The sequence below is a fragment of the Mytilus californianus genome, unplaced genomic scaffold, assembly GCF_021869535.1.
Source record: "Mytilus californianus isolate M0D057914Y unplaced genomic scaffold, xbMytCali1.0.p SCAF_18, whole genome shotgun sequence".
Lineage (NCBI taxonomy): Eukaryota > Metazoa > Mollusca > Bivalvia > Mytilida > Mytilidae > Mytilus > Mytilus californianus.
The window spans coordinates 6394303-6638095 of record NW_026262666.1 but is presented as its reverse complement, the minus strand read 5'-3'; the positions used below and the strand labels follow the sequence as shown (position 1 = coordinate 6638095).

Sequence of the window (243793 nt, the reverse complement as noted above, 5' to 3'; positions counted from 1 at the left end):
TCAGTTGAAAGCAAAATTTTACAACAAAGGATGACTTCAGCTTCCCAATTGTAAAATTCCATTTCTATGTAGCAACATTTCAGCAGCGCTTGCATATAGATCTCAAAGATGAAACGATATTCCACAGCTTGTGTTCCATATCAATATTTTCTTGATAGAGGGATGCTGCTTACAAAAAACCTATTTAACCAAGGGTTCCTAGTCATATAAGATTGGAGTCGAATGCACCTGTCACGGGCAATGTTTGAACTCACAACACCAGTGTTTGCATACACGGATTCTATAACTTGTGATTAGCTTCCTTTTATCTGACTCAAACTTTGTAATCTTGTTAAATTGATGTGAATATGAAGTATGGAATTAAAATAAATTCTATCTTGGGAATCATACAACATTTCTAGATCAAGGTAAAAGTAAATGTAAATATTATATCAGGATTTTGTGGACACTCTCTAAGTCACAGAGTCATACTTCTCTCAAAAAAGTCTGTTCTAAATTGCTTGTAGTCTGGCTTTTTGGGTATCTGAAGAAGGCACATAATTGCTTTTAATTAAAACTGATGTTAATGTGATAACAACCAAATAAAATATTTGAATAACAAATGGACCTTAATATCTGCCATTATATTGTATTAAAGCAATGCGGAAAGCCCACATACAACTGGAATCCTAAATCATTAAACCCTGCAAAACTTGTGGAAAATTTAAAACTACTAATTATGACTAAAAAAAAAATGTTTTAATTCTGGATACAGATAAGGTAGCCTGGAGAAAGATATATAACAAATAATTCATAAATATTTTACCATTTTATTTCATTCATAGAAGTTTTATAAAATATTTGTGATGATTTAAAAATTCAGTAAAACCTTTATATACATATATATTGCACATAATTTTCACATCAAATTTCAACCACTTGATGACATGGATTTTATTAATCTAATTGATAAACCAGCTGAAGAATTTTGTGGGTATAGATTGGGTGTCCACCCAATAATGACTTTTTTTTATTCTTTCTGGGCATCAGTGACAATAAACAATTTTCAAAACATTCAACATGTTACCACATAGATGGATGTATAAATAAACTCAGGATTTTGATATATGACTGAATTAACTAAAATGAACAGTAATTAAGTTATTTATGTATATGATTGACTAAGTGTTGTTTTCTTAATGCCCATTGGCAAATAGTTCATGCATTTTCAGTGTGAAATGATGTTATAAGTTATGTAAATACAAAGAGGTTAAGAAAACAGTAAAATTCCTTTAAGTACTGTTTTCTTCATTTATGAGAACAAAACTTTCATGATTCTCCAACTTTGTGAAAATTGTATTGCCTGTTCCTGCAAAGAATAGCACTTACAATAAATACAAATACCTATCTATAAACACCTTTAAAAGCTACCATTGATATTTAAAGATAAGGCGATGAGGTATCATTTACATGAGACATTTCATTACATATTTATCTGATTATAGTTGGTTGTATTTTTTTGCCACTCTTTCCTAAAAAATATTGAATGAGTTTCTATGATCTGTAATCAATTATCATATTATATATTCAAATATAAAGGTACTGACTGGGATTGAATATTCTATTAAAATGCTATTCCTTCACTTTGTGAACAAAGTCATGTTTTTATTCCAAAAAATCATTGGCTACATATGCTGGATGTCACAATTTAACTTGCAAAGTAGTTGTATTTTGAAAATTAAATCATCATAGATACCAGGATTGAAATTTTGTATTTGCGCCAGACGCGCGTTTCGTCTTCAAAAGACTCATCAGTGACGCTCGAAGATGGATATTTCTGTTTATAGTGCTAGCTTGGAAATAAAATTTCTATTTTTAAGGAAGTCTATATGTACATGTATTAGTTCACTTTTGAATCATAAAACAGTTGTTTTTCTTAAAAGTTTTTGCTTAACCAAATTAAATGAATTTATGTGCTGTATGCGGAATAAATTTGAAAGATTGTGCAATAATTTTATAAAGGGGATATCATATATGTTGTGTAACTATTGCCATTAAATGGCAGTCAGTATATAAGCTAATTGCAAGGGTTGTTAGTTATCGAGGACTAGGTAGTGACCACACAAACACACTTAGTATAGGTAGAAGTTTATTTTTTACAAAAAAATTTATATAGTGCAGTATTCAAATGCCTTGTATTTATTATGTAGATTATTTTGTCACAGAACATGACATTGTTCAAGATTCTGCAAGGCAGTATATCTTGTGTTGTTTTGATGGACTTTATTATTGTAGCTTGATGGACTTTAAAGGCAGATACATTCTGTATTAAAGAATAAATTTTGAGGTGGTCACTGCGCCATTCAGTACCTACCGTTGAAGTGTACATATAAACAACATGTGCTCAATCATGTACACATATGTTCAAAATAGATGAAGCATTTTAGCACATAAATACTTTATGTTTGGTTAAACAAAGTGCATTAAAACAGAAAATTACTTCCTTTATGATGTGTCTTAAAGGTAGTCTGCTTTGAAGGCAAGAGAGCTATAAATTGTCTTATTAGAATTAAGATAATTCATGCTGGACATATTCTATATCTAAAATAGAACTCTTGACTTAAAATGAATTTTCATAAAATTTTGACAAAATATTTACTTTGACCCTTTGACAAAAATATAAAAATTTCAAAAAACTTGAACCACACACTTTATTGGAAAAATTTCATTGGATATATAGAAGTTTGACAAACACTAATTTTGATCATTGAGAAGCTTAATATTTCCTTAAAAATAGAACATGATTAAAATGTTCAGCTGATTTTTACAGAGTTATCTCCCTGTAGTGTTATGTACCACCTAATTCAGATTATGGTAAGGACCTTTCAATGGTGTTTTTAAATGCTGTGTATAAAACATGGTGATAATGATTATGTCATGTATATTGTCATAGAAATGATAATTACAAATAAGTCAAAGATACAATCAATGATTTTACAACTTTTAGCATGAACTGGAGAGTACAAGACAACAAATTTAAAAAAAGCATACCTACGAACCATTTAATATTGCATTGGACATTTTTGAGTATGAGGTATGAAAGATAACTGAGACAAAATATAGAAAAAATTATCCTCAAATTCACAACTTTGAACAAAGGAAAGTATAACTGATAATGGTCTCATTTCTAATATAAGTACCTACATTAGATTAATAATTCATAATTCTTAATTAAAAAACCCAAACCAATAAAATTATACATTGTTTTGGGTGAAAAAAATTTTCTATATGTTTCATGTAGATTCTGAACATGATTTTGTTAAAAAAAACAAACAAAAAAAAACAAGACTTTCTGATAAGTTAAAAACCAAACCTACCTGTCTTGACGTATAGGACAGGCAAGATAATAGTATTGTATTTGAAACTTTATAGACATCAATTGATGATTTGATGCTAAATCATACATCTAAAAATCTAAAGCATGACTTTTGCGCTCGCCTGCATAATTTCACACCATCAATGCTACAATTGATGTCCTGAAACTTGTGGCATTTTCCATCAAAATTAACATTACAATCAATCACAACAGACATAATTATCATTTATAACATGAATAATTATCATTTATAACATGAATAATTATCATTTATAACATGAATAATTTAAAATTTAGCACTGAAGGACTTCTCAATACATTTAATAAACTTAAAGGAAATTAGCAACTACTGCAACATGATCACTCTGACAATTCACAATAATTATAATAATAGTTCACCTTGAACATACTCATTCAGGAACCGAAAAATTGACATGCTCTGTCCACTTTTTTTATGGTCAAATGACATGTTCTGTCCACTTTGTTATGGTCAATAGTCAACTAAATTGACCCTATATACCTCTTCCCTCAAGAACAATGATTGTGCAGAATTTTCAAATTTTCTTCTTTCTTAACATATATTCACAAATATGAAATTCTACCATAATTTGTGCTTCTCTTACATAAATTCTTTTAAGAGTAATTGAATAATTTAACTTTTAAAGATGAAGACTTCAGTAAAATCAACAGAGAAATTAACTCCATCATAATTTCTTTAAAAAACTTATACATATATATTGAGGTTTTGTAAAGTTTTCATTATAAAATATTTTGAGGCACATGTCAGAATTATAAATGAAAGTAAAAATCAAATCTAATTTGCTTTAAACAAACTGTGATTCAAATTTTTTTAAATATATAGCGTAATTGAAAAAAAATGCATTTTGGTTTGACATCATATGCCAAAAAATGGACAAATCCCTCAATAAAATATCAAATCTTTATAGAGGTCAATAAAAAAAAAACCAACCAGTTAAAATTTAATAGTACAAAAATATAAACACATTTTTTTTCTTCCCATATTTAATCATTATGCTTTCCTTAAACTCAGAATCAATCAATATTAAGTTTCAGTTGTAAAAACGAAACTATAAGTGTCAAACATTTTAATGATTGAGATTCTTAGTACTTTATTTAAATAACTCTTTCTGCTTTTCTCCAAACCTGCAACATAAATTATACTTATCATTGAAATTATTGGGGAAAGTCGAAGTATTTTATTTATTTTTTTGGCGACCTGATTTAAAAAAAAAAACTTAGATAGGTCAATCTGCCGCATAAGAGGAGGCTGAGAATTTTCTGAAAAAAAAATATTGTCTTATCCAACGAAATTTACAGTATTCATGATCAATAGTACTCTTACTTTTAACTTTACCATCATCACCAGAACACTCATGACCAATAAAGTTTCATTGGCTGCAATGATACCATCACTAGAACACTCATGACCAATAATGTTTCATTGGCTGCAATGATACCAAAGCGTTATGTTATCAAAATGTGATAAAACCTTTAAACAGATCTAATTCTTTTCTGCTGCTTTTAAATGCACTGATAGTTTTATCAAAAAGGTTTTCAAGGCACAGAAAAAATATAATCAAATGCCTTAAAAGAATGCAGATCTTATCAATATTATTAAAATTTTCCAATTCTCTTGTTGAAAAGGTAGAAAAATTATTGATATTATGCAATAACAGTAAAATCATAGATAATAGGAACCTATTTGCATGAAAAAACAAGGAAAAATAGTATTTAATATTTTAAAAGGTAATTAAATTGGTCCCATCCTTATGTCACATTAAAAAAAAAAATACTGTAGAATTCTAACTGAGGTACCTGTGACTTGTCAGTACAGTGCTTCACACCATGATTTTGATTTTGATTTCTCATAATATTTTTGTAGATCAGAACGTTGAATTGGTTTAAGTTTTCACAGAATTAAAATGCCATAAATCATTTTGGATACAAGCTTAAAATTCAAATTACTTTTTATTTCTGTATTGCAAATCTTCACTCAATTAAAATGGAAGACAAATTAATGCAATATTTTAGGAAATTTTGTTTTCAAACATTACAATGGATTTTAAAATTAAGAGTTTTAATAAATCTAATACTAGTACATTCTCGTTTTTCACAATAATAAAAGTATTGCAAATTTATAAGTTATATTAAAATTATGGTTTTTAACAGTTTGATTTTTCAGAAATTAAATTCATTTGAAAACTGGTATTTCCAGAATTGTACATTTATTAAACACTCCTTCAGTAAAATAAAAAAATAATAAACATAGAAACAACTGAGTCTTATATTTAAATCTTTAAAACATATCATTTATAACCTAAAATAATTTAATCAATCTAATATTTATAAATAAAATACATAATTGGCACCAGTAAAGTAAAATATCCCATTCAATAATTCATAAAAAAACCCATCTTTTACAATTTTCTATCAAAGACATTATTTGCACTAGTAAATAAAGTATTTCATACAGTTACAAAAAGTGCCCATTCATAACTTTCTATCAAAAATTCAAAAATAAACCACTTTTCTAAAAGCACATAACATTCCAGTTTTTTAAAACACTGTAAATGCTCAATAAAGCTTTGATTAGGCAAGGATAAGCTGTGAAATCTAATATAAAATTCAAGAAATGGTCCCAATTAAAAAAATCAGTTTTCAATAATTTCATTCTACAAGCACCAAGGGCTCTTATTCTGTCGAACACAGTATCCAATATTTTCTACACACTTTGTTCATCATTCATTTATACCATCATACAATTGTAGATCTAGTTTGACTACTACCTCACCAGAGGATATTTCATGCAGTAGAAGTCTTTTAGAAATAGGTCCTCTTTTTTCATTAGATTCTTGTAAAATTTCTTTAACTCTGATTTCTGTTCTCCCAAGAAAATCTGGAAAATGAATATTAAACATGTGTATCTTAAATGTAAATTAAGAAATTTGTCTTAGCTCATGCAAGTGATTCCAGTACAAATCTACTTATTGTTTGGAGAGAGTTAATCTATGTCAATCAATATTGATTAATATACATGCAAAATTATAGCACAATAAGAGTCCTACCCACTTTATAAACTAACTACCATTTGGAGAAAATAGACCTCTATCAAACAAAATCCCATAATGATAATCTCCCCTTGTGAAATTATTTTCCTTTAAAAAACTACTAACCATTTGGAGAAAATAGATCTCTACCAAACAAAATCCCATAATGACTATCTCCCCTCATGAAATTCTTTCCCTTTAAGAAACTACTAACCATTTGGAGAAAATGGATCTCCATCAAACAAAATCCCATGATGAATATTTCCCCTCAAGAAATTTGTTCCCTTTAAAAACTACTAACCATTTGGAGAAAATAGATCTCTATCAAACAAAATCCCATAATAATTATCTCCCCTCAAGAAATTCTTTCCCTTTAAAAACTACTAACCATTTGGAGAATAAGGATCTCTATCAAACAAAATCCCATAATGAATATCTCCCTTCATGAAATTAGCTCCCTTTAAAAATTACTTACATTTGGAGAAAATAGATCTCTATCAAACAAAATCCCATAATAATTATCTTCCCTCATAAAATTCTTTCCCTTTCAAAAACTACTAACTATTTGGAGAATAAGGATCTCTATCAAACAAAATCCCATAATGAATATCTCCCCTCATGAAATTATCTCCCTTTAAAAAATTACTTACCATTTGGAGAATATAGATCTCTATCAAACACAGTTATACATAATACATCTTGATCTACATCACGTATAGTGAACTGCATGTTTTGGTTCCATTTAGGATTAAGTGTGGCTGGTATCACTTTAGTTTTATGTTCCTGGGCTCCCATACTCACTTCACAATATGGGTCACTTTTTCCTATCATAAAGAAATCACAAAATATAAAATAATACCTACTGTGAATTTATTTTTATTCACACTGTACAAAATTCTCATGGATTTCATGGATATAGGTGAACCAGTAATTTAAGTGTTCAATGAAGTCCTTAATATAAATAAGAAGATGTGGTATAAGTGCCAATGAGACAACTCTCCATCCAAGTTACAATGTATAAAAAGTAAACAAGTATAGGTCAAAGTACGGCCTTCAACACGGAGCCTTGGCTCACACAGAAAAGAAAGCTATAAAGGGCCCAAAAATGACTAGTGTAAAACAATTCAAACAGGAAGACCAATGGTCTAATCTATATAAAAAACGAGAAACGAGAAACACTTATGAACCACACCAATAAACAACAACCACTGAACAACAGGCTCCTGACATTGGACAGGTGCATAAAAATACAGCAGGATTAAAAGTATTAACAGGCGCCAACCTTCACCCTAACCTGAGACAGTAGTGTAACCTTACAACATAAAAAGACACACTATAAAATATCAATTGAAATGGCTTAACTCGATCAAAAAGACATTTAAACAAAAAACCAGTAAACATACTCTGAACGAATAAGTTTGATCTATGACACTTAAGGCTGCTAGTAGAATTTGTCAAAACAACAAAATAAAGTATCCACCAAAATATATTTTTTCCTCCATCCATGACAATTGGCATCCACAATAATAAATGAACCCACAGTAGATAATGAATGCTATATTGCGGGTCTCATGGCGGAGGGGGCTTGATCCCGAGTCCTGCTTACTGTTTTTTCAGATTCCCGTATCCCACTTACCATTGTAATAATAACGCTTGTAATTTCATGTGTCGCGCCTGACTCCATTTCCCATTTTCACACACAATAATTTGACTTTTACGTGTCCCGTTTACAAAAAATCGGCCAATCCCGCGTCACGCTTAGACCCCAATGAGACCCACTATATTTCTGTTATCAAAGGAAGATATACAGTATGTCACCACAAAAATGTACCAATATACAAATTAATGTATGTTAATATAAAATTTGTGACAGCTTAATTGTTCCTTATGAACATAACATCACTTGTTTTCTACTATAAAACGAACTAGAGGCTCTAAAGAGCCTGTGTCGCTCACCTTGGTCTATGTGCATATTAAACAAAGGACACAGATGGATTCATGACAAAATTGTATTTTGGTGATGGTGATGTGTTTGTAGATCTTACTTTACTGAACATTCTTGCTGCTTACAATTATCTCTATCTATAATGAACTTGGCCCAGTAGTTACAGTGGAAAATATTTTGTAAAAATTTACAAAAATTTACAAAATTTATGAAAATTGTAAAAAATTGACTATAAAGGGAAATAACTCCTAAAGGGGTCAATTGACAATTTTGGTCATGACGACTTATTTGTAGATCTTACTTTGCTGTACATTATTGCTGTTTACAGTTTATCTCTATCTATAATAATATTAAAGATAATAACCAAAAGCTGCAAAATTTTCTTAAAATTACCAATTCAGGGGCAGCAACCCAACAACGTGTTGCCTCATTGGTCTGAAAATTTCAGGGCAGATAGATATTGACCTAATGAACAATTTTACCCCGTCAGATTTGCTCTAAATGCTTTGGTTTCAGAGATATGAGCCAAAAACTGCATTTTACCCTATGTACTATTTTTTAGCCATGTCGGCTATCTTGGTTCGCGGGCGGGGTCATCGGACACATTTTTTAAACTAGATACCCTAATGATGATTGTGGACAAGTTTGGTTAAATTTGTCTCAGTAGTTTCAGAGGAGAAGATTTTTGTAAAAGATTACAAAAATTTACGAAAAATGGTTAAAAATTGACTATAAAGGGCAATAACTCCTTAAGGGGTCATCTGACCATTTTGGTCAAGTTGACTTATTTGTAGATCTTACTTTGCTGAACATTATTGCTGTTTACAGTTTATCTCTATCTATAATAATATTCAAGATAATAACCAAAAACAGCAAAATTTCCTTAAAATTACCAATTCAGGGGCAGCAACCCAATCATGGGTTGTCTGATTCATCTGAAAATTTCAGGGCAGATAGATATTGACCTAATGAACAATTTTACCCCGTCAGATTTGCTCTAAATGCTTTGGTTTCAGAGATATGAGCCAAAAAACTGCATTTTACCCTATGTACTATTTTTTAGCCATGTCGGCTATCTTGGTTCGCGGGCGGGGTCATCGGACACATTTTTTAAACTAGATACCCTAATGATGATTGTGGACAAGTTTGGTTAAATTTGTCTCAGTAGTTTCAGAGGAGAAGATTTTTGTAAAAGATTACAAAAATTTACGAAAAATGGTTAAAAATTGACTATAAAGGGCAATAACTCCTTAAGGGGTCATCTGACCATTTTGGTCAAGATGACTTATTTGTAGATCTTACTTTGCTGAACATTATTGCTGTTTACAGTTTATCTCTATCTATAATAATATTCAAGATAATAACCAAAAACAGCAAAATTTCCTTAAAATTACCAATTCAGGGGCAGCAACCCAACCATGGGTTGTCTGATTCATCTGAAAATTTCAGGGCAGATAGATCTTGACCTGATAAACAATTTTACCCCCATGTCAGATTTGCTCTAAATGCTTTGGTTTCAGAGATATAAGCCAAAATCTACATTTTACCCCTATGTTCTATTTTTAGCCATGGCGGCCATCTTGGTTGGTTGGCCGGGTCACCAGACACATTTTTTAAACTAGATACCCCAATGATGATTGTGGCTAAGTTTGGTTAAATTTGGCCAAGTAGTTTAAGAGGAGAAGATTTTTGTAAAAGTTAACGGACGACGGACAACGGACGGCAAGTGATGAGAAAAGCTCACTTGGCCCTTTGGGCCAGGTGAGCTAAAAAAGGAGTTTCTATGTCCCCTGCATTGCATATATTTTATCTGTCCAATGGCAATAACTAAAAACACCTTTTTTTCTGTTTCTTTTTTTTAAAGGATTTTTACAAATTATATCTGAGTGAAATGAAGGCTTGATAGTGCTTACAATGCAATTTTCAATATTATTAATATTTCCAAGGGGCATAAATAACTGATCGGGACTGATTTTTTTACTTGTCCAAGACATTGCTGATATAAACCTATACTGGTAATATAAGTTTTATTAAAATAGGGTTAGAATTTGTAAATTGAAAACAAAGCTTGAGGCATGGACAGGGGATGGACGAACAGACTCCTGGTATTTCTATGTCTCACCAAGTGCATGTAAACATAGACATGATATTAGCTGCAAGAGGTTTGTCAACTGATCAAATCTATTCAAATGCTTACAGTAATTTTCCAGAATTGTTTGCTGTTGAATAAAAATGTTCCTGTAACTTTTTTCAGAATTGTTTGCTGCTGAATTAAATATGTTCCAGTAAGTAAATTGTAACCCTAGTTCATGTAGCTATTTTCAGTTTGTCTATTTTTTGGCACTTAAGTGTTTGTTTTATTCTGGATATAATATAACAGTCTTAACAGTGGTCAACAAAGAATGTTTTAAGTCTTATAAGTATGGTTTTGAATAAATCAATTAAAATCCAAAATTAAACATAAATTTACATTAAGTATTTGCATGTAGTCAAAATATAATTTATCTTTTCCTCTACAGAGGCAACATCAATTTAATACCTAATTAGTTCTTTTGAAATTACAAAATTGTAAAATAGAAAGTACCGGTAATATATATATTTACAAAAGAGTATGACAGATCACAAGATAAATCATAGATACATACTGTGGAGTCATTATTATATGTTGGATACCAATTTTCGTGGGTTTCGTGGGTACAGGTGAACCACAAATTCAAATGTTCAACGAATTACAAATTTTCTATAGGCTTTGTATGCAGAGATTGGCTAAACCACAAAATCTAATATCCAAGAAAATGCAAGTTTTCCTTAATCCACGAAAATTGATACCCATGAAAATAAATGAATCCACAGTAAAAGACAAACGAAATAGTAGAAACACATAGTTACAAGACAACAGCGAACAAGCAAAGCAAGGTCAAGGGTTATACATGACAACATACCATTAGCATCTCGAGGTTGGAGGTCACAGCCTTCTTGTATCAACACCAGCAGTCGTCCAACCCCACCACTTCGTTTTACTGATAACATGCAGAGAAAATAAAAATCTGATGTCATAAAATCATGCAAACATAAAATATGCAAATTAGGATAAAACTAAACCAAGTAAGGTTGGGAGAATATATAATGAATAGAAAAATGTGCATGGTATTAAAATGTGTCCTGACAAATTGGCTATTAGCATCTTTAAAAATTTTTTTCAAAACCAAGAACAGATTTGGAAAAGCAAAAATAAGTTCGAGGTATAGCTGAAAATCTGAAAAAATCTGAAAAATTCAACAAATAATGAAATTTTGTAAAAGGGTGAAAACGTAATTTTGAGTTGGATTGATTTTCTTCCATTGATGTTAAGACCTTCATATTCTGAGTCATTCACATATTGCTTTGCCCATGAAATATCAGTTGAATATTCTATAAATTTAGCATAGAAATACCAAAAAATTCATAAGGGTTCCGCGGAACCCAGTGTCTCGCCTACTTTTGCTGTTAATCACAGGCTCAACAAAAATGAGGAAAAAAATTAATAAAAATATTCCTCCCTATACTATCTTTTGATTGTAAGTAGCTTCTGTCCAAGTTTGGTAAAAATCCAGGATAATTTATGAATCTAATAAATGTTTTAAAAACTTAAACTGCAGACTGTATGTAATGTTGACTGGAAGAAAAACTAAGTCCATTTATAAGTAAAATACGGAAAAAATGGAACAAAATTTTATCAAAATTTCCTTCTGGATACTATCTTATGATCATAAACAAGCTTCTTTCCAAGTTTGGAAGAAATCCAGGATAGTTTAAGAAAGTTATTAAAATTTGAAAAACTTTAACCACAGAGTGAATGTAATGTTTCCTGGCAGAAAAACTAAGTCCATTTATAAGTAAAATACGGAAAAAATGGATTTTTTTTTTTACAAAATTTACTTTTGAATATAATCTTATGATCATAAACAAGCTTCTGTCCAAGTTTGGTAGAAATCCAGGATAGTTTAAGAAAGTTATTAAAATTTCAAAAACTTTAACCACAGAGTGAATATTTGTGGACGCCGCCGACGGAATGTAGGATCGCTATGTCTCGCTTTTCAACAAAAGTCGAAGGCTCGACAAAAAATGATATGTCTTTAAAAAGTTTGAAAGTTAAAGACCTTCATCCTACATATCTTTAAGCTCCTCTTGGTAAAAAAAAGTACAATTCAAACTTAAAGCCAAAAGTCTGAATGGACTAGTGATCAAATTGTGATTATAATGATTCATTTTGAAAAAATTGTTGAAAAACTGCTTACTTATAGACAGCAAATAACATTTAATTTTGTAATTCTTTTTAAAATTACAATGGTCAATCTCTCACAGACGTAGTTTCTGCAAAATGAAATCGGAATGCACCTCCCGTATTTGTTATGATGTGTCCAATTAACGCTTCTCTATCATCTGGTACCTGTGGAAATGATTATGCTAAGTGACAACAAACATGGAATTGAATGTTCAGGTACCAGTGTAGAAAAAAATGCATACAATTAATTGTCTACTTCTCAATCATTTTTTTAATTTTGTTTTTAATTTAAGTAAAGAATGTTTGATCTAATATAAGTATATCAATCATACCAGATTTTTTGTCGCAAATGTTAATTTATTTTTTGAAGAGCAGACTTCAACAAAATTCTAAACAAAAAGGGATTTTTTTTTTTAAACAACAGAAATAAACTAAAATAAAACCATCATTTATTCTTAATTTACAAAAGCATTCCTTCTTTTAAAAATAAAAAAAAAACTATGAAGTGATCTATTTTATATCTTTGTGTTTCAAAATTTTAAATTTTCTATTTGTAAGAAAATCAAAACGAGTAATGATTTCAAAAAGGCATGTGCAGCTCTTTTGAACAATGGCTTAACATTTCTGAGTTTCTTTTGAATTGAACAGATTTCCTTTTTTGCTATTAAAGTTAAGAATTAGTTCCAATTGTAAAATCCTAGCCAAAAACAGGAGATGTCATCTCTTTATACTTGACGTTGGTGTCAATAAAATGCTTTAATCAATGATACTGTCAAAATGTTCTGGCGACTTTGTACAGAGTTTTCTCCCTTGATTATCATGTACCCTTTTAGGATAACATCTCATCATAAGACTAGTGAAACAAGCTACAAATCTAAATAAGCAAAGCCAAAACATTGCATATCTTCTGCCAAGATAAAAGCAAGTAAATTTTTGGATTAATTTCAATTGAGAGGAGGTAAGAGGAGGTAAGATTTAATTTGAAGTTTGATTTATAGATTTATAGATTTCATCACTGCAACAAGTGTGTGACGATATTTCTCCACTCGAGACAGTTAAATTTTAATATTTAAAGCGTGAGGCTTGCCGAGCTTTTTAAATAATTAAAATTTAACTGTTGAGAGTGGAGAAATATCATAATACACGAGTTATAGTGGTGGAATCTGTTTCTCTATTGATTTTTATCCTTCCTTTTTCAAAGATTTGCAGAAAGTTGTGTTCTTTATATGTGACGTCATCAGGCATGGTCGCCTTTTTTCATGAGGTCACAATAGTAAATTCAGAAGAAACCAAGAAAGTTTGACGTCATAATTAAATTTCTACCAATCATTTGCCGAAAACAGACATTTCACTAGTGAGGAGAACAATTTTTTCACAATTGGTTGGGAAATGTGAAAACAGTGAAAAAATAAGAGAAAAATAGATCCACAATTTATAGTGCTTTGTTCTTCAATGGTCACTTATTGATGAAAAGAAGACATGCTTTTGAAAATCAAGTCATAAATATGGTTGAAATGGGTTAATCACATGCCGCCTTACCATCTTGTGAGGGGGCCAGGTTTATCCCCTCCACAATGATAACTAACATACGACCTACTTTCTGATTAGGTTCCTCCACTGAAATGGTTTGCATAATAAAATAGTAATAGAGTACAAACAAATTCTTAAAACAATGGCTACCTGGACGGTACAGAAAAGATATAGGGATTTTCAAAAAAAAAAAAAGGAGGAACGAATATCAACACTAATGATTTTAACAATAAACCTTTCTATATTCATAGCAGTTACACTATGTAACAAAATTATGTACATGTATATCTGTAAATCTAAATTTGACACTTCATCAAAAAGAGGGAGTCTCAACCCGAATTCCTGAGAAAATAAATACCAAATCCTGAAATCTTTGAAAATAAGATATCCGTTCCCACAATATAAATAAATCCTGAATTTCGGAATTCCTAAGGATTTAAATGGCTATTCTCAAATTACCCCGGGAAAAACAATTCAATCCTGAATTCCTGAAAAAGGTCTGGTAACTAAATTAATTTCATATACATATATTGGTACACTAAAAAGCATAAAAATCTCAATCTTACAGTTATGCACTTTCTCTCTCCTTTTTCTTTCTGTTTCAATATAATTCTTTGAAGCTGCATCCAAACGCTTTACCCAGTTTTCTCTAAAAATATTGAAAATTAAAATTAAAAACAAATCAACATTAATAAAAAAAATTCATAAATATTTCATAGAAAAACAAATATAAACCTAACCCTATTAATTCAGTCCCTCCCCGTAATCGATCTCTCCTACTTGCAATGGCCTGATTTCCTAACATGATAAAAACTCTTCATGAATCCTGGATATTGATTGGTGCCCTGTAGAAAAGGTGACCAATCAGCAATCAGCTCAATTTTATCAAGATAGGTAAATCCAGAGTTAATTCTGAATGATTGATTGAAGATTTTTCATTGTCAATGCATTCAGGCGATAATGAAGTAATGGTAGATCAGCGGAATATAACAACTGAATTATTCAGGTTAATATAAATCCTACAATACATAATTAGCAATATTTCAGAGTAGAGATAACTAAGAAGATTTCAATAAGGGGATGCAATCAAACTATTACAATGAAACCTTATATTTGTGATGAAATCAAATAAATAATAAAATGGACAGATGATAGTATGTTTCTCTCTTGTAAAACCTTTCCTTAGCATTCTTTCAAATGTGAGACTTCACTGCAGCCAAAGGCAATACTGAACCAACTGAGAAATGTTAATTCCATAAGATTGATCGTTAAATTGTTGGTTGCTTAATGTCCAGTGGCAAATATTGCATGCATGGTCAGGAGAACAAAACATTCCATAAGAATAGAAAAACCAAATATCAACATTAAAAGAGAGGAAAATTAAAAATAGGAAAGTAAAGATCCTCATAATTCTATAAATAAATTTTGGTATGATTACCATGATAACAATGAAGAAATTTAAATTTGAAGGTCTAAAATGGAAGAAATCTTTCTCTTAACATTAGATTTAGTTTTGAAGTCCATAACCCTTAATAACTTTCAGTTTGAGAACAACTGAAAAGGATTCTTGCAAATAGTGATGATTTAACTCAGTGAAAATAAAAGCGAAAAATGGTTGTATAGGAGGCCAATTTAACTATGTATAATGAAGTAATCATAAAGGTTCAACTCAGATCAACAATGGTTGAAATACATTAAAAGGGAAATAGATATGATCACTCATGCTTCAAAAATGTGCTCAGATTAATGTATGTAGAATTGTTGCTATGTTACCTCTCATTGTTACTAGATGTCTTGAAGTTGTACACCCTGTCTATATGGGACACTTGGAATTGACAGGAATCACTATCATCATCACCGATTCTTTTTACCATTATCTCATTCAGAAATATTGGCTAGAAAATAAAATCAGCATATTTATTCAGAGACAGATTTAAAGGGGCATGACAGAGTTGCAAATAATGAAAATGGTTTCATTTCATTTCATTTTTCGAAATTTGACAGGTTAAAACTAATTTTTGACTTTTTGACTTTTGAAATACATCAGCTATCATAACTTATGGTCAATACAACTTCAAAATAGCTTTATAAAGGAATCATGATTTTCAAAGATCCAGGATGTTGGTATTCACATTTTCAACCATTTAATTATATTTCAGAACCCCTTCCAACTTTATTTTTGTTTATTTCAATCATTCATTACTATTATCTATCTACCAGGTTATTAGTCCCAGTCCATTCATTAAACCAGCATACCATATGCATACTTCCCCTTCAATCTGACAAAGTGCAAAACCTTCAAAAAGAATGTTTGCTTCTCTTGTTTTTCACTTTGTGTCAGATATTTGGAATCCTCTAGTTTTATCAATGTTATGCCATAAACAAATTTTGCCCGCTAACCCTCTACTTTTCTTTTTATAATTTTATTACATATACTTTATAAAGCCATTTTTTTAAATCTTATAAAATCCTTGTTATTTTTTCATAGCTTTTGAAAGAAAATAAAATGCTTCGCTGGGGCGCAGCTTGATACGACCGCAGAGGTCGAACCCTGAACAGTTGGGGCAAGTATGGACACAACATTCAAGCTTGATACAGCTCTGAATTTGGATTGTTATTAAATATTTGACACAGCATAGGTTTCTGACACAGAAAGAATGTGGTCTAAGAACTTGATTTTTTTTTAATTTACCTATTATGGTCCAATGTCCAAAATCAAAATACATGGTTAGATTCAGCATATCAAAGAACCCCATATATTCAATTTTTGTTAAAATCAAACAAAGTTTAATTTTGGACCCCAACTTGGACAAACTTGAAAACTGGGCCCATAATCAAAAATCTAAACACATGTTTAGATTCAGCATATCAAAGAACCCCAAGAATTCAATTTTTGCTAAAATCAAACTAAGTTTAATTTTGGACCCTTTGGACCTTAATGTAGACCAATTTAAAAAACGGGACTTAAAATTAAAAATCTTAATACACGGTTAGATTTGGAATATCAAAGAACCCCAATAATTCAATTTTTGATGAAATCAAACAAAAATTAATTTTGGACCCTTTTGACCTCAATATGAACCAATTTGATAGCGGGGCCCACAAATAAAAATTCTAAATTCATGGTTAGATTCAGCATATCAAAGAACCCCATATATTCAATTTTTGTTGAAATCAAAAAAAGTTTAATTTTGGACCCCAACTTGGACCAACTTGAAAACTGGGCCCATAATCAAAAATCTAAACACATGTTTAGATTCAGCATATCAAAGAACCCCAAGAATTCAATTTTTGTTAAAATCAAACTAAGTTTAATTTTGGACCCTTTGGACCTCAATGAAGACCAATTTAAAAAACGGGACCCAAATTAAAAATCTAAAAACACAGTTAGATTTGGCATATCAAAGAACCCCAATAATTCAATTTTCGATGAAATCAAACAAAGTTTAATTTTGGACCCTTTTGACCTCAATATGAACCAATTTGATAGCGGGGCCTACAAATAAAAAATCTAAATACATGGTTAGATTCAGCATATCAAAGAACCTCATATATTCAATTTTTGTTGAAATCAAACAAAGTTTAATTTTGGACCCCAATTTGGACCAACTTGAAAACTGGGCCCATAATCAAAAATCTAAATACATGTTTAGATTCAGCATATCAAAGAACCCCATATATTCAATTTTTGTTGAAATCAAACAAAGTTTTAATACTGGACCCTATCTTGGACCAACTTGAAAACTGGGCCCATAATCAAAAATCTAAACACATGTTTAGATTCAGCAAATCAAAGAACCCCAAGAATTCAATTTTTGTTAAAATCAAACTAAGTTTAATTTTGGACCCTTTGGACCTCAATGTAGACCAATTTAAAAAACAGGACCCAAAATTAAAAACCTAAATACACGGTTAGATTTGGAATATCAAAGAACCCCAATAATTCAATTTTAGATGAAATCAAACAAAGTTTAATTTTGGACCCTTTTGACCTCAATATGAACCAATTAGATAAAGGGGTCCACAAATAAAAAATCTAAATACATGGTTAGATTCAGCATATCAAAGAACCCCATATATTCAATTTTTGTTGAAATGAAACAAAGTTTAATTTTGGACCCCAATTTGGACCAACTTGAAAACTGGGCCAAAAATCAAAAATCTAAATACATGTTTAGATTCAGCATATCAAAGAACCTCATATATTCAATTTTTGCTAAAATCAAACAAAGTTTAATTTTGGACCCTTTGGACATTAAGGTAGACCAATTTGAAAACTGGACCCAAAATTAAAAATCTAAATACACTGTTAGATTTGGCATAACAAATAAATAAATGTGATCAAAGATTTTACAAATCTAATGCGCCATACTGTGCAATTAAAGATTACTTCTTGAAATTTTTCAATATTTGAAATTTGAAAAAAAAATAATATTTGAAGAATAATTCTTTTTAATTTCTGAAATCTGAAATGAGAAAAAATTGGCCCCCCACAATTTCTTTTTATCCCCCCCCTCCTTTTTCCCCCAAAAAAATTCTTTCCCTCAAGATATGGTCATAATCTCAATTCAAATTTCCAATGGAGTTGGCAACCATAATTACCCATTTAAATTTACCATAGTGCTAACTTAATCTATTTTATAATAGAATTAATAAAAATATAGTGTCAAATCTTTCATATGGATTTTTTTGTAAAAAAAAAAGATGAAAACATTTGCAGATATTTTTACTGGTCTTCCTTTATAAATATGCATTTCTTTAAACATAATTTAAAAGCAGTGTAAGGGAAGTAACCAAAACGTTGTATTTGGATTACCTCCCTTACACTGTTTTAGATTATCTTTATTGTTCGTTAACCATTACTTTATACATAATTTAAAAGCAGTGTAAGGGAGATAATTTCAATGATGTATTTGATTTATCTCCCTTACACTGCTTTAAATTATGTTTTGTACTAAAGTATTTGTCCATTAACCAGGACAACCTTGTTTTTCCCCCTTTTTTGCCCCTAATTCCTAAACGGTTTGAGCCATAACCCCCCAAAGCAAATCCTAACCATCCCTTTGTGGTATGGAAACTTGTAGTATTATTTCAGAGAGATCCATACACCGTTCCACAGTTATTGTCTGGAAACTAGAAAATGCTCATTTTTGGCCCCTTTTTGGCCCCTAATTCCTTAACTGTTGGTACCATAACCCCCAAAATCAATCCCAACCTTCCTTTTGTGGTATTTAACCTTATGGTCAAATTTCAAAAAGATCCATTCACTTAAACTAAAGTTAGAGTGCGAAAACCAATATGTATTTGGACGACGACGACGACAACGACGCCAACGTCATACCAATATACGACCACAAAATTTTTTTGCGGTCGTATAAAAAAGTGCCAATGTTAAATGTATGAAAAATCTAGAGAGAATCATTTCCAGTCAAATTTTTCATTGCTTATATCTTTAAAACAAGGACATTGACCTTTCATTTTTTTCTAATTTTTAAGTTCCGTTATTTATATACTATCAATTGATAACAGTCTTTTAAAAAGCTTGTTATTTTGAAACATTGGAGCGAGCATCCTTAAATAATCAGATATACTCACAGTTTTGTACATCTTATATTGCGACTTTGCTTTTGGATCAAAGACAAACTTAGATGTGCTACTGCTAAGAGGACTGATAAGTAATAGAAAATCATTGCACAAAACTCCTACTAGTTCTTTGTTACTCTTCATCTGAAAAATAAATACAAATATGAAAAGAAATGTCACAATATAAATAAAAGTAGCTAAACAAGAATATGTGTCTGGTCACTCTATCACATTTCTGTGAGTAGTGGACTGCAAAATCTGGGTAAAAACTGTAGTAGGTTTGGTATAAAAAACTAAAATGTTACAATTTCAGTCCTTTATCAAGAGTTAATGTTTCTAAATTATAAAATTTGCATTCACATAGTTACAATGTATGTTATCATGACTCAGCAGTAAAAAAATATCATACTATCACAAATAAACATCAAAACTATCCTAGGAGAAATCACCAGACAATAAAACCTATCATTAAAATACAAACCTTGTACAATGTTCCTGAGTGTAATATCTTTCTAGGCCCAAGGCAGTTTGTCACAGAATTAAATGTAATTTTCTGAAAAGACAGAATTGGAAATATTTACTAAACTTATACTTTTCAATCATCAGTAGAAATTACTCGCATGGTCCAGCATTCATTCTATCTTGTTTAAGTTTTTCCTTACACTCTCTTTTTTACATTCTAGCTTGTCAAGAGTTTTCCCACACACCCTAATTCACCTGGCTACATAAATTGACAGATTACTCCTATAAAAATGATTAGTCCATTCTAACTTTTCAGAGTTTTCCCTTACACCCTCACTGACCTAGCTTAATGAATCTACAGCTTACCTCTACAAGTCCATCACAGTTTATATGTCCCTGCATCCATTCTAACTTGTCTGAGTTTTCCCTTTCCCTTACACCCTCATTGACTTGACTACATAGTTCTTCAGCTTTTGTCAAAGCCTCCTTCAAGTTCTGATGGTCAGGATGACCCTCTGGTGTATACTGTAGAATCTAAACACAAATAGTTATGCTTTTTTTTAACAAAATGATTATAAATGTGAATATGCCATACAAAAACTACAGATTCAAAATGTACCTCTTTTCAAAATAAAAGTGGATCTTTTGCAGGCATGTAAAAAGCATAGGCAATCAACATATAAAAAGTTTGCCTTGTGATACACAATGTTTCAATTATTTAAATTCAGAAAAACAGTAGTCTAAATGTTTCTTTCTAGTGCATAAGTGCATGTGCACTCATCAACACATCCATTTTATATAAGCTTTAAAAATTACAAGCTATTAACTAACGGCTGTTCAAGATTTAAAAAGCATTGGAAAGAGAGGGGGGTAATGGGAGGCATTAAAATTAATAAATTGTGGGTGAATGCATTTTCTTCTGAATTTTGTAAGAATTAGAAGTAAAATGAAAATTTTATATTGTGGGTAGTTGGGGTAAAAAATAAGTGCCTTCCATCCCCTATGTGTTTAAATCTGGAATCATTGAAAGCAATTTTAAATCCAAGCCATCCTCCTATAATCTTGAGTTTTTAATTTTTGAAGAAGAAAAAGAAACAGAAAATTCACGAAAGGTGTACAAATAGGCAAGGGCCCCACTTGCACATTTTTATGTGAGGCAAACAGACTGATACATACAAAGTTGTCAATTTTCATAAATTTTGACACAAAATCAATTAATTAAAGAAGTGTTCTAAATTAATATATGCTTTGTCAAAACCCAAGCAGGCCATAATCTTGCCGGCGAAATGACGATTTAAGTCGCCAAAGAATTTTGAAAATCGCTAAATCTCGCCGGCCGACTGACTTCATAGCGAAGTCAAATCGCTATCAAAATCGGTAAAAGGGAGACAACTTGTGATTGACAAGTCTCACAGGTAAAAAAAATGGCGGCTGACAAGGAAAATCGAGATTTTCGAAATGACCAAGGACTAATACTGTAAACGATCAAATTAAATAAATACAACGGCGACTTTGAACATCCTCGAATATAACTTTCAAAACTGTTCAAACGGAAAACTGACCGTCTGTTTAAGTTATCGTTTTACGATGATTTTCATCTGAGGATGTTGCGTAATCACTCAGCTGATTTGTTTTATTTTTAATACTACACGAGTCGATCAATTTTACTGTTCGGTAGGTAAAGGGTGGGAATTAACGGTAGATTTATTATATTCATTGAATAAAAATTGAAATATAAAAGGTAGAAAGACAGCTGATGGATAACGTGATTGCAAACGTACGACACTCGACCAGATTGTGATCAGCAGTGGATTTTTTCTTATGACCACTTCGTTGATATGGATGATATTTTTAAAAAATGTTAGAAATTAGCTCTTTATCGGATAATCAGCTTGAGATTGAAAGATATTTTCATTTATAGACTTACAATCTTTAACGATAATCTCAATTTACTACAACTAACATAAATGTCCTGGACATTCAATAATGTTTTACAAAACAATGACAAGTGGTGATATAAATTAAATTCCCAGTCATGTGAAATTCATCATATTTTTCTGGAGTTTTAAAAATAAATTGAGGCAGATGCACATGAATTTAATGCATTATAATCTTGATAATATTACTAGGCTACTCCCTCATGTCCCAATCAACAAATTTTATTTAGAACACATTATGGTATCAATAAATAAATAACAACTACATATTGTCTAAACCTTTTTATTAAGAACTTTCTATATATACATTGTGTACAATAACATATGAAATAACTGCAAGTACATCTTTTATTGAATATAAAACAATTTCCTCAGTGATAAGCTTGAAAACACGATGCAACCGAAACGGTAATGGAATCTCACTTCTCCAAGAAGTTGACCACTTCTCCCTTCTCTCTCATGGAAGGAGAAGTCACTTCTCCCTCTTCAAAATCCTAGATTAGGCCCTGAACCCAAGCACTGTCTATTTAGGTTGGCATTTTAGTAAATCTTGGGCAATCAATAATTTTGACACAGAGAATCATTTCGTAAAAGCACATGATACCTTTTTTATTTAAATGTTTATAGCAAAAAATAGGATTCTCAGAATTTATTATTTTTTGACAAAAACGAAGTTTTTAACACAATTTTGATTTGAAGAAACAATTTGGATTGCATATTATGCCTATAATATTTATCAATTTATGATGACACCTTACCACAAGAAGATGCTTCTCAAAGTTTGTGATTTTTTAACAAAAAGTAAGTTTTCAACATTTTTTTAATATGTCAATCACTGTAGTTTATATAGTTTAATATACCTATATATCAGTTTTTGTTAAAATCCTTTTCTAAGAAGACATTCTCAAATTCGTTATTAATTTATTTTAACAAAAACAAAGTTTTTCCCAAAATTAATGAGCTGAATTTCAACAAAATGTAATATTCACATCTACATAGTCACACAAGAACTGTACAAAATTTCAATGGCCTCCTACCTATACTTTTGGACGTTTTACATTTACAAAAATTATTGCTGGAAAGACAGACAGATAGACTGACGGACAAAGTGAAAACTGTAGGGCTCCTGCATCCTCGATGTCGGGACATAATTACCCACAGTCCTCTACATTCTAAAATAGTAAATTGAATGTGTACCAAACTGTGGTTAAATATGATAGAATGTATCCTACCTTCTGTATCATAAGTGGATATTTAGTTATTCTCTGCATTGGTTTCAGTAAGAAACTACTTAGTGGCATGGATTTAGTTTTAGGATTCTGTGTGCATTTCTGAAAATTAAAAAAAAATTTGAATTCTATTGTCATATAAAAATAGGTGGTGACAAAATGTTGTTCTAATTCATGTACATATAAAGTCACTGAAATAAAAAGACTAACAAGTATAAGAATTCAAATATAAAAAAAAATTCAACTTGTGGTGGGGTTCATGTTGCTCAGTCTTTAGTTTTCTATGTTGTGATTTGTGTACTATTGTTTGTTGGTCTTTTTCTTTTCTAGCCATGGCCTTGTCAGTTTGTTTTCGACTTATGAGTTTGAATGTCCCTTTGGTATCCTTTGCCTCTCTTTTGTGACCAAACGCTGATAATTTACTCATGCCATCCGAGCAATCAATAATCATTGTGCTGTTTGGTCACTTGCATATTTTTCGATATTTGAATACCTAAAGAGTTATCTATAAAAAAAATAACAGTATTCATTGTCAAAATAACAGGATGAGGTTATATGACAGTGGTGTTGTGTTGTCAAGCTGATAGATATAGAAATGTACATCAGATATTGAAAGGAAAAAGAGGAGAAAGGAGACAAAACTAGGACAATGATCAAAATCTTCTGCCAAACTTTTGGAAGAAAGAAACTTTGGGCAATAATCAAAATGTTCTACCAACCTTTTGGATCTCTCTGAACTCAGGACTGGTCTCTGTTTTATGCTGAATTAATGCTGCTGCTCTAAGTTGACAGCTACAGAAACGGATATAAGGGGTCAAATGTGGTAACTGCAACACAAAAAATATGGCAACTTTAATACATTCTACAAAAATATGTATACAAATGACTTTAAAAATAAGATGTGGTATGACTGCCAATGAGACAACTCTCCATCAGAGACCAAATGACATAGAAGTTAACAACTATAGGTCACTGTACGGTCTTCAACAATGAGCAAAACCCATACTAGTCTTATATCTGAGTATAAAGGAAGAATCAGTGTTTTGATAAGAGCAAGCATCACTGCACCCTCAAAAGTGACCGTTCATATTTACTGGTTTGTTATTAAATTTTAGACATACAATTTCTTTTTTTAACATCTGCATAAGAGGGAGGACATTTATTTTTTTTAATGTCATGGGGAGTGGGGTATTTAACCAGCAGCCTGAACTAAGATAATCAATGATGCACACAATTATTTCCTGTATTTTGTAGGGCCAAATATTCATTTTTATCCGATGAGGTGAAGAATATTTACTTTTTCTCTTACTCAGCTAGAATATTCATTTCTGAAATCCTCCGCCTACACCTACCAAACGCTTGTCTCCTTCCCATTTGGTAAATCAAACAGTCATCCCTAACGAAAGTGAACAATTACAAATTGCATACCATAAACTGAATATCAAGAATACTCTTGAATGATGTAATCTACTGATAACAGATATATGATACATAATTTTTAAATAGTAAATTAGAAATTCATTTTTTTTCAAGTGCTTGAATTTGCTGTTTATACAACTGACTTGGATTACAATACAGGTCCAAATTTCCCTGCTTATAGTTACTTTAATTCCAGGGATAAAGATCATTTGTCCCTAATACATTTATATTTCTGTTTTTTCACAGTTTAAATGATAAAACTTTTGTAAGCATGCAGATACCATAACTCATGAAACTTACATTTTCACATAATATATCTCCTATCACATGTATTACTTGGCCTTTTCCAATCATTTTCTTTCGTACTCTTAATGATCTACAAAATCAAATCATAATATAAACAAAACACTTGATGATGTTTAGAGATAATCAAATAAATGCTCACAGCCAAAACTTTGAGGAGTAATATTTCAATATATAAAAGGGGAGCTTTGGAAAAATCCTGTACCATGCTGTTAATAGTAGCTGCACTGAAGGTTTTGTATTTTGTGTTTTATTTTAACAACATATGGTCTTTATATATATGCAAAAAGGGGGATGGGGTTGGGTGAGCTATGAGGGGATTGTGAGCACGTAAAACTAGTTTAACCCCAACACATTTTGAGCCTGTTTCAAAGCAAGTCAAGTGGACCAAGCCTTGTTCATTGTAGTTGTATGGAGAATTTCTTATACTTAGTTTATCATTTTGTTAAAAGAATTTCTTATAGATATTTGATTATTTTGTTATCAGAACCAAATTGCAATTTACAAATATTAAACTATTTACCTGGAAAGTTTTGTGTTACATAAAATAAGTTCTGTCCAATTAACAAAGACAGATTCCAATTCCTCCTCTGTCATCACTCCAGCTTCACGCATTGGGTTATAAAATGCCTACAAAATAAATATATATCTGTAAATACATGTATATGTGTGTGTCGAACAATCCCTATGAAGTTAAGTTTTTTGGAGTAAGATATATTTGTACTATAAAGATCTAGAGGTTCCTTGGAGCCTGAATTTACCACATTGGAAAAATATGCAGGTTTGATGTTTATTTTCCCCTATTCAAAATCAAAATTTTTTTTTGGTAGGGTTTTATTGCTCAGTCTTTAGTTTTCTGTGTTTTGTATACTGTTGTTTGTCTTACGGTATTTTCCTTTTTTGCCATGGTGTTGTCAGTTCATTTTAGACTTATGAGTTTGAATGTCCCTTTGGTATCTTTGGTCTCTCTTGTGTATGTGTGTGTGGGGGGAGCTAACATTCAATCTCTCCACCCCTCTCAATCTTGGTCTGTCAATCAAATTAAAGATTACCTCCAAAACAATACCCATATCATCCATGTATGTTTCTTCTGTTTTGAACAGCTCATGGATATGATTCTGTCTTTTACTTTCCTGTGGTGAGGTAGTAGCTAGTACTGTTGGATCACTCGACCCTGAAAGGCATAAGATATGATCCATAAGTCATAAAGCAAAGGATAAATCTAGGAACATCCACAGCAAATTACAGCTTGGCATTTTGACCTTTGACCTCTATATTTACTAATCCTACCTCTGTCCTTCAAAACATCCAATCTTTTTTTGTGTTAATAATCTGCTTTTGAATATCCAGTAATGTTTTATGTGTGGCACTAATGTTTCCATCTATGTTAGCCAAGTTGAAAACATATCTACATAACTTCACAATGTATGCTAGTGACAAATGATGGTCCCCAGTATTCACATATTTTCAAATTTCCAAACAAAATCAAAGCAGATTACTATTTCCATGTACATTTAGGCAACGTTAGTAATTCTAGAGCAGTAAAATAAAAGTTCACTTTAATAATACACTTTACATTTCATGTCTGTTAATATCTTGGCACTAGCTGCACTGCAGAGAATATTGTTATTTTAATTTTGTATTTATGATTGGCACTCTCTTTTGACAAGAATGAAATAATGTCATAAATGTTATTCTATTCTGGAAATAAGCACATTTTTGTTTGTTTGAGCAATTTAAGGCAGGTAATAAATCCAACAGGAACAAGCTCTAATAAGTCCAGCACAGGAACAAACTCTACTAAGTCCAGCATTCTGCTTGAGAAAACCTGTTACCGTGAGTTCATTATCATTCACTGATTACCAATTCTTGTGCATTTCATAGGAAGAGGTAAACCATGAAAATAGATGTTCAAGGACATAAAAATAATTCAAACATTTGTATGCAGACTTTGGTAAAGCCATCATCATCATAAATCAAATATCTATGAAAATACAATATTCCCTCGATCCTCAAAAAATTGGTACTTAGGAAAATAGATGAATTTACCATAACTCAACAGGAAAATAGCAAAATCTTTTGTATGATTAAGAATGCTTTTGACAAATTTTTTTCTGTATTTCATGTCCGCCATTTACCCATCTTAAACTCAATTTTTAAGCTGATTTTCCCTAGATTCTTGCTATTTAAGTGGAATCCTTCTAATATTTTCAATCAGGCATAAACCAATAAATAGAGCTTACTATAAGGTTTGGGTTTTGTTCATTGTTGAAGGCTGAATAGTGCCCTATAGTTGTATACAACTATGTTCATTGGTGTTTGGTGGACAATTGTCACATTGGAAATCACACCACATCTTTTTATTTATATCCAAAAAAATGCAATTAACACTTACAGGACTATTTCGAATGAGTAGGAGGGGGGCCTCGGTGGCTGAGTGGTCTAAGTAGTCGAACTACTGTATCACTAGCCTGTCAACACTGAGGTTGTAAGTTCAACTTCAATCTTAACTGACTAGGGTTGTCAGTTTTCCTACCGAACGTCAATGGTTCTCTCCGGGCACTCCGGCTTCCTCCACCAATAAAAACTGACCGCCAAGAAATAGCACAATAGTGATGAAAGTGGGGTTATTATGGTTTAACACCAAATAATCGAATCAAATCAAATGAGAAGGAATTCTTATTCATGATGTCACGAAATGTGTTCACATATGTGTATTCAATACTTGAGAGCGATTTAATGCCTTGAAGCGGTTAGGTTTCTGACCTTTTTTTTGTCTGACATACATGATATTTAAGATTGTGAAGTGTTTTTTTTTTTCTTTCTGAAGTACCATGTCTGAATGATATCAATTTTTAGTTACTCTGTCATTGGAAAATTAGGACAGATCCTTTGCAAACAAATCAATATAGATGTTTCCAAAATAATCATGAAAGAAGTTCACTTAAATAACATCAATGCCAGAAAAATGTCAACTTTAATCTGCATAACACTACCAAATATCGAACATAAAATCAGGCTTATACCGAACGAACATAAAATCAGGCCAATACCAAACATAAAATCAGGCTAATACCGAACATAAAATCAGGCTAAAATGTCCCACCTGATGAAATATTGTGAAATTTTAAAAAACCAACAAATCTCAAAAAGTGAGGTGAAAAATACCAAAGGGACATTCAAACTCATAAGTCAATAATAAACTGACAACGCCATGACTAAATAAGAAAAAGACCAACAAACAATAAATAGTACACAAAACACAACATACAAATCTAAAGACCGAGCAACACGAAACCCCACCAAAAACTTGGGGTGATCTCAGGTGCTCCGGAAGGGTAAGCAGATCAAAGCTAACAATGTCTCATCATGAACTATCTAGATCTCAAAAAAGAAGTAACAATCCTTTTATAAACAAAGTAAAGGTTGAGATAAGATGTTGACCTCATTTGTAAACGCTGCCACAGCCGTAAAGTAAAACATATGCAAAAATCTACAATGACTTTCAATACAAGTGGGTGTGGCAAAAACTATTTTGAAACAATGATAAACAGTACTGGTAAGACACTAATCAAATGTTTTTAAATAAAGAAGTTTTGCTACAAATCTACTCTATTAATGGTACAAGGACATATTATTAAAGATGCATAGCTAACTTGTAGTAAACTTATTTAAGTGTGCTTTTTAAATAGAAACTTTAGTTACTTTTTTTCAGAGAATGTTTTCCTCAAGATGTCTGACTGACTTAGGACAAGATAAATCACAAAGCAGGATCAGACACATATATATGCAATACCTTAGAATGTTCATTAATAAATTTTACTGTTATGTGTGGGACTTAGCGTAAGTCTTTTGCAGCATGTTGCAAATTCATCATGAAATGGAGTAATGAAGCCGCACAGTTATCAAACACAGACAACAATGACAACAATTTATTGACAATAAAGCTTTCAAATTAATAATATTACAAAATATAACAGAAAATTGCTAATAACAATAATATGTATGATGTATTCTGATAAGTATATAAAAGTTTAGAAATGTAACTCTTGAAACTTCTTGCCTTTTTGAAAGCACCTTATCTTATAGTACCGGTTCTTGATACATTTTGTGTACTATAAATTCAGAAATTTTTGTGATTATTTAGTATTAGGAAAATTGCTAAAGTATGAATTTTTGCAAAAAATAAAAAACTTGCATTTTAAATCTTTATAGAATTATTCACATGCAGCATTTACTGAAATTGTAATAATTAATCTCATATTTTTTCATAGTTTGACAATCACAGTAAATGCCAGCAGCAATTTCTGAATTTACAGTTACTGATCTTGATAAATGCTGAAAACATGTCTACTTCAAAAGTTACTTTAAAACTTGTTAAAGAACTAATGGCTTTAGGCAGGAAAAAAACCAAAAACTATTCTCTTGCTTTTGCATAGGTGCATAAAATGGGCTCAAACATTTTTAGAGAGTCATCTAGCATAATTTGTACATGTGGTCTCTCAGGCAAGAAATTTCAAGAGTGACTTTTCTTAACTCTGAATCACATTTGACTGAGTAAATATTAGATATAAACATTCCTCATAACATTCCTGAATGTATAATACTTTTAGTACAAAGTTCCATAGAATTGGAAAACAAAATCATGTTCAATCAAAACTGAACATCCTTAAACTGCATGTCTGATACAAATGGTTTAAATATAGCTTGCAAGATTATGTTCGATCAAAACTGAACATCCTTGACCTCATGTGTGGTACAAATGATCTAAACATAGCTTGAAAATTATGATTATCCCCGACCTGAATGTCTGATACAAATGGTTTAAATATAGCTTGAAAAATTATGAATACCCTTGACCTGTATATCTGAAACATTTGGTTCAAATAAAGCTTGTGAAAGGGAGAATTGATTTTCATGTGTAATATATAGTTTGCAAAAGTACGATAATTCTTGACTATCACATCCATAACCTATTCTCCTACAAAAATTCCTGGAGAAAGCAGCTATTAAATATAAGGTTATATTAGCTTATGAGAGGTTTTGCAAGGATTAATCTTAATTTCATTATAAATGTAGAATATTCAAAATTTAATATGTATGAATTAAAAAAAGATGTGGGGAAAGCAACCTTAAATACATCACCAAAAAAACAAAAACATATGGTCTTCAACAACAGTGCCTTTATAAGGGCTCAACTGACCTTGATGAAAGATTTAAACAATGAATTTCCTTCCATGTTGTAAAAGAATATCATTGTAAAAAATTTAGATACAAGTCTTTAACTATTCAAATTTTCACTGGATGAAAATCTAAATGTTAAAGATTTGTATTTAAAAATTTTTTCAGTCCTTTTATTTTTGTGTTAAATTCTAAATAATCATGTATTACTGAACTGAAAATGTGACTATCCAATCAACTGATCCTACATAGTTTTACAAGAATTGAGATTAGTACAACATAGAATATGTTTGATATTATATGGCTATAATCTAACTATATTGCATAATTTATTTGCTATATGAACACTGAATAACTTCATATTATAGCTGATATACTTGAGTGTGTACAAAGTACAATGAAGGTAATCTTGCTTGTTTGCTAAATTGACCTCTTTTACCTTTGTTTAACTTCCTTTTTATTGAAAGAGTGCAGTTAATACTTAATAGTTGGACAGGTAACAAAAGGAGGACTGAAAAACCTCGATCTGATTAAAAAACAAATCCTCCATTCACGCTTCGCTTACAAGGAATCTGATAACTCTCCTTTCTACTTTCTGTTTTATAGACCTTTAAAGATCCTCTGGTCTTATTGCAATGTTACTTCATCCTTAAAAATTTGATGGCTGAAATTTCATTGGCTGATGTTTTGATAACTAAAACAGAACATTACAAACAAGAATATGTCCATAATACACTGATGCCCCACTCGCATTATCATTTTCTGTTCAGTGGACCGTGATATTGGGGTCAAAACTCTAATTTGGCATTAAAATTAGTAAGAGCATATCATAGGGAACATGTGTACTAAGTTTCAAGTTGATTGGACTTCAACTTCATCAAAAACTACCTTGACCAACAACTTTAACCTGAAGTGGGACAGATGGACAGATGGACAGATGGACGGACGAACGAAAAACAAACAAACAAACAAACAAACAAATGAACGAACAAACGAACGAACAAACGCAAAAAACATAATGCCCCTCTACTATCATAGGTGGGGCATAAAAAAAACAATGGATCCTGAAAGGTCTTTAAAACAGAAAGTAGAACGGAGTGTTGTCAGATCCTTGTAAACAAAGGATCTGCATTTTAATCAGACTGGAAATTTTGTTAAACCAGTTTGTTACTGTATTTACAATACAAGTAGCTAATAAATATTTCATGGTCGACCTCCCAAACAAACAAGCAAACTAAAACTTTTGTGCACAAGAACACAATCAAGTAGATCAGTTGTACCTTCTACTTAGTACAACCTTATCTTTATAGAGCTCCAGAAAGGTATCTCATAGGACACATACAATCTACAAGTTATCTGGATAATTCAGAATTTGACAACACTGCTAAATTGGAAACAAATTACCAAATTTAAAGAAGTTAAGTAGTAAAATTAACATGTATCTGTTATTGTACTATAGCATAGAAGACTATGTTAATTAATAATACCGGTAATAATCGTATGCCATTTTTAACGTCTGAAATTTTGTTATGCTTTCTATGATGAATTGATCTGAGTATTTTGTAGATGCTGAAGAGTTGAAAATATCTTATTCTTAAATTTGGAAAGTTTTCAATTGAACTTTGTTAATCAATTTCTGTTTTTTTTTTTCTAAGCTAATTAAGACTACTAACTATAATTATCTCTACATCTCCAATTATTTTTTGTGGTATGAGCCCAATAGACTAATAACCACCTATATATTAAGCAGTCATGATATCATGCATAATATGCCTCAATCTGATTTATTTTTTTAAGTGAATATATTTTATCATCCAATCTTATGTCAGGTCAATTATTCAAATGGCTGAATGGGTGCAAAAGATAATTGCATAAAATATGAAAAGTTTCCATTTTTCACAAACACAAGGCCTTTACTGTGGTACAGCATAAGAAAAATCTTCTGCATCAAATATCAAGGACAGCTTAATTTTATCAATCCTAACAGTGCATAAAATTTTCATAAGATTCTGTCAAAGGAAACTCAAGTCGCAGTACTCATTATGGGATGATACAAAAATTTTAAAACATTTTTAATGATAAATGTGGAAATCCTCAAAAAATCAAAAGGGATATAGTCATCATGGAACCTTAACTGTTAACATTGTCAACATTTAATCTAATTCAAAATATATTTATTAAGAGACCTCCTCGTGATGTAATAACAGACAAAAAGACATTAGAAATAATTTCAGGTTATTAACACCTGAAGTAAATCATTTATGGCCATTAAATAATATAACATATTTTTTATAGACATTATTTAACCTTAAAATTTGATAGAAAAAAATTACCCTGTTAATTATAATCTCAAATGAAACAAGTTCTTGGGGTGAAGAGAAAAGCACCTAAATGTCTTTTAAGGTAGTATGGGGATCTAATGCTATCTTTGATCATACAATAGCAGAACATTATGGTTCTTAATTTTAAATAAAATTATCTAATTGTGATACAGGAATGCATTCCATTTGTAAGACTTTTTATCTAAATGAATAAAATTATGTGATTTTATCTTCCTATAACAACTGTTTTTATAAATACAGAATATTTCTTGTTTGATTCAAAACAATCTAAACTAAGCCTTATAAGGCAAGATAACTCAGATATTTTAATATTACAAAGGAATGTTCAGTATTTTTTTTCTATACTGTAATGTAGGAATAACAAAAAAGTGCAGTGATTTATTTTTCTTTTTTTTATAAGAGCTATCTTCTCATTTTTATTTCAAAATTCCGTCTTTTATTTATTTTTCTATTCACATAACATGTATGGCTTTACACCAGTCAAATCTTTATAAATTTTTTCAATTTTTCGCAACCTGTAGTTTGAAAAGAAGCTTGATGACCTATAATTTTTATTAATTTTTTCGAAATATAGCACAATATTAGCTGCATATTGGCCAGGTATGAACAAATTCTGTCATTTTTAGTTTATACACCAGGCTACCTTAAAGATAGTTTTAATTCAAATTTTGTGGTTTTTCCTCGATTTCAATAAATCAAATTATTATTGTAAATGATTTTTAACTCACTTATTACCCTAAAAATAAATCCCAGAGAAATAATAACACTTTTGAAAACTTCCAACAATTGAACGGCAGAATTAAACATTTGCTAGCTTCTTAGGAGGTATTTTTCTATGTTAATCCTTAAATACTTATTTCTGATCAGACTGGTAGACAAATTTTTCTGGTATGTGAAGCATAAATTTGGTCTTAGTTAAAGACAATTTTTAAAACAATTGTTTAGCAACTGAACTACTATCATTTAAAAGTAATTGATGAAATATTCTACATTTGTTGCACATATAATATTTGCATAGCTAAATTAAGAACTTTAAACAAAATAAGTGTAACAATATCTAAGCTACCCCATACATCTTAAGAGAAACACACCTTTTGTTATGTCTTTTACTTATATGAACCAGACCTGCTGAAAATTGCACTTCCAAGCCTCAAAGACTACATTTACAAATGTCTAAAAATACTAGTTTTAAATCATTTACACAAATTCGTTTCATAATAAATAAATTCCTTAAACTGTGTCAATATTTCAGGATATTTCTTTGGCATTTGTATAAGTAAAATATACACTGTCAGTCTTAAAGCTGAACCACAGGCCCAGCAGCCCATGCTTGTAAAATTTCTTTCAGGCCTGTAAATTTCATCTCTACAGGCCAACAGAATCTAACTAAAATTGCTTTCAGGCCTGTAAATTTCATCTCTACAGGCCAACAGAATCTAACTAAATTTCTTTCAGGCCTGTAAAATTCATTTCTACAGGCCAACAGAATCTAAATAAAATTTCTATCAGGCCTGTAAAATTCATCTCTACAGGCCAACAGAATCTAACTTAAATTTTTTTCAGGCCTGTAAGATTCATCTCTACAGGCCAACAGAATCTAACTAAAATTTTCCAAAAAATGACCTCCGGGCCTGTAGATTCAAAAGTTTATCGTGAAGACTTCACTGTAAAGGGCTTTATTTTCACTAAGTTTATATTTCACAATTCTACTGCCAAATGCTGTACTGTTTTTCATGTCCATGATTCTGATCATCATATACATCAAATGTTCTTAGAGGATATTTTTGTGATTTTGTCTTAATTGACAAATTGGTGAGAATAAACAAATACTTCCCACTTTAAAGTCTTTCTTAGGGGATATTTTTGTGATTTATCTTAATCGAGAAAATGGTGAGAATAAATGTATATATCTCACTTTATAGTAATGTAGGATTAGAACACTTCATAGTATCACATCAATATATATGTATGTATCAGTATGTATGTATCAATACCATAAGTCAAAAGAAAAGATAAACAATTCTGGCCATTATCATTTTACAGTCAATATAATATATAACACAGCAGAAGTATATTAATATGGTAATATGCAAGTGAGAAATTAAAAGGTAAGAGTGAAGTTCAAAGGTAAAGGTCAGCTGGTGTCTGACCCACACTATCAACTGACAATGTTAACAAATCACCTGCCCCTTTTCACAGTAAATCTTATTAAACCTGTACTAAAAATAATCACACTATCTTAAGTGCATTTTTTCAAATTATTTCTTGGGATAATACAAGTTTACATCAAAATTCCAATATACTTTTTTTCAAACAATATAAGAAAAAAAACAATAGTTGTTTCCCCTTCTTCCTTAAAAGATTGCCTCCCTTTGAATTTCCCACAAGCATATTACCATTTACAGATAAGTTGTTAACACTGTCAGGTGACTTTTGTGTGGTAATAAGCTTTTCTTGGTTAACTCTGCTTTGCCATGCTTCAGTGGCTACCTTTTCTTTTGGAGGTTCATATTTCTATAAATATTTGTGCAATACCAAATCGTGTTTAAAGGTCATGCATGATTATTGTTGAACACTTCTAAATGTATTTTACTTCTTAAGCATCAAATATATGACTCTTTAGCCTTGCAGCTAATATATATAGCATATGCTTTCAGCTAAGAGTTCACATTGAAAATTGTTATTTTTATTATACATAACTATCCCTCCCACCCCCCCCCCCCCCCCCCAAAAAAAAATCAAAAAAAATCTTAGTACTGTAGAAATTAGCGATGTCCAGCTAACATGCTGAGCTCAATTTGATTTGTACATGCATTAATCATTATGATAAATATTTAAAACAAATTTCTAAAGAGAACCCATCATGCAGTAATAAATATATAAAATTTCCTAAATCCGTTTTTTTTTTTAAATAACACAGAGTATTTGAAGCATGGCAAAGCAGAGGAGACAAAATAATCTGGCAAATAAAAGCATGAGAATGTTTTTTTTTCTGTCAGACACCACCAACACCTTCAAATCTTCATTCTGAAAATATAAAAGGGAGGTAAGCATGTTAGAAAATTAGAGAAAATAATTCCCCCAAAAAGAAGAAAAACTACCCATGCTAGAAACCAATTTCACCAGTAAATTTTACTTTTGAAACATGTAGCTCAAATATCATGGATGATATATTTCGTGTCCTTTTCCAAAGTAAATTTAAGTTTTCTAGCTCTTTCTTTTGAAATGACTGAGATATCAAAGTTAATAGTAGTATATGGTTAAAAGCATTAGAATAAAAAAAGTAAAAATTAGCAAAATTAGCAAACTTAATCTCTTTTCTTTTCATCCTGTCATCATAAAAATAAACTGTTGACACAGAGATATGTCTAGCCTGTCGGCATAAAATTCAGAAAAAGACAATCTGATGGACAGCAACATTGCTAATTAATTCAAAGTCGCTGGACCAACTAGTGGGCAGGGCCTCAAAATGATTGACAAACTGAAATGTACAGACAGAAATGTAACTTTATAGAAAATATTGTTGTCTATTGAAAGTAGTTCCTATCAAACTAACTTAAGTAGAAAACTTAACATTGAAATTGTTTATTAAATCAAATTCACTGGACCATGGCCTAGGGGGCAGGGCCTCAAAATAGTTATCTAAATGATATGTACTGATAACAATGCAACTTCATACAAAATATCATTGATCTATCACAAGTACTTCCTATCAATCTAACATTGACGCAGTCGCTGGAAAAGCAATCCCTATGTCTCGCTTTCTGCAACTTTCGTCAAAGGCTAGACAACAAATCCTTCAACCATATACACATATATATAAATGCTGATAAGTTGTCTATTGCAGCGGGAAATATCTCATTACAGTACACATCAGCAAACAGTACATGAAGCAAAAAAAGTATTTATTATATTCTACAATAGACAGTTGATAATGTGTCTGAAAAAAAGATGCCCGACTTTTGTTGGTTTATTAAGCCATCATTATAAAATTTATCCTTTCTATGACAACAAAGTAACAGAAGCACATTTACATGTATGCATTTAAAATCTCCATTACAAAATTTCTAGAGTAATTAATATAAAGCACTTTTAAGTGTGTTCCGTCACTTGGGAAAGAAATTTCATAATGCGATTTCTTCAAGTGCTCCTGTCAGTGAAATGGTTGAACAATAGGTAGAACATCATTTAAAACCTAAATAAGTTGTTTGGTTGGTACAATCTGATGAAAATATGTGTTTTATGAAGTTTCTACAACAATGTAGTTTTTCAAATTTCTAAGGGATCATAGATTTATTCTTACGAGGAAGCTCTGAGCATGCTCGGAGGATGCTCGGAGCTTTTTAAGTAGGCTCTTCTCAGCAGTTAATGTGACAATAATTATCATGATCCATTAAAATGTCAATCAAATCTATAGCACTTTTATGATAAGGAAAGTAGAGCATTATGGAGGAAGCTCCATTAACACCTGTGTAAACATCTGGTCTATTCAAATACATTTTGCATGAGATTTTACAAAACTATAAAATAGATTAGAAATTCTTCAACAGTGCTGTGTAATGCTTGGAAAGAAATCTCAAGTCTCCACAAAAAGTAAAAGTCATTTAAATATTTTCTTATTATATTTAATATCATTTCTTTTTTTATAATAAAAAAATTATCAAATTTTATAGTTAGATGATATGATTTAAAAATAGTTTATATTATATAATATGCTACATTAAAGTTATCAAGACACAAACAACAGTCAGGGGGCGATACTAAACAAGTAATTTTTTTTAAAATTGGTATAAGTATTTTTTGTTTTTAAAAATTATTTTATAACTCAATAGTTATTTTAATTGTCAAATAAAGCATGGACTAAATGTAGTTTTTAAGAATTTTTATATCATTTCATTAAATAAAATTAAGTATTTATCCAATTTGAGATGAGTATAGAGAGGTTACTTTAAAAAATAATGACAAAAATATTACTTTAATAAATTATTTTATACAACTTCAAAAAACTTAGTACTTACAATTATTTAAGGAATATATGTAATTGCTTTTGATTAAGATTCAAATTATAAATAACTTCAGGTGTTAATTAAAGGTTCCATATCTAGTTATAACTGTCTATCTCTAAGATTTTAAGGGGAAATGATATTTTAATAGCCCCAAGAGACCAATCTTTGACCAAGAAGTGTGGCATCAGAAAAGCAATTAGTGCTTGTTGAGGATTTAAATAGCTTTACCAGTATATTTCATGGGGAAAATAACCAGATGTCTGTGAAAATTTGTTAAAGCTAGTAAAACCTGTATGAATGGTCACCTATAAAAATAATATTAACAGAAGTTACTTATTCATGATATAGAAGTAATATTGGAAACAGCCTCGTTTTCAACATAACTTGTATAGGTAATTTTGAAAATGACTTGTTTAAAAAATGCCCCTAACTAAACAATGGTAATATGTTTTTTTAAATAGCAAACCAAGTTCTTTCATAGAAAATTATGGCTACTTTAAGAAAAGTTTTAATTCATTAGTGGAAGCCTGGTTTGAGGGGGTAATACCACCATTGTTTTCCCTCTAGTACGTCTCCCTTTACTTGGCATTTTTTTTTAATTGTGCAGATTTAGCTTTGTTTTAAATGAAGAAATACTTGGCATGAGTAAAATTATTTTCCCCCTATAAGTCTTTGTTTAATTGTCATGATTGTTATATTTCAAAAAAAAATGTGCAGAATTTATCTATGTTTTAAATAAAGAAATACTTGACATAAATAAAGTTTTATCCTGTCCTGTACTACAGTGAAAATATAGCATAACTTTTCAGTGCATATAAGAAAGTAAACATCACCAGAAGTTAACCAATCAAATTCTCTCCCCCTTTTTTCCCTGTAGAATATAGTATATTTTTATTGCTTTGAAACACCCAAGATACATGTTTACGACTCAAAAAAACTTTTCTGCAATGAAATGGAGGGTTAATTTCAAACAACTGTCAAATTAAATAGAATATAAAAAAAGATCAACCCTTTTTCACATGAAAATGAATGTACTATGTTTTGGTAGTATAGTTATAAATCAATAACCATAAGTTTGTGTCTTTGATGACTTTTATATTTCATTTTATACAGTATAAATTTAAAATATATTTATATTTCAAATATAAAATTTGAGTGTTTTTTTGTATCATGTGTATTGAAAAAGAATGATAATTATTAAGAAAATGTTTTAAAATCATTTTTTTCTGTGAAGACTTGATACCAAGCATTGTACAGTAATATTGAAGAATTTCTCATCTGTTTTATGGTTTTGTTAAATTAATGCAAGATTTGTTTGAATAGACCAGATGTTTACACAGGTGTTAATGGAGCTTCCTCTATAATGCTCTACTTTCCTTATTATAAAAGTGCTATAGATTTGATTGACATCTTAATGGATCATGATAATTATTGTCCCATAAACTGCTGAGAAGAGCCTACTTAAAAAGCTCCGAGCATCCTCAGAGCATGCTCGGAGCTTCCTCGTAAGAATAAATCTATGATCCCTAAATGTCTCATTTTACTTAATATTATTTTTTGGAGAAAAGATTGATTGATTGATTTATTGGTGTTTAATGCCATTTTCGTGTCGGTCAGTTTTTATTAATGGAGGAAGCTGGAGTCCCCGGAGAGAATAACCGACCTTCGGTAGGAAAACTGACAGTCCTAGTCAATTGAGATTGGAGTCGGAGCACACCTGCCCGTGCGGGATTCGAACTCACAACCTCAGTGTTGACAGGCTAGTGATACAGTATTTCGACTACTTAGACCACTCAGCCACTGAGGCCCATGGAGAAAAGAGAAACTAAACTTAAAGTAAATTTATTCTTTAATTAAGCACATAATAGTCAACAACAACAACAAAAAAGCCAACATAAAGAACCAACAAATGTCATCTGTTTTGAGATTTGTTGATGATTAAGAGTTAATTCATCTTCGCGACACTGAGAAGATGATACAAAATATTTATTTATTAATGGAACAAAGCAAATAGCTGAAGAGCTTAGAAGAAATTTAAAAGATAGTAACATGACTGGACAAATAATATCACTTCTTATTAAGATGCTGACTGGCAAATGAAATCATTGACTGTAATGATGATGACGTCTGCTGTAAGTATTATCCATAACTGCCGACTGCTGTTTACAAAATATCAGGTCATGGCATGGCAACAATGGATAAAATTAAGACTCAAGGCAAAATTTCCATTAATTTATGACGTTAGAAAAAATAACATTATCTTTTTATAAGTAATGTTTTAATAAAAGAATAAACATGACAAACTAATACAAAAATGTGTTCGGGTTCCGTTGAACCCTGTGCCTTGTCTGCAATTTCAGCTGTCAGTGTTAAAGTGAAATATTGACTACCAAAATCTAAATCCATTTATCAGTAAAATATGGATAACATTTTTTAGATTAAGCTTCTGTCCAAGTTTCATAAGATTCCATGAAGCTTTGATAATCTATGAACAATCTAAATCTAATATAAAATTAATAAAATGAAATTAATTTTAGGACTTAATATTTTAAACAATATATATCAATTTTAGAAATGTTGATAAAGAAAATCACTTTCTCGCTATGATTTTTTGAGAAGAGTGAGCATTAATGAATTTTCTGCAACTCTTTCTCAGAAGATAACTAACACTACCTTTGTGACACCAACACACTTAATATGTAATCATAGCTATGTGAATGAAGAGAGTGACTCCATACAAACAGAACTATAAAATCAATCTTTACTACACACACGTCACAGTGAGGTACTAGCCATCTCCATTAAAGAAGTTAGTGCCATAACTTATGGAAAAATTGACCGGTATTTAAATAATTTGCCCATAAATTAAATGATCATGGCCATATATAGAGGAGACTCCAAATCACATTACAATAAAGACAAATAACATAACAGCAACAATTCACTTTTTTGAGGCTGGGCTTGAAAGTTTATTTGAGGTCAAAGGTTTAAATTGACCAATGACAAAGATCATTCCTATACGAGATGATTTTATAAAGTTTATTTGAGGTCGAAGGTTTAAATTGACCAATGACAAAGATCATTCCTTTAAGAGATGATCTTATAAAGTTTATTTGACTGATTACCTCTCAGAACATTTCACGAAGTTGGGCAGCAGTTGAGTGTAAATTCAAAATTAATTGCAGTATTTTTATGTATGTTCAATCTGGAACTGACAATTAATGAAGAAAGATGCCTCAACTTAAGTCCTGTTTAGACACTAACATGGCAAGTTCTCATTTCATCATGAAAATGTTGTTTTCTTGGGTTTTTTTTCATGTTAAACTTCACTTACATGTATTTTCTTGTGGCGGTGAGGTGGTCAGTGGTCCTACATAATTTGATGGAAACATTCCTTCTTGTCCGTTCACTTCCCCTTTCCACCAGTTTGGGTCGTCTTTATTTAAAACATTTATAACAGAGTCTTTGTGGAATGTTAATTCGTCCTCATGTTGTGCATTATATGGGTAAACAGCTAACACTTGCTCAACTGGAAATAAGATATTACAACATAAATTTATAAGAAATATAGTCCGTCCAATTTTTCAGTCCTTTTTTTCAACTGGAGTCCATTTGAATTTTAGAATTCTTCAATCTTGGCCACATAGTAAAAGTCCATATATGGTTTGACATCAATTATTTCCCCATAAAAGTTATGTTTGGTAACTTGGTAATTTTATATCATCAATGTGTCCATGTTTGTCAATGTTTGTAAATTTCTTTCTTTTACTATGATCATTTTCTTATAATTGGTAAACGTTTTAACGTCGTTTAGCGTGGTAATTACGTAACAGTATATTATCGTCGCTAAGTAGCAACAATATTGTGATCTTATGTAGTTTAAAGATTTTGTTATGTGAAGACGTTCTTCTTTATATCATTGTGTCCATGTTTTTCATGTTTGTCATATCTGTCATGTATGTTATGTTCAGATTTAGAGATTGCCCTCATAAGTAACATAAATGTACTTCTATTAGTACTTACTAAATGATGGTTGTGGTTGTGGTGTAACTGCTGGAGATATACTTGGCTGAAATAAAATAAAAAGAAAAAGTTAATTTTTCTAAATACCAATTGTAATCAAAATTTTATTGCAGAGACTAAAATTTATTAGCTGTTATTGTAAGTTCCAAGTGGGAAAACTACCACTTGCCAAATTGCCAAAATAAGTGCCTATTTTTCAGAGACATGTATTAAAATATAAAAGAAGAATGTGTCTGAGGACATGAATGCCCCTGTTCAAGCTTTGCAACAAAAATGGGATGGACGGACGGAAAGATGGAAGGACAGAAAGACAGACGGTCATGGGTAACAATTAATGCCCCCCATACCTACGGCGGGGGCATAAAAAAGATTTGTTGACCCAACAAGATGTACTGTGAGCTATGCTCACTAATTATACCCTCGCTAAATGTTGGTGACTAAATTTCATACATGTACATGAAAATGTAATGATATAAGTTGGTCAGCAAGCAGGAAGTAAAATATTGAGGTTACTGAAAATATGTCACATTGTATGGTATAACGAGATGAAGCTATCACTTGTAGTTATTTAAATAAATGGGGAATATGTATGATGCCCCTGCTTGCATATCATATAAAGTTATAAAGGGACATAACTTGCATATCATATAAAGTTATAAAGGGACATAACTTGCATATCATATAAAGTTATAAAGGGACATAACTGAAGAACAGTAAAAGTCACGCTACCAAAATTTATACTTGATCTGAGTTTTGTGGTAATAAGTAGTGTGTATAAGTTTCATAACATTTGGTTGAGGCAAACTTAAGTTAGAGAAAACTTCAGCAATTTTTCCATTTGCAAAAGGGGCATAACTCTAGAACAGTAAAAGTGACACCGCCAAAATTCAAACTTGATCTGTATTTTGTGGTAATAAGCATTGTGTATAAGTTTCATAACATTTGGTTTAGGCTAACTTAAGTTAGAGAAAGGAAATGAAAAATTCAGCAATTTTTCAATTTGTAAACGGGCGTAACTCTAGAACAGTTAAAGTGACACCACCAAAATTCAAACTTGATCTGTATTTTGTGGTATAAGCATAAGTTTCATAACATTTGGTTAAGGCAAACTAAAGTTAGAGAACGGAAACCAACTTTAAAATGTACGGGTGTACAGACGAACAAGGGTAAAACTTAATGCGCCCTCCGCTACGGCGGGGGCTTAAAAATTTATTATAAATTTATTACAGAAAGATGGATAGGGGTAAAGATCCCCTCCATTGTGTAAGCTTTTCTTTTAAATTGTATAAAGGGATGCAAGTCATACAGATACTTTCCTCCATAAAGAAGAAAAGATGCTGCTTTCAAACTTCAAAGCCAAACAGAATGACAAAATCACATAACTGCTCACCAGAAAAACTGCTTTATTTCACATAAAAAAATATTTGTCATGGCCCATCTACTACCAATCCTTCTCCTCTCCTTTACAAATGTACAAAAAGGCCGTCTTAAACTTGCAGTGAGGTGAGGTTTTTTGCTCTGTGTTGAAGGCCTCACTGTGACTTTGAGATGAACAACAGCAATAAAAGTGCTTTTCTTTGCTTTTTGTGTTTTTTGCAGTACACATACTGATTTTGTGTCATGAATTGATACCCCATATCCTTTATTTTCTATGAGTACAAAGATCCGGACAAAGTATATCATTATTTTTATAACACTATATCAATGCCAATACATACAACTGTAGCAGCTGGGGTAGGTGTCAGACGCTGGTCTTGTTCTGGTTTTTGACCTTGTAGAGTATTATCAGGTGTTGAGCGAGATCCTCCTGAGGCTCCCAAAAGTTTGACGTAATTTGCAGGAAACCATCCAATTTTTTTCTTTTGTCCTCTAGCCTGAAAATAATGAATGCATAAAGTGAACAACATTTCTAGTGTTCTCAAACCCTATCACTTACTATACCATGAGCAAGTAATTACAAAGGGAGGTAAGTCATAACTGTAATTCTCCTTTACACCAAGCATTTGGATTTTCCTGTCATTTTTTTTTTAAACAAACTTGACTTTGAAAATAAATATTAAAGGGAAACAAGTCCACCCAATTATTCCCCTTTCATCCATTTACTTTGACTCCTCGAATCTCTTCTTTACTTTATTTACTGAGGACTACCTTCTAATAAAGAAGGGAAGTAAGGCCTACCTGTAATTCTCCTTCCCACCATCCACTGGGACTTTTCTTCCGTACTTGTATCACCTGACCTGGTTGTAAAGACAATTGTTCAGGACCTGTGGCACTGTACGCTGCTATCACTGATGCTATCTCTAAGACATATGAATAATATAAATGTCAATTACATCAATGATACACCAAAAATGTGATGTAAATAAAGCAACCAAACAACAACAAAAGAACCCCCTGAGGGACCCCTCCCCCAAAATCTTTGACATAAAAGTCAGTATGCCATCTTCACCAATAAATAAATGGAGAATGTGTCATGGGACACAGATGATGACCCCGCTTGCATATAACATTATAAAGGGCATAACTCAAGAACGATAAAAGTGATGCCACCCAAATTTGAACTTGACCTGTGTTTTGTGGTAATATGCATTGTGTATAAGTTTCATAACATTTGGTTAATACAAACTAAAGTTAGAGAATGGAAACCAATTTCAGGACGTACATACGAACAAGGGTAACACTTAATGCCCCCTCCGCTGACGGCGGGGGAATAAAAACGGTTTCAAACCTATATCATATTGAATAGCCCAGAGTCAGACATGCTGTGTATAATAATAAAATACAACCTTAATTAGTTAGTTAAGACATTTCTTAATAATAGTTCACATAATATTTTGGCCTAACCAACGTCAAAGGATAAGGTGCAAAAATGGTTTGAACAAATTTTTCACTGAAATGAACCTTTAATTCAAGATTTCCATTTTTGTCTATTCAAAAGATAAGGACAAAATCAAAAACAGGTTTTAACTATCCATGACGTCATAATAAATAGGGTTGTCATCATGTCATGTCATGGAAAACGCCCTTCTATTGGTTTTTGAAGTTAATAGAAATAAGAAGATGTGGTATGAGTGCCAATGAGACAACTCTCCATCTGAGTCGCAATGTAATGCATACATTTTAGTCACTTTTATACAATTATACAGCACATGCAAGTACCTAATTTACAGTTTACAAAAGAGGTTTGTCTATATTAACATGACATCTCATGTACTTACAAGAGATCAATATTTCCTAATATGTGTCATACAATGACCTATAGTTACACCCATGTCATTGGGTCTATGGTTTGTAGTTGTCTCATTAGCAATCATACCACATCTCTTTTTTTTTAAATAAAAAATACACTTTTTGTCTTTTTTTGTAGAAAAATCAAATTCATGCTATCTTTGCACTGCAAAATATTGTGAATGTTCATATCATTTGAAATTCCTTACCGTTTTCGACTTTGCACATAAATTTCAATTATCTTTACACAATAATCCCTTAATTTTTTACTAATTCAATTTATAGGTTTAATATGGTCCTTAACGCTCCTCTTTTTAACATATTCCCTGGTTTCAGGTATATGTTCATTATTTTTAATAACACGAGACAAAATATCTACAGTATTAAACTTAAAGTACAAATTTTGATTGATTCTGAAAAATTCAGACATCTTTTTTCCCCAAAACATCTTTTTCAAATTCTTGTATCTAAAAAACAAACTCACAAACCTTATATTCTACTGAATTTGAGATCTATGAAACATTCTTTACTAAAAAAGACTTAATTTACTAAAAGTGCTTTTTATTATTTTTATCTTAAAGCATACATCCTTTTGATACAATTTCTCAAGATTTCCTGTGATGAGTTTTACCGGAAACATAGACAATTTACATCCTTTGTAAGTACTGACCTGGTTTTTTAGGTGCTCCTGTCTTCTGCTGTGATGCCTGTTGTGACTTCTGAAATAAACAGATTAAAAATCAAATTTCCTTAACTATTGTATATGTGCATACTTTAAGTTTCACAAGTAACGACTTCCTTTCACAAATAATTATCTGATTTATGGCGATTTATTGTACTAATTGAATGATAAATTTCCTTTACAAACAAGAACTACAAAGAAAGGCATTTAAAATTTTGTAATTGACTTCATAATCAGTTGAAAAAAAAAATTACATCATAAAACATCTAGACATTTTGCAGTTTGCATAGAATAAGGTTAAGAGCTTTAGAAAAGGGAGGCTATGTATGGTAATATGTTTGTTATTTTGAAAAATAAAATAATCATGATAAAAGAATTGGTCCTTCTGTTATTAGACCAATAGCCAAAATTCCCAAAGGGTCAAAGTTTAGTTTGTGGCCATAAATTGTTGACTTTCATAAAAATATAAATAAAAGAAGATGTTAGAGTATATATCACCAAAACAGCAATTATATAACCAAATATTCTCAAGTAAATTTTTACAAACTTTCTCTTATGTTTAACTGATATGCATTTTATCTTTTATCAAAATTAAAAATTCATTTCTAAAATACAATCAATTACAAATAACGTACATAAAATCAATAAATACCTGACATCTCAAAAATCAAAACACAAAATAAAATTATAAATTGATAATTGATTTTGATTTGTATGGTAAAAAATTTCTAAAAATTTATATAACTAGCATTCAGAAGTTAAGTGTAATATATAATTTTTTGGAAGGATATGGATTAACATTAATAAAATAATAGTCAACATTCTCAACAATATACAGTTATTTCCCATGCCTGAGGGAGATATGAAGATTTGTTCACCCAAGATAAAACATATTTCACAAGGGCAAGGGCAATGGAGATATGATGATTTGTTCACCCAAGAAAAATCATATTTCACAAGGGCAATGCCCGAGGGTAATATGACTTTTCAAGGGTGAACAAATCTTCATATCTCCCTAGGCCAAGGGAAATAATTGTTTTATTCCACTACCTAAACCTATTTTACTTCCTGAACATAAAATATTAAATTACATATTTCTATTTTTATCCGCTTCTTTTTATAACTAAACACGACATTAACAATGGTAATCAATACTGATCAAAATTTAATCATTTATTCTTTTTGTTTAGTATTTAGATCTGAAATAATTCTAAAAACGAAATTACTATACTATCTCTAAACAAAAACCCATTCAAAACGTTATAAACATTAACCGTGCTTAACTTTGCACATGGAAGTCCCGACATTCAGAGGGGAATATGATACTTAGAGGGGAATACGAAGTTTTGTGAGACGTCACATAGGATAGTCTCAACCAATCAAATGTTGATTTCGCTATAAATAATCACATGCAGTGGAATAATATATTTTATCCAATGTAAACATATCTTAAACATTACTACAGAATTTACTCCACCAAAGGGTCACCCCAGTAACAAGTAGATCATTTTTGCAGCAGAAAGTAAAAATAAGGGCTATCTTCATTCCATTTAATTTTCTATGAGATTTTTCCAGTCAATCAAGTAAAGGGAACATAGCTGGAATATTCTTCATTTCTTTTTTTTTTATTCTTGCCTTCCTAAATAGCGCACATTTCTCGAAAAGTGGTGGTCCAAGATTTTGACCAGTAAATTTTGCAAAGGACAGATACAATTTTGGTATTTTGCAATTGAAATAATAGTGACGACCAGCATATTTTCTTCAAGGACCACCAAGGAAAAACAGATTTTGAAATATGAAAGGGATAATGGTTTTTCTGTGTTTTACTAGTAAATGGAATGGAAAAGTCACAAAATTGTAGTTCTTCAAGTAATAACTAATCTAGATCTGTACTATAATTCAAATTCAATCCAAATTTTGTTTGACCAAGATAGTATATTTGCAATATTTACAACTGATGATAAAGTAGAAACAAATTTCAAGTGTCCTATAAACTGTTCAAACATAATTTAATTTAATACACAACTGTAATCAAATTCACTCAAACTTGGAATGGTTAAATATCATACAAATTTGAGCTGGTTCAATATATTTCGTATAAAAAAACCCCAGGCTTTCTGACTATCGAATGTACTGGTGATTCAGGACTTTTTGTGGGTTTCTATTTTTCTTGAATTTCATAAGAAACTTTAAACTTTTAAGTTGCTATCATTCCAAATAACTTGGTCTCTAGTGGATAGTTGTCTCAATGGCAATCCTACCACATCTCCTTATTTTTCTTATTTAACTACAAATTTAAGTTTTAAAACAAAATGAAAGCTTTTTAATTGGACTTGTATGCATAATTTGTTAAAACCACAAATGCAAGTATCCATGAAAATACAGGTTTTCTATAGGCTTGTTGTATGCAGACTATGAAACCAAGTATTCACAACAATACATAGACTGGCAGTTTTCAGATCAAACAAATTGTATGGGTTGCTATGGGAAACCAAATCAATAGTTGCATTATATAATTAAAAAAAATGGGTGTAGACTGCAATTTGGTGCAAAATATTAATTTGAAAGATTCATTGTAATCCATTTGTCAGTTAAAGAGTAGTTTAGGTCACAAGGATGCTGTGCGTATGTGCTTCAAAAGAAGGGAATTGACAACAGTCTTGTAACTATGGTAACTATAGATATTTAAGACTACATATTTTGCATCATATTATTTTATAATCATTTAAGCAATAATGGTTATTGTGGTTTTTAAAGATAAGCAAGGAGGCATTGTAAATAGCTGGGTAATGACAATATGAAGCAAAAAATACAAAATGTAATTTGCTTCTCTATACAAATTTACTATTCAATGAAATCAAAACAATCAATTTATTTATTCAAAAATATTGTCAAAAACATAAATAATGAGCAAATCAACCCTGAAATAAACAATGTTTGGTTATTAATGGAAACTGCTTATATACCAAATATTTTTCATAGAAATACAATTAAACATGTAATTAAGTAATAAAACAAACAGTGCCTAAAAAGAATCATGTTGAGTGTTAGTTAACGCAAAAACAAAGGTTTAAAATTTCAGCATTGAAGATGGCCTAGTTTAATTGCATTTGAAAATCCATTCTCATAGTGAATGGGCAGTTGCTTACAACAGCTAGCATTGGATGTTAAGAGCAAGTTTTGCATGGTTGAAGAGTGCTTTTCTCTTTTGCTGGAAATAAAATTTGCAAAATTGATAATCATAAAGTAATTATTTTTTTTTACTTTATAAACTGAATGTAGACAAAATTTTGACAGCAACTCTAAAATACTACACAACCCTGCATGCTGGCCCCAGGCAATAGTCTAGCCATATCCCAACTGCATGCTCCCAGGTAGCTTAATTTTTACACTAAGGTCAAATGTGATGGATCGGGATAACCAATGGAATGCTTCTAAGATGATCAAGTGTGTAATTAGCATAATGAACTTTGACCTTCTGCCTGTGCTGCTGGGAGGTGCAGTGTAGGATATTAAAGAATTGTATACCTGGTCCAAGTCTGACACAAAAAAAGTTGACTGACTAAACTGTGTATTGGTCATATCTTCTTGTTCATTGAACTCAGGTTGTTCTTTTCCAGTCACTAAAACGTCTTCTAGAGTTGGAATTGAAAGACTGTTGGTTTTATCTTCTATATCCCAAACAGGGTTGGGAATCTCATCTTCATATCCAAGTTTTTTCCTCAATGGTGATCCAACCTCTTCGTACATGTTATCATCTTCTGCAGTCAGAACTTTCTCCTCATTAGAATGACCATCTCTGGATAGAACGTTAAATGCTTTGTTATCTGGGACTGAAACCGAATTTGGGTTTGTTGAAAGTGCATCATTTTTATTTTTATTTGCTGAAGCAGATCCAGAATTATTTTCATATTCAGTAGGCATACTATCATATAAACTTGGTTCAAAATCTACACCTAAACTATCCTCATTCCTCGTCTTTTCAATTTGCTCAAACTGAATCTGTTTTTGAAAATCAGTACTATCTAATCCTGGTGCAACAATATTACAACTCTCCTTGTCCTGAACAAGCTGTCCACCAGTTTTAGACTCATCCAATTTTGCATATTCTGAGGAACCAGTACCTCCAATTCCTAGAAAATCATCATAAGTCTGGTTTCCATCTGGTTCCGTGGGTTCTAATGACTGAAAAGGCATATCAGTTCTCTGTCCAACCTCAGTCAATATGGTTAAATCTGGTGACGTTTTACCATCAATGCCAAGAAAGTCATCGTAAGTCTGTGTCCCATCTGGTTCTATTGGACTGGATTCCTGTACAGTTTGGTTAATAGATTTTTTAACATCAACTGGAAGATCCAAATACAAGTTAGGTGCAGTAGAACTGTTTTGAGTCCCTACTGGTTCATAAAAATCTCCTAATTCTTCTTGCTCTTTTGACTTACTAGAAACTGGTTCCTCATAGAATACAGAATCACCAATATTTTCCATTGATTTAGAAAAATCTCCACCTCCTAATGGGTCACTCTTTTTTCTAAATGGCCAAAATGACTTCTTCACCCCTTTTGTTTTCGTGTCCTCTCCATATGATAAGTTTTCTACAGATTTTGCTCTTTCTTTCAGTTTTTTCTTTGTCCTTCTTTGGGGTACGGGTAAAGAATTATCCTCAGAGTCTGGAATAGTATTTGGTTTTTTCTCTTTTTTATCGTCTGCCTTTTTAGTCTTTTTATCACCCCCCTTTTTGTCTTTATCACTTTTTGTTGGTTTTTCACTGCGATCTGGCAAAGCAGGTGGTACATCATCTGTAACTTCACTACTTGAGAAAGGAGGTAACTCTTGCACATTGACAGGTGAATTATCTCCCTTTGTTAGCATTTCCTGACTAATTTTTCTTTGCCTTTTTTTAGGTCTCTGTGGAGGAAGGGGAGGAGCCTTTTCATCACTAGCTGATTTTTCAATTTCAGAAATGTCAAGTTTTGGTGCCTCAACTTGAAATCTGACCTTTTTCTTTGAAGGAGCTGGGGGTCTGGGAGGGGCAACATCCTTTGTCTGATCAACTGACACAACTTCTTTTTTATTTTTGTTGTCTAATTCTTTCCTTGCTGCAATAATATCAGAAATATCTTCATACATATCTCCAAGTGTGTCTTTTGGTGGAGTTTTAGGTATAACTTCTTCGTATAATCCAGGATCAAAAGTATCAAACATGTCTGTACTCTGTGCAACTGATGCAGTGTTTATATTATCTATCAGGGAAGTTGATGATGATACTATTTTCTCATTGTCGTCACAATCAAGTACTATGTTAGCATTTTCTTGTCCTTTGTCAAAACTTAATTGTGCACTGTCCATCCCTGTATCTTTTGTAGCAACCACTGGCCAAGTTGTAGTATTCCGGTATGCTTTATTATTATTCACTTCACTTTCTGTAATACTTCCAATTTCAAAATTAGCATCAAATTGCCCAAAAACATCACCAGTGATTTGACTATCTCCCCTAGTTGCGGTCCCTGTACTTCCTTCGGAGCTAGGAATGGTTGGAAAGAATGGCTTGACACTGATATTTTCTCCTTGGGTTTGGTCACTCAAAGTGGTAGTGTCATCATTTGGACCACCAAGTCCCAATCCAGACATTGGCTGAATAGGAGGAGAAAAGCTGTTGCCAGTGGGGCTTAGCTCTACTGCAAGCAAGGTTTCATTTGAAGGAATCTTTGACTCTCCTAAAGAAGCAGTTGGACTGTCGGGACTCTCCAATATATCAGAATTAAGAGATGATTCACTTTCTTTACGTTTCTTTTTTGTTTTTTTCTCACCTGACCTTTGGAAGAATTTAAAAATAGACTTCTTTTGTTTTGTTTTGATATTCTCAGCTTGCAGTGTTGTAGGTGGTGTCTGACTAACTGATGACACTACATCAGAATCAACACTTTCATGTGCAATTGTTGATCCTGAAACATTGAAATCAACACTTTCTAAGGCTGAAGGAACATGTTCAAAGATTGCAAATAAATCAACATTTTCATTCTGACCTGACGAATTATCAAAATTGGCAAATGAAGTACTGAAATCAATATGTTCATCCTGTCCTGATAATCCACTGGAGCTCGCAAAGGGATCTAGATTGAATCCACTGGAGAAACCTTCTAAATGTGTCTCAGTTGAGTTGGTATTTAAAACTCCTGATACTGATTCATTAGCAGTTTCAGTTGACAAGGAAGTAGTACCAGTCTCAAATGCACTGGTACTGACAACTGATGCAGTGGTACCAGTTTGTGAAGCTGTTTTCGAACTTAAACTGCTGGCACTCATCACAGAGCTTTGATCAACATTAGAATATAACTTGCTCTGTGCAAAACCACCTTGACTATCATCTAGTTTACTATGCATATCTGCTGCACCAAATCCATCAAAGGTCTCATTTCCAAAATCACTCAATGTGTTTTGCGTTCCATCTGGTTTACCAAACATGTCATTATTGAATGGATCTGAAGAAAATAAGTCTACACTAAACTGAGGAGTAGAAAAAGGATCCTCTATGAAAGTGTCATTTCCTGGACTAGATATTTGGTCTAATGGTCTAACATTTTCAGGACTACACATCTGGTCTATTTGAGTTTGAGTGGGACCAGCATTAGGTTTGTTAAAGTAAATCCCTTCTTTAGATAACTCTGTAACGGATATACGACTGGCCAGAAGTCTTTGAACACTGGGTAGTGATTCCTGTGAAACAGACAACATTCTTTCAATGTTTTGACCTTTCTTTTTGAACCTAGGTCATATGTTACTAACTCATAAGCCCTTATAATTAATTCACATCAATCTGACTTTCAGTTTTGGGGATTTAAGCAGGGTGACTTTCAAATTTTTGAGCAAATTGGGATTAATTTGCTGTTACATGAAAGTAGATCTTTTCATTGGATCTTTAGATTTTCATAAAACTGATGCAGTAAAATGTAAGAATTGAAAAAAAAAAACAATCTGTGCGGCCAAATATAATTTTTTTTAAAAGCAATATTTGTAAGATAAGTAGGGTTTGTCTTTCTTTTTGGTAGGTATTTGAATATAGATATAAAAGGATATTGAGTTTTATTTATTTTTGACCAACAATAGATGAAAACATCATTTGTATATCTATATATTTCATAAATGACCAAAACTTGAACTGAAACTTTAATACTATTTGAGTTAAAGATGACACAAACTTAGGTACCCTTTATGGCATTCATTGACAAAAATGACTAAAAGTTCCACACTGGGGAAACCTGAGGAAACATACGGGGTCAAAAACTCAATTCTATCCAAAATAAATAAGAAGATGCTTGTCTTTGTTCTGTGGGCAATTGTATATAACTATTCTGTGTCTATAAGACACATATTATTCCCCAAGATATTATACAAACAAGTAAAACTTTGAGCTACATCTTACTAATGATACACCTGCCCCACTTTAAGGATATCGGTAAACAGGAAGTTATTGAGCTATGAATCTAAAAAACGCATCACACAATAAAGTATGTTCACATTAAGCCTGATAACCATGCAAATTTCAGGAACCTCTTACTTGTAGGTCCCTAGAAAAATGTGAAGAAAAATTTCATACATGACAATTATGTGTTAGAATATATGAGTATTGAGTACATAGGAAGATAAGGATCCATGATATCTGACAATGTATTACACAGTAAAGCATATTGACATAAACTGATAACAAATTTCAGGAAGGTCTAATTTGTAGTTCCCTAGAAAAATGTGACAGAATTTCATGGAATGGAAGGACAGAAATATATTCAGACAGACAGACAGACAGACAGACAGACGTACAGACAAACAGAGGTAAAACAGTATATCCCTTCTCCTTCAGAGCAGGGGTACAATTATACGATGATATAGCATGTATTCATTCTCCTTTTGTGTAGTGTTAGAAATTGCAATATATGTATACATTGATATAAAGAAATTCCAGGAATATACTTTGTCAAAATTCCATTCTTGTTTTCATTTATATGCTGGGTGCCAAAAAAAAAATGGCCAAGTTCAACAACTTTAAATGTTATTTTTATGTACAACTATTCTACAAAATAATTAGGTTCTACCTCATATTTGGAGTTTAGCAGACAAATGCTGTTGGATATTTCAACTAAAAAAATTACAATAAAGTTTAACAACTGAAAAAAAATTTTAAAAATATAACAAAATCAATTTCTGCCAACATTGATATATCTATTTCATATCTAACACTGTTCTGAACAGATCAAATGACAAATATATATCTTATTCATCCGATAAGGTCATTTCCTCAGATAAGTGTTAAACAAACAACATTAAAGGAGGAACCAAACTATTAGTCAGCATTGAAAAAACAATAAGATGCAGTTCATCAATTACCTACCAAGGGAATATCCATTTCTTTGCATAATTATATGGGAAAATCACTGTCATGTCCCCTTCTGACCCTGTCGTCCATTTAAAATATCACCTACCTGAAGAATATCCATTTTTTTGACATCATATTATATGGGGAAATCCCTGTCCTGTCCCCCATTGATCCTACCTGAGGAATATCCATCTTTTTGACATAATTATGTGGGAAAATTCCTGTCCTCTCCCCCATTGATCCTGTCCACCAATCGCCATCCATCTTGGTTACCATAACAACATCATTTTGATTGAAGTTCAGGTCACCTGGTTCTGATGATTGATAGCTATAAACTGCTACATAACATTCTGAAAAGAAACAATAGTTCTGATTACTTGGAATAATTATTATCTATGGGTTTTATTTTTCAAATTTTTCTCCCCCCTGGTTCTAATCTTCTTTAGATATGCAACAGAGTATTTTTGCCATTAACTGTCAATCCTAAAAGTAGTGAACATAAACCACTCGTCCCACTTTACAGCATGCAGCCTTGAAGAACACACCATATAACAAAGGATCAAGTTGCAATATCAGTTTTAGAGTCAAATTATTAAACAATTCACATAGTTTTCTTTTAAATCTTTAGGACTATACCAGAATTAATTGTATGGGCGGTTGGAATGCACCTAATATTAATTATAAGGGGGTAGGAGGTTCAAAACGAGTTTTCACACAATGACCAATTTTTTAATTTCTTATTTAAATTTTAAGGTGCGGACAAAAAGTACCTTCCTTACCCCAACCACCCTTACATTTGATTTTGGAATAGCCCTTAGTATATCACGTATAAAAATCTAAATCAAATGCACTAAGTTATGATCAATGTATTGAAATCAATGAATAAATTCTATTTAATGTACTTCACTATTTTTCTAATACTGTAAATTCAGAAATTATTGCGTGCATTTATTATTGCGAATTTTGTAGAATGGACTTAAATGAGAGATTAATTATTGCGATTTCAGGAAAATCTGCATACAGTTATATGTATCAGATATAAGAATGCGAGTTCTAATTATTGCGATACTCATTCAGTCCCATCATTCGCAATAATAAAAACCCTTGCAATAATTTCTGAATTTACAGTACATTCTAACAAAAATAATGTTACCTCCTTCCTGTTGTTCTAAGGTAGATGGAGTAGATCTAGCACTATCTATAGTATGAGTGGGCGTTGAGTGAGCACTGTCTATGTTGAGGTGACTTGCTGTGTTAATTGGAGACTGAGTTGTTATCTCCTCGGCAGCTGCCACCATTTGTTGTGGTGTTCCTCTGAACTGATCAGTTACACTGACTACAGGGGTTTCAGATCTAGAGCTTAAAACAATAAAAAAACAAATTTCAAATACCGAGTTTAGAACCAAAAAAATTACTTTAAAATCATCAAGTGAAGTCCAGACTGTTTAATCAATAGTACTAACATAATGTCTGACAGTCACTATTCATGAAAAATTCAGTACTAACTACAAATAAAAGTCAATTTTCTATGTAACCTTTTCACATTTGGTAAGTCCTTATTACCTATCTTTTTTTTTCACAGATATTTGTTCTGATAATGTGAATGTTATGAAAGTAAAATTGGCATAGATGTTTATATTACTATAGATAATAAATTAAAACAAATTGGTATATAGATTCAAAATTTCCTTTAAAATCATTTTCTTTTCCAAGCTTTAAAATCTGTATTTGTAAAACTTACTTTGATTATGATGTATTAGTAAAACTAACTTTGACTGTGATGTATTAGTAAAACTGACTTTGACTGTGATGTATTAGTTAAACTTACTTTGACTGTGATGTATTAGTTAAACTTACTTTGACTGTGGTGTATAAGTGAAACTTACTTTGACTGTGATGTATAAGTGAAACTTACTTTGACTGTGATGTTTAAGTGAAACTTACTTTGACTGTGATGTATAAGTGAAACTTACTTTGACTGTGATGTATTAGTAAAACTGACTTTGACTGTGATGTATTAGTTAAACTTACTTTGACTGTGATGTATTAGTTAAACTTACTTTGACTGTGGTGTATAAGTGAAACTTACTTTGACTGTGATGTATAAGTGAAACTTACTTTGACTGTGATGTTTAAGTGAAACTTACTTTGACTGTGATGTATAAGTGAAACTTACTTTGACTGTGATGTATAAGTGAAACTTACTTTGACAGTGATGTTTAAGTGAAACTTACTTTGACTGTGATGTATAAGTGAAACTTACTTTGACTGTGATGTATAAGTGAAACTTACTTTGACTGTGATGTATAAGTGAAACTTACTTTGACTGTGATGTATTAGTTAAACTTTCTTTGACTGTGATGTATTAGTTAAACTTTCTTTGACTGTGATGTTTTAGTAAAACTTACTTTGACTGTGATGTATTTGTAGCTATTCCTCCAATCAATTTAACATAAGACTTTGGGAACCAACCAATCTGAAATCAGATACATTATTATCAGTCCATGAAAATTGGTACCCATGAAAATTAATGAATCCACAGTAGTATAATAATTGGTGAAGATGACATAATCATAATAATTATTCTGAATTTTAATAAATATTTGTGAAGATTTTTAGAACACAAACTAACTATAAATATGTATATAGATATAGGAAGATGTGGTATGAGTGCCAATGAGACAACTCTCCATGTATGTATGTATGACTGTATCAAAAAAAAAAAAACCAAATTTGCTTTAAAATCAATTTATATTTTTAGCATTTCTGTATATTGTTTGTTGATTGCTCTTGCATTGAAAATTACAATTCATGTATGTCATGCAAATAAGCACTTTACAATACTCCAAGCAATAAACACTTCAAATTCGTAAAAAATTTCTCAAAGAAAAATGCTCTAATTTTCAAATTATCAACTTATTACAAAATACTTTTGTAATAAATTACCTGTCCATGAAGTTCACCAGACCACCACATATCCTGTTGTTCTTTTATCACAATGACATCACCTTTGTTGAAGGTCAAATGATTGTCTTTTTTAGCTTTCCATGGATACAGAGCTTGGGCCTGTAATCCATCAGGTGCTTTCTCTCCCTTAAATACATGTATAACAACTCATCATTTTTTTCTGCATTGAAGTTAAGGTCGTGTTTGATTTAAGCAATGTGTTTCTGACCTTGCAGACATTTACAAATGCCTGTACCAAGTCAGGAATATGACAGTTGATTTCCATTCGTTTGATGTGTTTGAGCTTTTGATTTTGCCTTTTGATAAAGGACTTTCCATTTTGAATTTTCCTTGGAGTTCAGTATTTTTGCTATTTTACTTTTTACATCCTAGAAGGATTTTTTTTTTTTTTTATTTCGAGGATTTATAAGTTAGTTATGTAGCTATTGAAAGGTATTCTCAGTATCGAGTAGAAGATCAACAATTTACAAAAGATTTCCATTGGTCAGAAGGACAGACTAACGGACAGACAGAAACAGAGACCAGAAAACATTATGCCCCTTTACTATCATAGGCAAAGCATAAAAAACAGACAAAAAATCAAAGGCTTTATCCTCTTTATATCATTTCAGCTAATGAACTTATGACTTACCTGTCCAGGTGTAGGGGAGGTAATTCTAACTTCTCGTACAGACTGGGGTGTTGAATATTCTTCCTCAGTATTTGCAGCACCACTAAAAATATTTTGAATTCTTTAAATATTTGAATTTGGTATAAAAATTCTAAATTTCATTCTTTAGAATATATATATATATATAGAGGCTATATTTCTTGAAACATAATAAAGAATCAGGAAATCTGCCATTACTTTTTCTTATTACCTTATTAATAAATTTGCCACTACCTAATAGGTTTACTTTTTCTCCTTACTTTAGGAAACAGTCTATTTTCGTAAATGAATATATGACTATGTGTTGATTAGAAGATTTCTAAATAAATCATGAACCTTTTTCTAATTGATTAACTAGTAAATGAATCTCTGACTTGATTTCTAAATTAGCTCAACTAATAACCAACCCTTTCTGTAGGTGAATAAATAGTAAATTGATCTTTGACTAGCTGACTAGAAGTTTTCTCAATAAGCTCTGTGAATCACCAACCTTTTTGCTAGTGATTACCAAAACAAATCTACGACTGACTGACTGACTAAAAGATTTCTAAATAAGCTTAGTAAATCATCAATCTTTTTCTTATGCTCACCTAAATGAATCTGTGACTGGTTGACTAGAATCCATGTGTTCAATGTAAGCCTCAGGAAACCATCCTGTTTTTCCATCTTTCTCTCCACCCAACCAGCCTGGTTCAGCTCCTGTCTGGTCTGCTAATAACTGGAATCAAAATGAACATGGTATTAAATAGGAAGAAATACTCTGATTGTATTGTAATTCCTAGGGTAACAGTTTTCTTTGATCCTTAGTTTTTGTACCGATATGTTGAGTGCTTTCCAATTATAATGGATGTGTTAGTGTAGGAAGCAATTTAAAAATTCCCCCACAACCAACATATAGTCTTTTTGTAATTTTGCAATAAACAATTGGACATAAAAAAGGCCAATGACTAATAAACCATGTCATAAAAAAACCTACTCTTTCTCACCTCCCACACACATTTTAATTGAATAGTTACTTACAATTGATGTTAATGTTGAAAACAAGTTATCTGTGAGGCCTGTGTTGAAAGAGGTTCCGATAAACCAAAGAAATATTTATTTCATAATTGTTAAAGTTAAAATAATATGTAGGAAAAAAACATAAAAAATCATACCAAGATAATATCACCAGGAATAAGGGTGAGTTCATCGTGATTCCTGGCATCAAACTGGTACAGGGCTTTGGCCTTTTTCCTTGGCTGAGTATCCTTGGCAGTGTCTACAAGTAATGATTGAAAAAGTCTGACTTCAATTATACTAAACGCTTAGGTTTTTATATCTTCAGTCATAGATGTCCCTTACCAGATTTAGCAAACTTTTTGTAATCATTTTCTGTAAATTTCCTGCTTGGAAAATTTTTTGAATTATTTGAAACACCGAGGTTTTACTACCACAGGCATAGATTGCCTTTGCCATATTTGGTACATCTGTTTGTACTTTTTTTGGTTTTTAATACTCTTAAACTTCATCATTGATATGGTTATCCAACTGTTTCAATTAGAGTGGTACTGATGACTCTTACATGTATGTAGGCAAAACCCCAGTCTGAAACCTTCATAAGAAGTCTTGTATCTTTGATTGTTTTTTATCCAAAGGAAAAGGAGCAATTCTAATTTCAAAGACATATTCTACATAACCATTTATATAAAAAAATAATATGCTGCGATGAGCTCAGCCTGATACGACTGCAGACGTCGAAACCTGATCAGTTGGGGGCATTTTTGAACACAATATTCAAGCTCGATACTGTCTGAATTTGGATTGTGATCAAATTTTGACATAATATAGGTTTCTGACACAAAATAAATGTGGTCAAAGATCTTAAAAAACTATTGCGCAATACTGTGCAAATGAAGATTTCTTGTTGAAACTTTTCAAAAATTTGAAATTTGAAAAATTTTGAAAAAAAAAAAATGAACCCCTTAAAAAAATTGGAAACCCACCCCCCCTTGGAGCAATTGCCCCTAAACTCAATCCCAGCCTTCCTTTTGTAGTATGGAACCTAGTGGTACAATGTCAGAGAGATCCATACACTTACACACAAGTTATTGTCCAGAAACTACAAAAATACCTTCCCTTTGTGGTATTGAACCTTCTTGTAAAATTTCATAGAGATCCATTCACTTAAACTAAAGTTATTATACGGAAACTAAATGTGTCTTCGGACGACGACGATGACGACATCATAGCATTATACAAACCAAAAAAAATGTTTGCGGTCGTATAAAAACTCTAAAGAAATTACATCTCCATTTTCTACCTTTTTCTAAACTGCCTGTCACCAGATTTCTTGTAGGGCAACAACAGTATGTGTGATCAAGGTAACATCTATAAAAACAAATATGGTCGGCAGCAGGGTTGGTTTTTTATTTCATACAGTAAAACCTGTCTATATGAAACCCCTTCAAGACTGGTAATTTATTTTCAGTATATACAGGTATTCAGAATTGTGTTATAGAATACAACCATATGGGACTTTTGCATTAAAAAATTTAGCTCAATCTTCTGTTCTGGGTTGGTCACAAAATGATAAAATGGACTGTTAACATACTGAACTTTCTGCCTTTTTCTTTGGTTCTTTTTCTCATTTCCATAATGTTGACTCGTGAGAAAATCTCCCTTTTTATCATGTGACCTAAGATAAGAGCAATTACCTGGTTTTTGACTAGAGAAGGCATTCCCCCATAAATCGTTTGACCCAGCACTAGATATACTGGCTTCACTAAATGCTGCTGACCATTTATCTCCTGACTGGGCAGTGGTTTGGTTATTGCAGAAATCAGCTGTCCAAGCACTATTTATTGGTGACTGGTTGGTGCCAGCAGGTTGGGCAGGCTTTTCTGGCTTGGAGGCAGCCTGGGCCAATTTGGCAATTCTTGTTGCTTCTAAATAATAAATAAAATATGGTAATAGATTATTCCTGAAAAAAATGTAGGGGAGGGGAAGGGCTGGAAGGTACCATTTTTAAAACCCAATACAAACTTTAAAAACATTTAAATTGTTCTACAGCTCAACACCTATAAAGTTTTATTGTATTAAGTACCTTCCAAGTTCCAATCATTTCCCCTAAACATTTTCTTTTTAATTGACATTAGTTAACAATATCTTATTGTAACGAAATATTGGAAAAGCCTTTTAACAAAACATCTGCCATGGATATTTTGTAATGGTTGTTGTACCTGTCTTTTTTCTTTTTTTTAGGACTTTTATTTTTCAGATTTTTGCATATGAATAAAATATCCAGCTAATCGTTTTCAGCTAATCGTGAAGTTCTGCTTTTGAAGATATTACACAGACTTCATAAAGAACTATTTCCCAAACAATTCCAACTAATGATTTTTTAAATCTTAATATTAAGTATAGACAACAGTTCATCACTAAGGTTCAAACTGTGACCTCAGGATATTCCTAATATTTTGGTGTTATAATTTTATTCCTATTTTTAAAGTGAACAATCTGAACTATGTTTATGAATTTATTAGCAGACCACATATCTTGTTCGTGAACATTATTAATACCTTCCTTCCTTTTCTGTTGTTCTTCTTCTTCCCTAATAACAAAAAATAAAATATCTCTATTATCATGAGTAAACTAGAAAATCTGAACATGCTAAAGGTAACTTACTTACGCTTAGTCTTTTTTCGATCGTAGAAGAGTAGGGAAAGGACATCCATTTCATATGGCTCTTGTTCTAAATGTAATGTTACAATGAATAAAGAAATGATGCATTTAATCCTCTTAACCTTTGCCATTTTTTAAAACTGTTCTTTGTGAAAGAAAAGAAAGCATATGGAATATAAATAATGCCAGGGCTGTTCCAGAAATAAATGTATTGGGCGATGGGAGAAACTTTTTATTTCAACCCACCAGGCATAACATTTTAAATTGATAATTTCTTATAACTGTTCAGGCTATCTTCATAAAATAACCACAACCCATCAAATTTTAATAGAAGTGCCTCCTATGCCCCGCACACAATTAATTCAGGAACAGCCCTACATAATCCCTGCTTGACAAAATCTTACTGCAAATTCAAAACAGCATCTAGCACCAGTTTAAGTGGAACTCTTTTATTTGACTTTGTAGCTATGTTTTATATCATATTTTTTCTGTCTCTAGCCTTTTGATTTTACCATTTTAACTTTTATTTTTATGTTTTTTATTATCCCTCGGTTCCTGTGTGTTCATTTAATTTCTCGTGTCTTGTTTCTTACCTCTTTTTCTGAATCTGTGTCTCAGCAAATATTTTATTACTCATATCTTGTCTCTGTCTATCAGCTTTAGATAGCTCTTTCTGTATATCTTCCAGCTTGATCTTCAGAACCTTAAGTAATAAACATTTTAATTAAAACATTTAAAATTTTCAACTGTAGATATTTTTTTTTTAAAACACTAAAAATAAGATTTTCATTTAACAAGCACCAAAATATATTCGGATTCTTAGCTTGATTTCGTATGATTGCACTAGTTTTAGGCTAGAACTTTATTTTATATTGACTTAAACATAATAATAAACTTTTAGATTTTTAACTTAATTAGAATTAAACATTTTATTGATGGAACAATGTAAACTAGAAATATTAGAAATATTAGAAATATTAAATGTAAATTTAAGACAACAAATATTATCTAGTAAATTGGTCTTCAGATGTTTAAATCTTGTTACTCCCAAACTGAAAAATAAACCGTTTAATAACAGAAGAACTGAACTATTATTACATTTCTGTGTTTAATGGTGATAACGTAATCAAAATTTATTTAGTCAGAAATGGAATTGACTTCAGGATTGATTGCCAATTGTTTTAACATCTAGTGACACATATATTAAATTTATATGTAATATAAATACATGATAACAAAATATTAGTTGACAAAGCCTAAAAAAAGGGGAACTAGGAGGAGATGTAAAAATTTGACTGCCAGTTGAAACAATTGTGTATCAAATGTGATCAAAAGGTGGCCCTACAAAGTCAAGAATTTTTCTGATTTTTAAACACAAATTTTAACTTAGAAGTGTGTATACATACTCTCCAAACCAATGACTTGATTTAAAATTCGTTTCTAAATATAAGTTTCTTAATGTACCTTTAATTCAGAATTTGTATTATCTATTTCCAGCAGTCTAGCCTCAGTATCTCTCTCTAATGTTTCTAATTCTTTCTTCAGTTTCTGTATTGTTGTTTTCTTCTGTTCTACACTGTGTAATACAGTTCTGTATGTTTCAGCTGAAATATGACAAGATAATAAGGCATCCAATGAGTGCCAGTCAGGGGTGTTACTTAAACAAGTTATTTTTTTTAGTTACTTATACAGGTAATTTTTTGTTTTTAAGAGTTATTAAATTACTCAATGGAGTTACATTAAATTTCAAAAGAAGCATGGACTAAATGTAGTTTTTATGAATTTTTACATCATTTTATTACATGAAATAAAGAATTTATCAAATTTGAGAGGATCATAGAGATTATGGGTTACTTTAAAAATAATGACAAAAATATTACTTGTATAAGTTATTTTATACATCTTACATAAGAATTAGTAATTTCAATTATTCAAGGAACATGTATTATTGTTTTGGGCTGCAAATTATAAATAACTTAGTCTTAATTAAATCACAAGTTTCCATTTAATTAGCTACCTGCAAAATGTTCAAGGGAAATGATATTTTAATAGTCCCAAGAGACCAATCTTTGATATGAAATGTAAGTGCGTCAGAAAAGTAATTAGTGTTTCAGGAGGATTAATTTCTATATTTTATGGGAAAAATAACCAGATGTCTGTGAAAATTTGTTTAAGCTAGTAAAATCTGTATAAATGAATACCTATAAAAATATTTTTTACAAAAGTTACTTATATAAGTAATTTTTAAAATAGCCTCGTTTTCAACATTACTTGTATAGGTAATTTTAAAAGTAACCTGTTTAAGTAATGCCCCTGACTGAGTATATAAGGTTATTCAAAGAAATTGTTCGTTTCTCAAGACAGACCCACATCATCCAAACTGCTGCAATTTCTTTCTTTCATTCACCAGAACAAATTTTTGGATTTTGATTCCCTTAAAAAGTTGCAAGACATTATACTTAATACCAAGCACCAGAGTAATTTCCCTTGAATAATATAAACTTAACAAGACATCATTGAGATGGGAGCCATCTCTGTGGCCCCCTTGTAAATAACAGGTTACTATTTGACTATTAAAGATGTTAGTGGTTGAATCTCTTAGAGCAGGTTACATGTGCTATTAAACAGTACACTAGATGCACTCTACCCTTAATTTTAGAAATATAATATAAAAGAAAAAAAAAACTTCTTGATATAGACACAGGTTATTTCGCATTACTTGTCAAGCCAGAATTATGCCATTAAAATTGTTGGAACTTTGTACTGTATCTGTGTTCACTAGATTAAATAGTTCTTGTGTTTACCTATAAAACAGTCCATTTTTAAAGTACAGTATATATTTTTATCATGTGGAAATCTATACGTCAGTAGTCCTAGGCTCGACAAAAATACATCAGATTGAATTATTTGATTGTTTTAAATTTGTTGTGTTACCAATCTTCCTATCTTGGTTTATTTTATCTTTCAGAGTGATAACACAATATGTCCTGGTGAAGTAATATCTCCACATATAATTACTCACAAGAGAACAGAACTAAGACAGTTTGGATTGATGGAAAAAGACATAAAGATGAATTCTGCAGCAAATTTTAAGGACTACAATGACAATAATCAGCATCAGTTTTCGTCTGGTAAAAAATTTGCATATGAAGCACTTTTTTAAGTTATTACATAGTCTTGTTATGTGCTTAGAGTGATTTTATTCTGTTTTTTATTTAAAGTGTTATATTTGGCCTAGGAAGTTGTACATACATTATGACACACCCTCTGGTGTTGGTTAATATACATGTCAAGTATAAACTTTGAAATTATAACTGTTCTCTAGATATAGAGCGGACACAATTTGTTACAGACGGAAGGACGGAGAGACTGATCACTATAGGGCGACCCGCCACTATAGCTAGGCGGGGCCTTAATTATTTTCATTACAAAGTCAAATCTATCAAAAAATGTGTCTACTCATTTTTCAACTAAGGATAAGAAACACAAATCCAGTGTTCAACATAAGTCTTCCTATTTTATGGATTATAAATGTGCAATTTCTGCATTTAAGACAAAATTTCTAGTTTAAGAGTTGAAGAATAAATTCTTTATTAACAATTGTACATTTGTAAATATAGGGAAAAAATGGTCAAAATTTTTTTTTTTCAGTCATCCTTTTGTCAGCTGTTACATGATTTTATTGGCTAGTAAAGACTCATTCAATGAATAGTCAACAACAGTACTATTGGTTCATCTAGCAAAAACAAATTTTCTTACAGCTCTTTTCATAATGCTAGCAAGACAAAGTTTTGTTTGACTTGCTTGCTTTGTTTGTATAAATGTTTGTCCAAGCATTGTAATTAAGATTGACATCTACAAACAATATAAGTAGGCAGAGTTAAACCTGTGTATAGGTAAATTTGATTATTTGATAATGTCCAATCAAATTTAAATATAATGTATACAAGTTTAAATCCGCCTTTTTATGTTGTTTTCAGATGCCAATCTTAATTACAATGCTTGAGCAAACATTGATACAAACAAAGCAAGCAAACCAAACAAACCTTTGTCTTGCTAGCATTATGAAAAGAGCTGTAATTGTTCAGTTTACACATGAATGATGGCATACTTGGCTAATTTGTTAAAAGATTTATCAAGGTAAAAAAAATTAAGAATAAATTGTTCTAGTTAACAAACTTAACTTCATTGTTCTTTTTACAGTTTCAAGTAAATCTATTGTAAAACTTACCCATAGGATTGCTTTGGACCGTTGTTTGAACTTTCACATTTAGGAATTCTTGGTCTTGTTTTAATTTTGCAAATTTCTGGTCTAAGGTCTAAAAATATAACAATACTTTTTCTTGTGACTAGCATAAATGATAGATGTAAGAAAAAAGACTTGTATTCAAGATCAAGACTATAGAAGAACTAAAACATAATCTGAAGGCTTAAATTAAGACTTCATTATTTTACAAACTACCAAAACAATTTGTAACATGTGTATGGGCCAGTTGTGTGGAAAAATTTACCATAAGTTATAATAAAATGCTCCGCAGGGCGCAGCTTGATACGACCGCAGAGGTCGAACCCTGAACAGTTGGGGGAAGTATGGACACAACATTCAAGCTTGATACAGCTTTGGATTTGGATTGTGATTAAATATTTGACACAGCATAGGTTTCTAACACAGATTGAATGTGGTCTAAGAACTTAAAAATTTTAAATTGGACATTCACCTATTATGGTCCAATATCCAAAATCTAAATACATGGTTAGATTCAGCATATCAAAGAACCCCAAGAATTCAATTTTTGATGAAATCAAACAAAGTTTAATTTTGGACCCTTTTGACCTCAATGTGGACAAAGTTAATAACGGGGCCCAAAAATCAAAAATCTAAATACATGGTTAGATTCAGCATATCAAAGAACCCTAAGAATTCAATTTTTGTTAAAATCAAACTAAGTTTAATTTTGGACCCTTTGGACCTTAATGTAGACCAATTTGAAAACTAAACCAAAAATTAAGAATCTAAATACACAGTTAGATTCGGCATATCAAAGAACCCCAATAATTCAATTTTTGATGAAATCAAACAAAGTTTAATTTTGGACCCTTTTGACCTCAATGTGGACAAAGTTGATAACGGGGCCCAAAAATCAAAAATCTAAATACATGGTTAGATTCAGCATATCAAAGAACCCCATATATTCAATTTTTGTTGAAATCAAACAAAGTTTAATTTTGGACCCCGATTTGGACCAACTTGAAAACTGGGCCCATAATCAAAAATCTAAATACATGTTTAGATTCAGCATATCAAAGAACCCTAAGAATTCAATTTTTGTTAAAATCAAACTAAGTTTAATTTTGGACCCTTTGGACCTTAATGTAGACCAATTTGAAAACGGAACCAAAATTTAAGAATCTAAATACACAGTTAGATTCGGCATATCAAAGAACCCCAATAATTCAATTTTTGATGAAATCAAACAAAGTTTAATTTTGGACCCTTTGGACCTCAATGTGGACCAATTTAAAAACGGGGCCCAAAATCCAAAAACTTAATACACGGTTAGATTCAGCATATTAAAGAACCCCATGAAATCAAGAATAAAACCCCATTGAAATTGGTCAAGAAATAAGCAATTTATAGGAAGTATCTTCTTTTGCACAATCCTGTGCTATTAAATATTTCTTGCTATTGCGCAATACTGTACAATTGACAATTTCTTGCTATTGCGCAATATTGTGCTATTGGATATTTCTTGCTATTGCGCAATACTGTGCAATTGAAGATTTCTTGCTATTGCGCAATACTGTGCAATTGAAGATTTCTTGCTATTGTGCAATACTGTGCAATTGAAAATTTCTTGCTATTGCACAATACTTATTATATAATAATTTACACATCCTGTTTGGTGTGTATCTCCTACCATATCATTATTATTTGATTTTAAATATAAATCAGAAATAACCAACTTAAAATGGAAAATTTTAAAAGAAACAAAAAAGGAAAAAAAGAAAAAAAAGGGAAAAAAAATAAATCCCCCCCCAAAATTTTTTGAACCCCCATTATGATTCATCACCCCCAAACTCAATCCCAGCCTTCCCTTTGTGGTATGGTACCTTGCAGTACAATTTCAGAGAGATCCATACACTTGAACACAAGTTATTGTCTGGAAACTAGAAAAAAATGTGTTTTTTGGCCCCTTTTTGGCCCCAAATTCCTAAACGTTTAGGGCAATTACCCCCAAACTCAAACCCAGCTTTCCCTTTGTGATATGGAACCTTGTAGTACAATTTCAGAAAGATCCATACACTTACACACAAGTTATTGTCATGAAACTAGAAAAATGCTTGTTTTTTGCCCCTTTTTTGGCCCCTAATTCCTAAAATTTGGAGGCAATTACCCCCAAAATCAATCCCAGCATTCCTTTAGTGATATGGAACCTTGTGGTACAATGTCAGAGAGATCCATACACTAACACACAAGTTATGTCTGGAAGTTACAAAAATGCTTATTTTTGGCCCCTTTTTGGCCCCTAATTCCTTTACTGTTATTACCATAACCCCCAAAATCAATCCCAACCTTCCTTTTGTGGTATTGAACCTTGTGGTAAAATTTCATAAAGATCCATTCACTTAAACTAAAGTTAGAGTGCGAAAACCAATGTGTCTTCGGACAACGCCGGACGACGACGACGACGACGACGACGGACGACGACGACGCCAACGTCATACCAATATACGACCACAAAAATTTGTTTGCGGTCGTATAAAAAGTTGTGTCATGATACAAATACATTTCATATTTAATAAAAGATTTATTCATAAAGAAGCAGAACTTTAAAAACAGTGAACTGGAAGTTCTTAAAATTATGACTAAAAATTTGTCTCTGAATCAAACAGTTTTATTCACTGGACTTTTCCAATTGTAATTCATATGATCTTCTAATTTTTACCAAACAACTGATCAAGTCAGAAATATTTAGAACTTCAATAAAAGACTGTAAGCATCTCCTGAATGAATGTAATAGACTATTTTCATATAACTGACTTTTGGCTCCGGATTATATAATTTTTTCGACAGGTAACCTACTCTGTGGTAGGACATCCTGGTACTTGGTCAAGTAAGAGCAACCAAAAGAAGTAAAATTAAATATATAATTGGAGAGAGTTTGGAGGGAAAGTTTACTGTTTTCCGATGATTTTTGTCAGGTATAGAAAACATAAAACAGCTAAATTCCCCCCGCCCCCTCTAAATTGTACCCATTTAAAGCTTGATTTTACTTCTTTACATTGCTCTTACTTGACCGAGTACCAGGATGTCCTACCAAAGAGTTAGGTAACCTGTTAAAAAATATATATTCCAGAGTATAAAAATAGTCTATTATGCTAGCTTATCAATTGTATACTATAAATATTTAGATCTATAGTTAAAGAAACATATTAGCAATAAATTACCATAATTTCATTTTGTAATCTTTCTATTTCAGCATTTTTATTGTCTCTTGTTATTCTCATGCTCTCTATACTGGAGGTAAAATCAGTCACACCATTTCTCACTTGGCCAATTTTTTGTCCTATCTCTTTCTTTTTCTCACGCTTAAAAAAAATGGTAAATAAAATATACACATCTATAAGCATCAGACAATGTCCTTAAATAGTGAATCCATGCTGTCATAATATGGTGGGGGTAAATCATTAAAAAAATAAGCAATATTTTTTATATAAATCTGCACCAAAGTGTCATATTTCAATTTCAACTGTGAAGAAGAGAGCAACAAATTAAAATATTCAGAATAATGATTGCACTAAATTTTATTCAGTTTTTAATGTTAATCACTTTAAATATCGTAAATATATTTATGTACGTAGCGGATGAATTTTATCGTATGATAATTCTATTAATATACCAATAGAATTGTAACCGGTTTTATGAACCTGAGTATATTTAAATACGGTGGACTTGATTTGAAATTATCGATAAGGGCGTTGACCATTCGCATGTACACAAGTAGTTTTGTTAGACATACTTAAGCACATATATATTCGAAAACAGTATTTAATACTTTTTGTAACATTTTTTGTTTGTCTTTTGTAGATTGTTGAGTGCAACATTTTTTAGTTTATTTAAACAGAGGACTAATTCTGTGGTGTGGACTTTATTTACACAATTATAAATCTATGTTATCGTTTGATATACATGTATTGCAATGTTTGATATATAAAAAGGAATGGTCATCGTACCTGACAAGTTCTAAAACTAGTGTTTTAGTTATTTCTATTATGAATGAGATAAGAAACAGATTGGGTCGAGGTATACAGAAATTATATAGTCTAGTACATAAATAATTTGAACGAAGAGAATTTAGAAAATAACTATTAGTAAGCAAGTATTCTGAGACAGTTCACTGATGTGTTTTCCCTCTAACAAAGAGTTCACTCTTAATATCACAAACCTAAAATAATCATAGCACTAACTCACCAATGACTCTAATTCACATTTCAGATTGCTAGATTTTGTCTTTGCAACACCAAGTTGTTCATATTCTCTTGCTTTCTCAGCTAACAGTTGTTCTTTTCTCTGTCTTTCCCATTCCATTTGTCTTTGTCTGTCAGATTCTCTTCTGGCAGCCTAATTAGGAAAACAAACAAGAATGCATGCGTTGTAGTGTCAAGTATAACCCAGTAGTATAACAAAGTATTGACAAACAGGAAGTAGGTAACTGACAAATCCTTTAGAGCTCTTTTCCTAATGCTTGTAGTTTATAGGTTTGTTTGACTTGCTTGCTTTGCTTGTATAATGTTTGCTCAAGCATTGTAATTAAGATTGACATCTGCAATCAACAGATAGGCGGGGCTTCAGCTTGTATACATTATACTGTGCATTATATACAAGCTGAAGACCCACCTATGTATTGATTGCAGATGTCAATCTTAATTACAATGCTTGAGCAAGAATTTATACAAACAAAGTAAGCAAGTAAAACAAACCTTTAAACTACAAGCATTAGGAAAACAGCTCTAAGTGCTCACGCATTACAACTTATCACTGTGAAGCTGCTGACCAAATTAGAAATTATTCTGTTAAAGTTTCTGAGGAAAGTGAGACAAAAAAATATTTTTATGGACAAACAGATGAATAAAGGATGGACAAGCTGTTAAGAATATTGTCCCCATTCATAGAGTGGGTGTAAGATAATTTTGAGTTTTAAGAGTTATCTAAATTTGTAGCTACATTTGTTTTTCTAAAATTTACTAAAGAAATTTTGGTAAATTTTGATTTTGATGATTATTACATTCAATACTTTTAGGAAAATAATTCAAACATTTGTACCTCTTTTTGTTCTAACATTTTCTGTCTCTGTAGTTCTTTCTCTCTTTCTATTGACCTTTGTTTTTCCAACTGTCTTTCTAGTTCCATCAATCTCTTTCTTTCTTGCTCTTGTCTAAAAAATATTAGAAAAGTTTTGGTATTGATTGATTTTTGGAGTTTAAAGGCACTTTCTGGACTATTGGCTATTTCATTGGGGCCATTTGTATTGTGGAGGAAGTCAGAGATGCCGGAGAACCACCGACCTTCAGCAAGAAAACTGGAAATCCTAGGCAATTAAGATTAGAATTGAACACACCTGCCAACTGCGCGATTGGAACTCACAACCTCAGTGTTGACAGGCTAGTGGTACAGTAGTTGAACTACTTAAGACTACTCATCCACCAAGATCCCTGAAAAGTTCAGTAAATGGTCTCCCAGAAATATACAAACCACAAAAATGTTACTGATAAAAGCATACTTTTCTAAAAAATTTGAAGACTAAAATCTCCTAGCTTAATATGGTTAAGAGGATGGTAATACATTAGTATGACAGCAATCTAACAATTCATTATATGGGTGTCATATGTGGAGAAGAATCTGCTTACCCTATCAGAGCACCTAAGATCACCTAAGATTTTGGTGGGGTTTGTTTTGGTCAGACCTTAGTTTTTTCTATGTTGTGTTTTGCAGGCTCATAGTCTTTTTTTCCCCCTTTTTTGCTATTGTGATGTTATTGTTATTGACTTGTGAGTTTTTGAGTATCCCTTTGGTATCCCCAACCTCTCTTTTATAATCTCATAAAGAACAGATATCTTTTACGAGGCTTTAAAGATAAAGGTTAACAAATATAACAGACAGCAACCAACAACAAATACTGAAAATTACCCAACATCCTAGCTAAAACACTGACTTACAACACTAATTCTAATTAGAAACATGATGCAGTCATAACCTCATAAATAATCACCCCCTTTTGTATTCTTTTTATTTCTAGCATTGCTTATGAGACAAACCTGATTCGTTCTCTTTTTTCCTGTTCTTGTCTTTCCTTCTCTAATCTAGCATTATTTTCTGCTCTCATTTGATCTTGTAACATCTGCCGTCTACGTTCCAACTCTGCCTGACCCTTGTCAAAGTTTATTTTCCTTTTATCTTCAAATGTTACTATAAACAAAAACATCAACTTAAGTTAAACTCTATAAAATACACAACCAAGTATTTCTACGATATCGTTTCAAACCAATCTTAAAGACTGAAAATTTTGCAGCTTTACTACTAACTTGCTTAGAAAGTTTCTTGTATTGGTCCAATTCGTAGCAAATATATTTTGACAGTAGCACTGGATTAAACAATGTAAATGTTCCCATAACACTGATATTTTTAATCTCTTAACAAACAAAATGATTCTGTATTACCAAATTGATTTTGATGTTAAAGGTAAAAGTATAAATAAATTAGAAGGTACCAGAACATATATTTTATAAATAAAGTTAGAGAACGGAAACAAAAAATTAAGCAATTTTTCCATTTGTAAAGGGGCATAACTCTAGAACAATAAAAGTGACGCCACCCAAATTCAAACTTGACCTGTGTTTTGTGTTAATAAGCATTGTATAATAAGTTTCATAACATTTGGTTGAGGCAAACTAAAGTTAGAGAACGGAAACCAATTTTGGGACGTACGTACGGACGGACGGAAAGACGGACAAGGGTAAAATTTAATGCCCCCTCCGCTACGTCGAGGATAAAAATTTCATATAATCATAGAAAGGAATTCTAAATGTTTATGTGTCATAGTTTCTATATTTTAGAATTGACCTTGCTGACATTTTTATTCACAGTGAAATAATATTTGAGGTTTCACATATGAATGTATAATTAAAACTTATATTTGTAATTTTGTCAACAACAAAGTCTATGAAAATCAAAACTTCCCAATATCTGGTCATCTAATATAACAGAACTTAAAAAAAATATTTTCTTCCATGCCTTGACAAATATTCCCACAAGTCCAATCATTTATAATGACAGCTGAGTGAACAAACTTTATCTCTTGTTTTTTCAAATGTTTCGACCTCAAGCATCACTGATGAGACATTGATTGTCAAAATGTACATCTAGTGCAGTAAAATTGTCACCATTAATGTTATTACAACAGTGACTAGTGAAACTATAAGGATAATTAGTGCATAAAATATTTCTTTTATCTTCAGTTGGGGTCAATTTCTGGGACAATAACACAGTGCTTGTACAACAATATTCATGAACACATAAACATGTATATTCAAATGTTTTTATTCCTCATTTGGAATGTATTAAAAAACAAATTGTCAACAGGCCGTCTAAAATTAAGTATTCTATTATCAGAAAAAGGAGTTTTTCTGTATACTGTATTCTCTTAAGATGTGTATTCTTTCAAAATTAGGACACACTTTTTATCATTAAGTCTTAAATCATCATTCAAATCATTAAAGCTAAAATCTTTTTTTCTTTTTAAATCTAAATATTTGTATATTTCTCATTCCAGCAAAAAAACACATACATGATGTCACCACTAGATTGCAATCAGCTGACACCATCTAAAGTTTAATTGTGTCGAAGAAATTCAATAACAAGTTCAAAACATTTCACAATTCTAGTCTACAAGCTTGATTTGGCTTTGTTTCATTTATTCAATCCTTGGCTGAGAACCAAATATTTAACTTCACAGGGCCTTAAATTTTATTTTTTGATTATCTTTTCATTTAATATACAAACAAGTGAGTGCATTTTAGGGAAGGACAAAACAATACCATCAAATTCATCTGAAATTAGAATAACAGGAATGAAACAAAAATCAGAGAAATATAAGAGGATTATGCATGATTATACTTTAATATTAATAATCTGCCAGTCATCACCTATTGATAGCATTTTAGATCACATGACAACTACACAAAATATCTGCTACTTGTTTGTTGTTTTAATATTAATCAGGCCGTTGTTTTTTTTCTTTTGAATTGTTTCTTGTTTTGTCATGCAGAGGCCTTTTAAGGCTTACTGCACAGTATGGGCTTTGCTCCATATTCTACCCTGAATAGTGCAACCTCGTCCTTTGGTCTCTGGTGGCATTTTGTCTCATTGGCAATCTAACCAAGTTTCCTTAATTTCATATATATGAAAAAAAAGTATTTTAGCTGACCAAATGTTCTGTTTGAAAAATTCCTATTGATCACATAGTTTCAAAGGTCATGTCTCTTCTGACCATTAAAAGTTTTTCTCTGAATCTCAATTAAGATTCAAAAAGTTTTATTGTTCCTTCTTTTGACGTTAAATGGATAAATCAAATTCACAGCTTGATAAGATGTTAAATATACCGTCCTTACATTGAGGATTCTACATCAAAATCATAAAGAGAAGGACATTCTTTTTTAATATATTAACAGATAATTAACTTTTTTAATATATTAACAGATATTTAACTACATTTCTTATAATAAAAATTTAAATAGATGGCGGCAATGATATATTCCATCTCCTCACCTGGTTGTAGGTCCTCCACCACATTATCTACAGGAACATTGGGCTGTGGTACTACTGGTGGGGGTATTCCCATGCCTCCTAGCAAATCTCCAAAAGCGTCAGACTTTTGTGGAGCTAAAATATAGTTTGTCATCATCAAGGAAACATATTAACATAACCTTTGTACAGCTTGTTTCCAAATATTATTATTTTAGCGTATTTTTGTATGATGATATATTTGTAATGATGATGAATAATTATGCTTAAACCATCATCATGAAAATCAGTTGATGGATTGAAAATGTCGTAAACTTTTGTGTGATACATTGTGAGTGGAGTGTGAGGCCCTCAAGGGAGAATAGTGTTTTTACTTATTAAGCTCACCTTTTTGAAATAAAGATTAATATTATATATTCATATAAATTTAATTTACAAATTGTGGCAAAAACCACATTTGCTTTGAAATAAAGAAAAATTCACAATTTGCAATTATTTTTTAAATGAATTTTATGCAGTAGCAAAACTACTAGCATATATATAACCTTTACAAAAATTACAAGACTGGACTATTTTTGTTTTTTGAACCATACCTGCTGGTTGATGAGGTGGTGGGGTACCAGTAAAGCTTCCTGTTCTTGGTGCAGTACCAGTCATACTTCCTGCTCTGACTTGGGCCGGGTAAAGTTCTGGTGGAAGTTTTGGTGGTAAAGATACACCGGCTTTGACTAAATCAGCCAAATGCAAAGCTATACAAAACTCTTCACAACTTAGCTTTCCATCTTTATCATAATCAGCCAAATTCCTGAAAAGAATAATTTGATATTCACTACAAAATGGTGAAAGTTTAAACTTTTTTTTTATTCACGTATAAGAGCACAAAATCTTACCCTTGACCATCTATAAAAAATGTTATGTATAACTGCAGTTATACATACCTAATGATATAATAAAAAGCAACAAAAAAAGCAAATACAGGAAAAAGTGGGATTGGACAGCCCTTTACATAATAACAAATAGGTTAAGGGATTCAGGACTGCCATTACTATGCACTACACTTTTGATTTCATACTAAAATTTTAACACGGTGGGTATAATTATGTGCATATTTATATCTGTGATTAGTGTTTGCTTTCATTTCATCTTTTTTTTTTATATACATGGTTTGTTATTTACATGTTTTCCTTCGTTAATTCAAATATGACCACAAATTTGATATGACACTAATGTTATTGAGAAGATCAACCATGTTTCATGATTCAACATAAAAAAAAACCATGGTGATAAGGAAATCAACTTCTACTACTTCATCAAAAGTAATACACTACTGTACCGGTAGATATACAAAATAAAATCTTATAAAAATATTAGGAGTTAACTTACCATATTTGAGCCAATATTGGCTGTGGTAATCCTGTCTGTACTAACAATGCTCTGGCTTCTACACCTGAAAGACCAAATAATCAGTTCAGATGTACATATAGTCAATTAAGAATAAGAATAAGAATAAGAATAAGAATATTTATTGAATCCAATTAAAGGGCCAGTTTCTGAGAATATACATGTATATATAAAGTATTAATTATACAGTAATTTTTTAGATATATTACCTTAAAAATAAAGAATTAAATAACTATACTCCATACCAGATGGTGTTTGAAAATAAATAAAATAGAATATTAACCCTCTCTAATACATAAAACATAAACTACATCACTACTACATGTATATTTAGTTTACTGAATTCTATGATAGGATTTTGGAATTATTTCATAGGAGAGTGACATTTTCACTACCTTTTGGGGTTGGGACATTTTAAAGGAAAATATATAGCATGTGCCACCATAAAAAAAGAAACAGACAACTGGAAGTGTCTCAGCTTTATCATGAGCCAGCATACCTAGCAAGTTCACAATATAGCCTGAGAAACTGCCTACTTGAAATGTGTTACACAAATTAATCCTAAATTTTGAGTCTTTTTTTACATCACATCTTCTTTTGTTTGATTCTTTGGTACAAAATGTAGCTTCAGTACTTTATAACTTACAAACCTGTTAAATATCCTCGTTTATGTCTATCATTGGTATTAAATGTCTGTGTATGTCTCAGCTTGGAATTATGTGGAATTGCAAACCCTACAGCTGGTGGACCACTGGAATATAAATAAAATATCTGATAACAGCAAGAATGTAAACTTTGCCTGAAAATAAATGCCTCCATGGTCTCATGGTCGCCATAACTACTTTAAAATTTGTGCATTTTCCATGTCCCAACACTTATGTTATTACGCCATATTAAAAACAAATCATTCAATGATATCACTATACCAATTGACCTCCCTCAACCAGTGTACTTATTTAATAAATAACTACTCTAGATTGGTCTATGGTCAAAACAAAAACGTAAAATATTGTACAGTGAATTTTTTAATCTTCTCACTTCTGCCAAGCACACAGCATTTAAGTGTAACAGCATGGACAGGTTAGTTCGAGGTCATAATAGTGTCTGAAAAGGGATTTAGTTTTCCAGGGTACTGTAACCTTATTTAATAGCAAGCATGTTATAATCTATCAAGGCATGTCAGTCTAGTACAAAGCAGGTTCAATAGCATGTTATCATTATAGATATTCATGTGATATTTGCCACTGGATATTTAAGTATATCTATTGATCAATAAATGTGTCTGAATTTATATATACATGTAAGTGGCTTTTAAACATCCTGGGATCTATTCAGCACATAGAGTTGACCTGAATGGGTATTATTTATTTTTTAAAGCACTATTTTGAAAATATACCTGTTGCCGTGAGTAGGAAATTTTTACTGCAATTAATGAGTGAAAATCTATTACAGGTAATTATGTTCACAGAACAATGAAGTTTCAAATAAATCTCTGAAAATCAACATACACTCAGGGCTCATGCTAGCAGGCAACTGTGGCGATAAAGCCGCTTTCGCGTCCGTCACTTCGCTTTGCCCGACCATCAAAAGCGAAATCTAGTCGCCCTGTTGTTCACCATACTCGCCTTTAGTCTCTTTCGTCATTGGAAATTTTCAATTTTTACCAAGTCGATGAAACGTCAATTTCTTATTTATAAGTAAAGAAATTAAAAGACATAAAAGATTTATTTTCTTCAGAAAAGAAGTTAAAGCATTGAACTTACAGTTTGTTGTGTGTTATTTCATAGAGACAATTTTTTTATCACTTTCGATGTTACTCGAGAGCGTACATCAAATCATTCTAATTTTCAGCAAAATAAGTTTGTTACTTCATTACAACGTGATGAAAGTTGCCTTCAGTAAATGTATAATCCATTTTTTGCATTAAAAACGTCATATTCCTTTCCAAATAGGTTGTCAAACATCGCTTATTTTTGTAAATATTCTTCGTCCGCCATTGAAATATTTGTACGAACTACAGATCGGAGGTGGGATTCATCGGAAACGGACCAGCTATGACAGAAATCTGTATTCTTCCGATAATAACTACGGATGCACGAATGGCACAACGGACAGAAGATTACGCATTCCACACGCATTAACAGACTTTTGGTTAGATCTGCTTGATTAATGTATATATTTCCGTGTATATGCATTGTTTCAATTTATTTTGCTTCACTCTGGGACTATTACACTAATAAGAATATATTATGTCCCAGCTTAACTTTGTTAAATTTATATATCTTTTTAATGAGAAACACTGAATTTAATAAACATGATAAACAGAATAGTTTTTTAATTGAATTGTAATTCATATATTATACTTTCTTTTCTTTTTTGATATAAAAATCTTTTTAGTGCTAGATATTTAGTAGGTATTTTCTGACAGGACTAATATAATTGTGCAATTAGATGTTATAAACTTAAACAACTTTGAATTTGAACTATTACTTTATTGTATACTCAGATCTATATGAATTGAACAATATAAAAAGAAAATAAGATACATATGGCCCTTTATAAAACATTGTAGCGCCGCAAGCGAATGAACACTTTTCTTTTAATCTTCAAATTTCACCACTTCTCCCTATCAGATTCAAAAAGAGAAGTCACTTCTCCCTATTATTCTGAAGTAGTGTGAGCTCTGACACTCATGTATGCTAGGAATGGAAGTACTTATAATTTATTCCAACAAAGAAACTTTTACAATTATACAAATAAGAGAAAAATACTGTTCAGATTTCATGATTTAATTTCTGACCTTTTTGAATTATAGCTCTTCATCCTTTTAATAAGCTTTGGATTTTCAAATATTTTAGCATCCAGCATCACTGAAGAGACATTTATGGTCCAAATGCCCATCTAGTGCAGAAAAATTGGTACGGTTATTGCTATCACTGGCAATTGAATGATCCTTTAATTTTTAACATTTAACATTTTCTAAAATTAAAATCTTTGGACATTCAAGCATCTATATCTTCAATTAGATGGGTAAATTTAAAAAGAAAAGATAATCATTTGCACTGATGAAAAAATAAATAGCTTACCCTGGTTGAGATACTTGGGCCACTTGAGGTTGACCAAATGAACCTGTCCTTGGTTTTCCATCAAATCCAACCTGCATACCCATGGTTTGACCACCTAAAATATATATATATATATAAGTTAACTTGTCATATTATCCTCACTATCTTGAAATACTCAGATGATCATTACAAGGAGGCAAATGCATGGAGAAACACTTCATCAAACTTCAGTAAATAGTTATCAAAGGTACCAGGATTATAATTTAATACGCCAGACGCACGTTTCGTCTACATTAGACTCATCAGTGACGCTCAGATCAAAACAGTTATAAAGCCAAACAAGTACAAAGTTGAAGAGCACTGAGGACCCAAAATTCCAAAAAGTTGTGCCAAATAGGGCTAAGGTAATCTATTCTTTGGATAAGAAAATCCTTAGTTTTACGAAAATTCAAAGTTTTGTAACAGGAAATTTATAATAAAATGCTTCGCTGGGCGCAGCTTGATACGACCGCAGAGGTCGAACCCTGAACAGTTGGGGCAAGTATGGACACAACATTCAAGCTTGATACAGCTCTGAATTTGGATTGTGATTAAATATTTGACACAGCATAGGTTTCTGACACAGAAAGAATGTGGTCTAAGAACTTCAATTTTTTTAATTTACCTATTATGGTCCAATGTCCAAAATCAAAATACATGGTTAGATTCAGCATATCAAAGAACCCCATATATTCAATTTTTGTTGAAATCAAACAAAGTTTAATTTTGGACCCCAACTTGGACAAACTTGAAAACTGGTCCCATAATCAAAAATCTAAACACATGTTTAGATTCAGCATATCAAAGTACCCAAAGAATTCAATTTTTGTTAAAATCAAACTAAGTTTAATTTTGGACCCTTTGGACCTTAATGTAGACAAATTTAAAAAACGGGACCCAAAATTAAAAATCTAAAAACACGGTTAGATTTGGCATATCAAAGAACCCCAATAATTAAATTTTTGATGAAATCAAACAAAGTTTAATTTTGGACCCTTTTGACCTCAATATGAACCAATTTGATAGCGGGCCCACAAATAAAAAATCTAAATACATGGTAAGATTCAGCATATCAAAGAACCCCATATATTCAATTTTTGTTGAAATCAAACAAAGTTTAATTTTGGACCCCAATTTGGATCAACTTGAAAACTGGGCCAAAAATCTAAAATCTAAATACATGTTTAGATTCAGCATATCAAAGAACCCCATATATTCAATTTTTGTTGAAATCAAACAAAGTTTAATTTTGGACCCCAACTTGGACCAACTTGAAAACTGGTCCCATAATCAAAAATCTAAACACATGTTTAGATTCAGCATATCAAAGAACCCCAAAAATTCAATTTTTGTTAAAATCAAACTAAGTTTAATTTTGGACCCTTTGGACCTTAATGTAGACCAATTTAAAAAACAGGACCAAGAATTAAAAATCTAAATACACGGTTAGATTTGGCATATCAAAGAACCCCAATAATTCAATTTTTGATGAAATCAAACAAAGTTTAATTTTGGACCCTTTTGACCTCAATATGAACCAATTTGATAGCGGGCCCACAAATAAAAAATCTAAATACATGGTAAGATTCAGCATATCAAAGAACCCCATATATTCAATTTTTGTTGAAATCAAACAAAGTTTAATTTTGGACCCCAATTTGGACCAACTTGAAAACTGGGCCAAAAATCTAAAATCTAAATACATGTTTAGATTCAGCATATCAAAGAACCCCATATATTCAATTTTTGTTGAAATCAAACAAAGTTTAATTTTGGACCCAACTTGGACCAACTTGAAAACTGGGCCCATAATCAAAAATCTAAACACATGTTTAGATTCAGCATATCAAAGAACCCCAAGAATTCAATTTTTGATAAAATCAAACTAAGTTTAATTTTGGACCCTTTGGACCTTAATGTAGACCAATTTAAATAAAATGCTCCGCAGGGCGCAGCTTGATACGACCGCAGAGGTCGAACCCTGAACAGTTTGGGCAAGTATGGACACAACATTCAAGCTTGATACAGCTCTGAATTTGGATTGTGATTAAATATTTGACACAGCATAGGTTTCTGACACAGAATGAATGTGGTCTAAGAACTTAAAAATTTTAAATTGGACATTCACCTATTATGGTCCAATATCCAAAATCTAAATACATGGTTAGATTCAGCATATCAAAGAACCCCAAGAATTCAATTTTTGATGAAATCAAACAAAGTTTAATTTTGGACCCTTTCGACCTCAATGTGGACAAAGTTGATAACGGGGCCCAAAAATCAAAAATCTAAATACATGGTTAGATTCAGCATATCAAAGAACCCCATATATTCAATTTTTGTTGAAATCAAACAAAGTTTAATTTTGGACCCTGATTTGGACCAGCTTGAAAACTGGGCCCATAATCAAAAATCTAAATACATGTTTAGATTCAGCATATCAAAGAACCCTAAAAATTCAATTTTTGTTAAAATCAAACTAAGTTTAATTTTGGACCCTTTGGACCTTTATGTAGACCAATTTGAAAACGGAACCAAAAATTAAGAATCTAAATACACGGTTAGATTCGGCATATCAAAGAACCCCAATAATTCAATTTTTGATGAAATCAAACAAAGTTAAATTTTGGACCCTTTGGACTTCAATGTGGACCAATTTTAAAACGGGGCCCAAAATCCAAAAACTTAATACACCGTTAGATTCAGCATATTACAGAACCCCATATATTCAATTTTTGTTGAAATCAAACAAAGTTTAATTTTGGACCCCGATTTGGACCAACTTGAAAACTGGGCCCATAATCAAAAATCTAAATACATGGTTAGATTCAGCATATCAAAGAACCCCATATATTCAATTTTTGTTGAAATCAAACAAAGTTTAATTTTGGACCCCGATTTGGACCAACTTGAAAACTGGGCCCATAATCAAAAATCTAAATACATGGTTAGATTCAGCATATCAAAGAACCCCATATATTCAATTTTTGATGAAATCAAACAAAGTTTAATTTTGGACCCTTTTGATCTCAATGTGGACAAAGTTGATAACGGGGCCCAACAATCAAAAATCTAAATACATGGTTAGATTCAGCATATCAAAGAACCCCATATATTCAATTTTTGTTGAAATCAAACAAAGTTTAATTTTGGACCCCGATTTGGACCAACTTGAAAACTGGGCCCAAAAACAAAAATCTAAATACATGGTTAGATTCAGCATATCAAAGAACCCCATATATTCAATTTTTGTTGAAATCAAACAAAGTTTAATTTTGGACCCCGATTTGGACCAACTTGAAAACTGGGCCCATAATCAAAAATCTAAATACATGGTTAGATTCAGCATATCAAAGAACCCCATATATTCAATTTTTGTTGAAATCAAACTAAGTTTAATTTTGGACCCTTTGGACCTTTATGTAGACCAATTTGAAAACAGAACCAAAAATTAAGAATCTAAATACACGGTTAGATTCGGCATATCAAAGAACCCCAATAATTCAATTTTTGATGAAATCAAACAAAGTTAAATTTTGGACCCTTTGGACCTCAATGTGGACCAATTTAAAAACGGGGCCCAAAATCCAAAAACTTAATACACGGTTAGATTCAGCATATTAAAGAACCCCAAGAATTCAAGAATAAATCCCCATTGAAATTGATCAAGAAATAAGCAATTTATACGAAGTATCTTCTTTTGCACAATACTGTGCAATTGATTATTTCTTGCTATTGCGCAATACTGTACAATTGACAATTTCTTGCTATTGCGCAATATTGTGCTATTGGATATTTCTTGCTATTGCGCAATACTGTGCAATTGAAGATTTCTTGCTATTGCGCAATACTGTGCAATTGAAGATTTCTTGCTATTGCGCAATACTGTGCAATTGAAGATTTCTTGCTATTGTGCAATACTGTGCAATTGAAAATTTCTTGCTATTGCACAATACTTATTATATAATAATTTACACATCCTGTTTGGTGTGTATCTCCTACCATATCATTATTATTTGCTTTTAAATATAAATCAGAAATAACCAACTTAAAATGGAAAATTTTAAAAGAAAAAAAAAAGGAAAAAAAGAAAAAAAAAAATCCCCCCCCCAAAATTTTTTGAACCCCCTTATGATTCATCACCCCCAAACTCAATCTCAGCCTTCCCTTTGTGGTATGGTACCTTGCAGTACAATTTCAGAGAGATCCATACACTTGAACACAAGTTATTGTCTGGAAACTAGAAAAATGCTTATTTTTGGCCCCTTTTTGGCCCCCAATTCCTAAATGTTTCGGGCAATTACCCCCAAACTCAATTCCAGCTTTCCCTTTGTGATATGGAACCTTGTAGTACAATTTCAGAAATATCCAAACACTTACACACAAGTTATTGTCATGAAACTAGAAAAATGCTTGTTTTTTGCCCCTTTTTTGGCCCCTAATTCCTAACATTTTGAGGCAATTACCCCCAAAATCAATTACAGCCTTCCCTTTGTGATATGGAACCTTGTGGTACAATGTCAGAGAGATCCATACACTTACACACAAGTTATTGTCTGGAAGTTACAAAAATGCTTATTGTTGGCCCCTTTTTGGCCCCTAATTCCTTAACTGTTGGTACCATAACCCCCAAAATCAATCCCAACCTTCCTTTCATGGTATTGAACCTTATGGTAAAATTTCATGGAGATCCATTCACTTAAACTAAAGTTAGAGTGCGAAAACCAATGTGTCTTCGGACGACGCCAGACGACGCCGGACGACGACGACGACGACGACGACAACGACGACGACGACGACGACGACGACGCCAACGTCATACCAATATACGACCAAAAAATTTTCAATTTTTGCGGTCGTATAAAAACGGGACCCAAAATTAAAAATCTAAATACACGGTTAAATTCTGCATATCAAAGAACCCCAATAATTCAATTTTTGATGAAATCAAACAAAGTTAAATTTTGGACCCTTTGGACCTCAATGTGGACCAATTTAAAAACGGGGCCCAAAATCCAAAAACTTAATACACGGTTAGATTCAGCATATTAAAGAACCCCAAGAATTCAAGAATAAAACCCCATTGAAATTGATCAAGAAATAAGCAATTTATACGAAGTATCTTCTTTTGCACAATACTGTGCAATTGAATATTTCTTGCTATTGCGCAATACTGTACAATTGACAATTTCTTGCTATTGCGCAATATTGTGCTATTGGATATTTCTTGCTATTGCGCAATACTGTGCAATTGAAGATTTCTTGCTATTGCGCAATACTGTGCAATTGAAGATTTCTTGCTATTGTGCAATACTGTGCAATTGAAAATTTCTTGCTATTGCACAATACTTATTATATAATAATTTACACATCCTGTTTGGTGTGTATCTCCTACCATATCATTATTATTTGCTTTTAAATATAAATCAGAAATAACCAACTTAAAATGGAAAATTTTAAAAGAAAAAAAAAAGGAAAAAAAGAAAAAAAAAAAAAAAAAAAAATCCCCCCCCCCAAATTTTTTGAACCCCCTTATGATTCATCACCCCCAAACTCAATCCCAGCCTTCCCTTTGTGGTATGGTACCTTGCAGTACAATTTCAGAGAGATCCATACACTTGAACACAAGTTATTGTCTGGAAACTAGAAAAATGCTTATTTTTGGCCCCTTTTTGGCCCCCAATTCCTAAACGTTTCGGGCAATTACCCCCAAACTCAATTCCAGCTTTCCCTTTGTGATATGGTACCTTGTAGTACAATTTCAGAAATATCCAAACACTTACACACAAGTTATTGTCATGAAACTAGAAAAATGCTTGTTTTTTGCCCCTTTTTTGGCCCCTAATTCCTAAAATTTTGAGGCAATTACCCCCAAAATCAATTACAGCCTTCCCTTTGTGATATGGAACCTTGTGGTACAATGTCAGAGAGATCCATACACTTACACACAAGTTATTGTCTGAAAGTTACAAAAATGCTTATTTTTGGCCCCTTTTTGGCCCCTAATTCCTTAACTGTTGGTACCATAACCCCCAAAATCAATCCCAACCTTCCTTTCGTGGTATTGAACCTTATGGTGAAATTTCATGGAGATCCATTCACTTAAACTAAAGTTAGAGTGCGAAAACCAATGTGTCTTCGGACGACGACGCCGGACGACGACGACGACGCCAACGTCATACCAATATACGACCAAAAAATTTTTAATTTTTGCGGTCGTATAAAAATGACCAGTAAATTACATGCCATTAGAGAGGTTTTTATATATTCTGTAGAGACAACTATGCATGAATATTCATGAATGTTAATTTCTATTTAAGGAATGGGGACAGTCATTGGTCCATAAGGTCTTGAATTCAAAGGTCTGAATAGTTACTGTAAAGGAAATTTTATTGATGTATAACAACTTTTTTTTTTTGCAAACTCTTGTGAAATTATTACTAGTAAACAAACCAACGTTACTTCTATAAATGCTTATCGAATATTGTTTAACAGAACTTTTCCAGTATAACCTACCCATGTGCCCCATCTGTGGATTTACACCATTGGACATAATCGGCATTGCCATGGAACTTGCTACCATGTTGGTTGGTGCTAAACCACTCATCATAGGCATTCCTAACAAACAAGTATATCAGAACAATTTATAAAATGTCACTCTTCCCAATAATAACAAGAAATGATTGTAACAGGATGCTGTTACGAAGTCTCCCAAACGAAGCTCCCATAATTCGTAATTCCCAGGGTCGCCTGACATTGGACAAAGCCCAGTGAAAATTGGTTTGGTCCAGTAAAGTTATATGCATTAGTGATGCCTGGGGACTAACCCTGTATATCATTCAAATCATCTTGGCATGACAAACCAGAATATATATGGTTTAGGGGTGGGGATCTCGACTATTTACAAGATACTAGAACATTGGGGATTGGGGGGAACCCCTGAGGACTGACCCTATACGTCATTCAAATGTTTGAGACATGACGAACAGGAATATATATGGTTTAGGGGTGGGGATCTCGACCATTTACAAGATATAAGAACTTTCTCAAAAGGCATGGGGTAGGGATGACCCCTTGGGACTAACCCTGTATATCATTCAAACCATCTTGGTATGACAAACCAGAATATATATGGTTTAGGGGTGGGGATCTTGACCATTTACAAGATATTAGAACTTTCTTAAATTGCAGGGGGTGGGGTGACCCCTGGGGACTAACCCTGTATATCATTCAAACCATCTTCGCATGACAAATCAGAATATATATGGTTTAGGGGTGGGGATCTCGACCACTTACAAGATATTAGAACTTTCTTAAATGGCAGGGGGTGGGGTGACCTCTAGGGACTAACCCTGTATTTCATTTGATGTGCTTTATCATGACAAACCAGAATATACATGGTTTAGGGGTGGGGATCTCAACCATTTACAAGATATTAGAACTTTCTCAAATGGCAGGGGGTCGGGATGACCCCTGGGGACTAACCCTGTATATCATGCAAACCATCTTAGCATGACAAACCAGAATATATATGGTTTAGGGGTGGGGATCTCGACCATTTACAAGATATTAGAACTTTCTCAAATGGCAGGGGGTAGGGATGACCCCTGGGGACTAACCCTGTATATCATTCAAACCATCTTAGCATGACAAACCAGAACATATATGGTTTAGGGGTGGGGATCTCGACCACTTACAAGATATTAGAACTTTCTTAAATGGAAGGGGGTGGGGTGACCCCTGGGGACTAACCCTGTATTTTATTTGATGTGCTTTATCATGAAAAACCAGAATATATATGGTTTAGGGGTGGGGATCTCGACCACTTACAAGATATTAGAACTTTCTTAAATGGGAGGGGGTGGGGGTGACCCCTGGGGATTAACCCTGTTTATCATTCAAACCATCTTAGCATGACAAACCAGAATATACATGGTTTAGGGGTGGGGATCTCAACCATTTACAAGATATTAGAACTTTCTCAAATGGCAGGGGGTCGGGATGACCCCTGGGGACTAACCCTGTACCTCATTCAAACCATCTTAGCATGACAAACCAGAATATATATGGTTTAGGGGTGGGGATCTCGACCACTTACAAGATATTAGAACTTTCTTAAATGGGAGGGGGTGGGGGTGACCCCTGGGGACTAACCCTGTATATCATTCAAACCATCTTAGCATGACAAACCAGAATATACATGGTTTAGGGATGGGGATCTCGACCACTTACAAGATATTAGAACTTTCTTAAATGGGAGGGGGTGGGGGTGACCCCTGGGGACTAACCCTGTATTTTATTTGATGTGCTTTATCATGACAAACCAGAATATATATGGTTTAGGGGTGGGGATCTCGACCATTTACAAGATATTAGAACTTTCTTAGATGGCAGGGGGTGGGGGTGACCCCTGGGGACTAACCCTGTATTTCATTTAATGTGCTTTATCATTTAGAACATTCTTAATTAAAAAGATTGTGTCTCTCACAAACGGTTTTCAATTAATAATCATTTGAAAATTTTAAAAAATAAAATCCCATAGGGTTCTATAGTAAAACCCTCCTTTCTTTTTGCCCCTCAAAGTACCCCTTTATAAACCCTATTGCAAAAACAAAACCCTGATTGCACCACTACACATGTTAGTCTAACATATTGTGAAACCCTAAGTTAATCCGACAAGCGGTTTTGGAGAACGGGTACGGACAAGTTCAAATTTAAAAGCGGCGGAAGAAGAAGAAGAAGAAGAAGAAGAAGAATAATAATAATAAGAACTGAGCAAAAACAATAAGTCTTCCCAAACTTCGTTTGGGAGACTTAATAATAATAATACAAATAATTCAAAGTTGTATTTTTGAAACTCTTGTCCAATCTCAGCTCTTCTTAAAAATTAGCAGTAATAGAATGCTTACTATTCAGATTCATTCAGATTTACATGTATTTATTATCTTTGTTGAAATAAGCCATTAATAAAATGTTCCGCTGGGCACAGCTTGATACGACCGCAGAGGTCGAACCCTGAACAGTTGGGGCAAGTATGGACACAACATTCAAGCTTGATACACACTGAATTTGGATTGTGATTAAATATTTGACACAGCATAGGTTTCTGACACAGAATGAATGTGGTCTAAGAACATATAAATTTTTAATTTACCTATTCAAACCATATCATTATTATTTGCTTTTATATATAAATCAGAAATAACCAATTTAAATTGGAAAATTTTAAAGAAAAAAAAAGGAAAAAAAGGAGAAAAAAAATCCCTCCCCCCAAATTTTTTGAATCCCCTTATGATTCATCACCCCCAAACTCAATCCCAGCCTTCCCTTTGTGGTATGGTACCTTGCAGTACAATTTCAGAGAGATCCATACACTTGAACACAAGTTATTGTCTGGAAACTAGAAAAATGCTTGTTTTTTGCCCCTTTTTTGCCCCAAATTCCTAAACGTTTAGGGCAATTTCCCCCAAACTCAAACCCAGCTTTCTCTTTGTGATATGGAACCTTGTAGTACAATTTCATAAAGATTCATTCACTTACACACAAGTTATTGTCCTGAAACTAGAAAAATGCTTGTTCTTTGCCCCTTTTTTGGCCCCTTATTCCTAAAATTTTGAGGCAATCACCCCCAAAATCCATCCCAGCCTTCCCTTTGTGGTATGGTACCTTCCAGTATAATTTCAGAGAGATCTATACACGTGAACACATGTTATTGTCTGGAAACTAGAAAATGCTTATTTTTGGCCCCTTATTCCTAAACGTTTTGGGCAATTACCCCCAAACTCAATTCCAGCTTTCCTTTTGTGATATGGAACCTTGTAGTACAATTTCAGAAAGATCCATACACTTACACACAAGTTATTGTTATGAAACTAGAAAAATGCTTGTTTTTTGCCCCTTTTTTGGCCCCTTATTCCTAAAATTTTGAGGCAATTACCCCCAAAATCAATCCCAGCATTCCCTTTGTGATATGGAACCTTGTGGTACAATGTCAGAGAGATCCATAAACTAACACACAACTTATGTATGGAAGTTACAAAAATTCTTATTTTTGGCCCCTTTTTGGCTCCTCATTCCTTAACTGTTGGTACCATAACCCCCAAAATCAATCCCAACCTTCCTTTTGTGGTATTGAACCTTATGGTAAAATTTCATAGAGATCCATTCACTTAAACTAAAGTTAGAGTGCGAAAACCAATGTGTCTTCGGACGACAATGACGACAAAGCCAACGTCATACCAATATACGATTTGCGGTCGTATAAAAATTGAACATAAAATTATCGTCCCTATTAAAAACTGTCTCTGAAATTGAAGGTGGAAAGTTTGTATAAAATACAGAGCTGTATGTGTTATTTTCCAAACTTTTCTCAAAAAGATGTCATGAGTTTCTATTTTGTAAGTCTTTCAAACCTTCACTTCAAACTCTAATATGAAGCCTTTAACACGGAGCCTTGGCTCACACCAAACAGCAAGCTATAAAGGGACCCAAATGACTAGTGTAAAACAATTCAAACAGGAAAACCAACAGTCAAGGCTATAATCTCCAACCTTTTGGTAATAGGTAAGCATTAAAGACTGAGTGGAAATGTACTCATACCTGTAACCATACTCATCCCCATAGGAGCAGCCATCCCAGCTGACATTGGCGAGGGATCAGCCTTCAGACTCTGAGGCAATGATTTTGGGAGCTCAAATCCTTGTAATTTTTTCTTGATAAGATGCATGGCTATAGAAAACTCTTTCTTGTCCATTTTTCCATCATTGTTCATGTCAGCAAGGGTCCTGAAATTCAAATTAATGCATTTACCATACTGTGGATTCAATTATTTTCGTGGTAGAGAAACAATTGTAGTTTCTTGGATATTTAATTTTGTGGTTCTACCAAACTCTTTATATAACCCTATACTTGCTACAGAAAATTTGTACTTAGATGAACATTTAAATTCGTGGTTCAAGTATACCATCAAAATGCGGGAAAATAAGTATTCCACGAATAATAATAAATCCACAGTTATCTTGCTACAGTACATTCGATGTGCAGTGTTCCGAGACCAAAGTTATTGTCTTTGATTTTATGATCTACAAGTATAGTATAGACAGTGTGGTACTTGCAAATAGCAAGAAGGACAAAGGAATTACACTCTGAACAAATTTGGGTCTTCAATTTTGAGCTCAAGTAGTGATTTGGAATTTTCTATAATTTTGATATAATTTGTCCCAAAAGTAGAACACTTAAAGTTCAGTCAAAATCTTGTTGAGGAAGCATGGGTGAGATTTTAAGAATTTAGCATTTTTATAGTTCTAAAGAAATGCAATACAGAATTAGATGTAGTATCTACCATATGTCTGATACAGTATACATTTTATTTCATGTTGTATTTAAATCTATATTACATTGAGATGTTACTTCACGTTTATATTCATATGAGTTGCTTGAAAACTTGTCAAAAAACACAAAGGTTTCAGACCAAACTAAATCCATAATTTTTCTGTCAGTTACAATCTTTAAATGAAATTTAAAAGATTAAGCACAGAAAACTAATTTTACAGTGCTATCTGGATCATCTGTAGTGAAGTTCGTTTTTGTTTGTACAAGTTTACTTTTGTAGAAGCCACTTGTTGGGTGTGGTCTGTTGGTAATTCCTGCTCTTCTTTTCATGTATCATTCTATCATCAAGAAATGATGAAATGCTCTTCAACTTCATACTTTATTTGGCCTTTTCAATTTTTTTGATTCAAAGGTCACTGATGAGTCTTTTGTAGACAAAACATGTGTCTGGTGTACAAAATAATAAGCCTGGCATCTTTGATGACTTTTTTCTTGTAAGGATTTTTGTCATTGTGAATCGAATCGTCTGGTGTACAAAATAATAAGCCTGGCATCTTTGATGATGTTTTTCTTGTAAGGATTTTTGTCATTGTGAATCGAATCGTCTGGTGTACAAAATAATAAGCCTGGCATCTTTGATGACGTTTTTCTTGTAAGGATTTTTGTCATTGTGAATCGAATCGTCTGGTGTACAAAATAATAAGCCTGGCATCTTTGATGACTTTTTTCTTGTAATGATTTTTTTTTATTGTATATCATTATAACAGAAATATGAAACTTACCATATCTGACCTAACATAGGTGTTGGTAGACCAGACTGCATAAAAAATCCTTTGGCTTGTTCTCCTGTAAAAATTGTTAAAAATATAACATATATATGTGTTCATAATCCATGAAATCTGGATCAAAACCCTAATTTGGCATTCATCTTTTAAATAGTTCACTTTATAAAGTCAGCCTTTTATAGCTGATTATACAGTATGGGTTTCACTCATTGTTGAAGGCTGTACTGTATATTTACCCAGTGTTTTCCCTAGGCTATTCAAGCATTGCGGTACCGCTACGCATAAATTTCGACCGCCATGCTTTCATCATTGCCGCAAAGCATCCCGCTATGTGTGAAAATTATAACTGTGTAAAATATTTATTATCGATATTTTGAAAGTGAAGTAACAAGCGACAACACTCCACAGGTGTTTTAAACTCATCCGACTAATAATTGAATGCATCATGTCGCGCATGCCGGGATTTTACAACCTTCTTGATTAGACGGTTATACATCGAGACTTGGGTTACATAATAGAAGTTACCAGTCAGCTGATAAATAAATAGTCAGATTTATCTCCAATGCATATCTTTCTGTGCTAAATAAAAAGTTTAACCTTTTCCTGTATAAATTTCACCTTAAAAACGGCCGGGTGTTTGACATCGTTATTTTACTGTGATCTTTAAAAAGTAGAAATTTAAAATTTGGTATAGTCTCTGGTATTATAAAATAAAACTAAAATAATTTCACCGAGAATGGACAGAACATTTTTTTTAATAAAGTTTCGCAGTTACTTCATCAGCTATATTTACATCGATGAATTATTTTTTGATTGGTCACAACAATCAGTTATTTTTAGATTAGTCGCGGTTGATTGATTTTATCAAAGAATACACATCACCGCCACCGTGCCGAGAAAAAGACGTGTCTTATGAAATATTTAAAAGATTTGATAGAAAAACTTTCAAATATACGTAGTTATTTACGGAAATATTGTTTTTAATAAACTGCTTTGTTAAATGTTTTTAGTATGTAAACTAGATGTAACTGGAAAACACAAATCCCCCCTTTATGGAATATTTCTATCATGTTTATAGTACCTGTGATGAATCCATTAACTGGTTTGAGCTGAAAGAACTGAGAATCATGCTTCATTCTCTCTTCACCTGAAATCCTCCATGCATCTCCAGCTAAAATAGAAAAAAATCATATGAATGCAAAATAATCAAAGAAAATGTGATACATGTATTAAACAAATAAAGATTTTATGCTAATTTAGTTCAGCTAGTACAGATAAGAGGTTCATTTGAAATATTTGCCACTAGACATTGAACAAGCTTAAATCAAACAATCTGCCTTCTACAGATCATTACCAGGACTAGATTGCCATTATGGACATGATTGTTCACTATACTGTGAATATATGTATATTCCTAGATACCAATATTCGTGGATTGAGGAAAAATGGTATTTTCGTGGATATTTGATTTCATTGTTTTGCCAAAGTCTATAGCTACATACAAGCCTATAGAAAATTCCTACTTTGTTGAACATTTATATTCATGGATTAATTATCATGGTAATGCCCACGAAATACATGAAAATTGGTATCCCACAAAAAATAAATAAATCCACAGTATATGTACAGCAAGTACAGCAAGAATGGACATGACATCTATTTTCTTCATTACAGAATAAAACATAAGATACATTTGTAAAATATTTTCTTTTGGATTCAGTAATTTCACATTATTATGGTACTATGAGGTTAAAATTGAGTGGACCATTTATGCTCAGTCATTTGTAATATATGTTCATATACTTGAAAATCTATGTGATATTTATTTGTATAACTACATGTTCATGTATACATGTAAGTAAATTTGTCTGAGTTCAATTTTTTCTGAATGTTTTGAATAATCTCCCTTTACGCTTTTCAAAAAATTTACTTATAAACGTAACTTAATTTTACAACCCATAAAATTCTAAAGCTTTGGGAAAGTCATTTCTTGACTCAAATATTTTTCCCTGGTTTGTTTCATATTCCCCCATCACCTTAGGTTATAATTATCTTATTTTTTAATCAAAGTTCACTCTTTTATCTCAAGACATGTACTATCAGGACAATGCACAAATGTTAAGTAACTATGCAACGCCTTTCACAACTGTTCCCTGGTCAAAGCTGGAGGCTTGTAAATAGGCAGTTATTGAATAAACAGGCAATTGAGATTTTCATTCTCCATTAAATTGTACTTCTATGAATTATAAAGACTTCTGCTAAAAACAAGAAAATTAAAAATATAAGAGCACTGTAGTCAAGAGAAAACAAAGATTAGAAGAAAACGTGACTTTTTCACTTATAAACCAGTAAAAATTGTAAAACCTTTAAATATGTTTTCTGTAAAGGTAGATAACTCGACCCAAAAAAAGAGTTACCTGTACCAGGAAAAAAAATAAATAATCTACTTTCAGTTTCGTTTTGCTCAGCCTTTATTTTTCTAAGTCGTGTTTTGTGTTCTGTTGTTTTGTCTTTTCATTGTTTTTGGTTTTTTTTGCCATGGTTGTGTCAGTTTATTTCCGTCTAATTAATTTGATAATTCATATAGGGTATCTTTAGCCTCTCTTTAGAACAAGTTTAACTCCTGACTGATGGTGGTCAGGATAAAACAACAAAATCCAAAAGCACATATCTAAAATTATAGATAGATTGAAGTCTTATCCTAAGGCTAAGGTAGTAAATGTAAACATTTAATCAAATATACAATTTAGCATTTATTGTCTTGCTGGGTTGAACATGTTGAATAGCATGTATAAATTTATTTTAACTGCAATTTTATAAGATCTACGTACCACCTGTTCCAGCCATATTTTGGTCTTATTTATAAATTGTGTCTATTTCACCTGAAATGGAAAATAGAAACGGTTTTGATGTTGGATATCAGTATGATCAGTTTATTAATTAATTTTTATCATAAAAATAAAAACATATTAAAGTGTTACATGGTATTTTTATGCACAATTAATTAACAAAAAGCTAATTCATTACTTTTATTTTTTTCATTTTCAATGAACACAATGATTTTCTATAATAAGAGCACATCTTCACTAAAATGGTATTATATTTTGATTTTTTGCATATTCCATAGATCAGAACCAGATTGTGAACATTTCTTTTGACCACAAGTTTCAGCTAAACCCATCTTTTAAATCATTTGTAAATCCCTTAGCTGTCATACTTAAGAGTCAGAGACATCATGAAACTAATTTATTGTCCGACGGAATGTGAGACAGAAACTCAAAAAGTTTGGCACACTGACTATAATCATAATTTGTGACATACATTGTAGGAAATGTACTCAGTCTTCACGCTTAACCACAAGTCCTACGGCATTGGCTTGTAAAATTGTTTTTCGGGCTTGTAAAATTATTCTCTTCAAGCCAACAGAATCCAACTAAAATTTTCAAGAAATTGAGCTTCTGGCTTGTGGACTCAAAAGTTAAGCGTGAAGGCTGTGTACTGGAAAATGCATCAATTTCATGAATTTGACAGTTGTCTATACAAACACAGAGTGCATATCTTTTTTAAAACATAGCTAGGTCTTAAAACTTTTTAAGGTTTGTCCGTGTTCAGAGATTTATTTGAGGTGTATACAGCCTTTTATACCCACTTGTACTGAGGTGGTGATATCATGAACCTTCAATCTAAGGTTAATCTTTCATGAAGGTGTTGTAAGTAAAATAATGTATATGTTATAAAAATTTCGTAACAGCTGTTGTGTCTTAACTGCTGATATGTTATGAGGGACGGACTTAGAGCTTGATATCAAACAGTCAAAAACGGCCCATAGAATAATTTGTTATTTTGACGCAAGTGCTTACATTAAATTGTAAAGAATCATTTCAAAGTTTCATCTCTACAAAACCGTCACACATGTCTTCCGTAAATTTAGTGGTTGCAATCACGAAAGTATAGGGAAAACATTTAAAATCCTAATTTTATGTTCTGCAGTGTACACCCCAACAAAACCGGAAACGAATTGCATTGTGGTCAATAGGCGTGAGAAGAACTTCCGGTTTCGTTTTATTTATCTGTTGTCTGCTAAAAAATAAAAATAGCATGGGTTTATAACTTTGAAGGTAATCCATAACACTTAACGTAAGCAAATATATATATATAAAAAAATGGAAGATTCTGAAAATAAATACAAAAGATTGTGGTGGTAAACACCAACAAACAAACAACACATCAGCTGTCAGATGATAGATCACAGGAAGGTTCAACTAAAGTCAAAACCGAGAACAAGTTATATATATTTTGTTCAAATAATGTTAAGAGTAATGCTTAACTTTTTTCTCAGTTTGGTGCTAAAAGTAGTTCCTCCTAAATTTGACAAAATAATTTAATATCTTCGTATTATGGGTTTTCGTGCTATTAGTATTAAGAATGCATAACTTGTGATGTCACAATTTTCATTGAAAAAGCATGCAAAGACAAAGAACGAATTCATATGAAGTACGAAAACATATGATCTGACAATAGATTGTGTAAGCACGATTCTTATAAGCAGTAGAGAAATATCCCTTTAATATTCCTGTTACACTTGTTTAGCAGGTGTTTAGTTGATACTGATACTCAGTGATAGCCAGCCTTAAGAGGTTGTAATGTATTTTCCATAGCATTGTATGTGCCATCCTCTACTCTGGTATCGGGTCCATTCGCCCTTATTACATGTTCGTCCTGGGTCCGTTAACCAATAGTTCGTTCGCCCATAGAGTCTGTTCGCCCTGGGTCCGTTCGCCCTAATTTTTATAAACAAAATAATATTAATGATTTAATTTAAAGTTTTGTAATCTTATTCGGATATTTAAATGGTAAATATAAAAAAATGTATATCTCCAAATTCATGAATAAACATTGAAATTAAAAGAAAAGGTGATATATTTCTGAAGTGGAAAAGCCTTAGTATTCTGAAAATTCACAAAGTTTTGTAATTTAGAATGCTGATTAATAGATATGATTACGATGTCTTTGATCTCACTGATTGTTGTAGTTATTGTTTATGATGAATTAATAATAAAATTGTTTTTAAATAAACAAGTCAGCTTGGAATGAGTTAAAACAATGATGTAAGAATTGTAAGACATGAAAGGGAAATTGTTTTCGCCGCTTGGCTTCTTTGATCTCAAGGTGTTGAGTGAGTTGGATCTTGCTATACCTGTTTCAGTGGCGTAGCATGCCATCTGTTATTACTGAGGCAGGGGGTCTGGGGGGCAGAGGCCCCCTTTAAGCTGCAGAGGTTTTGAAATTTGAACAAGAAGATTCTATTAAAAAATAGCAGTTGTTTTATTTTACTTCATCATAATAATAAGGGCGAACAGGTACTAGGGCGAACGCGAATCAGGGCAAACGGACCCGGATTCCTCTACTCTTCGTCAATATATACTGCTTTCAATGTAAGATTATATTATTTGCATCAGTAAGAAAACAAGATGAAATAAAACATCCTTTTTATTCTAAGCATGTAACTAACTTGGTTTGTTTACAGTTTAATTAGTTACTGACACAGAATGAAAGGAATTTATATCTTGAGTCCATTAAATCAACAAAAATTTACATTGGATCAGGAGGTAAGATTTTTGTTTATTCATTTCCCCTTCTTCTAAGTAAAATTTATCCTAGATCAGGAGGTAAGAATTTTATATTTATCTCCCCTTTCTTATTTATAGTAAAATTTACCCTGGATCAGGAGGTAATAATTTTATATGCATCTCCCCTTCTTCTTAGTAAAATTTACCCTGGATCAGAAGATTATATTTTTATATTTATCTCCCCTTCTGATTAAAATTTATCTGGATCAGGAGGTAAGAACTTTATATGTATCTCTCCATCTTTTTAGAAAAAATTACCCTGGATCAGAAGATTAGATTTTTATTTTTATTTCCAATTTTTCTTAGTAAAATTTACCCTGGATCAGGAGGTAAGAATTATATATTTATCTCCCCTTCTTCTTTGTATTTGTGATTGATAGAGTGTTGCTTGCTCAACATCCAGTGGAGTAATTTAATATGATAATTGAATAACAGTTGCCTGCATATTTATTTTTAATAATAGAATTATGTGATTGTACTATTAACTATTCTAAGTTGTAATTTTCTTCAGGCAAATTGACTTAGACAGTTTAACAGTAGCTCTATTAGCCAAATTGACTAAAATGTGCAACTGAGTTTACATATATTCACTTTTAGTACTGTTATAATAATGAGATGTGGTATGATTGCCAATAAGACAACTATCAATCAGAGCTAAAATGATAGGGTAGTAAGCAATTATAGGCCACTGTATGGCCTTGCACAATGAGAAAAATCCACATTGTATAGTCTGCTGTAATTTATAAAAGGCCCCCATATGAAAAATGTGAAACAATTCAAACAAAAAAACTCACGGCCTAATTTATAACAAAACAATTTACCAAAATCAAATATGACAGATATGAACCAACGACAACCACTGAATTACATGCTCCTGATTTAGGAAAGGCACATACTGAATGAGTTTACATATATTCACTTTTACTGTTATAAAAATGAGGAGATGTGGTATAATTGCCAATAAGACAACTATCCACCAGAGTTAAAATGAAAAGTTAGTAAGCAATTATAGGCCACTGTGCGGCTTTGCACAATCAGAAAAACCCATACTGTATCATGTATGATCTGCTATAAAAGGCTCCTATATGAAAAATGCAAATCAATATAAACTATGAAACTAACGGCCTTATTTATAACAAAACAATTTCCAAAAAACATATATGACAGACCTGAATCAACGAAAACAACTGTACTACGTACAGGTGTAAATGCTCTTTTGTTCCAACTTTGGAAAGTTCCGTGCGGAAAGAACTAACTAGCCGAAAAGTTCCGGAGGAACTTATTAACTAGTTACTTTGTTCTTCCTCTGTTTAAAAGTTCCACCGGAACAAAGTGACTAGTTGAAAAGTTCCAACGGAACATATCAACTAGTTAGAAAGTTCCTTTTTGCCAAATTAGTCAAAACCGGAACTAACAAACTAGCCCAAATGTTCCAACGAAACTTATCAACCAGGCAGAAAGTTCCATTTGGAGAATTGATGCAAAGTAAAAGCGCAACATATTACCGTATAGCGGGTTATTTTCGCGAGTGTAAAATTTCACGAATTAGGGGCAACAAAGTATACGAAAAATTTTGGCGGTTTTTATTTTGGTGGATTCTCAAATCCCAATTAAATATTTTGGTGGTTACTGAAATTGTTGCAGTTAAAAAGTTGTAAACTTGACAAACAAGTGTTTATTGTTATGATTAATTGATTTTTTTTTACCGGAATGACCTCTTATTTATTGATTAGATTCTGATACAGTTAATCATTAGAATACCGCTAACTTAGATATGTGTTACAGGTATTCAAATGTCTTGTAAATTTTACAATTGATTAATTACGAACTTGACCGGACCTTTGATGTACTTACTAATTAGGTTACAAAATTATCATGAGTGTTTACAACTCTTATATAGTTTGACACTAATTAATAAGGGTAATTACCTGATAAGAGTACCTTACACTCTTATTCTAATTGACACTTATTAATAAGGGTATACACACCTGACAGTTATTTTATAAAATACATGTATGTACAATGCCCTTTGGCATTTATCTTGTAAAAACTAACATATACCGTTATTGACCTGCCGACAGGAAAAAAAAGATCATATTATATAATACAAAATCCTTTAAGGATATTAACTTCGAAACATCCCAACGTATGCATAAATTTTTCGCGGAATTTATTTTCAACATTTTCATTTATCCGCCAAAATTAGCGAAGATAAACACCCCGTGAAAATAACCTGCTATACGGTATATTTGAACCTTTCAAAGGGAAACCAAGATACTGATTATAAAGTCAAATGGAACTTATCAACTAGCCACAAAGTTCCTCTTTGGCAAATAAGTCAAAACCGGAACTAACAAACTAGCCCAAAAGTTCCAACAGAACTTATCAACCAGTTTTCCAAAGTTCCATTTGGAGAATTGATGCAAAGAACCACATGAGAAGGGGGGTATTCTTCCCTCTTTTGAGGGAGGGTACTATGAATACTAAATTTGCATGATAATGCAACTTATTCTGTTTTATGTGAGCTATGAAATACAACTTAAATTTTGCATATTTGTCCCCAAAGAAATCCCTTTCAGTGCGTTGGGTATTCTTGTAAATTAATGATTTTCTCTTATATATACTGATACTCATTCTTCCCCTTCTTTCTACAAAAAGGACGAAATATGGTATATTCGGAAAGATGTAACTAATTGTTCTGTTTCGCCAGAACTATTCAACTATCTACATTGTTCCGGGACTTTTCAACTAGCTACTTTTTTCCAGAACTTTTTGACTGCACTCGGAATAAAACAACTAGTTGGAAAGTTCCATCGGAACGAAATAACTAGTTGAAAAGTTCCGCCGGAACAAAGTAACTGGCGGAACATAGTGGCTGTTACACAGGCTCCCTGACTTAGGACAGGCACATAAATGATGAGTTTGTAAGTGTTCATCACACACCCTTACCTGAGACAATGGTGTAACAGCACAACATGAAAACAATCTGTAAAAATCAGTTGGAATCTGCTCAACTCAAAAGATCAGTACAAGGCACAAAAACCACTAACATAAAAACAATATACACAAAACATTGAAATTAGAGCACTTGCAGCTACTGAAAGCTAGTTCAAAGCCAGTTACAACTAATAAATAAATCATGTTCTCCCAGACAGTATGTTGTTTTGTTTTTTAAAGCTAATATTCACTTTTTTTAGATAGAGAAACCAACTCCAGATAAATATGAGATTGTTGTCCATATTAAGTCTTGTGCTCTAGTTTGTCCAAATTGTAAGGTAAGTATAAGTAAAATATCAATAGTACTTACCTTCTCAAATATATGTAATTTTGTAGTAATTGTTGGTAATTAAAAGAAGGGTAGTGCATGTCAACATTGGGGAAAAAATTTGCTTATTGAGTGAAAACTCTGAAAAGTTGACCATTTTAGTAAGTTTATCAAATAATGGTTAATTTAAACATGACTATTCATCATGATTTTAGATACTGTGGATTCATTTATTTTTTGTGGGTACCAATTTTTGGGGATTGAGGAAAACTTGCATTTTCATGGATATTTGATTTCATGGTTTTGCAAAGTCTGCTTACAAGCCTATAAGAAATTTGTCCTTCGTTGAACATCTAAGTTCATGGTTTTACCTATAATCACGAAATCCACGAAAAATTGGTATCCAATGAATAATTATGAATCCACAGTACTGTGGATTTATTTATTTTAATTAGGGATGTCAACTCGGTGAAGATAAACTAATCGAGTACCCGTAGGATTTACCGAGCGATACTCGAGTACTCGCTCGGTCAAGCATTTTATATTTACAAAATTGAAACACAAAATTATATCCATTTTATGTACTGTGGGTCTTTGCATTATAAACGTTAAACCCTCAACATTATTACTTAGGACCAGATAATAATCCAAGGAATTTTATATCATAATTAATAGTTCATTTACTACATGAACTGATTATGTAAGCTGACAATAATCTAATCAAGTAATTAATTAATATCTATAGAAAAATGATTACTCAAACAACAGTAACCGTAAAAAACACATTTAATGATCATCAAAGGGGTGTTGATTAGAACTTAATCCTTTCTGAGAGTCAACACAGGGTGCAACGAACTAGTTCTTATTGAAAAATATCATCTTATATACTTTTTCTGGGACGAGACTATTTCTCATCTTTGTTAGTTAACTAACAGTCCTGCTGAAGAAAATATGCACTCTTACGGTAGAGAAGTGGAGGAATAATTAAGACCAGCCAAAGGTGTAAATCCTTGGAAACATGCTCTTGTTCATTTATCCTACCTCTCTTTGGAGGAATTTTAAATGACATTTAAACACAAACATTCGAATCGAATTTTAAGTTTTATTAGTTTTGATTAACATCTAATTTCCCGGGAGGCGCTCTCAAAAAATTTTTTTTTTGTTGTTTTAGCTTAAGAAAGCAAGAAAGCAATAACATTCTTACAAGAAACCGATTAGTCGAGTATCATTTTGGTAATCGATACTCGGTACTACCGAGCGATAATCAAGTACTCGAGTACTCGTTGACAATTCTAATTTTAATGGATACTAATTTTCGTGGAATGAGGAAATTTTGTTTTTTGCATAGATATTTGAATTCATGGTTTTACCAAATTTTGCTTTCAAGCCTTACTAAAATATGTATTTCTTTGAACATTTAAATTTGTGGTCTATTAAAATAACCCCACAAAATCCATGAAATTGGTATACATCGAATAATAATAATGACTCCACAGTAAACAAAACAAAGGATTGTAGTCCATAACTTCATGGCAGTAGTTGACAGGGATATGTCATCATGATCTGCCGTATCCTGTATTGCAAGAAAAATATTTTTATTAAACTCTAATACCAAGATTATCATTATCATATTGTAGTATAACTCATAATTATATAGACCATCAATAGCACTTAGTTATTTATTCAACAGCCCAAATAATCAGAAACTGTTATTTTGTTTTCAAGGCATTGAATGAACTGTATAAAAAGAACCCCAGAGAGAAGTATATAGTTGGTCATGACATTGCTGGAGTGGTGGTAGACTTAGGCGAAGGTGTATCTAATGTTCATGTTGGAGATTCTGTCGTTGGTGAGTATATTTTGAATTCAATATATCTGAACAAAAACATTAGTGATGCAGCATCCCAACAACACATACATCACCAACTGCAAAAGCAGGTCTAGTAACTGCACGACTACGTCTGGCATTCTGTCTGTCCGCCGAAAGACTTGTGCCACAGATCCAGACCTAGTATTGGTCTTTTTAAATGATTACTTGTACTTGAAATTACATCCTTCACAAAGAAAATAATAAGATTTTTGCATCAAATCAAAATAAAAATCATATACTTAAAAATATGTTTGCTGTACGATAAGGTTATTATCTCCCCTGTTACTTACATTTGTACTTTTACTATAGCAATCTTGCATTTGATTAATGGAGATTATATCAGAATAACTAATGAATATATATTACTTTGTTACCTTGTACAGTTCGGTTCATATCACCATGTATTTAAGATACGAAAGACAAGACGGTTTCTTTTTTTCCACAATCATCTGGATATTTTTGGAGATGGTAGATGCATTCACAGTCACAGTGTTTTAAATTAAAGATGATATATATATATATATATTCATCATTTTTAGCAAAACTATGAAACAAAAGTTTGTCAGCTTATTTAAAGCAAAAAATAATATTCATTGATTTAATCAAAAATCAAACCTATGAAACAAAAGTTTGCCAGCTACTTAAATGCAAAAAAAATATAGTCATTTGCATTATTGACAATCATAATGATTTTTTACTTTCAGAATTTGATACTACATTAGGATATTTATAAATTCCTGCTGTATATATATATTTTTTTATACATACTTACAGGAATCATACCTGTAGACAGTTACTATCCAGGTTGTGGAGAATTTTGTTGTTTGTCAGAATATGATGTTGGTAAGTAGAACTTGAGTGAGACAGACAACGTAAATAACTTGTTGGAAAATATAAACACTGTTTGTAAGAGCTTTGGAGATAGGAAGAAAAGCTAAGTTCTGTTGGACTTTTCTTATGTTTCACAGCAGATACCAACAAAACAAATAACATAAGAAAATAATGTTTTTAAAAGCTTTTTAATCTACACAGTAGTATTTGATTTTGAAACTAAATGTATCTAGGGTAGACAAAAATGTAAATTTTACAGACATTTATTCTCAGGAAAATCAATCAATTTTATCATTTCTTGTTTTTTTGTTTTCATCTGTTTATAAATTGAAAATTACCTCATTTCAAGAGAGTGCGGCCATCAACAAATACTTATAGTTCTGAACTACTTGATAACTGTGGGATATATATTTTCATAAATAATTTTCCCAACCAAAAGAACTGACTCATGTCAAATGTATAAACAAATTTAAAAGTGCCTGTCTACATGGAATATATTTTTTCTAAGCAAGTTAGCATATTAAATAGACACCTGTTTTTGTTGCAGACCATAGGTTGACACTTTTAAATGTCTTTAGGTTTTTGTGTTGATGAGTCATTAACTGTTTGAGTCATCATACCACACATCTCCTTTTATCTATATCTGTAGAACACTCTTTTTTATAACAAAACCACAACTATATGATGTTAAGATTATCTAGTGAACTATTGAAATACAAAGATACCTCTCTTGTGATGAAATTTAACTTTTTATGCCCCTGCTGTAGGCAACAGCCTGGGCATTAAGTGTTACCCTTGACCGTCCGTCACATTTTCGTTTCTGCACTCTATTTTGTATTTTGCCTCATGCAAATTTTATGAAATCATACACAATGCTAATAACCACAACACACAGACAGAGTTCAAATTTGGGTTGTGAGTAATTTACCGTTCTAGAGTTATGCCCCTTTTTAACTTGAAAAATTGCAAATATATCTTGAGCGGGGTTATTCATGTCCTCAGACACATTCTTCTTTTATTTAAATTATTCTATTTATTATATATACATGTTTCAGTAAAGAAACCTGAGAGATTAAGTTTTGAAGATGCAGCTGCAGGGATTGGTGACTGTGTAAAGGCATACACAGCTTTGTTTTATCAAGCCAGGGTCTGTTCTGGTGATACAGTCCTTGTTATAGATGGAGCAACACCTTTTGGACATGTCGTCATTCAGTTAGCAACACAATGGGGAGCAAAGGTTTATATAAAACAGTGTACATTAAAGTTGTGTTGGTTAAGAATTTGTTATTTACTGTTAAGAGTGGCGATTTCTGACAGTGAATTGCTGAATTTTTGTTTCGGTTTACTAACTTTAATTTGCCACAATCAAATATTATAAAACTTATACACAATGCTTATTACCACAAAACACAAATCAAGTTCAAAATTGGGTGGAGTCACTTTTACCAATCATGAGTTATATGGCCCTTTATAAATGGAAAAATTGCTAAATCTGTTGTTTCGGTTCTCTAATTTTAGTTTGCCTCGACCAAATGTTATGAAACTTATCCACAATACTTATTACCACAAAACACAGATCAAGTTCGAAATTGGGTGGCGTCACTTTTACCATTCTTGTGTTATGTCCCTTTTTAAATGGAAAAATTGCTAAATCTGTTGTTTCAGTTCTCTAACTTTAGTTTGCCTCAACCAAATATAGAAATATATGTCATTACCTTTAAAAGAAAAGAAAATGTCAGTAATTAGTATATTGACTCATGCATATTTACAAGCAGGGGCATCTGTGGCCCATAGACACATTCTCCACTTATTTTTCAAAGGTTGTTTGATTGTTTTTTCTTTTTGGTTTTCTTTTTCAAGCCAGATAATTTTTCTATAACATGATTTAAGTGACAGATAGAACCACATAGATTCCTTTTTTGTTAATTGTACTTAAAACATAGGAACAGAAAATAAAAGGGCTTTTAATTCTTAAAAACGGGAATAACTGAAGTTTAATACAATTAATAGTATAACTGTACCACAGAAATATCTCTTAGTATTTTCAGAAGATATAATGTATCATGAGTTGTAATACATTCTCTGTATGTTTTAAATGAATTAAGATTTGTTTGTGTGCTTCATTGATATATGGGATACATCAACATGATGATGATCTTTTATTCATTTTCTTGTTTGCCTTACCTGTAGGTAATAACTACAGCTAGTAGTCAGGATGAACAAATGTTTCTAGAGAAAGTTAACCCACCAGTTGGTAAGTCAGATTAATGTTTTCATTATTATCTTAGGTTTTTCATATAGATTTATATAAAGTAGAGTGCATGCAGGCATTCATTGACGGGGTTCAACGTTTACATTTTGGATAACCATGACCATGATGTTTTACTTGTCTGAAAAAAGATATTTCATTCGGTGATTGTTGATCTAAATTTTTGTTGCTACCGGTAATTAATTATTGGATTTTAAAGCTGGATTTAACCAACTTGTAGAAAAAGTGAGATGTTAGATTGATGTTTATTTGTTGTTTTTTTTTTTGTATATTTTCCATGCATTCCCATTTGAAAATTAAACTTTGTCATCATAATTGTTAGATAGTTATTTCTTTTAGAAACGGTTAAAACTATCTTCCTTCTATGTTTGTTTACTTTTCCTTCCATCACAGTTTTTGTCTTCCCACTTGTACTGTGCCATTGTTAGATTTCTAAAAAGAGGTGTGATGGTAAAGGGTACTGCCTAAGCTGTTGGCAATTGGAGTATGTGATGACAAAAATTCAATAGACATATATTTTTTGAAGATTTTGATAAGATAAAGGATTAACTTTTAAAAGCAAGTCTATGTTCACATGTTTTGTAGTGAAACTTAGCCATTCAAATATATAAAACATATTCATCTTTTTACTTGTTTTGAAGGATCATATGACTTTAAGAACTTTCTTTACAGCTCAGATTATTGACATAGAGAAAAGAAGTAATATTTTGGTGAGCAGTGTGATGGAAGAGACTGGAGGTGTTGGTGTGGATGTAGTTATTGATAATGGAGGTTGGGAATAAAAGAGAGATTTTTATACTTTCAATATTTTTCCTTTTTAAGAGATGATGTTTAGCAACTCAGAAATTAAAATTTGTGATGAATAATTTCAAGAAAGAAAATATGAAAAGTTCTCTGGCTTAGGTATATTCTCAAGAAAAAGGTATTTATTATGTTCTTCTATGTACTAGCTCAGTCAAAAAAGGCAATGAAATTAAAACATTAACACAAATGCATATGCCATTTGGATTCATTATTTTTTGTGGGATACTAATTTTCATGGACTTTGTTGCTTGAGATGACTCAACCACAATTTTAAAGGTTAAAAGACGTAAAAATTTTCTATTAGCTTGTATGTAGACTTTGGCAAAACCATGTAATCAAATATCAATGAAAATAAACTTTAGATCAATCCACGAAAATTGGTACCCAGGAAAAAATAAATGAATTCACAATACTAGTAAAAAATATATATATATATATTAGCATTGTTACATCATCTTTGTAGTGCATAAATCTTTATAAATTTCTGAATAAATTAAGTAGATTGCATTAAACAATTAATGAATTAATATTAAATAAAAATGAGTGGCCTTGATGGGACTTGTTATTTACTAAACTTTGAAAGTTTGAGGTATATATGTATATCAGCCTGTCTGTCCATCCCTATGCTCGAGTAATTTATAAACTTCTTGATCCTCTGTAAATTTGCTCAAACTTTTCTACATTTTAATACAAACAATATACATTTATAACAATAGTGCACACGCTGAAATGTCTCTCCTTCTTTACTCTTCATTGATATGTTGATAGTCCTAAAAATAAAGCTTTACTACAACTATCACATAAACTTAACATGATCCATGAAAATGAGGTCAAGGTCATATAAACCAAACGAGAAATACATGTACACCTTACAATCATTCAATACACTAAATATAGTTGACCTATTGCTTATAGTTTCTAAGAAACAGACTTAACCAAGAAAACTAAACATTGACCAATGAACCATGAAAATGAGTTCAAGGTCAGATGAACCATGCCAGGCAGACATGTACAGCTTACAATCCTTCCATACAACAAATATAGTTGACCTATTACTTATAGTTTAAATATAGTTGACCTATTACTTATAGTTTAAGAAAATCAGACCAAAACACAAAAACTTAACACTGAGCAATGAACTGTGAAAATGAGGTCAAGGTCAAATAAAACCTGCGAGACTGACATGTACATCATAAAATGTTTCCATACACCAAATATAGTAGACCTATTGCATATAGTATTAGAAAAAAAGACCAAAACTCAAAAACTTAACTTTGACCACTGAACCATGAAAATGAGGTCAAGGTCAGATGAAACCTGCCAGTTGGAAATGTACACCTTACAATCATTCCATACACCAAATATAGTAGACCTATTGCATACAGTATAAGAAAAACAGACCAAAACACAAAAACTTAACTATAACCACTGAACCATGAAAATGAGGTCAAGGTCAGATGACACCTGCCAGTTGGACATGTACACCTTACAATCCTTTCATACACCAAATATACTAGACCTATTGCTTATAGTATCCGAGATATGGACTTGACCACCAAAACTTAACCTTGTTCACTGATCCATGAAATGAGGTCGAGGTCAAGTGAAAACTGTCTGACGGGCATGAGGACCTTGCAAGGTACGCACATACCAAATATAGTTATCCTATTACTCATAATAAGAGAGAAATTTACATTACAAAAAATCTTTACTTTTTTTTCAAGTAGTCACTGAACCATGAAAATGAGGTCAAGGACAATGGACATGTGACAGACAACTTCGTAACATAAGACATCTATATACAAAGTTTGAAGCATCCAGGTCTTCCACCTTCTAAAATATGAAGCTTTTAAGAAATTAGTTAACGCTGCCGCCGCCGGATCACTATCCCTATGTCGAGCTTTCTGCGAGAAAAGTTGCAGGCTCGACAAAAATCAGAAACCAGTTCAAAATAAAATGAATATAGTTGAAAAAATTATACAATTAAAAAATATTACATATAAGTTACATCTGAAAGTGTATTGTGTGTTTAGAGATCTATGCCAGAAGAGGTATATCAGAAATACTGAAAATACATATGTAATGGTCCAGGAAACAGGTTTCTAGTTATAGTTATCTCCCTTTACCAATGAACTCTTGACTTACCAATTACTTGTTAAACAAGTTTCTTTGTCCATTACAAATGCATTATATGTTTTTCTGATACATAAGTAAATTTAACTTATATTTTCTTAAGATTCTAAGCTTGCATATAGATTGGTTATTGGTCATTATAGCTATATTTGGGGGTTATAAGATTTTTACTTGATGAATGGACTGAAAAGGAATATATCCAAATAAAATTGTAGATATATTAATATATCTATTTACATTTTTTAAGTGAGAATGTTTACTCAAGATGAGGATAAACGAGAAGTTGAGGAGAAAAGAAAATATCCTGTCCTTCATAAGCATGATGTCATATCCTGTTTGGGGATGTCTGGGAAATGGATCACAAGCCAAAGTGACTTGCAGGTATATCTGTTACTGCTAAAATCTTACCAAGATATTTTATAGTGTAAACTTATGATGAAGACTTGTTTCCCTTGGAAACAGTAGCTAAAAGTTTCTCTCTTGTTCTAAAATGGTCTTTTGTAGAATGCTATGAAGACTTTTCTGAAACATGGTATTAAACAATTCATGCCATTTTGCATAAGGGCTGAAACAGTACACCTACCTTAGGCCACTGTTTGATTTCAATACTGTTTTGAAGATTTTATTTGACCAAATATTAAGTTCATAAATGCTACATAGCATGCAGAGTCAATGGATGTTTTAAGCTTTGTACAAAAAAAAGTTTGAAATAGACAAAAGTAGCATATACAAGCATTTTTCAGTTGCAATTTAATGCATATCAAATCATAATTTAAACTAAATTCAAAATAACACACCTTAAATAAGTGGATCTTTTGTATATTGTTAGGCTAAGCTATGTCTCATCTTCTTTTTTGTTTGTTCTTACTTTTATTTATAATTTTAATTTTTTTTAAATGCCATATATATATATATATATATATCGCTTATACCATCTCGTAAAATAAGGTATCTGTATACAAGTTATGAAGCATGCAGATCTTTCTTTTGAAATAGACAAAAGCTTTTATTTTATAAGGAACTTTATTTTTATAACAAACTTTTTATTTAAATCTAATATAAAAGTATCGGTATATGTTTAATATCTGTATTTTTGCAGCTTGATCCACCAGACAGCCAGCAGTTATTTCTACGAGGTGCTAGTGTTAACTTCCTGTTTGAGAATATGTGGACCTTGTCATATGCCCAGCATGGAAGATACCAACGTATCCTTTATATACAGTCAAACCTGGATAAACCGGTTTCTTGTCCATTCCGGCCAGAATTGAAGGCCTATTTTTCTCTTCAAAGTCTTTGTAAAAATACCCTTTGTAAACCCAAACCTGTGTATTCCGAATTCCGAATTCTGGTCTAATTATGCAGTCCTCATACTATCAATTACATCAATTATTACCTGTCAAAACCGGTTTGTAATTAATTCAAAATTGATAACAGTATTGATCTATATGCAATCAAAACATAATTGTTTATACAGGATAGTTTTTCAGGATAATCAATGAGTAAGGTGTTAAACCGTGAACTTACAGTAGTGAGCTGTATTATTGAAACACTATAAAAGTTTTATTTAAAATTTAAAATAAACTAAAAGAAACGCCGAATATATCTCAGATAGAACTTAATTGTAACTTTGATAATTTTTTCAAATCGCGGAGTAAGACATTTACATAGTGTTTTCTAAATGCTGGGTTCCCTGTTGTGAACCCCGAAACCAATGACCCTGATAATGGAGAAGACCCGGATGACGACAATCCATGGGTATCGTACACTATATGACAATGTTTCGATCATGATGAAATTGCGTTTGATAAAATTCTGGCTTTTTAATCAGCTATACCATCGTAGGAAATGAACGATGGAAGTAAAACGAAACTCTCGTGTAACAATTCAAACAATGCAAAGATTCAGTTGCAAATGAAAACAATGAACTGAAAGTGGAAGTGACATAATAATATGAAACTGACCAGTAGGAGACTGATGCTACCGAGGTCGATTTGATATACGAAGATATGTAAAAAAGGTTAAAATATAATTTTTTGAATTCAGGGATCAACCTATTCTTAAATTTCTAAAGCCAATGAATACAGAGACTCAAAACAAAGATTGTGTGTAGTTATTACGGTATTGTATTTATTAGTTTACAATTTACAATTTACAATCAGACTGAACTTTTACATGCAAAATATCTGACGTCACAAGTCATTAACTTCCGGTCACAACTGAAACCTGATTTACGATCAGACAGAACTTTTACATGCAAAATATCTGACGTCACAAGTCATTAACTTCCGGTCACAACTGAAACCTGATTTACGATCAGACAGAACTTTTACATGCAAAATATCTGACGTCACAAGTCATTAACTTCCGGTCACAACTGAAACCTGATTTACGATCAGACAGAACTTTTACATGCAAAATATCTGACGTCACAAGTCATTAACTTCCGGTCACAACTGAAACCTGATTTACGATCAGACAGAACTTTTACATGCAAAATATCTGACGTCACAAGTCATTAACTTCCGGTCAAAACTGAAACCTGAATAAACCAGACAACTGTCAAAACCTACCCTTTTTCATAGTCCCATAGCCGGCCGGTTTATACACGTTTTACTGTACTAAGAAATCTATGTGTGACATCTTTCTCTTGGTTGATTAACAAATCATGTGCCAGTTCAAAGTCTTTATCATGGCAAACAGAATTGGATGATTTTGATTCCATCATCCTGAACATGTATGAAATATTTGCCACTGGATGTTAAGCAACCAACAATCATCATGATATGAGTCCTTGAAAAAAGATATTTGTGACGAAACATTTGTAAATAACCAAGGACTTATAGATTGTTGTTTGTTTTACATCCAGTGGCAAATGTTTCATGCATGTTCAGAACAATAGTTACCAAGGGCAAATAATAAATGCCATTATTTAATCTTTAAAACTAACAAGAATAAAAAGAAAAAATTTTATCCCTCTAATTAATTTGGTATAAAGGGGAGATAACAATTAACATATTACTAGATTTACCATTGTTGCTAGAGACAAGTGCAAGATGAGTAATTGATTGACTTGGTATATCTTCCATTACGTCAACAGTTTTCTTTTAGCATTATTCAAGCTTTGAAAAGTGATCACTCACAGATTGAAGATGTGAACCTCTCTTACTTTAAAAAGATTTGAATGATTTTTTCTTAGATTTAACATGTGTTCAGCTAAGTTATTACTGTGGTTGAATGCTAAAGAGGTAACTCCATCATATTCAAACATCACTGTAATGCAGGTTCAGACAAGGTATTGGTCCTATTTTTCCAAATTAAAGACGATTTTGATGAAAAATGTCTCTTTTTTCCATGGAAGTATTATATCTAATATCCAAGCTATAGTTAAAGAAGTTTACCAAAGTACTTAAATATTTTCACCAAATTTGGACATAGTTTTAATACATATTGTTGTATCACTTGACTATGAATCTTGAATATATTAAATATCAATTGTCAGTCACCTAACTATAAGAACCAACCTTGGTACACATGTTGAAGCTGAAGTTGAAGTCACTACACAGTTGACATCTATGAACAGGTGCCTCACTAGCTATAAACTGATTTGATGTTGATGATGATGGGTGGCTGGTTAACGTCCAGCAGCAAATTAATATGAATATTCAGGAAGACAACATGTTAATATAAAATGAATATTTACCATGATTTGTACTAGACCGTTGACAAACTGACAATGCCATTACTTGCAATAGCATTTTTAAATTTTATATACATGTATTGTTATTATGATGTTGCTAAAAATGAGAGCATCAGAAATTTTTTTAAAATACAATGAAATCTTCAATCCTAGTTGATGTATGTATTTGAAAGCAATTTGTGATAAACAAGTTCAGCAAGTGATGCACAAAATTTCCATGTAGTCCCGTTGTTTGCCCATTTTGTCTAGGTTAAATTGCTACCTTTTTCAGTACCTATGTTTGTAAGTCATAATTCTACTACAGATGTTTGCTTTTGTATTCTATGTAAGGATTCTTGATAATGATTCCCTGATGCCATTAAGAAACAGATGTGAGAAGAAGACATTCTTATTTCAAATCACTTGGGTAATGAAAATAAGAGTAGAAAGGGTGGCTCATATAAATGACTGGTAGTGGCTAACAATGAAAGATTGTGTTAGTTAAAGCAAGAACACATAATTAAAATATTTAAAGTAAAAAGTACTTAACTTTATTGAAAATATCTGTAACTCATAAAAAATAATAATTGGGTTAAATTGTAATACATGTACTATTATTGTTCCTTAATGATTTATAGATATCCTTCATGATGCCATTAACAAACTGGAAAGAGGAATAGTAAAGTAAGGTTTTATTGAGTTCTGTTTTCTTTGCGCTTGTTGTTAAACTATCAAGTTGTTGTTTAATGGTTTAATTATATTTGTCTTTATTACAGAGCTAATGAAACAAAAATGCTCTCCTCTTGTTATACTTTAAAAATTCCAAAAACTAGATAACTATAAATACCCTCTTAGTAGGCTCTAAATAAAAAAAACAGAAAAATTGAATATTTCCAGTATAGATACCTTAACAGTATGTCTCTTGATACATGCACCTTCATGTGTAAATAAAATAATTAGTCAAAAACACATTACTGTTACAATGGTCAGTTTTTAACTTATTAGTACAAATGTTCTTGCCAAAAGGTTGTGGTTCTGTCCAGGCAAATAAAAAATGACCACCATATTACCAATAATTAATAGTGATGAATGTGTCAATAAACACCAACAATCAATCATTATAAGCACAAGGTTTCGAACTTTTGGTCAAATACAGCACACCAGAAACTCATTTAATAACACTTAGAGAAAGTGAAGCCAAGAGTCAATATGCATGTAGTTATTTAGACTGTATATCAGGTACTTTCGATAGTATTTTTATGCCCCACTTAGGGGCTTTATGTTTTTCAGTCTGTGCGTCTGTTCGTCTGTCCCTCCGTTAGTTCGTTCATTCATTCGTCTGTTAGTCCGTCTGTCCTGCTTCAGGTTAAAGTTTTTGGTCAAGGTAGTTTTTGATGAAGTTGAAGTCTAATCAACTTGAAACTAAGTACACATGTTCCCTATGATGTGATCTTTCTAATTTTAATTCTAAATTAGAGTTGTGACCCCAATTTCATGGTCCACTGAACATAGAAAATGATAGTGCGAGTGGGGCATCCGTGTACTATGGACACTTTCTTGTTATACATGTATTTTATACACATTTTAGGACAAAGATAGCCAAAACTGTGAGTTTAGAGGAGGCTGTGAATATATTACCTGAGTTAGAGAACACTAGAATTGGAAAAACTGTAGTAAACATGTAGCTTAACACCCAGGGCTCTACTTGTATTTGTGCAATATCAATAAAATATTACTTTATTTCTTTAAGATTTCAATTCAATTGATATCAATTTAACGTCATGAGCCCTTGGTTTAGTCCTAAGACATAAAAAAATTATGTATATATGCAAGTTTCTTGCCTCCTGGTTAGAAGTTATGTAAAATAGTTAAATTTACATAATGTTGATTTATTACATGTATTATTCGTGGGATACTAATTTTCGTTGATTTTGTGGATAAAGGTTAACCACTACTTTCAGTGTTTGAAGAAGTAGAAATTTTCAATAAGCTCGTAAGCAGACTTTGGCAAAACAACAAAATCAAATATCCACGAAACACAATTTTTCCTTAATCCACGAAAATTGGTACCCACGAAAATAAATGAATCCACAGTAGACTGTATAGGGATTAGGACTTTAGGAGTGCTTTAGCAAAAATGTCTAGACCTTGAGAAGAGTTTTGCTTAAAATGTCTGAACAATAAGAACAATACTAAAAATACAAAATGTATGTTCAAAAATGTGATGGGTAGGCATGACCATTTTGGTTAGGAAGGGAGGCAGGAAAAAGAACTAAGTTGTTTTTGATATATTTCCATTTTAAACACTCTGTAGCTTAAGGCCTAGAGCACTATTTAAATCTCTTTAACAATGTGTCAAATTAAGCTCGATTCATTGGTCTGTTGCGTAAACTTGCATGGGACATTTAAATTTTGCCAAAAAACCTATGTTGACCTGTAGATGAGCCCAAAGTAGCAATAAGTTAGAGGAAAATATTGCCATTATTTTGCATGTGGCATCTAGTAATGTCAATAATTAATCAAAACATTTTCAAAAAATCTGTTACTCTTAAAACCTAGATGTATTGATTACAAAACTAAGAAATAAAGATTTTAAGGTTCATAGGTTTATAATATTCTAGTTATTCTGCCTTCTAACAACATGGCTGCTTATACTGAAAAAGACAAATAAAGATTAACGACTATATAGACCCATGTAATATATTGAAGAATGTATACATCTGTGTCATTTGGTCTCTTGTAAAGAGTTGTCTCATGGACAATCATAACTCATCCTTTTTATATGTATGTTGACTTTTAAATGTCTTTTTTGTTTTTTAAGTTCACCTGGCCTGAAAGAGTCATGTGAGCTTTTGCCATATCTTTGCATCTGTCCTCTGTCCAATTGATGTCCTCTGAAACTACTCAATGGGACCAAACCAAAGTTTGCCTACTTCATCTATATGATGTTAACTACAACATTTTTGTCCATTATGATCAACTAACATGGCTGTTGTGTCTAAAAAAAGGGGTCGCCCCGATATTCCGACACCCCATTTATCCAACACCTCATTAGTCCGACAACCCACTGGTCCGACATCCCATTAGTCCGATGCCCCAATAGTCCGACAAAGGTTAATTACTGCCATAATAGAAAATCTACTTAATAAAATCATTGCTGATGTGGTATTTGAACTACTCTTTCTTAAAATATTAAAATAAGGAGATGAGGTATGATTGCCAATGAGACAACTGTACACCAAAGTTTTAAAAAAAAGTGGATGTAAGCAATTATAGGCAACCGTACAGCTTCAACAATGAGAAAAACCCATACCATATAGTCATCTATAAAAATATGAAACAATTCAATTGAGAAAAATAACTTCATAATTTATAACAAAACAATTAACGAAAAACAAATTTGACAAGACATGAACCAACGACAACCACTGAACTACAGACTCCTGAATTGGGACAGGCACATAAAGAATGTGGCGGCTTTAAACATTTTTGTGAGCGCTCAACCTTCCCGTTACCTGGGACAGTGGTGTAACAGCAACAACATAAGAACAAACAATAAAAATCAGTTGAAAAAGGCTTAACTCATCAGATCGATACAAAGCAGAAAAATCATCTAACAAAACACAGATCAGACGTGGCAGAGTATTTATACATCCCTCATCCCTATCACAAAGGACACACATTACATATATGAGAGTAATCGCAGTTACTGACAGCTAGTTCAAAGCCAATAACAGCTAATAAAAAATCATGTATCTTAGACTAAAATAACAATCAGTACACATCCAACATCCACTGGATTTAGTGTAAAGACGTCAATAACAGCCAGAGAAAAACATGACCTTGTGCAATGACAAAATAAAGATATGATGAATAATCGACAGATTGTAGTACTATTAAAGTGCATAAGTGTATAACAAAACTATTTAGTATGATTTTGATTTACTGATAACAAAATCAATTTTTATACCAACAAGAGTGCACACGCTGAAATGTCTCGCCTTCTTTACTAATCATTGATATTATGTTGATAGTCCTAAATATAAAGCTTTATTACAACTGTCACATAAACTTAACATTAACCAAGTAAACTAAACATTGACCAATGAACCATGAAAATGAGGTCAAGGTCATATGAACCATGCTAGGCAGGCATGTACAGCTAACAATTCTTCCATACAACAAATATAGTTGACCTATTGCTTATAGATTAAGAAAAACAGACCAAAACACAAAAACTTAACACTGAGCAATGAACCTTGAAAATGAGGTCAAGGTCAAATAAAACCTGCGTGACTGACATTTAGATCATAAAATATTTCCATACACCAAATATAGTTGAACTGTTGCATATAGTATTAGAAAAAAAGACCAAAACTCAAAACTTAACTTTGACCACTGAACCATGAAAATGAGGTCAAGGTCAGTTGACACCTGCCAGCTAGACATGTACACCTTACAATCATTCCATATACCAAATATAGTAGACCTATTGCATACAGTATTAGAAAAAAAGACCAAAACTCAAAAACTTAACTTTGACCACTGAACCATGAAAATGAGGTCAAGGTCAGATGACACCTGCCAGCTAGACATGTACACCTTACAATCATTCCATACACCAAATATAGTAGACCTATTGCATACAGTATAAGAAAAACAGACCAAAACACAAAAACTTAACTATAACCACTGAACCATGAAAATGAGGTCAAGGTCAGATGACACCTGCCAGTTGGACATGTACACCCTTACAGTCCTTCCATACACCGAATATACGAGACATATTGCTTATAGTATCTGAGATATGGACTTGACCACCAAAACTTAACCTTGTTCACTGATCCATGAAATGAGGTCGAGGTCAAGTGAAAACTGTCTGACGGGCATGAGGACCTTGCAAGGTACGCACATACCAAATATAGTTATCCTATTACTTATAATAAGAGAGAATTTAACATTACAAAAAATCTTAACTTTTTTTTCAAATAGTCACTGAACCATGAAAATGAGGTCAAGGACATTGGACATGTGACTGACGGAAACTTCGTAACATGAGGCATTCATATACAAAGTATGAAGCATCCAGATCTTCCACCTTCTAAAATATAAAGCTTTTAAGAAGTTAGCTAACGCCTCCGCCGCCGCCGCCACCGCCGCCAGATCACTATCCCTATGTCAAGCTTAAAAATAAGTCGCAGGCTCGACAATAAAAACAATATTCAAAGATCTAATTACAGTGTTGATATTGTAACCTTTTAGAATAAGTTTATTTAAAGGATTGATAAGTTTACCCGGATCGTATATAAATTTACGGACTCGGTAAACATTATCACCGTAAAATTTAGGATGTGCTATTCCGTTTGAAATACGTTTTTTTACAGGTACAGCCAAACTTGCAAACCAAATCTTTGTATCTAGGGAAGAATTCAATAAAGGTTTCAAGTAATTTGTGGTAACGAAATCTCTGACTTAATAATTTACCAGTAATACATAGATTACGCTCATTTAAATCCAAAACGTCACTACACACATGGGCATAACGAATGAGTTGGGATACATAAACACCGTAAGATGGCACCAGAGGAACATTACAGTCACAGTCCAAAAAAGGAAAATTAACGATAGGAAAAGAAAAATCACCCCTTTTGTCGTAATTTTTTGTGTAGAGTTTCTGGTGTAAAACTGGAATAGTCTAGAAAAGTACACTTATGATATTGTTGTTAGTATTTGTTTTCTTTAAAGTTGCTGTGGGTAAATTTCGGCAGTTTAATTAGAGAATTCTTGATTATTTAACGAAAAAATATCATCAAGATAGTGATAAGTGTTGTTGAATATATCAATTAATTGGAATTTATACGGGTCTAGACATGTACACCTTACAATCATTCCATATACCAAATATAGTAGACCTATTGCATACAGTATTAGAAAAAAAGACCAAAACTCAAAAACTTAACTTTGACCACTGAACCCTGAAAATGAGGTCAAGGTCAGATGACACCTGCCAGCTAGACATGTACACCTTACAATCATTCCATACACCAAATATAGTAGACCTATTGCATACAGTATAAGAAAAACAGACCAAAACACAAAAACTTAACTATAACCACTGAACCATGAAAATGAGGTCAAGGTCAGATGACACCTGCCAGTTGGACATGTACACCCTTACAGTCCTTCCATACACCGAATATACGAAACATATTGCTTATAGTATCTGAGATATGGACTTGACCACCAAAACTTAACCTTGTTCACTGATCCATGAAATGAGGTCGAGGTCAAGTGAAAACTGTCTGACGGGCATGAGGACCTTGCAAGGTACGCACATACCAAATATAGTTATCCTATTACTTATAATAAGAGAGAATTTAACATTACAAAAAATCTTAACTTTTTTTTCAAATAGTCACTGAACCATGAAAATGAGGTCAAGGACATTGGACATGTGACTGACGGAAACTTCGTAACATGAGGCATTCATATACAAAGATGAAGCATCCAGATCTTCCACCTTCTAAAATATAAAGCTTTTAAGAAGTTAGCTAACGCTGCCGCCGCCGCCGCCACCGCCGCCACCGCCGCCAGATCACTATCCCTATGTCAAGCTTAAAAAAAAGTCGCAGGCTCGACAATAAAAACAATATTCAAAGATCTAATTACAGTGTTGATATTGTAACCTTTTAGAATAAGTTTATTTAAAGGATTGATAAGTTTACCCGGATCGTATATAAATTTACGGACTCGGTAAACATTATCACCGTAAAATTTAGGATGTGCTATTCCGTTTGAAATACGTTTTTTTACAGGTACAGCCAAACTTGCAAACCAAATCTTTGTATCTAGGGAAGAATTCAATAAAGGTTTCAAGTAATTTGTGGTAACGAAATCTCTGACTTAATAATTTACCAGTAATACATAGATTACGCTCATTTAAATCCAAAACGTCACTACACACATGGGCATAACGAATGAGTTGGGATACATAAACACCGTAAGATGGCACCAGAGGAACATTACAGTCACAGTCCAAAAAAGGAAAATTAACGATAGGAAAAGAAAAATCACCCCTTTTGTCGTAATTTTTTGTGTAGAGTTTCTGGTGTAAAACTGGAATAGTCTAGAAAAGTACACTTATGATATTGTTGTTAGTATTTGTTTTCTTAAAAGTTGCTGTGGGTAAATTTCGGCAGTTTAATTAGAGAATTCTTGATTATTTAACGAAAAAATATCATCAAGATAGTGATAAGTGTTGTTGAATATATCAATTAATTGGAATTTATACGGGTCTTTACTGAGTTTGGCCATAAACTGTGATTCATAACAGTTCAGGAACACGTCTGCTATTAAAGGGGCACAATTGGTGCCCATAGGAATACCTACAATCTGTCGATGAACATTATTGTACATAAATGTTGTCAAGCAGAAGATTTATGGCTGTGATCATCTCATCACACCTCCAGTAAGTATATCTAGCATATTTACCTTTCTTGTTTGAGAAAAAGGCTTTATATGAGTAGCAGCAAATAAATTTGCAATAAGATTTATCGAACGACCATTTAGTTAATTTAGTTAAATAGAAAAACTAGAAAAAGATTGTGTGGAATAGTTAAAACAGTCAACCGAATCAAAAGGACCATCACAAGCACGTATGTTATCTGAAACATCCAAGAAATTCCACAATTTGGGGGGGGGGCCATTTAGTTAATTTAGTTAAATAGAAAAACTAGAAAAAGATTGTGTGGAATAGTTAAAACAGTCAACCGAATCAAAAGGACCATCACAAGCACGTATGTTATCTGAAACATCCAAGAAATTCCACAATTTGGGGGGGGGGGGGGGGGGGGGGCTAGGATGAAATTTGAAAAAAAATAGGCAGGACAGGATTTTTGAGTAAAAAAAAAGGCAGGATGAGACACTTTGCAAAAAAAAAAGGCGGGATGACAATTTATGTAAAAAAAAGTCAGGATAAACTAGAAAAAAAGGCAGGACCGAATAGAGTGACAGGACAGAGATTACAACTAAAAAAAATGCAGGACAAAATTGTTCATCCTACAATTTAGCTGTTTTCATTAATATTGCTATTTACCAGCACGTTTTTGTTTTGTTCTTGTGAACTCGTTACTCAAAACAGCACTGGTGTTAAACTGATAATCGTAACTGGAATTACGACGATCCCAATATGGCGACGACAGAAATAGGTAAAATCTTTTCAGTCATTTTTTCCAAATGTAGCCCGTTGAACATTGTCAAGAGTTACTCAGCTGCAAGGTTTTTCTATGCGGAGTGGCTATTTCTAGCCGGACGAATAGTGCTAGGGCTATTTGGTCCGGCCATTGCAATGCGCATGTCATTTTATGTGCGTACGGAATCGCGTGTAACATTATCTTCAACAGCACCAGGGGGTCGCATATAATCCGATCACTGATTTTCAATTTTTAGATCATGGCAGAATATACCATATTACATCATATTTGAATCGTAACGGTGCACTATAATTGTCTTAGCGCTTTGAAAATTGCCGTAAAAAAATTCGGGATGATAACTCGTAATTCGATGGTATTTTTCTTGTTTGATAATCGTAATTTCTTTATGTGATAAATATATAGTAACTGAAAAATAATAAATGTGTCTTCCAGCTTGTCAATGGTATTTTGTGGGTAAAAACGGCAATGTCCAGTTAAACGATGACATTAACGCGAAAAATAAAAAATAATGAAGCAACTTACTGGTTAATATTTATGACAATTTTTGAAATTTACTTACATGTATATATATCTCGATTTATAACTGATAACAATATGCATAACCTTTTAATATACACATGTACCTGTTAAAGATATGGAAATTGAAGCAGCTGTCGAGTCAGTTGTTGTGGTAAATAGATAATTTAAATTCTTTCAAAGTTTCAATGTTGTTTTCGCGTTTAGGGTACTAATTTGTGCTTTATAGCTTGACACAAATAAAGTGGATGACGTAGGTTGACCGCTGTCCAAACTTTTAAGACGTTTTGTTAAACTTTGCTAGACATATAACCGAACTAATAAACTGTACGTGTATGAAATAAAATAAACTGCATTTTTCTATTACAATATATGCATATTGTAATAAAGAAAATGAGTCAAAATTTCTAGTCTAAGCCAATTATCAAAATAAATTTGACCAAGTCAAAGAACAGTGAAAAGCGACCAAGTTCAGATAAGCGGCTGCAAATTTGTGGGTTTTTTATGTGCACAGTCACCCAGGATAAATTTACAAAATTTACTTTAGCTTATTACAAGTTAAATTCAAATAAATGTTATCTAGTTTTACCTAGTTTCCAGATCTTAATTTAATAATAATAATAATAATAATAATAATGAAAATTTATAAAGCGCCCTATATAAAAAATAAAAATTATTCTAAGGCGCTGTACATTCAACATGGTAATTAAAACAAATCAATGACAAAAACATAAAACATACATTGTGTCAGATTCAAATACTGAAAAAAAAAATACAACAAAAATGCCTACCATAAAATAAAAGGTCAATACGCAAATACATGTTAAAACAAAAAATTAAAAAATTAGCAATATAGGCTAAAAGCATGCAAAACAAGCAAAAACTCTAAAAAGGAATACAAAAAGTTGCATTAAAAGTTGATACAAAGGGATTATATTAGCTCCAAATTTCACTTCCATAAAGAAGGATATTAGGCTTATTAAGTATTATATAATAGTATGATCAAAAACAAATATATTAAGCTAGGATTAGAGATAATAAATATTTTCCTAACTTATGCTTTTAAAGCTTTCTTGTTGTGTAATTCATTCTGATCATAGCTTACACCCCAGTTCTATTGTTATTATTATACTTCATAGTTTCTATTTCTGAAACAAGTGTAAATTGAATAGATATTGTTACGAATAACAATGGATTTTGACCACAGGGTGTGACGAGCGGGGTTTCTAGTCCCGAAAACACAGTCCATTGTAATTCATTACAATAGAAATTGATTTTTTTTAAATAGCATGAACATAAGCAATTACTAATAGTGTTCACTACAAGTTGTTTCAAGATATTAAAAAGCACATTTTAGGAAATTCCAATAGCGAAAAAAATATTAAGCATCTATTTTGAATTCAAAAAATCCTTCAAGGGAAAATAATTTGATTGATAGCGTTGAAAAACTAAATAAAATTGTTCGCGATTTGCGAGAAAAAAAAATTCTGACTCCGACAAAAAACCACCCCCCCCCCCCCCCCCCCCCCTTTTGAAGTTAAAATGGTTGCTCCCTAAATACTCCTTTGCTTGAAGGTAAAATTTTTGATCCCAGTCATATGTCTATTCTAAAGCATTGATCTTAAAAAAACAGGGATTCTAACTCCCGGACCCCCCTGGATCCCGGTCGTCGGGTTTCTAATCCAGACACACCTATCCATCCCTCTGTGTGTCCGAATATGAATGTTTGTTTATTCTCGAGAATGGGGGGTGCTTCTTTTTTTTTATAAAACCGTAACATAAAAAATCATTTATGATTACCTTCATTGTCACTGTGCTTAAACGGCTGTGGGTAACTTAAGTTACCCACAGCCCAAGATGGCGGTCTCTAAACTCGTTGATATATAATTGATACAAAATCTACTTTTTGCGACGTTTTTCATGCACTATGTAATTATTTATAGGATTCTTGAATAAAGAAATCACTTACCATTACCATAAATTTGTTAATTTTGAGTTCATTTTAGCGCAAGGCCAACTTTAAAAAAATGCATAAGATGTCCGTAACTTTATGGTCAAAACTAATCAGACTGTCCGTAACTTTATTTTCGAATGTGGGTAACTTTTGTTTTCAAAATTGTAAGATTGATAATTTCAACAATTAAAGGACAACATAAACACTATCAAATCCCGTATTTATTACCTAGTTTTATACTTTTACGATATGCGTCAAAATAACCAAGAGAAAAGAGAACATAGCTGTAAAAAATCAGACCCGAGTTTTACGGATTTACCGTTGTTTTTTTCAATTTATTCCCGATTTTCGGATAATATGTTGATAGATTAATCCAGTAAACCTGGTTAGCAGCATCCAAAGTATACTTTGCAGAGTGTTTACATAAAACAAGATCTGATGGTACGGCGAAATTTATCTTCTGGCTTTATAGATTGTTCACTGTTTGAGTCCTTGGCCCTTTAGCCGCGGGCAAATTTGATACCTTTTCTTTTAAATAATTTCCGAATTGTTAGCCAAAAAAGTATGGTCTCCACTATACCTAGTGTTATGAAAAAAAAATGCCTACATCTTAAAGTAAATGGAAGGCTACGTTGTCGAACAGGTGTCAGTTTATAACAGCAATTAAGGTAGATTTAAAATCTTCTAAACGTTTCATTGACCTCAGGAATTCAATAAAACTTGCTATCAAAGCGTAAGTATCTTCTTCAGGGGTCTGGACAGCTCCGTCTATGTATTTCCGCTCAGGATTGACATCTGAACTTGTTCTCTTAAAGGTGATTTTCGTATGTTCACTTTTAATGTATGGTTTAAAGCCTTGAGTAATTTGATCTGAACTTTGTGATATCTCCAGTGGGAAGTGGTGAGATTTATAGACAGGTTTTTCCGATTATCTGCCTTAGTTTGTGACGCGACTCTTAGGCGTCGTCGCAGTACGATCGCCATACACCTTATCGCTAATCCCGCTTGACCCGAGAATCAGTCCCGCTCGAACTTTTGACGTCATACAACAATCACTTTTCCATTGTGGCGTCAGATATTTTCTTTTATGACGTCAAAATTTTACGGGAACTTGTGTGATGTCCAGTAATGGCGGACAAATAGCGATAAGGTGTATTACAACCGTGAAAAAATATAAACAAGATATAGATCTATATGCCCTGACCGCATATAATTAAATGTAAACACAAGAATGTGAAGTCGTACTTGACCTCGGCAAAATTATATGTGCTATAAATAATAAAGTAACTAGATAAGGATTCTAAGTGTATTGCACATGTATAGTCCCAGATTTGAACAGCTACAATCTTCTTCTAAATTGAAAGTGAAAGTAAAATCGAATGTAATCGTATCTACTCGGCTATTCTCGCCAAGTCTTATTATTGGCGTAACGGGAATGACCGAGTAGGTACGGTTGGGCTAGAAATTGCGATACATGTATCTTTAATATCCGACAAGAGTGGGAGGCAGATAAAGTGAAAGTATAGATTAGAAGAAAACAGGGGCAGTCGACTGACATTTTCCATTCTTGAATAGTATTTGGTAATTTGAAATAACAACGTTGTTATTAGTAAATTAACGGAAATATGGACTCAGTAAGACAGTAACTGAAACAGGAACTAAAAAAGAGAGAGAGGGGTGACAATTACGTATATGTTCCCCCCAACAGAAGTTCCACTGGAAACTTTGCTATAAACAATGTCATAATATCTGCTCATGTTAGAACAAATATTCTATACCATTTATTCCGTAAGGAACATATACTGTAATATTTATTCCAGTGGAAATAATATTCATGATATTCCAGAATATTTTTTCCATTTGATACTAAATATTATGAAGGAACTTCTATTTTGTGACACTGGGGGACTTAATACCAAAGGCGAAGCAATTATAAGTCAAACTTTAAAAGCAAAAAATACTGAGTAACACAAACCTTAGGTGCAGAACTGTAGCTCTTTGTTAAAATATATTTAGTCCTTGTGATATTTTTTGACAGTTACTGAGTTACTGAAAGCTAATTAGAAGTATTATAAATAAATTGTGTTTCACAGCTAGGCCAAATTAAATTCCAGGTAACATTTACTGTAAATGTTTACAAAGTACATTGTTAATTAAATGAGTACGGTTTGGCAAACAGCAATTTGACAATCAGATCATTTAATATTTTTAAGGAATAATTTTGTGGCTAAATATATGAAAATGTCACGGAACCTGAGTGTGATGACTAATTTGTGTAAATGTTGTTTTGTTTGTTTAATAAGCATTATAAATGTTGTACTGTACATTTAAAAGGAATTAAAACTTTAATTAAGAATTGAAGGCTTCTTTTTGTTGTTTTATTGGATATTACTAAAAAAAAACTTCCAATTTTTATAACTACAATTTTAATGCTATAATAACGAAATTACAAGTTGAATTTTTAAGCTTTTAGTTTGTTTTCCTATGCATTGTTGTAATGGAGTCAAGAAGAACACATGCATAGTCATATAAATGTTTCATTTTATTGGAAAATAAAACATATTTTTGTCTGCCAATTGAAATTGAAGGATCTGAACTTTTGCAAAATATTTAATATGAACCATGTTGATTTTATTTAATAACAGACATGGCAGACAAAAGAGATCTTTTTCCAGAGATAGAACCTTATGACACAGGGGTGTTAAAGGTATCAGACTTACATTCCATCTATTATGAACAGAGTGGTAACAAGAATGGAAACCCAGTTGTTTTCATGTGAGTTATCTATATACGTATGTCCTCATGCATATGTATGAGATATTTTCTTTTTGTATCCAACGCTGCTAGTAAGTTATAATTTCCCCCTTGTGTTTTATGACTTCTCATTCATCAAATTGTGTACAAGAAGATTAAGTTCGAAATATGAGAAAGACCCAAAAGGATGGTTTTTATACGACAGTAGTATATTGGTATCACGTCGTCATCGTCGTCCGAAGACATTTGATTTCAAGACAATAACTTTAGTATTAGTAAATAGAAATCGAAGAAATTTAAACATAAGGTTAATAACCACAAAAGGAAGGTTGGGATTGATTTTGGGGGTTATGGTCCCAACAGTTTAGGAATTGGGGCCAAAAAGGGGCCCAAATAAGCTTTTTTCTAGTATCATGACAATAACTTGTGGAACAGTGTATGGATCTCTCTGAAATTATACCACAAGTTTCCATACCACAAAGGGATGGTTAGGATTGACTTTGGAGGGTTATGGCTCAAACCGTTTAGGAATGAGGGCCAAAAAAGTGAGAAAAACAAGGGTGTCCTGGTTAATGGACAATTACTTAAGTATGTAAGGGAGGTAATTCAAACACTATTTTTAATTACCTCCCTTAAACTGCTTTTAAATTATTTATAAAGAATTTTTGTATTGTCTTGAGGTGATTAGCTGTCAATTCATTTTTAGAAGTTACTATTTTAATAATTTTAAAAATGCTGATTAAGGTAAATTAATTTTAGCTATGATATATGTATGTCATTTTCTATTTTAAGACTTTTATGATGTATTTAAATGAGTTATTATGGTTGCAAACTCCATTGGAAATTTGAATTGAAATTATGACCATGACTGAGGGAAAGATTTTTTTTGGGGAAAAAGGGGGGAGGGGGGGTTAAAAAAAAATTGGGGAGGGGGTAAAAAAAATTGGTGGGGGGATGGGGGATGACAATTTTTTCTCCTCAAGATTTCAGAAATCAAAAATCCTTTAAATTATTTTTTGTTTTTGAAAAAAAGGGGGGAGGTCAATTCCCAACAGCATAGTGTATTGCACAAAAGCAAAAAATTGAATATAAATTCAGTTATTCTGTGTCAGAAACCTATTATGTGTCAAATATTGAATTACAATCCAAATTCAGACCTGTATCAAGCGCGAATATTGTGTCCATGTTTGCCCCAACTCTTCAGGGTTGGACCTCTGCGGTCGTATCCAGCTGCACTCGGCGAAGCAATTTATTAGTTTTTAAGGCAATGACAAGATATTTGATATGCTTAACATGCTTTAGGGAGCATATTTTGTTTTAATGCTGTTCAATAAGAAATGATTTCTATAAATAAACAAAACATTGGAATGCTGGTCAGTCTTCCACAAATATTTGCTAAAAGAGACAGCTCTCATGCAATCAATTAAGAATACTTTTATAAATTGTGACTTGGATGGAGAGTTGTCTCATTGGCACTCATACCACATCTTCTTATATCTATATAATAATATTAATAAACTGGCTTAAAAGAAGAAAGTAAGAGAAGAAGAACACATAATATATGTCTCAAGAATAAATATGCATTAACTGTAGAAATATATAAGTTAAAACACCTCAAACACTAACAAACCATTTAAATCTTGCACACATGGCTGGAGACTTACTCTGTATGTATAATGGAACATAAAGGATATCATGCATTAATTCATGACACAAAATCTCTGAAGTACTTAGAAAAACCAATATCAAAAAGACACAAAATGAATATTGCTTATTTTCATCTCAAAGTTAAAAAGACTAAGGCATCCAACACTGCAAGTTTAATATAACCCTTATTAGCACCAGTTTCATCAGATGGTTTTGCTATATGTTGATGATGTTTATTGAAAAACACAGCTGTTGGATACTAATAGAGGGTTGTAATTGGGGTACCTTCATGACTAATAACGGTAAAAAATCTTGCCAAATGACGTTAACGGTAATTTTTGGTACATGATGATGAAATGTACACATTCTTTTAGACAATAAAAAAATCGACTGATTTTGACGAATCAGGTTAAATTTTTTTCAAAAATGATGGTAACGATAAATATTTGAGACCTCTGATGAATCACGATAAGGATATTTTGACGAATCACGGTAAAATTTTAACCAATTTGATGCTAACGGTAGCCTAAAATGACAGTTTGATGCCTGACGGTAAAGGGCAATTCCAACCCTCTTATTAGCACCAGTTTCATCAGATGTTTTTGTTAAATGTTGATGATGTTTATTGAAAAACACGGCTGTGGGCTACTATCAATAGATTATATCTTCATATTAGTCAAACATAATCACGCAGGCATTTAAGGGTTTCAAAATAACAAGGTTTTTAAAAGACTGTTATAGATTGATAGGATATGAATAAGGGAACTTAAAAATTAGAAGAAAATGATAGGTCTGTGTTCTAGTTTTTGAGATATAATCAATTGAAAATTTGGCGGGAAATGGTTCTCTCTAGATTTTTCAAATATTTAACATTGACACCTTTTTCCTTTCAAAAATAATAAAAAAAATAACAACGATTTTATAAAATTTTCAAAAATGACTTTGAAAACTAAATGCAATAGAATTATGAAAAGAAAAGTAGGTGTCAGTGGGCAAAATTTTTATTGGCACTACATGGATAAAACTAGAAGATTCCGAATATTTGACAAAAAGTCAAAAACAAGAGTCGAGAACATCCTTAATCAATGAAGTAGGGGAGAGATTTGTTTCCATCAGGTAAATTCACTATTGACTTTAACATTAATATTTTTCAGTCATGGTGGTCCTGGTGGGGGTACAAGTCCTAGAGACAGACGATTTTTTGATCCAGAAGCTTACAGAATAATCCTGTTTGATCAGAGAGGAGCAGGAAAGTCTCTTCCAGCATATGAACTTAGGGTTAGAAAGTTTGTATATATATACAACATTCTACACTGGCATGTAGGACAAAAAATCATCAAAATTGAAGTTTTTTGCACTTTCAGACTCATACCACAGCAAACACACATATAAAGATTGTATAAGTAAATACTAGTTACTTTGTGCACAAAATGTCATTTTTGCCATATCTATTTACATGAGTAATACCCTTTAATTTATATTTATCTGCTACATATGGTAATGAAGATTCATATTTAAAAGAGTAATTAATTTTGTAAAGACAACTAATTTTTAAAATAAGAAGATATGGTATGATTGCAAATTAGACAACTCTCCACTAACCCGAATAATTCAGTCGTTATATTCCACTGCTCTACGATGGCTACATTAACGCCTGAAGGCCTTGTCAATAAAAAATCGTCAAATAATCATTTGGAATTAGCTCGGTATTTACCTATCTCGATAACATTGAGCTATTACTGATTGGCTCTCTCTCAAAGAAAGCACCAATCAAAATCTTGGATTCGTGACACGTTTTTATTGTATAAAGAATTCAGGCCCTAGCGAGTGAGAGTGTCGATCACTGGGAGGGACTGAATTATTCAGGTTAACTCTCCACCAGATACCAAATGAAATAGAGGTTAACAACTTTAGATCACCATGCATACAGACTTCAACAATGATCAAAACCCATAACGCAAAAGTAATTAACTTTATTATAAAAGGCCTTAAAATGACAAATGCAAAACAATTCAATTAAGAAAACTAACGACGTGATTTCAGTACAAAACAAACGAAAAACAAATATATACAGCAACAAATGACAACCACTGAATAACATGCTCCTGACTTGGGACAGGCACATACAGAATGTGGTGGGGTTAAACATTTTGCTGGCGCCAAACCGAGTATCTATTTGGGTTGCTCACTCAATTTTGACAACATAAAGGTACTATAAATCTCTCATGCAAGTTGGAGGTTTAGCTGACTATAAAACCAGGTTTAATCCACCTTTTTCTTCATAAAATGCCTGTTCAAATTCAGGAATATGACAGTTGATTTCCATTTGTTCCGTTGGTTGATATAGCCAGGTTTTATGGACTCCCACTCCTTTTTGAAGTTACTTTGGAATGCTTTTTTTCCCAATGGTATATTTTTTGCCTATCTTTGCCGAAGAATAGGATCTTATGAAGTTCAAGTCATTTGATATTTCCTTTTTATATATCTTCGGCTTTAAGTTTTTTAATTAATGAAGGTAAATTAAGTAAAGCTCTTTGGACGCACTAAATTTTTAGAATGTAATTTCAAACTTATTTATAACAATAAAGTTTATATAATTACAGGAAAATACAACATGGGATCTGGTGGATGACATTGAAAAACTAAGACAACATCTAAAAATAGATAAATGGGTTGTGTTTGGAGGAAGTTGGGGATCTACGTTAGGACTAGCATACTCCGAGACACACCCTGATAAAGTGAAAGCTGTTATTTTAAGAGGGATTTTTACTTGTCGCAGGTATTTTATATATTATACGCAAGAAAACCATAATAGAGTTTTAGGACTTTCAAAATTGTGCAAAACAAAATAAAGCCTAATTGAGCAAAATAGTTCTTCCTGCTAAAAGAAATTTCTCCTTTTATATAGTGATATGACATTATAAAAATAGCACATAGTTGAGAGGGCAATGGAGCTGATTGTTGCCCGTAAAAAACATTGTCAACTGAGGCGAAGCCATTATTGTCTTTTAATTGTAAATAGAAAGCAATTGACTATATATGAAAGTGCTACAGACCTACAGTTATTAGAAAAACAACAAAAGTGAAGCAAGATATATTTTTTTTATGTTGGCAGTCTATGAAAAATGTGTGAGGCTGTAACATGGAAGTTGATCGTTGTCTTTAAAATTATTGATGCAAAATCAATTTATTTTCCTATAAATTATCATTTTTTGATTGGTCTGCACCAGATTGTGTCATTCATAAAATTGTCTCCCGCTGAGCCATAGAATAGAGTAAATTGTCTCCCTCGTATTAACCAATCAAAATCTGGCATTTTAACATAAAGTATAATCAAATTATATAACCCTTCCCTTTTTGCTTATATAAAAATATTGTAAGAAAAACATGATATCATATTGTAAAGTGTTGTACAGAATATAAAAAACAAAAACAGACAATTTAGCTAAGATTCTAAGTTTATTGGTTGCCAGTTAAAATTACGTAATACTTTGGAAGAAAGAGTTTAAGAATAGATCATTTATAACGATTTTATTTGATAATAGACAACAGTGTATTGTCATTTGCACAATATTGTGTTTGAATTCAAACCATTCAGAAATGAAGGGTGTATTTTGTGGATCCCTATTCAGACAAAATGTATCATGAATTATGGTGTAAATCACAACTGTTCAGACACCTGACTTAAGTACTGTTAATTCAGAAATTAATGCATGTATTAATTAATAATTGCAAATTCTTGACCACTTCAAAAATGCAAAATCTTATTTATGCATAAAACACATTAATGCAAACCCTAAAAATTAGTTGAAAAAGGCTCTACACAAAGCATGCAAAGCACAACTTACAAAAAGACGTAAAGACATAAAGTACCAATTTGAGAGTACTCACAGTTACTGAAAGTTTGTTCAAAGCCAATTACAACTAATAAAAAATTATGTGTCCAAGGTTAAGATATCAATCAGAACACATCAACATGGATCTAGTGTAAAGATATAAACAGCCAAGAGAAAAACATTATCTAGTGTAATGCAAAAGTATAAATTTCAACAGAATGTAGGACTGTAAATGTAATGATCATATGGCTTTTTTGAGGCTTTTTAAGGAATGTGGAATGTAACTTGAGGCTTTTATTCAGTCACAATTGAATGTATTATTAGTTCCGGATGTATTGGCCTTTTAAAGTAAAAGTTTGATTGAATAACATGGGACCCTATGGGAAATACATACAAACGTCTTCTTTTAGAGAACCACTGAATGGAATGAAACCAAACATGGCATGAATGTTCCTTATGAGGTGCTGACCAAGTGTTGTTACTTTGTAGCGGATCCATCATCCAAGATGGCCGCCAGCGGGGGACTTAGTTTAGCATAGGACCCTATGGGAAATACATACAAATGTCTTCTTTTAGAGAACCACTGAATGTAATGAAACCAAACATGGCATGAATGTTTCTTATGAGGTGCTGACCGAGTGTTGTTACTTTGAAGCCGATCCATAATCCAAGATGGCCGCCAGCAGGGGACTTAGTTTAACATGGGACCCTATGGGAAATACATACAAACGTCTTCTTTTAGAGAACCACTGAATGGAATGAAACCAAACATGGCAAGAATGTTCCTTATGAGGTGCTGACCAAGTGTTGTTACTTTGAAGCTGATCCATCATCCAAGATGGCCGCCAGTAGGGGACTTAGTTTAACATTGGACCCTATGGGAAATACATACAAATGTCTTCTTTTAGAGAACCACTGAATGGAATGAAACCAAACATGGCATGAATGTTCCTTATGAGGTGCTGACCGAGTGTTGTTACTTTGAAGCCTATCCATAATCCAAGATGGCCACAAGCGGGTGACTTAGTTTAACATGGGACCCTATGGGAAATACATACAAACGTCTTCTTTTAGAGAACCACTGAATGGAATGAAACCAAACATGGCAAGAATGTTCCTTATGAGGTGCTGACCAAGTGTTGTTACTTTGAAGCTGATCCATAATCCAAGATGGCCGCCAGCAGGGGACTTAGTTTAACATGGGACCCTATGGGAAATACATACAAATGTCTTCTTTTAGAGAACCACTGAATGGAATGAAACCAAACATGGCATGAATGTTCCTTATGAGGTGCTGTCTAAGTGTTGGTACTATTAAGCTGATCCATAATCCAAGATGGCCGCCAGTAGGGGACTTGGTTTAACATTGGACCCTATGGGAAATACATACAAATGTCTTCTTTTAGAGAACCACTGAATGGAATGAAACCAAACATGGCATGAATGTTCCTTATGAGGTGCTGACTGAGTGTTGTTACTTTGAAGCCGATCCATAATCCAAGATGGCCGCAAGCGGGTGACTTAGTTTAACATGGGACCCTATGGGAAATACATACAAACGTCTTCTTTTAGAGAACCACTGAATGGAATGAAACCAAACATGGCAAGAATGTTCCTTATGAGGTGCTGACCAAGTGTTGTTACTTTGAAGCTGATCCATCATCCAAGATGGCAGCCAGCGGGGGACTTTGTTTAACATAGGACCTTATGGGAAATACATACAAATGTCTTCTTTTAGAGAACCACTGAATGCAATGAAACCAAACATGGCATGAATGTTCCTTATGAGGTGTTGACCAAGTGTTGTTACTATGAAGCCGATCCATAATCTAAGATGGACGCCAGCGGAGGACTTAGTTTAACATAGGACCCTATGAGAAATACGTACAAATGTTTTCTTTTAGAGAACCATTGAATGGAATGAAACCAAACATGGCATGCATGTTCCTTTTGAGGTGCTGACCAAGTGTTGTTACTTTGAAGCTGATCCTTCATCCATGATGGCTGCCGGATGGGGACAATGTTTAACAAAGGACCCTATGGACAATACATACACATGTCTTCTTTTAGAGAACCACATACTGAATGGATTGAAACCAAACATGGCATGAATGTTCCTTATGAGGTGCTGACTAAGTTTTGTTACTTTGAAGCTGATCCTTCATCCATGATGGTAGCCAATGGGGGGACTTCCTTTAACATAAGACCCTATGGGAAATACACACAAATGCTTCTTCTAGAGGTGCACTGAATGGAATGAAACCAAAACATGGCATAAATGTTTCTTATGAGGTGCTGATTAAGTGTTGCTACTTTGTTGCAGATTTACTGTTCAAGATGGCCACCAGGATTTTTTATTAAATTACAGGACCAATATTAAACCACTCATTATTAGGGTATCTGTTATGATTTTAATCTATTTTTACATTATTTCCAAAACCAAAGTAGAATCAGGTGAGCGACACAGGCTCTTGAGAGCCTCTAGTTTTAAATTAGATTCAATAAATGTCGAAGTCCTTATGCATATATTTTGTAATTTTTGTCGAGCCTGCGACTTTTGTCGCAGAAAGCTAGACATAAGGATAGTGATCCGGCGGCGGGGTTTACTAACTTTTTAAAAGCTTAATATTTCAGAAGGTAGAAGAATTGGATGCTTCATACTTTGTATATAGATGCCTTATGATATGAAGTTTCCGTCTGTCATATGTCCATTGTCCTTGGGTCTCATTTTCATGGTTCAGTGACTATTTGAAAAAAAAGTTAAGATTTTTTGTAATGTTAATTTCTCTCTTATTATGAGTAATAGGATAACTATATTGGGTATGTGCAAGGTCCTCATGCCTGTCAGACAGTTTTCACTTGACCTCGACCTCATTTCATGGATCAGTGAACAAGGTTAAGTTTTGGTGGTCAAGTCCATATCTCAGATACTATAAGCAATAGGTCTACTATATTTGGTGTATGTAATGATTGTAAGGTGTACATGTCCAACTGGCAGGTGTCATCTGACCTTGACCTCTTTTTCATGGTTCAGTAATCATAGTTTAGTTTTTGTGTTTAGGTCTGTTTGTTTTTCTAATACTGTATGCAAAAGGTCAACTATATTTGGTGTATGGAAATATTTTATGATGTACAAGTCAGTCTGGCAGGTTTTATTTGACCTTGACCTCATTTTCACGGTTCAGTGGTCATAGTTTAGTTTTTGTGTTTTGGTCAGTTTTTCTAATACTGTATGCAATAGGTCAACTATATTTGGTGTATGGAAATATTTTAGGTTGTACATGTCAGTCTGGCAGGTTTTATATGACCTTGACCTCATTTTCACGGTTCATTGCTCAATGTTAAGTTTTTGTGTTTTGGTCTGTTTTTCTTAAACTTTAAAACAATATTTCAACTATATTTGGTGTATGGAATGATTGTAAGGTGTATATGTCTGTCTGGCAGGTATCATCTGACCTTCACCTCATTTTCATGGTTGATTGGTCAATGTTCAGTTTTCCTGGTTAACTTTGTTTCTTAGATACTTTAAGCAATAGAGCAACTATATTTGATGCATGGAATGATTTTAAGGTGTACATGTCTGTCTGGCAGGGTTCATCTGACCTTGACTTTATTTTCATGGTTCATTGGTTAGTATAAAATTTCCATGGTTTGTAGATATAAGAAGATGTGGTATGAGTGCCAATAAGACAACTTTCCATCCAAGTCACAATTTATAAAAGTAAACCATTATAGGTCAAAGTACGGTCTTCAACACGGAGCCTTGGCTCACACCGCACAGCAAGCTATAAAGGGCCCCAAAAATTACTAGTGTAAAACCATTCAAACGGGAAAACCAACGGTCTAATCTATATAAAAAACAAGAAATGAGCAACACTTATGAACCACATCAACTTCTGAACATCAGATTCCTGACTTAGGACAGGTGCAAACAATTGGTCTGTTTCTTTTATACTATAAGCAATAGGTCATCTATATTCTGTGTATGGAATGATTGTATTAAAGGTGTACATGTATTTCCGGCTTGGTTTATCTTACCTTGACCTCATTTTCTTGGATCATAAAAGTTAATGTGATACTTGTAGTAAAACTTTATATGCAGGACTATCAACATAAAATCAATGGTCAGTATAGTAGGCAAGACATTTCAGCGTGTGCACTCTTGTTTTTTTTGGATGATTTCGTCATTCTTAATAATATCTAAAACAGACCCAGCTTGTTCAAAATATAACTGTTCCGGACCCTTTGAGTATTTGGACCATATGTGTATGGTCATAACCATATGAATATATACACATATGGTCAGACCATAAGCGTATACTCCGGATAAATAATATGATGAACGTTGAAAAGATTCGTTTATTGTAATTTGCATAAGGTATGAAATCAGGCATTTTTAAAAAATTAAATTTTTACTCATTCAATCATAGGGTAATGATTGTTACTTTGTTACAAGAACAAAACTGACTTTTAGTCATTAGTTAAAACTACTTAGGATTATAGTAATAGCATTATACAAATTTCATGACCGATTTTTCCTTACGCAACACAATCTGTCGGCTTTAGAAAATAACTTCAAAAAGTCTACATGAACAGTTAAACAAAAAAGTTAATTGTTTTAATAACAGGCACTTTGGGCATTGAATACTCCTTTTTTCCCTGTTTTTTTACTTAAAGTTATTTTTGATAAATTAAATATTCAGTCAAATTAGTTTTAGTTATTGAATGTGCTGTTGTTCATATTCATACGATCTTGCATTTATTTAACTCTAGTTTAGACATGATGACCTGTCCCTCTATTTTTATATGCAAAAATAAGTAAACATTAGAAAACTATTTTTCTTTCAGACTGATCTAAACACCAAAGGTAAACACGAAAAAAAAGGCCATGCCCCAAATATCTGTGGTTTCACATATTAACGAAATATTTCACAGGATAAAGGCGCTTTTAGTTGATTGTAGCAAAGGCAGGATGACAGATGAACAAAGATTCAGACAATATGTAAAAGATAAAGGATTTCAGTCAGTAAACTTGTGCCAATTTTGGCTCAGAGACGAGTGATACCATATAGCGGGTCGTTTTTGCGGGTGTAAAATATCGCGCTTTAGGGGCAACAAAGTATAATCCCAATTAAATATTTTGGCGGATACTGAAATGGTTGCAGTTAAAAAGTTGTAAAAATTGACAATGTTATGGTTAAATGATTGTTTTACCTGCATGAGGTCTTATTTATTGATTATATTTTGATACAGTTAATTAAAAGAATATTGGTACCGGTACTTAGAAATTGGTCACAGGTGTACAAACCTCTGGTAAATATTTAATGTTACGGTTGATTAGTTACGAAATTGACTGGAGCTTTGATGTACTAATTAGATCATGAAATTATCATGAGTGACTTGCAACTTTTATATAATTTGACACTAGTTAATAAGGATAAAATACATGACAGAGTACCTTACACTCTTATATTATCAATTATTTTATTATGTAACCAATTAACTAATTAACACCTGACAGCAAGTGAACAATGGCCTTTTGCATTTATGTTGGTTAAATTAACATAAACCATTATTGATCCTATGAACGGGAAAAATAGTTTTCAAAATGCTTAAGCTATTAAAAAGAACCGAACGTATTGCATAAATTTTCGCGGAATTTAATTTCCCCTTACCCGCCGAAATAAGCGAAAATAAACACCCTGCACAATAACCCGCTTATATATAATACGGTATGTTCCTGAGAAGAAAATTAGAATTTATTTGAAAAATTCCTATCTGGTCTAAATACTCATATGGTCCCCTGTTATCAAACAGGCCAATGGTTTTCTTGTTTGAATTACATGTATTTTTTATTTTGTTGTGTTAGGGCCTTTTTTAGCCCGACTTATAGTTGCTTAAATCATTTGGATTATGGCTGAATGTTGTCTCATTGGCAATCATACAACATCTACTTTTTAGAAAACTGATATATAAAACAAACGTATGAATCATTTGACTCAAGACAAATGTGTGGTGGGTACTTTGTGCATTTAGTTTTTGTCGAGCCTGCGACTTTTGTCGCAGAAAGCTCGACATAGGGATAGCGATCCGGCGGCGGCGGTGGCGGCGTTAGCTAACTTCTTAAAAGCTTTATATTTTAGAAGATGGAAGACCTGGATGCTTCATACTTTGTATATGGATGCCTCATGTTACGAAGTTTCCGTCAGTCACATGTCCAATGTCCTTGACCTCATTTTCATGGTTCAGTGACTACTTGAAAAAAAAGTTCAGATTTTTTGTAATGTTAAATTCTCTCTTATTATAAGTAATAGGATAACTATATTTGGTATGTGCGTACCTTGCAAGGTCCTCATGCCCGTCAGACAGTTTTCACTTGACCTCGACCTCATTTCATGGATCAGTGAACAAGGTTAAGTTTTCGTGGTCAAGTCCATATCTCAGATACTATAAGCAATAGGTCTAGTATATTCGGTGTATGGAAGGACTGTAAGGTGTACATGTCCAACTGGCAGGTGTCATCTGACCTTGACCTCATTTTCATGGTTCAGTGGTTATAGTTAAGTTTTTGTGTTTTGGTCTGTTTTTCTTATACTGTATGCAATAGGTCTACTATATTTGGTGTATGGAATGATTGTAAGGTGTACATGTCTAGCTGGCAGGTGTCATCTGACCTTGACCTCATTTTCATGGTTCAGTGGTCAAAGTTAAGTTTTTGAGTTTTGGTCTTTCTTTCTAATACTGCATGCAATAGGTCAGCTATATTTGGTGTATGGAATGATTGTAAGGTGTACATGTCTAGCTGGCAGGTGTCATCTGACCTTGACCTCATTTTCATGGTTCAGTGGTCAAAGTTAAGTTTTTGAGTTTTGGTCTTTTTTTCTAATACTATATGCAATAGTTCAACTATATTTGGTGTATGAAAATATTTTATGATCTATATGTCAGTTACGCAGGTTTTATTTGACCGTGACCTCATTTTCAAGGTTCATTGCTCAGTGTTAAGTTTTTGTGTTTTCGTCTGTTTTTCTTAAACTATAAGCAATAGGTCAACTATATTTGTTGTATGGAAGAATTGTTAGCTGTACATGCCTGCCTAGCATGGTTCATCTGACCTTGACCTCATTTTCATGGTTCATTGGTCAATGTTTAGTTTACTTGGTTAATGTTAAGTTTATGTGACAGTCGTAATAAAGCTTTATATTTAGGACTATCAACATAATATCAATGATTAGTAAAGAAGGCGAGACATTTCAGCGTGTGCACTCTTGTTATCTAATATGACAAATGTTTCTATTTAAATTATCTTTATTAAAGGAGAGAACTACTATGGTTCTACCAGGATGGATGCAGTTTAATATATCCGGACAAATTTGAAGCCTACAAAGACCATATTCCTGAGGTTTGTATGAAAGATATTACGGAAAACATAGCATTATATATCTATATGGAGTTATTTGCTTTCAGATCAATAGGTCTTTTGTTTGTAGAAACAACTTGACATGCTGAAATTCCAATTTTCAATGAAATGTGCTCAAGGCATAAAATAATAATCTGTTTGAGGTCATTATTACACAAGTTAAAATGCTAACTACAGTTTGTTAAAATATTTAATTCATTTGATATTACATATAGGAAACCATGTGTTGTGGCCAATTAGGGCTTCAGTGTTCAATTTTTGCGCTTCAACATTTTTAGCTCACCTGGCACAAAGGGCCAAGTGACATTTTCTCATCACTTGTCATCCCTAGTCCATTGTCGTCTGTTTACTTCACAAAAATCTTGTGGCGGATCCAGAAATTTTCATAAGGGAGGGCCCACTGACTGCATAAGAGGAGGCCCACTCAATAGAAAAATATGACTGGTGCAATAATGTTCAGAATATTGAGCTCTATCTACATTTGATTTACGTCAAAACTGTCAGACGACTTTTTATACAAGTTATTGCCCTTAAATGGCAAATTTTATCATTTTTAAACATTTTTGCCTATTATCTCTACAATTATAATCAAAGGATAGAAACTTTAAATAGCACAAATGATTAGCAATACAAGATATACAAATAAGTCAACATGACTAAAATTTGTCAGACCACATCTTATGAGAGTTATTTCCCTTTAATGACAATTTTTACCAATTTTTATGCCCACCCCAAAGTGGAGGGGGCATTAAGTTTTACACTTGTCTGTCTGTCTGTACATACATAGGTACGTCCGTACATCCCAAAAATGGTTTCCATTCTCTAACTTTAGTTTGCCTCAACCAAATGATATCAAACTTATACACAATGCTTATTACCACAAAACACAGATCAAGTTTGAATTTTGGTAGTGTCACTTTTTCCGTTCTAGAGTTATGCCCCTTTACAAATGGAAAAATTGCTGAATTTTTCATTTTTTTTCTACTATTGGAGTTATCTTCCTTTGTCCATGATTATAGTTGAATCAACTACAATCAATGCTTTATACAATGCAATGTTTAATTTTGCCTTCCACTGATAAAACACAGATCAAGTTGAATTTTGGTAGTGTCACTTTAACCATTATTGAGTTATGCCCCTTTATAAATTGAAAAATGGAAAAAATTTTAGTTTCCGTTCTGTAACTTAAGTTTGCCCCAACCAAACATGAAACCTATACACAATACTTATTACCACAAAACTAAGATGAAGTACAGATTTGGGTAAGGTCACTTTTATTGTGCTTTAGTTATGTCCCTTTGTAATGTTGTATGCAAGTGGGGGCACCATCTGTGTCCAACGGGACACATTCTTCATTTTTTGTGTTATTGCCTTATATCTTAAAAACTATAGAAGATAGATAGAATCTTTTAAAAAGCAAAAATTATTAGACCAACAAAATCTACAAATAAGAATCCTTATTAGAATTATTACCCTTTAATCAGGATTTTTTACTAAATTTATTTTGCGTTTTGGCCAATATCTTAAAATCTTTAATAGATAGATAGAAATTTTAAAAGTGAAAAATGATCAGCAAGGCAAGATCTACAAATAAGCCATTATGGCCAAAATCTTCTGGTGACTCCTTATTGGAATTATTGCTAATGATTATTTTTAACATTTTTTTGCATCTTTACCCCTGCTAACTTGAAAATTTTAATAGATAAATAGAAACTTATAAAGGAAAAATGATCAGCAAGGCAAGATCTACAACTAAGCCAATATGACCGAAATGATTAGTCAACTATTATTGAAGTTATTGCCCTATAATGACGATTTTTCCCATTTTTGCCTACTATCTTGAAAACTGTAATAGATAGATAAAAACTTTGAATAGCACAAATGATCAGCAAGACAAGATTTACAAATAAGCCATAATGGTCAAAATCTTCAGTTGACTCCTTATTTGAGTTATTGCTAATAATGATTTTTAACATTGTTTTGCATTTTTTCCGTATTATATTGAAAACTATGATAGATAAATAGAAACTTTAAAATTGAGATGAAACTAATAATGCAACACTTTTAGGTGTCAGACCACCAATTCAAAATCCCTATCTATTCAACCAAATTTTGCAAATTTCACAGCTTTCTAAATTATATATATATATTAGAAAACTAAATATCGTAAATAAAATCTTTTTGATTTACACAGTATTGGAAATTGTGCTATGACCTATGAATGTCTGCATGTTTCCATGTTACATGTACACCAAGATTTTTTGGTTCCTTTATGCCATTTCATGATTTTTTTTTTGAAGTGATATATACCTTTCACACTATCCTATAACCAAAATATTTTCATTTTCTATAGGTGAACAGCCACATAATTGATTGATTGGGAGGCTATAATATTCTGTTCCAATTATCATTTTTTGAAGAAAAATTGTATTGCCAGATAAAGTAGAGAAAACAATTATTCTGAATAAATTCATTTACAATTGTTGAAAAATAATAACCAGAGAAAAAAACATGGAACTCCTCTATTATAAAGTGATAATAGATAATTACTAGATAAAGTGACTTTTCATACACTGTAAAATTCATTTGTTTCTTGCTTCTTGATCTTCAAATGCAAATACAGAAACATTTTTGATGTAACTGGACAGTGATTACTAAAGACCACTCCAACAAAAAAGCCATACATGATTTGTCAAGCAGATGAGACATTTCAGCATCTGCACTCTTGTTTGAACTATATTTGGTATATATAATCATTAATATTGCAAGGTACCCATGCCCATGAGACAGTATTTACCTGACCTTAGACTCATTTCATAGGTCAGTGATCAAACTTTGGTAAATTGGTCAGTGATAACTGCTAGAAGTCTTCCTGGTTAGATTCTTTTTTCAGATACTATAAGTAATTGGTCAACTGATCAGTCCGACATGGTTCATTAATTATATTTGATGTACAAAGAATGATTATGAAAGAGAAGCAAAAGATACAGGGGGAACATTCAAACTCCTAAGTTAAACACAAATTGACAAAGCCATTGCAAAGATATGTTATGTTTTTGTGATTTAAGGTCCAATTTCTTATATTCTGACAGTGGTCCTTTGAAATGTTAACTGAAGATCATTAGTGATATATCATGTACATGTAATTTGAAAGAATCAATGATATTTTCTTGATCCAATAAAAAATCCACAATCTATAATATCAGGTTGAACAAGGAGATTTGATAAGTGCCTACTATAGACGTCTAACAAGTGAAGATGAAAAAACAAGACTTTCTGCTGCTAGGGCATGGAGTACTTGGGAAATGATCACATCAAGAATGTTTATTGATGATGAATTAGTGCAGAAAGCAGAAAAGGACACCTGGTGTTTACAGTTTGCCAGAATTGAATGGTATGATATTTTGAAGTAGTTAACTATATTTACTGCAAATTTGCATGCTTTTGTTTGTCAATGCACGTTAGCCATTAGAATATATTTATTTTCATGTTTTGTAATGATATGCTGTGATTTTTTTTATATTTACATCGTTTCAAAAGAGGGGCGAAAGATACCAGAGGGACATTCAAACTCACAAATCAAAAATAAACTGACAACGCCATGGCTAAAAAAGAAAAAAACAAACAGACAAACAAGTATACCATTTGTCAGGATTTTGTCAATGCAACAAAAAAAAACCAGTCAAACTAAGTACACCACGAAAAGTTACGCTTTAACATTACACATGTACAGGTGCTTCCCTTGAAGTAGGTACTCCAACTGAAAACCCAAGGTGAAGAAAAGAGATTACATGAGTGGATATTGTTAACGTTATCATGGTATAAATTCTCGAGGAATGAGAAGTGGAGCAGTGCATGCTTTCCTTAACTCCCATTAGTTGTGATAGTGGAGTACTCTTTTAGCTGAGTTGGTACAGTAATTGCTTTGCTGGGAATATTTTAGCTGCAACAGCTATTTAAAGCATATTCTGAAATAAATACATAGTTGTCTCATTGGCACTCATACCACAGCTTCTTATTTATATGTATAAAAAATTGTTCAAGCATAATCAACTCATTGGTTAACATCAACTTAAACATGAGAGATTTACCAATTATAATTTTTAAAGTGATATACTTCTTATCATTGCCTGTTTACTGCTGAAAAGACAAGTAATTTAGTATAGAATTTTGAACAAGAGTTTAGCAAACGTCAGATTCCTTAGCAAACTATGGACAAGTCTTGGAATTAGTATATTTTGGTAGATGTATGTAAATTTGTCTTCTCCAACATGCTACATATTGTTTCATATTTCTGCACTTTTCAATGCAATTCTGTTTATTGAACAGGAAGTTATTAAACTGTAGTGAAGGCATTATTCTGACAACAATTACAAAGCTTCAGTTTAGTTTTTCTTTAAAAGAAGACAAGACTTTGACTCATTGATTTCCTTTCAACAACTCCAGTTTTTTTTCAATGTGATAACAGATCAGTAGATTTTTTTCAGTTATAATATTAGACAATAAAATTGAGAATGGAAATGGGGAATATGTCAAAGAGACAACATCCCGACCAAAGTTTGGCATTAGTAACATGTCAATGTTTGACAGCTAGACAAAGATTGAAACAAAGTAAAACATGCCATATTCACAGTGTTTAGATCCCATTGTCTGTGTTTACTTTATTCCTGAATGATCAGAGCGAAAAATCTGAACAGTCATTGATGTAGATATGTCTTGTTACTGTAAATTCATAAAGTTTTGCCTAAATCTATTGTTTTAATTTTTATTGTTGATAAAATTGACAAAAAAGTTAGTTTGATAATGGACATTTCAGGATAAAATGCTGTACAAATTATGCTATCAAAATTTAAAATAGAAGTTTTTTTTTCCTTTTCATTGCACAGCAGGGGGATATGGCAATGATCTCTCAGTGTCCATCTGTTTGTGTCCGTCCCGCTGTCAGAAACACATCAATACTCCAAGACCCTATGACAGAAAGCTTTTATTTGTTGTCACATTCTTTTGACTGTAATGTATCATCATTGGACTTAGACCTTTTTTAAGATTATTGTAACAATAACATCTTGTGATCGCATCCCCTCTGATTCCATTTTATAAAATGCTCTTGATGTTTTGCCATCATGTATAGTTGACCATACTGTACTGCCATTTTGATTTGACATTTTTATCCTCATTAAACAATACAAGAACAAAGGTTACAGAGAAGAATTGAATAAACATACATATAAAAAAGCAGGCATAAAAATGATGATGAGATGAGATAACATATAGAAATTTGGTGATTAGTTTCATATTTAAGGAAAATATAGCTGTAGTCTATTGCGTAGTTTGAAATGGTATAAAATATTTTCTTCAATAACTGTTTTTACTAATTTCCATTGCAGCCATTATTTTGTTCATGGTATTTTCATGAAGTCTGAGTCACAGTTATTAGACAATGCAGATAAATTAAGCAACATTCCTGTTACAATAATTCAAGGTCGTTATGACGTAATTTGTCCTGTAGAAACAGCATGGCTACTACACAAGGTAGTCTTTATTCTTTACTGTTTTTATTTAAATGTGTTACATTACGGGGCATACACAAATAGATAACTGAAAAGTCTGTATTGTGTGAAGCAGAACTGCAGGATTCATTTCAAACCATAGGTAAAGAAAGATTCTTCTGTAATCGTTAGATTTGAAATCAATTTAATTGTAACATATGAACATAGTGGTTATGAATAGAGAAAATCTGATATCATAGTAAGTGTTCGAAATGTCAAGATCTATATACTATCTATTTCAACCAAGATCACTTGGCATCTGTTGTTTATCAATCTTCATTGTCACGGCGCGGACATCTTATTACTTTTACAGAAATTCTCTTGTCTAAAGATCTAAAATTACATGTAAGTCATATTGATGAAATTTAATGTTTTGTGAGATATATTATGTAGGTGAAAGTTAGTTTTTAATGTTTCATTGATGTTACTTATAGTTTTATTTCAAGTAAAGGAAAAATGAACCAATTGTGTTATTGTAAATTACTTCTATTTCGGTTTTAACCAAAATAAATTTCTCATTTCAGAAATTGCCACATGCTGACTTCCACATAGTTCAGGATGCTGGTCATTCAACCAAGGAAGAAGGAATTCAGTCACAGTTGATTGGAGCTACACAAAAATATAAACATTTATAATTATTTATGTTTATCATGTTCATAGGATATGAGAAATTTCTTTTGAACTTCCTTAACAATGCTTATACAAGCCAATAAACAGAAAATATTTATAAAAGTTATAGTTGAATGATTTTTAATCAGATAAACCAGTGATTGAAATGAATTTTAATGTACATTTGATCAAGTATGAATATCTAGTTTTCACATAATTAAGCAATACCGATGTTTCATTGATGTTTAAATTTGCTACAGGACATTCAGATATATAAAGAACTATTAATTAATGGACAAATTTAATTCAACTTAACCCGTAGCAGACAGGCATTTGGAAATCTGATAAACAGAAACTTTGCTGAAGGAGAACATAATTATTTTCAATGATTGTGATAAATAATTACAAAATCTTCAATTATGAATCAATGCAGCCTTACATTCCAATAAATCAATAAAGCCTTACATTCCAATAAATCAATGCTGTCTTGCATTCCAATAAATCAATGCTGCCTTGCATTCCAATAAATCAATGCTGCTTTACACTGAAATAAATAGATACAGCCTTTATTTCCAATGAATCAATGCAGTCTTGCATTCCAATAGATCAATTCGGCTTTAAACTCAAATAAATCAATACAGCCTTAATTTCTAATAAATCAATACCGTTCTGCATTCCAATGAATCAACGCAGCCTTCCTTTCCAACGAATCAATACAGCCTTGCATTCCAATGAATCAATACAACCTTACATTCCAATGAATCAATGCAGCCTTACATTCCAACGAATCAAAACAACCTTACATTCCAATGAATCAATGCTGCCTTACATTCCAATGAATCAATACAGCCTTACATTCCAATAAATCAAAACAGCCTCACATTCCAATAAATCAATGCAGCCTTACATTCCAATGAATCAATACAGCCTTACATTCCAATGAATCAATGCAGCCTTACATTCCAATGAATCAATGCTGCCTTACATTCCAATGAATCAATACAGCCTTACATTTCTATGAATCAATGCTGCCTTACATATCAATGAATCAATGCTGCCTTACATTCAAATAAATCAATGCTGCCTTGCATTTCAATGAATCAATGCTGCCTTACACTCCAATGAATCTATTCAACCTTACATTCCAATGAATAAATATAACCTTTCATTCCAATGCACCAATATAGCCTTACATTCCAATGAATCAATACAGCCTTACTTTCCAATGAATCAAAACAGTCTTACATTTTAATGAATCAATACAACCTTACATTCCAATAAATCAATCTACCCTTACATTCCAAAATATAAATATAGCCTTACATTCCAATGAGTCAATATTGCCTTACTTTACAATTAATCAAAACAGCCTTACATTCTAATGAATCAATACAACACTACATTCCAATAAATCAAAACAGCCTTACATTCCTATGAATCAATACAGCCTTACGCTCCAATAAATCAAAACAGCCTCTCATTCCAATGAATCAATACAGCTTCACATTCCAATGAATCAACACACTATTACTTTCCAATGAATCAATGCTGCCTTACATTCCAATGAATCAATATAACCTTTCATTCCAATGAATAAATACAACATTACATCCCAATGAATCAATACAGCCTCACATTCCAATGAATCAATACAGTCTTACATTCCAATGAATCAATAAAAGCTTTCATTCCAATGAATCAATACAACATTACATTCCAATGAATCAATACAGCCTTACATTCCAATGAATCAATACAACCTTACATTCCAATAAATCAATACAGCGTCACATTCCAAAGAATCAATAAAACCTTACATTCCAATAAATCAATATAGCGTCACATTCCAATGAATCAATACAGCCTTACAATCCAATGAATCATTACAGCGTCACATTCCAATGAAACAATACAGACTAACATTTCAATGAACCAATATAACCTTACGTTCCAATAAATCAATATAACCTTTCATTCCAATGAATCAATACAACATTACAATTAATCAATACAACCTTGCATTCCAATGAATCAATACAACATTACAATTAATCAATACAACCTTGCATTCCAATGAATCAATACAACCTTACATTCCAATAAATCAATACAGCCTGACATTCCAATGAATCAATACAGCCTTACATTCCAATGAATCAATACAACCTTACATTCCAATGGATCAATACAGCCTTTTATTCCAATGAATCAATACAGCCTTACATTCTAATGAATCAATACAACATTATATTCCAATAAATCAATGCAGCCATAGATTCCAATGAATCAATATAACCTTTTATTCCAATGAATCAATACATCCTTACATTCCAATAAATCATTACAACCTTACATTATAATAAATCAATACAGCCTTACATTCTAATGAATCAATACCGCCTTTCATTCCAATGAATCAATACAGACTTACATTCCAATGAATCAATATTGCCTTATATTCCAATGAAACAATACAGCCTCACATTCCAATGAATCAATAAAGCCTTACATTCCAATAAATCAATAAAGCCTTACATTCCAGTGAATAAATACAAACTTACATTCCAATGAAACAATACAGGCTTACATTCCAATGAAACAATACAGCCTTGCATTCCAATGAATCAATAAAGCCTTACATTCCAATGAATCAATAAAGCCTTACATTCCAATGGATTCATTATTATTGGTTGGTATCATTTTTTGTGTTTTTTGTTGTTGGTATAGATGAATCATGAATTCAAGTGTTCAATGAAGTACAGATTTCCTCATTGGCAATCATACAACATTTAATGTTCTACCAGCCTGAGGATGGATGCAGTTTAATTTATCCGGACAAATTTGAAGCCTACAAAGACCATATTCCTGAGGTTTCATTTGAAAGATATTACGGAGAACATAACATTATATAACTATATGGAGTAATTTGCTTTCAGATCAATAGGTCATTCATTTGCAGAAACAAATGTGCTTAAGGCGAACAATAATAATCTCTGTGAGGTCATTATTACACAAGTTAAGATGCCAACTACAGTTTGTTAAAAAAATATTTCATGTGATATTACGTATAGGAAACCATGTGTGTTGTGGCCAATTAGGGCTTCGGTGTGCAATTTTTCCACTTCAACATTTTTAGCTCATCTGGCCCAAAGGGCTAAGTGAGCTTTTCTCATCACTTGGCGTCCATTTTCTGTAGTCCGTCGTCTTCTGTTTACTTTTACAAAAATCTTTTCCTCTGAAACTACTGGGTCAGATTTATCCAAACTTGACCAAAATCATCATTGTGGTATCTAGTATAAAAAACGGCTGACGTGGCTAAATGGAATAATTAAAACAAGAAAACCAAGATAATGCAAGTTTTGCCTATTATTTTAAAAAACCTTGAATTCTACTGATCAGTTTGACATGGTTCATCAACTATATTGGATGTACAAGAATCAATGCGAAAGATACAGAGGGGACATTTAAACTGCTAAGTCGATAACAAACTGTCAAAGCCATTGCAAAAAACAACCAAAATACAAAAAAACAGTATACATGTCCATCTGATCTTGACCTTATTTATATGTTTCATTGGTCTATGTTATGTTTTTGTGATTTAAGGTCCAATTTCTTATATTCTGCCAGTGTTCATAGCCTTTGAAATGGTTACTGAAGATCATTAGTGATACATCATGTACATGTTATTTGAAACAATCAAGGAAAATTAAATTTCAATGACATAAGGTTACTGTTATTTCAGAAAGTATTGTGAGGTTTTTATTTTGAGTCTTCACGAAAAACTTTTGAATCTTCAGGCCGAAGCTGAATTTTTTGAAAATTTTAATTAGATTCTATTGGCCTGTAGATATGATTTTTACAGACCCGACAGCATTTTAACAAGCCTGGGCTGGTGGGCCTGTTGTTGAGCGCGAAGACTGTAATTATTGCGAATAATGCGACTGGATGAGTATCGCAATAATAAGAACTCATATTCTGATATCTTATACATTAATCTGTATTCATACTTTTCTAAATCTCGCATTTTAGTCCATTCTTCAAAAATCGCAATAATTTCTAAAACTACAGTATATAGAAGAGCAGTTTCTTGAACCAATAAGACATCAACAATCTATGTTATCAGGATAAACAAGGAGATTTGATAAGTGCCTACTATAGACGTCTAACAAGTGAAGATGAAAAAAACAGGACTTTCTGCTGCTAGGGCATGGTGTACTTGGGAAATGAGCACATCAAGAATGTTTATTGATGATGAATTAGTGCAGAAAGCAGAAAAGGACCCCTGATGTTAAAGGTTTGCCAGAATTGAATGGTATGATGATTTGAAGTATTTAACAAACTATATTAACTGCAAATTTGCATGGTTTTGTTTGTCGATGCACTTTAGCCATTAGAGGTTGCACTTTGTAAATACAGCTGTTTCAAAAACCACGCCTCTTTATGGGAGTTATATAATATTCATAGATATTTTTTTTGTTTACGTACTGGTTCCCAGATATGATCTCTATGTTTCATCTCATAGAGACATAACTTTGGAATGTTACCAGTATATTTACACATGGTTCCAGGGAATCTTGAATTCTGAGGGTCACCTAAAATGGAGGTACGGGTAGTACAGAATTTAAGTATATGTTAAAACTCTTAGAATTTCGGTTCATATAAATGTTGAAAATATGCCGCACAGCCCTATGTTTTGTCATTTGAATAAAATAGTAGTGCATATCAACTTTCCATTCTAGGATATAATTTTTCACGAAACTTCATAGTAAAAGTGGCACAGTTTTAGCCGTAAAGAGAGTTCCTATGGGAAATTGCTTTGTCTATATTTACAGAAATGCAACATATAATGTATTTATTTAATGTTATGCTGTGTTTTGTTTTATGTTTACACGGTTTCAAGTATACCAATTTCAGGACTTTGTCAATGGAGCAAAAAAAAAACAACAGTAAAACTAAGTTCACCACGAAAAGTAATACTTTTACATTACACATGTACCCGTCATAGGCGGATCCAGGGGGGCCTGGAGGGCCCGCCCCCCCCCCCCCCCCTTTCGTGGGAAATATTTGTTTAATTATATAGGGAATCACTGAAGCATGACTGGAGCGCCCCCCCCCCCCCCCCTTATGAAAAGTTCTGGATCCGCCACTGCCTGTGCTCCCCTTGAAGTAGGTACCCCAACTGAAAACCCAAGGTGAAGAAAAGAGATTACATGAATAGATATTGTTATTATGGTATAATCAATTCTTGAGGAGTGAAAAGTGGAGCAGTGCTTTCCTTGACTCCCATTAGTTGTGATAGCGGAGTACTCTTTTAGCTGAGTTGGTACAGTAATTGCTTACTGGGACTATTTTAGCTGCAACTGCTATTTGAAGCATCTGAAATAAATACATGTATAAAGAATTTTTGAAGCATAAACAAACCATTGGTTAAAATCAACTTAAACATGAGAGATTTACCAATAATAATGTTTAAAATGATATCCTTATCATAATTGCCTGTTTACTGTTGAAAAGACAAGTCATTTTAGTATCATTGACATGGCCATAATTATAAATTAACTGTTTACAAAACTTAAAATTTTTGAAATACTAAGGCTTTTCTACCTCGGGAATAGATTACCTTAGCTGTATTTGGCAAAACTTTTATGAATGTTTGGTCCTCAATCCTCTTCAACTTCGTACCTTATTTGGCCTTTTTAACTTTTTTTGATTCGAGCGTCACTGATGAGTCTTTTGTAGACGAAACGCGCGTGTGGCGCAAATACTAAATTTCAATCCTGGTATCTATGATGAGTTTATTGGTAGAAAAATTCTGAAAAGCGTTTAGCAAACTTCAGATTCCTTGGCAAACAATGGACAAGTCTTAGAATTAGTTTATTTTTTTGTAGATGTATATAAATTTGTCTTCTCCAACATGCTACATATTCCTTCATATTTCTGCACTTTTTAATGCAGTTCAGATTACTGTGCAGAAAGTTAACTGTAATGAATGCATCATTCTGACAACAATTACAAAGCTTCAGTTTAGTTCTTCTTAAAAAGAAAGACAATACTTTGACATTGATTTCCTTGCAACATTTTTTTCTTTTTTTAAACAAATCAGTAGATTTTTTTCAGTTATAATATAAAACAGTTTGGCATTAATAACATGTCAAAGTTTGACAGCTAGACAAAGATTGAAACAAAGTAAAACGTGCCATATTCACAGTGTTTAGATCCCATTGTCTGTGTTTACCTTATTCATGCAATAATGATAATTGTGATTTCCTGTGTACAAATTATGCTATCAATATTTAAAATGGAAATTTTTGTTCCTTTTCATTGCACAGCAGGGAATATGGTAATGGTCTCTGTCCATCTGTCGTGTGTCCGTCCGTCCCTTCGTCAGAAACACATCAATACTCCAAGACCCTTTGACCGAAATCTTTCACACTTTGTGAGGATTATTTGTTGTCTCATTCTCTTGACTGTGCTGTATCATCAGTAAGATTTGACAATTTTACAGGAGTAATTGGACTTAGACCATTTTAAGGCAGTTAAGCTGCCTTATGCTAGCACTCTAGATTTGCTTTTTTACCCGGGAATTCTGAAATAGGTCCCATTCCCCTTATTTAGCAGGCTGGTAGTTTATGTATAACTAATTGGACACTTTTTTGCAAGCTTTTAGTTCTGGAACACAAAAAATATGTCTAGAATAACCTTCAAGAAAGATAAGAAGTTAGCAATATCCTTTAACTTTACGTTCCGCTATAGATGATGTTCTCTCACTAAATAATACAAAATTTGGTGACTATGTTGAACGAATCTATCTCATCGAACTAGAGATAAAGGATACTACAGATACAGTTAAGTCTGCCTCATATCTTGACTAACATTTAGAAATTGACAATGGGGGTCTGGTTGAAAACAAAACTTTACGACAAAAGAGATGATTTCAGCTTCCCAATTGTGAACTTTCCATTTCTATGTAGCAACATTCCAGCAGCGCCTGCATATGGAGTATATATCTCCCAATTGATACGATATTCCCGGGCTTGTATTTCCTATTATGATTTCCTTGATAGAGGATTCTGCTCACAAGGAAGCTATTAAACCAAGAGTTCAAAAGTGTGAAGTTGAAATCATCCCTTCGTTAATTTTACGGACGCCATCACGAGTTGGTTGACCGTTATGGAATAACCGTTTCACAGATGATATCGGATATGTTCCTTATTTTGTAACTACAATACCCTTCCCTTTTCACGAATGTGACCTACCGAATTAGACTATTTACCGGATTTGTAATAACATAAGCAGCACGACGGGTGCCACATGTGGAGCAGGATCTGCTCACCCTTCCGGAGCACCTGAGATCACCCCAAGGTTTTGGTGGGGTTCGTGTTGCTTAGTCTTTAGTTTTCTATGTTGTGTCATCTGTACTATTACAAAATGTATTTGTCTGTTTGTCTTTTTATTTTTGGCCATGGCGTTGTCAGTTTGTTTTCGATCTATGAGTTTGACTGTCCCTCTGGTATCTTCCGTCCCTCTTTTATGATCGTCAAACAACCCACAATCAATGACGTTGCACATTGGAAATACTAGTAGTGCTCAATGGAAAGCCTTAAATTGTTTTTTTCTATTTTCTGTGCTTTTGATAACGATGTTTAAGTACAGTATAGCCTTTTTTCTCTATACTTTATCTTTATGGCCGCCTTTATTCTAAGTCAAAATTCCTACCCATACAATCTCAATGTTCATAACAGAAAAATATACGCTAACTTATCAGCACTTCATTCTAACCATTTTTATAAATTCAGTTATAAATTAGCTAGTGAAATATTTGGCGATGGCAACCTGTATATAATAGAATAGAAACAAAATTAACTTCTATTCTTTTTTTAAGTAACCGAAAAATTCAGAAATATATCTTTAAATGTTCATGTAATGTTAAAAATATCAATTGAAAGCCATTTCCGGTTTCCTCTTTGTCATCTTGTTGCCTATCCAAATTTCCTTATAAATGGACATATGGTGATGTCTGTGTCTTCAAATTGAGCCGAAAATGTACTGTTACTTCTAATTTTTCAATAAAGGAGTAATTTCTCTCTTATTTCACAATTCAGATAATATTTTCTGACTTTTTATAACCCCTCCATTGTAAAATAAATTAACACTTATGAAAAACTTAACTATTGAACCTTGACCTCAAATTTTAAAAAAATGTACCATTTTTCTATTCTACGACCAGGCAAAAAAGTTTAACATTTCTCTAAACGAATAGTCATGATTTAGCCTGAAGGAAAGGTGGTCCATTAAAGTTGAAAATTCGTTGGCTTGTTCACTCAACTACTTACTTATTAACAAATTTTAGAGATGTTTTATTCATGTGTCAACATTTCGTATGTCAAAATACTTTTCTTTGTCTTAATTCTGAATAATGCTCAACGCAATATTGGCTATCACTTTTACTTTGGATTCAGCAATTTTTTTTATAATGTTTAAAAATAATTCAATACACCTTTCGAGTAAATAATTGTCTCACAAGATAAAATGTGTAAAGTATGATAATATTGCTATTTTTGTAGATTACTTATTACTCAAGGTGCGTGTGTATAATTGTTTTCAACGCGTTTTTTTTTTTTTATTTTCATTCTACTGCGTTCTTTCAGTGTCGAGAATATTCAATATTCATTGTCGGAAACATTAAAAAGTCAGTTCGTAATCAGAAGCCCATTTCGACTATCACTTTCTCCGCAATGAATCTTGGGCCAAAATGTTTGAAAATGCTAAATTTAATACAAATTTTGAAGAGCTGATAGAAGGACCAAAAGTAAAGCTAAACTCGGACAATGAATCGGTAAAAGGCATGAGCAAAATATTTATTTTTTATCTCAAATGAATTCAAAATATTAATAACAGCGAATTTTAATAAAAACATTATCCGTTTGTCCGAGCCAATACCGAAGTACTACCTGATGATGCGCATTACGACAATTAGAGTCTCTTTAGTGAGGTTCAAGGCCAAACAATCCTAAACCTATTACAAACGTTGAAGAGTTAATAACGCAAAAAAAGACAAAAAACCAAACCTTAACCCGGGCAAGGAATCCGTGCTATGTATGAGGAGATACATTCCTGAATTCTCAGCAAGAAGATACAAAAGTATATGATTGATTGGTGTTTAACGCAAATTTCAGCACTATTGTGTTATTTCCTGGCGGTCAGTTTACATTGGCAGAGGAAGCCGGAGTGCCCTGAGAGAACCACCGACCTTCGGTAGGAAAACTAACAATCCTAGTCAATTAAGATTGGGGTAGAGCGCATCTGCCACGTGCGGGATTCGAACTCACAACCTCAGTGTTGGCAGGCTAGTGATACAGCCTGAGTTCGACTACTAAGACCACTCGGCCACCGAGGCCCCTAAAAAGTATATGACGAAGAGTATGTTGTCATATCGATTATTTTGATATAATAGGAGCAACATCTTGAAAGATAATTGTGACCTACTAAACATGAGGCTTCTAAGAGCTTGGATTGCTCACCTGTCAAAAATTCAAATAATAGGCAAAAACTATAAAATAAGTTAAAAATCATCATTGAAGGGCAATAACTCATAGACAGAGTCTTCCAATGGATTTGGTCATATTGACATTTTTGTAGGTCTTGTTTTGCTTATAATGTTTGCCTGTCTCAGTTTCTGCCTACCTATTATAGTTTTCTATTTATAGGTGGCAAAAATTAGTAAAATATTGTAATTTATGGGCAATAACTACTATAAAGGGTCATCCAATGGTTTTGGTCATGTTGTTGATAATTTTTGCTGTTTACAATTTCTACTTACATGTAGATATCATGTTTTTCAACATAATCGGAAAAATCTAAAATTTGGTAAAACCAAATCGTCATGTAAGGGCAAAAACTCCTATAGAGGATCATCCTATGGTTTTGGTCATATTTGCAGTTTGTAGATCTTGAATAGCTGATATTTTTTTGTTGTTTTCAGTTTCTACCTATGACAGTTTTTGAAATAATTGTCAAAAACTCGTAAAGTAGTTACAACTATAAGAAGTCATTCAGTTGTTTCACAACTGATAAGGACAACAACTGATGACCAATCTGAAAACTGATGAGGACAACAACTAATGACTGATCTGACAACTGATAACTGATCTGACAACTGATGAGGACAACAAGTGATGACTGATTCGACAACTTGTGAGGACAACAACTGATGACTGATTTGACAACTGATGAGGACAACAACTGATGACCGATTTGACAACTGATGAGGACAACAACTAATGACTGATTTGACAACTGATGACTGATCTGACAACTGATGAAGACAACAACTGATGACTGATCTGACAAAATAAGGACAACAACTGATGACTGATGAGGACAACAACTGATGACTGATTTGACAACTGATGAGGACAACAACTAATGACTGATTTGACAACTGATGAGGACAACAACTGATGAATGATCTGACAACTGATGAGGACAACGACTGATAACTGATGAGGACAACAACTGATGACTGATGTGATGGGTATTGAGGACAAAGACTGATGACTGATGAGGACAACAACTGATGACTGATGTGATGACTGCTGGGGACAACGACTGATGACTGATGAGGACAACAACTGATGACTGATCTGACAACTGATGAGGACAACTGATGACTGATTTGACAACTGATAAGGACAACTAATGACTGATTTGACAACTGATGAGGACAACAACTGATGACTGATGTGACAACTGATGAGGACAACGACTGATAACTGATGAGGACAACTGATGACTGATGTGATGGGTGCTGAGGACAGCGACTGATGACTGATGAGGACAACAACTGATGACTGATGTGATGACTGATGAGGAAACAACTGTTGACTGATCTGACAACTGATGAGGACAACAACTGATGACTGCTGAGGACAACTGATGAGGACAACAACTGATGACTGCTGAGGACAACGACTGGTGACTGATCGAACAACTGATGAGGACAACAACTAATGACTGATCTGATGACTGCTGAGGACAACGACTGATGACTGATGAGGACAACAACTGATGACTGACAACTGATAAAACAAATAACAAATAAAAAAATTGAGAACAAGATTTCACACTTTTTAAAAATATATTTAAATTATTTTCTTTAAATCACAAATTTCATTTATCCTGAATAAAGATTAACATGATTAATAGATACAATAATTCTTATTCTGAATCTGTCCTTTAATCTTTATCATACCATTTAGTATACAGGTCATTTTAAAAAAAATGTCGAATTTTCAGTACACCTATGCTAAATTTTTTATTTCTGAAGGAAAATGCAGTTGTAAGTGTTTGAATGAAAGTTTGTAGAATTCATGATTCAGAACATTAATAATATACACGATTTAGATCTATATTGATAACTTAAAGATTAAAATATATCTAAGACCGATTTGTGCGTAATTTATGTGCGTACAGTGTCAACGTAACGCATTTCAAACGATTTTTTTCATGTTTTCTGTTTGCGTTGATATCTGCAAAAGGGACCTTTTAGAATGTTAATAATAACTCTAACGAAAATCGCAGCTTCTTTATTATTCTATGTAACATTTTTTCTACAAAACTAAATTCAATTAGCGTACGTGAAGTTCATGTCCATCCTGTTACCGCTACTTAAATCAATCGTTAAATTTTTCTCCCTATGAATATTGAACTAGTCAGTGTTGATTTCAAAAGCGCAAAGCAACCTAAATATTTAACACAGCACGTTTCTTGCATAGCAGTATAGAGAAAAAAATTTCAAGACATTTAGTGAAAAAAATTAGTGGGTACCCTTTTATCATGTCTATGCTGACCAACATATCTATCAATTACACCAATATTATACTTGTAAAAAGTACAATAACGTGTTGGAAACCAAAATCACAACAGAAAAACATTATCACTTCATCAAAGGGAGTAGTTATTTCACAACAGCGTTCATAAATGAAGAAATTTGTCTATCCTGTTACTATGGTTACTATGGTTACAGTAACAGGATAGACAATATTTGACAGAAACGTCTTTTAAAAGTTAATAATCACATATAGTTTTGTACACATAATGAAATGTTTCGTTGTTTGAACTCACTCATTCAAAGGTTATAACGTCTTAATCTTCATAATTTAGCATTTGCAGATGCAATACTGCTATCGGTAACAGGATAGACAAAAAGGGTAAAGGATAGAACTTAATATGATGATATATCATTAACGTACGTTCCTGTTACCAATAAAATAAAGACAAAAGTAAACCAACTTGGGAGGGAATTACTTGATGTTGGGTTTATTAGAAGGAGAAAAAAATCCTAAACATTATCATGATTATGGATTGCTATCTTAGACTTGCATCACTGGAGGTTATTTTTATAACCTTTGAAAACCAATTTTTTAAAGGCATTTTTCAGTACAACACAGAAAATTGAAAAATAATCTATCTTTTCACAGAATGAAAACATATAGAAGTTTTTATTCTTGAAAACCATTTTATTGGCTATGAAAAACAAGCTTAAAATTTTATCGAAACCTTTTCTAAATAACCCCAAATTTCTTTTGAACATGGTAACAGGAGAGACAAAATATTGCACCACCTATCAAAACATGTTTCAATATATTCTTGTATGACATTATCAAGATTGCTTCTTTTTATATGTTGTTCCACAAGTACTGTTCGTTTTGATTTGCTTATGACAAGGGTTGTTTGAATTAGTAATTTAAAATCATTTTGAAATTTCAAAATTCGACATTTTTTGAAAATGACCCATATGTCAACATATATTCAATTATATGTGTAGTTGCAATAATAAAAAAAACCACAGAAACTGCAAAATAAAATGCTTTATGATGCTCTTTTTCAAAACATCACTGTAAATATTGAATCCACATGATACATTAATGTTACATACTTGTGACTTGTTTAAAAATACAAAGATTTAAAACAAAAATATGCATATTCCAATTTTAATAAAAAAAACTAAAATAATATAAAATTCCTCAAAAGTATTGGGTCATACTTTAACAAATTTTCTGTAAGACAAAAAAACATGTAGGTAGTCTTAAACTTTTAATATCACTTTTATATTGCCAAACACTTAGTGAACTTTATTCTACAACTATCAAAAAATTGCAATTAACCATGAAAGTGACCTTTTTTTATCAATAAAGATGGTGATTCAGTATTGTAAGTATTAATGTTGAGAAAGTCAACAACAAATAAATCAATTTGGTGTGGCCTATTGGAAATTTTCTTTCAAAATGTCACAGAGTGGTCATGTATAATTCAGCCCATAAAGAGAGCACGAAATCACAGACACGGTCAAACATCATTCACCGAATATCTTATCTTGGACACATTGCATGTCTTCCCCCGTCAACAGTACACATGCTCCAGTAATGAAGGAAGAATCGTCTGAGGCTAAGAAGGCAATAGCTTTTGCCACTTCATCTGGTTGTCCCGGGCGACCTAAAGCATGAGTCTCCTTAGATCTCTCCAGGAACTGAAAAAAAATTACAAGTGTGAAAATAACTTGTATTTGGTATGTCTTTAACAAATGTAAGGATTAGATATTAGCCAACTATCATATTTCAGCTCAACTTTCAATCACCATAAAAGATGCCAAATTTTATGTTATAAAATGATATTTTGTAGAAAATTGTCAATAATAAATATTAAAGTCAATTTATATGACAACATGACTACAGATTTCATTGAAATTGCAATAAAACTTTGTACAAAATGTTTGTGCTGGACTTCCTATACAAAACAGAAGCTGCTATAACATTTTAATCAGAAGAAATGTTTTTTTATATCATTAATTATGCTGTATTTTAATGATATTCTTAAACAAATATATAATATGTACATTATCAAACTGTATTTTAATATTGCTTGTACAGATGCATACAGTGTGTGTGTTGTTGTGGTGTCTGGTGCCTGTCACTTTTTGCTTACAGCATCACCGCTGGCTAGCATCTTGCTGTGAAAAGGAAGCCGAGTGCGTAAGTCTTCCCTGCCAGTTATAGCCTCTCATGCAGTAAGACCCAGGGGCGGATCCAGCCATTTATAAAAGAGGGTGGGGGGTTCCTAACCCAGGATTAAGGGGGGGTTCCAACTATATGTCCCAATTCAAATGCATTGATCGTAAAAAAAAGGGGGGGTTCCAACCCCCGGAACCCACCCTTGGATCCGCCACTGAGACCTATGTGGCCCAGATATGGGATCCTCCTCGAGGTGATAGATGGTAACTGGGCACCTCGCGGCCTCAGGCTAAACCACAAGGTCTCGGAGGAGATTAGGCCCCTAGATGCATGGCATGCTAGGTCCACTGGTGTGTGGACATGCCCTGATGCCTGCAAACCTAGTCCCCAACTATGGGTTAAATAGTTCCATTGCCTTGTGGATGGCTTGGGAGAGTCAAAGGCTATGGGAGAAAATCCAGACAGAAAATCCGGGTAGATGCAACTCGTTAACAGTGGGAACTGTAATCATCTACGGGAAGGGAACCCAGAGAGAAAACCCGACCCACCAGAGTGGAGGTTTGGCGTGGTGCTAACAATTCCACCCTGTAAAAAAGAAATTTGTTACAGAAACTGATAACCAGAAATTAACTCAACATCTTGACAATAATGGTGATCTCCAGACTTCAAATGGGCATATGACTGCTACTAGTACTAGCACGATCAGATCATCTTTATTGCATCCAAAACAATCTTGTTACATTGGAGCATGGAATGTGCGGACGATGTATGAGATAGGGAAAACAGCACAAATAGAAAGAAAAATGGCATAAGTGAACGCAGATGGACAGGAAATGAGACAGTTACAACAACATCTATTATATACTCAGGAAGAGAAGATAACCAACATAGAGAAGGTGTAGCCATCATAATGACACCAACAGCAAAGAAAAGTCTTATTGAATGGAAGCCATTTAACGAAAGAATAATAACAGCTAGATTCAATGGCAAGTACACAAAAGCTACTATCATCCAATGTTATGCACCTACAAATGATGCAGAAGAAGATCGAAAAGATACCTTCTACCACCAGCTGCAAAAGGCCATTGATGAAACACCAACGCATGACCTTTTGCTGGCTATAGGAGATCTGAATGCTAAAGTTGGAAATTCACATGAAGGAAGAGAAAGAACTATAGGACAGCATGGGTGTGGAGAAATGAATGACAATGGGGAGAGACTAGCAGACCTCTGTGGAATGAATAATCTTGTGATTGGTGGTACCATCTTCTGTCACAAACAAAATTCATAAGAAAACATGGTTGTCACCGAATGGAAAAGACAATAAAATGCTTCGTTGGGCGCAGCTTGATACGACTGCAGAGGTCGAACCCTGAACAGTTGGGGCAAGTATGGACACAACATTCAAGCTTGATACAGTACTGAATTTAGATTGTGATTTAATATTTGACCCAGCATAGGTTTCTGACATAGAATGAATGTGGTCTAAGAACTTAAAATTTTTTAATTTACCTATTCAAACCATATCATTATTATTTGCTTTTATATATAAATCAGAAATAACCAATTTAAAATGGAAAATTTTAAAGAAAAAAAAAAATCCCTCCCCTAAATTTTTTGAACCACCTTATGATTTATCACCCCCAAACTCAATCCCTTTGTGGTATGGTACCTTGCAGTACAATTTCAGAGAGATCCATACACTTGAACACAAGTTATTGTCTGAAAACTAGAAAAACGCTTGTTTTTAGGCCCCTTTTTGGCCCCAAATTCCTAAACGTTTAGGGCAATTACCCCCAAACTCAAACCCAGCTTTCCTTTTGTGATATGGAACCTTGTAGTACAATTTCATAAAGATCCATACACTTACACACAAGTTATTGTCCTGAAACTAGAAAAATGCTTGTTTTTGGCCCCTTTTTGGCCCCCAATTCCTAAATTTTTGAGGCAATTACCCCCAAAATCAATCCCAGCCTTCCCTTTGTGGTATGGTATGGTACCTTGCAGTACAATTTCAGAGAGATCAATACACTTGAACACAAGTTATTGTCTGGAAACTAGAAAAAAGGTATTTTTGGCCCCTTTTTGGCCCCCTTATTCCTTAACGTTTTGGGCTATTACCCCCAAACTCAATTCCAGCTTTCCCTTTGTGATATGGAACCTTGTACTTCAATTTCAGAAAGATCCATACACTTACACACAAGTAATATCATGAAACTAGAAAAATGCTTGTTTTTTTGCCCCTTTTTTTGGCCCCTAATTCCTAAAATTTTGAGGCAATTACCCCTTAAATCAATCCCAGCATTCTCTTTGTGATATGGAACCTTGTGGTACAATGTCAGAGAGATCCACACACTAACACACAAGTTATGTCTGGAAGTTACAAAAATGTTTATTTTTGGCCCCTTTTTGGCCCCTAATTCCTTAACTGTTGGTACCATAACCCCCAAAATCAATCCCAACCTTCCTTTTGTGGTATTGAACCTTATGGTAAAATTTCATGGAGATCCATTCACTTAAACTAAAGTTAGAGTGCAAAAACCAATGTGTCTTCGGACGATGACGACGACGACGCCAACGTCATACCAATATATGACCAAAAAAATTTTATAATTTTTGCGGTCGTATAAAAACCAAATTGACCATATCAATATAAATGGCCGTTGAAGACACTCTCTAGAAAATGTGGTTGTTCGTAGAGGAGCTGATGTAGGCAGTGACCATCATCTACTACTAGCTAAGATCAAGATACACCTCAGGAAAGCGCCATCAAAAGCAAAACCAACACAGCATAGATTCCATACAGCAAGACTAAAAGACCCTACAATAACTAAAAAGTTCACCCTAACATTAAGAAACAAGTTTCAAGCACTTGGAGATATTGGTGAAGGACTAGAACAAGACGTGGAATCCACCTGGAAAGATACTGAAGACAACTACACTCAAGCATGCAAACTTATAGATAAAAGAAGAAACCTGAAGGAGAAAAAACAGTGTCCTTAAAATATAACTGTATTTGATATGTTATACGCGGGACATAATAAATTTTATACGAATACTAATCCCAGGTTACATGTCGATTATAATCATTTGGTAATCATAATATTAATAATTATAACGCATACATAAATAAAAAATAAATAGTCTTGACCGGTCGAATGTGATACATCAGAAAAACCAGGGTGCAATTTTATTGAAATCATAGAAATTTCTGTGGTCAGACCTATAATGAGACTGTCCTAAAATTTAACAATCCACTAATCAGACGGTCCTACAGAGACGAGAGTTTTGTGCTTTTTGCTTGACTCACGTATAATGCTCAAAATTGAGTGACATTTTCATATTACTTTGGTGTCCGCATGAATTGCGCTATATATGCTATCGATGCGTCGGGCCATATGTAGATCATAACTTTGCGATTAGAATATGGGCTTAAGAAGTTTTAAACTTTCACGGCCCATGTATTCCTATAGTTATTATCATTTTTGATTATGTGTTCGATTCCAATTTCTTTTGCAGAAAATAACTCGACATACAACTACTATAGTATGTATAGTATATAACATCAATGACATGATCCAGTCCGTGCTTAATATAAAGGAATGCCATTAAACCACCAAAGACTCCAGCATGTAAATTCAAAGCGATGATTAGTTATGTTTTGAAGCGTCATTTAGTGTGTTGCCAACTCCCCTCCCAACCACTCCAAAACAGAGATCTCGTAGATTTTCATCCTTAATCCGTATTAGACTCTTATATAAGTCCCCGATGTATATAATACAGTGAAATACAGTATTACAATATAACTTTAGGGGTGTATATCGGACCGTCGGACTACTGAACTGTCGGAATTTCGGGTTGTCGGATTATTAGAAAGAGAAAAAAATCCTAAACATTATCATGATTATGGATTGCTATCTTAGACTTGCATCACTGGAGGTTATTTTTATAACCTTTGAAAACCAATTTTTTAAAGGCATTTTTCAGTACAACACAGAAAATTGAAAAATAATCTATCTTTTCACAGAATGAAAATATATAGAAGTTTTTATTCTTGAAAACCATTTTATTGGCTATGAAAAACAAGCTTAAAATTTTATCGAAACCTTTTCTAAATAACCCCAAATTTCTTTTGAACATGGTAACAGGAGAGACAAAATATTGCACCACCTATCAAAACATGTTTCAATATATTCTTTGTATGACATTATCAAGATTGCATCTTTTTATATGTTGTTCCACAAGTACTGTTCGTTTTGATTTGCTTATGACAAGGGTTGTTTGAATTAGTAATTTAAAATCATTTTGAAATTTCAAAATTCGACATTTTTTGAAAATGACCCATATGTCAACATATATTCAATTATATGTGTAGTTGCAATTAAAAAAAAAACCCACAGAAACTGCAAAATAAAATGCTTTATGATGCTCTTTTTCAAAACATCACTGTAAATATTGAATCCACATGATACATTAATGTTACATACTTGTGACTTGTTTAAAAATACAAAGATTTAAAACAAAAATATGCATATTCCAATTTTAATAAAAAAAACTAAAATAATATAAAATTCCTCAAAAGTATTGGGTCATACTTTAACAAATTTTCTGTAAGACAAAAAAACATGTAGGTAGTCTTAAACTTTTAATATCACTTTTATATTGCCAAACACTTAGTGAACTTTATTCTACAACTATCAAAAAATTGCAATTAACCATGAAAGTGACCTTTTTTATCAATAAAGATGGTGATTCAGTATTGTAAGTATTAATGTTGAGAAAGTCAACAACAAATAAATCAATTTGGTGTGGCCTATTGGAAATTTTCTTTCAAAATGTCACAGAGTGGTCATGTATAATTCAGCCCATAAAGAGAGCACGAAATCACAGACACGGTCAAACATCATTCACCGAATATCTTATCTTGGACACATTGCATGTCTTCCCCCGTCAACAGGTACACATGCTCCAGTATGAAGGAAGAATCGTCTGAGGCTAAGAAGGCAATAGCTTTTGCCACTTCATCTGGTTGTCCCGGGCGACCTAAAGCATGAGTCTCCTTAGATCTCTCCAGGAACTGAAAAAAAATTACAAGTGTGAAAATAACTTGTATTTGGTATGTCTTTAACAAATGTAAGGATTAGATATTAGCCAACTATCATATTTCAGCTCAACTTTCAATCACCATAAAAGATGCCAAATTTTATGTTATAAAATGATATTTTGTAGAAAATTGTCAATAATAAATATTAAAGTCAATTTATATGACAACATGACTACAGATTTCATTGAAATTGCAATAAAACTTTGTACAAAATGTTTGTGCTGGACTTCCTATACAAAACAGAAGCTGCTATAACATTTTAATCAGAAGAAATATTTTTTATATCATTAATTATGCTGTATTTTAATGATATTCTTAAACAAATATATAATATGTACATTATCAAACTGTATTTTAATATTGCTTGTACAGATGCAAAGTGTATGTGTTGTTGTGGTGTCTGGTGCTTGTCACTTTTTGCTTACAGCATCACCGCTGGCTAGCATCTTGCTGTGAAAAGGAAGCCGAGTGCGTAAGTCTTCCCTGCCAGTTATAGCCTCTCATGCAGTAAGACCCAGGGCGGATCCAGCCATTTATAAAAGGGGGTGGGGGTTCCTAACCCAGGATTAAGGGGGGGTTCCAACTATATGTCCCAATTCAAATGCATTGATCGTAAAAAAAAAGGGGGGTTCCAACCCCCGGAACCCACCCCTGGATCCGCCACTGAGACCTATGTGGCCCAGATATGGGATCCTCCTCGAGGTGATAGATGGTAACTGGGCACCTCGCGGCCTCAGGCTAAACCACAAGGTCTCGGAGGAGATTAGGCCCCTAGATGCATGGCATGCTAGGTCCACTGGTGTGTGGACATGCCCTGATGCCTGCAAACCTAGTCCCCAACTATGGGTTAAATAGTTCCATTGCCTTGTGGATGGCTTTGGAGAGTCAAAGGCTATGGGAGAAAATCCAGACAGAAAATCCGGGTAGATGCAACTCGTTAACAGTGGGAACTGTAATCATCTACGGGAAGGGAACCCAGAGAGAAAACCCGACCCACCAGAGTGGAGGTTTGGCGTGGTGCTAACAATTCCACCCTGTAAAAAAGAAATTTGTTACAGAAACTGATAACCAGAAATTAACTCATCATCTTGACAATAATGGTGATCTCCAGACTTCAAATGGGCATATGACTGCTACTAGTACTAGCACGATCAGATCATCTTTATTGCATCCAAAACAATCTTGTTACATTGGAGCATGGAATGTGCGGACGATGTATGAGATAGGGAAAACAGCACAAATAGAAAGAAAAATGGCATAAGTGAAAGCAGATGGACAGGAAATGAGACAGTTACAACAACATCTATTATATACTCAGGAAGAGAAGATAACCAACATAGAGAAGGTGTAGCCATCATAATGACACCAACAGCAAAGAAAAGTCTTATTGAATGGAAGCCATTTAACGAAAGAATAATAACAGCTAGATTCAATGGCAAGTACACAAAAGCTACTATCATCCAATGTTATGCACCTACAAATGATGCAGAAGAAGATCGAAAAGATACCTTCTACCAACAGCTGCAAAAGGCCATTGATGAAACACCAACGCATGACCTTTTGCTGGCTATAGGAGATCTGAATGCTAAAGTTGGAAATTCACATGAAGGAAGAGAAAGAACTATAGGAAAGCATGGGTGTGGAGAAATGAATGACAATGGGGAGAGACTAGCAGACCTCTGTGGAATGAATAATCTTGTGATTGGTGGTACCATCTTCTGTCACAAACAAAATTCATAAGAAAACATGGTTGTCACCGAATGGAAAAGACAATAAAATGCTTCGCTGGGCGCAGCTTGATACGACTGCAGAGGTCGAACCCTGAACAGTTGGGGCAAGTATGGACACAACATTCAAGCTTGATACAGTACTGAATTTAGATTGTGATTTAATATTTGACCCAGCATAGGTTTCTGACATAGAATGAATGTGGTCTAAGAACTTAAATTTTTTTAATTTACCTATTCAAACCATATCATTATTATTTGCTTTTATATATAAATCAGAAATAACCAATTTAAAATGGAAAATTTTAAAGAAAATAAAAATCCCTCCCCTAAATTTTTTGAACCACCTTATGATTTATCACCCCCAAACTCAATCCCTTTGTGGTATGGTACCTTGCAGTACAATTTCAGAGAGATCCATACACTTGAACACAAGTTATTGTCTGAAAACTAGAAAAACGCTTGTTTTTAGGCCCCTTTTTGGCCCCAAATTCCTAAACGTTTAGGGCAATAACCCCCAAACTCAAACCCAGCTTTCCTTTTGTGATATGGAACCTTGTAGTACAATTTCATAAAGATCCATACACTTACACACAAGTTATTGTCCTGAAACTAGAAAAATGCTTGTTTTTTGCCCCTTTTTGGCCCCAATTCCTAAATTTTTGAGGCAATTACCCCCAAAATCAATCCCAGCCTTCCCTTTGTGGTATGGTATGGTACCTTGCAGTACAATTTCAGAGAGATCAATACACTTGAACACAAGTTATTGTCTGGAAACTAGAAAAATGCTATTTTTGGCCCCTTTTTGGCCCCTTATTCCTTAACGTTTTGGGCTATTACCCCCAAACTCAATTCCAGCTTTCCCTTTGTGATATGGAACCTTGTACTTCAATTTCAGAAAGATCCATACACTTACACACAAGTAATATCATGAAACTAGAAAAATGCTTGTTTTTTTGCCCCTTTTTTTGGCCCCTAATTCCTAAAATTTTGAGGCAATTACCCCTTAAATCAATCCCAGCATTCTCTTTGTGATATGGAACCTTGTGGTACAATGTCAGAGAGATCCACACACTAACACACAAGTTATGTCTGGAAGTTACAAAAATGTTTATTTTTGGCCCCTTTTTGGCCCCTAATTCCTTAACTGTTGGTACCATAACCCCCAAAATCAATCCCAACCTTCCTTTTGTGGTATTGAACCTTATGGTAAAATTTCATGGAGATCCATTCACTTAAACTAAAGTTAGAGTGCAAAAACCAATGTGTCTTCGGACGATGACGACGACGACGCCAACGTCATACCAATATATGACCAAAAAAAATTTATAATTTTTGCGGTCGTATAAAAACCAAATTGACCATATCAATATAAATGGCCGTTGAAGACACTCTCTAGAAAATGTGGTTGTTCGTAGAGGAGCTGATGTAGGCAGTGACCATCATCTACTACTAGCTAAGATCAAGATACACCTCAGGAAAGCGCCATCAAAAGCAAAACCAACACAGCATAGATTCCATACAGCAAGACTAAAAGACCCTACAATAACTAAAAAGTTCACCCTAACATTAAGAAACAAGTTTCAAGCACTTGGAGATATTGGTGAAGGACTAGAACAAGACGGGGAATCCACCTGGAAAGATACTGAAGACAACTACACTCAAGCATGCAAACTTATAGATAAAAGAAGAAACCTGAAGGAGAAAAAACAGTGTCCTTAAAATATAACTGTATTTGATATGTTATACGCGGGACATAATAAATTTTATACGAATACTAATCCCAGGTTACATGTCGATTATAATCATTTGGTAATCATAATATTAATAATTATAACGCATACATAAATAAAAAATAAATAGTCTTGACCGGTCGAATGTGATACATCAGAAAAACCAGGGTGCAATTTTATTGAAATCATAGAAATTTCTGTGGTCAGACCTATAATGAGACTGTCCTAAAATTTAACAATCCACTAATCAGACGGTCCTACAGAGACGAGAGTTTTGTGCTTTTTGCTTGACTCACGTATAATGCTCAAAATTGAGTGACATTTTCGTATTACTTTGGTGTCCGCATGAATTGCGCTATATATGCTATCGATGCGTCGGGCCATATGTAGATCATAACTTTGCGATTAGAATATGGGCTTAAGAAGTTTTAAACTTTCACGGCCCATGTATTCCTATAGTTATTATCATTTTTGATTATGTGTTCGATTCCAATTTCTTTTGCAGAAAATAACTCGACATACAACTACTATAGTATGTATAGTATATAACATCAATGACATGATCCAGTCCGTGCTTAATATAAAGGAATGCCATTAAACCACCAAAGACTCCAGCATGTAAATTCAAAGCGATGATTAGTTATGTTTTGAAGCGTCATTTAGTGTGTTGCCAACTCCCCTCCCAACCACTCCAAAACAGAGATCTCGTAGATTTTCATCCTTAATCCGTATTAGACTCTTATATAAGTCCCCGATGTATATAATACAGTGAAATACAGTATTACAATATAACTTTAGGGGTGTATATCGGACCGTCGGACTACTGAACTGTCGGAATTTCGGGTTGTCGGATTATTAGAAAGAGAAAAAAATCCTAAACATTATCATGATTATGGATTGCTATCTTAGACTTGCATCACTGGAGGTTATTTTTATAACCTTTGAAAACCAATTTTTTAAAGGCATTTTTCAGTACAACACAGAAAATTGAAAAATAATCTATCTTTTCACAGAATGAAAATATATAGAAGTTTTTATTCTTGAAAACCATTTTATTGGCTATGAAAAACAAGCTTAAAATTTTATCGAAACCTTTTCTAAATAACCCCAAATTTCTTTTGAACATGGTAACAGGAGAGACAAAATATTGCACCACCTATCAAAACATGTTTCAATATATTCTTGTATGACATTATCAAGATTGCATCTTTTTATATGTTGTTCCACAAGTAGTGTTCGTTTTGATTTGCTTATGACAAGGGTTGTTTGAATTAGTAATTTAAAATCATTTTGAAATTTCAAAATTCGACATTTTTTTGAAAATGACCCATATGTCAACATATATTCAATTATATGTGTAGTTGCAATTAAAAAAAAAACCACAGAAACTGCAAAATAAAATGCTTTATGATGCTCTTTTTCAAAACATCACTGTAAATATTGAATCCACATGATACATTAATATTACATACTTGTGACTTGTTTAAAAATACAAAGATTTAAAACAAAAATATGCATATTCCAATTTTAATAAAAAAAAACTAAAATAATATAAAATTCCTCAAAAGTATTGGGTCATACTTTAACAAATTTTCTGTAAGACAAAAAAACATGTAGGTAGTCTTAAACTTTTAATATCACTTTTATATTGCCAAACACTTAGTGAACTTTATTCTACAACTATCAAAAAATTGCAATTAACCATGAAAGTGACCTTTTTTATCAATAAAGATGGTGATTCAGTATTGTAAGTATTAATGTTGAGAAAGTCAACAACAAATAAATCAATTTGGTGTGGCCTATTGGAAATTTTCTTTCAAAATGTCACAGAGTGGTCATGTATAATTCAGCCCATAAAGAGAGCACGAAATCACAGACACGGTCAAACATCATTCACCGAATATCTTATCTTGGACACATTGCATGTCTTCCCTCGTCAACAGGTACACATGCTCCAGTAATGAAGGAAGAATCGTCTGAGGCTAAGAAGGCAATAGCTTTTGCCACTTCATCTGGTTGTCCCGGGCGACCTAAAGCATGAGTCTCCTTAGATCTCTCCAGGAACTGAAAAAAAATTACAAGTGTGAAAATAACTTGTATTTGGTATGTCTTTAACAAATGTAAGGATTAGATATTAGCCAACTATCATATTTCAGCTCAACTTTCAATCACCATAAAAGATGCCAAATTTTATGTTATAAAATGATATTTTGTAGAAAATTGTCAATAATAAATATTAAAGTCAATTTATATGACAACATGACTACAGATTTCATTGAAATTGCAATAAAACTTTGTACAAAATGTTTGTGCTGGACTTCCTATACAAAACAGAAGCTGCTATAACATTTTAATCAGAAGAAATGTTTTTTTATATCATTAATTATGCTGTATTTTAATGATATTCTTAAACAAATATATAATATGTACATTATCAAACTGTATTTTAATATTGCTTGTACAGATGCATACAGTGTGTGTGTTGTTGTGGTGTCTGGTGCTTGTCACTTTTTGCTTACAGCATCACCGCTGGCTAGCATCTTGCTGTGAAAAGGAAGCCGAGTGCGTAAGTCTTCCCTGCCAGTTATAGCCTCTCATGCAGTAAGACCCAGGGCGGATCCAGCCATTTATAAAAGGGGGTGGGGGTTCCTAACCCAGGATTAAGGGGGGGTTCCAACTATATGTCCCAATTCAAATGCATTGATCGTAAAAAAAAAGGGGGGTTCCAACCCCCGGAACCCACCCCTGGATCCGCCACTGAGACCTATGTGGCCCAGATATGGGATCCTCCTCGAGGTGATAGATGGTAACTGGGCACCTCGCGGCCTCAGGCTAAACCACAAGGTCTCGGAGGAGATTAGGCCCCTAGATGCATGGCATGCTAGGTCCACTGGTGTGTGGACATGCCCTGATGCCTGCAAACCTAGTCCCCAACTATGGGTTAAATAGTTCCATTGCCTTGTGGATGGCTTGGGAGAGTCAAAGGCTATGGGAGAAAATCCAGACAGAAAATCCGGGTAGATGCAACTCGTTAACAGTGGGAACTGTAATCATCTACGGGAAGGGAACCCAGAGAGAAAACCCGACCCACCAGAGTGGAGGTTTGGCGTGGTGCTAACAATTCCACCCTGTAAAAAAGAAATTTGTTACAGAAACTGATAACCAGAAATTAACTCAACATCTTGACAATAATGGTGATCTCCAGACTTCAAATGGGCATATGACTGCTACTAGTACTAGCACGATCAGATCATCTTTATTGCATCCAAAACAATCTTGTTACATTGGAGCATGGAATGTGCGGACGATGTATGAGATAGGGAAAACAGCACAAATAGAAAGGAAAATGGCATAAGTGAAAGCAGATGGACAGGAAATGAGACAGTTACAACAACATCTATTATATACTCAGGAAGAGAAGATAACCAACATAGAGAAGGTGTAGCCATCATAATGACACCAACAGCAAAGAAAAGTCTTATTGAATGGAAGCCATTTAACGAAAGAATAATAACAGCTAGATTCAATGGCAAGTACACAAAAGCTACTATCATCCAATGTTATGCACTTACAAATGATGCAGAAGAAGATCGAAAAGATACCTTCTACCAACAGCTGCAAAAGGCCATTGATAAAACACCAACGCATGACCTTTTGCTGGCTATAGATCTGAATGCTAAAGTTGGAAATTCACATGAAGGAAGAGAAAGAACTATAGGAAAGCATGGGTGTGGAGAAATGAATGACAATGGGGAGAGACTAGCAGACCTCTGTGGAATGAATAATCTTGTGATTGGTGGTACCATCTTCTGTCACAAACAAAATTCATAAGAAAACATGGTTGTCACCGAATGGAAAAGACAATAAAATGCTTCGCTGGGCGCAGCTTGATACGACTGCAGAGGTCGAACCCTGAACAGTTGGGGCAAGTATGGACACAACATTCAAGCTTGATACAGCACTGAATTTAGATTGTGATTTAATATTTGACCCAGCATAGGTTTCTGACATAGAATGAATGTGGTCTCAGAACTTAAAATTTTTTAATTTACCTATTCAAACCATATCATTATTATTTGCTTTTATATATAAATCAGAAATAACCAATTTAAAATGGAAAATTTTAAAGAAAAAAAAATTCCCTCCCCTAAATTTTTTGAACCACCTTATGATTTATCACCCCCAAACTCAATCCCTTTGTGGTATGGTACCTTGCAGTACAATTTCAGAGAGATCCATACACTTGAACACAAGTTATTGTCTGAAAACTAGAAAAACGCTTGTTTTTAGGCCCCTTTTTGGCCCCAAATTCCTAAACGTTTAGGGCAATTACCCCCAAACTCAAACCCAGCTTTCCTTTTGTGATATGGAACCTTGTAGTACAATTTCATAAAGATCCATACACTTACACACAAGTTATTGTCCTGAAACTAGAAAAATGCTTGTTTTTTGCCCCTTTTTGGCCCCCAATTCCTAAATTTTTGAGGCAATTACCCCCAAAATCAATCCCAGCCTTCCCTTTGTGGTATGGTATGGTACCTTGCAGTACAATTTCAGAGAGATCAATACACTTGAACACAAGTTATTGTCTGGAAACTAGAAAAATGCTATTTTTGGCCCCTTTTTGGCCCCTTATTCCTTAACGTTTTGGGCTATTACCCCCAAACTCAATTCCAGCTTTCCCTTTGTGATATGGAACCTTGTACTTCAATTTCAGAAAGATCCATACACTTACACACAAGTAATATCATGAAACTAGAAAAATGCTTGTTTTTTGCCCCTTTTTTTGGCCCCTAATTCCTAAAATTTTGAGGCAATTACCCCTTAAATCAATCCCAGCATTCTCTTTGTGATATGGAACCTTGTGGTACAATGTCAGAGAGATCCACACACTAACACACAAGTTATGTCTGGAAGTTACAAAAATGTTTATTTTTGGCCCCTAATTCCTTAACTGATAGTACCATAACCCCCAAAATCAATCCCAATCTTCCTTTTGTGGTATTGAACCTTATGGTAAAATTTCATGGAAATCCATTCACTTAAACTAAAGTTAGAGTGCAAAAACCAATGTGTCTTCGGACGATGACGACGACGACGCCAACGTCATACCAATATATGACCAAAAAAATTTTAATTTTTGCGGTCGTATAAAAACCAAATTGACCATATCAATATAAATTGCCGTTGAAGACACTCTCTAGAAAATGTGGTTGTTCGTAGAGGAGCTGATGTAGGCAGTGACCATCATCTACTACTAGCTAAGATCAAGATACACCTCAGGAAAGCGCTATCAAAAGCAAAACCAACACAGCATAGATTCCATACAGCAAGACTAAAAGACCCTACAATAACTAAAAAATTCACCCTAACATTAAGAAACAAGTTTCAAGCACTTGGAGATATTGGTGAAGGACTAGAACAAGACGTGGAATCCACCTGGAAAGATACTGAAGACAACTACACTCAAGCATGCAAACTTATAGATAAAAGAAGAAACCTGAAGGAGAAAAAACAGTGTCCTTAAAATATAACTGTATTTGATATGTTATACGCGGGACATAATAAATTTTATACGAATACTAATCCCAGGTTACATGTCGATTATAATCATTTGGTAATCATAATATTAATAATTATAACGCATACATAAATAAAAAATAAATAGTCTTGACCGGTCGAATGTGATATATCAGAAAAACCAGGGTGCAATTTTATTGAAATCATAGAAATTTCTGTGGTCAGACCTATAATGAGACTGTCCTAAAATTTAACAATCCACTAATCAGACGGTCCTACAGAGACGAGAGTTTTGTGCTTTTTGCTTGACTCACGTATAATGCTCAAAATTGAGTGACATTTTCGTATTACTTTGGTGTCCGCATGAATTGCGCTATATATGCTATCGATGCGTCGGGCAATATGTAGATCATAACTTTGCGATTAGAATATGGGCTTAAGAAGTTTTGAACTTTCACGGCCCATGTATTCCTATAGTTATTATGTGTTCGATTCCAATTTCTTTTGCAGAAAATAACTCGACATACAACTACTATAGTATGTATAGTATATAACATCAATGACATGATCCAGTCCGTGCTTAATATAAAGGAATGCCATTAAACCACCAAAGACTCCAGCATGTAAATTCAAAGCGATGATTAGTTATGTTTTGAAGCGTCATTTAGTGTGTTGCCAACTCCCCTCCCAACCACTCCAAAACAGAGATCTCGTAGATTTTCATCCTTAATCCGTATTAGACTCTTATATAAGTCCCCGATGTATATAATACAGTGAAATACAGTATTACAATATAACTTTAGGGGTGTATATCGGACCGTCGGACTACTGAACTGTCGGAATTTCGGGTTGTCGGATTAAAGCTACGCTTTCGTAGGTTCTAGTAAACTATTTGATTACCAAGAGTTAGACCTTTGAAAAATCCTTTCTAATGTATAAAATTTTAGAATTCATGCACAGAAGAATCTACTGAGGAAAGTTCAAATCAACAGAAGTACTGACTGTATAAGTCTTATAAAGAAAATAAAGTGAATATATACTATAAGCACACAGACCTATATATATATATATATATATAAAACCTTTAAGTTTTTCAGCAAGAACTGCACCCAGGAATAAAATATTTTACAAGCCTTACTTTTCGAAATATTAAAGCGCCGTCCCAAATAACCAAATATCAAATTAAGTGTTAACCTCATCAGTACGACCGAGCAACAGCTGATCTGCAATATCGTAGTTGAAAATTAAATTGTGTAGTAATTCCACTAAAGTAAAGAAAAAACTATACAATAAGGTGTCACTGCCATTCATAATATTTCTTAAACGGCTGACGAGGTCCCCCCATCTTTTATTTAATTTTGAACTCCTTACTCCTCTGTTAACAATATTTTTGTCTGAGTTAATATTGTCGGAATGTCTGTCCATTTTGCAGCATAAAGATACTATAGAAGTCGTCATGAATGAAAAAAGTTCGTCTCTTCAAACTGGGTTGATTTGCTTGCAATTATAACTACATGTAGCCTCGGGGTAGGTTCATTGTTATTAGCTTCATTTATGGTTAATCCAGACATTTTACCGCTTCCACTACAAAAGTTTGGGGGCACGCGCCCTCCCCCCTTTTTTCAAATTCCTGGATCCGCATCTGATGTCGCGGTGGATCTTCTATACAAAAAGAGGCAGATGCACTGTAGTCATCGGATTAAATTTTATAGATTAATTTAAGTTTTTAACAGTCGTTTTACATCGTGTAAACATTCGTCGGCCAGTGTTATTTTACTTTCATAACAAGTTTTATTTAAAAAAAAAAAACGGATTGTGTGCAGTACGTACGTGGCGCATCATCCAAAAAAAAATGTCCGGACCATACAAAAACCTGTTTATGCAAAGTTTTTTTTATGTTTATATGGCTTTGATCCACTCAGGTTTGATGGCTCGTTTGATGGCATCAGTCATAAGACGTATATGAAATCAAAAGAGGGCAGTCATCGTGCAACTCGTTGTGTAATTCGCATATTGATTTTTTCCACACCTGAAGTTTTTTACGATTATTTGTACAACTATTAACTGCACAAGAAATGCTCCCATGTTTTTTATAACTTTCGGCAGCATCCCTAGTAAATTAAATCAGAAAAAGAAAGAAATACAAATGTAAACAGAAAATCGATACTGTTTTGATCAATACACGTGCGTTATTTTTCACGGTTGTAATGGCGGATCGGTCACGTGAGAGGTTAATGGATGCGCCCATGTTTTCTAGGTCAATTACAGATAAACCCGTCTATAAGCTGCATGTCCTGATTTTTCGTCCAAAACTTGTTTCCTTATGTTAAATTTTGAAGTTCCATTGTGTTGGCTGATTGAGTGATACACATGGTATCTATATGATAAACTAACACATGTAATTAAAATAAAAAATTCTAGTTTATTAGCTGGGTACAATACCAGAAATCATGGAATTCACAAAAGAATTATATCATACTAGAAATCTACTTTATTTCTGATTATATATTCGATGCAATTTCTATAATATGTTTAATTATTACATCCATGAATATCGATTCTTTGAATGTTACAGCTGGGACTATTATACTATAATATTTTATGTCCCAGGTTACGGACTTCATGTTAAAGTTACGGACATCCCGTTAAAGTTACGGACATCCCTATTGGTATAATGAAAAAAGTTACGGATAAGTTGTTTTCAAGTTACGGACATCCTAAGTGTTTTCGAAAATCGTAATGTGATCGTTTATTTTGCAGTATTTAATCATCTTTTATGTTTAGGTGTTTCCCTAAAAGATTGGTACAACTTTTTAATTACTGAACATTTGTGTTGTTTTCATTGTATTGTTATCATATAGGAGAGAAGTTTCTTACCGAAGCCAGGCGGCTCATTCTTGGGCTGTGTGTAACTTAAGTTACCCGCAGCCGTTTAAGCACAGTGATTATACTGATACAGGTAAGTACTTTGGGTTATATAAATATTGCCTTTATCTTTAGTCTCTTCTATCAAATCCAACGCTTGACTCAAAATGTCGCCCGTCTTATACCCGTCCATATTGACAACTGCATATAATTATGTAAATGCTCTTTTGTTCCGACGTTGGAAAGTTCCGGGCGGAAAGAACTAACTAGCCGAAAAGTTCCAGAGGAACTTATTAACTAGTTACTTTGTTCTTCCTCTGGTTTAAAAGTTCCACCGGAACAAAGTGATAAGTTGAAAAGTTCCAACGGAACATATCAACTAGTTAGAAAGTTCCTTTTTGCCAAATTAGTCAAAACCGGAACTAACAAACTAGCCCAAAAGTTCCAACGGAACTTATCAACCAGGCAGAAAGTTCCATTTGGAGAATTGATAAAAGCGCAACATATTATATTTGAACCTTTCAAAGGGAAACCAAGATACTGAATATACCATATTTCGTCCTTTTTGTAGAAAGAAGGGGAAGAATGAGTATCAGTATATATAAGAGCAAATCATTAATTTACAAGAATACCTAACGCACTGAAAGGGGTTTCTTTGGGGACAAATATGCAAAATTTAAGTTGTATTTCATAGCTCACATAAAACGGAATAAGTTGCATTATCATGCAAATTTAGTATTCATAGTACCCTCAAGAGAGGGAAGAATACCCCCCTCCTCGTGTGGTTCTTTGCATCAATTCTCCAAATGGAACTTTGTGACTGGTTGATAAGTTCCGTTGGAACTTTTGGGTTAGTTTGTTAGTTCCGGTTTTGACTTATTTGCCAAAGAGGAACTTTAATTGTGGCTTGTTGATAAGTTCCTTTTTCCGGAACTTTTCGACTGCACTCGGAATAAAACAACTAGTTGGAAAGTTCCATCGGAACGAAATAACTAGTTGAAAAGTTCCGCCGGAACAAAGTAACTGACGGAACATAGTGGCTGTTACACATACAAGGAGCATGATGTATTTTTTTAGTGATAAGAATGCACGAAACGGTCAACCTTGAACTTCTGATCCATATTAGCACCAGGATTTAACGGGAATATGCAAGACAGCAACTTTGACATTTGTAAAATCTACTCACTTGTCAAAGTGTGAAAGAACATATCCAAAGTAAGGTTACTAGTGGGGTTTCATGTAAAAAAAATATTTTTCTTATAAATCATGGTTTGATTTTGTCAATAAATATGCTATCCATTCTTTTTCATTTAATAATCAATGTTAACAAATATAGGGTTTAGCATTGGGTGTAAGTTAGTTATACACCTCGTGATACGGCGTGTCTGGCCGTCGGGGTTTCTTATCCAGACACACCTATCCCTCGGTGTATAACTATTACTTACAGAATATGTACATGAAACACTAAAATACATACCTAGCTATTTACAATGTTGTGCATATCCAGATCTCTATCATATTCTTTGTATTCAAATTTGAGACGAAAATGTCAGTCTGATTTGTTGAAATTCACAATTTTGGCAAAACGTATAGGCTAATAAAAATTAATATATGCGTTTTTTTTTTCCTTCTCTCTTCTTTGATAATTGTTGCCGTATTTTCTTGTAATCTTGTCCCATTATTTTCTATTCTGTTAACCCCATTCAGACCCTCTTCTATTGGTCAAGTTAATATTTGTGTAATATCTCGATCAGTGTACTGTGTCGTCTTAACCTGGCTTATCCTTTTAACAGTTCATTGTGATATAATTGCTATTCAGAGGAACTACATACGCGGAGCTATACGCTATTAATTTAAGGCTGAGACTACTATTATAGTAGTCTCAATCGTAAGGCAAGTATTTTTTATTTATCTTTTTATTTGTTTTAAAGAATGCATTTCTGCATTGCTGTTATAATATTAATGTGCTTATATATAATAGGGAGATGTGGTATGATGTTTGTTTACCAGCTGTTAGCTTAGTTGGTATGAGGGTCTTCATGGGCTTTACAGAATGGAAAATAATTAAGGACCCCAAAAAAATAATGAATAGAGAAAAGTGATCACAACATATAAAGAACAGGGAATAATGGGAAGTTAAAGTATAACGAATGACGACGAAAAATTATATAAATTAATTAAATTGGGTAATACTATATGTATGTTCATGCTGTTTAAAGAAATGAACGATTACAGAATTAATTAAGAAATCGTCTAATTACAGAAAAAAGTAAATAATAAAAACATATTGATGCTCGGAGAATTTTACAGAATAAGCGTTATTTTTAAAGATTAAGAAAAATGACACGAAATGTAAATATTACAGTTATGTAAGACCCATCACGTAGACCCTCGTGTATCTGTATGATATTGTAGAAATATTTTTGATATGTATCTGTATGTTACACAGTGCAGGATCCGATCGCGAATATATAGATGAAAGAAAATGTGGTATGATCGAGTGCCAATGAGATAACTCTCCATCCAAGTCACAAAAGAAAAACCATTATAGGTCAAGGTTACGGTCTTCAACACGGAGCCATGGTTCACACCGAACACCAAGCTATAAAGGGACCCAAAAATGACTAGTGTAAAACCATTCAAACGGGAAAACCAACGGTCTAATCTATATAAAAAATGAGAAACGAGAAACACGTATGAACCACATCAACAAACGACAATTGAACCACTGAACAGAAGGCTCCTGACTTAGGACAGGTGCAAACAAATGCAGCGGGTATAAACGTTTTAATAGGTACCAACTACTAGTATCACCCTTCAGGGGCGGATCCAGCATTTTTTAAAAGGGGGGTTCCCAACCCAGGATAAAGGGGGGGGGGGGGGGGGGGGGGGGGGGGGGTTCCAACTATATGTCCCCATTCAAATGCATTGATCGTCAAGAAAAAGGGGGGTTCCAACCTTCGGACCCCCCCCCCCCCCCCCTGATCCGCCACAGCCCTTACCTGAAACTATAGTGTAACATCACAACATAGAAAGACTCACTATAAAATTTCAATTGAAATGGCCTAACCAAAGACATATATACATGTATATATGTCTCTGGCCTAACTCAATCAAAAGACATATTAACACAAGTGAACATACCCCACTGAACGAATAAATTTTATCTATGACACAATGTAAATACGAAATCAATAAAATAAGGGGTGAATAAATAAAGGCAACAGTAGTTTACCGCTGTGAGATGTTAAACAATTTCAGAAGGCAAACATAACCTTGAACAAAATGCCGCCAAATAAAATATTGTACACAGGTAAATGAAAATACTTCTGTTATAAGGTATACAGTATAAATGGAGAATTGAAATATTTTTTACAAAATAAATAATTTTGTTGTTCAAGTGAGTGAAAATTTATAGTCATACCAAACACTATCAAAGCTGGTATATATTATAATAGAGAGACGAAATATAACCCTAGATAACTAAATATTAAATAACAAAAAAGCATTATGCATATGTCCGGCTACAAGTTTGATATCTCTCCAGAGCTTATGTTGCTATTTCAGTGTATGTGATTATCGACTGATTTTATACAAAGCCGCTAACGAGGCTTTAATAAATTGTTTGATTTAAGGTATCTTATAAAAAAATACTTTGTGAAAGAAGGGGAGTGCAAAAAATGTTTCTGATGAAAATTTGTAAAAAAGGAGTAAAAATAAAGAATAAACAATTGTTCAATATCTCGAGAAAAAATCTCCAAACGGAGCTCCTCAAATAGTTGTTGCAAGAGTTTGTATATATATAACATTCAGAGAGCGTGGCACTTTAAAATGAATCTATAGAAATAAGAAGATATTGTATAAGTGCCAATGAGACACCTCTCCATCCAAGTCATAATGTGTAAAAAAAACCATTATAGGTCAAAGTACGGCCTTCAACACGGAACCTTGGCTCACACCGAACAGCAAGCTATAAAGGGTCCCAAAATGACGAGTGTAAATCAATCCCAACAGGAAAACCGAAGGTCTAATCAATAAAAAAAAAAAACGCGAACGAAAAACACGTATGAACCACATCAACAAACGACAACCGCACTGAACAACTGGTTCCTGACTTAGGACAGGTGCAACAAGTGACAAATGCAGCGGGTCTTAACAGGCGCCATATAAAAGAGTAGTATAACATTACAACATAGAAAGACACACTATAAAATTTCAATTGAAATGGCTTAACTGATCAAAAAGAAATATTAACAAAAAACAAGTAAACCTAATTACACTGAACGAATAGATTTAATCTATGACACAATACGATTTCGAGACACAAACTTGCCGCCCAGATCGTAAATTTCCATGTTTATAAAACGGATGTGCTCTGACTCCCAACTTCCCTATAGTAAGTCCTAAAAATCTTAAGACTACCAGACATCAGTGCTTTTTGGGATTACTAGTGTCAATGAAAATGGTCGACAATTATATGCTGAGTAGGGTATGAATTCAATTTTGTCTCGAAACTCTCTACATATATATTCTGACGACAAAAACTAATTTCCCTTTTTTTACACCAGACTCAAGCTAGCGACCAATTCTAGCGACCAATCAAGCTAGCGACCAATTCTAGCGACCACTAAAGAACACAATGAGAATCAACTTGTCTAAGAATCATTATGTGGTATATGAGAAAACCACAAAACCACATTATGAAACAACGTTCTGTTAAAAAGAAAATCTATCTACCAGTACGGTATATATATTGTTTTTTAACGTTTAAACGACCAGAAATGTCCATCAAATTAAGGGAGAAGGGACACTACAATACGAATGACGTTTGTAGCTGAATGCACTAACTAGTTTGGTTGCTAAATGGCTGCATCAATATCAATGAGTAAAATATAACGTGCCAAAAAAACGTAAAAGTCAAAACAATTTAATACAATAGAAAAACAAAGGATATGGGGTATCCCTCCATGACACAAAATCAGTAAATGCACAGCGAAAAACACACAAAAAGCTAAGGAACATTCTTTGTTAACGAACTATTTTTATTCCCCTACATTCGAACACATACTATATGTTATCATATATGTATTTATATAAATAAAGGTGCGCCCCTCTCCGGAGTTTATTCTATCGGGAGAAGGACTAGTTGGGAAATAAAGTAATCCATATTTTGACGTCTTCTTTACGTTTTCTCTGTTTTCCAAACTCTAAACCGAGATCGCAAAGATAAATTAATTATTGTAAACAAAATATTAAAAACGGAGCGTATATCCTTCAAGCACATAATGGCTATACAATAGTACTTTGCGGTTTAGAAATCAGAATAAAAAGCTAAAGAGTTTTTAGAATTTGAATAATAAAAAAAAAAACAAGAGTGTTTGTTTATGATGATTTGCTCGCAAAATCGTTTTCAATATTCAGTGAACCGTAAATAATTTAAAAAGTACATATTTCAATGAACATGTGTACCTAGTTTCAAGTTGATCTGACTACAACGTCATCTTAGACTAGATTCAACACAAACGTCATTCTAATGATGTATGAATGGACGGACAAACGGACAAACGAATTAACGAACGAACACAAAAACCAGATAATATTATGGGTTTTACTGTCGTAGGCGGAGCATAGAATAACTATTCACTTAAACTTGTTCCTTTGTTCAAATAAAAGAAATAAGAAAAATATTATGTGCGAAAGAATAACTATATACTGGCTTTCCATACACTCGGCATCCTCAAATATCCTTTATTTTCTAGAAAAGGAACTTTTAATGTCTATTCCCTATACTGAAAATGAAAACATACAAAATAACAAACTGTAAGAGTACATTTCATGCCCACAAACAATATTTTGAATTGAAAGTTTACGTGCACTATTTTGTACGGCATGCATCCTTACTTAAAAGAAATGTAAAGATTTTTTTGTTTAAAAAAAAAACCGTACACTTTGAATTTCAACTTTGAACCCCTTCAATTCCCAGAAGGTCCTAACCCCCAAAAAATCATTTCAGTGGGTCCTGCTCTGATTCATTACCTTTCATTTGAGCTATGTCCGATGTCGAACTTTGCCGTACGGAGCTGGCGAGACTTGCCGAAAGAATGTACGGTGGACATGTAAAAAAAAAAATAATACCAACTTTGAACCCCTTCAATTCCCAGAAGGTCCTAACCCCCAAAAAATCATTTCAGTGGGTCCTGCTCTGATTCATTACCTTTCATTTGAGCTATGTCCGATGTCGAACTTTGCCGTACGGAGCTGGCGAGACTTGCCGAAAGAATGTACGGTGGACATGTAAAAAAAAAAATAATACCAACTTTGAACCCCTTCAATTCCCAGAAGGTCCTAACCCCCAAAAAATCATTTCAGTGGGTCCTGCTCTGATTCATTACCTTTCATTTGAGCTATGTCCGATGTCGAACTTTGCCGTACGGAGCTGGCGAGACTTGCCGAAAGAATGTACGGTGGACATGTAAAAAAAAAAATAATACCAACTTTGAACCCCTTCAATTCCCAGAAGGTCCTAACCCCCAAAAAATCATTTCAGTGGGTCCTGCTCTGATTCATTTACCTTTCATTTGAGCTATGTCCGATGTCGAACTTTGCCGTACGGAGCTGGCAAGACTTGCCGAAAGAATGTACGGTGGACATGTAAAAAAAAAAATAATACCAACTTTGAACCCCTTCAATTCCCAGAAGGTCCTAACCCCCAAAAAATCATTTCAGTGGGTCCTGCTCTGATTCATTACCTTTCATTTGAGCTATGTCCGATGTCGAACTTTGCCGTACGGAGCTTGCGAGACTTGCCGAAAGAATGTACGGTGGACATGTAAAAAAAAAAATAATACCAATTTTGAACCCCTTCAATTCCCAGAAGGTCCTAACCCCCAAAAAATCATTTCAGTGGGTCCTGCTCTGATTCATTACCTTTCATTTGAGCTATGTCCGATGTCGAACTTTGCCGTACGGAGCTGGCGAGACTTGCCGAAAGAATGTACGGTGGACATGTAAAAAAAAAAATAATACCAACTTTGAACCCCTTCAATTCCCAGAAGGTCCTAACCCCCAAAAAATCATTTCAGTGGGTCCTGCTCTGATTCATTACCTTTCATTTGAGCTATGTCCGATGTCGAACTTTGCCGTACGGAGCTGGCGAGACTTGCCGAAAGAATGTACGGTGGACATGTAAAAAAAAAAATAATACCAACTTTGAACCCCTTCAATTCCCAGAAGGTCCTAACCCCCAAAAAATCATTTCAGTGGGTCCTGCTCTGATTCATTTACCTTTCATTTGAGCTATGTCCGATGTCGAACTTTGCCGTACGGAGCTGGCAAGACTTGCCGAAAGAATGTACGGTGGACATGTAAAAAAAAAAATAATACCAACTTTGAACCCCTTCAATTCCCAGAAGGTCCTAACCCCCAAAAAATCATTTCAGTGGGTCCTGCTCTGATTCATTACCTTTCATTTGAGCTATGTCCGATGTCGAACTTTGCCGTACGGAGCTGGCGAGACTTGCCGAAAGAATGTACGGTGGACATGTAAAAAAAAAAATAATACCAACTTTGAACCCCTTCAATTCCCAGAAGGTCCTAACCCCCAAAAAATCATTTCAGTGGGTCCTGCTCTGATTCATTACCTTTCATTTGAGCTATGTCCGATGTCGAACTTTGCCGTACGGAGCTGGCGAGACTTGCCGAAAGAATGTACGGTGGACATGTAAAAAAAAAAATAATACCAATTTTGAACCCCTTCAATTCCCAGAAGGTCCTAACCCCCAAAAAATCATTTCAGTGGGTCCTGCTCTGATTCATTACCTTTCATTTGAGCTATGTCCGATGTCGAACTTTGCCGTACGGAGCTGGCGAGACTTGCCGAAAGAATGTACGGTGGACATGTAAAAAAAAAAATAATACCAACTTTGAACCCCTTCAATTCCCAGAAGGTCCTAACCCCCAAAAAATCATTTCAGTGGGTCCTGCTCTGATTCATTACCTTTCATTTGAGCTATGTCCGATGTCGAACTTTGCCGTACGGAGCTGGCGAGACTTGCCGAAAGAATGTACGGTGGACATGTAAAAAAAAAAATAATACCAACTTTGAACCCCTTCAATTCCCAGAAGGTCCTAACCCCCAAAAAATCATTTCAGTGGGTCCTGCTCTGATTCATTTACCTTTCATTTGAGCTATGTCCGATGTCGAACTTTGCCGTACGGAGCTGGCAAGACTTGCCGAAAGAATGTACGGTGGACATGTAAAAAAAAAAATAATACCAACTTTGAACCCCTTCAATTCCCAGAAGGTCCTAACCCCCAAAAAATCATTTCAGTGGGTCCTGCTCTGATTCATTACCTTTCATTTGAGCTATGTCCGATGTCGAACTTTGCCGTACGGAGCTGGCGAGACTTGCCGAAAGAATGTACGGTGGACATGTAAAAAAAAAAATAATACCAACTTTGAACCCCTTCAATTCCCAGAAGGTCCTAACCCCCAAAAAATCATTTCAGTGGGTCCTGCTCTGATTCATTACCTTTCATTTGAGCTATGTCCGATGTCGAACTTTGCCGTACGGAGCTGGCGAGACTTGCCGAAAGAATGTACGGTGGACATGTAAAAAAAAAAATAATACCAACTTTGAACCCCTTCAATTCCCAGAAGGTCCTAACCCCCAAAAAATCATTTCAGTGGGTCCTGCTCTGATTCATTACCTTTCATTTGAGCTATGTCCGATGTCGAACTTTGCCGTACGGAGCTGGCGAGACTTGCCGAAAGAATGTACGGTGGACATGTAAAAAAAAAAATAATACCAACTTTGAACCCCTTCAATTCCCAGAAGGTCCTAACCCCCAAAAAATCATTTCAGTGGGTCCTGCTCTGATTCATTTACCTTTCATTTGAGCTATGTCCGATGTCGAACTTTGCCGTACGGAGCTGGCAAGACTTGCCGAAAGAATGTACGGTGGACATGTAAAAAAAAAAATAATACCAACTTTGAACCCCTTCAATTCCCAGAAGGTCCTAACCCCCAAAAAATCATTTCAGTGGGTCCTGCTCTGATTCATTACCTTTCATTTGAGCTATGTCCGATGTCGAACTTTGCCGTACGGAGCTTGCGAGACTTGCCGAAAGAATGTACGGTGGACATGTAAAAAAAAAAATAATACCAATTTTGAACCCCTTCAATTCCCAGAAGGTCCTAACCCCCAAAAAATCATTTCAGTGGGTCCTGCTCTGATTCATTACCTTTCATTTGAGCTATGTCCGATGTCGAACTTTGCCGTACGGAGCTGGCGAGACTTGCCGAAAGAATGTACGGTGGACATGTAAAAAAAAAAATAATACCAACTTTGAACCCCTTCAATTCCCAGAAGGTCCTAACCCCCAAAAAATCATTTCAGTGGGTCCTGCTCTGATTCATTACCTTTCATTTGAGCTATGTCCGATGTCGAACTTTGCCGTACGGAGCTGGCGAGACTTGCCGAAAGAATGTACGGTGGACATGTAAAAAAAAAAATAATACCAACTTTGAACCCCTTCAATTCCCAGAAGGTCCTAACCCCCAAAAAATCATTTCAGTGGGTCCTGCTCTGATTCATTTACCTTTCATTTGAGCTATGTCCGATGTCGAACTTTGCCGTACGGAGCTGGCAAGACTTGCCGAAAGAATGTACGGTGGACATGTAAAAAAAAAAATAATACCAACTTTGAACCCCTTCAATTCCCAGAAGGTCCTAACCCCCAAAAAATCATTTCAGTGGGTCCTGCTCTGATTCATTACCTTTCATTTGAGCTATGTCCGATGTCGAACTTTGCCGTACGGAGCTGGCGAGACTTGCCGAAAGAATGTACGGTGGACATGTAAAAAAAAAAATAATACCAACTTTGAACCCCTTCAATTCCCAGAAGGTCCTAACCCCCAAAAAATCATTTCAGTGGGTCCTGCTCTGATTCATTACCTTTCATTTGAGCTATGTCCGATGTCGAACTTTGCCGTACGGAGCTGGCGAGACTTGCCGAAAGAATGTACGGTGGACATGTAAAAAAAAAAATAATACCAATTTTGAACCCCTTCAATTCCCAGAAGGTCCTAACCCCCAAAAAATCATTTCAGTGGGTCCTGCTCTGATTCATTACCTTTCATTTGAGCTATGTCCGATGTCGAACTTTGCCGTACGGAGCTGGCGAGACTTGCCGAAAGAATGTACGGTGGACATGTAAAAAAAAAAATAATACCAACTTTGAACCCCTTCAATTCCCAGAAGGTCCTAACCCCCAAAAAATCATTTCAGTGGGTCCTGCTCTGATTCATTACCTTTCATTTGAGCTATGTCCGATGTCGAACTTTGCCGTACGGAGCTGGCGAGACTTGCCGAAAGAATGTACGGTGGACATGTAAAAAAAAAAATAATACCAACTTTGAACCCCTTCAATTCCCAGAAGGTCCTAACCCCCAAAAAATCATTTCAGTGGGTCCTGCTCTGATTCATTTACCTTTCATTTGAGCTATGTCCGATGTCGAACTTTGCCGTACGGAGCTGGCAAGACTTGCCGAAAGAATGTACGGTGGACATGTAAAAAAAAAAATAATACCAACTTTGAACCCCTTCAATTCCCAGAAGGTCCTAACCCCCAAAAAATCATTTCAGTGGGTCCTGCTCTGATTCATTACCTTTCATTTGAGCTATGTCCGATGTCGAACTTTGCCGTACGGAGCTGGCGAGACTTGCCGAAAGAATGTACGGTGGACATGTAAAAAAAAAAATAATACCAACTTTGAACCCCTTCAATTCCCAGAAGGTCCTAACCCCCAAAAAATCATTTCAGTGGGTCCTGCTCTGATTCATTACCTTTCATTTGAGCTATGTCCGATGTCGAACTTTGCCGTACGGAGCTGGCGAGACTTGCCGAAAGAATGTACGGTGGACATGTAAAAAAAAAAATAATACCAACTTTGAACCCCTTCAATTCCCAGAAGGTCCTAACCCCCAAAAAATCATTTCAGTGGGTCCTGCTCTGATTCATTACCTTTCATTTGAGCTATGTCCGATGTCGAACTTTGCCGTACGGAGCTGGCGAGACTTGCCGAAAGAATGTACGGTGGACATGTAAAAAAAAAAATAATACCAACTTTGAACCCCTTCAATTCCCAGAAGGTCCTAACCCCCAAAAAATCATTTCAGTGGGTCCTGCTCTGATTCATTTACCTTTCATTTGAGCTATGTCCGATGTCGAACTTTGCCGTACGGAGCTGGCAAGACTTGCCGAAAGAATGTACGGTGGACATGTAAAAAAAAAAATAATACCAACTTTGAACCCCTTCAATTCCCAGAAGGTCCTAACCCCCAAAAAATCATTTCAGTGGGTCCTGCTCTGATTCATTACCTTTCATTTGAGCTATGTCCGATGTCGAACTTTGCCGTACGGAGCTTGCGAGACTTGCCGAAAGAATGTACGGTGGACATGTAAAAAAAAAAATAATACCAATTTTGAACCCCTTCAATTCCCAGAAGGTCCTAACCCCCAAAAAATCATTTCAGTGGGTCCTGCTCTGATTCATTACCTTTCATTTGAGCTATGTCCGATGTCGAACTTTGCCGTACGGAGCTGGCGAGACTTGCCGAAAGAATGTACGGTGGACATGTAAAAAAAAAAATAATACCAACTTTGAACCCCTTCAATTCCCAGAAGGTCCTAACCCCCAAAAAATCATTTCAGTGGGTCCTGCTCTGATTCATTACCTTTCATTTGAGCTATGTCCGATGTCGAACTTTGCCGTACGGAGCTGGCGAGACTTGCCGAAAGAATGTACGGTGGACATGTAAAAAAAAAAATAATACCAACTTTGAACCCCTTCAATTCCCAGAAGGTCCTAACCCCCAAAAAATCATTTCAGTGGGTCCTGCTCTGATTCATTTACCTTTCATTTGAGCTATGTCCGATGTCGAACTTTGCCGTACGGAGCTGGCAAGACTTGCCGAAAGAATGTACGGTGGACATGTAAAAAAAAAAATAATACCAACTTTGAACCCCTTCAATTCCCAGAAGGTCCTAACCCCCAAAAAATCATTTCAGTGGGTCCTGCTCTGATTCATTACCTTTCATTTGAGCTATGTCCGATGTCGAACTTTGCCGTACGGAGCTTGCGAGACTTGCCGAAAGAATGTACGGTGGACATGTAAAAAAAAAAATAATACCAATTTTGAACCCCTTCAATTCCCAGAAGGTCCTAACCCCCAAAAAATCATTTCAGTGGGTCCTGCTCTGATTCATTACCTTTCATTTGAGCTATGTCCGATGTCGAACTTTGCCGTACGGAGCTGGCGAGACTTGCCGAAAGAATGTACGGTGGACATGTAAAAAAAAAAATAATACCAACTTTGAACCCCTTCAATTCCCAGAAGGTCCTAACCCCCAAAAAATCATTTCAGTGGGTCCTGCTCTGATTCATTACCTTTCATTTGAGCTATGTCCGATGTCGAACTTTGCCGTACGGAGCTGGCGAGACTTGCCGAAAGAATGTACGGTGGACATGTAAAAAAAAAAATAATACCAACTTTGAACCCCTTCAATTCCCAGAAGGTCCTAACCCCCAAAAAATCATTTCAGTGGGTCCTGCTCTGATTCATTTACCTTTCATTTGAGCTATGTCCGATGTCGAACTTTGCCGTACGGAGCTGGCAAGACTTGCCGAAAGAATGTACGGTGGACATGTAAAAAAAAAAATAATACCAACTTTGAACCCCTTCAATTCCCAGAAGGTCCTAACCCCCAAAAAATCATTTCAGTGGGTCCTGCTCTGATTCATTACCTTTCATTTGAGCTATGTCCGATGTCGAACTTTGCCGTACGGAGCTTGCGAGACTTGCCGAAAGAATGTACGGTGGACATGTAAAAAAAAAAATAATACCAATTTTGAACCCCTTCAATTCCCAGAAGGTCCTAACCCCCAAAAAATCATTTCAGTGGGTCCTGCTCTGATTCATTACCTTTCATTTGAGCTATGTCCGATGTCGAACTTTGCCGTACGGAGCTGGCGAGACTTGCCGAAAGAATGTACGGTGGACATGTAAAAAAAAAAATAATACCAACTTTGAACCCCTTCAATTCCCAGAAGGTCCTAACCCCCAAAAAATCATTTCAGTGGGTCCTGCTCTGATTCATTACCTTTCATTTGAGCTATGTCCGATGTCGAACTTTGCCGTACGGAGCTGGCGAGACTTGCCGAAAGAATGTACGGTGGACATGTAAAAAAAAAAATAATACCAACTTTGAACCCCTTCAATTCCCAGAAGGTCCTAACCCCCAAAAAATCATTTCAGTGGGTCCTGCTCTGATTCATTTACCTTTCATTTGAGCTATGTCCGATGTCGAACTTTGCCGTACGGAGCTGGCAAGACTTGCCGAAAGAATGTACGGTGGACATGTAAAAAAAAAAATAATACCAACTTTGAACCCCTTCAATTCCCAGAAGGTCCTAACCCCCAAAAAATCATTTCAGTGGGTCCTGCTCTGATTCATTACCTTTCATTTGAGCTATGTCCGATGTCGAACTTTGCCGTACGGAGCTTGCGAGACTTGCCGAAAGAATGTACGGTGGACATGTAAAAAAAAAAATAATACCAATTTTGAACCCCTTCAATTCCCAGAAGGTCCTAACCCCCAAAAAATCATTTCAGTGGGTCCTGCTCTGATTCATTACCTTTCATTTGAGCTATGTCCGATGTCGAACTTTGCCGTACGGAGCTGGCGAGACTTGCCGAAAGAATGTACGGTGGACATGTAAAAAAAAAAATAATACCAACTTTGAACCCCTTCAATTCCCAGAAGGTCCTAACCCCCAAAAAATCATTTCAGTGGGTCCTGCTCTGATTCATTACCTTTCATTTGAGCTATGTCCGATGTCGAACTTTGCCGTACGGAGCTTGCGAGACTTGCCGAAAGAATGTACGGTGGACATGTAAAAAAAAAAATAATACCAATTTTGAACCCCTTCAATCCCAGAAGGTCCTAACCCCCAAAAAATCATTTCAGTGGGTCCTGCTCTGATTCATTACCTTTCATTTGAGCTATGTCCGATGTCGAACTTTGCCGTACGGAGCTGGCGAGACTTGCCGAAAGAATGTACGGTGGACATGTAAAAAAAAAAATAATACCAACTTTGAACCCCTTCAATTCCCAGAAGGTCCTAACCCCCAAAAAATCATTTCAGTGGGTCCTGCTCTGAACCATTACCTTTCATTTGAGCTATGTCCGATGTCGAACTGTGCCGTACGGAGCTGGCTAGACTTGCCGAAAGAATGTACGGTGGACATGTAAAAAAAAAATAATACCAACTTTGAACCCCTTCAATTCCCAGAAGGTTCTTACCCCCAAAAAATCATTTCAGTGGGTCCTGCTCTGATTCATTACCTTTCATTTGAGCTATGTCCGATGTCGAACTTTGCCGTACGGAGCTGGCGAGACTTGCCGAAAGAATGTACGGTGGACATGTAAAAAAAAAAATAATACCAACTTTGAACCCCTTCAATTCCCAGAAGGTCCTAACCCCCAAAAAATCATTTCAGTGGGTCCTGCTCTGATTCATTACCTTTCATTTGAGCTATGTCCGATGTCGAACTTTGCCGTACGGAGCTGGCGAGACTTGCCGAAAGAATGTACGGTGGACATGTAAAAAAAAAAATAATACCAACTTTGAACCCCTTCAATTCCCAGAAGGTCCTAACCCCCAAAAAATCATTTCAGTGGGTCCTGCTCTGATTCATTACCTTTCGTTTGAGCTATGTTCGATGTCGAACTTTGCCGTACGGAGCTGGCGAGACTTGCCGAAAGAATGTACGGTGGACATGTAAAAAAAAAAATAATACCAACTTTGAACCCCTTCAATTCCCAGAAGGTCCTATCCCCAAAAAATCATTTCAGTGGGTCCTGCTCTGATTCATTACCTTTCATCTGAGCTATGTCCGATGTCGAACTTTGCCGTACGGAGCTGGCGAGACTTGCCGAAAGAATGTACGGTGGACATGTAAAAAAAAAAATAATACCAACTTTGAACCCCTTCAATTCCCAGAAGGTCCTTACCCCCAAAAAATCATTTCAGTGGGTCCTGCTCTGATTCATTACCTTTCATTTGAGCTATGTCCGATGTCGAACTTTGCCGTACGGAGCTTGCGAGACTTGCCGAAAGAATGTACGGTGGACATGTAAAAAAAAAATAATACCAATTTTGAACCCCTTCAATTCCCAGAAGGTCCTAACCCCCAAAAAATCATTTCAGTGGGTCCTGCTCTGATTCATTACTTTTCATTTGAGCTATGTCCGATGTCGAACTTTGCCGTACGGAGCTGGCGAGACTTGCCGAAAGAATGTACGGTGGACATGTAAAAAAAAAAATAATACCAACTTTGAACCCCTTCAATTCCCAGAAGGTCCTAACCCCCAAAAAATCATTTCAGTGGGTCCTGCTCTGATTCATTACCTTTCATTTGAGCTATGTCCGATGTCGAACTTTGCCGTACGGAGCTGGCGAGACTTGCCGAAAGAATGTACGGTGGACATGTAAAAAAAATAATACCAACTTTGAACCCCTTCAATTCCCAGAAGGTCCTAACCCCCAAAAAATCATTTCAGTGGGTCCTGCTCTGATTCATTACCTTTCATTTGAGCTATGTCCGATGTCGAACTTTGCCGTACGGAGCTTGCGAGACTTGCCGAAAGAATGTACGGTGGACATGTAAAAAAAAAAATAATACCAATTTTGAACCCCTTCAATCCCAGAAGGTCCTAACCCCCAAAAAATCATTTCAGTGGGTCCTGCTCTGATTCATTACCTTTCATTTGAGCTATGTCCGATGTCGAACTTTGCCGTACGGAGCTGGCGAGACTTGCCGAAAGAATGTACGGTGGACATGTAAAAAAAAAAATAATACCAACTTTGAACCCCTTCAATTCCCAGAAGGTCCTAACCCCCAAAAAATCATTTCAGTGGGTCCTGCTCTGATTCATTACCTTTCATTTGAGCTATGTCCGATGTCGAACTGTGCCGTACGGAGCTGGCTAGACTTGCCGAAAGAATGTACGGTGGACATGTAAAAAAAAAAATAATACCAACTTTGAACCCCTTCAATTCCCAGAAGGTCCTAACCCCCAAAAAATCATTTCAGTGGGTCCTGCTCTGATTCATTACCTTTCATTTGAGCTATGTCCGATGTCGAACTTTGCCGTACGGAGCTGGCGAGACTTACCGAAAGAATGTACGGTGGACATGTAAAAAAAAAAATAATACCAACTTTGAACCCCTTCAATTCCCAGAAGGTCCTAACCCCCAAAAAATCATTTCAGTGGGTCCTGCTCTGATTCATTACCTTTCATTTGAGCTATGTCCGATGTCGAACTTTGCCGTACGGAGCTGGCGAGACTTGCCGAAAGAATGTACGGTGGACATGTAAAAAAAAAAATAATACCAACTTTGAACCCCTTCAATTCCCAGAAGGTCCTAACCCCCAAAAAATCATTTCAGTGGGTCCTGCTCTGATTCATTACCTTTCATTTGAGCTATGTCCGATGTCGAACTTTGCCGTACGGAGCTTGCGAGACTTGCCGAAAGAATGTACGGTGGACATGTAAAAAAAAAATAATACCAACTTTGAACCCCTTCAATTCCCAGAAGGTCCTAACCCCCAAAAAATCATTTCAGTGGGTCCTGCTCTGATTCATTACCTTTCATTTGAGCTATGTCCGATGTCGAACTTTGCCGTACGGAGCTGGCGAGACTTGCCGAAAGAATGTACGGTGGACATGTAAAAAAAAATAATACCAACTTTGAACCCCTTCAATTCCCAGAAGGTCCTAACCCCCAAAAAAATCATTTCAGTGGGTCCTGCTCTGATTCATTACCTTTCATTTGAGCTATGTCCGATGTCGAACTTTGCCGTACGGAGCTGGCGAGACTTGCCGAAAGAATGTACGGTGGACATGTAAAAAAAAAAATGATACCAACTTTGAACCCCTTCAATTCCCAGAAGGTCCTAACCCCCAAAAAATCATTTCAGTGGGTCCTGCTCTGATTCATTACCTTTCATTTGAGCTATGTCCGATGTCGAACTTTGCCGTACGGAGCTGGCGAGACTTGCCGAAAGAATGTACGGTGGACATGTAAAAAAAAAAATAATACCAACTTTGAACCCCTTCAATTCCCAGAAGGTCCTAACCCCCAAAAAATCATTTCAGTGGGTCCTGCTCTGATTCATTACCTTTCATTTGAGCTATGTCCGATGTCGAATTTTGCCGTACGGAGCTGGCGAGACTTGCCGAAAGAATGTACGGTGGACATGTAAAAAAAAAAATAATACCAACTTTGAACCCCTTCAATTCCCAGAAGGTCCTAACCCCCAAAAAATCATTTCAGTGGGTCCTGCTCTGATTCATTACCTTTCATTTGAGCTATGTCCGATGTCGAACTTTGCCGTACGGAGCTTGCGAGACTTGCCGAAAGAATGTACGGTGGACATGTAAAAAAAAAAATAATACCAATTTTGAACCCCTTCAATCCCAGAAGGTCCTAACCCCCAAAAAATCATTTCAGTGGGTCCTGCTCTGATTCATTACCTTTCATTTGAGCTATGTCCGATGTCGAACTTTGCCGTACGGAGCTGGCGAGACTTGCCGAAAGAATGTACGGTGGACATGTAAAAAAAAAAATAATACCAACTTTGAACCCCTTCAATTCCCAGAAGGTCCTAACCCCCAAAAAATCATTTCAGTGGGTCCTGCTCTGATTCATTACCTTTCATTTGAGCTATGTCCGATGTCGAACTGTGCCGTACGGAGCTGGCTAGACTTGCCGAAAGAATGTACGGTGGACATGTAAAAAAAAAAATAATACCAACTTTGAACCCCTTCAATTCCCAGAAGGTCCTAACCCCCAAAAAATCATTTCAGTGGGTCCTGCTCTGATTCATTACCTTTCATTTGAGCTATGTCCGATGTCGAACTTTGCCGTACGGAGCTGGCGAGACTTACCGAAAGAATGTACGGTGGACATGTAAAAAAAAAAATAATACCAACTTTGAACCCCTTCAATTCCCAGAAGGTCCTAACCCCCAAAAAATCATTTCAGTGGGTCCTGCTCTGATTCATTACCTTTCATTTGAGCTATGTCCGATGTCGAACTTTGCCGTACGGAGCTGGCGAGACTTGCCGAAAGAATGTACGGTGGACATGTAAAAAAAAAAATAATACCAACTTTGAACCCCTTCAATTCCCAGAAGGTCCTAACCCCCAAAAAATCATTTCAGTGGGTCCTGCTCTGATTCATTACCTTTCATTTGAGCTATGTCCGATGTCGAACTTTGCCGTACGGAGCTTGCGAGACTTGCCGAAAGAATGTACGGTGGACATGTAAAAAAAAAATAATACCAACTTTGAACCCCTTCAATTCCCAGAAGGTCCTAACCCCCAAAAAATCATTTCAGTGGGTCCTGCTCTGATTCATTACCTTTCATTTGAGCTATGTCCGATGTCGAACTTTGCCGTACGGAGCTGGCGAGACTTGCCGAAAGAATGTACGGTGGACATGTAAAAAAAAATAATACCAACTTTGAACCCCTTCAATTCCCAGAAGGTCCTAACCCCCAAAAAAATCATTTCAGTGGGTCCTGCTCTGATTCATTACCTTTCATTTGAGCTATGTCCGATGTCGAACTTTGCCGTACGGAGCTGGCGAGACTTGCCGAAAGAATGTACGGTGGACATGTAAAAAAAAAAATGATACCAACTTTGAACCCCTTCAATTCCCAGAAGGTCCTAACCCCCAAAAAATCATTTCAGTGGGTCCTGCTCTGATTCATTACCTTTCATTTGAGCTATGTCCGATGTCGAACTTTGCCGTACGGAGCTGGCGAGACTTGCCGAAAGAATGTACGGTGGACATGTAAAAAAAAAAATAATACCAACTTTGAACCCCTTCAATTCCCAGAAGGTCCTAACCCCCAAAAAATCATTTCAGTGGGTCCTGCTCTGATTCATTACCTTTCATTTGAGCTATGTCCGATGTCGAATTTTGCCGTACGGAGCTGGCGAGACTTGCCGAAAGAATGTACGGTGGACATGTAAAAAAAAAAATAATACCAACTTTGAACCCCTTCAATTCCCAGAAGGTCCTAACCCCCAAAAAATCATTTCAGTGGGTCCTGCTCTGATTCATTACCTTTCATTTGAGCTATGTCCGATGTCGAACTTTGCCGTACGGAGCTTGCGAGACTTGCCGAAAGAATGTACGGTGGACATGTAAAAAAAAAAATAATACCAATTTTGAACCCCTTCAATCCCAGAAGGTCCTAACCCCCAAAAAATCATTTCAGTGGGTCCTGCTCTGATTCATTACCTTTCATTTGAGCTATGTCCGATGTCGAACTTTGCCGTACGGAGCTGGCGAGACTTGCCGAAAGAATGTACGGTGGACATGTAAAAAAAAAAATAATACCAACTTTGAACCCCTTCAATTCCCAGAAGGTCCTAACCCCCAAAAAATCATTTCAGTGGGTCCTGCTCTGATTCATTACCTTTCATTTGAGCTATGTCCGATGTCGAACTGTGCCGTACGGAGCTGGCTAGACTTGCCGAAAGAATGTACGGTGGACATGTAAAAAAAAAAATAATACCAACTTTGAACCCCTTCAATTCCCAGAAGGTTCTTACCCCCAAAAAATCATTTCAGTGGGTCCTGCTCTGATTCATTACCTTTCATTTGAGCTATGTCCGATGTCGAACTTTGCCGTACGGAGCTGGCGAGACTTGCCGAAAGAATGTACGGTGGACATGTAAAAAAAAAAATAATACCAACTTTGAACCCCTTCAATTCCCAGAAGGTCCTAACCCCCAAAAAATCATTTCAGTGGGTCCTGCTCTGATTCATTACCTTTCATTTGAGCTATGTCCGATGTCGAACTTTGCCGTACGGAGCTGGCGAGACTTGCCGAAAGAATGTACGGTGGACATGTAAAAAAAAAAGTAATACCAACTTTGAACCCCTTCAATTCCCAGAAGGTCCTAACCCCCAAAAAATCATTTCAGTGGGTCCTGCTCTGATTCATTACCTTTCATTTGAGCTATGTTCGATGTCGAACTTTGCCGTACGGAGCTGGCGAGACTTGCCGAAAGAATGTACGGTGGACATGTAAAAAAAAAATAATACCAACTTTGAACCCCTTCAATTCCCAGAAGGTCCTATCCCCAAAAAATCATTTCAGTGGGTCCTGCTCTGATTCATTACCTTTCATCTGAGCTATGTCCGATGTCGAACTTTGCCGTACGGAGCTGGCGAGACTTGCCGAAAGAATGTACGGTGGACATGTAAAAAAAAAAATAATACCAACTTTGAACCCCTTCAATTCCCAGAAGGTCCTTACCCCCAAAAAATCATTTCAGTGGGTCCTGCTCTGATTCATTACCTTTCATTTGAGCTATGTCCGATGTCGAACTTTGCCGTACGGAGCTTGCGAGACTTGCCGAAAGAATGTACGGTGGACATGTAAAAAAAAAAATAATACCAATTTTGAACCCCTTCAATTCCCAGAAGGTCCTAACCCCCAAAAAATCATTTCAGTGGGTCCTGCTCTGATTCATTACTTTTCATTTGAGCTATGTCCGATGTCGAACTTTGCCGTACGGAGCTGGCGAGACTTGCCGAAAGAATGTACGGTGGACATGTAAAAAAAAAAATAATACCAACTTTGAACCCCTTCAATTCCCAGAAGGTCCTAACCCCCAAAAAATCATTTCAGTGGGTCCTGCTCTGATTCATTACCTTTCATTTGAGCTATGTCCGATGTCGAACTTTGCCGTACGGAGCTGGCGAGACTTGCCGAAAGAATGTACGGTGGACATGTAAAAAAAATAATACCAACTTTGAACCCCTTCAATTCCCAGAAGGTCCTAACCCCCAAAAAATCATTTCAGTGGGTCCTGCTCTGATTCATTACCTTTCATTTGAGCTATGTCCGATGTCGAACTTTGCCGTACGGAGCTTGCGAGACTTGCCGAAAGAATGTACGGTGGACATGTAAAAAAAAAAATAATACCAATTTTGAACCCCTTCAATCCCAGAAGGTCCTAACCCCCAAAAAATCATTTCAGTGGGTCCTGCTCTGATTCATTACCTTTCATTTGAGCTATGTCCGATGTCGAACTTTGCCGTACGGAGCTGGCGAGACTTGCCGAAAGAATGTACGGTGGACATGTAAAAAAAAAAATAATACCAACTTTGAACCCCTTCAATTCCCAGAAGGTCCTAACCCCCAAAAAATCATTTCAGTGGGTCCTGCTCTGATTCATTACCTTTCATTTCAGCTATGTCCGATGTCGAACTGTGCCGTACGGAGCTGGCTAGACTTGCCGAAAGAATGTACGGTGGACATGTAAAAAAAAAAATAATACCAACTTTGAACCCCTTCAATTCCCAGAAGGTCCTAACCCCCAAAAAATCATTTCAGTGGGTCCTGCTCTGATTCATTACCTTTCATTTGAGCTATGTCCGATGTCGAACTTTGCCGTACGGAGCTGGCGAGACTTGCCGAAAGAATGTACGGTGGACATGTAAAAAAAAAAATAATACCAACTTTGAACCCCTTCAATTCCCAGAAGGTCCTAACCCCCAAAAAATCATTTCAGTGGGTCCTGCTCTGATTCATTACCTTTCATTTGAGCTATGTCCGATGTCGAACTTTGCCGTACGGAGCTGGCGAGACTTGCCGAAAGAATGTACGGTGGACATGTAAAAAAAAAAATAATACCAACTTTGAACCCCTTCAATTCCCAGAAGGTCCTAACCCCCAAAAAATCATTTCAGTGGGTCCTGCTCTGATTCATTACCTTTCATTTGAGCTATGTCCGATGTCGAACTTTGCCGTACGGAGCTTGCGAGACTTGCCGAAAGAATGTACGGTGGACATGTAAAAAAAAAATAATACCAACTTTGAACCCCTTCAATTCCCAGAAGGTCCTAACCCCCAAAAAATCATTTCAGTGGGTCCTGCTCTGATTCATTACCTTTCATTTGAGCTATGTCCGATGTCGAACTTTGCCGTACGGAGCTGGCGAGACTTGCCGAAAGAATGTACGGTGGACATGTAAAAAAAAATAATACCAACTTTGAACCCCTTCAATTCCCAGAAGGTCCTAACCCCCAAAAAAATCATTTCAGTGGGTCCTGCTCTGATTCATTACCTTTCATTTGAGCTATGTCCGATGTCGAACTTTGCCGTACGGAGCTGGCGAGACTTGCCGAAAGAATGTACGGTGGACATGTAAAAAAAAAAATGATACCAACTTTGAACCCCTTCAATTCCCAGAAGGTCCTAACCCCCAAAAAATCATTTCGGTGGGTCCTGCTCTGATTCATTACCTTTCATTTGAGCTATGTCCGATGTCGAACTTTGCCGTACGGAGCTGGCGAGACTTGCCGAAAGAATGTACGGTGGACATGTAAAAAAAAAAATAATACCAACTTTGAACCCCTTCAATTCCCAGAAGGTCCTAACCCCCAAAAAATCATTTCAGTGGGTCCTGCTCTGATTCATTACCTTTCATTTGAGCTATGTCCGGTGTCGAACTATGCCGTACGGAGCTGGCGAGACTTGCCGAAAGAATGTACGGTGGACACGTAAAAAAAAAATAATACCAACTTTGAACCCCTTCAATTCCCAGAAGGTCCTAACCCCCAAAAAATCATTTCAGTGGGTCCTGCTCTGATTCATTACCTTTCATTTGAGCTATGTCCGGTGTCGAACTTTGCCGTACGGAGCTGGCGAGACTTGCCGAAAGAATGTACGGTGGACACGTAAAAAAAAAATAATACCAACTTTGAACCCCTTCAATTCCCAGAAGGTCCTAACCCCCACAAAATCATTTCAGTGGGTCCTGCTCTGATTCATTACCTTTCATTTGAGCTATGTCCGGTGTCGAACTATGCCGTACGGAGCTGGCGAGACTTGCCGAAAGAATGTACGGTGGACACGTAAAAAAAAATAATATCAACTTTGAATCCCTTCAATTCCCAGAAGGTCCTAACCTTCAAGAAATCATTTCAGGAGGCTCTGCTCTGATTCATTACCTTTCATTTGAGCTATGTCCGGTGTCGAACTTTGCCGTACGGAGCTGGCGAGACTTGCCGAAAGAATGTACGGTGGACACGTAAAAAAAAATAATATCAACTTTGAATCCCTTCAATTTCCAGAAGGTCCTAACCTTCAAGAAATCATTTCAGGAGGCTCTGGTCTGATAAAAATCAATTGATAGAAATTGTTTGTAGGTTTTTTGGTAGATTTTAAGTCCCTGTCTATGATTTTCGCAAGAGTGTCCGTAGATAAAATTCATTTCGCCTTGTTATTTTGTCGCCATGCTGAGTTTTTTTTGTCTTAAATGTACATTGTACATTATATGAATAACTTAATGAGAAAAAGCCAAATGAAATTTTTAAAGGGCACTGAATGAAAAAAAATCGTAAGCTTAAAATTATTTATTCAGCAACACTACAGATGTCACATGTCAAGCAGGATCTTCCTACCTTGCCACAGATCCAATATATTTAGGGTCAGCTCATCCATGTAGACGGTTTCGATAATTTTACAACCCAATTCAAGTTTTTTTTACATGTTGACATGATTTAGTGTGAATCAATATTTCTATTGATATGTACTATCTAAGGCCATCCTGTTTTTTCCTAAAACTTTCATAACACAAACTATTTTATTAAAGAAATATGTTATTTTAGGGGATATAAAAGATGACTTAGTCAGAGTACGAAGGTTCGAATCCTTCCCTAGGCTTTAACCATATTAGCTGGTCGCAAAGAGGACAGATTGCCTAGTGGCCTCGCCCTGCTAAAGTTTTCTTTTTTCAGATTATAGTAATGCACATGTATAAAAAAATATGCTAAGTGTTTCATTTAATGCGGGGAGGGTGAGGGGGTGCAAATTAACACGACTACTGGTAAATTTTCTCAATTTACCAGTAAAGCACAAGCTGTGAACAGAATATAAGTCATTATTTAACATCCCAGGTTCATGTATCAACTTGCAATTTACACATTGCAAATTTCTTAATGGTCTAAATCAAATAAGTGAAAACAGACTGTTTTACTCTACACATCTGACATCCAAAAAAGAACGAATTTCACTGTTAAGTAAAAAAACATGTACTTTAAATGTAGTTCATTTCAAAACTTTATAGCAAGATATTTTTCTAATTAAACAGACAACAAATCAATAAAAAAAATTAAAGAAAAATAATACCATACATCTTTTTTTTCAATTTGAATACTTAGAATTCCAAGAATATGAATCTTCAACCAGGCCTTGGAACGCAGAAATCGTTTTCTTTTAAAAAAAGTTCAAGATTACACATTGGAGGAAATATACTCTGTTATACTTACAGACATAAAATTGTTCTCAGCACAAGGATTAATTGATTGAGGGTTGTTTTCATTTTCATCTAGTGCCCAAACAGTTCGTGCAGGTTTAAAGCGAATTAGTACAACCGATAAAATGTGACATGGCTTTAAAGCAGTTTGTACGAAAACTTTAAATGTGTAAATATGCATTTTTTTTCAATGAGATAAACAACCTGTAAAATATAATTGATTTGTATTATATCTTGAAAACCAACAAAAAAAAACAACAAATCTAACCGTCATTAGAATAATTATTTAATCCTTGTTCAACTTGCTGGAATCCGACATTTATTTTTACTTTCTGATGGCATAATGAAATTACCTGCGAATACGATCATACACGGGGCGCAAAACTTACATGCGCGAGCTTCAATCTCATTGGATAAAACGGTAACGTGATCAATTTCTAATATTAATTTAGTTCAAGCTATCAATCATTTTATTTATATTACGAATTAGATATACCACGTGTCTAACTCATTAAAATATTTAAACAAACTCATCATTCGGATTCGTTTGTTTAAATATGTTTAGTCGTTAGAACCATGTTATATATATTACATGTACGGGAGGTTCAAGTATAGAATGATTTGCTTTTCATAAGTCTCTCAGCTTTCCCGAAATATTCTTCATTTTCTAAACTTTTATATATATAATGTTTCATACACTTTATACTGTAAATTCCATCCAGACCCTCAGAGCAGTTGCTGGGTGCTTCTGAGAGGTCCGCGTTTGAACAATATATATTACTGCGTCTCAGTTCAATGTTTCCCGCCTAAAGAAATGAAAACTGAAAAGGAGTTGTTACAATGTATGAAATTCGATGCGTTTTCCATACTATGATTACTGTTTGGAATGGACACTTTATGAAGTTTTTTTATGTGTGGTTCTATCGGATGTTCAATTTATATGGATATTTCTAATGTAGTCGTGTGAAAAGAACAACGTTGTAAGTTTTATCTTTTTATCATACTTTATTCTTTGTCTGCAATAAGTTAGTTTATATTTTGTTGTTTTTATGTCCGTTCGTCTATTCGCTTAGCAGTCCGTTACACTTTGTCTTACTTTAATATTTGCCCATGCCTTTGTCTTAAAATGGTAATGAATGTTCCTGTTGCTATCTTGTATCAGTCATTAAGATTAAATCCCTTAATTCAATTTTTAATTCAAGAACGTGTTTGCTAATGTGAAAAGCTGACAGTGTCAATTTTAACAAGATTTCTGAAGCCAAATATGGGCTACAGATTAGGTGATGTATTGTTGCGCCCAATATTTAAAACATATCTCTAACGGTATATTTAAAAGATAAATTTACTTCTTTTCATTGCAATCAATAAACATATAATAAACCAAAAGGTGAAATATTCACTAAATTATAAGTAAAAAATAGAAATATAATTAAACATTAATTCTTCAACTTTCCTTCTTTTATTGTCAAAATGTATGTTGCTTAATGTTTTTTACACCGTACAAATATGTAAATCTTGTTTTACGCGTGTGTAGGCACAATCAATAGTTGCGAACAAATTGAACGCAATAAAAGTTCAGAACGTTCCATATCAGATCAGGGGCAGGTTGTCTGATGTATCTGAAAATTTCAGGAAATATGTAGGGAATTTTTGCAGATTTAGGAAATGATCTTGAATAATATAAAAGATAGAGATAACTGTAAACAGCAAAAGTGTTAAGCAATGTAAGCTCTACAAATAAATCAACATGATCAAAATTTTCTATTGAACTGTTTAGGAGTTATTTTAAAAAAGTAGATGTTGCCCCTTAAAGTAAATTTTACAATTTTACTCAATTTTTCGTAAATTATTGTAATTTTTTACAAAAATCTTTTCCTCTGAAACTATTAATCCAAGTTAAACCAAACGTAGCCTTAATCATTCTTAGGGTATTTAATTCAAAATATGTATCTGATGACCCTGCCCATTACATGTAACCAAGATTACTGCTATGGCTAGCAAAAAAAACATAGGAGTAACATGCAGTTTATGGCTTTGATCTCTGAAACAATCATATTTAGCAAATCTGACACGGTATAAAAAAAAATCTCATGAAGACCTCATGTGTATTAAAATTTAAGCACCTGCTTGAGTTATATGTGCATCAATCAATTTCGTATTGATTATTGTTGAATAGTTTCATTTCAATAAATTTCTGACCATATGCTTTTCATATACTTGTTATGTTGGTTTTGTTCTTATGCTTTAAAATCAATGTTTTTTTTAAATGTTAACCAAATTTTTTTTTCAGGATTTATTGGATAGATATTTCGAAGACGAAAGAATAGAAGCAACCTGCTGTAATGGTGTAAAGAGATGGCGACATATTCGTTCAATAAATGTGCCATCAGATCAGTCAATCTGTCTGGTGCGCCACACGTCAATGAACAACATAACAAGAAGGAACAGGAAACCAATATCAATTGACAGAATTTTAAATATGGGAAAATACATGTCTACACAAACGGATCTTTTATACAGGATTACTGGTGTTGTAATTCACCACGGAACTAGTCCAAGAAATGGATATTATACATATGTCAAGACAGATGGAGGTCCTCAAATACAGATTAATGATTGCTCATTTAAAGTTTACGTTGATGCTAATCTTTTGAAAGATTCATACCTTCTGCAGTACGAACAAATTCCGGATGATGAAGCCATATGCCACCATTACTTTCCAGATGTAATAATGTCCATAATTGAGTGTGAAGGCTTGAAGAAATTAGAAAACACCATTCAATTCTCTGTAGCTCTGAGCGTGAGGAAAGATATGCTTTTCCAACTGATGCAACAAATTACGATTACGGAGGAAATACAGATACACTCTTAGAAGGCCTATAAAATTCTCCAAGAGGTTATTGGTTCGGTGGTTGATACTTCCATTGCAGACATTACAAAAACAGTTTTAACTTATTTTTCCAACAACTGTCCCGCAGCACTGTATGAAAACTTTGGAATTACTAGCATAAGATCCTATCATTGCAATAACTGTCACAATAAAGGTACAGATTGTGAGCAGCACTTGTTACAAGATTGTCAAATGTTCAATAATCCAATAAATTCATCCGTTACTTCCCGCAAACTATCGACCTGCAATATGTGTGGAGAACAATCTTTAACTGAAGGAGAGTACGTGATAAATCGGGCCAGGACTATGATTGTGAAGGACTGTCTCGACATTTTAAAACTTGAGCAGTTGGAATCACTTATGTCGATATGTAATCCAAGGGCAATCGTCTCAAACTCAGGAACAGTTATTTTCAAATTCGCACCGGAAGCAGTACACATATTGTTGGTAGAAAGACATTGAGCAGTTTGCCAAATAAACGTAGGTCAGGTTTACGAAGCAATTCGTAACACCAATGAATGTGTTATGTTTCTAGAAAAGAACACGAAGCAGTCTAGATATGAAGCAGAGGCTAGCAAGTTTGCACTAGTAAAGGAACAATATATATGTTAAAATGATAACGATCCATTATCACTTTTCCTCTGTGAAGAAGAGAAAAACCTTATCAAAAATTTCAAAGCGCCGGTTTGTGTTGGATCACTTCATTTGAGTAAAGAGGAGGTCAACAGATTTGTTGGACGACTTTTCCTACCTGAATATTGATGCTTATATAAAAACTTTGAAATCGAAATCTGAAAATAATATGTTTCTTCCTGCTGTGTGGTATAATGCCACATTTTCGTCAACTTTCGTGAGAAAACCAGATACTTCCAAAGCTTGGTTGAACAATGATTTAATTTTTGTACCTGCCAATGTTGATAGTAATCACTGGGTATTAATAGTCATCAAACCAAAAGGGAGATATATATACTATCTTGATCCACTTGGAAAAGACCCCAATCATGATGTCTTGGATCTCCTTTGTAAATTTCTAAACAATCAAATATTACTGGAACATTTCGAGAGCCACCTAACGGTATGGAAAGTGGAAAACCTGATGGATAATGGAATATTTCCAAGTCAGACAGATTCAACATCATGTGGACCATTGATATGCCTGTATGTAAAGATGATATTGGAAGACAGGAGATTGATGGAATACCACGTTTCTCCTGTACAGATCAGGCAATATATCTTCAAAGAAGTCATTAAAGTTTACAAAAATGACTTAAACACTGATCTTTCATTTGGACTAAAAATTATTATATTTACTGAGGATTTGGATGCAGTTGTCTACAATATTGTTATGGGAAAACACGTATGAAACGACTTGCAAAACAACTTTTTAAAGAATCCATGCACTATGAAGCGACAGGATTTGATAGGCTTTGCCGATGAATATCTCTCTCCGGACGTTTATTATTTAATCCAAACTTACTTAACTGATACTTACTTTATGCATGTTACACGTCAATTAAAACTACCATACCAGCAATCAATTTTCTCTGATGCAAAGCAGCTGAACACTAAACTGCAGCAAAATGTTATGTACGCAAACTGGTACGTAGAATGTGTTTTGGGAAAGGAGGTAATTGCAGAGATACTTGGACGGTTCCAGAACATAACAACTGTTGAAATGAGACAAATCTGCTCGAAGACAGAGTATTCCTGTCGTGAAGCCATAAAGGAAGAAATCACAAGTTTTAGACAGGCAAGAAAGAATTTGAAGTTGAATTAATGCGAAGAGTGATAAATTTCAAAGGTTATTTCATGATATCCTTTTGTTTTATTCCGTAAGGGGGTTAGAACGAAATTTCTGCATACCTGTAACAACTGTGTACTGTATTATGTTTGAATACTATGGTGTTAATAATGATAAAGATGAAGATACAGTTGACAATGCTGAACAAGATGATGCTTAAGTAAAGTTTTTAATTGCCAGTAGTGATTATGATGATGGTACATTTTTATGGTAGTGCTGAGAATGTTGATGTTGAAGTAGGGTTGAATAGCCGAAAGATATGTTATTGATTATGATGGTGATACATTTCTGGTTATTGTGCTTAGCATGATGATGGTGAAGTAAAGTTTATATTGCCTAAATATATATCAATGATCAAGATGGGGATACATTTTTGTTGATGGTGCTGAACATGATTATGTTGAAGTAAAGTTTTACTTGACAATAGAGATGTTAAAAATAAAGATGATGTTTAAACTTTGTTGACGGTGCTGAACATGATTATGATGAAGTAAAGTTTTAGCTAACAATAGTGATGTTAATGATGAAATTGGAGGTAAACTGCTGTTGATGGTGCTGTCACGAAGATGATGATGGTACGTTTTAACTGACGACAGTGATGCTAATGATTATGATGGTAATACGTTTCCGTTGACGGTGCTGCAAATGATGATGGTGAAGAAACGGTTTAACTGATGACAGCGATGTTAATGATTATGATGGTGGTACGTTTTCGTTAACGGTGCTGAACATGATAATGATGAAATAAAATTTAAATAGCTAATTGTGATGTTAATGATTATAATGGTAGCACATATTTGTTTACGGGGCTAAAAATGACGATGGTGAAAAAAGTTTTAATTCGCGAAAGATATGTAATTGATTATGATGGTGGTACGTTTCTGTTCATTGTGGTGAGTGTGACGATGGTGAAGTAAGGTTTTACTTGACAAAAGTGATGTTAATGATAAAGATCGAAGTTACATTTTTGTTGATGAAGCTGAACATGATGATGGTGAAGTAACGTTTAACTTGACAATAGTGATGTTAATGACAAAGATGGAGATACATTTTTGTTGATGTTGCTATACATGAAGATGGTGAAGTTAAGTTTTAATTGACAACAGTGATATTAATGATAATAATGGTGATACGTTTCTGTTGACGGTGTTGAACATGGTGATGGTGAAGTAACGGTTTAACTGACGGCAGTGATGTTAATGATTACGATGGTGGTATGTTTCCGGTGATGGTACTGGATATAATGACGGTGAAGTCACGGTTAAACTGACGGCAGTCATGTTAATGATTAGGATGGTGGGACGTTTCTGTTGACGGTGCTGAATATGTTGAAACTTGAAATAAAGTTGTAGTAGCCAATGTCAGTGTATATTTGTTAGCGGTGCTGAACATCACGATGGTGAAAGTTTAAATTGCCGAAAGCTATGTAATTGATAATGATGGTGGTTCATTTCTGTTCATGAGAATGATCATGAAGAAGTAAGGTTTAAAATGGCAAGATGACGATGAAGATACAATTTTGTTGATGGTTCTGAACATGATTATGTTGAAGTATATATTTTTTTAACAATTGTGACGGTGCTGAACATGACAATGTTGAGTTTTATTATTATGATGGTGGTACGTTTCCGTTGACGGTGTTAAACATGATGATGGTGAGGTAAAATTTTAATGTGAATGATTATTATGGCAGTATACATTTGTTTACGGTACTTAATATCACGATGGTGAAGTAAAGTTAAGATTGCTGAAATATATGGATTTTGATAATGATGGTGGTACGTTTCTGTTGACGGTGCTGAACATGATGATGATGACGTAAATTTTTAATAGGTGACGGTGATGTTAATGATTCTGATGGTGATACGTTTATGTTTACGGTGCTAATTATGATTATGATTGTGGTAGAACGTTTTTGGTAGTGCTGAACATGATTATGGTAATGTAAAGTATAATTAACAGTAATTACCAGAAGTAAAAGTTTTAGTTGCCAAAAATTGTGTTTTAATAAAAATTGAGATATATTGTATTGACAGTGCTGAACACAATTAAGGTGAAGTAAAATTCTAATTGCCAATAGTGATGTTTATGATTGTAATGGTTGTATATATTTGTTAACAGTGCTGAACACAATTATTGTGAAGTAAAATTATAATTGCCATAGTGATGTTTATGATTATAATGGTTGTATATATTTGTTGAAAGTGTTGAAGTAAAGTTTTGAATGCCAATAGTAATGTTATTAGATATAGTGGTTGCTTATCTTGAATGTTGGAGCTGAATATGATGATGATCTGGTTTATATTGCCAATACTGATGTTCACGATAATGAAGGTTGTGCAGTTGTTAATTTGGTCCTGATGATTGTTTTAATGATGTTTTGTTCACAATGCCTGTGACGACGACGATGATGATGGATAATGACGATGATGGATGATGATGATGATGATGATGATGATGATGATGATGATGATGATGATGATGATGATGATGATGATGATGATGATGATGATGATGATGATGATGATGATGATGTTGATGATGATGATGATGTTGATGATGTTGATGATGATGATGATGATGATGATGATGATGATGTTGATGATGATGATGATGATGATGATGATATTGAGGAGGAGGAGGAGGAGGAGGAGGAGGAGGAGGAGGATGTAAAAGAGGAGCAGGAAGGAAATGAGAATAAGTAGGATATGTAATGCTGTTAATGAAAATGATGAACATTTGAAGTACAATGAAGATGAAAAGATGGTGACAATTTTGGTTATTTTGATTATTTTTATAATGTTTTGGATGATTTTAATTATTATAAATGTGAATGTGTCATGTGAAAGACAGTTATATTGAATATTGTTTATGATATGTTTATTGTGATTGTGATAATATTTAGGGTTGTAATATTTGTAATGATATAATGTGTAATGGTGTTAAAATATTCCTAATAATGACCAAGGAAACAATGTGTGTATTGCTGATTATCAATTCTTAGTGATGGTTAATTTATCTGTGATGCTAATCAATAGTGGTCAATAATAATAATGATTTTGCTGGCATAGAGGAATTGGACGATTTGTAATGGTAATGGTGATACTTATAGGATTATGGTCATACTAATGGTGATAATAAAGGTGCTATTGATAGAGGATAGAGAACCCGATATAATGTTGATGATAATAATGTTACGTAACTTTTGTAGACAAAAAGGTTGATTTTGATGTTGATGACGATTTGTACAAGAAATAAACTTTCATAAAATCATTTGGAATCAATCAAGATCAATATATTTGAATATTGTGTTATTTGTACAAATGCCATGTTTTTCATAAAAATGTCTATTCAATGCAATTCTGTAACTTTGTAAGCTGAGTTGTTTTTTAAAACCGTTTTATAACTTTCTCCTATTATAGTTTCAAAATAATTATGACGACGATGAAGATGGTGGAATCTGTTACGAAGCATTTAAGCATTATTATGGAAGAATATGGTACGAAAATGTATGACATAATCTTGTTTCTTCTTGTTTTATTTTGACGAATAATAATAACAATGATTATAACCATCAAATGCTGATGAAACTAGTAGTTGGAATGAAAAATGTGCGAAAATAAACTTTACTAGGATCATGAAAAATATGAATCATTCAAACTGATATTCAAAAGACTATTTCAGTATAAGAAATAAAATATATGATACGTTTTCATTATTATTTGAAGTCGTAAAACATACAATATTGAAGAGTGTTTTAATGATTAACATTTTTCTACTTCATATGTTTCATTACGTAACATAAGATAAATCAAACTTCGTTAGCACTTGACAAAACAGTATGTAATACCATACCAAGAATGTTCCAAATGGTAAGAACCCAAGAAATAACTTTTCAATATTAATATAGTCTTATGTAAAACAAGGACCAGTCCATAAAGAACAAAAGTCGACAACTAACTGATAATATCATGCAAACAAACAATCAACACACAGTCTCTAAAAATACAACAACATGGAAATCAAGAGACCGAACAAGACGTATCACACAAAAAAACCCATTCAGTTGTCAGGTTTCAATTATATTAACATAGTAGGAAAAGTCATGAATAAGTTTACATTTTTTTGCCATTGCAGGTTCAAAATGACAACATTTATCAGCTATCCTTTATGTATAGACGGACCGATTTTACGGTAATTAATAGACCTTTGAAATGTTTGGAACTGGTTTGTGAAATTCACATGTTATTTGAGAATCAGTAACATCCCTTTGTAAATTTTACTGATGCCATCACGAGTTGGTAGAACGTAATAGAATAATTATCCGTTTCAAAGATGATAGCAGATATGTTCCAAATGACATAACTACAATCTCGTCCACTTTTAAGGAATGAGACCTACCAGAAAATAAATTGTTTTATAACTATTCAAATGTTTCGGATCCGACATATCCTTGGCTGTCAAGTATTAGCGTTCCTGATAAAGGTTAAATCCAGAAAAGCAATTCAGATGCATGGTTATATATTATTTCATTGAATTTATGAAACTTCCAATTAAAAGTGGTATATCGTCAGATATAGTAAGTATCTATATTTACAGTAGTGCAACCGAAATGCATCGATATGGCAAAATTTGATCAATTCATATAATAAGAACAGATAATTTATGAAGGACAATTCACGGAAAAAAATAATGACGTACATGATACCGATTTAAGAGTCCCTTGAATTACTAAAATTAGTTGAAAGACTAATACATAATTCAAGTTATTTCAGAATTACCCTATTTTAAATTTATCAGAATACATGTTTGGTAATGAGTACCCATTCCTAAAAAATCATAGCAGGGCCCACTGGTTTTCTTTCGGCAAACCTCCCCAGCTCCATACAGCACAATTCGACATCGGACATAGCTCAAATGAAAGGTAATGAATCAGAGCAGGACCCACTGAAATGATTTTTTGGGGGTTAGGACCTTCTGGGAATCGAAGGGGTTCAAAGTTGGTATTATTTTTTTTTTTACATGTCCACCGTACATTCTTTCGGCAAGTCTCGCAGCTCCGTACGGCAAAGTTCGACATCGGACATAGCTCAAATGAAAGGTAATGAATCAGAGCAGGACCCACTGAAATGATTTTTTGGGGGTTAGGACCTTCTGGGAATTGAAGGGGTTCAAAGTTGGTATTATTTTTTTTTTTACATGTCCACCGTACATTCTTTCGGCAAGTCTCGCCAGCTCCGTACGGCAAAGTTCGACATCGGATATAGCTCAAATGAAAGGTAATGAATCAGAGCAGGACCCACTGAAATGATTTTTTGGGGGTTAGGACCTTCTGGGAATTGAAGGGGTTCAAAGTTGGTATTATTTTTTTTTTACATGTCCACCGTACATTCTTTCGGCAAGTCTCGCCAGCTCCGTACGGCAAAGTTCGACATCGGACATAGCTCAAATGAAAGGTAATGAATCAGAGCAGGACCCACTGAAATGATTTTTTGGGGGTTAGGACCTTCTGGGAATTGAAGGGGTTCAAAGTTGGTATTATTTTTTTTTTTAAATGTCCACCGTACATTCTTTCGGCAAGTCTCGCCAGCTCCGTACGGCAAAGTTCGACATCGGACATAGCTCAAATGAAAGGTAATGAATCAGAGCAGGACCCACTGAAATGATTTTTTGGGGGTTAGGACCTTCTGGGAATTGAAGGGGTTCAAAGTTGGTATTATTTTTTTTTTTACATGTCCACCGTACATTCTTTCGGCAAGTCTCGCCAGCTCCGTACGGCAAAGTTCGACATCGGACATAGCTCAAATGAAAGGTAATGAATCAGAGCAGGACCCACTGAAATGATTTTTTGGGGGTTAGGACCTTCTGGGAATTGAAGGGGTTCAAAGTTGGTATTATTTTTTTTTTTACATGTCCACCGTACATTCTTTCGGCAAGTCTCGCCAGCTCCGTACGGCAAAGTTCGACATCGGACATAGCTCAAATGAAAGGTAATGAATCAGAGCAGGACCCACTGAAAAGATTTTTTGGGGGTTAGGACCTTCTGGGAATTGAAGGGGTTCAAAGTTGGTATTATTTTTTTTTTTACATGTCCACCGTACATTCTTTCGGCAAGTCTCGCCAGCTCCGTACGGCAAAGTTCGACATCGGACATAGCTCAAATGAAAGGTAATGAATCAGAGCAGGACCCACTGAAATGATTTTTTGGGGGTTAGGACCTTCTGGGAATTGAAGGGGTTCAAAGTTGGTATTATTTTTTTTTTTACATGTCCACCGTACATTCTTTCGGCAAGTCTCGCCAGCTCCGTACGGCAAAGTTCGACATCGGACATAGCTCAAATGAAAGGTAATGAATCAGAGCAGGACCCACTGAAATGATTTTTTGGGGGTTAGGACCTTCTGGGAATTGAAGGGGTTCAAAGTTGGTATTATTTTTTTTTTTACATGTCCACCGTACATTCTTTCGGCAAGTCTCGCCAGCTCCGTACGGCAAAGTTCGACATCGGACATAGCTCAAATGAAAGGTAATGAATCAGAGCAGGACCCACTGAAATGATTTTTTGGGGGTTAGGACCTTCTGGGAATTGAAGGGGTTCAAAGTTGGTATTATTTTTTTTTTTACATGTCCACCGTACATTCTTTCGGCAAGTCTCGCCAGCTCCGTACGGCAAAGTTCGACATCGGACATAGCTCAAATGAAAGGTAATGAATCAGAGCAGGACCCACTGAAATGATTTTTTGGGGGTTAGGACCTTCTGGGAATTGAAGGGGTTCAAAGTTGGTATTATTTTTTTTTTTACATGTCCACCGTACATTCTTTCGGCAAGTCTCGCCAGCTCCGTACGGCAAAGTTCGACATCGGACATAGCTCAAATGAAAGGTAATGAATCAGAGCAGGACCCACTGAAATGATTTTTTGGGGGTTAGGACCTTCTGGGAATTGAAGGGGTTCAAAGTTGGTATTATTTTTTTTTTTACATGTCCACCGTACATTCTTTCGGCAAGTCTCGCCAGCTCCGTACGGCAAAGTTCGACATCGGACATAGCTCAAATGAAAGGTAATGAATCAGAGCAGGACCCACTGAAATGATTTTTTGGGGGTTAGGACCTTCTGGGAATTGAAGGGGTTCAAAGTTGGTATTATTTTTTTTTTTACATGTCCACCGTACATTCTTTCGGCAAGTCTCGCCAGCTCCGTACGGCAAAGTTCGACATCGGACATAGCTCAAATGAAAGGTAATGAATCAGAGCAGGACCCACTGAAATGATTTTTTGGGGGTTAGGACCTTCTGGGAATTGAAGGGGTTCAAAGTTGGTATTATTTTTTTTTTTACATGTCCACCGTACATTCTTTCGGCAAGTCTCGCCAGCTCCGTACGGCAAAGTTCGACATCGGACATAGCTCAAATGAAAGGTAATGAATCAGAGCAGGACCCACTGAAATGATTTTTTGGGGGTTAGGACCTTCTGGGAATTGAAGGGGTTCAAAGTTGGTATTATTTTTTTTTTTACATGTCCACCGTACATTCTTTCGGCAAGTCTCGCCAGCTCCGTACGGCAAAGTTCGACATCGGACATAGCTCAAATGAAAGGTAATGAATCAGAGCAGGACCCACTGAAATGATTTTTTGGGGGTTAGGACCTTCTGGGAATTGAAGGGGTTCAAAGTTGGTATTATTTTTTTTTTTACATGTCCACCGTACATTCTTTCGGCAAGTCTCGCCAGCTCCGTACGGCAAAGTTCGACATCGGACATAGCTCAAATGAAAGGTAATGAATCAGAGCAGGACCCACTGAAATGGTTTTTTGGGGGTTAGGACCTTCTGGGAATTGAAGGGGTTCAAAGTTGGTATTATTTTTTTTTTTACATGTCCACCGTACATTCTTTCGGCAAGTCTCGCCAGCTCCGTACGGCAAAGTTCGACATCGGACATAGCTCAAATGAAAGGTAATGAATCAGAGCAGGACCCACTGAAATGATTTTTTGGGGGTTAGGACCTTCTGGGAATTGAAGGGGTTCAAAGTTGGTATTATTTTTTTTTTTACATGTCCACCGTACATTCTTTCGGCAAGTCTCGCCAGCTCCGTACGGCAAAGTTCGACATCGGACATAGCTCAAATGAAAGGTAATGAATCAGAGCAGGACCCACTGAAATGATTTTTTGGGGGTTAGGACCTTCTGGGAATTGAAGGGGTTCAAAGTTGGTATTATTTTTTTTTTTACATGTCCACCGTACATTCTTTCGGCAAGTCTCGCCAGCTCCGTACGGCAAAGTTCGACATCGGACATAGCTCAAATGAAAGGTAATGAATCAGAGCAGGACCCACTGAAAAGATTTTTTGGGGGTTAGGACCTTCTGGGAATTGAAGGGGTTCAAAGTTGGTATTATTTTTTTTTTTACATGTCCACCGTACATTCTTTCGGCAAGTCTCGCCAGCTCCGTACGGCAAAGTTCGACATCGGACATAGCTCAAATGAAAGGTAATGAATCAGAGCAGGACCCACTGAAATGATTTTTTGGGGGTTAGGACCTTCTGGGAATTGAAGGGGTTCAAAGTTGGTATTATTTTTTTTTTTACATGTCCACCGTACATTCTTTCGGCAAGTCTCGCCAGCTCCGTACGGCAAAGTTCGACATCGGACATAGCTCAAATGAAAGGTAATGAATCAGAGCAGGACCCACTGAAATGATTTTTTGGGGGTTAGGACCTTCTGGGAATTGAAGGGGTTCAAAGTTGGTATTATTTTTTTTTTTACATGTCCACCGTACATTCTTTCGGCAAGTCTCGCCAGCTCCGTACGGCAAAGTTCGACATCGGACATAGCTCAAATGAAAGGTAATGAATCAGAGCAGGACCCACTGAAATGATTTTTTGGGGGTTAGGACCTTCTGGGAATTGAAGGGGTTCAAAGTTGGTATTATTTTTTTTTTTACATGTCCACCGTACATTCTTTCGGCAAGTCTCGCCAGCTCCGTACGGCAAAGTTCGACATCGGACATAGCTCAAATGAAAGGTAATGAATCAGAGCAGGACCCACTGAAATGATTTTTTGGGGGTTAGGACCTTCTGGGAATTGAAGGGGTTCAAAGTTGGTATTATTTTTTTTTTTACATGTCCACCGTACATTCTTTCGGCAAGTCTCGCCAGCTCCGTACGGCAAAGTTCGACATCGGACATAGCTCAAATGAAAGGTAATGAATCAGAGCAGGACCCACTGAAATGATTTTTTGGGGGTTAGGACCTTCTGGGAATTGAAGGGGTTCAAAGTTGGTATTATTTTTTTTTTTACATGTCCACCGTACATTCTTTCGGCAAGTCTCGCCAGCTCCGTACGGCAAAGTTCGACATCGGACATAGCTCAAATGAAAGGTAATGAATCAGAGCAGGACCCACTGAAATGATTTTTTGGGGGTTAGGACCTTCTGGGAATTGAAGGGGTTCAAAGTTGGTATTATTTTTTTTTTTACATGTCCACCGTACATTCTTTCGGCAAGTCTCGCCAGCTCCGTACGGCAAAGTTCGACATCGGACATAGCTCAAATGAAAGGTAATGAATCAGAGCAGGACCCACTGAAATGATTTTTTGGGGGTTAGGACCTTCTGGGAATTGAAGGGGTTCAAAGTTGGTATTATTTTTTTTTTTACATGTCCACCGTACATTCTTTCGGCAAGTCTCGCCAGCTCCGTACGGCAAAGTTCGACATCGGACATAGCTCAAATGAAAGGTAATGAATCAGAGCAGGACCCACTGAAATGATTTTTTGGGGGTTAGGACCTTCTGGGAATTGAAGGGGTTCAAAGTTGGTATTATTTTTTTTTTTACATGTCCACCGTACATTCTTTCGGCAAGTCTCGCCAGCTCCGTACGGCAAAGTTCGACATCGGACATAGCTCAAATGAAAGGTAATGAATCAGAGCAGGACCCACTGAAATGATTTTTTGGGGGTTAGGACCTTCTGGGAATTGAAGGGGTTCAAAGTTGGTATTATTTTTTTTTTTACATGTCCACCGTACATTCTTTCGGCAAGTCTCGCCAGCTCCGTACGGCAAAGTTCGACATCGGACATAGCTCAAATGAAAGGTAATGAATCAGAGCAGGACCCACTGAAATGATTTTTTGGGGGTTAGGACCTTCTGGGAATTGAAGGGGTTCAAAGTTGGTATTATTTTTTTTTTTACATGTCCACCGTACATTCTTTCGGCAAGTCTCGCCAGCTCCGTACGGCAAAGTTCGACATCGGACATAGCTCAAATGAAAGGTAATGAATCAGAGCAGGACCCACTGAAATGGTTTTTTGGGGGTTAGGACCTTCTGGGAATTGAAGGGGTTCAAAGTTGGTATTATTTTTTTTTTTACATGTCCACCGTACATTCTTTCGGCAAGTCTCGCCAGCTCCGTACGGCAAAGTTCGACATCGGACATAGCTCAAATGAAAGGTAATGAATCAGAGCAGGACCCACTGAAATGATTTTTTGGGGGTTAGGACCTTCTGGGAATTGAAGGGGTTCAAAGTTGGTATTATTTTTTTTTTTACATGTCCACCGTACATTCTTTCGGCAAGTCTCGCCAGCTCCGTACGGCAAAGTTCGACATCGGACATAGCTCAAATGAAAGGTAATGAATCAGAGCAGGACCCACTGAAATGATTTTTTGGGGGTTAGGACCTTCTGGGAATTGAAGGGGTTCAAAGTTGGTATTATTTTTTTTTTTACATGTCCACCGTACATTCTTTCGGCAAGTCTCGCCAGCTCCGTACGGCAAAGTTCGACATCGGACATAGCTCAAATGAAAGGTAATGAATCAGAGCAGGACCCACTGAAATGATTTTTTGGGGGTTAGGACCTTCTGGGAATTGAAGGGGTTCAAAGTTGGTATTATTTTTTTTTTTACATGTCCACCGTACATTCTTTCGGCAAGTCTCGCCAGCTCCGTACGGCAAAGTTCGACATCGGACATAGCTCAAATGAAAGGTAATGAATCAGAGCAGGACCCACTGAAATGATTTTTTGGGGGTTAGGACCTTCTGGGAATTGAAGGGGTTCAAAGTTGGTATTATTTTTTTTTTTACATGTCCACCGTACATTCTTTCGGCAAGTCTCGCCAGCTCCGTACGGCAAAGTTCGACATCGGACATAGCTCAAATGAAAGGTAATGAATCAGAGCAGGACCCACTGAAATGATTTTTTGGGGGTTAGGACCTTCTGGGAATTGAAGGGGTTCAAAGTTGGTATTATTTTTTTTTTTACATGTCCACCGTACATTCTTTCGGCAAGTCTTGCCAGCTCCGTATGGCAAAGTTCGACATCGGACATAGCTCAAATGAAAGGTAATGAATCAGAGCAGGACCCACTGAAATGATTTTTTGGGGGTTAGGACCTTCTGGGAATTGAAGGGGTTCAAAGTTGGTATTATTTTTTTTTTTACATGTCCACCGTACATTCTTTCGGCAAGTCTCGCCAGCTCCGTACGGCAAAGTTCGACATCGGACATAGCTCAAATGAAAGGTAATGAATCAGAGCAGGACCCACTGAAATGATTTTTTGGGGGTTAGGACCTTCTGGGAATTGAAGGGGTTCAAAGTTGGTATTATTTTTTTTTTACATGTCCACCGTACATTCTTTCGGCAAGTCTCGCCAGCTCCGTACGGCAAAGTTCGACATCGGACATAGCTCAAATGAAAGGTAATGAATCAGAGCAGGACCCACTGAAATGATTTTTTGGGGGTTAGGACCTTCTGGGAATTGAAGGGGTTCAAAGTTGGTATTATTTTTTTTTTTACATGTCCACCGTACATTCTTTCGGCAAGTCTCGCCAGCTCCGTACGGCAAAGTTCGACATCGGACATAGCTCAAATGAAAGGTAATGAATCAGAGCAGGACCCACTGAAATGATTTTTTGGGGGTTAGGACCTTCTGGGAATTGAAGGGGTTCAAAGTTGGTATTATTTTTTTTTTTACATGTCCACCGTACATTCTTTCGGCAAGTCTCGCCAGCTCCGTACGGCAAAGTTCGACATCGGACATAGCTCAAATGAAAGGTAATGAATCAGAGCAGGACCCACTGAAATGATTTTTTGGGGGTTAGGACCTTCTGGGAATTGAAGGGGTTCAAAGTTGGTATTATTTTTTTTTTACATGTCCACCGTACATTCTTTCGGCAAGTCTCGCCAGCTCCGTACGGCAAAGTTCGACATCGGACATAGCTCAAATGAAAGGTAATGAATCAGAGCAGGACCCACTGAAATGATTTTTTGGGGGTTAGGACCTTCTGGGAATTGAAGGGGTTCAAAGTTGGTATTATTTTTTTTTTTACATGTCCACCGTACATTCTTTCGGCAAGTCTCGCCAGCTCCGTACGGCAAAGTTCGACATCGGACATAGCTCAAATGAAAGGTAATGAATCAGAGCAGGACCCACTGAAATGATTTTTTGGGGGTTAGGACCTTCTGGGAATTGAAGGGGTTCAAAGTTGGTATTATTTTTTTTTTTACATGTCCACCGTACATTCTTTCGGCAAGTCTCGCCAGCTCCGTACGGCAAAGTTCGACATCGGACATAGCTCAAATGAAAGGTAATGAATCAGAGCAGGACCCACTGAAATGATTTTTTGGGGGTTAGGACCTTCTGGGAATTGAAGGGGTTCAAAGTTGGTATTATTTTTTTTTTTACATGTCCACCGTACATTCTTTCGGCAAGTCTCGCCAGCTCCGTACGGCAAAGTTCGACATCGGACATAGCTCAAATGAAAGGTAATGAATCAGAGCAGGACCCACTGAAATGATTTTTTGGGGGTTAGGACCTTCTGGGAATTGAAGGGGTTCAAAGTTGGTATTATTTTTTTTTTTACATGTCCACCGTACATTCTTTCGGCAAGTCTCGCCAGCTCCGTACGGCAAAGTTCGACATCGGACATAGCTCAAATGAAAGGTAATGAATCAGAGCAGGACCAACTGAAATGATTTTTTGGGGGTTAGGACCTTCTGGGAATTGAAGGGGTTCAAAGTTGGTATTATTTTTTTTTTTACATGTCCACCGTACATTCTTTCGGCAAGTCTTGCCAGCTCCGTATGGCAAAGTTCGACATCGGACATAGCTCAAATGAAAGGTAATGAATCAGAGCAGGACCAAGTGAAATGATATTTTGGGGGTTAGGACCTTCTGGGAATTGAAGGGGTTCAAAGTTGGTATTATTTTTTTTTTTACATGTCCACCGTACATTCTTTCGGCAAGTCTCGCCAGCTCCGTACGGCAAAGTTCGACATCGGACATAGCTCAAATGAAAGGTAATGAATCAGAGCAGGACCCACTGAAATGATTTTTTGGGGGTTAGGACCTTCTGGGAATTGAAGGGGTTCAAAGTTGGTATTATTTTTTTTTTACATGTCCACCGTACATTCTTTCGGCAAGTCTCGCCAGCTCCGTACGGCAAAGTTCGACATCGGACATAGCTCAAATGAAAGGTAATGAATCAGAGCAGGACCCACTGAAATGATTTTTTGGGGGTTAGGACCTTCTGGGAATTGAAGGGGTTCAAAGTTGGTATTATTTTTTTTTTTACATGTCCACCGTACATTCTTTCGGCAAGTCTCGCCAGCTCCGTACGGCAAAGTTCGACATCGGACATAGCTCAAATGAAAGGTAATGAATCAGAGCAGGACCCACTGAAATGATTTTTTGGGGGTTAGGACCTTCTGGGAATTGAAGGGGTTCAAAGTTGGTATTATTTTTTTTTTTACATGTCCACCGTACATTCTTTCGGCAAGTCTCGCCAGCTCCGTACGGCAAAGTTCGACATCGGACATAGCTCAAATGAAAGGTAATGAATCAGAGCAGGACCCACTGAAATGATTTTTTGGGGGTTAGGACCTTCTGGGAATTGAAGGGGTTCAAAGTTGGTATTATTTTTTTTTTTACATGTCCACCGTACATTCTTTCGGCAAGTCTCGCCAGCTCCGTACGGCAAAGTTCGACATCGGACATAGCTCAAATGAAAGGTAATGAATCAGAGCAGGACCCACTGAAATGATTTTTTGGGGGTTAGGACCTTCTGGGAATTGAAGGGGTTCAAAGTTGGTATTATTTTTTTTTTTACATGTCCACCGTACATTCTTTCGGCAAGTCTCGCCAGCTCCGTACGGCAAAGTTCGACATCGGACATAGCTCAAATGAAAGGTAATGAATCAGAGCAGGACCCACTGAAATGATTTTTTGGGGGTTAGGACCTTCTGGGAATTGAAGGGGTTCAAAGTTGGTATTATTTTTTTTTTACATGTCCACCGTACATTCTTTCGGCAAGTCTCGCCAGCTCCGTACGGCAAAGTTCGACATCGGACATAGCTCAAATGAAAGGTAATGAATCAGAGCAGGACCCACTGAAATGATTTTTTGGGGGTTAGGACCTTCTGGGAATTGAAGGGGTTCAAAGTTGGTATTATTTTTTTTTTTACATGTCCACCGTACATTCTTTCGGCAAGTCTCGCCAGCTCCGTACGGCAAAGTTCGACATCGGACATAGCTCAAATGAAAGGTAATGAATCAGAGCAGGACCAACTGAAATGATTTTTTGGGGGTTAGGACCTTCTGGGAATTGAAGGGGTTCAAAGTTGGTATTATTTTTTTTTTTACATGTCCACCGTACATTCTTTCGGCAAGTCTCGCCAGCTCCGTACGGCAAAGTTCGACATCGGACATAGCTCAAATGAAAGGTAATGAATCAGAGCAGGACCCACTGAAATGATTTTTTGGGGGTTAGGACCTTCTGGGAATTGAAGGGGTTCAAAGTTGGTATTATTTTTTTTTTTACATGTCCACCGTACATTCTTTCGGCAAGTCTCGCCAGCTCCGTACGGCAAAGTTCGACATCGGACATAGCTCAAATGAAAGGTAATGAATCAGAGCAGGACCCACTGAAATGATTTTTTGGGGGTTAGGACCTTCTGGGAATTGAAGGGGTTCAAAGTTGGTATTATTTTTTTTTTTACATGTCCACCGTACATTCTTTCGGCAAGTCTCGCCAGCTCCGTACGGCAAAGTTCGACATCGGACATAGCTCAAATGAAAGGTAATGAATCAGAGCAGGACCCACTGAAATGATTTTTTGGGGGTTAGGACCTTCTGGGAATTGAAGGGGTTCAAAGTTGGTATTATTTTTTTTTTTACATGTCCACCGTACATTCTTTCGGCAAGTCTCGCCAGCTCCGTACGGCAAAGTTCGACATCGGACATAGCTCAAATGAAAGGTAATGAATCAGAGCAGGACCCACTGAAATGATTTTTTGGGGGTTAGGACCTTCTGGGAATTGAAGGGGTTCAAAGTTGGTATTATTTTTTTTTTTACATGTCCACCGTACATTCTTTCGGCAAGTCTCGCCAGCTCCGTACGGCAAAGTTCGACATCGGACATAGCTCAAATGAAAGGTAATGAATCAGAGCAGGACCCACTGAAATGATTTTTTGGGGGTTAGGACCTTCTGGGAATTGAAGGGGTTCAAAGTTGGTATTATTTTTTTTTTACATGTCCACCGTACATTCTTTCGGCAAGTCTCGCCAGCTCCGTACGGCAAAGTTCGACATCGGACATAGCTCAAATGAAAGGTAATGAATCAGAGCAGGACCCACTGAAATGATTTTTTGGGGGTTAGGACCTTCTGGGAATTGAAGGGGTTCAAAGTTGGTATTATTTTTTTTTTTACATGTCCACCGTACATTCTTTCGGCAAGTCTCGCCAGCTCCGTACGGCAAAGTTCGACATCGGACATAGCTCAAATGAAAGGTAATGAATCAGAGCAGGACCCACTGAAATGATTTTTTGGGGGTTAGGACCTTCTGGGAATTGAAGGGGTTCAAAGTTGGTATTATTTTTTTTTTTACATGTCCACCGTACATTCTTTCGGCAAGTCTCGCCAGCTCCGTACGGCAAAGTTCGACATCGGACATAGCTCAAATGAAAGGTAATGAATCAGAGCAGGACCCACTGAAATGATTTTTTGGGGGTTAGGACCTTCTGGGAATTGAAGGGGTTCAAAGTTGGTATTATTTTTTTTTTTACATGTCCACCGTACATTCTTTCGGCAAGTCTCGCCAGCTCCGTACGGCAAAGTTCGACATCGGACATAGCTCAAATGAAAGGTAATGAATCAGAGCAGGACCCACTGAAATGATTTTTTGGGGGTTAGGACCTTCTGGGAATTGAAGGGGTTCAAAGTTGGTATTATTTTTTTTTTACATGTCCACCGTACATTCTTTCGGCAAGTCTCGCCAGCTCCGTACGGCAAAGTTCGACATCGGACATAGCTCAAATGAAAGGTAATGAATCAGAGCAGGACCCACTGAAATGATTTTTTGGGGGTTAGGACCTTCTGGGAATTGAAGGGGTTCAAAGTTGGTATTATTTTTTTTTTTACATGTCCACCGTACATTCTTTCGGCAAGTCTCGCCAGCTCCGTACGGCAAAGTTCGACATCGGACATAGCTCAAATGAAAGGTAATGAATCAGAGCAGGACCCACTGAAATGATTTTTTGGGGGTTAGGACCTTCTGGGAATTGAAGGGGTTCAAAGTTGGTATTATTATTTTTTTTACATGTCCACCGTACATTCTTTCGGCAAGTCTCGCCAGCTCCGTACGGCAAAGTTCGACATCGGACATAGCTCAAATGAAAGGTAATGAATCAGAGCAGGACCCACTGAAATGATTTTTTGGGGGTTAGGACCTTCTGGGAATTGAAGGGGTTCAAAGTTGGTATTATTTTTTTTTTTACATGTCCACCGTACATTCTTTCGGCAAGTCTCGCCAGCTCCGTACGGCAAAGTTCGACATCGGACATAGCTCAAATGAAAGGTAATGAATCAGAGCAGGACCCACTGAAATGATTTTTTGGGGGTTAGGACCTTCTGGGAATTGAAGGGGTTCAAAGTTGGTATTATTTTTTTTTTTACATGTCCACCGTACATTCTTTCGGCAAGTCTCGCCAGCTCCGTACGGCAAAGTTCGACATCGGACATAGCTCAAATGAAAGGTAATGAATCAGAGCAGGACCCACTGAAATGATTTTTTGGGGGTTAGGACCTTCTGGGAATTGAAGGGGTTCAAAGTTGGTATTATTTTTTTTTTTTCATGTCCACCGTACATTCTTTCGGCAAGTCTCGCCAGCTCCGTACGGCAAAGTTCGACATCGGACATAGCTCAAATGAAAGGTAATGAATCAGAGCAGGACCCACTGAAATGATTTTTTGGGGGTTAGGACCTTCTGGGAATTGAAGGGGTTCAAAGTTGGTATTATTTTTTTTTTTACATGTCCACCGTACATTCTTTCGGCAAGTCTCGCCAGCTCCGTACGGCAAAGTTCGACATCGGACATAGCTCAAATGAAAGGTAATGAATCAGAGCAGGACCCACTGAAATGATTTTTTGGGGGTTAGGACCTTCTGGGAATTGAAGGGGTTCAAAGTTGGTATTATTTTTTTTTTTACATGTCCACCGTACATTCTTTCGGCAAGTCTCGCCAGCTCCGTACGGCAAAGTTCGACATCGGACATAGCTCAAATGAAAGGTAATGAATCAGAGCAGGACCCACTGAAATGATTTTTTGGGGGTTAGGACCTTCTGGGAATTGAAGGGGTTCAAAGTTGGTATTATTTTTTTTTTTACATGTCCACCGTACATTCTTTCGGCAAGTCTCGCCAGCTCCGTACGGCAAAGTTCGACATTGGACATAGCTCAAATGAAAGGTAATGAATCAGAGCAGGACCCACTGAAATGATTTTTTGGGGGTTAGGACCTTCTGGGAATTGAAGGGGTTCAAAGTTGGTATTATTTTTTTTTTTACATGTCCACCGTACATTCTTTCGGCAAGTCTCGCCAGCTCCGTACGGCAAAGTTCGACATCGGACATAGCTCAAATGAAAGGTAATGAATCAGAGCAGGACCCACTGAAATGATTTTTTGGGGGTTATTACCTTCTGGGAATTGAAGGGGTTCAAAGTTGGTATTATTTTTTTTTTTACATGTCCACCGTACATTCTTTCGGCAAGTCTCGCCAGCTCCGTACGGCAAAGTTCGACATCGGACATAGCTCAAATGAAAGGTAATGAATCAGAGCAGGACCCACTGAAATGATTTTTTGGGGGTTAGGACCTTCTGGGAATTGAAGGGGTTCAAAGTTGGTATTATTATTTTTTTTACATGTCCACCGTACATTCTTTCGGCAAGTCTCGCCAGCTCCGTACGGCAAAGTTCGACATCGGACATAGCTCAAATGAAAGGTAATGAATCAGAGCAGGACCCACTGAAATGATTTTTTGGGGGTTAGGACCTTCTGGGAATTGAAGGGGTTCAAAGTTGGTATTATTTTTTTTTTTACATGTCCACCGTACATTCTTTCGGCAAGTCTCGCCAGCTCCGTACGGCAAAGTTCGACATCGGACATAGCTCAAATGAAAGGTAATGAATCAGAGCAGGACCCACTGAAATGATTTTTTGAGGGTTAGGACCTTCTGGGAATTGAAGGGGTTCAAAGTTGAAATTCAAAGTGTACGGGTTTTTTTTTAAACAAAAAAATCTTTACATTTCTTTTAAGTAAGGATGCATGCCGTACAAAATAGTGCACGTAAACTTTCAATTCAAAATATTGTTTGTGGGCATGAAATGTACTCTTACAGTTTGTTATTTTGTATGTTTTCATTTTCAGTATAGGGAATAGACATTAAAAGTTCCTTTTCTAGAAAATAAAGGATATTTGAGGATGCCGAGTGTATGGAAAGCCAGTATATAGTTATTCTTTCGCACATAATATTTTCCTTATTTCTTTTATTTGAACAAAGGAACAAGTTTAAGTGAATAGTTATTCTATGCTCCGCCTACGACAGTAAAACCCATAATATTATCTGGTTTTTGTGTTCGTTCGTTAATTCGTTTGTCCGTTTGTCCGTCCATTCATACATCATTAGAATGACGTTTGTGTTGAATCTAGTCTAAGATGACGTTGTAGTCAGATCAACTTGAAACTAGGTACACATGTTCATTAAAATATGTACTTTTTAAATTATTTACGGTTCACTGAATATTGAAAACGATTTTGCGAGCAAATCATCATAAACAAACACTCTTGTTTTTTTTTTTTTTTTATTATTCAAATTCTAAAAACTCTTTAGCTTTTTATTCTGATTTCTAAACCGCAAAGTACTATTGTATAGCCATTATGTGCTTGAAGGATATACGCTCCGTTTTTAATATTTTGTTTACAATAATTAATTTATCTTTGCGATCTCGGTTTAGAGTTTGGAAAACAGAGAAAACGTAAAGAAGACGTCAAAATATGGATTACTTTATTTCCCAACTAGTCCTTCTCCCGATAGAATAAACTCCGGAGAGGGGCGCACCTTTATTTATATAAATACATATATGATAACATATAGTATGTGTTCGAATGTAGGGGAATAAAAATAGTTCGTTAACAAAGAATGTTCCTTAGCTTTTTGTGTGTTTTTCGCTGTGCATTTACTGATTTTGTGTCATGGAGGGATACCCCATATCCTTTGTTTTTCTATTGTATTAAATTGTTTTGACTTTTACGTTTTTTTGGCACGTTATATTTTACTCATTGATATTGATGCAGCCATTTAGCAACCAAACTAGTTAGTGCATTCAGCTACAGACGTCATTCGTATTGTAGTGTCCCTTCTCCCTTAATTTGATGGACATTTCTGGTCGTTTAAACGTTAAAAAACAATATATATACCGTACTGGTAGATAGATTTTCTTTTTAACAGAACGTTGTTTCATAATGTGGTTTTGTAGTTTTCTCATATACCACATAATGATTCTTAGACAAGTTGATTCTCATTGTGTTCTTTAGTGGTCGCTAGAATTGGTCGCTAGCTTGATTGGTCGCTAGAATTGGTCGCTAGCTTGAGTCTGGTTTTTTTTACAACAATATGATAAAATATATTTTTTTAATATAATATTATTTCAATAAATTCACAGGTTGATCATCATGATCATGCCATGCATGAATTGAAAGAAGAATACAGCACAAGAACAATGAAATAAAATAGCAGATATTACTATAGTCAAGTATAGTTGGGAACAAAATTACAAACAATTGAAACAAGGATCACTTAGAACAGGAGATATATAAGAAGAAGTAGTGAATTGATGGAAAATAATACCGAAAGTGAGGGTGAAATATTTCATGAAATAAAAAAGCGAAATGAGGACACATCTGAAAATATTGGAGAAATAAAAACGATTAATAACGAATGAAGACAAGCAGAGGAAGAAAATTCGGCAATTGAAATATCAAGTAGTGTAAAGGAATGACGAATGAAGAGATAACAGCGCATAAAAGCGACGAAATGGAAAAGGACAAATTGTCAAAGAGAGACGAAAGCAAGGAATCCGACGGAGAAGTCTCGAGTAAAAATGAAAGCAATGGAATCGACGGAGATGCCTCGAGTAAAAAGGAAAGTAATTTAACCGACGGAGAAGTCTCGAGTAAAAAGGAAAGTAGTTTAACCGACGGAGAAATCTCGAGTAAAAAGGAAAGCCTATACAAAACATCGAAAACTCAGAAGAGAAATAGATGTTCTATTTGTGATAAAGAATTTCAGGCCCCATCACAATTAAGACAGCATGAAAAAACACACATGGGTATAAAACCGCATTCTTGTCAGGTATGTTTTAAACAATTTCTGAATAAGTCGAATTTGTTCCGTCATCAACTAATACATACTGGTGAGCGGAAAACTTGTCCCGTGTGCAATAAAACATTCGCTGCATCATCGAACATGATCGAACATCGACGAATACATACGGGGGAGAAATTCTATCAGTGTTCTATTTGTAAAAAAGAATTCCTTCGCAAGTCTTGCTACATAAGGCATAAAGCTACACATTCAGATTTAAAACCATTTCCATGCGATATTTGCAGTAAACTTTTTAAAAGTAGAGACACATTGGCGAGCCACAAAAAGATACACAGTGGCGAAAAGCCATTTAGTTGTTCTGTATGCGGAAAAGACTTTATCGACAAGAGCCATCTGAGACGACACGAACAAATTCATGTTCATAAACCTGCCTTTGGTACCGTGATACATAAAGGCGTCCAAAAAACTTTATATTTACAAAAACACCTAAAACTGTATGGCGACGAAAAGCCTTTTGTGTGTACTCTTTGTGGAAAAAGATATAAAAAGTCGTCAAGTTTAAGATTACACGAAAGGGTACATAGTGGAGATTTGAAAACATATACATGTTCAACTTGTGAGAAAGATTTTAGAGGAAGATATGATTTAACAATCCACGTCATGAGAACACATTCCGGTGAGAGACCTTTCTCGTGTTCACTATGCAATAAAACATTCAAGTGTAGAACGGACTTAAACATGCACAAACGTATCTACACTGGCGATATACCTTATTATTTCTGTACAGTGTGTGATAAATCGTTCAGCGCGAGAACGACCTTGAAAATCCACATCGATGTTATACACAAAGGAGCCAAGCCTTATAAGTGTTCAGTTTGTGGCAAAGATTTCGGTAGAAAGCAAATTATGCTTAAACACGAGAAGACCCACAACAAAGAGCGACATATCTGCAAAGTTTGCAATAAGGAATTTACAAAGGCGAGTGTCTTGGAAACCCATGTAATCGGTCACAATGGACAAAACCCATATATTTGTTCAATATGTGGTAGAGGTCTCAAGTCACCCAAATGTTTGAAGAATCACATGAAAACTCATGAGGAATACAGGAAGTCATACTTTTGTTCTTTTTGTCAAAAGGAGTTTATTTCCAGACCTGGCTTACGAAAACACGAAAGAGCTCATTCTGGTGATCATGGAAATAAACGTCACAAGTGTCATTTATGTGATGAAGCTTTCGTGACTACACATTCCTTAGAAGCACACATTTTTACACATACTGGAGAAAAGCCATACAAGTGTACTATTTGTCATAAAAGCTTCGGAACAACGAAATACTTGAAAACGCATGAACGAAGACATAAAAAATCTACACATAGTTGAAACAATTATTTGTTGAAATGATCTAACATGTAATGAGCCGATATGGAAAAAAAGTCATTGGATTTGTTACCCCTATTATTATTTTTTTTTTTGTAAATACTAGACACTAGATTTTAATGTAGTACTTACGAGATAACGAAATACTTAATTTGTATAAACATATCATTGTCATTTTGTTTCTTTTGTTTCTTTTCTGCACAGGCACTTGTCTCAGAAAAAAAAACCTATATATACCTTAATATCAGTCTTTTTCTGAATGTTATTCCGACAGCCGAGACATAACTCTGTGTCAACAGTTTATTTAAATAATAGTTTATTTAGGTAATTTAAAAAAATCTATAAATGCAACTAATGATTTCATTATTTTGTTCTAGGATTTGTATAGTCTTACAATACAAATCCTTGTTTATGTTTCACTTATTTTTTGTTTTCATTTCATTTTCCTGATTGTACCAATCTGTTCTGATTTTTTTAAATTTTTTAATGGAAATAAGTGATATTATAAAAGTACATGATAATTTTTACCTTTTCACAATACCCAATACTACGTGTTAACTGTAAAAAAAACTAAGTCCATTTATCAGTAATATACGGAAAATATTTTCAAAATTTTGCTCTAGATAATGTTTTTTGGTCATTCTCAATTTTAACATGTGTACATATGTCTCTGACGGACAGCAACATTGCTAATTTATTATTAATTCAAAATCGTTACATGGGTAGACCAGCTAGTGGGAAGGACTTCGAAATGTTTAACAAACAGGTATGTACAAACGACGATGTAACTTAAAGAAACTATTGTCTATTGTTAGAAGTTCCTTCTGTATCAAATTAACTTAAGCAGAAAATTTAACATGGACAATTGTTAATTGATTGTAAGTAACTTGACCATGGTCTAAGGGGCAGGGCCTCAAACTAGTCGTCAAACTGATAATATTGCAACTTTACAGAAAAAATATTTGGTCTGTGACAAGAAGTTCACATCAACTAACTTTACTTTAGCAGAAAACTTAAAATTGCTAATTAATTGAGTCACTGAACCATGTCCTAGGGAGCAGAACCTCAAAATAGTTGTCACACTGATGTGCATTGAAAGTAATGCAACTTCATACCAAATGTAATTGATCTATCACAAGTAGATCCTGTCAATCTAGCTCAAGCAGAAAACTTAACATTGAAAATTGCTTATAAATTCAAAGTCACAAGACAATGTCCTAGGGGCAAGAGCCTCAAAATATTCATCAAACTGATATGTACTGATAGTATTAATGCAACTTCATATTTAATATCAATGATTTATCACAAGTAGTTCCTATCAAACTAACTTAATCAGAAAACTTAACATTGCAAATTGCTTATCATTCCAAAGTCACTAGACCATGTCCTAGGGGCCAGAGCCTCAAAATATTCATCAAACTGATATGTACTGATAGTATTAATGCAACTTCATATTAAATATCAATAATTTATCAAAAGTAGTTCCTATCAAACTTACTTAAGCAGAAAACTTAACATTGCAAATTGCTAGTTCAACGTTGCTGGAGCATGACTTAGGGGCCTAAACAGAGGCGGATTTAAGGTCGGATAATTTAGGTGCAATATACAGGGAATCACTGAAATATGAATAGAGTGCCCCCCCCCCCCCCTCTTAGGCAGTCAGCAGGCCCCCTCTTATAAAGTTTTCTAGATCCGCCACTGCTAGAAATAGTTGTCTTGCTGATATATACTGATAGTAATGCAACTTTGTATTAGATATCAATGATCTATCGTAATTCGTATCAAACTAACTTAAGCAGAAAACTTACAATTGTTGACGCCACCACCGCAGCCGTCACCGTCACCTGATTAGCAATCCCTATGTCTCGCTTCCCGTAACTTTTGTCGCAGACAAAAATGTAATATTTGTGAATTATGACCATTCATTTTGTAAATATTAAATATATGTGTGCTTAAATTGTAAGTGATTCTGACATGGGCTTTGGTATTTTGGTACTTTTCCCCCTATAGTTATGTATATCTTTGGGCTTGCATGTTTACATGATTATTAGGGGCGACATCTGTTAACGTAAAAATGAGACCGTATGTGCCACAACTCATTTGCACCAATAATTTGTTTATGCCACTAGGTCTTAGAAAACCGTGTATCATTTTGCACCCAAAAAAAATAGAATACACTTACACCAGTTCATAGATAAAATTTTATATTGATTTTACACTATATAATTGAAATCTTTTTTGAAGACAAATAGGAGTGAATCGAAATGATAGCAAGTGACAATGTCCCTTGAATATATGTAAAACAAAGTCGTCACTACTACAAGTTCTTGTATTTTCTGAAATTCGTTTTAGTTTTAATGTCTGACCTAGATAGATTGATTGATTGATTGTTGGTGTTTTAACGCCACTTTTGGGCTATTTCGTGGCGGCCAGTTTTTATTAGTGGAGGAAACCACCGACCTTCAATAGGGAAACTGACAACCCTAGTCAATTAAGATATGAGTCGAGTGCACCCACACGAGCGGGGTTCGAACTGACAACCTCAGTGTTGACTGGCTATCGATTACAGTAGTTACTCAGTGGCTTAGACCACTTGGCCACCGAGGCCACTGACCTAGATAGAACAGAACCTTATAAATATCTACTCTTCTGTATTTACCAATACTCTTTTTTCCCCCTAAACAGTCAGGGATATAAGGGGACGACCATTTGATATTCTGGGGGGGGGCCAGGAGGATTTTGAAAATAAATAACTCAGCCTTGATAATCACAAAAATAAATGGTTTGTTCTGTGGTAGTTTGAAAATAAATAACCTGACTTGCAATGTATTAAAAATAAATAACTCGGCAGGTCTATTTGAGAGCATGAGATTGCACCAGATTCTTCCTAAAATTCAACTTTTTTTTCAAAAAAAAATCGGGAATCACTTCCCAAATCTTTGAATAATAAAAGTATAAATATTATTTAAAATACTTGAAATGTCTGAAAAATGGGTTTCATTTAACTTGAGGTATATTGTCTCAGGAACACTTAACTCACTTTTATTACATATGGCAGTAACTACATTCAGGCAAATGCCTCATGTAGGAAATTTCAAAACCAAAAGCTTGTCTTCATATCAAATTGTTTTTGCGGCAAGAAGCAAGTTCTGTTCTCCCTCAGACGTAGCTCCTGTTTTTTGGGGATCAATGTTTCTTATTTATTTGTCTTTTGTTCATTGATTGCCTTCTGTATTCTGTTAGTGTTGCATTCCTTTTGTAATTTAGTAATTTTGTTATTAACTTGATCAAGAGTTTAAAAAAAACAGCAGCCACATACTTAACTATGTGAATTAAATTTTTGCTTTATCTTTGTCTTTTGATGTTGTTCCTAAAAACTTAAGTCTTACACTGAATCTATACATGTTGCTTTGAGACCAAAATTTGTCAAAAAATTATTAAAACAGAACCTTCATTTTCAGATTAATAAAGGGTATGGGAAACACATTTTGCATAATTAGTTCTATAGCAACTTGGGGACTTCAGCGGCTCCAAAACCCTTCAAATTTTTTTTAGCCTCGCTCCGCTCGGCATAAATCAATTGGAATACTTAAAAGACGCTAATTACAGCCAATCTTTAATATCTTGTATGTATGCAATACATGTATATGCAGTTGGGAATTCAGAAGATTCATTTCTACAGATGATGATGATTAATTCTGATTAAATGGTACATTATGATTGGACTATTCATGTATAATTTATAATAAAAAATGAATTTAAAAATTGTATGTTTTCAAATATTATAAATATAGTTGTGAAAATAAATAATCAGTCCCTTGCTTTAATGAAAATGAAAAATCTTGCTTCAACAGTGCAGAAAATAGATAATCTGTCCTCTTAGTTTACAAAAATAAATAACCGATCAAAAACAAATCCTCCTGGCCCCCCCCAGAATATCAAATGGTCGTCCCCTAACTCTATAGGGTTATTACAGAAAAATAACATACATTTGTTATTGTGGACTAAAAAATCAAAGAACTGTGATAACATATGTATGTTACATGTTTCAAAGGGACAATATACATCATTAGTTTAGTGAAAATGTATACAAGTTCTATTGATATTACTATTGTCTTTATGTATACTTAACTATAGAAAGATATAACAGTTCATAGTTTGCCAATCTTGCTTAGTACACCTATCTTATTACAGAAAAAATATGCCTGGAATAACTAAAGGGTGTTATCACAGTTTCTCTATATCACTCCAAAGCATTTGCTCTGACATAAATCATGCTTAATTACAATGTATTTTAATTTAATGTAAGAAATAATGACCAGAGCATGTAATAAGGTTCTGCGCAAGCTTCCCAGTAATTCCCAAGTGTCTCATATAATAAGTTACATTCCTTTAATAACTAAGCCTTGTTATTACAGCTTAGTTTATCCCTTAAAAGCCTCGTCTCATTGATTTACCATGGTTAATCAAAAATGTATTATTTTAATTAAAAAATTAGTTATCAAGGCTATGCATTTAGTTTCTGCGCAAAGTCTCTAGAGTTCCCTAGAGCCCACTATAAATTAAAATATTTTTGATTTATTTTACAAATAACAAACATATGTTATTACAGATTCAGAAAATTTAAGGAATAAAGAGTAGACAACTCATGAAAGTATCTGTAATAACACACGCAAGTTATTTTCTGTAATAACCCTATAGAGTTATATCTCTGACTGCTAAAGTATTGTATTTTATGTACTATACTTTGTTAAAGACTAAGATATCTATCATGTTAATGATTGATTGTTGGTTACTTAAAGTCCAGTGGCAAATATTACATGTAAATTCAGGACGAGAATATATCAACAATACATAAAATTGGTATTTTGCAATATTATTATGGTGTAATACAGCCCCCTCAAAGAGTTGTTGCAAGGAGTCTTCAAGCACAGGGAGCTCAAAAGGACACCTGACTTTGGAAAGGGTTTTAGTGTACGTTGGAAGAAGACCAATATTATCATTATTTAATATGGGTCCTGTGCCCTCAAAGAGATGTTTAAAGGAGTCTTCAAGCACAGGGAACTCAAAAGGACACTTGACTTCAGTTTTTGTGTCTGTTGGAAGAAGACTAAAAGCAAACTTCAGGGGCGTTTCTATGATATTTCAGCGAACAAATTTTTGGACCTTTTTTTTTTGCTAAAAAACATAAACATGTAATGGTTCCAGACTTGGAGCACATATATTTTATAGTCAAGGTGTCAGGGTTTGACATTTTTTATGCCGAATTCTCTCCATTAATTGTAGATGGTATAGGCTATTAAAATGATTGGAAGGATCTTAAAAGCAATAGACCAATAACGAGAAATTCCAAATTCTAGGGTATAAGGCGTTACTTAACATTTTAATAGTCCTAGTCTAGTTCTGATAGGTGGTATATGGTACATAAATAAATATGGAGCTTGAACTTCATGGCAAAATGTAGGTCAATGTCACTTAGTTACTCAGTAATGGATAATATGATACTACCAAAGGCTACCCAGATGGGAAGTAAAAATGCTATACCAAATAAACATGTTACTAGTATAAATGTACCGTAACGAAAAACCTAAAATGAACACAGAAATACTGACGGACTCTCAATATTCAATACAATATTAGCAGGTCACGATAGTGTTTTTTTTTTTTTTTTTAAAAGGTGGGGGGGTGGGGTACCCCCCATTACGCCCTCACCTGGACCCGCCCCTGATCTTGTTTCTAAGCTCAATCTTTTTTATCAATCTCTCCAAAACAATTATTTCCTCATTTCAAACAAACAGAAGAATGGTAAGATTTCCTTGAATTTTCATTAGAAGGCTAAGCTTACCTACACAAATTATAATTACTGTTTGTTTTGACTACACTTAATGTTAACCAGACACTATTCCTTGAATGCAAACATTTTTAACTGTATAATGTCGTGGCACCCTTTTTTCAGCAGATCAAATGATGTAATTATTCAAAGAATAAACCCATTATAGGTGATAATTGGATGGTTTAATTAAATTGTGTATTTAATGGCTTTACAGGTCACTTAAGGGAGTAGACCTTTGTACAGGGAGATAACTCTTTAAATCATTCATGAGGTTGTAAATGTCAAGTTTCATCAATGTATTTTAACTTTTTCCTGAAAGAGATTGGAAATAATCTGTGTAACCTAGAAGATTAATATTTATGAAAATGGTTGACACAAACATACTGATAATTTAAAGAGTTATCTCCCTGAAACAAGGTCTACCCCCTTAAATTAGTTGTTTTTACTATGTTTACAAAAATAAGTGTTTTGAAGATGGACCTATGCAATATTAATTTTAAAGCGCACCAGTTTCAAACATAGTTTTACAATGTTACCTTGATTTTTAGAGATGGACTGGAAAAAAACTTTTTTTTAAAAACATACAAAATTAAAAAGATTTCATTCTGAGCCCTTCATCTAGGCTGGATTTGTCTGATGAATAGATAGATTTGATTTTGATTTTTGGTGTTTTAACGCCACTTTTAAGCACCGCTTTTGGGCTATTTCGTGGCGGCCAGTTTTTATTGGTGGAGGAAGCCGGAGTGCCCGGAGAAAACCACCGACATTCGATAGGAAAACTGACAATCCTAGTCAATTAAGATTGGTGTCGAGTGCACCCACATGAGCAGGGTTCGAACTCACAACCTCAGTGTTGACTGGCTAGTGATTACAGTAGTACTGTAAATTCAGAAATTATTGCGTGCATTTATTATTGCGATTTTTCAAGAATAGACAAAAATGCGAGTTTAATTATTGCGATTTCGAAAATCTGCATACAGATCTATGTTTAAGTTATCAGAATGCGAGTTTTTATTATTGCGATACTCATACAGTCGCATTATTCGCATTAATAAAAACCTCGCAATAATTTCTGAATTTACAGTAACTACTTAGACCACTTGGCCACCGAGGCCCCCTAAATAGATAGAGAAAAGATCCTGACATGTTACTGTTTCCATTAGTTATTGATTTTGCTATGTTATTTTATAGTATGTAAAATTTACACTTAATCAAAATCATAATTACAATTAAGTGGTCATTTAAAAATGTATTAAAAGGTTTATTATGTAATAGGGATGTTGGATTATTGCTATTCTACCAAATTTTCACTTGACCTTAATGACTGATAATTTCCTTTCTCAGCAAAGTAGAGTGAAACTAAGAGCCCATGTGCTGTTGTCAATGTAAACATCAAAGTCGTCATCAATTGACGATATCAATCAACCGCACAAGTGAAAAACAACTGCCATATTCCTAACATGGTGCAGCCTACAGACATTTTCCGAGTAAAATGTACGGTTAAACCTGGTTTAATAGTTAGCTTAACCTTCCACCTGTATGACAGCTGATTATAGTTTTGTTTTATAAGAACAAATAAGATTTTATGAAATCACATTTTAATTAAGCATCAAATAAGCACTGTTAGATTTATAGGTCCATCCTGTCTTCAACTCTCACCACTGCCACCAGATGTTGTGTTATTTGTATTCTGTGATTTTGTTACTGTAGACTGAGATGGATCCTGTCTATCAGGCGATAAAGATTGCTTTGTAAAGTCACTTAGATTATTTATCACAGGAAATATGAGTTTATGAAATTCTTCTTTTCTTATTGTCAAATGCTTCACAATTTCATTAGGTTCTGTCAATAGATGAGGTGAAACCTGAAATAAATATATAAACTGATTGATTGTTAATTGCTTATTATAGATCTAATGGCAAATATTTCAGGGTCAACCTAAATTCATATTCAGGATGAGAACATGTTAATGAAATATGAATAACCCTATTGTACTTGACCGAGACAATGCAGGATTTTTTTAACATGCTTGTACACAAGGTAACAGTCCACAGAAAGACATGTCACTCTACCCAGACACATTATTTCGACTCAGAGCTGACCAGTCCTTGCTCTTACTCCTTAATGACACATACTTAGCAGAGAAGCAGCAAATACTAATTTTAAAGTTTTGGTTTGAATCACCAGGATTTGAACCCATGACCTCCCTCACTTGAGGCAAACACACTACCACAGGATCACAGAGGCAGTTTATCTGTGAACTGACTGTTTTCCTAAATCTCTACATATCAATATTCATAATGACAGTTTTCATCCAAAAAAGGGACTGAATGAGAATGTACATATTGTTGGGTTGCTGTTGTGTTTTATACAAACACCCTTTATTTGCCTTTGTTTGAAAATTATCTATTAGCATTTTAATATCAAAGACTTAAGTTTGACTAAGCTAGGGATCAGACCCAGTAACTCCTCACTCTAGGCAAATATACTATCACCTAATCAACAGGTTAGGTATCATAAGTAAATAATGGCTTGGGAGCAACCTGTAACACTATAATTTACCTTTAAATCTTTAATCTGATTATCTCTACTGGAATATTCTCTTAAAATGTAATCTTGATCAACCTGTAATGTAAGAAACAAAAACGGTGATCCAAATGTTCTCAAAAATATGGTGAACAAAAAGTTCTCCAACAAATATGGTAAACAACAATTTCTAAAACCCAGGCCATAATCTTGCCGGCGAAATGACGATTTAAGTTGCCAAAGAATTTTGAAAATTGCTAAATCTCGCCGGCCGACTGACTTCATAGCGAAGTCAAATCGCTATCAAAATCGGTAAAAGGGAGACAACTTGTGATTGACAAGTCTCACAGGTAAAAAAATGGCGGCTGACAAGGAAAATCGAGATTTTCGAAACGACCCAGGACTAATACTGTAAACGTTCAAATTAAATAAATACAACGGCGACTTTGAACATCCTCGGATATAACTTTCAAAACTGTTCAAACGGAAAACTGACCGTCTGTTTAAGTTATCGTTTTACGATGATTTTCATCTCAGGATGTTGCGTAATCACTCAGCTGATTTGTTTTATTTTTATTACCTACACGAGTCGATCAATTTTACTATTCGGTAAGAAAGGGTGGGAATTAACGGTAGATTTATTATATTCATTGAATAAAAATTGAAATATAAAAGGTAGAAAGACAGCTGATGGATAATGTGATTGCAAACGTACGACACTCGACCAGATTGTGATCAGCAGTGGATTTATTCTCATGACCACTTCGTTGATATGGATGATATTTTTTTTAAAATGATAGAAATTAGCTCTTTATCGGATAATTAACTTGAGAATAAAGATATTTTCATTTATAGACTTACAATCTTTAACGATAATCTCAATTTACTACAACTAACATAAATGTCCTGGACATTCAATAATGTTTTACAAAACAATGACAAGTGGTGATATAAATTAAATTCCCAGTCATGTGAAATTCATCATATTTTTCTGGAGTTTTAAAAACAAATTGAGGCAGATGCACATGAATTTAATGCATCTTAATCTTGATAATATTACTAGGCTACTCCCTCATGTCCCAATCAACAAATTTTATTTAGAACACATTATGGTATCAATAAATAAATAACAACTATATATTGTCTAAACCTTTTTATTAAGAACTTTCTATATATACATTGTGTACAATAACATATGAAAAAACTGCAAGGACATCTTTTATTGAATATAAAACAATTTCCTTAGTGATAAGCTTGAAAACACGATGCAACCGAAACGGTAATGGAATCTCACTTCTCCAAAGGGTTGACCACTTCTCCCTTCTCTCTCATGGAAAGAGAAGTCATTTCTCCCTCTTCAAAATCCTAGATTAGGCCCTGCTAAAACCACTTTCTTTTGAGATTTGATGTTAATCATGAGTAATTTAAAATTCAGAAATGTCTTATAAATATTACTATGAACAAATTCAATAACATGTGTGAATAAACTATTCATAGATACCAGGATTAAAAAATGCCCTTTTTGTCCACAATAGACTCATTAGACTGGAATCACGAAAGTAAAAAAGTCCAAATAAAGTATGAAGTTGAAGAGTATGACGGACCCATCAGAGTTCAAAAGCGAAGAAAACAGTACACTATATGAAGTACAAAAAATTTAAATTCAGGTCTGAATTAACTGCTTGCCACTTGAAGTAATGTTTATACTTCATGACTAAAGTCCCATAACTCTAGTTCTTAATCAAAAGTTCTTAAAATGTAATATGCTAGTTATTTTTCTTCAGTTGTAATACAAGTAACTGGTGATGTCAAAGTTTCATTAGAATAAGTAATACCTTAATATATTATCTATACAGTAAACATGCATTTTGCAAAATATTCCGTCTATTTTGGAAATATGTATATATTTTACTGAATATTATCCTTATTGGAAATTTAATTTTGTTATAAATTTACACAATGACAAAAAGCCCAAAATACCAGGTTGAAATAAAACTGCTGACAATTTTGATATGCATTGTGTAATTACTAAATTGTATACTGGTATATACAAAATTATAGAAACTTATACCTCATGATAAATTCTGGTCTCGTTCACACGAATCATTACACCATCTACTCTCATAAACAATCGTAACAAAATGAAAAAACTGGACGGCATAATTCTCTACAAAATAAATATATATACATTTATAACCCCAGATTTAACTGAATGAAAAAACTGGAAGGCATAATTCTTTAACAAAAATACATTAACATAAATATAATCCAAGAGATTATTTCTGGCTGCACGTCGTTGGTCACTATTTGTCTGTTTTTGTACTTCAGTTTTCTTGTTTGTTTTACTACCCAGTTTCATTGGTAATTCCTGTTCCTCTGGAATCATTTATTATTGTTAGTATTAATTTTTGAGGATTGAGGAAAAATTGCATTTAAGGATGTTCGCTACTCTGTTTCAAAATAACTAACTTTTTAAAAGACTATTATTAATTGATAGTATATAAATAAAGGAACTGAAAAAGCAGAAAAAAATGTAGGTTTGTGTGCTTGTTTTAGAGCTATAAGCCATTGAAAATTTGGCAGGAAATAATTCTCTCTGGACTTTTCTTACATTTAACATTGGCACCCTTTCTTTCAAAAATTATGAAAAAATAACAAAGATTTTATAGGATTTTCATATATGGCTTTTTAAACTATTTATAATAAAATTATAAAAAGAAAAGTAGGGGTTGGCGGGGAAATGTTTTTAATGACACTACATGGATAAAACCAGAGGATTCTGAATATGTGGCAAAAATTCAAAAACAAGAGGAGCAAACTTCCTTAAGTAGCCACCAAACCAACAATATGTGGTATCCAACGTACGAATAACAATGAATCCACAGTATCCTTTGTATGCATGAATAACATTTGGATTGACTGATTGTTAGTTGTTTAATGTCCAGTGGCAAATTCTTCATGCATGTTCAGGAAGAAACATTTAGACATTTGAATATTGAATATCTATTTGAAATAATTATTTATAAAAAAAAAAAAAAAAATATACAACATAAAATTGGCATTTACAAATATAGAGTAAAAAACTTCCAACATAACAAGATAGTAACCCATTGAAGCACAGGTTAGAGATACTTATAATACATTTGTACATATTTATTAACCTGGGCTGTTCTAAATTTTTGGGGTGGGAGGGGACAGGAGGCACTTAAATTAATTAAATATTGATGGTTGCATTTTCTTTAAAATTTTGTAAGAAACATATATATGTAAAATGAATATTTTTATGGGTGATCAGGGTCTTAAAAGAGTGCTTTCCATGCTCCCGATGCATTTAATTCTGGAACAGACTCAGCCATTCTACATTTATGAACATACCAGGGGCGGATCCAAGATTTTAGGTTAGGGGGGGGGGGGGGGCGTAAACTTAAATATTTTTGAGGTAAAATTATCGAAATATTCTTTATTAAGCTGAGGACAACCCATGCTTTGCAAATTTTAGGGGGGCGCACACCCGCCACACCCCCGCCTGAATCCGCCCCTGAATACAATCAAGAGTAAAGCTACCTCATCTATTGAGAAATTTCCTAAGTTTTATTTGAAAAATAGAAATGCAATATACTATAAAACAAAATATCATTGTGAGAAATAAATATCATACGCATAAGTCTTGTTACAATAACAATGATACTGATATACTTACAATTTTAACATTTAATTCAGAGGTGCCATTGTCAGCCAACTCATCTTCAAATAATAACATGTCTTCATAGAACATAATTTTATCTCTTTTTTTAAGTTTCTCTAAATCTATTCTCTCTGTTGTAGGCTCTACCTTTAAATGAAAAATGTCAACAGGTACTTTTAAACATGGAGTGCAAAAATTGATATTCTACCCAATTCTAATTTACCTCCACTTAAACCTCTTTGGTTTCATCAGCACAATGAATATCCCCATTCGAAATCTGAGTAGTGATCTAACGCAGCAATTACATAAAAATACAAATGGTTGGCAAGTAAAAATTTCATCCTATTTCCATGGAGGATTAACGTTGAAATTTCTGTGAAGTTTTCACATTTAATCGAGACCTCAGTTTTATATATAGTTTAGTTACTTGTCTACATTACTAGTACATCAACAATGCCAATACTGTACAAATAAATTCCTTATTCTGTTAGCCTATCAATGTTTTGTTTACAAGTCAACAACAAACATGGGTAGGATTCTTTATAGAATTAAACTCAATTTAACAATGTGATTCATATGACAACTACCAAGAGAAAAACTTAGCCATGAAATTAAATAAAATGTAGATTTTTTCATTACATTTTTTTTTACCTTCAACTGAATTTCATTTGTACCAAACAATGAGCCTTTATAATCTGTTGTGTATGTCCAATCAAATGGTTTTATTACATCTTTGATATGTTCACAGTCTGACCTGAAAAGTAATGAATCCAGTCACATTAATATTGTCAACATCAAACAGCTCAAATACATTGGTTGATACCAATCTGTCGCTGAAATAATTTTTTACAACATATTTCCTTTTTTTAATCATTGTTAATGTCTGTGTCATTCCTAACTGATGATTAGAAGATCAGATAGACTATTTTCATATTACTGGTACCAACTTTTGACCCTGGTGTAAAAAAAATATTTTTACATGTTACCTACTTGTGATAGGCCGTTCTGTTGGCAGGTGAGAGCAAATACTGTAAATTCATTCATTTTCAAGTATACCAATTTTCATGGATTAAAGGAAATTTGTATTTTCTTTCATATTTTCTTTCATGGTTTTGCCAAAGTTTGCAGATTAGACTTTGGAAAATTTGTAATTCATTGGTCATTTGAATTCATGATTCACATATACCCACGAAATCTACTAACATTGGTATCCCGCAAATAGTGATGAATTCACAGTATAAAATACACAAAAAGACATTTTAAATCAAATTAACCACAATTACTAGCACTTGCCAAGACTTATTTTTTCGATGTTTGTACATGTACTTTTATTATTATTTGTAAAGTAAATGAAGACTTATATTGTACAGCAACATACATAATATTTTCCAAAGAAAGTAACAGAACTAAAATCAATCAAGTACTATAATCCTACTAATAAGGGGAATACTTATTTAAGTGATAAGCCCTCTCTATCATGTCTATACATTTACTTTGTGTCGTTTGCGAATGTATACTTTTTGTGATTTTCTTTTTTGTTAATATATACTAATTAAGAAAAATTCAAAGTTTGACATATTTGCCCAGAATTATCTTAAAATCATTTTCTAATTACAAAAGACATAAAAATAGATTACTAGGGAAAATTTAATTGGTTTACAGTTCAATAGACAATAAGAAAAGAAAGGAATAAAACATCAAGGTAAAGTTCTAATCATCAATTTGAAACGTCCTTCTTATGTTACCTTTTTAACCATCTAGTAAACACTTTTCTATAAAAGCAAAGATAAACTTAATAATAACAAACCTAGCCTGTCTCCAAGCATCAGAAACAGCCACTTTGAGTAAATCATTTCGAGGGTCCACTAGTTTAAGAGCATCAAGGGCATTGAACTCCAAACCAAATCCTGCCGAATGTTCTAAACGTAGTAAGTTATCAGCAAACACCATCTCAGGGACTTGCGGGAGCTCCAATTGACTCTCGAATCTAAAATGAATTAAAGAGACTCACTCAGAACTGAATCTATAAATGAGTTAGTTTGAACACATTGCATATAGTTACGTTTCAATATGATAATCTTTATATTTGACTAACCCAATTGAAACATGCAGTATAACATGTATAAACAGCTCTGAAAAAAGATCATTAATAGATCATATTGTAATAGCTTGAATTAATAATATAGTATGAATAACACCTCCACGCAATGTAGATATAAAATATGTGTCTCTTATCATTGAGAAAATATGTCTCTGTATATTTGTTTTTGTTTATTTTTGTCTATTTTTGTATTTGTATTTTGTAAATGTCAGCTGGTATCATTCCTGTATTGGAATTTACACCGATAAAATTATTTGATTTGATTTGATTTATATGAATCAAGGAAGGCTACAAGAAATTTAAATTGTTCAGAAAGACTAGCGGTCAGTATAACAAGTTGCATTTGTCTGATTTATGAAGGACTTAAACCTCCAACATGGCAACTAATGGGAAGGAACTCTTGCTTAAATTGTGTCGATCGAAACATTTCAATTGATAACTTATATCCTGGTCTACTTAATTTTAAAAATAAAATATAAAATAGATAGCTATTGGTATCTGTTTGTTGCTCATTTTACAAAATTCCTCCCAACTCTTTTAAGGTACAAAATGTTAAAAAGTTAATTTCTAATTGCTATTATTTTAGTAGGTTTTCTATATGAGTTGGATTTCCAAATAATACAGCATATTAACCTGAGGAAAATCGATATGAGTGAGTCATTTTAAAATATCTCTTGAGTATATCCCAAATATGTAAAATATAACAAGTTTATCACCTTTAATTAGCACATGATGCAATAGACTTCAATCTTAATTGACTAGGATCTAGTCAGTTTTCTTGACCAAGGTTGGTAGTTCTCTCCAGGTACTTTGACTACCTTCACCAATAAAAACTGGCAAAGATGGAAAATGGTGTTAAAGATTAACAATCAATCAATCAATCCAAATTTTGCAGCATTCATCATGTTTTACACTGACTGATTGATTGATTGATTGCAGTTTAATGCCATGTCAGCTCAAACATTCTATGTTGTGGCGAGTTTCACAGTGAATCACTCAATTTTTTTTTAGTGTACTACAGGTTTGTGTAATTTATGGCCATCTTTTCATCATTACCTCTCTCGGTCTGGACCTTCAGATTTCAGAATGTGTGACTTTATAGACGTACATCGCCATGGTCCAAACTGGAATTTCTCTGTAACAGATCTAGCTTTTGCTGCAGTGCTATCTCCTCCCATCATCCTGAAAAAAAATACCCAGTATATAAAATTGGAAAAAAATATTCATCTCATGCATACCTATACGATATGGAAAATGTGAAACAAACAAAAGATCTAACACTACAATGTATTGTAGGCTGCTGCTTTTATCTCACTGGGACACTTAAACAACAACAAATTCAAATCTCCTATCTTAAATCTGCAGTTAACGACATATAGAACAGAAGGAGTTTCATTTTGTAAACGTGGCATCGGCTTTGAGATATAGAAAAAAACAAACTATGATTTCTTTTTGTTCAATCATTAATGAAAGTTAAATGAAATAATAATTAGCTTATAACAGCCAGTTTGGTTCAATTTTGTTAAAATAAGCAAAAAAATATCGATGATAAATTATTAACTTGCAAGTGAATAATTTGACCTCATTGAACCCATATTCATGTGACCATCAATTTAATCCCTTAGCTGGAGATGGATTACACATGTATTCAGCTATTAAAGATAAAGAATGTCAACATTGAAAGTGAAACCAGGATGAACTATTTGGTTGACTGATTTGATCCACTAAAAAATCATTCTTGTACAGGTAAAAACAAGTTTGAACATAATTTTTAACCTACAATATGAAATCAAACAGACGTAGAAAAATCCAATTGCAAATGGTGGCTTTCTACTTATATTTATGTTTTGATGGATTGTGTCAGGCTGAACATGCTGAAGTTGGCTCTTTTAAATCACATGAATTGTTAAAAAATATTTTGAATTTTCTTTTTGACAGTTTTTTTTTATTTGCATAAAAACAATCAAGTCTTTAATAAGACTGGGAACAAAAGTTTTTAAAACATAAAATTAGTTAGATTTATTTGTACAATTATCATGATGGGGACAACAATGCTGCAAATTGCATTTTTTTGGTAAGCAGAATGGAAAAAAGTTTTAAACAAAAATATGTGTATACATGTAAGTTAGCAAATACAAATAGAGAGTTTCAAAAAATTCAAGACACACAAATGCAAGTCAAAATTATTTCTGAAGTGTATAAAAGCAGTATAAAACCATATAAAATATTCAGTATTCAATATTCAGTTTTTTGCGATTATACTATCCGGAGATTATGTATCATGGGGGTCGGTCTTTTCACCACCGAACACCCAAAAAGACCACTAACCTTTAAGAAAAACAGTAATGTTACACAATAAAACAATAAAATCGATTAAATTACGTAAAATCTAATCCTATTGTCATGTTTTTCACATTTTTATGTGCATTAATGATGTTAAAGTTGAGAATCAAAATTAAAAAAAAAACGCTTCCGGATCCAGCAATATTTTTTCCGGATTTTAATACATTGTATTTCATTGTATATTATCTTATGGTCTTTACTTTTCAATTATTAGAAATAAATTGTTCAAGTAAGCATGGCAAGTTAAAACACTTTATTTAATGTGAAATTATCACAATAATTGTATTTAAAAAAATGTAAGACTTGAAAGTGTACTGTTCTGACTACAGCCCTGCAAGACTGTTCTTTTTGGTTCTCTTGTTATCATTTCTTATAATTTAATTTATGTATATATATGTATAAACATATTCATCCTTGTTCAGAAGGTAAGTCAAATATATAAATAAAGATGAAAACAATATATTTAGGTGTGTTAGATGCCTAAGATGGTATTTTAATGTGTTCGGTGGTGAAAAGACCTACCGTGTATCATGATACCAAAAAATATTGTTTTGTCAAAGGTGGTGAAAAAGAAATTGTTCCAGGGGAAACTCTAAAAGACATTGCAAAACCCCCAAAGGTCACAAATCAGATTTGACTATGATGTTTTAGAGCCACTCATATCAAAACGATTATTGGATTGTTGTCAGTGAAAAAAATGTGCTTGCTTAACGTGCAAAACGATGGATACCGCTTAGGTCGAAGGCTCAAGCATATTCCGAAAATAAGATGCTACAGGCCTCTTTCTAAATTTCATCAATTAACATAGCGAGTTTGTCTAGATATTCACTTGTGTACCTGATTGTAAAAAAAACAAAAAAAACAAAACTTTTTATATGTTTGCCATAAACAGGTTAATACAGATGTCGTAGTGGTTTTTTTTTTAGTTAAAGCTGTATTACTGGAGTCTAACCGAATTATTAAATTAATTAGACAAGAAGTTTTATACTTGTGTGTATTCTTATTAATATAATACTTTTTAAAGGAACATAGAAAAGATAACAAGACTTTTGCGACTTTTTATGCGGAATTATGTGCGAAACGAATTTACTGTCTTCTTCTTCTTTAAGTGTAGCGATCCTTCATTTATTGAAAATTATTCGCCGGGCGTCGACTTTAAAAAAAATCATGATTTACAACGTAACCAGGAAAAAGAAACAAAATCAAAAATCAAAATATATATAGATATAAGAAGATGTGTTATGAGTGCCAATGAGACACTCTCCATCCAAGACATAATTTATAAAAGTAAACCATTATAGGTCAAAGTAGGTCTTCAACACGGAGCCTTGGCTCACACCGAACATGTACAATTCAAAAATAACATTTAGATAAAACTATATACATTTGATAACAAAATAGTTATATATAATTAAGGGTAGAAAATAGGGATTAGAGCAGATTCTAAGATCATACTCTTGAATCTCTGTACTGTACTGCATGAAACTATTTGTTGTGGCAAATGATTCCAATCTTTGACTGTACGTGGATAAAATGAATATTTATAACTGTCTTTTAAATAGATGTTTGTATTTGTCTAAATGAGTGTGGATTGCTATGTCTGGTTCTATTGT

General features: G+C 34.0%; 5 protein-coding genes and 2 long non-coding RNA genes across 11 annotated transcripts; 3 read left to right on the top strand and 4 right to left on the bottom strand.

Moving 5' to 3' along the window:
- Positions 1–793: 793 nt before the first annotated feature.
- LOC127726629 (intersectin-1-like) lies at positions 794–94653 on the bottom strand. 3 transcript variants are annotated; one of them, XM_052234050.1, is made up of 45 exons: positions 94488–94653; positions 93459–93509; positions 91709–91798; positions 90625–90688; positions 89111–89295; positions 85028–85129; positions 78494–78587; positions 76058–76158; positions 75390–75453; positions 74600–74811; positions 74031–74144; positions 71522–71672; positions 70530–70641; positions 69678–69827; positions 68654–68794; positions 65436–65523; positions 62669–62808; positions 61798–61907; positions 61102–61133; positions 60238–60468; positions 58699–58802; positions 58135–58262; positions 57527–57608; positions 56875–57021; positions 56337–56404; positions 55082–55287; positions 54106–54278; positions 45546–45594; positions 43826–43947; positions 43366–43521; positions 41648–41693; positions 40959–41153; positions 26148–26269; positions 25619–25725; positions 25093–25168; positions 24093–24200; positions 23377–23475; positions 20574–20741; positions 20227–20298; positions 19758–19889; positions 15936–16057; positions 14729–14811; positions 14172–14249; positions 7074–7247; positions 794–6272 (listed from the first exon to the last, which is right to left on the bottom strand). In XM_052234050.1, the coding sequence occupies exons 2-45, from the start codon at positions 93472–93474 to the stop codon at positions 6115–6117; spliced, it is 5172 nt and encodes a 1723-aa protein (XP_052090010.1). In that variant the 5' UTR covers positions 93475–93509; positions 94488–94653; the 3' UTR covers positions 794–6114. The 3 variants fall into 3 exon arrangements, with proteins under 3 accessions (XP_052090010.1, XP_052090009.1, XP_052090011.1); XM_052234049.1 differs by lacking the exon at positions 14172–14249 and adding an exon at positions 11311–11388; XM_052234051.1 differs by lacking the exons at positions 14172–14249; positions 85028–85129 and adding an exon at positions 11311–11388.
- LOC127726634 (uncharacterized) lies at positions 78942–84741 on the bottom strand. Its single transcript, XR_007993622.1, has 2 exons — positions 80424–84741; positions 78942–79901 (listed from the first exon to the last, which is right to left on the bottom strand). It is a non-coding gene; the product is annotated as an uncharacterized LOC127726634 (long non-coding RNA).
- An 11-nt stretch (positions 94654–94664) lies between the features above and the next one.
- Positions 94665–112848, top strand: LOC127726632 (quinone oxidoreductase-like protein 1). The gene is made up of 12 exons (XM_052234054.1): positions 94665–94745; positions 96155–96236; positions 99455–99532; positions 101248–101371; positions 102167–102235; positions 103279–103460; positions 104414–104477; positions 105165–105263; positions 107677–107810; positions 108529–108634; positions 111744–111789; positions 112694–112848. The coding sequence occupies exons 2-12, from the start codon at positions 96177–96179 to the stop codon at positions 112788–112790; spliced, it is 1059 nt and encodes a 352-aa protein (XP_052090014.1). The 5' UTR covers positions 94665–94745; positions 96155–96176; the 3' UTR covers positions 112791–112848.
- Positions 106620–117101, bottom strand: LOC127726635 (uncharacterized). The gene is made up of 3 exons (XR_007993623.1): positions 116984–117101; positions 115540–115707; positions 106620–106760 (listed from the first exon to the last, which is right to left on the bottom strand). It is a non-coding gene; the product is annotated as an uncharacterized LOC127726635 (long non-coding RNA).
- A 6117-nt stretch (positions 117102–123218) lies between these two features.
- Positions 123219–144067, top strand: LOC127726633 (probable proline iminopeptidase). Of its 2 annotated transcripts, none has more exons than XM_052234055.1 (8): positions 123219–123369; positions 124434–124563; positions 127344–127467; positions 128793–128968; positions 137343–137427; positions 140652–140839; positions 142833–142977; positions 143519–144067. In XM_052234055.1, exons 2-8 carry the CDS (start codon positions 124436–124438, stop codon positions 143627–143629), a joined length of 957 nt encoding a protein of 318 aa, XP_052090015.1. In that variant the 5' UTR covers positions 123219–123369; positions 124434–124435; the 3' UTR covers positions 143630–144067. The 2 variants fall into 2 exon arrangements, with proteins under 2 accessions (XP_052090015.1, XP_052090016.1); XM_052234056.1 differs by lacking the exon at positions 123219–123369 and adding an exon at positions 123436–123576.
- Positions 144068–223705: 79638 nt separating this feature from the next.
- LOC127726755 (zinc finger protein OZF-like) lies at positions 223706–225993 on the top strand. Its single transcript, XM_052234212.1, has one exon. It carries the CDS (start codon positions 223986–223988, stop codon positions 225693–225695), a length of 1710 nt encoding a protein of 569 aa, XP_052090172.1. The 5' UTR covers positions 223706–223985; the 3' UTR covers positions 225696–225993.
- Positions 225994–233106: 7113 nt separating this feature from the next.
- LOC127726628 (TIP41-like protein) lies at positions 233107–243073 on the bottom strand. 2 transcript variants are annotated; one of them, XM_052234047.1, is made up of 8 exons: positions 243018–243073; positions 240894–241019; positions 239544–239723; positions 238388–238490; positions 237752–237883; positions 236123–236218; positions 234088–234150; positions 233107–233389 (listed from the first exon to the last, which is right to left on the bottom strand). In XM_052234047.1, exons 2-8 carry the CDS (start codon positions 241016–241018, stop codon positions 233174–233176), a joined length of 915 nt encoding a protein of 304 aa, XP_052090007.1. In that variant the 5' UTR covers position 241019; positions 243018–243073; the 3' UTR covers positions 233107–233173. The 2 variants fall into 2 exon arrangements, with proteins under 2 accessions (XP_052090007.1, XP_052090008.1); XM_052234048.1 differs by lacking the exon at positions 243018–243073 and adding an exon at positions 242911–242951.
- Between the last annotated feature and the right edge of the window lie 720 nt (positions 243074–243793).

Coding starts and splice junctions, on each gene's coding strand:
- LOC127726629 (XM_052234050.1), bottom strand. Junction 71,673..74,030: donor GGTGGAGGACCTACAACCAG/GTGAGGAGATGG, acceptor TTTTGTTTATAG/TAACATTTGAAGATAAAAGG. Junction 16,058..19,757: donor AATATAAGATGTACAAAACT/GTGAGTATATCT, acceptor TTTATTTTCTAG/CCAATATTTCTGAATGAGAT.
- LOC127726632 (XM_052234054.1), top strand. CDS start 96,177: ATGAAAGGAATTTATATCTTGAGTCCATTAAATCAACAAAAATTTACA. Junction 99,533..101,247: donor TAGTTTGTCCAAATTGTAAG/GTAAGTATAAGT, acceptor TTTGTTTTCAAG/GCATTGAATGAACTGTATAA. Junction 101,372..102,166: donor TGTTGGAGATTCTGTCGTTG/GTGAGTATATTT, acceptor ACATACTTACAG/GAATCATACCTGTAGACAGT.
- LOC127726633 (XM_052234055.1), top strand. CDS start 124,436: ATGGCAGACAAAAGAGATCTTTTTCCAGAGATAGAACCTTATGACACA. Junction 127,468..128,792: donor TTCCAGCATATGAACTTAGG/GTTAGAAAGTTT, acceptor ATATAATTACAG/GAAAATACAACATGGGATCT. Junction 128,969..137,342: donor GGGATTTTTACTTGTCGCAG/GTATTTTATATA, acceptor TCTTTATTAAAG/GAGAGAACTACTATGGTTCT.
- LOC127726755 (XM_052234212.1), top strand. CDS start 223,986: ATGACGAATGAAGAGATAACAGCGCATAAAAGCGACGAAATGGAAAAG.
- LOC127726628 (XM_052234047.1), bottom strand. CDS start 241,018: ATGATGGGAGGAGATAGCACTGCAGCAAAAGCTAGATCTGTTACAGAG. Junction 239,724..240,893: donor GAAGGTCCAGACCGAGAGAG/GTAATGATGAAA, acceptor AATTCATTTTAG/ATTCGAGAGTCAATTGGAGC. Junction 234,151..236,122: donor AGACCAGAATTTATCATGAG/GTATAAGTTTCT, acceptor CTTACATTACAG/GTTGATCAAGATTACATTTT.